The sequence below is a fragment of the Haemaphysalis longicornis genome, unplaced genomic scaffold (genome assembly GCF_048455015.1).
Source record: "Haemaphysalis longicornis isolate Haplotype H1 unplaced genomic scaffold, Haemaphysalis longicornis Haplotype H1 scaffold_1, whole genome shotgun sequence".
Taxonomy (NCBI): domain Eukaryota; kingdom Metazoa; phylum Arthropoda; class Arachnida; order Ixodida; family Ixodidae; genus Haemaphysalis; species Haemaphysalis longicornis.
Window position 1 is genome coordinate 372,773,982 of NW_027526203.1, and position 288,358 is coordinate 373,062,339.

General features: G+C 46.8%; 3 protein-coding genes, 1 non-coding gene and 2 pseudogenes across 8 annotated transcripts; 3 read left to right on the plus strand and 3 right to left on the minus strand.

The window, feature by feature from the left end:
* Positions 1-7,798: 7,798 nt before the first annotated feature.
* Positions 7,799-26,352, minus strand: LOC144160523 (uncharacterized; annotated as a pseudogene).
* A 35,850-nt stretch (positions 26,353-62,202) lies between these two features.
* On the plus strand, positions 62,203-62,275 carry Trnat-cgu (transfer RNA threonine (anticodon CGU)). Its single transcript has one exon. It is a non-coding gene; the product is annotated as a tRNA-Thr (tRNA).
* An 8,292-nt stretch (positions 62,276-70,567) lies between these two features.
* On the minus strand, positions 70,568-182,543 carry C11.1 (maestro heat like repeat family protein c11.1). Of its 2 annotated transcripts, XM_077686346.1 has the most exons (37): positions 182,351-182,543; positions 180,851-180,942; positions 175,412-175,557; positions 175,084-175,215; positions 170,700-170,771; positions 168,659-168,815; positions 166,567-166,665; positions 165,650-165,801; positions 163,366-163,506; positions 161,830-161,922; positions 160,853-160,931; positions 159,912-160,040; positions 150,150-150,223; positions 146,789-146,908; positions 145,241-145,345; positions 144,951-145,092; positions 144,060-144,242; positions 142,393-142,562; positions 135,675-135,794; positions 125,511-125,630; positions 124,227-124,379; positions 123,548-123,750; positions 117,450-117,687; positions 117,103-117,207; positions 116,539-116,674; positions 113,400-113,509; positions 110,996-111,148; positions 106,334-106,488; positions 104,607-104,772; positions 101,447-101,643; positions 99,437-99,574; positions 96,083-96,347; positions 89,827-90,015; positions 83,667-83,822; positions 83,389-83,523; positions 80,774-80,876; positions 70,568-79,713 (listed from the first exon to the last, which is right to left on the minus strand). In XM_077686346.1, exons 2-37 carry the CDS (start codon positions 180,891-180,893, stop codon positions 79,565-79,567), a joined length of 5,028 nt encoding a protein of 1,675 aa, XP_077542472.1. In that variant the 5' UTR covers positions 180,894-180,942; positions 182,351-182,543; the 3' UTR covers positions 70,568-79,564. The 2 variants fall into 2 exon arrangements, with proteins under 2 accessions (XP_077542472.1, XP_077542473.1); XM_077686347.1 differs by lacking the exon at positions 170,700-170,771.
* Positions 182,544-182,571: 28 nt separating this feature from the next.
* On the plus strand, positions 182,572-209,974 carry Herp (Homocysteine-induced endoplasmic reticulum protein). Of its 3 annotated transcripts, none has more exons than XM_077686348.1 (10): positions 182,572-182,730; positions 183,726-183,898; positions 189,249-189,326; positions 191,709-191,792; positions 193,016-193,140; positions 195,729-195,866; positions 198,510-198,681; positions 199,574-199,716; positions 200,435-200,576; positions 206,522-209,974. In XM_077686348.1, exons 2-10 carry the CDS (start codon positions 183,758-183,760, stop codon positions 206,696-206,698), a joined length of 1,200 nt encoding a protein of 399 aa, XP_077542474.1. In that variant the 5' UTR covers positions 182,572-182,730; positions 183,726-183,757; the 3' UTR covers positions 206,699-209,974. The 3 variants fall into 3 exon arrangements, with proteins under 3 accessions (XP_077542474.1, XP_077542476.1, XP_077542475.1); XM_077686350.1 differs by having other exon boundaries at positions 199,577-199,716; XM_077686349.1 differs by having other exon boundaries at positions 182,581-182,812.
* Positions 209,975-215,749: 5,775 nt separating this feature from the next.
* Positions 215,750-267,630, plus strand: LOC144155100 (uncharacterized). Of its 2 annotated transcripts, none has more exons than XM_077686352.1 (2): positions 215,750-215,957; positions 266,839-267,630. In XM_077686352.1, exons 1-2 carry the CDS (start codon positions 215,847-215,849, stop codon positions 267,409-267,411), a joined length of 684 nt encoding a protein of 227 aa, XP_077542478.1. In that variant the 5' UTR covers positions 215,750-215,846; the 3' UTR covers positions 267,412-267,630. The 2 variants fall into 2 exon arrangements, with proteins under 2 accessions (XP_077542478.1, XP_077542477.1); XM_077686351.1 differs by lacking the exon at positions 215,750-215,957 and adding an exon at positions 232,007-232,522 and having other exon boundaries at positions 266,839-267,627.
* Positions 267,631-275,545: 7,915 nt separating this feature from the next.
* Positions 275,546-279,673, minus strand: LOC144160532 (uncharacterized; annotated as a pseudogene).
* Positions 279,674-288,358: the final 8,685 nt, after the last annotated feature.

Below are 288,358 nucleotides of genomic sequence, written 5' to 3' on the forward strand. Positions count from 1 at the left end.
TTGCGCCCTGATATGATTTTACAATGCGTTGATATCTTGTTTTAATTTCAGTGACTATATCACTGATTTAATACTGAGTTTATGTTGCGTTTTTAGCGAGGTAGCGGGTCTTGTGATTTTGACGTATTACCCTCTTCGCCCCACCTGCTATCGGTTCGATATTTGCTTCACCTCTTCCCTATTACCATTCTTTAGATGTGCGCCGCATGTAAATCAACCACGGTACTTATTGCTGGAGTATCCCCGTAACGTCAGTTTCGGTTCTTATAGCATGAGCACTGACGCTGTCATATCGCATCATGTTGCCGTGACCTCCCGCAAATTTTGAACTAACAAAACACTGCTATCCCGGGTTATACGACCGTGCTCTGCCTCAAATGCACCCAAGGGTTTTACACGAAATCGGTACTAAATTACTCAGCAGACTAACCTACGGCACCCCCTTCGTTGCCCTCAAGCCACGAAAACACACAGTGATGCACTCCTTCGAAAAGCATACAAAGCGGCCCTTGGCGGCGTATACCCCCCCCCCCCCCCCCCCCTCCCCCGGAAACCTTCTTCAACTAGGACTGAACATCCCTCTTTCTGAACTTCTGCAAGCACAACGCACCTCCTCCTTCTAACGCCTCGCCCTCCACCCAGCAGGCAAGAAGGTCCCATGAGACATCGGCCGACCGCCTCCTATATACCCGCGCAATGCTCCTCATCTCATCTCACCCAACATCCAACGTTGCATTAGCGTGACCCCAATCCCAAAACACACGCACCTCACCTAAAACCAGGATAGCAGAGATCCTCAGGGTCCTTCACCTCACCAAACGCAGCGCAAATGACCAGCACGTCTGCCATACGGTCATTGCTCAGCTCTCAAACTCACCACGTACCACTGCAATTGCGTTCAACTCGCCAGGAGGCGTGGACACAGTAGCTTTCTACCTTCACCTCTCACATGGCACGGATGAGGCACTTTCCATCTCCCATGTTGCGACCACACGAAGACCACGCAACCCTACCTAACATTATCACGGACTCCAGCAAGCATGCCGCCTCTATCAAGCAGGCCCGGCCCTGGCTCAAGCCTTCCAGCCCCTTCAAACACTCACTAATTTGATTCACAAATGCCCATCATATGGTCCCCCGACTAGGACTAGAGCCCCGTTTACATTGCCCCGACGAAATAAACAGGTTTTCTGAAATCAACCCCCCCCCCCCCTCCCTCCCCATGTATAAGCGGACGTGTTGGGTCAGAGAGCCGTCGCGGCGAGTCCAGTCGACTCGGAGGCAGGGGGTGGGTCGGCTCGGTCGTCGGGCTGAGTCGGCGGGTCGCGGGGAGCAGAATACCGTATTTGCGCGGTTCTAACGCGCACCCCATCGTAACGCATGGGTAAGTTCGAGCAGAAAAATTCGAAAAAAAAATAATTTGACACTGACGGTACTGCGCAGATGGAAAAGACATGATACCACGTACCTGGAAGACAGAGACTTTATTTGGCATATGTAGCTGTGGAAGCCAAAAATGATTGGGCTTCATAATATTGCTTATCCAGCTAATGCTGGAAATAAAGTTATAGCGGGAAACACTGAAGCTGTTTGCGATTTCAAGTGCATTGATCTTCATAATTCTAGGCGTTACGGGCTAATTGCAGCAGCACAAAAAAAGTGCAAAAGCTGACCAAGGTATGCGGCATGCCATTGAGGAATTAGTGCGCAGAAATTCACTCACGTGGGGTTGACAGATTGCTTTTGTTGGATTGAGTTGGATTTTGCGGGGACTTGGTGTCCGTTCCGCATGGCAATCCTGCTGGCCGCTTTAAAGCCTATTTCGGTTTTGAGCCCGATTGCAACGCGCACACAAATATTCAGGCTACCTTTTAGCAAAAGAGGGTGCGCGTTAGAATCGTGAAAATACGGTAGCTCCTTTTCCGGGAACCACACCGCTCCCCTCACCGCGATTCTTTGGACGGGGTTCATATAAATGCCGGAGGGGTCGAGGTAGCTGAACCCGCCAGTCGACTCGACCCTTTCTCGTCGAGTCCATGTATCCGGGGCTTAGGCTGGCCTTGCAGGGAACAAAGACGCACCCGCTTGCAGCCCTCGATTATCTCTTGCGGGCACTCCCATAACAGCAGCCGGAATCACTACCCCACCCTGGGTTCCTCCCCTTCTCCACGGTTGAACGCAGGCACAGCACCGCTGTCGCCCATTACCTGCAACCAGGAGGTGATACGGGTGATACCCTCCCCTCACCCTTCCCTCTCTATCTCGAGGCCTGCGATGGCGCTAACTTAGAACCGGCCCCTGTTACAATCGCCCCATCCTGGTCCACATATATCCCTTCCTCTATGACCCCAAAGGCAGCACTGCAGCTTCCCCCGATACACCTACCACTTAGCCTACTCCTAACTTCAGAGCTCATCCACACCCCTTAAACCCCGCAGTGGGAGACCGATAGGTCCAGATCATCTCCTGAGAACGGCCACTCGATGAAATCGAGTGGCCGTGGCTCAAGCACGACACGAACAACAGAAAGCCCTGCCGACTAGAGCCCTTGAAGCCTTCTGGACCAAGGGGGATGACCATACTCTCTTGCCTCCCCCCCCCCCCAAGGCTCCATAAATGTTCAGCAAGTTCGAGAAAGTTTGCTACTACTATCACTTACTAAACTAGAATCTCGTGATGTCGGGACGCTTGTCAGCCGTGACCGCCACCCCTTCCCGGAACTGTCGTCAACATTACGTCATCTAAAAAAGGGGGGTGGTGCAGAGAATAAACTCTAGGCTCTCATAATCAATAGACGCGTAGATGATGAAGAGCAACGAACTAAACTGTGTCCCAATTATAAATCAAACCATGTAAATAACGTCTAATCACACGTACTTGCGAATTACTGCGCTAATTTCCCGTGGAGCAGTCGCTGCCACAAGCTTCCACCCAAACAGGGTGCTGCTAAGCGCCTCAGCGAAAAACAAACACGCTCGGCCCAATGCTACATTCACAGAAAAACACTTTGAAGCACTAAAATTCACATTCTCAGTCAATCTAAGCGACATTCCGGAGGCGCTATCTTTCGCGCTCACATCTTGATCCATACAAAAAAAATGGAGCCAAGCAACCTGTTCGGCAAGACATGACTCGCACATGGCGGGTTTAAGCCCCACCGGTATTTGCCGAGAATCGAGGATTGGATTGGATTGGAGTAAACTTTATTAGTGCCTGTAGATCGGCGTTTTTGTGTGCCGTGACGCGGGCCCGGCGTCGTCCTAGGGGTTAGCCGTTACTCGGTCCGAGCCATCCGCTCGCCGTTGACGGCGCGCGAGTCTCGTGCCTTTCGACCTCCCTCAGGACCTGCTGGACGGCCCAGAGTTGATGTTCGCGGTCGTAGCTCTTCGCGGCTTCTTCCAGCCGCGGAGGGATGGTTCTCGATGCCGCTTCCTCCGGTTGTTTTGAGCAGTCCCACAGGATACGGTACTGGTCGGCCATCTCCCTACGGCACACCTTGCACCTGTCGGTCGGGTACGCTTCTGGGTACATTCGATGCATCAAAGCCGGGGTGGGTAGCGACCCGGTCTGTAGCTGTCTTAGAAGTACGGCCTCCGCCCGGCTCATATCCGGGTGCGGGGGTGGGAGGGCTCTGCGAGCTAAGCGAATGAACACGGTCTTTGAGCGAAAAAAATTGGCCGCGTATCTGCTCCTTTCGTTGCAAATGCCGTCAAAAGACGATAGTCTTTATCGGCTTTTGCGAAGTAAATACCTCCCTTCGCTTTCCAGCTCACCTCTCATGTTGTTCCTCTTGCGTCGCGCTCCTCCCAAGGTAAAGACGCCAAAGGTTTGCTTAAATCATTTTAAATTTCCCGCGTTCCACTGCTCCAAACCGGGTGACTCGATGCGAACGCTGCCATACGGCGAAGACACGCGTTAATCGAGGCGCCTTACTTCAGCGTTTATAGAACCGCGTTTCCCTACTCCACGTGCGTGGCAAGCAGAACGTGGAACCTACCTAGTGGAACCTTGCGTAACTGTTGCCGGTTGATTTCTTAAAATGGCCCCAGAAGCTATAGTGGCGCGGGCGACAGCAGGCGACGGCGGAGTGAATTCTTTTTCTGCAGTTGATGAAGAATTTAATTTCGCAAATTCAAGCATGTTTGATTTTTTTATAAAGGAACACTGCAAATATCACCTCTGTATTGATTTGTTGTCTCATATTTGCGTAATGTCTTGTTCTTCTTCAACAATGTTGACATTTATGAACATTCCACCGGACATAGACGGGTAGATTTAGCTGTGACTATATAAGACTATTGCGCAGGCATTGTTTTGCTTTGGCCGGGTGGCTGAATCGGGTCACAGACAGACAGACGGACAGACAGACATACAGACATACAGACAGACCAAAATTTCTGGGTTTAAGTAGCCCAAGAAAGACTATGGTCTTTAAAAGACACCACACACAGGATGGACGGGACGAGCGCAAAACGGGATTGCGCTCGTCCCGTCCGTCCTGTGTGTGGTGTCTTTTTCGCGCAAAGCCCGTGTTCATTCACCAAGATGCACCAACTCGCCCAACAACAAGTTCTTCTAAGCGAGCTAGGCGGTAGGCCTTCGTGATCTCGCCGTAGTCCGTTATGTGGTCTTTGGCTCCGAACCACGCGGGACGGTCGGTCGCGGGGGCGCGGTTGGTTAGAGCTCGTGCCGCCACGTGTGCCGTCTCGTTGTGGTTCGCGTTTCTCGCCGACGCGCACTCGCCCGCACTTGTTCCTCAATCTTTTTTCTCGCAATTTGACTCCGCGCAGCACGCGCGCGGCCTCTTCACAGATGCGTCGCTTGGCGTAGTTGCGCACCGCCGTTCTCCAATCGCTCAGCACCGTGCGGCAGTCGGTGTCGGCGATGGCCAGGGCGAAGGCGACCTCCTCCGCGCATTCCGCCTTGGTGCATCTGACGCTCGCCGCCGTCCTCACGGCACCCGTGGACGCTTCGATGACAGCCGTGACGAAAGCCTCTCGTTGATATTCGGCCGCGTCCACGTACCGCGCGTGTCCGTCATTGGCGTGTAGGTCGATGAGGGCCTTGGCTCTCGCATTCCTTCTTCCCTTGTTGTAATCCGGGTTCATGTTTCTCGGTAAGGGGTCTACCCTGATCTTGCTCCGGATCTCGTCGGGGATGGAGAGTTTGGCATTCTCCTCGTCCTGACGTCCGAGACCCAGGTCTTCGAGTATCTTCCTCCCGACCTTGGTTGTTGACAGGCGCTCGAGCTGAGCCGTTCGTTGCGCCTCCGCGTTCTCTTCAAGCGTATTGTGTACTCCTAGCTTCAAGAATCGGGGCGTGCTCGTGGACTCGAACAAGCCGAGCGCCGACTTGTATGCTTTCAGATGATGGCGTTGATCTTGTTCCGTTCGTGTTGCAGCCAGTTGTGGTAGGCCGCTACGTACGCGATGTGGCTGACGACGAAGGACTGGACGAGCCTGATCAGGCTGTCCTCCTTCATGCCGGCTTTGTGGGACGTGATTCTCCTGACGAGACGCATCGCGTCGGCCGCCTTGGCGGTGAGACGGGCGACGGTCTCGCCGTTTCTTCTGTGCTTCTCGATGACCATGCCCAGGACTCTGATCTTGCTGACCTCGGGGATCGTCTGCCCGGACCGCGTTACAATCTTGATCTTCTCGTGCTCTCACCGCTGACTGTTTTTTGGTGTTGCCTCTTCGTGGTGGCATTATCAGGAGCTCCGACTTGCTTGGCGAGCAGACGAGGCCGGAGCCGTCGATATGGTCTTCGATGGCGTTGACGGCCTCCTGCAACTTGGCCTCGATCTGGGAGTCACTTCCGCCGGTCGTCCCTATCGTTATGTCGTCGGCGTAGATGGTGTGCCGGACCCCCACTTTCGCGAGCCTGTCGGCCACTCCTATCATTACCAAGTTGAACAGTAGCGGCGAAATCATGGACCCTTGCGGTGTGCCGGTGCTCCCGAGCTTCTTGTCTTGCAGTTGTATGTCGCCAGCTCTCAGCTCGGCGGTCCTGTCCGTCAGGAAGTCCTTGATGTAACTGTAACTCCTTTCGCCCATGTTGAGCTTGGAGACTTGGGACAGAATCGCCGAGTGTTTCACTTTATCAAAAGCGCTCTGCAGGTCGAGCCCCAGGATGGTCTTGTTGTCTCGCGAGATGCCGGTGTCGTCCACGATTTCATTCTTGAGCTGCAGCATCATGTCTTGTGTGCTCAGGCGCTGTCTGAAGCCAATCATTGTGGCGGGGTACAGTCCTTCCCTCTCCAGGTAGTCCTGCCACCGGTTCATCAAAACGTGCTCCAGCACCTTGCCCACGCAAGACGTGAGCGAAATGGGCCGGAGGTTGTCCGTGCCGAATGGCTTGCCCGGCTTGGGGATCAGGATGGTCTTGGCCTTCTTCCAATGCTGCGGCAGCGTCCCCGTTTTCCAGCATTTGTTGTAGTAACCCGTGAGGCTTTAGACGGATTAGTCGTCGAGGGTCCTGAGTGCCTTGTTGTTGATGCGGTCCGGTCCGGCCGCCGACCTGCTGTTGAGGTCCTGCAGCGCCGTGCGAACCTCTTTTACGTCGATATCTCTGTCGAGGCGCTCCTTGTGTAGCCCCCCGTACGGCCCGTGGTGCGTAGCCGGCAGGTATCTGTCGCTGATGCGGTTCATCACCTTGTCGGCTCCGTGTTTCGTGACTTCCCGAAGGATGAGTTTCGCCAGTCGGTCCCTCTGGTGCGACTTAGTCTTAGTTTCGTCGAGCAGATGCTTAAGCAAGTTCCATGTTTTCCCATTGTGCATCTGGCCATCGGCGGCGTTGCATATCTTGTTCCACTGCTGCGCGCATAGCGTGCGACAGTGTTCCTCGATTGCTTTGTTGAGTTCTGCGACTTTTTTCCGTAGCGTACGATTGAGGCGTTGCTTTTTCCATCTGTTGAGAATGGGCTGCTTGGCCTCGATGAGGTGGGCCAGCCGGCTGTCCATTCTGTTCGTTTCAAGGTCTGTTTCGATGCTCTTGGTTGAGTTCCGAACGTCTTGTAGAACCTTGTTGGTCCCCATTTCGATGTCGTCGATTTCTGTGTTTTCTTCCTCCTGATTTCTGGTGTCTTTGAAAGCGGTCCAATCGATCCACGTACGTTTCCTGACGTTATTAATGTTCTGCTCCGGTACGACGATTTCCACGATCATGTGGTCGCTGCCGAGGTCCACCCCCGTGTTCCTACACGTGATCGTGATCGGTTCATTGTTCTTGACGAACGTTAGGTCGGGGGTGGTATCTCGGGACACGGAGTTACCAAGTCTCGATGGGTGAGCCGGGTCGGTTATTAGGGCATAGCCGAGTTCCGCCGCGTCTTGGGACAGGTTTCTGCCTTTCGCATTGCTTTTGACGTAGCCCCACGCCGTATCCATCGCGTTAAAGTCACCGCACGCAATCAGCGTGCTCTGGCCGGCCGTCGTGCTTGCCTTGTGAAGAATGGATTTGAACTTCTGCCGTCTCTGCGATGGATTACTGTAGATGTTCAAAATGAAGATGCTGTTTCTTCTTTGCTTGGTCGGTGAGGCGCGCGGTTCGGTGAGCGTGTGTTCGATCTTCACGTTGCTTAGCCAGTGTTCAACGAAGGTGAGTCCCTTCCTGACCAGGGTGCACAGGCTCCTGCCATCGGGCGGGCCCGCGTGCACCCTGTATCCTGGAAGGGACGGCTTGTCCGTTAGCGCTTCTTGAAGTAGAAGCACGTCGGGCTTGCGCGCGGCGTGCACAATGTGTTGCTGCACCAATGCCCTCTTCTTGACGAGGCCGCGGAAGTTCCACTGCTACACTGTTATGCCTGTGGGGTTGGTGGCCATGATAGTCCTAGTCGGAATTCTCCGAATTGCGGCACTTGGTTGACTGGCTGCTGTATGGGCGCGAACGTTGCGTGGCTTAGTATTAGTTGCACGCTTCTTTCCAAATTGTTGAGTCTGGTGACGTTCTTCGTTTGAAAGCCGTCTATGGCGTCCTTTATCGACTTGATCATACCCTCCAGGCTGTTGAGTTTGGCCTCGACGTTGTTGTTGCTGCTGCCAGGGCTGCAGTCGCTCACGTTGCTCTTGGTCTTGCGCAATTTAGCGGCCCTCTTCTTCGGTGCCGGTTCCTTGTCTTCAGCGGCCGTTGTTTCTTCGCCCTTGTTGTTGCCGCTCGGACTCAATCTTTGCTGTTCGACGTTGCGGAGAGCGTAGCGGATCTTCGCGATTTCCTTGGTGAGGTTGTTGATGGTGGCTCTCAGGGCCGCGTTCTCCTGTCTTAGGGCCTCGTTGATCTCTCGTTCCTTGGTTGAAGCTTTGTCATCTTTCTTGGTGTTGTCGCTCAGATTGGTCTTCATGACACCTCGCGCCGTGTCGGCCCAACTGACTGTCTCGCGCGACGGTGATCTTTGGGTTCCCATTTTTCGCGCGTCTCTGCTCTGGCTCCTAAAACTGCGATCTCTCGACTATGCGCGGTTTCTCGATGGCGTCCTTGACTGCGCTCAGCTGGCTGGTCTAGTGGCGCGAAGTCGCTCTCCGACGGAAGCTGGCTGCTGACCTTTCGGCGCTCCCACTGCCGCTTGCGGATGACGTAGGGTACCTTGAATATGGCTTTACAATCTCTCGCGGCGGTCGGGTGAGCGCCACCGCATAGTTTGCATTTGGGGGTGCAGTTGTGGTCTTCTTTGGGGTTTGCTTCGCCGCAGCCCCTGCAGATCCTGCTGGTTGGCGTCGGGCACACGTCCTTGCGGTGTCCGACCCTGCCGCACTGGTGGCAGACGTCAGTTTGCTTTCTGTACAGGTGGCACGGTATGAGTGTGACGCCGTATCGGACAAAGTTCGGTACCTTGGGTCCTCTGAAGGCTACGATGATCGTGGTCGTGTTGCCGATTCGGTTAGCGCCTACGGCGAGTGGGTTTCTGTGGTTGACGATGTTTCTGTCCAGTTCTTCGGTGCTCGCATCGACAGAGATTCCTCGGATTACGCCCTTCACACTGTCGTACGGCGCCGTGCGGTACGCGCTGACTTCAAAGGTCTTGTCTTGAATGTTGTTCGTTTGCAGACTTGCGTAGCGGACGGCGTTTTCTTCCTTGGGCGTGCTGACTACCGTTATGTTTTGTTGCGCGTTCGGGCAGATGGTATCCGATGCGCTCTCTTCACTCGTAATCTTCGCCGCGGCAAGAATGGCCGTGGCGACGGTCGTGGTGCCAATCTTGGTGATGTCAAGTGCCCCTCGTGGTCTGATCACACGATCTTGCTTTCCTCCAGTGGCATGGCTGGCATTCTCGCTGCCTTGATGACCGAGGCTCGAATGTTCTTGTTGTCTTTCGCTTTCTTGTTGACATGGTTGTTGGAGACGGCGAGCTTCGCGACAAGGTTTTGTTGACGGAGTCTCGACATGCGTTCCCCCGCGAGCGTACAACCGGCGTCGCTGTGGAATTCCTCGGGTGAAATGTCTTCGATTTGAAGGGGGAAGTATCCACCATCTCGGGACTGAACGGCGGCCGCCGAGGCGGCGAGCCGCGGCAGGTGCGACGGCGACGAGGCCTAGCGCTCGTAGAACACGCCGAGGCTTAGCGGCCCCTCGAACGGCGGTGGTAGCAAATGTCCGATAATTCGGCGAAGAAGGCGTACCTTTGGGAACTTTTAGTGTCCGTCGGTGCCCCTCGACTTTTCGAACATATTCAGACAGAGAAAACTTCGATTAGAAAAAAATAGCACTGCGAAATTAATCATAAATGATGGAGCCGATGTGAACGCGTCCGCTCGCTTCGGCTATCGCAGCGCAGGGATGTGTTTAGAACTAGGGTAACAAAAAAAGACGGAAAAGCCAATGCACTCGCCATTTGTACAAGTGCGGCACGCAGACACACAGCTGGCTGGCGCCGCATCTTTTCAAAGTGCTACGAGGTGTGCCGCGCCTCCGCCAGATGGCGCCACGGGTCCCGCGACCGAGAGAAGACGAAGTGAAACATCCCCCTCGCGAGGGGCACGATCAAATGCAGAGCATTTCCGGGGGCGCACGACGTTAAGTAGTTTGCGTTATGTTAATGTTGTTGCACTTGTGGCAACTGCTGACGAGAGAGCGCTCGTAAGCAGTAATTTGAATGAGTCAACGATATAAGGCGCGTTCGTAGCGTCCCATTCTGTGTCGGCTTTGTGGCGCAGTGGGTAGAGCACCATGCACATTGCGTTCCGCCCGCAGGGTCGAGGGATCGAAACCGGGCGCCGGATAGTATTTTTTTTTATATAGTAGGGAGGGTGTGGACTACGGACGTCAACGCGGGTGACATCGTGAGTTACTGAAATGCTCTGCATTTAAAAATCAAATTGGGGGGTTTGCGCCGAAGCTACACTTTGGCTATAAAGCACGCCGTACTGGAGAGCTCCGTAATAATTTCAACCACCTAAGGGTCTTTACCTTGTGCTTAAACCTCTAGGCCCGGGCGTTTTTGTGATGATCATGTTCAGAAAGTCAAGAACGAACTTGCTCAAACTGCAGGGATAAGTAGCCGTTAGCGTTAATTGGTACCAACCAATGTAAAGCTTCTGTTGGATATCACGTACCTGTTCACATTAAAGAGCATTCTCTCTCTCTCTCTCTCTCTCTCTCTCTCTCTCTCTCTCTCTCTCTCTCTCTCTCTCTCTGTTGGATAGCTCCTGATACAAGTAACACTTAAATTACTCCCACTTGGTATGATGTACGCCCAATGCTTTAAGCTAACAAAATATTTACCTTTTCCAGGGGAAGGCGTTATGTGCGATATATAACAAAAAAGTGACGCATTGGGAAGTAACGATGAGGCATTGGTTCACTCGAAATACCATAGCACTCTGTAGCCAACCTCTTTTAGATGCGAAGCATCTCATGCTCGGGGCTGTGTCCCTCCCGCCCTTGTTGTTGCCCGCCGTCCGCACTCTACTGCGCATGCGCGTCTCTTCAGCCCCGTCAGGGTTGTGGCTGACGTCAGCGCAGGCCACTATAAAAAGAAACAGTTAGGCGGCGTCCGGTTTCGATCCCACGACTCTCTGGCCGCAACGGGAGGTACGTGGCGCTCTTCCCACTGCGCTACAAACCGAGACGGGAGCATGTGCTACGAACGCGCCTTATGTCCTTCATTCATTCAAACTACGTCCAGAAGCTATTGATACAACGAAGGCACGCGAAGCTGAACGTAAACAGAAACGACGAACCGAAAACTTCAGAGGAGGATGTTGAATTTCCTGCGGGAAAGCTGTGGCGGGAAGCGCCACGCGCCTTGCAGCTCAACCAGAGAAGAGGACGAAGAAGGCAGGCAGCGGGGTAGGAGCGTGAGCACGCAATAAAGAAAAACGAGAACCAGGAGGTGTTCGATCAGGTAACGCGGGTGTCGGTCTCTTCGCTGTCTCTACATTTCTACACTACATTCCCATTCGTGCTCCGATAAATGAAACAAAACATAACGGCAACACAATGGAACCTACACGGAACCCCCATGATGCTTCGCATCCTCCTCATGGTTCCCCACGGGAAGATGGTGTAATTTTTTTTTCTAACACTGAACACGGTACAGGGCAGAAATTCAGGGAAGCTTGCACTCACGCGCATGACTTAAATGGCGAAGCTGTTGTAAGTGAGCATTTCAGGACACATAGTTAAGTTTCAGTATCATTGTTTATTTGCGTAGTTGCGGTGCTAGTGATCGTCGTCACATGCTGCTGCTGCTGATGATGATGACGTTACTTGGTGAATGGCACATCCCCAAACACGGGATTGGCCAAACATCAGGGGTATGAAAAAAGATCTTATTTATAGGCTGTATTTATGTACAGGCTGTAAGTAGGAAATTTAAAGAGGTTGAAAATACTTTTTGAAAGTAAAACCAAAGATAAAAAAGAACTGGGAAAACCTCAAACCAATTAAGTAAATTGCCAGCGTAAGGGAATCCAGTCAGAGCGGGACCCGCCGCGGTGGCTCAGTGGCTAAGGCGTTGCGCTGCTGAGCACGAGGTCGCGGGTTCGTTTCCCGGCCGCGGCGGCCGCTTTTCTGATGGAGGCGAAAAGCAAAAACACCCGTGTGTACGAGATTTCGGTGCACGATAAAGATCCCCAGGTGGTCAAAATTAATCCGGAGCCCTCCACTACGGCGCGCCTCATCGCCTGCGTTGCGTCGGCGCGTTAAACCCCACGATCAATCAATCAATCAGTCAGAGCGGGAATCGATTAGAGTATTCTGTGAAGCTCAGAAGGGCTATCGAAAAGGTCGTCGTCTTCTTCGCGGCGACTGCTGGATATAAAGTCATCCTCAGCTTTGTACACTTCCACCTGCTCAACTGGCGAAGCTTGCACTAAGTGGCGCGTGGCTTTAACCATAGCGAAGCTGCGGGATTTCTTTATACGTGAGCACTGAAAACACATCACTACGCAATTGTAAATTTTTGAATTATTTATTTACTTGTTGCGTCGTTACTTTGCTCTGTGCTAGTAAACATCGTCATATGCATTGATATCATCGTCTTCCTCATGCCAAGCATTACGTGCGCAGTAGCGCTTGAGAACAGCGCTGGCAGGTTTTTTTCTGGTTTTTTTTTTTGTTTTGTTTTTGTGAAGCCGCTGCGCGAACCTGGGGTTCGGCGGTGGCTACGAGGCACGCGCTCATGAGCGCTCGGCCTTTTCTCACTCCTCGTGGTTTTTTCTTTCTTTTTTCTTTTGCTAAAGCCACTGCACGTGCCGGGAAAGCTCGGCGGTCGCCGCGAGGCACGCGCTCACGAGCGCTCCGCATTTTCTTGGTATTTTTTCCCGCGACAACAGCTCCGCTGTTAAAGTTCTCCGCCCTTATACCTCGTGGAGACGGTCCACCAGCGAAGCTGAAAAGGGGCGGCCACGGTGTTTATCTTAAGGTTTATCACGCGGGCATATCACAGTAATTTTGAAATATGATACGCATTTATGTGTCACTTTACACGTCCCTTTATGTTGAGCAGTGAAGACACGCGCACGTTTGGCTTGAATTTATCACAACGTTTATTAAATGCCGCTCATGTGGCTTCGCAAAATTTTCTTTTCCTTTTTTTTTTTTGTTTCTTTTGCAAAAAAAGGCATTTTCTCTCTGGTCTGCATGGATATATTTTTTAGGTTGAACACAGTTGCTACTCTTTTTTATGTTTATGCTTGTGTTGCACAGCCATTATTTTTATATGCGCACTTTAGCCATTGTACCCACGCCGCCCACCACGCTGCTTACGCAGATTTATGCCCAAGTCCTACCCACCCAGTGGGCAAACAAACGAAATGCAAATGAAATTCAACGGAAAGTAATTCAACGGGAACACACTCCTGCAGTTTTATTCAGGGGTGGAAAAGGAAGCTGAAAACAGCAGTTTTTTTTTTTTTTTGTCGCTAAAGAAGCAGCCCAGCGACACCTGTTCTTAGGCTATACATAAGGCAGACATTCTAACGAAAGGAAGTATATAATGGCTTTAAAGGGACATTCACGGGTAGGGTTTTTAGTATGACCCTTCTGGTGGTAAGAGCCGTAGCACATACGTCTCTGAAGTGACACTGCGGCATCGATAGCTCATGATCTGCTCGGGCCAGTGATACCGATACCGTTCTCCAGAAAAGATGCTTCTGCCCTAGCGTCCAAGGCTGCCTGGAGATTTCAGCGATCTATGTGGGCTGTTGCGCCGCAACATTACGCGCCGCTTCACTCCATAGACCCGCACGGCACCTTTAGGATGCCTGACGGACTTTCCAAGCATGACGAAGTGGTTCTTCACCGCGTGCGGCTAAATGTCGCTTACACGAATTATTTTCGATCCAAGATGAAACAGGCCGCTTCCCCCTTCTGCACTCTTTGTGACGTGCGCGAGGACTTGAACCACGTATTATGTGAGTGTACGCGGTATAGAGCAGCTAGAACGTCCCTTCTAGTGTCCTTGGGTCGACCGCTTTCTAGAGGACTAACTCTAAGTGACGTGCTAGGCCCTTGGTCGAACGCTAAACGAGCATCTCGGGCGACAAAAGCTCTATTGTCTTTCCTGCGGAGCACAGGACTTGATCAGACTCTTTAAACAGGACTCTCTTAATGAGCGCGTCATCTTCATCACAGTCATTATCATCATCTGTTCATTGATTTCATTTTTTCATACATCTGCTGTAGCAAGCTAGGCGCCTTGGCCAGGCTAACCTCACCAGTATCATTAAAGACTATTCTCTCTCTCTCTCTCTCTAAATAAAGGTTTTACTCAAATGAACAATGTTGTAGGGCTAATAATAAGATCTTCGAATGCACTGTGCACCCCGTTGATAAATTGATTGGTGAGAAACCCTTTCTTGTTTGGTTAAAATTTGTGTGGGTTTGTCTGGTGAATGTAAAAATTGGGCACCTACACAGGTAGCAAACGGCATACTCAAAAGATTCTGCAGCATTTGAAACAATAGCTACAGATCGGCAACCTCTTCGAAATATTTTCCAACTGTCTTCAATATGTACGTTACGCTCTGTATCAATGAAAGCGCATTTTGGCACCTTACTACCGTAAAGCGCCATGCTCGGGGATTTTCAGTGCCGCAGGAGAGCCTTATTATTGTACTGTTTAATACCGGTTAGTCTGCCTTTCCACCACGTACCTGTATGACTAATAACTACAATCGTGGAAGCAAAGGAGGTGAATGGCGAGGCCAAGTGCATCATTTAACTAAAAATATGATAGTCTGCACTGTGGCATTACGCAATTCAAGCTCGACATTTTGCACTGCATGATGTCACAGCACCAACGAAATTTTTAATCCGATTGCCCTTGTTATTTGGGCCTTCACTTTCGTCAAATTTGCACCCTTAGGCACAGCAGTTATTCTTTCAGGATCATTTTGGCACTGCAGAGACGCGTAATTTTTTTAAACTGAGGATGCTTCCACTTTTTAAGTGAATAGAGAGGCCACACAAAAGCAGCTGACTTGCAGTGTTACCTTCACTAACTCGTTGCATCAGCACTAGCGTGCATCATAGTAGATGAATAGCCTGTGCATGCTACCACAAGGGCACTTTACTTTGGAGAAAATGGGGCACGCGCCAAATTAAGACCACTGCGGCGAAGTTTTTGCCTCTTGCAGCTCACGCAGTTTAGGGTAACCCAACTTTGAAGGCCAAGCCACAGTCATTATGCGCCTTAAGATTGCCCACCCACCACCCTGGTACATTTAAGCCTGTCCATTCAAGACCCACGTTAAGCCCAGGTACATAGAAACCCACCACTCAAGCCCATCGTCATTCAAACCCATTCGGTGTCGCTCATTGCAGTGTTCTTGGGAGATGGATAGAGAGGGAGAAAAAGAAAAAAAGAAAGAAAGAAAGAAAGAAAGAAAGAAAGAAAGAAAGAAAGAAAGAAAGAAAGAAAGAAAGAAAAGGGGAGGGGAACAAAAAGAGCGGCCCTGCCCCCCCCCCCCCCCCTCCTCCTCCCAAGAAGAGCAACTGCTCCTCAAGAGCGACAGCGGCATGGAACTGTCTTCACTGTCCATACTGATCCGCCCCCGTATTTCGCGAGGAGTCGTATTGCTCTCCCTCGTTCCACTTCCCCAAGTGGGAAGCAGGGCAACCCGCTACTCTCTCTAATGAGGAGCGTCCGCCTGCACACCGTTCCCCTCTTCACCTTAATGAGGAACGGGTCGTGACGACGGCAGGATGTGACGGCGTACGCTCGTACACGGGGACAAGTTCTTGCTCGAAGCCAGGCGTGAATCATATTCGGCGACAAAGAGGACAAAATACTTCCACTTATAAATTTACGGCAGCTCCCAGAAGGGGTGCTAAGAAATGGCTCTGAAGCAAAATTAACAGGAGATTGAGAAGACAAAGAGTCACATGACGTCCCTGTGCAAAAATGAGCAGAAGATTGACGTTATATTTTGGCAGGAACAGAAAGCGGAAGGGAAATAACTGAAGACAAAGTCGAGCAGGACTAACCGCACTGGATCGTTTATTGTTGGCTTGCATGTGGCACTACACAGGTCATTGCCGGGTTTTTTTTTTTTCATTCTGGCTTCTTTCTATCCGAAATAAACGTATAAGAGAGCCACTCAAAGGTACACACTGCTTTAGTACCCCAACATGGCGTTTACGCTGGCGTCCTGCCATACTAGTATCTTGTCACGTCTTACTGTTTATGCTGAAATATTCGCAATATTTTTGAGCGAATAAAAGAGCCAAAGGCGAAATGCAAACTCTAAACTGCCACAACTGGGGCAGAAGACCGTACGAACGCTTGTCGTGCCTCTGCCTGTTGCGGTCACCCACAGTTTATGTTTCGCCTTTGGATCGTTTGACCATAACCAACCAACATTCCCAGGAACAGGCTCTTCTAATCTAAGATGTCAGGCGCTATTCAGCACGCCACCAAGATGTTGGGAGTTTACCCCACGAGCCCCCCCATCCGATTTGCTTAGGTACCTCCACTAGCCAATTGCGAACGGTTGTGTTAAACGAAAAAGGTGCTGCGTATCTTCTTTTTTGGGTTGTACAGTTAAACCTGGATGTACCGAACCTCTATGTAACGAATTAATGGATTTAACAGTTTTTCAATTCCCCATTTCCACCCCGAGAGAGAGAGAGAGAGAGAGAGAGAGAGAGAGAGAGAGAGAGAGAGAGAGAGAGAGAACGATCCTTAATGAAACTGGCGATGTCAGCCGAGATAAGCTGCCTTGCTTGCTACGCCAGATGAGTGCGATGACGATGATGATTATAATGATGAAGAGGAACGCATGATTCCAACTATTTACAAAGTCTGATCAAGACTTGTGTAATTTAGGTACGCCAATAAGGCTTTTGCAGCACAAGAGGCACGTCTGGAAGAATTCCAGGGACCTATTACGTCCCTCGGTTCTATTCCTACGGAGAGCGGCCGGCCCAGAGACACAAAGAGAGACACTCTTTGTGTACTAAATGGGGCAAATAAAAAATGAGGTGTTGCAGATCTTCACGTTCATCACACTGTGGGCGCAGAGGCGAAGTGGATTGGCGGATCTTGTAACAGAAGTATCGCGTGTAAGAGACATGCAACCGCATACGGTGGAGTGCTGCTTCATCATGCTTGGATATTCCAGGTGGCACCTTAAAATTAGAATGTGGGTCGATAGAGTAGAGGGACGCGTAATGGCAGGATGCGTCAGACCGAATAGATCGCTGGATGCTCCATGCCACACTGGATGCAAGTGCTGGAGCATCTTTCCTAGAAAATGTTACCGGTATTTTTTTTTTATCCACGTTGGATGCCGCAGCGTCTTCCTTAACATTTTCATTTATCCCGCAACGGGCAGGGAGTCACTGGAGTGCTATTTGATGGTGCGCTTGCAGAGCTTGAAGATGCAGAGCTTGTACATCAAGCACAAGCTGATCTTTGGGGAAAGACGCCATACATTGCAGTGCAGCCCGCGAGTCCGTGAAGATGGCCCACACGCGTGCCGGCTGCTCGATGGTGTGAGCCAAGGCCAGCCGCAGAGCTGCAAGTTCGGTAGCCGTAGACGATGTTTTGTGGATGAGCATGGCACTGAGGGTGGTGCGTGATGAAGGCATCCACACCGCGACAGTGGATGATGTGGGTGACACCGATCCGTCAGTGTACAGATGTGTGTGACGTGTGTATATGTTGTAGATACATTCAAGGGCAAAAACCCGTAGAGCGGCAGGCGGAATGTGTTCCTTGCGTGTAATTCCGGGTACTGTGGTCACTGTTTTATTGGGCGGGAACATCCAGGGTGGATGGAGAGGAAGTGCTGGCGGCTGGTAATGCTGCGGCAGGAAGTCACACACTTCCGTGACCGAACTTGGCGCTAAAGGGTGGTCACATTGCCTTACCACAATCCGCAGTCGCACGCGAAGAAGCTCCTGCGTGCCGAGAGCCAAAGGTGACAGGAGTCGGCATTCCATCGGTGTTCCCACAGTAGAGGTCCTTTCGGAACATCAATACAGGTCCTCAAGATCTGTGCTTGCATGGACTCTAGAGCATTTATCGTGCCTTTAGAAAGAGGCACCAAAACAGCGGTGTTGTAGCGTATGAGGCCAACTCAGAGAGCTTCGTAGAGCCGAAGGAGAAAGTTAACAGAGTAACCGCCGGAGTTACTGGAAAGCATACTGAATATGCGGGCGATTGATGTAAGCTTCTCTTCGAGATGGTGGACATGAGGTGACCAGGTAAGTTACCTGTGGAATGTCACCCCCAGAAACCTATAGCCGGGAACGTATGGGATGACATTGCCTCCAACAGTAAGCCCGTAGTGCGTGAGGCCCCGCTTCGTAAAAGCCAACACAGCACAATTGCTGGCCGATATTTCCAATCCTTGGGCTGCCAAAAACGATACAATGGAGTTGATTGCTCGCTGCAGTCTCGACCGTAGCACACGCCTGTTACGGCAAGAACTCCATATGCAGGTGTCGTCCACGTACAGGGAGATTTTGACCATCTGCGGCAAGCATTTTTCCAGGCCTCTAATGGAGATGTTGAACAGCGTGGGGCTTATCATCCCGCCCTGAGGAACACCTCGGGTCACTCTGTATAGTGCTGAGTCACCGCGGTTTGTTGACATGTATACATACCTATCGGAAATATAGTCTGATAGCCATGCATACATGCGGCCTCCGATGCCTGAAGATTTTATAGCCGAGGGAATAGCATCATGCGCTACAAAGTCATAGGCTGATTTGATGTCCAGGAAAACACGGTAATGGTGATGTTCCGCCTATGCTTAGCTTGTTTGATGCCTGTTGCAAGGGCATCAAATCGATGCCCTTATTATCTGGCATTATCGATGCTGCAACGACCCTTGCGGAAACCAGACATCGGTGCAGGGTATACATTTCTGACTGTCAGATCCCAGTAAGCGATAAAGCCCCATCTTCTGCATCAGTTTGCCGACACAGCTCAGGAGGGCTATGGGGGCAGTAAGACTCTATGGCAGTTGGAATTTTCCCTGGCTTCAAACTGGCGAAATGCGGGCGCGTTTCCATTTTGGAAACACGCCCCCATTTTGGCGAAAGTATCCGTGTCGCATCGCGGATATTTTGCTTTGTTTGTATATAGATGTATATAGTTTTTTTTTACTATATTCCGCTGCTGTAAGAAATCATGTGTATATATATGTGTGCTTGTGTACTATACAGAGCAAGTAGTTACTGAGCGTGCATGCGATCTTTCAGCCGCTGCTGTCTCAATGTACTTAATCTAACCTTGTGGTTCTTTAGGGCAAGTATTGTACCTTTTGTATACTCCAATGCCTGGAGTAGCCAGCTCCTGTTTGGGTTGGAGCTAAACTCTCCAATAAATAATTATTTCTCTCTCTCCATTTTGGCTCTAGATGGCCGGTCTCTTATGAGCCGTTAAAAATGTTTAGGAGGCACCTTTTCCCCTTTTCGCCTAAATGCGAAAGGGTTGTATAATTGACGTCGTCCGGACCTGGACACGTGGATTTCTTGATTGAGGCCAGTGCAGCCAGCAGTTCTGCCATTGAGAATGGCACGTCCATGGGAGACGACATCGCTGGGAAATCGCCGCTCTGGGGCGAAAGCTATGGTAGTACAGGTGTCGGCGCCATGGTAATTTTCCTACAGACGGCGTTAGCAACGTGTAGGTCAGTCGGGTTTGTGCTGGGTGCGATGGAGCTAAAGGGGTGCAGTTGACTCGATGGGGCCCGCAGGCTTCGAACCAGCTAAGTGCCATATTCTGGAAAGCGGCTTCCTCGGGTCCAGCTTCGAGCAGAAGGACTCCCATTCGCGCTTGGCAAGCTTGGTCCGCCTCTGGACCGCCCTCTGAGCACGCCTGGAAGCTCGGATGTCCTCAGGCGCTTGCGTCCGACGGGCTTGTCTTTCTGCTTGTCGACGCACTGCTTGAAGCCTCTCGAACTCTGCGTCAGCAGCGCTGTATTTATGTGGCAACCTCTGCACGTTAGTGCCAGACTTCCGAGCTCTGGACATTCAAGCCCATGTGTTTGCGACCTCTATGTAACGAAACGTTGCGGCGGTTAACCTCGATGTAACGAACTGGGCAAGCTGATCAGTCGTTGTTTCTTTCCCTTTTACTCAAAAATAGGCCTTAGAAATGAACTAAGTTAGCGAATACAAGCAGCAGCCAGCAGGAATGAAAACGTCTGGAATTGCCTAAAAACAAAATTCGTCATGAGGGTGATGATGATGAACGGAGCGGCTAGAGCCATCCCGTAGCTAACGTAGCGCCCACTTCTGGTTTTGCCTGTGGAGCAAGAGTAACTACACAACTTTTTTTACGCCCGCACCGCAAACTACCGTGCGTTTCCACGTGTGAGTGCTGTTTCGGTTCGAGATTTAAGTTTTGAGGAGCTACGCCGTCCTATCCACGTGTAGTCGTGCGTCTCCACTGCTATCGGTGATATCAGTTCGTTGGTGATAAATTCTGCTGTCACAAAACAAAAGGTTGCGCCTTCTTAAAACAAGGCCACAATTTTAAATGCCGTCTGCGCTGGCGACAACGAACAATGTCGCCGCCTGGTACAGTATGCCAGCTAGCACCCTCTCAACAATACTGAGGGCGGTAAAGAGCACCAAGATCGCCCTTTCACCATACGTTTGGTTCTTGAAACACGTTAAGGCGTCGAAAAGTGTCAAAAGGCGAAAGTGATACTTAAGTTACGTTTTTTAATGTGGGTGCAAGTAACCTCGCATCTCTAGAGCCCCGTATAGTGCCGAAGCTCATGCGAAACCAGCAGGCGCAACAAACGCAGTTTTTCGCTGTGAAATAAATCTATGAGGGGTGAGTTCATATTCACTATTGTCTAGCACTTTGACTTCGTTTCTGCTTCATTCCAGCGAGCCTTAACTAAAAACCTGCATGTAACGAACACTTGCCAACTTGCCAACTTTTGTCAACTTCGTTAGATCCAGGTTTAACTGTACATCCTTAAACCATTTGAATAGGTCCACAACACTGCAGGGACCCTAAATGACCAATCAGTGCGTTCACGAACATTTCACGAATTGCGAAGGCCGAACATATGCTCAGATTATAAAATGAGATCTGCGCTGAGACACCATGCAATGCCAAATTTCATTCTTGCCCAGGCCACCCTATTAAGAGTGGCTTTAGCTTGTCGATTGTGTGCGTGCATGCATGTGTGTGCATGCGTGAGTATGTATATGTGTGCGTGTGCGTGTGCGTCTGGGCACCTGTGCGTGCGCGTGTGCCTGCGTGCGTGTCTGTGTGTGTGTGCGTGCGTCTGTGTGTGTGTGTTTGTGTGTGTGTTGTTTGTGTGCGTGTGCGTGTGCGTCTGTGCGCGTGAATTTATGTGTGTGTACGTGTGCGTGTGTGTGCGCGTGTACGTGTGTGCGTGCGCGTGTGCGTCTGTGCGCGTGAATTCGTGTGTGTGTACGTGTGCGTGTGTGTGCGCGTGTGTGCGTGTGGGTGTGCGTGTGTGTGCGTGTATGTGTGCACGCGCGTGTGTGGGCGCATGTGCGTGTGCGTGTGTGTGTGCGTGTGCATGTGCGTATCCGTGCGCGTGCGGGTGCGTGTGTGTGTGCGTGTCTGCGCGGAGCGCGTGCGCTTGTGTGTGTGTGTGTGTATGCGTGTGCGTGTGGGTGCGTGCGTGTATGTGCGCGCGTGCGTGTTAGCGTGCCTGCGTGCGCTTGTGTGTGTGTGTGTGTGTATGCGTGTCCGTGTGGGTGCGTGCGTGTATGTGCGCGCGCGTGCGTGTTAGCGTGCCTGTGTGCGCGTGCGTGCATGTGTGTTTGTGTGTGTGCGCGCGCGTGCGTATGTGCACGTGTGCGTGCGTGCGTGTCTGTGTGCGTGTGTGCGTGTGAGTGTGTGTGTGTGCGTGCGCGCGTGTGCGTGTGTCCGTGCATGCGTGCGTGTGTGTTTGTGTGTGTGTGTGCGTGTGCGTGTGCGTGCGCGTGTGCGTGCGTGTGTGCGTGTGTGCGCGCGTGCGCGCGTATTTGTGTGCGTGTGTGTGTGTGCGCGCACGTGCGTACGTGTGTTTGTGTGAGGGCGCGTGCGTGTGTGAGTGCGCGTGCGTGCGTGTATGTGTGTTTGTGTCTGTGCGTGCGGGTGTGTATGTGCGTGTGCGCGTGCGCGTGCGCGTGTGCATGCATGCGTGTCTGTGTGTGTGCGTGCAAGCGCGTGCGTGTGTGTACGCGTGTGTGTGTGGGTGCGTGCGTGCGTGCGAGCGTATGTGCGTGCGTGCGTGTGTTTGTGTGTGCGCGTGCTTGTGTGTGTGCGTGCGTGCGTCTTTGTGTGTGTGTTTGTGTGGGTGTTTGTGTGTGTGTGCGTGTGCGTGTGCGTGCGCGTGTGCGTGCGTGTGTGCGTGTGTGCGCGCGTGCGCGCGTATTTGTGTGCGTGTGTGTGTGCGCGCACGTGCGTGCGTGTGTTTGTGTGAGGGCGCGTGCGTGTGTGAGTGCGCGTGCGTGCGTGTATGTGTGTTTGTGTCTGTGCGTGCGGGTGTGTATGTGCGCGTGCGCGTGTGCATGCATGCGTGTCTGTGTGTGTGCGTGCAAGCGCGTGCGTGTGTGTACGCGTGTGTGTGTGGGTGCGTGCGTGCGTGCGAGCGTATGTGCGTGCGTGCGTGTGTTTGTGTGTGCGCGTGCTTGTGTGTGTGCGTGCGTGCGTCTGTGTGTGTGTTTGTGTGGGTGTTTGTGTGTGTGCGTGCGCGCGCGTGAGTGCATGTCTGTGTGTTTGTGTGCGTGTGCGTATTTGCGCGTGCGTGCGTGCGTGTGTGCGTATGCGTGTGTGCGCATGCTCGCGTGCGCGTGTGTGTACGTGTGTGTTTGTGTGCGCGCATGTGTGTGTGCGTGGGTGTGTGCCTGTGAGTGTCCGTGTGCGTGTGTATGCGCGTGTGCGTGTGTGTGCGTGTGTGGGTGTGCGTGTGCGCGTGTGTGCGTGTCTGTGCGCGCGCACGCGCGTGTGTGCGCGTGCGTGTGTGCGTGTGCGTGTGTGTGTGCGTGTGTGTGTGTACGCATGTGTGTATATGCATGCGTGTGTGTGTGTGCGTTTCGTGTGTGCGCGCGTCTGTGTGCGCGTGTGTGCGTGTCTGTGCGTGCGCACGCGCGTGTGTGCGTGTGTGTGGGTGCGTGTGTGTGCGGGTGCGTCGGTGTGCGGGTGCGCGTGCGTGTGTGCGCGCGCGTGTGTGTGGGCGCGTGTGCGTGTGTGCGGGCGTGTGCGGGCGTGTGTGTGCGTTTGTGTGTGTGCGTTTGTGTGTGTGTGTGTGCGTGCGCGCGTGTGCGTGCGCGCGCGCGCATGTGTGTGTGTGTGTGTGTCTGTGTGTGTCAAGTCAAGTCAAGTCAAGTCACCTTTATTTTGGTATCAACAACAACAACAACAACACAGATACCAGGGGCACAGACAAAAAGCCAGAGAAAGAAGGCTTGACGGGGTCTGCGCCCCTTTCGTAGTAATGTACAAAAAAAACTAATCGTGCGTGTGAAACGGTAACAAACTAATACACACAGTTGAAATTTTATACAGCAAACATTCTTGATCAGCACATGCGCGAAGACACATTTCAGACACAAAAATTAGAAATACTCTATAATAACAGTTTCACACAAAGGAATATCTACGTACAAAGCGAGTTAAGTAATGACGGCAATGTAAAGGAGAGCAACTGGCGACCATAATTTGTGCGTGTAAGGGGAATCACCCATGTGTCAGCATGGCGAGTATGACGAACAGGACAGTTTCGTTTCATAGTTGATAATTGATCGATGATAATGTTGTTTCGCTTCATTCCTGCGTAGTAACGCTTGACGAGCGTGTCATTATAAAATTGTGGAACAGCGCGGATACAAAGTTATTTAAAAATGGGTGCAGTGTGAGCATCATGCGGCAAGTTTGAAATAGCTCTCACAGCTTTCTTTTGTAAGATATGAAGTTTTGTTAAGTTTGACATTGTTGTGTTTCCCCAGACCAGCTGGCAGTAATTTAATTTGGATACAAAAAGGGAATTATAAATTATTAGCTTAACACTTGTTGGGAGATAGAAACGCAGCCTTGCAAGAACACCTGTAATACGCGTCTGTCACCTGTCTGTCTGTCTGTCTGTGTGTGTGTGTGTGTGTGTGTGTGTGTGTGTGTGTGTGTGTGTGTGTGTGTGTGTGTGTGTGTGTGTGTGTGTGTGTGTGTGTGTGTGTGTGTGTGTGTGTGTGTGTGTGTGTGTGTGTGTGTGTGTGTGTGTGTGTGTGTGTGTGTGTGTGTGTGTGTGTGTGTGTGTGTGTGTGTGTGTGTGTGTGTGTGTGCGTGCATGCGCGCGCGCTTCTCCCAGAAAGTCTGACCATTCGCCATTTCATTACCCCCGAAGAAAGCTCGGAGTTCAAGCATCGTCATCGTTAGACGGAAGGGTGCATAATTTTTCTGCGTAATTTTGCATGTCCATGCTCCCCTCTCTAAATCTAAACTGCTTCGTTGGTGTCGAGAGATGGCACAATCGGGTAGGCGCTGGCTTCACAACGCGAGGAAGCGAGGTTAGATTCGGACCACGGGAAGCGTTTTTTTTTTTCTTCCACGTCGCTTACGACCATCATCATCGTCAGAGAAAGTTGTCTTTCCTGCAGTGTGTTCTCGAAGCGACATGCGCGATCAGTGAGATGTAGACAGCTTCGCTTTAAAATATTCTTTTTAATTTGAAAAACTAGGCTTTCGGGATTCAGCGGTCATTAAATATCCCCAGGTGGTAAAAATTAATCCGCAGCGGCGCGCCTCATAGCCCAGGTGCAGCTTCGGTGCGTTAAACCACATAATCTTCAACAAGGCTGAGCTGAAGTACATAATAAAGAATACGCCGACCACCAGAGAAAATAAAACAACTAAAACAATGACGTTTCGGCACCCCGAACGGGAGCCTTGTTCACACTGTGTGTGAACAAGGCTCCCGAAGGCTGAGCTATTTACAATGCCCTCAAGAAAGACTAAAATAATGCAAACATTCGGGGGGTGAAATACAGCATGCCCAATGCATACTGACTTTTTTTACTGGATTTGTTGTTGTCTTGCTATTTTTCCCTAATACCATGTTCCTATCTCACGCGTACACGATTCAAAGCAGCGCTTGAGTACTTTTATGATCCCGCAAAGTAATGTACAAGGCCGTCCACTGTTGGTACGAACACGGCGCAGCGTGGCCGCGCTCCGAGGAGTGCCACCGCACAAGCCGCGGCCGCGCATCGAAGCTAAGCGGCGCAGGCGGGGCTTCGTGTCGTCTGGTAGTGCGGAAGCGCGCAGTGCTTGCTTTGCTGTGAAGCACGCCTAACTCCTTCATGCTTGTAGGCGTCTTAGCGCGCCGGACCGCCTTGCGGGAAAGCTCAATTTCCTCACGGCGGCAGGTTGTGGAGTTTCTGCGTACGATAACTGAGCGCTTTTTCTTTTCAGTTCCGCGGTCCCAGTTGCATGTATTGTTGCAAACATTTCACGACTGGCTTGGTTTGGTTTAATGAGAGATGCTGTATAGGAGCGCTCCGTGTAATTTCAGCCACCGGGATTTATTTTTATTTTATTCAGGATTTATTTATTCAGCCACCGGGATTTAACTGGCATTGCGCAGCACATGGGTGTCTGTGCACAGGGTCGGCCTTACCTCATTCGGCGCCCTGTGCGAACTGCTGCCAAGCCCCCCCCCCCCCCCCCCCCCCGTCTCCCTTCCCACCCATCAAACTCATTTTTACAGTGAATCTGTCTGTGTCTAGGATCCAGTAGGCCGTCTCCGATTACAGAACGACATGTAGACAAGAATACTAAGCGAGCGTAGCGCCGTTTTACGGGGCCTACTGAAATCCTGGAATTGTAAAACTGTGCGCCACACCTGCAGCGTACGGAAACGATCATAGAAATAATAAAAACGCCCGAGGGCCTTCATATTTTGATATAACACTGCTTATGTTGCCCCTGAAGAGATGCCTTCTCAGCAACAAATTTGGACGACTTTAATTGGCCTTTAATTGTAACCTGGCTATTCCACATTGTGCGTTGTACAGCGAAGCACGTCCGTCTACGGAGAGAGCATGATTACAGAAATGGCTATAACTCCTGTTTCATTGAAACTATCCCAAACTCAATTATAGGACAAGTAGCCGCTAAGACGGCCATACCATTACGCAAAATTTCATTTGCGTTTCAAAATTACATACTTCACAGTAAAGTTGTCAATATTAAGGAATTCCCGTCGGCTGTTAATACATGGGCTTTTACGGGTGGGAAGCGGACAGTTCATGCTTGCCCGCAGAAAGAAATTTCTGGTCTCTCCAAGTTTCATTTAGGTAATTAACTAGGAAGTGTACTCAATCGCAAATTTAGAACAAACGTGTATCCTTTTGTGCACGCCTTGGAGTACGCCATGATAAAAGCATATTGTCGCTCACGTTGCGGCTCAGCACCGCAGCTTCGCTGGGCATCCTTCTTCACAGAGCAGAAGGACACTGAACTTTTTTAAAAGCGAAAACTTCGCTGTATAGTGGGACCGATGGCGTCCTGTCAAAAATCTAATGCATTCTCCCATAGACTGGTTGGCCAACCGATAAGTTCGCATAAAAAACATTAAGAAAAAACAGTCAACTGGACCTGGAAAAATGTCTTCCCAGCAATGCATTTGTGTCTAGAGGTGAAGCCGACTTTCAAGGTATTGGTATAAGTTTGGTTTCTGTAAGCTGGCCTGTTCTGCATTGCGTATTCTGGAGTGAAGCATGGCCATCTACGAAGGAAGCATGATCACAGAAAACGGCTGTAACTCTTGTGTTGTCAAAAGTATACCGAAACAAGTTTCACGACAATTACCCGCTTAGGAGACTCTACATGCATGAAACGTGGCTTCTGTTGTGTTAAAACGGTAAGTTGAAAATCGTGAGAAAAGGAACGGTTCTGGATAAGACAGCACATGTAGCGATCATGAAGGAGTACAATAGTATAAATCTCATGAATCACGTATCGGTATGCATTTAGATTGTTCGTAAATGCGTTTACTTAGTGCGCAAAAAAGCGTCGCTTTAGCGCTTCTCTCAACTTTCTTTGGGAAGGGATGGTAGATTTTCTTATAATTACCTTTTTGCGATTGCTTCTTTTTCTTTTTCTGACTCATTTTGTTTTTTTTAGGAGGATGTCTAATCGTAGAACAAAAGTGTATTTGACAGTTCATTCCCGCGAGCTGTGTGTTTCGGTGGCTGAAGCCTGCAACGGGGGCTGCGAATCAATGCCCCAGCCAGAATTAGGTAGTCATGCATGACGCCGCCTAAAGGTCAGACCAGGTCACAGACCATGTACATTTCAAGCAGACCGTGCTGCTGAAAATGCACAAACAAAAGGAGGCTTGCCAGTAAAAAAAAACAAAGGTTAGTTGTATTAACCAATCTGCCAGACAACTGCAGTTACTCATCAAGAAGCTTGAGCGCACTAGCGAGGTCCCGATATTGACTGAGGGATTGTCTGAGTTTGTCCGTCTGATTTTGAACCTTCTGTTGACTGTCTGATCTTAACTTAAGCAACCCACCCGTGTTGGAGGAACGGATACGGCGGTCATTAAATCGAAGCGAGTTGTGCCATAGCTACTATCAAATAGCAGGAGCAGGAATAAGATCTCAAGTGCCCGACAAACATATGTCGGCAAACTCACTCATGAGTGCACTCACACCCCCCCCCCCCCCCCCCCACTCACCACTCACGAGTGAGTGGTGAGTGAGCCTTACCGTCGTTTTGACCTGGTGAGTGCGAGTGCGAGTGCGAGTGAGTGCTAGCGCCACTCACGGTGAGCCCCGTTCACCACTCGCGAGTGCGAGTTTCACTCGCGGCGAGCCACACTCAGCACTCGCGAGTGCGAGGGCCACTCGCGGCCGAGTGGAACTCACCATTCGTGAGTGCGAGTTCCTCTCGCGGTGGGCCCCGCTCAGCACTCGCGAGTGCGAAATCCACTCGCGGTGAGCCCCACTCACCATTCGCGAGTGCGAGTTCCACTCGCGGTGAGCCCTACTCACCACTCGCGAGTGCGAGTTGCACTCGCGGTGAGCTCCACTCGCCACTCGTGAGTGCGAGTTCCACTCGCGGTGAACCCCACTCACCACTCGCGAGTGCGAGTTCCACTCGCGGCGAGCCCCGCTCACCACTCATGAGTGGCGAGTGAACGCGCGCTTCTTGCGCGATGTGCGGGGCTAACCGCGGTGAGCATCACTCGCTGTTGGCATTCGTCGCAGGAGCCGCTTGCTGTGGTAATTGCTGCTGGCGATATCCACTCGAACGCACAGCCACTAGTTAATGGAACGACTGCCTTTAGCTTCGGGAATATGTGGCTACTCCCCTTTATAATTAAGGCACCGTGGAATCAACTCTCCAGTGACCTGTTGATTTAGGAATACGATTTGGATGGACGCCTGACGCCATAATGCACTGATACTCTTACTGTCATGGCTCATTGGGGCTGTTGCGCGCACTCTCGACGAATGATGTTTCTGGCTCGCAGCGTTTTGTGTTGGAATTAACGTCGTCGCAACAAAGTGATTGCACTTCACTACCGCTAAGCGCTGCGATGGAGGCATTAGGAAGCACCGTGGTCTAGTGCCGTAGTACTTGGTGTCTATAATTGGCCGGCTTGCTGCAGCTGTCAATAGGCCGGCTGTTCTAAAGCGCAAATTGTGAGTGTCCGTATTCGTTTGAAAAGGTATCGCAGATTTTCACGGATTCGCGTATCAGGATGGCGAAATGGTTCGGATGGGCGAGTTGCGTGTTGTCGAAGCAGTAGCTCATTTTGGAGGCCTTGGCGTATTAAACGTATCACTGTTTGCCATTACTTCTTACGGCGGCGCTTTGTTATGATGCTCGCGTCCACGCGGACTTGGCGTCACACATCCTTCTACGACAGTTACGGTGCGTGCCTTGAGGCATGTGATTTGCTGCTGTCCGGGTGTTTGACACACCTGAAAACTTCACCGCTGCTGTTTTATTGCAAACTTCACCAAAAAGTTTACGTTTCGTAATGTTGCGTGAATGTTGCATTGACTCATATACGCCGATGTGCGTACCTGTCGCAAGCAAACGAAGTAAGCTCGCTTTGCATCACCTCACATAGTATTTGTCATGATGACTCGCCGACTGCATCCCTTCGTTGAGTTCCCTGTCTCCCTCTGAAGTTTGTGCATCCGTTCGTGCAGATTCACAAGAATCGTACGTTATGTCTGACTCCTCATTCGCCTTACCGAATCGCGGAGTTCGAATCGTTACTGTTGCGTGCATTTTGTGAAATATATATTTCATATCTTCAGATCGCGAAAGGTAAGATACTCGCTGTTCGCGCTGCTCTGTTGTTATCGACCGTCATTTACCGATAGGCTTGTTAATTTGCCCGCCCAAGTTGAAATTGGGACCTGGGCTCCCGCATTTTGCTTTTATCGTTCTGTCCAATCACGGTCGCCAGCCAGCTAGCTGTGAAGGCGAAATCGCTTCTGCTGCTTTATTTTCGTATTAAGCGTTGTGGTCAGCCCAAACACTGCAGTCCCCGTCATGCTTGCTGCGCTGATTCGCTGAAAAGGGCTTCGCAGTCTAATGTTCCTCATACTTTGTGCCCCGTATGTAGATCGTCGTCCGCGTGCCGATGGCGTGCAGACTAGCGGAGGGGTACTGTGACCACTGTGGGGTGTGGCGAATAGTACGCGTTCTCGGCAGTCGGATAGCGTAATTTGTGAGTGCGTGAGTGAGTGAATGAGTGCGTGCGTGAGTGCGTCTGCGTGCGTGCGTGCGCGCGAGTGCGTATGTGTGTGCGTGCGTGCGCGTGTTCAAGTGCGTTGATGTGTGTGTGCGTGCATGTGCGTTTGTGCGCGTGTATGCGTTTGTGTGTTGCGTGGGTGTTCGTGCTTGTGTGCGTGCGTGTGTGTGTCCGATGACTTATTCTCTCCGTTATTTCGTATAAATTTTCGACGTGAACTTGTTTCGGTGCCCGGTGCGGGCGCATGACGGTGTAGTTTAGGATCAAGCTGCGGTTTTGCTCTGTGGCAGGTTGGCGCCGTTTAGAAAGGGGGACGGGGAGGGAGGCGGGCGCCAGGCAACTCGTCTCCATGAGTACACCCGCGCTAAAGTCAGGCGGCGCCCATTTGGCGCGACCACGCGGCGCCGCCTCCCTCCCTCGCCTTGTCTTCGCCAAGCGCTCAAGGCCAAGCGCTCCAGTAGCGTTCCTCCGCCTTGCTTGCCGTTTTCAATCTTTTGGCGGCGGTGTTTTGCTGGACACTCTCGCACTGCGCCCTTTTCACCTGGGATTACTCTTGAAATAAACTGTTTGGAGGGTTGTCCAGAGCAAATTGACTGCGCAATTTTAGTGGCTCGGATAGCGCACTTCGAGATAGGAATATTTGCGCGCGCTAGCCAGTACTTTGACAGGTGGCAACAGCTTTTCTAAGATTTTCTTCCGAACTGGACTATTTCTTTTATGCTTGCCACCACTGCCAAAATTTTCAGTGCTTCTTTTCTTTTGTAGAATCTGAGCGAAATAGCATAGACAATAATAAAAAGTTATCATGAAATTCTTCTGGCAAATTTGCGAGAATTTATTCATTTCGTAAAAGAGTCCAGCGACGATTACCGCTTTGAAAGTGACATATCAAGACGTGCTTATAATAACCGAATACATAGGAAAAATTGAGACCCCATTCCTGAGAAAGGTAAATTTTAGCTCAAATCAGTAAGTATTTCATGCCCGAAAATATTTGTACTGCCGACAGCGAAAACGACGAATGCCGCTCATAACAAAATCGACGCATTAGTACTTGTAAAAATCACAACCTACTTTAACGTCGACACAATCAAAGTACCGAGAAATAAAATCACGGCCTATTGATGACCACGCGAGATAAGACGTGACAGATAGGACGTGACGCATCTTTTGTTTACCAAATATCTACACAACCCATATGAGCTGCTAAACAGGCTAGATAAATGAAGGCTGTCTTACCCTCTTTGAATGTATTTCATATCTTTATTTCTGACGGCTACACAGTTTCATTGAACGGAGGGCATTTCAGAGAAAAGAGGTAAAAACGTATACAAAACATGAGCACAGACACATAGATATACACACGAAAAGTAATCCGGAACGCAGCAAAGTTATTGCCCTCAAAACTCACCACGTTTATTTACTTATTTATTTATTTACAGTGTCCCTAAATGCCCTCGCGAAAGCGTATGTTTTACACTCTTAGTCAATTCCTGGTTATCCGACCCGCATGCAGGCGGGCTGCTGCGTCAATATAAAGCCGCTTATAAAGCGGCGGGCCGCTGGCCGTAAGCTTCGCGCTTTAATTCTCGTAATACAGGCTTTTTTTTTCAGTTGGATCAAGTTGGTAGGAGTTAATGATTCGTTTGGGGCATGCTTCATAGCCAATGTGAAGCTTATCTCTTAAAAAATCCCTTTTTTTTTTTGTGGCTTCACGTAACATAGTGTGTCGGTGTCAATAGGGCCGCATTGAAAGCCTCCAAAAAATGGAACGATTCATGTGGGTTACAGTAAAGGCGAAGTTTAAACTCCCGTGCTGTACAAAAACAGTCAGTTGGAATGTGAATTAGCGGTGGTTGTGAGTGAGCGTGAGTGGGTGATGGGAGTGGGGAGTGCGTGTGAGTGGAGGAAGGGAGTGGTGATTGCGAGTGAGTGTGAGTGGCCATTGCAAGTGGTGAGTGCGAGTGCGAGGGAGTGTAAGCGGCGAATGCGAGTGGTGAGCGTGAGCGCGAGTGAGTGCGAGTGGTGACGATAAGTGGTGAGCGTGAGCTCGAGTGAGTGTGAGTGGTGGGGATGAGTGGTGAGCGTGAGCGTGAGTGAGTGCGGGTTGTGACGACGAGTGGTGAACGTGAGCGCGAGTGAGTGCAGGTGGTGAGGACGAGTGGCGAGCGTGAGCGGGAGTGAGTGCTAGTTGTGAGAGCGGAGTGGTGAGCGTGAGCGGAAGTGAGTGCGAGTAGTGAGGGTGGTGGGGTGAGCGTGAGCGCGAGTGAGTGCGAGTTGTGAGAATGGAGTGGTGAGCGTGAACGTGAGTGAGTGCGAGTGGTGGGGACGAGTGGAGAGCGTGAGCACGAGTGAGTGCGAGTAGTGGGGATGAGTGGCGAGCGTGAGCGCGAGTGAGTGGGAGTAGTAAGGGCGGAGTGGCGAGCGTGAGTGCGAGTGAGTGCGCGTGGTGAGGGCGGAGTGGCGAGTGCGAGTGAGAGGGAGTGCGTTAAGATAAATATATTTTTTGAGTGAGTGTGAGTGAGTGGCATCCAGTTTTGCCGAGCTATGCCGACAATGCGTCCTTTTTTCTTAGAATGCGCCCTTAAAATTATGGATTTTCTGCAGTAGCACGAACATGTGTCTCCTCATTGGATAGCGTGCGGCGCAGAGGACCAGACAGACAAGGAAACATCGTCGAAATGTGGAAGTGGTGGTCTTAGTACTAAGTAACTAAAACAATAGGTGTGCTAGCTCGAGGTAGGCACCTCGGTAACATATTGACAGGACAAAGTTTAAGCGTGAAACTTATTGACAGTGGAGTGGCTTTAGCCTTTTTTTTTTTTTTTTTTTGCTTTTTTTGGCTTTTGCATTGAAAATTCACATATATCATTTTTATAATGATGAATATATTCGTTGCTGTATAAAAGTGTCTCGGTTGCGCTGTGGGGTTTCCGCACCACTATTCTTCACACACGAGGGCAAACGTCTAGCGGGGCCAAATGATTGCTGTCAATATGAGCACAACCTCCTCAAGTAATGTTGTCGACTGCGCGAGGTTTGTAAGGATAGATCAGTTTAGTTAGCCCAATACGAGAATTAGGCTTTTTCTTGTACTTTAAAGGAACTTGTACTTGTACTTCACTTTTTTTTGTTTCTCTTTAAAAATTTCAACACACGCCAATAATTTAAGAATTTATGTCTTTCTTTTCTTTAACAAACAGCCCTGCTTAGAAATGTGCATAAGGTAAGACAGCTGTAGCCAGGAGCTGCCGCATCAAGTTTTTCATCAGTTTGTTTGCAACACGGGAGGGAGGAGATTTCAATCGAAGTTTAGAAATTCCAGGGATGCCTTCCTCGAGGCGAAGCCCGTAATATCAGCCTCTGCTCGATAAATAAATACTTATTCTCTTTTTCTCTCGTAAAATAAAACCAACCCGGGCTTTAATACAATGTCAGACCCCGGAAATGCAACCTGTCTTTCCGAAGTAGCCAGTTGTTCTAATTTTTTTCCATATCCATGCACACATAGCAATAGTAGCAAAAAATCTATAGTTACTAAAAAATAAGATCAATTTAATTTTAAGCGTCACTTTTTCCTGGCTCTTACGTTTCGGGCCGATAACTTCGCGATTAGGCGCCCTTTCAGCGTAAGTTTTGTTCTTGTTTCAGCATTTTCTTCCAGCATAAGTGTCGGAGGCAAACAGTTACACTTGATTCAGTTTTGTTAATGCTGTCTCCCAAAGTCTCCTCAGGCGGTTATTCGGAAGGCCAATTACACCTTCGCACCCTTGTTTGGGGTGTGAACATGTGGGTTCATGTTTCTCGTTATAGGCTTGAAAATTTGGGATTATTTGGACATAGGCGTTTTCTCCCTTACTTCAAGGTGCACCGCCGAAGTCTGTTCTTTTGATGGACGGAAGACAGAGCCGGATGGAAAGAACAGGGGGGAGAGGGGGGCGTTCAGTGCAGGTCACCGCCCCCTTTTCGCCAGAGCCTTGGGCGACCGCCCTGGTCGCCCACCCCCAAGAAGGTGCTGCCTTCAACAACACATGCATTTAAGTGGTGCCGTGGAACGGAAAAGAGGAAGCGCTCAGTTGTCGTGCGCAGAAACTACACAACGCGACGCTGTGAGGAAAGTGCGCCTTCCCGCAACGCGGTCGCGGCGCGCTAAGACGCTACAAGCATGCCGAGAGTTAGGCGTGCTTCACAGCAAAGCAACGCTACCGCACTATGCGTTGCTTAGCTTCGATGCGCGGCCGCGGCTTGTGCGCTGGCACTCCCCGGAGCGCGGCCACGCTGCGCCGTGTTCGCACCAAGAGTGGAAGGCCCTGTACATCCGCAGGTCTTTAAGTGAAATAGAAGGCGACGGCTGGTGCCGACTCGTACAGTATAAGAGTGTTCCCAGGTCACCTGCCTGACTGCGCGACATAGACGGCACTGAATGAGAGGAGGATTTAATCCACCACGTTGTCTTGGCTGGCCACAAAGCGAGTTGGGTGTTCCTTTCCCCACGCCGCCCATGGCGGTTTCGCAGCACTGCCGCTTTTGATATCGTTCACCAAGCCGTTTTTCTCCCCTACCCGTCACCGTCACGTCACCGTCTTCCGTAATGGACGACCCCACCGGCGCTCCGTTTTCGAGGAGAAACCGCCCGAAAAACCGTCACCCATGACGGTGCCGTGACGGCGATGGTGACGACTGCGTAAATGAGGCCTTACGCAAGCCTCGTTTTTATTCGGTGCAGAAAACACTGTTCATGCGCCCGACCTCCGTCCACTGTTCTGTTTGCAAGACGCCTTGTGAACGTAGGCAACCAGCCTACGTTGATGCAGGCACTCTTCTTTGCCTCTTGCACCGTCGATGCGGCCTTCGATTTCGCGGATTCTAAAGCACTCTTTGCGGTAGGAAGAATTAAGCAACACGCGGGTATCCTGCGTTGAGGAGCCGATCAGCTCGTTCCCGGAGACCCGGAGACATCGTGTGGTGAGACACGATCCGAGGACGGAATTTTTCTAGGTTGCTTGGGATATGCCTCGCTTGACGAGTTCGTGTGGGCGGACAAAAATGGCAGGAGACCTTTTTAGCTCCTGGGCGCACACGTCCAGCATAAATGGCAACCGGAAAAGGTCAAGTTCATATCCAGGAAGCGCACTGTTTTACGCTTATAGTCAGTTCTAAGGCATTTAGCACAGTCATGGGCCGCGTGTACATGGCTGCGACACAAGCGCAGCAAACCCAGTTTTTGTCGCGTCGACGTCGTGTAAACGGCACACTGCGTTCGGAACTCGCAGTGATGTCACAGAGTCCGCAAGCTTGGACCCGTTATTTCGCCGCGATGCGCTTCTGTCACGACACTGTAAACGAGGCCACTGACGCAGCTTCTCCGTTCGTTTTAAGCGGCTAATCCTCGTGAACAGGATTTTATTCTTTCCTTTTACTTTCTTCTTTTCTTTTTTCCCAATGATGTTGCGTTTATCGAGTTATGACGACATATGTCATTTCTTCACATATTACAGGTGGCAGTAAAATGTGCAGGTTGATAGTCGGCGCTTGCACCACCCGTGCTTTCTTTCGTCCCCCTCCCTTCGCTGTTCACCGACATGCCACTGCTGGAAGTATTTTGAATGAATAAAGCATTCTCGAATGTAAAGTACCCACGAATGCGTGGAAAGTTTTTTTGAATAAGTTTCCATGTTGTGTGTTTTGCGCAGAGCCATGGTACGTAGCTGAAATGTATCGTCCCCACATAATTTTTCGTCACCACTGGACTTATATACTCACCATGGCCCAGATAAACAAACACGACAACGACCTTTAATGACACTGCCGAGGTTAGCTCATCAAGGGCACCCAGCTTGCCACTCTAAATGGATGCGAAAATTACATTTGAAAACGACGGCGACTACGACGACGACGACGGTGATTATGATGATGCGGATGCCGATCACTTCCTTTGAATCCCTCGTTTACTGCTCCACCAAATTAGGTGGCAAAACCGACTCGTATTGCTATTTCAGAAGTTGCTTAACGATGCGTGGCCATTGGTGGATCTCGATGGTTTCATTCCTTTGGGTTCGTAGCGCGGGCGTTGGCTTTGGACTTGACCGCGGGATCTAGCGCGTGCTAACGTGGTCCACTTTGGGAGAGATGTGAAAGCCTGCGAACGAAGCGATCCGGGCCTGCCACTCATGGAGAACTTTCAGTGGCAAGTTCGGAAATAAATGTGAGGTGCAGCAGCCGGATATTCGACGAATGAGAGAGAGGCCGCCAGCTCTGCTTTCTCCCGCCTTGCACCACTAGTGCAAGCTGCGCCATTTTTTTTTGTCCTAGCTCCCTGGGTAAAAACCGCGCGAGGAAGAACGCGTCGCGGCAAAGCCACCTTTATCTCAAATGCTTGGCAGGAAACGGCTGCAACTCTTGCTTATCAACGCCCACCTCCCTCCTCCTCCACCCCCCCCCTCAAAAAAAAAAAAAAGAAGAACGTGACAATGGGCCACTAAAGCGACTATAGCATGTTGCGACGTTGTCATCCCACCGCTGACAACCCGTTGCTGAATACGGGAAGGCCGACCCGAGCCGAGCTCCGTCGCCTCCGACATACGTGTGGTAGCGTGGTTTGAAGCGAGCGGCCAGCCAATGTTGCAGCCGTGAAGAAGTTCAGAAGCCGTAGGCAAAACGTAACTTGTTTACTTCATAGCGAGAGATGAGCCGAAGTCAAAGAACAATGCCCCGACGGGCGAGGTTACAGCACAGGACTCGAGCAGAGTGACAGCATTGATTCACTGCTCAAACAGGAATGAACTACAGCGCTTGGGTGGTCTTATTTATACCCAAAGTGCTAATGGTCAAACAAGCGTTCCCTCTAGATTGCGCACACGACACGAACGGCACAGACACACACAGCACTCTTTCCAGAGTTCGTGAGCGGTCGGTAGTAACAGCGCACGCTGAGTCCGATAGAGGGGAGAGAGGAGGTCTCCGCAACAGCTTCCGCGTCCTTCGGACAAGTCGCTGCGTGTTGCGTCAGCTCCCACCGAAGTTTGAATCACGCCGATAGCGAGGCGCCAACGACCCAGACATGTAGCGACGCGTTTGGATCCGTCGGCTGCAAGCGTGAGTCACCGACAGGGGGGGGGCCTACTTGAAAGGCGCACGTGTTGGAGGCTTCGCCACACAGCCGAGGATTGTTGCACAAAGCACTGCGGTGGGCTGATTCGTACCAAGCGTTACTCCAACTTTTAATAAAGTGAAGCTTCTTTGCCTCACTTCTGGCGACCTTACGAGAAAACTCCCTGCAGGAGAGCCAACTTTGTCCAATGAGAGGGCACATGATGATGATGGGTTTCCACAAAGGCACATCAAGCGCCTCAAAAGAAAAAAAAAACGCTTCCCGCGATCGGAATCAAACCTGGGTCCTTCGCATTATGAAGCCGACGTCTACCCGACTGCGTCATTCCCACATATTCGAAGCAGTTTGGATTTTGGACTCTGACTTTGACTCACGTTGCAAGGCACTTCCAAATAAATGAACAAGTGAATAAATAAAGTTGAACTTCAAGTGACTAAATAAAGTCGAAATAAAATCAATAGCAAACCCCCGCTTATTTACTTTCGCGCAGAGAAGGCGTCGAGTTATAACCATCTTTCTCGTAAGAGGAATGGGGCTTTAAATTTTTTTATTGTCGTGATTAGTTAGTTCACAGTGGAGTTAGAAGCGTCAACACATGGCCATCTACGGATTGAGTATTGTTTCCAGAAGACGGCTCTAACTCTTGTTTTATCGAGATTTCCCCCAGAACAATTATATACCAATTGGCCGCTATAAGACGACTCTACCAATGCGCCGAGTTTCATTTACTTGTCACAATTACAGTTCATAGTTAAATTGCAAACGCTGCAGAATTCCCGTCTGCTGCCAACGCATGGCCATCTACGGAGGGAGTACGGGAAACGGCTGTAAGTCTTGTTTTTCTCAAAACTACTAGGAAATAAATAGTCTTAGAATTAGCCCCTACGATGACTCTAACATTACGGATAACATTACATGCTCAGTATGTAACTCAGTAGATAATACTCAATAGTAGATACTCAGGTAACTCAGTAGAGTTATCCACCAATACAGCCTCGCTGGTTTCCCGTCTTCACAGCAGTGAAAGGACTCTAAATCAATATTGCTTTCTGCGGTGCTATCTTGTGCCAGTGAAAGCGGGTATATTGCGTTTCAAAATGCAGATGGTGTGACGATGGATGACTTTGCTTCCCGACAAAACGAAGCATGCAACAATTTTGAATCGGTGAAAATATAGCGCCCCTTAGCCACTGAATTTTCGTTGGGCTATCAGCAGCACAGCGAGGAATTCCAAACGTTAAGGTGGAATATAGGGTTCGCTAGAACTATGAACATTTCTTTTTCTATTGAGCAGCCATACAAAGTACACAAAGCAAAGTTTCGCCGCTGTAGTTATATCGAATGAGCGGCGCACCCGCTTGTGAAGGCAAAAAGAAACAAAAAGAAACCGAGCATCAGATTTCCATATTACACGCGAATTCCACTTGAGGTAATCGCTTTAAAAAAAAAAGAAAACGCAGCCTAGTCGACATTATTGGCGAGTTAGGTTAAGGTATCGGGTATCGTAAGATACAAGATGTGATTAAAATTTCTCATTCTTGTTCTTAATACGCGAAAAAATGACTGCGAGAGATGTATCATGTTCATGCAGTGCGGGCGAAATGATTGGACGGCCGGGTTACTACTAGGGGTCGGGACCAAACGTCTGCGAGATACATACTAAATTACGGTTTTCAAATTGCAAATTAGCATACTTCTGAGTTGATTTAACGCTCGAAACTTGGTATGGTTACAGTTAGGCCCTATAGAAAAATAATCTAGGAAAATTCTCGCTAAAAAATTAATATATTCCTCATTTTAGAGCCAGCGGCCGCCAGAATCGTCGCGCCAGCGGCGGATTCATGTATGTATCTGTTGGCAGCGAGAGCCGTACGAGGCCCACTTTCGGTGACGGAAAATGTTAGTTGTGCGCAGTGGCGTAGCCAGGGAGATTATTCGAGGGGTCTTATACGCCTCCGGTTACAAATTAAATGAATAAGAACCTGCGCACAAAATCATTTTAAAGGGGCCACGCAGATAAAATACAAGTTTGTTTTATTCGAAAGATTTGGTACTTTATGGTGCCACCGGCGCTTGTCCGGCAGCAAACGATGCTTTAGTAACTGAGAAATTAATATATTTAAATCAAAATTTTCATTCCCCAGCCAAATCGTGTGTTTCGTGATGTCTGCGATGACGTAACAAGGACAGGTCTCCAAGCGAACGTTAGTGTGCTGTTTACTCTGTGGTGTACTGCGAAACGCCTTTTTTACCGTCAGTCCTCCTAGATGGCCCCCCATACTGCGCGGGGTCGCTGCTTGCCTTTGCTTTGTTTTAGACCGTATTTGCACCGGGCTTGCTTTTGTTACGGCAGAAAATAATCGTTTCGTGAAGCATGGGGTATGCTCGACAAACAGGGTCACGTAAGACAATGTCGCTTACGCCAATCGGCCAGTGTCGTGTGAGACAACCCCAAAGCGCCGGACTGTTGGACAGCAATAACAAGCACAGTGCGCGCAGTACCCACAACAGTACGCACTGGTTCTTTTATGTTTACTTTCGCAACTTTCATTGCTTACCCCACCATTCTTACGGCTATAAAATGAATAGGCACTGCATTCAAGCGAAAATAGCTCGTTCTGCACGATTACAATCCCTGCCTAACTTGCGTTTGCTTTTGCCGGCCTCAGTCAATCGCACAGCTGGGTATATTACGTCATAGGTTCTAGTGCGCGAAATGAGCTAGTGAGTCGCACGGCCATTCCCTTTTTTCCTTATATATCCTTTTTTTTTACTTATATATCGCTCAAATAAGCGATATACGCTTATTTGAGCGAAGTTTACATTAAAAGTGGTGTCAGTATGATTCTGACGAGGCAGTCTTTCGAATGAATCAAACTTCCATTTTGTCTGCATGGCTACATTAAGGCGAAAGCCTTAAGTGCCCCATTCTGCGAAAAACCATCGTCGTCGTCGTCGTCGTCGTCGTTGTTGTTGAAGTTGTTGTACGGTCAACAGAATGGCCACCGCTGTAAAGAGTAAACAAAAACACGTGCGATTCAATGGGATTTGAACTCTTGTCTCCACAGCAGCAGCCCAATGCGCTACCACCGCGCTTTCTCTTCTTCATAGACTGGATACACTGCGCTATCTCCGCACGTTGTCAGCGGTAGAGCAAATGTTGTCGTTGCTGTTGTTCCTTTCTTCGCTGGTCGTGATTGGCCAGGCATCGGGCGCTTTTGAGGGTGCTAATGTGCCAGCTCCACAGAATTCCCAAGAGTATAAACTGGAAACGGAAAAGTTGCAGAATACTGCGTGCCGCGCGACGCCTAAACGTGATGGCATGTGACTAGAATATGTGCATGCCAGCCGCGCAGAACCCTGATTCTACGGAAGCTGTGGCGTGTGCCAGTCCATTTGATGACGTAAGACTAAGAAACGAAAGCGAAGAACGAGACGCAAACACTGTAGCAGAAAAGAAATCCGTCCAAGAATTGCCGCCAAAGACGACGAAAAGAAATCGAAGAAACCGAAGCAAATGCTATCTTGCAGCAAAAAGTAGTTAATAAGTATTGTCAGGCTTTATCAAAGCACGTAAACAGACAAGTCACCCACGGAAATTTTTACAGCGAAGCTGTTAGTCTTTCGTTGGTTGGAAAATTTCGTGTCGTAAACAAAAAACCCAGGCAGGACCCAGCAGTTCTCGCCCAAGACGCCGAGCGCATGCGTCAGGCTAATCAGGCATGCAGCATAGAGCTAAATATTTATGTAAAGAAAAACCACAAAACAAGCATCGAAGCCGCACGATGGGCGATAAGGCGCCGATGAACAATGGACCCCCATCCCTCCTCTTCCCATGTGTTCTGGTAAAAATCAGGTAGCGTCAGGCTAGGCAGGACCCAGCTGTTCTCGCCAACCGCATGCGTCAGGACCCAGCATTTGCCGCCAGAGAAGCCGAGAGCAAGCTACAAGCCGGCCGAGACAACGAGGAACATTTCATACCCTCCCCCGCCAGCAAATGTGTAGTGGTTTACAACAGCTGCGCTGGACATCAACTTTCGCAGGGCGGGATGGCGTTCATTTTTTTTTATCTTTTAATAAAGTCGAATGGTTAGTGGTTTCGCGCACTGAAAATTTCAGAAAAATGTGGTGGTGTCCTTACACCAAAACACCCCTCCTGCAGCTGCGGTCCTGGTTGTTCATAACCAAGGAATCATGCGTGCAACTCAGATCCATCACTCATTAGACACAAATTATGTCCGGTATGGTGCACCTTGGCATCAAATCAACAAGATGGATGCAGCTGTTTGTTTGAGCCCCGCGTACGTGCACAAGCACACTAGACGATAGAAGAAATGCAGGTGGCAAACGTGCATGGCCTGGAGTTTGCCCCTTGACGTGATGCGGAGGGGATTTCCGAAGCTGACGATACTCCGACATTCGGAGCATTATAGTGCCTGTGCACCTACGGTGACTCTTGGGTAGTTAGTTACGTGGTGGTGAACGCAGTAACAAAATAGTGTTAGCACAAAACAGGCGCACTGCACCCAGCACCCAACGCGAACGCTTTTGCCTTTAGGCTGGCTGCTGGCCCCTTTGTAAACTTCTCACTCCGTTCAAACAGACCGGAGACGCTTATGGAACACAGCGCTGATCATGCTTTCCACCCCGTAAACTCGGGACTGCCTCCCTCCCCCTTCGTTTTTACGGAAGTTCTCTGTACGCAGCTGCCTGTTCGCGATGCAACTGCTCAGTTCACCACGTATAATAAACAGTTTTGCCTGTGTCGTCGCAAGCGGCTGAAGTGCCAGTCTGTGCTGCTTGAAAGGGACCGGAAAGCCCCTTCAAAATACCCGCAACTTCAAAGTTCGAAAACGGCTTGCCTAACGCTTCAAAAAGGCACAGCTCTCACTACTACCGCTGCCCACTATAATTCGTGACTTGTTGAGGCCGTGGGTTTCTGCCTGTGGTTTTGGGGCCATGGCAGGTGTCCGCGGTGCTGCCACCTCTCGTTCCCGGGGCTGGTGAGCGGCGTGCGCTGGGTGTGGCGGGAAATTTAATTTTGTATTCTCAAAATAAAATTTTATTGTAATTTGGCTCGTACGCTATCTGTCCAAGATTTAGTGATCACGAAATTTGAATCACGAAATGTGAAGCCTAGACAGGAAATTAGCAGATGAGGAAGAGGAGGACTCGCCACTGATTGGCCGATAGGCGAGAGAGGAGATAAACACGCGGAGATGACGAAAAGTGGCAAAGAAAAAGTTATGTCGGTGATCGGAACAGCTAGAATCCTAACGAAAATGTCTCGCGTGCTGAACACGATTTCCAAACTATTTGTACTACATTTATAACATTTTAAATCTTAATTTCATCCCAAATACGTAGGTATGCGCTTACGGCGGGAATAAAGCTACCGAGGCACGGCCGCCACCAATTAGACTCAGTATGTAGTAATGTCTAGCTGTCGGTCTCCAGTTAATTCCCCAGGGAATGAATTTCGTCAAAGAGCCCGCCATGTGTAGGGAGTAAGAAGGCTTCATGTACATATATTACAGCAGGATGGAAAGTTGGGCGAGTTGGTAGGTCGACATGATGTAAAAACAGCGCGGTAGGACAAAATACACGTGGAAAGGAACCAGACAGGACGAGCGCTGACCAGACAGGCAGCGCTCGTCCTGTCTGGTTCCTTTCCTCGTGTATTTTGTCCTACCGCGCTGTTTTTACATCATGTGTACATATATTACTCGTGTTTTATACGCGCTTCGCGAGCGAACACGTAGCCCCGCGGGTACACTTTTGCACCCTTTTTTCGGTGGGGATGGAGGGGCTCTGTTCTCAACTTCGAGAGTTTTTCGTGGATTCGCCATCTTGCAAGTAGCTTTTCACGCCCCAACAGTGCTCAAATTGCGGCGCTTAACAGCCGAAAGCAGGAGGTAAATCTGGGTGGTGATTTCACGCAGTATTCCGAACGTCGAGAGTAGCAATAGCTTGAGTTCGTGCCACCGCATCATCTAGAGAGTCGACGCGACATCAGTCCCAGAAGAAAAGTATGGAACAACTTATTAGAGCGAAGCACGCCTAACCGCTCACGTGCCATTACATTTGTGCCGCCGTGCCTGAGACCATGCGGCGCTGTTGCCAGCACGACTCCGAGGCACCTTTCGGTTCGAAGTTCCACGCTGCACTGCGGCCTTAAGAAAAAGCTCTGTACGAATGGAAGAGAATGTTGTTTTTAAAGCGAAGCCTTAGTGTCCTCACCGATGCCGTTGTATGCCAATGCGCTCTGCAGGAAAGCCAACTTTCTCTGACGATGATGATGACTGATCGTGGGTGAAGTGGAAGAAAAAAAAACGCTTCCCGTGACCGGTATCGAAAGTGGGTCCCTCGCGTTGTGAAGCCGGCGTCTATCCGACTGCTCCATTTCGACGTGGTCCAACGGTTTGGAAAACTCAGACAACCAAAGAACGTCTCAGTGCCCAAGATATTCTTCTTCAGCTCAAATAGGAAATCATGATGCAGGCCATTAATCACACGCCTAAAGCAATTCTCGCCCTTGATTTAAAAGGGGCGTTTGGCGATGTAAACCATCAAAAGATCCTGAACAATCTGACTAACGTCCACTGCGGAGCCAGGACATAGTTACATCAGGGATTTTCTTACAAAGCGACAAGCAGTGCTGAAAGTCGGACTCGCAATCACCTCCAATTCAAGTTGGCGGCCGAGGCACGCCACAGGGCGCAGTGCTTTCCCCACCGTTATTTAACATCGTCCTCATCAGCCTTCCCAAACTATTAGATGCCATCCCTGACCCTCGGCATGGCCTGTATGCCGATGATATAACGTTATGGACGGGCGCAGGGTCGGTAGGGGAAATGCAAGGTCGTCTTCAGCAGGCTGCTGAAGTCGTTAAAGCTTACGCAACCAAGTGTGGTTTATGGTGCTCTCCACAGAAATCTTAGCTTCTCCTTCTACGGAAACGCCAAAGTAGAAAACAACAGGACCCAGGCATCCAAATTACACTTGACGGAGCTACGATCACGCCTTCTCCACACATAAAGATACTGGGGATGACCTTTCAAGAAGACTGCTCCAACTCTATACTTCTTCGGCACCTCACTCAAACAACAGGACAAATTGTTTACACGCTCCGCCGAATCACCACGAAGACTAGAGGGGTGAAGGAAGCAGACACTGCGGCTTGTCCAAGCAGCATCTCTCGCCAGGGCCGGATTAAGGGGGGGGCTGCGGGGGCTGCAGCCCCGGGCCCCACCATTGTGAGGGGCCTCACTCGACCACATGAAAAAAAAAGTTCTTGAGTGTGCTTGGTGTCCGCATCGAAAGTTGAAGACAGGAGCTTCAACCTCACTTTCACACCGAAGCTGACTAACTCGTGACAGCTGGGCAGGTGTGGGGGCCCCTGACGCTATGGTTGACAACCTTCGAGTTCACTTCAATTCGATTTAGTTAATCCAACTCCTCGTTTTCTCGAGGTTTCTCAGAAAACGTCTTGGACCAAAAGTCGCGGGTACACAGCTTGACGGTGCCTAAGAAGCCGCATAAAAAGGCCCCGAGATCGGCTCCTGTCTTTTTCGGCACAGGTCGTTTCAGTAGTCTTTTCGGTAAACGGACCTCTAAGTACGCGAACGTTTTAATGCGCGGACGTTTCGGTATAAGGAAGGATCAGGCATGCGAATAATAAAACAATGCCTGAAGAACATTGTAAATTGTTTAAACCGAGGAACTTTAAAAGTGATTGTTGACAACTTAAGAATTGCCCTAGAAGGTCAGATATCTTCGTACACAGTTTGTAAAAATTTTCAGTTTATAGCGCGTCACAGTTATTTGCGTGACTACCCGTTTCATAAACCTAGTGATGACCCGTGCTATAAAGTTTTGAAATTTAAATAGCATAAGGGCGATTGATATGGACTCGATATTTCTCGCTCAAGCGATTCAGTTTGTTAGCGCTACCTGAACTGTTGCACTTTCTAAGACACAATCGCGAGTGATCTTCTCAAAATGATAAAGCAGAAGATATTGTTCCCATTGCTATTATGTTTATACCTAACTCTTTCTGTACCGAACTAGCCGACTGAACACTGAGTGAGTGAGTGAGTGAGTGAGTGAGTGAGTGAGTGAGTGAGTGAGTGAGTGAGTGAGTGAGTGAGTGAGTGAGTGAGTGAGTGAGTGAGTGAGTGAGTGAGTGAGTGAGTGAGTGAGTGAGTGAGTGAGTGAGTGAGTGAGTGAGTGAGTGAGTGAGTGAGTGAGTGAGTGAGTGAGTGAGTGAGTGAGTGAGTGAGTGAGTGAGTGAGTGAGTGAGTGAGTGAGTGAGTGAGTGAGTGAGTGAGTGAGTGAGTGAGTGAGTGAGTGAGTGAGTGAGTGAGTGAGTGAGTGAGTGAGTGAGTGAGTGAGTGAGTGAGTGAGTGAGTGAGTGAGTGAGTGAGTGAGTGAGTGAGTGAGTGAGTGAGTGAGTGAGTGAGTGAGTGAGTGAGTGAGTGAGTGAGTGAGTGAGTGAGTGAGTGAGTGAGTGAGTGAGTGAGTGAGTGAGTGAGTGAGTGAGTGAGTGAGTGAGTGAGTGAGTGAGTGAGTGAGTGAGTGAGTGAGTGAGTGAGTGAGTGAGTTAGCAAGCGGGCAGACCTAACCTTGTGAGATGGGCCGGCAGGAGTACAATAGTATGCCTTTATCCCATAAACCACGCGTATGTATACATTCAGATCGTTCCTAGAAACGTTCACGTAGTGCGCGAAAATTCGTCGCATGGCTTCGTACTTCATTCGCGATTTGGGTCTTTGGGGGTTCAATGATCGATTGGACGCAAAGAAAAAAACCTGAAGCATAACAGAAAAAAGGAGAAGCCTCATTCATTTTACACTCGTGCTCGTTAATCTGCGATTCAGGAGCCATACTTCTGTTTTGGACAATGCCTCAAAAGAGACGCTGACACAGCCGTCACCTTATTCGCCAATGCAAAATGCCTCGAGGATTTCCCATTGTCATTTGCTGCTTGATCTGCGCACAACCTGTGTATTTTTGTATGCTGGAATGCACTTGCACCTGCGCCAATGGTGAGCGAATGGATTTTTAAATGTTCAAAGGTTGAGTAGGCCACTCGCATGGTCGTTCCGCTTGAACCCGCGCTTCTGTGGTGTAACCGGTGCAGGCTGTCCGAAGGACAAGCGTTGCGGAAGCTACGTGTCCGCGCGGCTCCATTTGTAGCGTATTTCTCGAGGCGCCACTCCGTGTAGACGCCGAGGCCGTCGGGCCAGCTCCACCCCAGCAGCTTTCTTAGAGCCGGGGAATCAGAAGGCCTAGGCGGTGTGAAGAGCTCAGGCGTGGTCGCCAGACAAATGGCAACAACGTCTGTTTCCTTTCGGGACCATGAAAGCCGCGTCCACTTAAAAACCCATCCTGCTTGCGACCCCTTCGATGCCGTCTTGGAAACGGACCTGCACCACGACTCGGAGACGGTAAGCTGTTTGTCCCCTTGGGGGCTTTTCGCTTTGGCATAAGCCGGCGGAGGGCTCGGAACTAAGGGCGGCCCGCAGATCTGGTCCCGCTTGGGCACGGCGGCAGGAGGAGAGGAACTCCCGAAGGAGCGCGGGAAAAACAGTGAACGAGGCAGACGTGCTGAGGACTCGAAAGCGAGAGGTCGACCCCGACTTGCCTCCGTCATAGATCCCGGATCTAGACAGAAACTTCATCGTGTTTTCACTGTCAGTGACGACCGAACGATGACCCGACCAACCGACAACGAACGACTGGCTGCTGTAACTGTTTTGCGGCACCAACGGGAGCAGCAGCGCGGGGGTGAGCAGAGACATTCTACCCCTACTAAACTGTTGTCTGATGCCATCTCTCGCACTCACCTGACACTCTTCAACCCAAAGGGGACCCGTTAATGTGCAGCGGCTTGCCAAATATCTAGACCATCACAGCAACGCAACATAAGTTCATTGCCACTGAACGCTCGACGGCCATCCGCAAACCCATGCACGAAACGGACCGCTATCCAGCCCAAAAAGCTACATTTTTCTGCTTACCGTATCTGTGGTAATCGTGCTGCGATAGGAAGGTTGAGTTGCGCTACACCTCTGCGCCACCCCCCAACGTTACTATAGTTCATCTCACAAGCTAGCTGCAGCACTGTCGAGGCTACATTGTTATCAATAGTGCGCCCACTGAGGGCGCCTAATCCGCCGTGAAGGGGGTCCTGAAAGGACACTCCCTTCTCCCCTCTCGGCAAGTGGCACCGCACGGCCCCGGCGCCTTTTGTCGCTTCCTTCGCGGTGAGTTAGGCGCCCTGAGGGGGACAACAATGTAGCCTCCACAGTGCTGCAGCTAGCTTCTGAGATGAACTATAGAATAAACTCAGTTTGAAAGCTCCGCCGGAGAGGCGGGTCGCGTGGCGGTCGCGAGAACTAGCGGCGCTGCAGTCAAGTCTTGCGCTACTCCCGGCGCGTCGTCTGCTTCGGCGGCAGGAGGCCGCTGCAGCCGACCGCGGCGGGCCGCCGCGCAGACGTACCGCGGCAGCTTTCTAATACTGCTGTTACTAAACTTAAATATCTATCATCTTTCCAGTCGACTAGCTTAAATGCCTTCGTCCTTCTAGTCGATGTTACCACATCACATTTGTGCACTGTTGAAGTAAAAATGCATTAGGTCGCCTGTATGCACTTACCTGCACGCCCAGCTCATTGGGACGGTCGGCCTACATTTTAACTGTCTACATTGCGTTTAACTTCATGTACGGTAGCTTCTAAGCCAATTACCCTTCTCAGCGTAGTTTTTATAACTACTGCGCCGTCTTACCTCGACCAAAAACGACCCAACGAGTTTGTGAAAGCAGTGCCTTTATAAGTGCTTTTATCTCCGCGCGGCAGTAGGACAGTTTTTCTGAATCTCGTCGGTCCAAGGTCCCGTTAACCAGCTTCCGATGTAGAGTTCCTATGCTGAACTTTTATATTCTGCCGGGCTGGTCGCACCTCATCTCGCGTTTGTGCACTCTGTAGTGCATACGAGCATTAGATCACCAAAGATGAAAGTTCGGTTTACAGTTCTTACGCTCAGTTCATCTGTGACAAACGAACTCGAATTTTGTGAGTTCACATTAAAGCTTGAATCCGCAAGTTAAAGGTGCTCATGGTACGCCTGAATTCACAAGGATCTTTGACCGCCATTTTGATGTCTTGAACTCAAGAAATCCGTTCAGCTGGTCATACAAGACACCTCTTCGAAAGGCGAATCAGTCTTCAATGAGGACTTTTTTTTTTTAAAAAAAGGCTGAATTGTACATAACATGACACAAGGATGCTCAAGAAAAACCAGAGTTTGAGGGCCTCAAGAACACTGTATTTGCAGGACTCCTTATATGTATGCACGGTGTCAGCACCTTTTGATGGGTTTGTGGCGACGGGAAGCTGCCGAATTCGCTCACGCTCAAGATGTCTCCATACCACATCGAAACATTTTTTTGGTTGCGTAAAAAGGAAAGGGCGGCTAAAACAACAGCTCTACTGCCTGTCAATTTACAGCTGCCTACAAGCGTCTTTTTATTAGAAGAGAAGTTTCATCATCAGATACTGGAAACTCCTCTCGCGATATTGTGACTGATCTCTGCCCCTCAGATGATGAAAACCTTGTTGAAACGCCAACAGCTTTCACCTCGTTAAGAAGTTAATCGCTGTTGCAGGTACTTAATGACGATAACAATAACACCCAGGTCGACTTCCACACAAGCCTTTCGCTTGTTCTCTGTAGTGCTATATACAGCAGTATTTGGGGCACGGAAAGTATATGCAGGCACATCCCCCAATGAATAATGCACTACACTGATGTCCACTGAGCTTCCAGAAATCGTTTCTGCGAAAACAAACGGTGTTCTCGTGGCACCATCGAAATACTTCTTGAAATTGCGCCACGTTGTGGAAAAAGGGTTTAGTGTTTACAGGTTTAATGCAAGGGTTAATGTTATACACGTTTAATGCAGCCGTTATATGCAAATAGTGAGCGCCAATAGTGGAGGTGTTGACAGTATTGTTTGAACAAATATTACTTGCTGAGTTGGAGCCTCATCTGCTGAACTGCGATGCATTCGACAATCACATTTAAGTTTTGTCGAAGAAGATTGCCAGCGTGTATTCAAGAATCAGGTTCAGCCTATTCCGACTGAAATCAACCGGAAAAACTTGCACGCACAACGATGTATGAACACAGCAGACAGTCTATTATTTCGTAAAATCTGCAAACGACAGATAAAAACCAGAATTGAAGGAAGCTGGCTAGCTAGTATGCCTTCGTATTTTTTGCGGTTTTTAAGTGCGTGCGCTTTGTATAAGTCGCCTCATAGCCTACGTTGTGATAAATCAGGCAGTTTTTTTATTTGTTTCCTCTTTTATCGTGTATGACTTTTTTCTTTTGAAATTGTGTAAACCCTGGGGTGAATAAAATTTGTGTACCGTTTGTTGCTTCCTCCGTGTGCCTCTCTTCTGGAACGTTCCGAGCAAATATGCCTTACACCGTGAACGACTGAATGCGTATTCGCTCATATGTAATCGCGTACGGCACATATGTAATTCTGTAAACAGCTGCTTTGGGAGGCAGTAATATGTTGTTTTAGCCACCCTTTTCTCTTTACGCAACCAAAAAATTTTCGATGTGGCATTGAGTTGTCTTGAGCGTGAGCGAATTCCGCAGCTTCCCGTCGCCACAAACCCATCAAAAGGTGCTGACACCGTGCATACATATAAGGAGTCCTGCAAATACAGTGTTCTTGAGGCCCTCAAACACTGTTTTTTCTTGTGAATCCTTGTGTCATGTTATGTACAATTCAGCCTTTTTTTTAAAAAAAGTCCTCATTGAAGACTGATTCGCCTTTCGAAGAGGTGTCTTGTATGACCAGCTTAACGAATTTCTCGAGTTCAAGACATCAAAATGGCGGTCAAAGATCCTTGTGAATTCAGGCGTACCATGAGCACCTTTAAATTCTGGATTCAAGCTTTAATGTGAACTCACAAAATTCGAGTGCGTTTGTCACAGATGAACTAAATGAGCGTCAGAACTGTAAAGAGAACTTTCATCTTTGGTGATCTAATCTTCGTATGCACCAAAGAGTGCACAAAGGCGAGATGAGGTGGGACCAGCCCAGCGGACATAAAAGTTGAACATAGGAACTCTACATCGGAAGCTGGTTAACGGGACCTTGGACCGACGAGATTCAGAAAAACTGTCCTATTGCCGCGTGGAGATAAAAGCACTTATAAAGGCACTGCTTTCACAAACTCGTTGGGTCATTTTTGGTCGAGGTAAGACGGTGCAGTAGTTATAGAAACTACGCTGAAAAGGGTAATTGAATTAGAAACTCCCGTACATGAAGCTAAACGCAGGCCGCGGCGGCCGCTTTTCTGATGGACGCGAGAAGCAAAAACGCCCGTGTGTACGAGATTTTGGCGCACGTTAAAGATCCCCAGGTGGTCAAAATTAATCCGGAGCCCTCCACTACGGCGCGCCTCATCGCCTGCGTTGCCTCGGCGCGTTAAACCCCACAAATAATCAAGTTAAACGCAATGCAGACAGTTAAAATATAGGCCGACCGTCGATTCTTAGCTAGCCAATGAGCTGCGCTTGCAGGTCAGTGCATACAGGCGACCCAACGCATTTCCACTTAAACAGTGCACAATTGTGATGCGGTAACGTCGACTAGAAGGACGAAGGCGTTTAAGCTAGTCGACTGGAAAGATGATAGATGTTTAAGTTTAGCAACAGCAGTACTAGAAAGCTGCCGCGGTACGTCTGCGCGGCGGCCCGCCGCGGTCGGCTGCAGCGGCCGCCCGCCGCCGAAGCAGACGACGCGCCGGGAGTAGCGCAAGGACTTGACTGCAGCGCCGCTAGTTCTCGCGACCGCCGTTTGGCCCACCCTCCTCCGCTGGCGGGGATGCGGAGCTCCGAAACTGAGCTTATTCTAGTAACGTTGCCACCCCCAACCTCCTTCACAGGCGCCGCGTGTTCTAACCGCCGCGTGCTTTCTCGTCTGCGCGGGTAAGCTACAGGATATTTGCCAGTAAGCCATGGCGGCCAACTGTTTGGCAGATAGCTGTGAGTGACAGCTGCCTGCGCGGACTTTGAGCCCTCTCAGATATGCAGGTGGATAACTAGAGGAACATTGTAGAAATGCTGAGGTTTTACCATGAAGAAGGTTCTTGGCTGCTCATTCAAGCTAGACAGTGTCTCGTGAGACCTGGGGTCCCGACCGTTGATGCTAGGCAGATTGAGGGTGGCATCGGAAGGTAAAGCAGCTATGAAGAAAAATACCAATTTGTGTTATTTGCAAGATTTTGTGTTTTATAATGCCACCAGCGCTTGTCCCAACGCAAACAATGCTTCATTCACTGAGAAATTAATTAAGATAAAATTTCGATTTTCTCCGTAATAGTGAGCTTTCGTGGTCTGCAATGACATCACCGGAACCTACCACTCTGCAGCCGATTGGGAAAACTTGTTGACCATTAGTGAACATAGATGACGCCCCCATACCGTGGCAAGCCGCTTTCGGCTTTAGATTGTTTTTACCGTATTTAAATCTGGCTTGTTCGTGTTCAGAGAGAAAATAATCGTTTCGTGAAACATTGTGCTCACTAGACAAATATGGTCACGTAAGACACCGTTGCTTGCGTCAATCGGCCAGTATCATCTCAGACAACCCCAAACTCCCGTAGTCCAGTGTAGCTAAGCACAGTGCGCGCAGTACGAACACTGGTACGTATCGGTACTTAAAGATTCAAAGATTCAGAGATTTTATTTCCTCAGAAGTACGAGGAGGCATGCTGGGACTAAAGGCTACAAAGCCTGACAGAGGCCCCAGCGCCCTTTGGTACAATACAATGATGAGGCTTTTATGTTTACATGTGATTTCGTAACTTCCACTGTTTGCCCCACCATTATTACGGCTTTAAAATAATGTGCCTCAAATTTAGGCGCAAATAGCTCGTTCGGAAAGCTTATAAGCTCTGCCTACTTTGCGTTTTCTTTTGCCGCCCTCCGCCGAACGCAGAGCCGGCCGGTATGGCATCATAGGTTTTGTTGCGGAAAATGAGCTAGTGCGTCGCATGGCCATTCCCTTACTTAGTCGTTATGTAGCTTATTTGAGCGACGTTTACTTTAAAAGTGGCGTCAGTACAATTCTAACGAGCCAATCCTTTGAAATAAGTAAACTTGTGTTTTCTCTTTATGGCTTCATTTATGGATACAGCTGTGTTATGGTTGATTTGACGGATCTTGCTGCAGGAATCGAGTCCCGGTCGTTGTCGCTTGAACGGTTTATGTGACGGTGTAAGAATAGTTATTTCTGACACCACGGTTTGTGTACTCTAGGATCATGCGAGAGAGAAGAGTTTGAGTTTGGGGCGCTCAAGGGGTGTTCACTCATTTGCAGCTGGAGTCTAACTGGAGTTTTGAAGTTCCTATTTTATTACTCATGTACTCCGCTTTGTTAATATATATAGTTATTTATATATTATTCACTTCCGTTCATCATATCAACAACATCTCGAATTCGTCACACTGGTCACAATCTCCGAAACTTTCAACACCATCTCCATGCTGGGCCCCCTGCCAAATCAGCCACGGACCGGTGATTTGGTTCCAAACCGGCGCCGCACATCCGAAAAATACTTTACTCATTACAACTCGCGACAATACATTTGTCCTGTTGATTTTTATACGTATAAAACTACAACCTTAAATCTTTAATAAAATATGCCTCTTATAAGAGAATACTCTTCTGCTCAATGACATTTGCAGGCCGACGAGGCATATTGATTAATCGGGAATTTGTAATGGACCATTTATCGAACAATACTTAATTTTCCGCCTGATAAAACTTGTTATATAATACTAGACATCAAGCCAAGAAATTTGTTTCCAGAAACTGTAAAATTGTGTATAATTTGTCACTGATCGCACACCATAACAAGGGCCCCGAAAAAATCATCATCATCATCATCAGCGTCATCGTCGTTGTCATCATCATCATTGGGGCCCCAAGGACACAGTAGCCCCGGGCCCCCAAGTTTCCTAATCCGGCACTGTCTCTCGCATCAATTACACCATCCCGTATGCGATCCTCTCGAAAAGCGACGTAAACAAACTTGATAAACTCATTCAGAAAGCCTATAAACAAGCACTTGGTCTCCCCATCAGCACGGCCACCGACAGACTCCTCAAACTTGGAGTACGCAACACGGTTCAGGAGCTCATAGAGGATCATCTGGTAAACCAGCACCACCGTCTAGCGACCACAAGAACAGGACGCCAACTGCTTGGTCGCCTAGGATACAATACCCCAGGAGAACAAGACAATTGTTCCATGGACATACCCACAACTATAAGGCAAAACATCTATGTGGCTCCCATTCCACGGAATATGCGCCCTCAGTTTCACCAAGGACGACGTGCGGCGAGATCACAGGCATTAGATATAGTCCATGGATCCAACCCCCCAACTGTGTACACGGTCGCTGCGGACTTCGCTCGCAACGATATGATGAAAGCTATCGTCACCACATGCACAGATCACGTCGCCAGTGTCACACTTACTGGAATCAACAGTATACCCAAGCAGAAGAAGCAGCCATCGCTCTTGCCATTGCCCACACCTCAGCCGATACAATCATTACTGACTCTCAAGCAGCATGCCAGAGCTACCTAAGCGGAAGTACATCAAGACCAGCTGCAAGAATCCTTCTCTGGCGACTCCTTAAACGCAAGATCAGTTTGGTTTGGGCCCCCGCCCACTCGTCCCTTCGCGGCAATGCCATGGCCCAAACGACAGCCCGAGAATTAGCCTAACAGACACCCCGAGACGACTGGCTTCAAGCGGATCATCCCCTAGTGACCTACCAAGGCATCACACATCCCTACATGCTGAGTAGGCAACAGCATACTCCTGCCCACCCGTCACTCACCAAGGAACAGGAGCATAAACTCGGGCGCTTCTTTTCGAGTGACAGAGGTAGCTTACTTTTCATTATTTGGAAGTGCTTGCCGAGTTCTCCCCAACCCATGCCTATTCTGCGCCGGATTTCTCTCTTGTGGTTGGGGTAAGCACTACCATCTGTCCGAGGTAGTTATATTCCTTTACTTCTTCTAGCGTGTCGTTTCCTAAGATGAAGAGGACGTTTTTGGCATGCTTATTCCTCATTACTTTAGTTTTATTCATATTTATTTTTCGCCCCACGGCCATGCTTTCTGATTATAGTTCCACAAACATTGTTTGCAGGTGTTCTGCAGTCTCACTCAGCAATACTGCGTCGTCCGCAAACCTAAAATGGCTCAAGTATTCCCCGTTTATCCTTAATCCTATGTTTTCCCAGTCAAGTTTTCTAAAAAACCCCTCCACACATGCTGTGAATAGCCTTGGCGAGATGCTATCTCCCTGTATTACTCCCTTTCGGATAGGGAATTTATTGCTTTGCTTGTGGAGGGTTATCCTGCCCGTGAATTCCTTATATATGTCTTCTAGAAGTCTCGTGTAGGTCTCTTCTATTCCCTGGTCTTTTAGGGCGTCTAGCACGGCTGCGGTGAGTACGGAATCAAACGCTTTCTCATAGTCTATAAATGCTATGTAAAGGGGTTTAGTGTATTCTGCGGATTTTTCTATCCCTTGATTGACAACATGTACGTGATTAATGGTTGAGTATCCTTTCCTAAACCCCGCCTGCTCTCTGGGTTGTTGGAAATCCAGGCTGTCACCCAGTAGTAGTAGTTTGCCGCCACCTGCCATGACTAACCAACTCAAGAAATGAAATCACAAAGGACAAAAACTAACATTCACCACCGCACGAGCCTGCAAAGGCGGTCAAGAATAGATACCCATGGCTAATGACCCAGCGGATTTCCAAAATGGGGGAAATAGAGCGGGCTTTCTGGCGTGGGCCCATTGACACGGGCTTTTGAGATCGTGGGCTTTCGTGCAGCACCCAAAGAAGCTTCCGAGGGTCCCTTAGCCTTGCCGCGTTACCATTCTAGTCTGTTCGGGAAAAAGGGAAAGTACAACCCCCCCCCCCTCCCCGCCTTTCGTCGGTGCACCACTGGGCTTGACTGTAAAGACAATGTCTACAGCGAGGAGGGGAGGTGCACGCGTCTATCTTAGCGTCGGTGTCTCCGCCAAGGGAACCAGTCGTGGTGATTGCCAACGTTGTGATGCAGCGGTATGTTGCAGCAGGCGGCTGAGCGGGAGTCGTCGAATGCAGGCGGCTCCAGGCCCGCCAGGCGGTCACCGCTTCAATTTTTCAACGTGCCTTTGCTGGGTCAACTTTGGTGGTAGCGGGGAAATATGGCCATCGGACGAATCTGGAGGAGAAGATTCGTCAATAGTTGCGATATCTCGGCAGCGAGTACAAAATTGACGAAGATGTGCGCGGACATTAGGAGCCAAGGCTGCCGTAACCTTTCCAGGGGAGAGTCTGGGAAGAGAAATTGTCCTTGTGTCTACCACTCGAATCATCCGGAAAGAAACGAAAATAAAATATAGCAGAGAAATTCCGCGATCCAGAGACATCAGTGGTAATCGAACCCGGGTCCTTACGGCATTATGGGAGCGCTACAGTGCTCCGCCACGCAAGGTGCTTCATAATTAAGTTGAGCAAAGGAAAAAACAGAAACAAGAAGTACGGCTTACACGTTCTACAACATTTAGACATGCTTAACAGCGACGCAAGTGGAGACGCAGCTTTTTTTCTCCGTTTCGGCGGGCACGCCCTGACTGCTTGTTCTTTCATCCGGGCGTTAATCAACAACAACAACAACAAAAAAGGATACATGCACCCCGTGATAATTACGCCGAAAGCGAAAACGTCTTTAGCGCAATTTTCATCTCACCTTTACGGAAGATTTTGTCTCATGGCGTGAAAAATGGCTTCGATGCGCGATTTTTTTTTTTTTCTTGAAAGATGTGATTTAAGAAGAAAAAAAAAAGGCTGGAGCACGACCCGGGCAGCCGTACCTAGAAAATATCGCGGTGTCTCACATCTCATTAGCCCACGTTTTTCCTTTCGGCGGAAGGCTTTGAAATGCTACGACGGACGAATAAGTCTTGTTTTAATTTTCGTATTCTTTAAAGTAAATTGATTGTAACTGGGAAAAAGTCCCGCGGAGGTCGTTTTTCAGCCGCTGCTCGGAAGCTAAACGAACGCGACACGGCGGCACTAATGACTTTTAAAGGTCAACGGCGTGTAAGCGATGAATGTTTACGAATACGAATAATGGCGGAAAATGTGGCAAGGTAAAATCCATATCTGTGCATGATAACACATTACTCGGTGCAACTTTAATGTATTCTTATATATATATATATATATATATATATATATATATATATATATATATATGTAGCGAATCAGAATAGGAAATGAGGGGCTCGTTGAAAATAAGACAGAAATAAGGGTTGGCAGTCAAGAAAACCTCGGAAAGCAAAGGGGAGGATATAGTAAGTCATAGAAACAGATAAAGAATTTGGAAAGAGAGAAAGTGGTGAAAAAATGCCCGCCAGGTGGGATCCTCCCCTTTGCTTTCCGAGGTTTTCTTGACTGCCAACCCTTATTTCTGTCTTATTTTCAACGAGCCCCTCATTTCCTATTCTGATTCGCTACATGCATAGCGAGGGCCTCTGTTCTGGCAGTCTTGGTGCCATAGGGAGCTTAACAGGATTCAATGCTGGTCGACCACTCTTGACATGTCGTAGACACTCGAGTCACGGCCCGGGTGCTAAAAAGAAGGTCCCCTTCACCCCGAGTAGCCCGAGTGGCGCTCGCTACCACCCTCAAGAACAGGAAAAAAAAATTACATTGACATAAATACCCCAGAAAGTGGAGGGGAAGATAGCCCCGCCGGTAGCGTAGTGGTTATCGCACCAGACCGGTATTCTGGAGGTCGTGGGTTCGGATCCCACCTAGCGGGCATTTTTTCTCCGCTTTCTTTCTTTCCAAATTCTTTATCTGTTTCTATGACCTACTATATCCTCCCCCTTGCTTTCCGAGGTTTTCTTGACTGCCAACCCTTATTTCTGTCTTATTTTCAACGAGCCCCTCATTTCCTATTCTGATTCGCTACATGCATAGCGAGGGCCTCTGTTCTGGCAGTCTTGGTGCCATAGGGAGCTTAACAGGGTTCAATGCTGGTCGACCACTCTTGACATGTCGTAGACACTCGAGTCACGGCCCGGGTGCTAAAAAGAAGGTCCCCTTCACCCCGAGTAGCCCGAGTGGCGCTCGCTACCACCCTCAAGAACAGGAAAAAAAAATTACATTGACATAAATACCCCAGAAAGTGGAGGGGAAGATAGCCCCGCCGGTAGCGTAGTGGTTATCGCACCAGACCGGTATTCTGGAGGTCGTGGGTTCGGATCCCACCTAGCGGGCATTTTTTCTCCGCTTTCTTTCTTTCCAAATTCTTTATCTGTTTCTATGACCTACTATATCCTCCCCCTTGCTTTCCGAGGTTTTCTTGACTGCCAACCCTTATTTCTGTCTTATTTTCAACGAGCCCCTCATTTCCTATTCTGATTCGCTACATGCATAGCGAGGGCCTCTGTTCTGGCAGTCTTGGTGCCTTAGGGAGCTTAAGAGGGTTCAACGCTGGTCTACCACTCTCGACATGTCGTAGACACTCAAGTCACGGCCCGGGGGTTAAAAAGAAGGTCCCCTTCACCCCGAGAAGTTGGAGTGGCGCTGGCTACCACCCCCAAGAACAGGAAAAAAGATTACATTGACATAAATACCCCAGAAAGTTGAGGGGAAGATAGCCCCGCCGGTAGCGTAGTGGTTATCGCACCAGACCGGTATTCTGGAGGTCGTGGGTTCGGATCCCACCTAGCGGGCATTTTTTCTCCGCTTTCTTTCTTTCCAAATTCTTTATCTGTTTCTATGACCTACTATATCCTCCCCCTTGCTTTCCGAGGTTTTCTTGACTGCCAACCCTTATTTCTGTCTTATTTTCAACGAGCCCCTCATTTCCTATTCTGATTCGCTACATGCATAGCGAGGGCCTCTGTTCTGGCAGTCTTGGTGCCTTAGGGAGCTTAAGAGGGTTCAACGCTGGTCTACCACTCTCGACATGTCGTAGACACTCAAGTCACGGCCCGGGGGTTAAAAAGAAGGTCCCCTTCACCCCGAGAAGTTGGAGTGGCGCTGGCTACCACCCCCAAGAACAGGAAAAAAGATTACATTGACATAAATACCCCAGAAAGTTGAGGGGAAGATAGCCCCGCCGGTAGCGTAGTGGTTATCGCACCAGACCGGTATTCTCTGAGGTCGTGGGTTCGGATCCCACCTGGCGGGCATTTTTTCTCCACTTTCTTTATTTCCAGATTATTTATCTGTTTCTATGACCTACTATATCCCCCCCCCCTTTGCTTTCCGAGGTTTTCTTGACGGCCAACCCTTATTTCTGTCTTATATATATATATATATATATATATATATATATATATATATATATATATATATATATATATATATATATATATATATATATATATGTGTGTGTGTGTGTGTGTAGCGAATCAGAATGGGAAATGAGGGGCTCGTTGAAAATAACACAGAAATAAGAGTTGGCAGTCAAGAAAACCTCGGAAAGCAAAGGGGAGGATGTGGTAGATCATTGAAACAAATAAAGAATTTGGAAAGAACGAAAGAAAGTGGAGAAAAAATGCCCGTCAGGTGGGATCCGAACCCATGACCTCCAGAATACCGGTCTCGTGCGATAACCACTACGCTACCGGCGGGGCGATTTTCCCCTCCACGTTCTAAGGTATTTATGTTAAGGTATTTTTGTTTCCTGTGCTTGGGGTGGTAGCCAGCGCCACTCGGACTACTCGGGGTGAAGGGGACCTTCTTTTTAACCCCCGGGCCGTGACTCGAGTGTCTACGACATGTCAAGAGTGGTGGACCAACGTTGAACCCTCTTAAGCTTCCTATGGCACCAAGACTGCCAGAACAGAGGCCCTCGCTATGCATGTAGCGAATCAGAATGGGAAATGAGGGGCTCGTTGAAAATAACACAGAAATAAGAGTTGGTGTCAACAAAACCTCGGAAAGCAAAGGGAGGATGTGGTAGGTCATCGAAACCGATAAAGAATTTGGAAAGAATTGGAGGTCGTGGAGGTCGTGGGTTCAGATCCCACCTGGCGGGCATTTTTTCTTCTTTCCAAATTCTTTATCTGTGTCAATGACCTACCACATCCTCCCCTTTGCTTTCCGAGGTTTTCTTGACTTCCAACTCTTATCTCTGTGTTATATATATATATATATATATATATATATATATATATATATATATATATATATATATATATATATATATAATTATATATATATATGTATATATATATATATATGTATATATATACAAGAAAAGAAAACTTTGAACAAGGTAAAAGCACGATTGTTGCCAACGTTTCAGCAAAGAGACTTGCTTTCGTCAGGGCAATCTCTCGCCTGGCTGGCACGCTTTTATAGGGGTAGGTCCACAGGTGAGAGGGGAGAAGGAAAGAAGGAAGTGAAATTGAGCAAGCGGATTTGTTTGGGAGTATGTCGGGGGAGATATTGAGGGGCAAAGAAGGTTGTATAGTTTGAGCCGCGAAGTAGGTCACAGGGAAGTCAGCCGGGGGTTGATATTCGGGGAATTTTTGGAGAGAAAGGATGAGAGGGTGTTTGTTGACCCGCGTCGGGGCATACGGAAAGGTTCTCAGAACCGCCGGAAGCAGACCAGGCGGTGAGAGTGGGGTAGCCTAATACTCGCCCGCATCCCTCCAACCTTTGCTTTTGGAATTCCATTTTATTTATTTTATTTCTCTATTTTTTTTACTCCGCGTGGCCTTGTGCCCCGTACGCCACTCTAACTTTATCTTTTCGTTTTTGAGTTTCAGGACAGGCCTGTTCCAGGAATGTTGCCGTGGGTGACACGTGCCATTTCAGTTGCCGGGTCATTGCTTTTTCTTTTGTGTGTGGGTTTGTGTGGTTTCCCTCCCTGATTTTTTTTCTCTTTTTTCCTTGACCTAGTTATTTCCCCCCTTCCCTGGCTTTTCTTTTCACCTGAGGCTTGCAGATAGTTTTTGATAAGGACCCCACTCTCACCGCCTGATCTGCTTCCGGCGGTTCTGAGAACCTTTCCGTATGCCCCGAGGCGGGTCAACAAACACCCTCTCATCCTTTCTCTCCAAAAATTCCCCGAATATCAACCCCCGGCTGACTTCCTTGTGACCTACTTCGCGGCTCAAACTATACAACCTTCTTTGCCCCTCAATATCTCCCCCGACATACTCCCAAACCAATCCGCTTGCTCAATTTCACTTCCTTCTTTCCTTCTCCCCTCTCACCTGGGGACCTACCCCTATATAAAGCGTGCCAGCCAGGCGAGAGATTGCTCTGACGAAAGCAAGTCTCCTTGCTGAAACGTTGGCAACAATCGTGCTTTTACCTTGTTCAAATTTTTCTTTTCTTGTGTTCAACTGCTCCCTGGATTTTATATATATATATATATATATATATAGTTAGTAAAAGAGGGAGATGGAGGAGAAAAGCGAAAGGAAAGGCCGAAAGGTTATCTAGGCTTAGAACCCGGATTGCTACTCGGCACAGAGGAAGGGGTGTTCAGGGGATAAAAGAGAGGGCAGGCGAAAAAGAGGGGTAGGAGCGGGGTCGCGAACACACTTTAGTTCTTCGTGGGCACTACAGCCTCTCAGCTAAACCTGTGTCCTGCATAAAACGCAGAATGGCTTTTGTTGCCTTCTGCGAAGTCGATTGTAGGGGTCGTTGTCCTAGAATAGTCTTTAGTTTGAACTGTTGATTGTCCAATCTGCTGAGCTCGGCTGCCAAAACGCGTCTTTCCGATGAATACTTGGGGCAACAACAAAGCACATGTTCGATTGTCTCTTCAACCTCGCAGGCGTCGCAGTGGGCACTACTGGCCATCCCGATGAGGAAGGGGTACGCTTTCGTGAAGGCCACTCCCAACCACAGCCTACAAAGTAAAGTAGACTGTGATCGAGACAGCCCACACGGAAGACGACGCTGGAGTAGAGGGTCCTGGTTGAGGGGGCGCTGATGCACAAAGTCCGGTGTATTCCACTGGGTAATGGAGGTCCTGCGGCGAACTGACGAAGCGCATGCGCGAGATTGGACAGCTGGTGGGGAGAGGGGAGGGGAGGAGCAGCGCGCGTTGAGCACAGGTGGTGTGGAGAGGAGGAGCAGCGCGCGCTAGCGCACAGGTGGTGTGGAGGGGAGGAGGGGAGAGAGAGCGGCGTTATCACACCTGTTGTGGAGAGGAGAGGTGCGGACTCCGGACGACGGAGGGTCGACTAAGAGATGCTTTGCATCTAAAACACACGCCCAGAGTGGGAACCGAACCCACGCCTTTCGATTTGATCTCGATTGCCTTACCAATTTGGCTATCTGGGCGACTGTGTTCTCTTTCACTTTCTGGGGTATTTATATTTACTAGAACTGTATCTGACGCTTGAGGGTGGCAGTCAGCGCCACTCTGACTACACGGGATGTTAACTTCACCAACCGTGGTAAAAAAAGAGCCTAACAACACCCCTATGCCTCCTTTGGCGTTGTAGACTGCCGATCTCTCTTTCTGTATATGTATATATATTGCCACGAACTATGCATTGGGTTTGTTTATGTTTTGTTGTTACTGCCCGGCCGCGCCCTGCTGTGTTATCTGTGTCCCAAGCGAAGCGCGTGTTCCATTCTTTATTTTATGCCGCACGGATTATCTCATTCTAATAAGGAGAGCGTTTCGCCCTAATGTCACTAGCCTAGAACAATCTTCTTTGATCGACAATGTTCTGTATGTAAATGAACGGTTCTTCGAGCAACACTCGCGCCGAAAGATAAAGCCCACAGAGCAGACGCCGCGGTATTCGATTTGCCGACACTCGCCTTGGCATGTCATTTTGTTGACTGCTGCTTCGCCGCCTCGCACTGTGAGTTGTCATTAGGGGGCACAAGTTCACTCCAATAAACTTGTTTTTCCTTCAAGACAACTGCTTCATCTCTGGCTTCGTGACAATATATATATATATATATATATATATATATATATATATATATATATATATATATATATATATATATATATATATATATATATATATATATATATATATTCTCTTGACTGTCAACCCTTATTTCTGTCTGAATTCAACGAGACCCTCTTTCCCATTCTGATTTGCTACATGCATAGCGAGGGCCTCTGTTCTGGCAGTCTTGGTGCCATAGGGAACTTAAGAGGGTTCAACGCTGGTCGACCACTCTCGACATGTCGTAGACACTCGAGTTACGGCCCGGGGGTATAAAAGAAGGTCCCCTTCACCCCGTGTAGTCCGAGTGGCACTGGCTACCATCCCGAAGTGCAGGAAACAAAAACTACCTCAAGATAAATAACCGAGAAAGTGGTGGGGAAACAGCCCCGCCGGTAGCGTAGTCGTCATCGCACCAGACGCGTATTCTGGAGGTCGTGGGTTCGGATCCCACCCGGCGGGCATTTTTTTCTCCAATTTCTTTCTATCTTTCCAAATTCTTTATCTGTTTCTATGACCTACCACATCCTCCCCTTTGCTTTCCGAGGTTTTCTTGACTGCCAACCCTTATTTCTGTCTTAATTCAACGAGCCCCTCATTTCCCATTAAAGCCTGCTTCACAGCACTACTCTAACCATGCGATTGTGCACTCTTTACAGGTACGTTAAGAACTTCGCCTTCACTCATGGGCGCACAGATAAGTACTACAGGGGTGGCACTTAGTACTTAGTATAGTAACGGCATCCGCCATTAAAGCCTGCTTCACAGCACAACTAGTAACCATGCGATTGTGCAGCCTTTTCAGGTACGTTACGAACTTAGCCTTCGTTCATGGTGGAAAAGATAAGTAGTTACAGGGCGGCATTTAGTGTAATCGCATCCGGCATTAAAGCTTGCTTCACAGCATGCGATTGTGAACCTTTTACAGGTAAGCTACGAACTTAAACTGCAACCTTCCCTCATGGTCGCACAGATAAAAACAGTTACTACAGGGGTGGCATCCCAGGTGAAAATATATGTTTTTTTCTAGCTGGATTACTGAACCATAAATTTCCTATGGCTAGAAATATTCTAGCATGAAATAACAAAATTTCTAGCCAGAAATTCAGTTTCTAGTTTATTTCTAGCTGGATTGAGATTTACTTCCTGCAAGCAAAAAAAAAAAAAAACCCCGCAAGCTGGAAGTAATCGTCTCTAGCTAGAATTTTTCTCGTTAGAAGCTGTCAATTCCAGCTGGAATCTAATAATCTAGTCAGAAATGAAGCCGGAAATTACGATTTCTTGCTAGAAATGCTCTTTCCATTTTTACGGGGGATGCCTATTTTTAACGCGAAAGCATATAGTTAACTCTGGGTAGAAAATCCGGCGAGGTGACCAAGAGATGGCCCAGAAAATGGTCGACGTACGGCAAGCAAAATGGCCAACGGCTCATATAAAAAGACCCGCTCGGAGTCGCACAAAAAAAATGCCGAGAAGCTCCGAAGGCAAAGTACAGTAATTTAGTTTTAAAAATTAGGTAAATTTGGGTCTGGTAGCCAATCCACGGTCCTCGGAGAAGCGCGACGAGCACGAATCCTCAATGAATCAAATTAATTCTACCTGACTCAAGGTGGACGATGTTGTGGCCTTCCACTTAGATAGGGACGTGTACTCAGCCCTACACAAGTAATTTGAGCATGCTAATTAAAGTAGCAATTAATGGAGTACAAAAGTACGTTCCCGCCAAATGTGCCCTTTGCATGAAAAGATGCAAAAGAAAAAAAAATCATCGGCCATTTCACTCTGTGAAGGTGGTTGTCGACCAGCGAAACTGTATTGGCGACATGATGTTACGATTACATTTACCTACATCACGTTATTCTTTTTTTTTTTTTTTCCTGGGCGCAGCGTCGTCACCGTCTCGGCGCCATCTCTTGCGCTCGGCGTCGCGCGCTCTTTTTTTTCCCGCTCCGCCGGATCGGCGCGACGTTGACGCTTGCGCTCGTCGTCGCGGCCACATTCTCCTTTCCGGGCCGCCGGATCGAACCAACGGCGACGGTTACATTCGGCGGCACGGCCGTGCTCTCGTTCTCTTCGCACCACTTCTCGCGGCGTCGCTCCTCGTACCAACGCGCGATCCGCCGCTACAGGGCCCTTTGTGGATCGCGAACTACGCCACAAACACGAGGACATGGCGCGTTTCGCCGCGAGAAACCCCCACGTTCCCTTTGGCTTGGCTGGCGCCCCTCGCACTCCAGTTTCTTACGCGCATGTGTGCTCCATGCTTCGGAGGGTTTTCTGCTCGCAGACGTACACGCAGACGGTCTACCCTAGCCATAGACAGCTTCAACATTAAGTAAAAAAAAAAAAAAATGCGCAAATTGAAACCACTGCAAAAAGGAACGTGGTCGTCTCAATTTGCGCAGTTTTTCACCAACTCACCCGCCAACAAGTCCTTTTAATAGACAGCTTCGTTGTGAAAGGATACTAATGAGGACAGATTATAAGCAAATGGACACTAAGGCATGTCACCATGCATCGTATCATAAGGAGTGCTTAGGTGTCCCCTTAATGCTTTTATTGAATTTTTATGAGGTAGAAAAATGCGCCTAAACAAGCAGTTTGATTGTCTCTAAGAAAAAAATTGCCGCAGCTTGCACTAGACTACGGGGATGGAGAAATAGCAGAACCTGGCGGCCCCTCTCCCTTCGTCGCAGACCCGGCTGTTGCACCTCACATGGATTTCCGAACTTGCCGCTGAAAGTTCTCCATGACTGGGAGGCCCGGATCGTATTGTCCGCAGGCTTTTACACCTCTCCAAAAGTGGACCGTGTTAGCACGCACTAGAACATGCCAGTGGCGTAGCCAGGGGGGGGGGCTGACCGGGCTTCAGCACCCCCCCCCTTACCCCCCGAAATTTTGCCAGCCCGCGCCGTGCTGCCAGTTATGCCTAGTATGTACGTCGCCTGTGAACAAAGGCGCATAACCTTCGGGCGTGCATTCACGACTCAATGCCTGTCCTAACGCATTGGTGCGGAGTGCCCGGGTCAGGATAATTCCGGTGGGGTGCAGCCCCAAAAGCGATGGTGCAGCCCCAAAAGCGATGGTGCCCTCGGGTAAGCTCAGCCCACGGGACGCCAAAAGCGTTGCGTTCTGTCCCTTTGTGTGTGCCATGTCGTCACGCGGCTGAGTCGTTCTCAGCAGAGGAGATTGACTCGTCACGGTATGGCCAGGGAAGCAAGGAGTGGTCCGCTGCCCGCACTAACTGGCGACGTAAAAAAAGAGAGACCGCCGGCCATTGATGGGTGAAGACTGGTACGATGAAGGCCGGAAAGGGAAAAGACGATATTTGTATGTGTAAGCAGAACCACGTGCAAGCGGCGGTGCCAGAGTCAATACTCATGTAAGTTAACTGAAGAAATCGATGGGTCTGCGTATTGGGCGAAATGTGTGCTTTAGCTGAATGCGGTAAAGTATGCCCTTCTTCCGTGCGTCCCCCCTTCATTCTTTCCTTTTCACGTTTCTGTAGAGCCCGGCAGGGTGGTCACGTGGGATAATTGCTTGGTCTCAGCTTGCGCGCACTGCGTGCACATGTCCCCTTCTGAAAGCGGTGTTACAGACAGTCATTTTCTTCTCCGCGATTAGGCAGATTCGTTCGGCGGTATTTTTCGCTAACCTAGGCAACTGGGGATAAAAGAGTGAGTCGACAAAAAGGACACGTTGCGGCTCGCCGCGCGAGTTCTAGACTAAGGCAAGAGGGTCACCAGTCTTGGAGACGGCGGTCGCGACAGTAAACTTCGACCTCGGTCACAACTAAAGCCCGTCCATTGCGTCCACGGTCGCTTTTTCCCTGCGCGGCGGCTGCCCAGAGCAGTGTATATTCAGGGACTGGAGTCACAACAGCGATATGACAGAACGGCACAAGGACAGCAGCGCCCTGGCTCTGGGAAATGCCAACGCACAAAAGAGACCTCAATTGTAAGTCATTTTCTTCCCCTGACCACTGATTTATCCTTGCGTTATCACTGCAGTCTTTTAATGTTTAAATAATCGCTTCCTAATATTTACACGATGTCACAGTACGTTTATGTCTTAGAGCCAAAAAAAAATTGTATCTCGTTTTATTTCGAATGCAATATTTCCGTTTGAATTGGTTGTTGAAAGTAGCGCCCACGATGAAATGGATATGTAACTTTGAACGAGGGAGAACGTAAATTCAACTCATATAAACGCCTGAATATCCTATGATGCACAAAGTTGGCGAGGGTTACTCAGAGAGTATCGGGACAGCGTTAAGTACATGAAGAGTTACCGCTGTCCATGAAGCACATGAAGAGTTAAAGTACATGAAGAGTTAAAAATATATTTGTTCTCGCTGTAGTTTTAGTAGTTTGCTTCATTTACAGGCACGCAACTCCATGTGCGGTAGCCGCTGTTGCATGGTGTGCCCGTTATCGCGACTTTTGTTACCCTGTTACATACCGACGCGTGCATCCACTGCTCCACCCAATTTTAAAATCACCACAGCAGTGTGCGCAAGTGAAGGACCTTCATACTGGTGGCGAAGAAACGAACGTGCCTTTCTAGAGGAATTTTCCTTTCCCTCTTTCTGGTCTTTTTTTTGAAGTTGTGTGGGCTCAGGAGTATCGTTCTTTCAATGCTGAATCGATTTGGCATGATGAACGAATGCAGTAATTAAAAAAAAAAGTAGGCTACAGACCACAGGCCCTTTCAAGAACACCAGCACACTTCCGCCCCCCTCCCCCCGCCCCCACATGCGCGTGTGCGCTGATGTGATTCTGCCTGGATCCATTGCTGTTATACGCCCTAAAACGTTGCATGAAGGAAATTTTGAGCATCAGTCAGCATTATTTAAGTAACCAAAATGACCGAGGAATCATCACCGTAAACAGGAATTATCACCGTAAACTTTGCAATTTTTTGCCAATATAGCCTGAAACCATGCATCACGGTCGCTGTCAACCAAGTGGGTGCCTAAACTGTGCTAATACTGTCCGTTTCGTGCTGGAACACGGTAGTCTGTAGCATTCATGTACGCGAGGCCATGCCCTTACGCGTGTTTTCTTGGTGCACTGCGGGCAATAAAATGCTAACTTGTTTCGAGCACCGACGCACGCCCGAAGGGCATGGCTCTGTACAACTGCCCAATACTCCGTTTTCTGGTGGACCAAGGAGCTTCCCAACATAATTTCCATTTCCCATGTTGCTAACGAAAACTACAAAACTCCTATGCGTCCTATACATTCCCACCTATGCTGTTTTATTGTTTATCTTTAAAATCGGCAGTGTGTACTCGGCTGAACAAAGCAGCGCACGCATCCGCTAAATTAATGTTCTTTCATTATTGTTTCAAACCAGAATAGTAGGACCTCATTGTAATTCTTTCGATCGGATCTCACGTCGAAATTTCAAGCGCAGCAAGATTTTGCTCAACTTGCATAGAACATGATCAACCGCAAGAGTATGGTCAGACAACGCCGTCTTTGCATTATTATTTGTTCTTGCTAAATTTAAAGTTCTATATAGCATTGAATAGTGACATGTGCAGTGACTTGCTCTACCTTATCCAGGCGTGGTACCTACAACTATAGTGCCTAGAATATACTACTACAACTAAAGGGGATGGCCGCCCCAGAAAAGTTACTGGATAGCAACCTCCTTCAGGCAGACAATAGTGCATTTATGCACGAAGCGTTAAAAACTTGACAGATAATAATGCAAGCATTTTAAAACACCAAGGGGGAGCTCATTACAGCAGAGTCGACATTTGGGCTGTGCCAAAATGTTAACCAGATTGACGTTGTTACAAAGCACCACCTTCTCATGTCCGCCCGGCATCCTTACAAGCTACGAGGTGGACTGTGTCACAGAATCAAAACAGAAGCGAAAATTTCAACTTACATGGCTTGACAATACCGATGGCTGAATTATTCCGCTTTGCATGAGGGCTAATTAATCCTACCATGTTCGTATAATCTTCGCCCTGAACAGCGCAGTTCTTGTGCGCAATGTCTGTGTTTAGGTTTGGTATTTGCTGAAATTATTGGTAGTGATATAACGCTGCTTGTATGCATAATTCATAGCCTGTCGTTTTTTTTTTAAGATCAGACCTGCGCTACACATAACGTAAATGCATAGATTCAATGTAGGCTGCAGAAAATGAGCTCCATTGGCCTTACGCTGGAAGCTGCTGTACGGGCGTAGAATGCTCATAAGCAAAGAATTTTCTTCTGCATTTTGGACAACAACAACTAAATAAAAAAACGCATTCTGACGGCCTACGTCATTTTATTGCAGATTTAACACACACTACTGCACAAGTTGAAATAAAGCAAGTAATCACACGAAACTATGGTCATTTAATGCAATGTCTGTACAAGCTATTTGCACCACGTGGTCTGCGGATTCTTTCCCAGTTTACAACTTCACCTGGCACTAAAATACCACCATCATCAACACCAATATCATGAGCAAGACCTTAAACAGCCCATTTGAAGACAGAACACGACCTTGTTGAATTCGAAAGAACTAGCCTTTTGGTAACTCACTGAGCTCCATTCTAGTCACAGAAGACGTTTTTCAACCGAAGCAATGCAACAAATATAAAAAATTTGCAAATTTCGCGCTGAGGTGACATAGTATCGGCAGGAGTAATGTAATTTAGGCCAGCACTAGGATGTAGTTACGAGTGTGTTAGCAGCACGTTAAAATTCACATGATAGGATCAATGGAACTAGAGGCCCTTCAACAATCGCGCGATCATGATCGTTGGCGGTGGCATAGGTCGTTGGGCACCAATCGTACCAACAGGATCCTGTGACGTCATAGAGGAATTGCCGGAAAGTGGCTGGTGATTCACCACTGCTTCATGTTTTATTTAATATCTAGATTATTAAGTTTGTGATAATATTGGTACCATTGCTATAAGGACAATGGAGTCTATTTAATGAACCAAATGCGTATTTTGTATTTTGTCTCCATAGCCTTTAGGGACGCTTGCAAACAACCGCGATTTTTGTTCCGTCGGGAAGCCGAGGGGGGGGGGGTTTGAAACAACTTAAGCCCCCCCACCCGCTTTTACTGAAAAAAAATCCTGGCTACGCGCCTGGAACATGCGGCAACCGGCTTCGCGGACTAGGAGTCTGTAGCGTGAACTCGGCATCTGTGCTTCCCACTTCAGGCGCTAACGCACGTGAACTGGCGAGAACAGCACGCGAGAGATCACGCCGCGAACGCTGGGCAGACTGTTCTAGACGGTCGAGCTGGCCGACGCCGCGCGCGCTAGGTATTTTCTTGGTATTTTTTTTGCGAGCTCCTCATGCACGAGGCGCAAGCCTGGCCTACGCTCCTCACGAGGCGCACGCTCACGTGTGCTAGGTCTGTTTTCTTGGCATTTTTTTCTGGTAACACTATGCTGCGGAACTAAAAGCTAACAGCGCTGCTGTTAAAAATACAAATACATTACTTAGTGTGAATAGACCCATACCTGAGAGCCAGTTGAAAAGGCAACTAATGGATTGTCTGCAAGCACAAATTTAGGGGGCTTAAAAATGAACCACAATTTTTCTTGCCTTAAATTTTGTCATCGATGTACACAAACCTTCTACAGGACATATTTCAATTTTTGGTCTATCATAATTAAAATAAAATTGCACTTGACTTCTTTGACACCTCAGCAACGATTAACAGTTTTCTACTGAAGTTTCAAGGGACCTTAAATTGCAATTATTTCAAAATGCTGCAACCCAGATTAGGGCTATAGCAGGAGTGGGCACAAAATGACATGTACAATGCAGATATGGGATACTAACACAAAATCAATGTAATGTATCTACACCAGGTTGAAAACAAATACGAAAAATGGCAAATAAAAACAAAAATACAAATCAGTCAATTCCTGCATTAAAAACAAACTGCATGTCTAGCTCTGTAGGGTTTTCTATGTCGATACTGAAGGTGATGATGATGGGCACCCTTTTTTGACAGAACACTTCAATGCCGTAAAAGAGGAAAGGCATGGGTATGCGAAGGAAAGTGTCGTTTGTAGTAATCACTTCAGGCCAGCTGGATACATGGTAGAGCTCGCTGTGGGCAAATTGCGGCTGAGAAGGGGCCAGGCCTTGCCTTACACAACTCTTACCAGACCACTCTTAATAGCATAGCAGCTAAATTGATGTAGAAATTTAGATCCTGCTAAGGATGTGGGGAGTGCGGGCAGTGCTTGCTATGGCTTAAACTTCCGCAGAACATGGCAAAGGGGGAATCCCAAAGGGGTACCTCAGCAGTGTTGAGATCTGTGGATGCCGAGCATGACCAAGCTGAGGTCAGGAGGCAGGCAATGGAGAAAGAAGCAGGGACAACCAGCGGAGGCATGGCAAAGGGCTCTCCCATACTCTGTTGTGTGCAGACTCAGTGCCATGCTCCGATCCATGACTGGGACAAGAGCAGTCCACAACTGCGTGCTGTTTTGGGATGAAATGCCAACCATACACTGAATTTGAACTACAGGGGGGCCTGAGAATGATTTGTTTCATAGGGATATAACATCATATAACTTTCATATAACATCACAGGAGTTGGTAAGTAGTCATATACATGGCCACAGGGGGAGCTTGAGCAGAGTATCGATGTATTCCAGCATTAATCTACTCCCAGTTTTGACAGCCAAGAAAGCCATTCCAATATAATGCACTTTGTGGCAAATGATCCTTGCATTTTTTAAAAATATGCTACCACAGAGAATCAAGACAGCTATTCATGAAAACATCTTTATTGAAACCATAATAAACACAACACATTACAGGACATCATAACTTGTCGGCTACAGCAAAACCCAGAGAATGCAAGTCCACAAAGTGTGCAGAACAGTACACACTCACTCTTACTGTACTAACAATATCAACACTGTCCCTTAATGTACTCAACAACAAAAATGCCCCAGGAGTGCCAAAGCAAGCACTTTAACCACATGTACGAAAATATTTTGAAGGGCTCAACTCCCTCAGGCCACACAAAACGCAAGAAGGTTAAAGTATGCAGAGCTTTTCACCGACAGTACCACAAACCACATCAAACTCTCAATATGCAGTTCTCTTTGGCACACGAAAGCCATGAGCGGCTGCGCATAGTGTTATTCGATGGACTGTGAAAACATTCGGTGCAAAATGCTAACGCATTTCTGAAGCCCCATTTGAAACTGTGGCCACAACTATAGCATACGTAGGCACTGCAAGAGCAGCCACTGTAGTTATAACTTACTTGAAAGCAAGTTTAAGCCAATGTTGAAGCTCATTGACTTATCTTAAAGAAAACAACAAAACCCACAAGACTTCCAGCAGCTCAATGTAACACCTTTAACAAAAAAAAAAATGTCAGCCCTCATAAAATACGAGAGGGAACAAAGCGGTTAGTAATCCCGAAAACAACACAGGGCCATCTTGCAGCCGTAAATGGTGATGTACCAATAGCCTCGAAAGCTCGATCATATCAGATTAGGTAAAACTGATGTAAACACACGTCCAAGGCTCTATTCATGCTTATCCATACCACGCGACTACCATCAGGCTATCCTATCACTTATTTAACCATACTCTTGCTCAACTACAAAGCCACCATGTCAAGCTGTTAACTTGTAGGGCACGCTCTTTGCTAGACAGTACATTTCCCTTGCCAACGGCTGCACTACCACTAGTCCCACAATTTGATTCCCACACACTACAAATCAATATCTATGCCTAGACCCTCGGCCATTTCTTGATATTTTAAAGCATCCATTTTATTTACATTTCATTAGGCAAAATGAGCATTGCTTGTCTTGCTAATTTTCAACTCAAACTTAGGTTTGGATTCCCTGAACATGTGCCTGTTATATGAGGCTGACCCTAATGGGAGAATCGGGATTAGTTTGCATTGCCCGGGGTTCCTTAAGGCTCCTCATATGCTGGTGCGCCCTGGGGTATTCGTACTTCACACCTATCAGACATACACAGCCGTAGCCTCGGACTGAACCAAAGAGCTTTACGATTTTTCACTCTCTCATCCTGCCTTAGAGGAGAATAAGGTAAGAACAAAAACAGATTCAAGATATCGTATTAAAAAAAAATCCCACAGGATTACTTTTTGTTCATCTCTCAGTGCCTTGAGCAATATTAGCTTTCACAATTACGTATCAGCAGCAATATAGAAAGAGTAGCCAACAACTGCCATGCTAACATCACTACAGCACTAACCTTTCTGAAGAGTGTCATATATTGGCAATAACTAGATATGGTACTATGCAAACACTAGAAGAGAAAAGAATGCTCACATACATGGCATTTGCAGACGTCCTTACTTGTAAACTCTTACTCTCATGCATTTTGATTTCAAACGCTCTTGTAGCTACAGAAGAAAGCAAGAGTGCGCGATGAAGGAAGGCAGAGAAATGTACACTTTTCCGCAGGCGAGGGAAAAGGTTTGTTGCCTTTGATAAACTTGTAGCCCCTAGAGTCTTACAACATGCTGCATTCAATACGAGAATGCTAGAATGGGCATGATTTAGTGTCAAAAAATTGTCCACTCCAAAGATCTGGACAATTTTCTAACCTTCTATTAATTAACTTCATAAGAAAACACCCATTAAATTTTCAGGAAATGCCACCATGCATAGGCCTCAAGCTTCTGCATACTCCATATGGCAAACTAACACACACGTGCACATAAAAAAAGCTTCCAAAAACAGCATAAAGTCCACAGCAGTAGCAAGAAATGTGTACACGATGTGTACATTATTGGAGTAGGTCTGTGTGTCAAGCTTGAAGATTCCTCCTCAGAAATGCTTTTATGGAGAGAGGAATTATACATCTTGCCACTTTACCAAAAACTGCAACAAATACTCCAAGCCCATCAATACATCGGTCATCGCAGGCATAATCATCACAAGGTGTGACGAGCTCAGAGGCATGCTTGTACCTGCCTGCCACTACTGTTGCTGTTTCGCAAATGTCAGGAATATTGTGGCAGCGTGTAGATATGGCACTAGCGTGACTGGTGCTAGACAAACATACCACCAGCAATTAAACCGAATTACTTATGGGCTGCAATGACAGAGGTGAGAGGGATCAAAGTGTGCTGTCAGGAGATTTAATGGGGAATTGATGTCGTAACCGCTGAATTTCACTATTAAAAGCTGAATCGAGCCTTCAATCTCGATGCATTACAAGTAGGAAGACATTCTACAGTAGAAGTGCCCATTTGGGATTTTAGTTGAACAAAACCAGCACACAAATAAAATTTGTCGGCTAAGCTCAGCGATTTCTCACAACTTGCTAACCGTCTCCACTCCAGAAATTTACACGCTTCCATCACTTCCGCTACTCACTTTGCTTCCATGCCAATTTTTACCTCTTTCCTGCAGGAGCTGTTCCATGTGTCCACTAAATGCTGGGGAAGTCCCGGCTCAAGGATATTAATGTTTTAGTTCTGTCAAGCAAGACAAATAAAATGATATATCACAACGGCAGTGCCCCTTTGGCAGAACACTGGTGGTGGCACAGAAACTTTCATGCATGTGCACCGATCAGCTGCCCTTAGCAGATTAGGATAGCTCTTGCACAGCTTATTAAGCTTGATTTATCATTATTATCCACGCCTCAGAAGATCCTAGCCTTCACCTCAAGAAGTGTTCATTCTAAATTCAGGGTTGAAACTCCAGGCTCAGCTGACATGCATTTCAGTTCAATCATCATACTACCTCACAACACTAGTATTGCCCTTTTAATTTCATCGCAAAATGAACTGCCCACCCATTACCTGCATAGACCAGAGTTTGACACGAGTGAATGCAGGAGCAGCTAGGTGACAAAGACAAAAAATACTAGTTTCGGTTGCAATGTTAGCGACACCTTACAACCTCTACCTGCGAAAAAGTGCTCGTAGAAAGATTTGATACAGAGTAGGCTACCGTTAAGACGCTCTGTAGAAAAGAATGCACGGTAAAAAAGGAACGAAAAACAGACTAGACTTTCCTCTGTGCCATTCATATCAGAACTACCTGTTTTTGCAGCCCTGCTCAATTTTGTCAGCATCTGCATGTGTTAGCATAGCACCAGGATAACTTTTTACAAGCACGTATTTATATTGCTGTGTATGCCTTCCGGATTGTTTCGAGTTAACCGCTACAGGACACGCGTTCCTGTGGTTTGAACACTGCGGCTGATCCGATCTGCTGCATTTCATGCGGCATGACAGGGGATGACAACGGGGTGAGACACTATTTGGACACTATTAATGTGACCTGGAAGAAAACAGAAAGGAACGGAACGAAACTTCACATCCATTTGTGAGCTGAGCAGCATGGAAACGCACTCAGGGACAGCCTTGATGGAGAGACGGCTTGCCATTGCCCAAACAAGGACACCACAGGGTCAGAAACTATGCCAGCCACGCTAAATGCAAGCATTGCAAGGTTGGACTACATGTAGTCAAATCAGCTTATTACTGCACAGAGCTAAACACGCCCAACTGACCAAGTCCGAGACAAATTAAATGGTCAATTTAATAAAAAGAAAAAAATTGCTTACTTGGCTGTGAAGTATTTTATGGTAGGAAACCTGTAGCAACTGCTGCCAATGTATCCATCAGGAACATAGTGGTAAACGTACTCATGCCGAGCCTTCACGTTACTACTTCGCTGCCATTATACACCAGATGAATCGAAATAATTCACACCCCTTTTTTACTACCAGTTGTTCAGCTAAACCAAACATTCCAATATTACTAGCCTTTCCAGAAATGCTGGCTTGAACTACAAGGCTGAAATGAGAAGAGTACAATAGAAGTTAATCTGACTGAATGAGCTTAACAGCAACACTGACTACGAGTTTTACATTTAGATAGCTTTTTTTTTAATCTGGTTCCAAACTCACTGCAAATTCCACATTACAGATTTGTCTTTCTTGAACTGCACCCAAATATTTAAACTGGAATTCTAAGTTTGAGAGTCCAGAAGCAACCCTGAAGATCAAAGTAGTCGAAACACTTTTTTTCAAGCCCCGTAATTACAGTTAACAACCTTTCCTTTTTCCCTAGTTTAATAAGTTTTGTAATATGTGCTTTCAGCTTTCCCTGCGAGGTTTTAGTGACCAGCTGTGGCCTCCAGAAATATTACAGTCAAGAGAAAACCACACCTCATTATCCAGTCTGCATTGATCCCAGCGCAGCCGCCCACTAACTTAGCCCTAGCTAGTTACCAAGGAGCACAGCTTAGTTTATGAATTGTGAGCTGACCACAGTCATCTTTGTCAGGCGATTGACACGCGGTACCATAAATTGTTCCACTGTTTACAGCTCAGTCTGCCCCATTGTGCAACCCAAGTTGTGCCAACGGAGTGTAGCTATTCTTGCAATTCCTATGACGAGATGCAAGCTGAAAGGACAGCCACTATTTCCCATGTACATCTAAATACTGAGAGTGACCAGCTGATCAGCATGTAAGGCTACACAGCTGCCTGAAATAAAGCGTGAAAGTGGGTTCAGAGTATTGAATTTCTTTCGGAGAGAGGTATGGGAAAAGAAGGAGCTGCAGCAGTAAGAACCACCCTTACAGTGCATCCCTCGTGGGCAAATTGCTTCGAAGGCTCTTGCCTACAAAACGTCAATTTCCTTTTATTCCCGCATGAGTTTGCAGCCCAGTATGTGATCAAGTGCAACAGATTACGTCAACCGATGCCACTGAATAAATACATTTCCGTAAACAAGCATCTCATGCTCAATGCTTGCAGCATGCCCAAGCCATCAAATGAAGCTTCATGCAAGCTAGAGAGCAGCGGGAGATTTAGTACTCCATTTTACCCTTTTGGCCGACGACATTACGCCCAAAGCAAGGGCTTGCTTTATTTTCGCTTCTCGGGCTGCCCAACTTCCACAGAAGCATTGCCCCGATTATGACACTGGACGTGTGCAGAAGCACAATAGTTCACTGCACAGTATGTGGTCATGTCGTAAGTGCTGCTCTTGTCAACCCTGAAGCGCATGCTCTGATACGCAGTTCATGCTTTGAGCCAGCAAACATGACAGGGACACCAGCTGCAAGAGACCGCATCACACGAGCGTATGCATTTAGGCCTGAACAAGCAGCACAATGATCTGGGGACACAGGCTCTTCAGACTCAACTAAGCCACTTTCATGATAGAAGAAAATAACTTCCAATAATATTTCTTCTGCCTACAGACATTCAACCACAGTAGCTACTTTACTACGTAATTAGTATATGCTGAACTATGAATAAAAATAGTGCTCCCATTTTGTACAGTCAGCTATTGTGGACGACACACAGCGAGAGCGAATGTCCACACTATGAGCATTAGTGCTCTTTTGATACGTGCATTGCAAAGCCTGAAGGCAAGTTTACGTTTAGTATGGATTTTGCATACACATCCACTTTCTTTCTAATTATATGTACTATACTTCTCTCTTCCACTGGCTACAAACAAAATGTAACTGCTTCACTTACCTGTTGCGTTCCTCTCTATGAACACAATAAAAAAACTCAACATGCATAACCAAACCATCACGTTTTTCTAAAAACTTTATCTTCATGTGCGTGTAAAATGTATTCCCTCACACCTAGTCTAAGTGCAGATAAACTAAATTCACATGTGTAACTAATACAGATAGCATGAGATGAGGCCTACCAAAAAACCCGAAACTTGAGTGGAGCAATGTTTGCATTGTTGCTACCCAAGAATAGGCCACATGTCGTTGAGCAAATAAAAAATAACTAAACACTGGTGCGCACAGTCTTTGCATTAAAACAGCCAAGCAGTAATATTTTGAACATATACCAGGTAACAAATTAAGAACAGCAACGGAAGCTCTACCTCTACCTTACTACCGCTACCAGATGTTGTACTGCGACGCCTGAAATTGTCCGGCACCTGAGCCCAGTTTTCTTAAAACACTGAAACAAAAGGCTCAGAAACAATAAGTGAATTTACTTAACTCTTTCGCTACCGCGCCTATCAAAATCGATCAATTTGATCGATACTTTTGGGTGCGCCTTTTCATAGCATTCCAGGCGTTTCTCGAACAAGTAAAGCTGTTCGGAGTTCGATCAGAAAATGGCCTTTCAAAATCAGTTTTGTTTTCATTTATGCAACACGCTTTTGAATCACCTGGGTGTGGAAAAGGGGTGTGGTCATCGCGCGTCCCGGCTACCAACGAAGAATGCGTGCAACTCGTAATTACTCTGCACCAGCGCTTGTTTTTTGCTATCAGGGCGTGAATGGGGAACTAGCAAACGATTTTCAATCGTCAGGTTCGCGCTTTGACAGTAATAATCCCAGAAATCGGATGAAAATGTCAAGCAGTGCCTGGTTGCAAAGCTACTTTATGATTTTAGAGTTTTATTGCCTTTGCGCACGTTGTTCTAAGTACTGTGGTAGTTCTACCCCAGGACCATTTGCAAACAGTTTACAACAGTTTCGGTTTCGTTTCTGCATCGCGAAATTCATATTTAGCGCTACTATGCAGTTACCCAACTTCAAGGCTACCTGCCATGGCGCCTGAAGCGTCCGCGACTGATCCTCGAACAAAGCACGGCAATCCTGATTTCCCCCCACCCTAACCAGATTTCTGCGATAAGAACTTCAGATGCAGCTAGTCAAAAGGTCACACGCAGTCGCCAGATATCTGTTCCGCCGAGAATAGCACTTCAAACCGGCTTTACACTGCTAGCTGTTCGCCTTCCAGTTCCGTTTCCATGCGAAATGTTGCTGCTTAGTTGAACTGTCTATTCGGATGGAGTCTCCGATAAGTTTTTGTACTGTTTCATTTGAAAAATGTTAGGTGGCGCTGCAATAGAGGAGGCTCGTTGTGCTGATCTTTTTCAGCGTGCAACTGCTACTCGGCCTAAGATCGCAGGGCACGATTCTAGCTCATCGTACCTCATTTTTGCGAGCAAGGCTACGATTGCGAGTAAGAAGATGATAATAAAGCTCAGCTTTATGTTTTGAGAGATAACTGACCGTGAACGACAACAAGCATCAGCCACGGCGTTCCGTTTTCAACTTAATGCATGTTTTTTTCCACATTGTGTGCTTGTTCCAAATATTGTGCTCGCTGTAAATGCAAATTCAGCCATTGACAAGATGTTTTTACGTTATGTGGGGGCAAATTGGTGCCTCTGATAATGACAAACCGCCAGATTTATTCCAGGAAACCACCCGAAATTGCACATTTTGAATTGGAAGTTGGGCTTCACCGCATGGCACGAGCACCGTGCATGCTAACATTTTTTTTTTTTTATATCTGACAAACTGTTCCGCGCAAGTCGACATTTTTTTCTAGGGCGTGTTTTTGAAATGTTTTCCTACAAAATGTATATTCTAATTTTTTTCTACTACCGGTGGTTTGATATACACAACTCCTTTTTTATCATTTTTTTCGACAACTTGACAAAAATTTTGGTTTTGATATTCTTTTTACAACTATAAAAAACCTTTAAAAAACTGGTATTATTGGGAATGCCGTTAAATAATCTGCATTTTGTGCTCCTGCAATTAGTGCCTAACCAATTTTTTAGCAGGAAAAAAACTGTTTTCTTGGACCCCTAAAATTAGTCAATTTTCCGGCGGTAGCGAAAGAGTTAATGCTTATTTTAATGCATTGCAGGCCCATCAATTACTTGAATAAAAATTTAAAATAAATCCTATGGAGATGGTCACATTGTCGAAATTGCGGTAAAAATCAAATACAAAAAAATACTCGTATCGAATTTTTACTCAATTTCTACCGAATCGTGCATTTTACTTTCTTGCTTCACAGCATGAAAAAAAAAAATTACTTTAAACAGTTATCTTCATTCCACTTGGCAGGCAGCTGCTTTTATGCGGATGCTTCCCATTTCTATGGTTTCCATACTGTGCATCACGATTCCTGGTCAGTTTCCAACAGGAACGCCACACAAACAACGTAAGCTGATCAAGCCGAACCAACCTGTTCAATGTGTAGGGTGCTAATTATACAGCGACCAGCAATCATTATGGATTCCGGTGAACAGTAAATACACTATTACAGAGTAAATTCTTTAATTTCATGCGTCTACTGTGTCAATACACGAGTGCAACGACGAAAACCAGGCTCAGTAAAGCAGATGATCCCACGGGTCAAGTTTGCGAGCTTGTTTCAAAAGCCACGTGCATGGACAATTTTTGCTTTGACACGCTCCATGTTCAGCGACTAATAAGCGGAGTTATACAAACTAATGTGCGGTCGCACAGCTGTTGCCGTTCTTAACTTGTCACCCAGTACAGACACAAGCTGGCTCAAGGAGTGCACTAGAAGCGTACAGGGGTTTTCAAATTACACAGAAACGAAGTGCGCGAGGATCAAAGTACAACCTTACATATGATGAAATTAGAGTACATACGCATTATACCTATATCACTGTGCATATGTTGCACTCTGCATAATGGGCAAGGCATAAGATATGCAAAAATAGCCCGGTACATTTATAATCAACGGTGTGCAGAAAATACAGAACAAAATAAACCTATCACTGATGGTCAAAAGCAATTCACGACCAACGAGGAATGGCGACAACTTTGCCCTGCGGGCGTTTCCCCACCCTCTGGGCAACCCTGCAGGCCCGCAGCTATGCGGCCGCTACTGTCGCTGGTCTGCACAGGGGAAGACACAAAGGCTTGAGAGCAGAACAGCAGAAAAGCAGCCCCTCCATTTTGTGGCACACCAGCATTGAGCCCGGGTGTTCTTCAGCAGCCGTAGAGAAGACTCAGGGCTTCAGCAGCTCTGCAGCGCTGCTCGGGCATCTCCCCCTTGAGCAGCAGGATAAGCGCTGAACACGCCCGCTCGCATGGCAGCTCTTTGCGAAGCTCCGGCTGCGCGTTGCCCAACAGGCAGCCTAGAAAGCACGGCAAAATTGATGCACTCAGTCAGAGTGAACACCTCCATTGCATTCAGCACCAAAATGCTTCTAGGTGCACCACTGGGAGCGATGTAAACAGTAGCAATCAACTGCACCAGGCCGCACTTGGTCTCAAGGAAGCTGAAGCAGTTGCAAACATTTTAGACAGTACATATTACGTATCAGCAGATTCAGTATAGATCTCTCATCACTAGCCTTGCCAGCCTAGCCTCGCGGTGTCAATGGCTTCTTGTCAATAAAGCTTCATCTTGGTGTCAAAAAGTACAGAGCTAACAAGTTTGTCTATCTTCCTTATCTTCTATCTAGAAAAAAGAAAAGGAACACCACACATTTAAAAAGAAATATCAACTTTGCACATCACTTCATCAGAAAACTGGTAACTATGGCAGAATGCAGCTAGGGTTAATACTGACCGGAGCAGCTAGAATGCAACTAAATTACCAGGATGCAGGAAGAGATGCATGAGTGTGGCGTTGAACCAATGCCAAGGAGATAAAAGGCACTCCAAAAACACCTTACTCTGGCCACACAACTGGCGTATTGCAGGTAAGCCTGTCACCCCTACCAAAGGGAGCCAGTGCATGCTTGTGGCAATCGATTGTGCGCCCTCAAAGTGCAATACCTGCAGCACCTAACTAGTTGCAAAGTGTATACTTTGCATGTGTTTTTAGCGTGGAATTTCTCGCTTTCACCAAGGCATAATTTCAAGTATCTGAGTTCACTGACATGAATATAAATTTGCATCTCCAAACTGTGAAATAATTTGAAAATATTCAAAGTTGGGTTTTGAATACCACTATTTGATTCGAAGCTGAACCAGATATTGTGTTAATCGCCTTGATATTTGAAACTTTTGAATATGCGCGCACCTCTGGTTTTGCATAGTGCACATGAAACATGCAAAACATATCAAACTGCTACTGGGACACCTACAAACCCTCATGGTAACGACCACAGGAGCAGCTTATGGATACTTTGTGCAAGCAAAGGTGTACCTTCACCCCTTCCAAATACTGGAGAAAGTACACACACTCACCCAAGAGCAGTACAGCATTGCACTGTATTGTTGGGTGAAGGCTTTTTATGTGTCCAAGGCATAGGGTCACAAATGTGGTCATGTGCCGTTCGAGATCGATCACCTGCAACACAAAAGAAATTCGTGTAGCTCAAGCCTTTATTTACCCGCCAGCCTGGCAAGCATCAATGTTTCCCACTAGCCTTATAAAGTATATATAAAGTTTATAACGACAGGCACAGAGAGATGCTTCACTTGCTCCTAGGCTGATTAAAACGCAACCGCGTGATTTCTTGGTATACAAAAAAATTTGCAGGATGACTCAACCCCGCAGTAAAATGGCAACACAACGCAGAAAAACTAGCAACCAACCGTTTTCTCGCATCACAAAGTCACTTTTATGGCTTATACAGTTTTCGGGCCTGCAATGAAGTGCGGCTCATGCGAATTGCAGTGTGTACATGCCTGGACAAGGAAATGGGCATAAAGTTATGGGTTACTTTGATTAAATTATGAGCTAAGCTGTTTATAGGCTTATTTTTTATACTCACATTTTAAGTTGAGTCAACTTTGATAGAAAAGGGTGCAGGTGTACAATGATGTGCAAAAAGCAATTGATTATACAAACTTAGAGATAAGCAATGCCCCTTTGTTTTTTGCCAGCTTCAAAAATTGCTAATGCAAGAAAATACCTAATATGTCACATAATGTTTGTTTCGAAACAAATGTAAGCAGCTTTGCAGTCGTACATTTATCGGTTTTCTAAACTTCAATTTAAAAATAAAGGCAGATTAACTTTTCCTAACTGCCTAGCATAGAACAATCATTAATAAACTACAACTTAAGACAATAAGTGTCAACATGCAGCTATTTCCTGCCCAGCACAACATTTCTCCAGCAGTGCAGGATGAGTGAACAGTGCAAGAAAATGATTTATGGGCCCAGCCATAAAATAATGCCCTAGAATCGGATTCGGCATACCTGGACCACAGACAGATATAGTTGCTTTTTTGAACCAATCATTTACTATTTAAATGTTTTGACAATTTACCTGTATCAGTGATTCAAAATATGCTAAGTAAACTATTTTAATGCTGTGGGAGGGAACCGTGGAAAACCGTGGCCCACGATCCCAAACCGGCGCGCACTTCGGGGGAGACGCGTTGCGCTGAAACCGGTGTCCGGCGCTCCAGTGCTTCACCCTTCACCCCCCCCCCCTCCCTTCTTGAGAGATGGCACCACCGCGGGCATAGGCGCGCGGGCGGCGAGAACGTGTGCACACGGAAGACAGAGAGTATCACAGGAGGCCTGGTCGGGGCAGCATCGGCGGAACAGCGCGGTGGTGACAAATACCCTGTATCTCAGGTGGCAACTGTTGTTTGTCGCACGCCGTGAGTGCCTGCCTCCTGTTCGCAATCACGACCCGGACGGCGTGAGTCGTGAACGCCGTCGAGCCTTGTGCTCGCATGCTTTGGGAGTCACCAAATAAACGGCTGTGCTTCGGCACTACTGCCTACTGTGTTCTCGTATCGGCGAACCTCGTTTGGCTGCCATAGGCTCGGGAGCCCGCGTGGTTAACCCGCCTGGAGCTAGCGTGGTGGCCTGCCCCAGAGTACTGGCAAGGTAGTCCCTAAGAACCCCACGATATTCCACAATGCATCATCCTGCATCAAAAAGTATTTTTATATCTTTATCTTGTATCTGTATTCCAGTAACTTCTTTTGTGTATTTACAGAAATATCTTTCAACATCTCATTATGTCAAAATTAAGTGTATCTTCGTACTTGTATTTTAGGCACCCAACACATGCATCACAATAGTATTTGTATTCCGGAATAATTTTTTAAAGATGTATTTCTGCCCAGCCCTGTATCCCCAACAGTTTTAAAACAGTTAACTAGTCACTCCTCTTTTTAAAGGAGCCATGAAGACAAAATACAAGTTGGGTTTATTAGAAAGACTGCTTAGTCCCGATAAAAATGATACCAATATCATCGCAATGTTCGAACAAATAACGGAGATATTAAAGAAAACGTGTGAAGCAGTCGTGACCCCCTAGCCAATTTCCCGCAACTTTTCTATGACGTCACGGAACCTTGTTTGTGCGATTGGCGGCCACCTAACTGACCTGTCGCGATGACAGATGACTGGACGTCTGTAATGGGGCCTCTAGTTCCATTTGACAGCATCACTTGAATGCTAACGTGCAGTTAACGCAATGAAAATTATGTTTTATTTTTGGCCCATATGACGTCATTCTTGCTCATAACACGTCACTGTGGCGCAAAATTTGAAAGTTTTTAAATACTTCTTGCTTTTTTTTCGTTAAAAAAACATCTTTTGTGGCTGTAATGGAGCTGAGTGAGATACTGAATCCTAGTTCTTTCAAATTAAACGAAGTTGTATTTTCTCTTCATGGCTCCTTTAAAGGTTCGCAAAACCTGCACTGGCACTCATAGATTGTGGCTCGCATGCCATGCTTGTGGTTCAATGCATGTCTAAAAGTGCCCATGTACGCACACGCCTACAAAACAGACAAGGCTGCCGTTGTTCCAGCTTCTCTGGAAAACATGAAAGCTACCCTCAAATGTGCTACTGTGTCATCAAGAAGGCCAAAGGAAGGGATCAGTACGCACCATGACCTTCGTGAGGTCACTAATGAACTCCGGGTAGTGGAGATGGGAGCCGTCAAGCAGATGCCGCTGAAACATGCTGTTCACTTCTTCCGAACCAAGCAGCGGTCCCAGCTTTTTCAGGGTGACCTTGCATGCCTGCGCAAGCATTTCATCGCATCATATCATCAGTTTCTGACGCTCAGTTGCTTTATGCACGCCGAAAGTTATTTCACAGCCGCTATTTGACAGGAACAGTTCCTCCACTCTTCCCTCACAAAGCGGCAACAACTGGCACCGACCTTGACGACAAGCTTGTCCTCTTCATTTAGGTGCACGAGCAGAGTGATCACGTTGCTGATGCCCTGCTCCACGAACGCCTCCCGGTATTCTCCCTCGGCAAAGCGGGCCAGGTCACCGAACAGCTTGAACGCTGCTGCGCGCACCTCACTTTTCTCCTGGAATGACAAACAGCGAGTACCCACTCGGCACTAGCATCAAGGGGCTCGCCGGCACTAGGCACAGAGTAGCCGCAACACTGATGAAACAGCCTAGCAAGGCACACCAGCTGCAAAAAAACACGGAAAGAAGCTGCACATCAAGCCACCTGTTGTAGAGCACATTTGAACCTCCCGCCGAAATGTCACGTGGTTCGGATCAGCCATGCAATTACCGTAAGAGGACGACATAAAACTGATATACGTGCAGCACACAGCGTGTGCTTGGCTTCTGTGCTTTGTGAACTTGGCGCTCACTTTCATGGATGTCTGGTTTTCTCACACCACCATTTTATTCCAATAATTAGTAGCACGAGGTTTTCAGTAAGCAGCATCTCTAGATCTGCCAGAACACTACTGCAGGGCTTTCTTGGAGTAAACAGCAGTAGCTGGCTACTGAAAACAGGTTACCAAGCTGAGAATTTAAAGGGGCCCTGAGATGGATTTCAAAGTGTTTTTGTTTGTGTCAGAAAACTACTCTATAGTTCTTGTAGAAACAAGTCCAAAAATAGTAAGCCTATTCGCTCATGCTAACAAAAGTTATTACCCCGACGAGACAGAACTATTTGTTGGCTCGGCGGCTTGCGATGACGACATAGTCTGACCTCGTCCGAGGCGAAGCACTCATTTCATGGTTGGCCACCGGAATGTCCGCGATTTTTGACGGTGGTAGCGGCGGCGGTCGTTGGTTTACAGCATCGTCGTTACCATGGTTACTTAAGCGAGTAAGTCGCACATGAGACGACGACGCCCTTTTTTTTTTAAGCTACCTTTTCAGTCCTTACGGACTTTGAGCAGGATGTACTGGTGATTGCGGAAGTCGACCTTGCATGCGCGAGAGTTTCCGTGAGCGGTAACTTATTTTTATCGTCGCTACATAACGATACAGCGGCTAGAATTTCTAGCGACTGTAATAGCGAGCTCCTTGCGCCGGCGAAATGTACGCTCGCGTCTCGATTAGATTACCGTAAAGTTCCCAGAGAACGCCCTCCCCCGAAACATCGCCCACCTCTTTTTACGGGTGAAATACTCAATTTACTGAAAGACACGCCCACCCCGTAGAATCGATGGCTTTAGCGGCGATGAGTGAACAAAACAAACCCGAATCATCTCTTCATGTGTAAATGCGGTCACTTATTCGTCCTTTCCGCGCTTGACCCGGAAGTTCGCAGGTCTTGAATTTTTTCTTGACATCTCCGCAGTTTTGGTTGGCGGTGCGGCCACCTTTTCGTAGTTTTTCGCACCTCACCCGAAAGTTCGTCCATCTCGTATTTTTCACTTAATTTTATATCACTGTACTTAAATTTGGGTGGGCGTTCTACCGGAACTTTACGGCACAGCAAATGCGCTACGCTCGGCGCTTCATGCAAGCAATCTTAGTTGATGTTTTTACTACATCCTTGCTAAATGATGATCAGGAGCACGATAAATGACAATTTTTTTCAGAATGAGCGAGCAAAATTTCCGCCCCTACTCCAGCCTCCCAAGCTTCCAATGGTTCAGATGCCTTTATAAACTAGCATAGCTCTTTTATGCTTTTAAAATCGTATTGGGCAAGGTAATATAGGTAACTGCGGAATCATTAAAATATATCTTCTCATTTTATATCGAAATATTTCGCGAAGGCATGAATTCTGGTTAATGCAATACTTGGTTCTAATTGTTCCCACTAGATGGCGGCGTCAACGTCGTGTTTTCTATTTTTTTAAGCTCTACAGCAGAAGTATACGGCTCCTTTAAAAGAAAATTATTGTATTGTGAGAGTTCAATCTAAAACGTTCAAGATTAAGCTATTTCAAGGGTAAGCGAACAGTTCTGGGCAACAAACTTTTGTGTCATTTGCTTTGAGACAAATTCGCCAGATGTCGCTACTTGGCAGAGCCGGCCGGAATGCAGAAACCGCAGAGTGCAATCCTTTCGTTTTCAGCGGCAAACGGCTACTCTTGCTTCATTTAACACAGTAAACGGTAAAGCGCGCTAAGGACACTAGGCAACAGGTTCATTCAGACGGCCGGTGCAGCAAACCACACTTTCCTGCGATCATGACTTGATGGGAAGCAATGAAATGAAACTCTTTGGCAGTAGTTGTCGTTACGGGATGCGCATGCTCTTGCCCTAGTCGCGACCGGCGCAGAGAAGCAGCTGCAACTGCGTTTGGGCTTGAACTGATTCATTCAGCCCGCGTGAGCGCACTTGAGCGTGCGCCTTGTGATCACGAGCAGTGCCCGGCGTCGTCTAAGCGCTGCGTGCGGAGCTCCGCCTTCGTCGTCGGTGCGGCGCTCCCTTGGCGCGCCGTTCGTTACCACCTCATAACTGAAACAACGTCGAGGCTACGCTCGAAACACAGATGGTGCAAAGAATCCTTTCGGGTACAGCGTCCAAGAAAGCAAATGCAAAGAAAACTGATGATACTCTTACACCAGACACGGAGCGCTGAGCGATCACGCTGCAAGCATCGTTGCTCCTGTGCTCACTGTATCCTTCCGCCGAGAACGGAGGAGCGTCAAGCCCGATTTGGGCCGGTGTGTAAGTGCTTTACACTCCGGTATAAAACAAATATGTGCGACTGTGTAAACGCACACACATACAAAAGATGTTTTTTGTAGCTTTCTGATGTTTTTACGCTCGTTTTAGAATTGATTAAATCAAGAGCGCACTATTACGTCACGATTAGTTCAAGAAATAGCCGTTGTGCTCCAATACCATCAACCCCCCCCCCAAAAAACCCCATCTCAGGGGCCCTTTAAGCCACTCTTTTATGAATAATGAATGTCTATCCCCACATTATGTATTCCTGCCCCTTCTTTATGGCGTCAAAGTGGAGCTTTACATATAGGCCCATATTCACGTTGCCCGACTAACGCCCGACTAGCAGCCGACTAACCTATGTCCCTGCAAAATATGACACATAGCCACACTTAGTAGCCTCGAATAGCACTGCTCGTATTCAGAAGCTGTGATTAGGGTTTAGCAGCAGTGACTAGAAAAATTTCAGTCGCGCTCGGGGCTCGTTTTGGCAGTAAGTAAGTATGGCTGCTGTTTGTGAGTAGAACAGGGCTAGCTAGCAAGCTTGGCCAATTTTTAGGCAAACATCTGCTCTGCCACACATGCTTCATGAATGTCTCAACCCAAAGAAATCTTGAAATGGCAATACATTCGAATGCCTCTGCGTGTGAAAAAAATGGAGTGAGGAAAAGGTATGCCTCGAGGCTTCAGAAGCTTGTTCGAGCAATGCAGCAAAGCACTGTCTGCATCAGAACTCCTTTTTCATGTGTGTGACGTGCACACGACAATTGAAACCCCTACATCAAGAATCATGCACAATGTCAAGTCCCATTGCACTGGCCGAAACCATTAGCTCGACCCCATTGCACTGGGTCGACCTATAAGGAGCGTGCAACAGAACGCATCTTCACAGCCTTGGGTGGAGAAATTTTCCCAACTCGAGCCGCGGCCATTCAAATCAATGTAAGAAATAAGGAAATCAGCACACGGGGATGACACAGAGATAGCATCAAACGGACAGCATTATCCGTGCCGCTGTCCGCTCCTGTCCAAACGTTCGGCAGTTGCATTCATCGTGCGAAGTCAGACCATCTTCAAACATAGCCCTAGCCTTCGCTTCGCGAAGAAGAAGAAAAAAATGCAGTCTAGACGAACGTTTTTGCCAACACCACGCCGCAAACCACATTTCACGTCGGGAAACACGCTGCCTCCCGGCAGAGTGAAACTGCACATATGGCACAGAGAGCACCACCGCGAAGATAGCGCCGCCGCGCAGATAGCGGCACCGCACTGTCGAAAGCCCACTGCATACAACCTATATTCCGGCTCGACCTATATCCACATACCGTATTTATTCGAATTTAAGCCGATAGTTTTTTTGAAATACAGATATATCAAACTCCAGGGTCGGCTTGGATTTGAGGATTTTGAAACGCGCGCCAAATTCCAAGTGAAATTGAGGGAAGTGGCGTGCAGCTAGCGCCACCAAGAAAAGAAAGTACTGTAGCCATTACTAGACGAGCCAGTAGCCACTTAAGGGGCCATAGCTGGGGGCGATGCCGCCATTTTGAACTGTGTGTATAGTGGCCTGCACAGTGTGGCGTTTGGTTTTGACAGCGCAATGGCACCAAACAAGCGGTGCCATTATAGTGCCGCTTTTAAAAAAAAGTTGTTTTAGCCGCGGAGTTGTAGTCGAACGTTCAAGCCGGGCGGGACTTCGGCATGGATGAAAAAAATGTCCGTCGTAGGAGGACACAACGGGAGAGGATATTTGCGTGCGCCACAACGAGGATGGCATTCAGAGGCTAGCAGCGATGATGACTCAGAATGAGCACCGCATCTTCATGTTCAATAAATGTGTTTTCTTTTTGTGAACGCTGACTTTGCCTTTTTGTTCGGCCTACATTCAAGGTAAGTTTTTTTTTTTTTTTTTTGTGTGGCTTCGGACTTTCGGGGGTCGGCTTAGAATCGGGGCCGGCCTAGATTCGAATAAATACGGTATATGGTAACTTGTTAAATGTTTTAAAAACTGCCGCTTTAAAAACTGTACACTTCAAATCTGGCAAATAGAGTTAATTTATCTACTCTGCTCAGGTATTCGCTGTTAGTGTACAAAACATTCTCTGAAAGATGACACGTGTGCTGTGCCTTTAATACCACAGGCTCAAGCGATGGATAGCATTGTGGGCTTGACATGGGAAGGAAAAAGAGATGGCCCATATAAGGAAAAGTTACCATATTTTCCGGTCTATAAGTCGCACCTTTGTATAAGTCGCACCCTCCTCAAAATGACTGTTTTTCCGAAAAAAAAACATAAGTCGCACCGGTGTATAAGACGCACCGGTATACAAGATGCACTTGATAATTAGGTAAACTCATAGTGAATCATATCGTTTGAAAGTGAGGCAAAAGTACATGGTTTCGGTGGCCGCCGCCTATGAAACTCAAGACAGAGCTTCTCAAAAACGTTTTATTGATACACACAGATGTCATGTACTTACAGACGACGTTTAGGCAAAACCATCGAAGTCTTTCTTCGAATCGCTAACAAATAAACAATTCAGCAACTTCAAGTGGGTGTTCCGCCGGCGCATCGCTGTTGTCCTCCGACTCACTGATGTCTTCTTCGCCAACATCGTGTCACCACTCGCGGACCGGATTACTCCGGCCTTTAACAACCCGGCTACAACTGTTTTTGTAGAAATGGAGTCCCAAGAGTCGGAGACCCATTCGACCACCTCTCCTAACATCGCGCATCTCTTGCGTGCTGTCGTAATGCTGTCGTAAATCATCGCAACAAAGGTGTCATGGCAGACGGAAGTGACGCGAACGGAAGCGGCCCGAAAATCGAAACTCATCAGCAAGCTGTCATTTTAAAAATTAGCAGCATGTTTACCTCCTTCAGAGTAACTCTCTGTAATAATTTATAAGCTGCATTTTGTTTTGCAACCCAGTTTGATGTTACTCTGAATTTATTCTGAACTGTAGTTACTGCGCGTCGCCGAAAGTGGCGCGCGGTTGTCGCAGGTTGTATCATTGTTTTTGACTAGAAAAAGCTGCAAATTCTTTGGTTTAACGTCCCGAAGCGACTTATGGGCTACGAGAAACGCTGTAGCGGTGGGCTTCGGATTCATTTAGACCATAGAGTTGTGTCTCCACGTGCGCTGGCCACGCGCGGCTGCCGCGAACCGGATTTATTCCATACATAAGTCGCACCGGTGAATAAGACGTGCCAACGAAAATTTCAGAAAAAAACCGCGACTTATACACCGGAAAATACGGTAACTATTATCGGGGGTGAAGCGCCCGGCATGTAACTTTGGTTTCCTGATAGGAGACAAGTTGTCCCAGGTTGTTGCAGTGCATCAGTAACTGACTTCGGATTAGCGAGAGTATATCTCGCCCAATTACCTCCGTGCAAAGATACATGTAGTGCAAAGGAAGGGAAAGAGCAGTGTACCTTCTCAAACATGGGGCGCAGACGGAGTGCCACATTGATGATGAAACTGCCCACTTCGTGCTCGTCTGCATGCGACAGGAGTGTAGCAAGTCCGTTGATTGCCTCCAGCACAACCTTCTGCTCGGTGTCATCTTTGTCGTCCAGGCCACTGATCATGGCTGATAGCACTGTGCCCGAGTAACGATGAACCTGCACATTTATACCACAACAGCCCCCCCACACAGCACACGTTGAGCAGGTGTTGAGAAGGTGTCTTCAGTGTTCACTGCCGTGCCCTCGTTGGAAATAGCCCTGTGCAATGAATGTGTTGATGTGAAGGGGAAAAAAAACACTGTACTCCTCTTGAGAGGAACAACTGTGAGGCAGCCAACGTACACAGTGAGTGGGATGCTGCCATGCTCAAGAAGCAACAGGCACGTTGCACTTGCCAGCCCTGAAGCGTCAGTTGTTTGCGTGATGTGCGAGTAAGAGCAGTGAAGCTTCTGGCTTGTAGTAGCGGCTATGACCCCCTGACTTCCCAAAGGCAGCTCTGGATAAGTCTGGGAATTCATTAGCTAAGCAGACCCCTAACGTAATTGGAGTAATTTTCAGCCACCTGTCACAGAAAATGTGCTTATGCATTTTTTTACTGCCTTATCAACTGAGAAAAGAAGTTAACTGAAACATCAGGGGCGTCTTTCTAAATGTTCAGTCAAATGGCTGGTGCAACGCATTTGTGGCAATGTCAGGAGATATGTTGTGTCAACACAGGGTGCAGCATGACAAGCAGTGCCAATTCGACACAGAAAAATGTGAACTAGATAAGTTAAATGTTTACAGAGATCCCTTCCACTACAAGCAAAGGCAAGGTAAAAGCTTCCTTCTGCAAAGTACTTTTCACAGTTACAGTATGTATAAACACCATGTAAAAAGTAAGACAAAAATTAAGTACTAAAGCAAAATGCTCAAAATTGGTGTCTCAAGTTCCTTACTCTACCGTAATTACCCGATTCTAACGCGCACCTTTTTGCTGGAAAAATAGGCCGATAAATCGCATGCGCGTTAGAATCGGATACGAAATCGAAACTGCCGAAACAGCGGAAATTTCGTCCCACCCATCGCCACCGCCATCTCAAGGTGGCGCCAAAGCCATTAGCAACAATTTTTCGAACGCAAGAAGCATAAGCGCCTAGGCTTTTCTATCGGCGTTCACACAAATCGTCAAATCGTTCCACTTGCGCACTTGATAACAGCAATGGCAGCAGCGGCTCTCACGCGTTCAAAACAAGCGGTCGGCTGAAGCGTGCGCCTCTGGAGAAGCTCGCGGGATGGGCGTGCGAGGCGTGGGCCACGATCCCATCGACCATGGTTGAACGTTCGTTTAGAAGTGTGGCATCGTGAACACTCTTGACGGCACCGAGGACGAGATGTTGTGGCCAGCGGAAAGTGACGAGGAGCGAGATGAGTGAGATTACTTCGGGAAATAAATCGTCCATTTCTCCCGCATTCGTTTGTCTGGGTCAAAAAGTTCCGTGCGTGTTACAATCGGAGGTGCAAGTTGTTTCGTTTTTTTTGCCAGGAAAATTGGGTGCGCGTTAGAATCGGGTAAGTACGGTATCCAGTTCAAAGTTGCACCAAGACCCTATGCTCACGTAACATACTAGTCATGCTGCTATCGTTTTAATATCAACAACAGAAATAAAGCGTACAGTGATGTGACAGACTTCAGATTTTGGGTTTGAGACACTGGAGCCATTCCTAGGCTACGAGGCACGCGTGACAGAGAGCTATTGATGAATTAAGACCACCTAGGAGTCTTTGATGATGTGCTGAAAACTGCACTTGTGTAAACTTTCATATTTTGCCTGTGCCCTATATCAAGCCTCTTTAACAAAGTGAAATGGCATTCATTCCAACGGTAGCTGCAAAAAAGAACGAAAGTAAAAATATCAACCTTACAACCTTTTCAGAAAATAAAGCCCTCAAAATAAGCCTGAAATGTGTAGTTAGCGTGTGCATATTTGAACAGCAAAGACATCAGCCAAGGCATTGCAAGCATCTACTAAAATCTTAAAAGTGCTGCAAATTGTTATCGTCTGCCAATTTATGAGCAGCCAGCACTAGAAGAAAATACAAAATACCAATTGCAGTTTGCAGTAGAGCACAAAAACCGAAGACTCAGAGAGAACGCTGAGCAAGTGGCGAGAAGCTGCAGGATGGGAGCAAACCAATCCCTTCCCAATTTTGCCCATTCTGCCTGGAGTGTAAGGCTTTCCTTTGGGGACAAAAAAAGAGAGAGAATGGAAACAAAAAGTGGGTGAATAAGTGATGGGCACTGGCTTGAAGCTGCTGGCAGAAAAGAAGTAAAGATGCGGCTGCAATGCGCAGGGTGACAAGCGTGCTACAGATGGAAACATGGCCACTGAGTCGCAGGCGGCGCGAAACCACTTACCCCCGCTGTCCGCAGTTCCCCTAATCCATGCTTCCAGGTTAAAATGCCAAAAGCAGAGGAAATAGATGAGCACAAAAATCAATTCAGTTATATAAAAGAAACGTAATGGAGGACATACAGGAAAGCCCCAAAAAATGCCCATTGTGCGCGTGTGTACCTTCATCTGTTAACGTCGCCCAACTGTCGCCACCAAGGTAAACTGAGAAGTGACAATTCACAGACAACCTCGGAGCAGACTCTTAACCATAACTCAGCTGAATATGATATAGAGAACACGTGTGGTAGGCGCCTTTGTGTCTTATACAATTTGGTAACGCAATTCCCCACCGTAGACTGTTTTCGACAAGAAGCTCATTCATACATGTAGCTACATACATGTACATATTAAATATACATGGCTTTAGGAAAAGCTTTTCGCTGTCATAAAAGGCTAAAATATCTGTCCACAAACAAATAATAATAAAAAAGAACTGCACAAAAAAGTCCATTAATACACCTGTAGTCATTAGGTCATCATCTTGCTGCACAATTACCTGAGCCAACAGAAGTGTAGGGCGCAATGATAAATGCTACCACAAGACGGTACTACAATGCACAACATACAAGTGTCATTATGGTACGGACAAGCAACCAAGAGGGAGGATTGAAAAATTGTAACCTTATTCGACACTTAGCAGCAAGGTGTACATAGCACGCGTAATGGTGGCTGCTAGAAATGGCTGCCTCATGGATCCCAGGTGCAGAGCCCAACAACAGCAATGATGGGACAGGTGTGCACCTACTTCACAGTGCAACGCCCCAGAGATGAGGCGCTGTTGACAAAATACATCTAGTCCCCATTTGTAAGGCTCTAGGGGGGGCTAACACGGTGTTTTTATGAGAGACGGGACAGGCGTGCCTGGTCACAATCTTGAACGTTGACGAAAGCTTCCTACATAGCTCTTTGTGCACAGGGGAAAGATTTTCTGAAGTTAGTTTTCGGAAAAAAAAATTTTCCCTTTCTAAAAAAAAATTCCAAAGCTGGCTCAGGTCACAGGTGCGTGCATTGGCACGAAATTCGAAACTTTTACTGTGGTAAAACACAAACTATTGCAGCTACCTCCACATTTTTTTCTGCGGAGACTTTGCATACTTTCAAATGAGTTGACATGCTTATTTCTGATTTTCAGATGAGATATTTTCCAGTAAAAAATTACAAACTTGACACATTCTCAAAAATTCACAATATGTCAGGCCCTTTCTTTGGTTCTGAGCAAGCTAGGGAGTTCAATTTGTTTTTACTATTATTCCTCCATCCTTTTTCATTCTTCATGCCAATTTTAGTTATGAACAAAAAATGGTTCACTATGAAAAATGCGCTGCATTGCAGGTCAGTCATGCATTTTGCTCTAATTTGAAAAACAATATTAAAGGGACCCTGCAACACTCTTTGAGCAGTGCAAGTAAACCTGCGCGATGCTTAGCTTACACTACCAGAAATACCTGAGCCAAATATTACACGTGCACGTGAAGCGGTAAGCGCGCAAATCGCTGTGAAACACGCGGATGAACCAACCGCACTCTCTTCAGTTCTCCTCATTATGCACCCCTGGCATGGCCTAAACGACGTCATTGAGGCCATGGCTGTCTGATCGGCTGTCATTGGGCAACTTCGCGGCTTATTGCTCGCATTTCATGTGACGATACGCTGTCGTCGGCAGTGTGTACGGACCTCTTCTATGCCTGAACCTGTAGGCACAGTTTTGCCGTTTCTTTTGTGTTTTGAGTGCGCACGGAGTTTGAGTGAGCTCACTACTTCCCTTTCAACCAGACCACTCGACAACAAACGTCTATTGCTTCAAAAACTCCCTAACAGCCCGAGTGCGCGCTTGCGAGCAGGCACCCAAGCCTGCTTTTTTTGTGGCACCAGACCAGAAATAGACCCCTCCACGCTGCGGAGAAAAGGAGAAAACTCCCCTGCCTGTGATATAATGGACGCGGAGGAGAATGCCGCGAGCCGCCCCCCTCTCCGGCAGAGAGCACGCAGCTTTCGTCGCTTTGTCCCTTGTTTGTCCGCGGTCGAGTTGAGAGGGAATGATTATGTGCGATTTCTCATCGCGCATAGTTTCAGTGATAGTGCACAGATTTTCATAATTCTTGCGGGAGGAGATTGCTGAGACAATAGACTTAACCCCAAAATACATTCCTAGTAGTCGATAGTAAGTGCTGCAGGGCCCCTTTAAAAAAAAAAGGTCACTTTCAATTATTTTTTCAAACTTTAACAAAGCGAAGCCAATGCTGTAACCTATCACATGCTTTAAAAAAATGTTGCACTATTTTTGTAGTTTTGCAGCTACAAAGCACAAAATAAGACCTTGTAGCTGTATAGCGGTGACACTTTAGAGTGGTTTGTAGCAAACTTCTAACGGCAACCCAAGATGAGAAATGGCCGGTACAAATAAAAAATAATCAGAGTGACATTAAGGTGACCACTCTTTCTTAAAATTATTCGTGAATAAAGTATACAGCCTTTTAACACATAGTAGAATGCTTTCCAAGTGGATTGTTCAAGCTAGCGCACTCACATCTTCTGGATGCATCTCTCAATGCACGGCTCACTGTTTTCATGCGCGTCCTGTGTAGGCCCACTCGCATTAACAGAAATGTAAAGATGGGCTTCAGACCTCTGAGAAGCAACCACTTTGTTTAGGATGTGCACCAGTGACGTCCAGCTTTAGAAGGATCCACAGTTGGGCCAGTTGCTAGTGGTTGTTGAACATTTTGAAGTAACGCAGACTCGACACAGACGCAGGAAGAAGAAAATAGATAACCACAGTGCTTGAATGTTAGTTGGCCAATTTTGGTCGACTAACACTCAAGCATTTTGACCATTATTATTTTGTGGTTTTGTATATTTGAGAAGTTGGCTTACAATAGTGGTTGGCCTCAATTCGACTAGAAGGTTAACATCACCCCGACTAGAAGGTTAACATCCCCATCATAACAACTAAAAGGTTAACATCACCCCGAGGACAATCGGGGCCTCCCTGGAAACCCAAACACTTTTGAAATGCCTGCTGCCTCGTACGGACTGAATACAACGCAACTAGCGAGTCAACTGCATGCCACGAGTGCCGATCACATGATTTACTGATTGTAGTGTTTAACACGCTGACGCAACGCAGGCAATGAGGCGTGCCGTAGTGGAGGGCTCCGGAATAATTTTGACCACCTGGGGATCTTTTACGTGCGCCGAAATCTCGAACACACGGGCGATTTTTGCTTTTCGCCTCCATCAGAAAAGCGGCCGCGGCGGCCGGGAATCAAACCCACGACCTCGTGCTCTCACACATGAACCCTCTGTAGTGCAGAGCACCGAAGTTCAAATGTCCGCCAGGAACCAGTGAAGAAAACAAGATACCTGGTGGAGATAAGCACTACAAGGGCACAAAGAAAAGAAACAGTATGGCACTTCCACTTGGACCACAAGCGAGTGAAGACATCAGTGCAAAATGTAGTCTCGAATACACCTAAATAAAAGTTTTACGTTAATCGGAAGTCAAACTGCAATGTTCTTCCTGACTGTTATAATGAAAAAGCAAGGTTATTATGGAGAAGTCACGGGTGGTTTACAGCATAATTCAAATCAGGCGAGAGCGCATTGCCAATTTCACACACTTAAAACTGACAGAAGTGCAACAATTCTTGGCTTTCATGCCATTTTGGCACTCTGACGCAGAAAAATGGGACTCTGTCAGAATAATGCGATTGGCGCAGCTGCCTCGCCCCTGCAAGAACGGAGCAATGAGTACGCAGGATCACCCCCCCCCCCCCGTTCACACCCACCAGGTGTCCCTCGGCACGCCCGAGGTGGGCGAGGCTGCGCAGGCAGAGTCGGCGCACGGCCAGGCTCGGGTCGGCCAGGGCGCCCAGCAGGTGTCCCATGAGCGGCTCGGCCAGCGGGGGGCTGCCCTCAAAGGGCTGGCTCAGCAGCTCAGCAAACAGCGCCAGCACCGCCAGCCGCTGGGGCTCCGAGGGGCTGCTGCCCAGACGGCTCTGCAGGCCCGACACCACGCCGGCCACCTGCCATGGGCACTGCTGGCACAGTAGGCTGCACATCCAGGAAAGGGGGCCCCACCCCACCTCTGAAGTCGCTCACTCGCTCCTCTGACAAACACGCACTCGCAAGTGTGCTCTAAAGGGACGTCAAAGACAACTTGGCCTCTACAGGTGGAGTACGGTGCTGTGAATGCAAATACCGTGGCAACAACAGTTGCTTATCAATGCAGAAAAGGCCAAAAGCGAAAAAACAGGTATCGCTGCCCCACACGCTTTACCCAACTACAATTTGTGCGAGGTGATAAATTGGGAATGGTGAAAGGAGATTGGCGGAGCTTGTCTAAGTAGTTTCTGAAACACATTAAAGTGGGGACGTGTATATATAAAACAAACATGCAAGGAAACTCCTGCTGAGCACACATTTCAAAGAGGCACGAACTTTAGCTCTTAAAGGGGCACGAACACAAACATTTTGCATCTTTTTTTTTTTTTGCGATAAGTAGCTAATGACCTATTTACCATGTGTGGAAACCTCATTTACTTCAGTGCGCGACGGTTGTTTAATTAGAGACATGTCACAGTTTCAGTTTCAGCGGGTGCCGTGAAAGGATGGATTTTGTATAAACAAAGCTGTCCACATGACTGTCGGACGGATATCACAGAGCAGAGCTGCCATAGCATTGGCGATTCCGCATTGGTGGGAGTTTCTGCTAATGCCCCTACATACTGATCTCGTCAGCCGCTTAATTAAAAAGCAACTGTGGACATGATGCAGGCTCTGCGAGTGCAAACTGATGTTGCTGCTAGAGAACAACGCGCGACGCTCGAGGCAGTGGGTGGGGGGACGCGCGCTGTGAGCAGCCGGACGCTTACAGGTCCGCCTACAGATGTTAGGCTTACTACTGTGATGGATTTTTGGTTGCCGCTCTCATAAGCGGTGCAGATGACGATTTTTAATGCAATTTGCCATCACATCATTGCCTCCTTCCTTGTATCTCCAGCTTTGCTTGCGCCACAGTTCCATTTTGTGCAGCGGTAATAAACCATCACTCGAGCTACCTGCGTCACCACCCGCACAGCGACCGTGCTGGTGGTATACGTGGCTCCCTCAGTGCGCTTGTTGTGTGCCTGGCGCGTTTTCGCGTCCAGTGTAATAAAAAGCCATAAAAATAGAGTGCCTGGAATAGCTGTACAACTTAAGTCGTGGCCAGCTGCCCGATGAGCCAACAAAATCCCGCCACCAACGATCGCATCGTTTGTAGCTCGAGAGCAAAAGCTCCGACCTCCGATCAGAGCCGTGAGCTGGCGAGAAACGTCGGCAGTGCGGAAGTGGCCAACACAAACTCGTGACGTGTTTGGATGTTGTTTATTTACTCCCAATCCAAGTAGATGCCGATCTCGTAAGGACCCCAGCTGTCTGCTCGGTTGTGTTACGTACACTTTAAAAATTGATTTTAAATATGTGCTAGGCTGCATTTGCCGCTGATATTTTGCAGATGATGTACGTGTGTTCACACCAATCTATCTCCGAAGTTATCTTGCCTTCAAACTTTTGTGTCAGTACTCCTTTGAAGGGGCATGAAGACAAAATGCAAGATTGGTTCATTCAAAAGAGTGCTTTGTCCCAATAAAAATACCGTATAAACCGGTATATAGGTCGAATTTTTTTCAAAAAAAAAATCCGCACAAGTCACCCCTCGTCTTATATAGAGGTCATTGGCAGAATGTAAATTGTTGTCTGGCAACGATGTGCAAGCGTAGTCCGTCGCCATCACCCTTTGTGTCGGACTGCTCTCTCGCACTATCAGGCCTTTATTTGCTTTTCACTTTTTTCTAGCTTTTCGTCTTTTACTCGTCTTGTGTGTGTGTGTGTGCGTGCATTTCTGTACGTGTCTGCTTCGAGATGAGTGGCGGAAGTCGACGCCAGTTCACCGCTGCGTTTAAGCTGAAGGCGATTGAGTCGCCGAGCAGAATGGGAATATGGCAGCGCAACGCCAGTCTGGCGTTTCAGAGAAAAGTGTGCGGTACTGGCGGAGCCAGAAAGCGAAGCTGTGCGCGTGCAACCCCCAGAACAGATCGTTCCGGGGACATCAAGCGGTGCACCCCGAGTTGGAGAACTAAGTGGCGGATTTCGTTCAGGAACTTCGCTCACGATCGCTGCTGGTTACAGCGGAGGCCATCCGCGGACGGCCTCCGCCAACTGTACAAAGTGTGGATGGCCGGCAACAACGAAAATACATCTACGGGCCGGGTGCGAAGAGCATCCCTCGCGACCGTGTCAAGCTGGGTGTCTTCCTCTTGGCAGTCGCTGCCCGACGACATGGTTGCACGGGCGTTTAGTAAGCGCTCCATCAGCAACGTGCTCGACGGCACTGAAGATGACAGTGAGAAGCAGTGATCCTCGGACGACTCTGACAACTTGGACGAGTGACTTCGGCAGGCATAGTGGGTGGCAGTGACGGACGGGCGTTGAAAATAAATATAGACATTGTGTGTGCGCTTCTCTATTGAATTATTTTTTCTGTCAACTTTTCCCACCTGAAGGTAGGGGGTCGCTATATACCGGATCCACCTATATTCCGGTTTATACGGTAATATGTACTAATTTTATCGCAAACTTCAAACAAGCAATTGAGATATTAAAGAAAACATATAAGGCAGTGGCGACTCCTCGGCTACTTTCCGGTGATTTTCCTTACAAGACTGCAGGACGCAATTGGCGTCTTAGATTTTCTAGTAAGGAATTTTTTTAAGAGGGGGAGGCGCAAGCCCATTTATAGCCCTGCCATGGTAGGAAGCAAGTTTTGTATGTATGCATGGGTTTTGTGGCGCAAGGGCAACAAAGGCCAAAGAGTGCCAACACAATGATTTAGTCATTTTGTGTGGTGTTTTCAGCAAAATATTATGACGGGTTAGGGGAAGCAGGCTTGAACATGTGTAATCCATAAAACTTTGCTCTTCCATTGGGTACCTGGAGAGGCTGCCAATTTATGCCCTTCACACACGCTATATAAACACAAGGTGCCACACTTAGGACATGCCATTGGCAACAGCACGACAGGCAATGCCTATTGCATGCTGTCAGCACTCAAGGAAATGGCTTTAGTGAAAATTATGTGGAAAATTGTGCAGCTGACCTACCTGGCCAACACAGTAACTGAATCGGGAAAAACTTCCTCTTGCTCCATGCTGTCCCAGTGGCCGTCCTTAGCCATGCTGGCCACGATTTCCTCCTGACCTGCCCGGCTCAGGAAGGCCTCAAAAGCCTGAAGTGCACAACTGGAAAAGCAGGACAGGGAAGAAGGCACATGATGTGTGGTCCATTTGCTGTTCAGCGTGGAAAACCAGCATGGAAACATCAAAAGAAAATTTAACGAGTTATTTACTTTTGAAAAATGTGAAAAGTCGGTGGAGTCACCACACATGTATGCATTTGTCTCCTGGAAAGCGTGGCCCTTATTTTTATTTAGCAGAAACCAGCAAACCAAACAGTACATATTATTATTCCCTGCTGCGAAAGGCAAAAGATGGCTGCTCACTTGTCTGCCAAATGATAATACATTGTACACAGGTCCCAATGGCAACAAGAACTCGCAAGCCATTTTGAGAAAACAAAAATAGAAAAAAAAAACCTTCAGACTATTAAACTATTCCTTTAAAAAAATGAAGAAACACAATCTAACAGTTTTTATGGCTGAATAGCACATGTGAGCCAAAGTACCGCATAACACGCACACACATGCACACACACGCAAAGAGAGTTCTTCAAGGTAGGGGGGATTAACCCTTTCTGACGCTATGTACACAACTGTGTACATTTCAATCCTGCGTTTTTTTGTAAAAAGAAATACCGAAACTGAACGTTTCCGCTAGTTTAGCATAATTTTGTATCCTTCGTCTAACAATGAAGATTTCAGGGCCTTCTGGCGGCTAGTAAAATTACTACGACCGTAAGCACACGTAAGGGCGACGCATGCGACGGCTTCAGCAGCTGAGCTTTTTAAACTCTCTCTCCTCGTTTTCTCAAGACTTGCGGCCCTAAACAATATCAAGACAATGCATATCACACAAATATATACGTACCGTATTTATTAGAATCTAAGCCGATAGTTTTTTTGAAATACTGATATATCAAACTCCAGGGTTGGCTTGGATTCGAGGGTTTTGAAACACGCGCCAACTTCCAAGTGAAATTGAGGGAAGTGGCGCGCAGCTAGCGCCACCCAGAAAAGAAAGTATTGTAGCCATTACTAAACGCGCCAGTAGCCACTTAAGGGGCCATAGCTGGGGGCGATGCCACCATTTTGAACTGTGCGGATAGTGGCCTGCGTGCGGTGTGGCGTTTGGTTTTGACAGCGCAATGGCACCAAACAAGCGGTGCCATTATAGTGCCGCTTTTAAAAGAAAAGTTGTTTTAGCCGCGGAGTTGTCGTCAAACGTTCAAGCCAGGCGAGACTTCGGCGTGGATGAAAAAAATGTCCGTCGTTAGAGGATGCAACGGGAGAGGATATTTGCGTGCGCCGCAACAAGGATGGCATTCAGAGGCTAGCAGCGATGATGACTCAGAATGAGCACCGCATCTTCATGTTCAATAAGCCTGTTTTCTTTTTGTGAACGCTGACCTCGCCTTTTTGTTCGGCCTACATTCGAGGTAAGTTTTTTTTTTTTTCGTGGCTTTGGACTTTCGGGGGTCGGCTTAGAATCGGGGCCGGCCTAGATTCGAATAAATACGGTATGTGGAAATATTCAGTGCTACTTGACGCTCCTGACCTCTGTGATACTATGTACATAATTCTGTACATGGCTGTAAAAAAAAAACTAAGATTGTGTTGGGGTAAGTAACCTGCCAATTCATCTTATTTGGTGAGATACTCAGCATAGAAACAACAAAAAATTTGTAGAGGGAAATAGTGAGCAGCACCTGAAAGGGTTAAATTTAGCTCTAGTCTGGAACAACTGGAGTTAAACAACTGGAACAACTGCCAGCTTTCTGTCATGCCTATACATGCTATTGCATTTACAGCTGCAGCTTCCCTGAGATTGCCAAAAAAGTAGGCCACTGCTTCAAACAAAGGGGGAGCAGGAAAGACCAGGCCCACCAGAACACTATAAGCAGTGCCTCGGGAGAGAGGAGAGAAAGAGATTACACACCGCAGTGGAAGCAGTTTGGTGCTGGCTCCGGGGCCCTGCTTGCTGTTGGCGCTGCTTGTCGCACCGACGCTCACCACGGTGACACCGATGTAGTTGGCTGCAGCCAGCAGGAGGGCAGCGAAAACCTTGCCGAATGCCTCTTTGGCACAGGATTCCATTTCGGCCACCTTGAACATCTCCTGCAGGGCACATATCGCCTGCAAGGAACAGGGTGCGACACATTAGCCACCATGACAGTGCACAAATATTTGCATACCACACTGCTAACCTTCCAGGTATGTTACAAACCAGACGGTAACACCTTAAACATGAACCTAACGAATTTCTTACATACAACTAAATAGGGGTCCCGCATTAGTGTCAACACCACTTGCACGAGGCTGTCTGTGCATTCTAAGGAATTAACACCTTTCTGCTGATGCCTATTCAAATCGATACTACGTATACTATTGATGCTTTCAAGTTCAAATTTTGATTTTTTCCCTTTCGAATTTGGTGCATGTTGAGTGCGCTCTAAGAATTGGCGCCAACTACCGGGTAGTAAAGACACTGACATCCTCTTTGGGTCGTTTTTTTTTTTTCTGTGCGTCGTGATTTTTTGAAGCCATGCCGGTGTCATGTGACGGGTGCAAAGCAGTTCCTTGATGCCTATGTTTCGAGGAACTGCTTTGCACAGTGGCACGAAACTCACTAGTGCTAACATTTTTTTTTGTAAGTTAAGAAATTTTTACAGTAGGCATTTGATATTTCCAGGCATTTTGCACTGATAGTATACGTACAAAATGCATATCTTAAATTTTTAGTGTTCTTTCTGTGTGGAGCAACACCGACAATTTTTCTTATTTTCTAGTTTGTCAAAAAACTTTTCTGTACAGCCTTTTTTCTTTTTTTTTTTTCAAATAAAAATTTGTTTTTGCAAATTTGGAAAACTGCAAAACTGCAAAGAAAATTTACTCTTCTACAATTTGATACTATACACTTATATGTTGCATATTTTTTGCATCTGGGAAAAAATTGTTTGCTAGACTACCCAAAATCACTGCTTTTCCTGTGGGCAGGAAAAGGGGTAACCACATGCAGCGATTTTGGTGAGCAATGTGAGAAACGTAACCCAATGGGCACAGTAAACAGGTAGTGTTGGTGACAGCAACAAGCGAAAAAATTGATACACTGCTGCTGGGGGGCCTCCGTCACTGGGCCTCCTCGATTTACCAGTCCTGGATGGTCCGCGGGCAGTCCGAGGACTTCCCCCGGACCGGAAGCCCCATAGGAATACATGGGAAAAACGAGCGCCGGATCGCGTCTTGGGCAGTCCGCGGACGATCCGGGACTGATAATCGAGGAGGCCCACTGTCACTCGTTTGTGGGCTGCTTCTGGCTAACCAGACGCGAGCGGCGGCAAGGGCTCATTACTATCGCTGTCATTTACCCCCGGGTGACAGTGCACTAATTTTTTTGCTCGTCGCTGTCACCCACACTGCTTGTTTACTGTGCTTATTGAGTTACGTTTTTTGCCCCGCTCACCAAAATCTCTGCATGTGGTTGCAAAATCGCTGCATGGAAAGACCACAGATTTGCGTTAGATTTGTAATTGACTTGGTTTGTAATGTTTTAAAGCATACGAAACATTTGTAACATTTCATATGCGTACGATGAAAGGTGATATTGTAAAAGTCAATTTTTCCAATGCCTTTTCTCTGTCCTTTAGTGCTGTTGTTGCAGCTGCAGAGCAGACTGGAGAGATAACACTTTCAACAATGTTAAAAGAGCTATTGCATTGTCTCAGTGAGTAACAGGTTGCACTACTGAGCTCAAGGTGGCAGGCTCGGTTTCCGGCGAAAAACGAAACTCTCAGTGTGTAGAGATTTTGGCGCATGTTGAATATCCCAGTGTTCTAAATTGACCCTTTACCTATCACGATTAGGCCAGGTGTAGCTTCCCTGCACAACACCGAAATATTGGAAGAAAAAAAAAAAAATATGAGAAGTGATGGCAAGAAAACTATACAGTATATAGCGACTACAGAAAGCATCCAGCTTCTTATTTTTGTATCAGCATAGCAATATGCAAAGACTTCTCTACATTTTGTTTCCGTTTAGCTTCGGACTTTACATGCAAGACAAAGAAAGAATGATGGAAGAAACAATGCATTTATGAAGTCATGTGGCTTGCTTTCTTTTTGCAACAGGTAAATTTTGCTACAATCTTCACTATGCTGCCTCTTTTTGACTACGTGAAGAGAGGAGTGGTAAAGGTGAATACGGTACTACAGTTATAACTGGTTACAAACCACGATCACTCAAGAGGAAGCAGGACCCTAAAAGAAAGAAATCAGACGGTTGACGAAAAGAGAGAGAGAGAGAGAGAGAGAGAGAGAGAGAGAGAGAGAGAGAGAGAGAGAGAGAGAGAGAGAGAGAGAGAGAGAGAGAGAGAGAGAGAGAGAGAGAGAGAGAGAGAGAGAGAGAGAGAGAGAGAGAGAGAGAGAGAGAAGAAAACTACCCTACAAAGAAGCATGAATTTTCTCTTAGCTGTGAAGCCAGTCTCTATGTTACCTTGAAAAGAGGAAGAATTATGTGACAGTTTTTACAAAATGACAGCTAGCATCCCAAGATTTAGCTTACCCCGATCCTTAAAAAATAACAATAAAAAAACAAAATACTCATGTTTTGTGGCATGATTTAATATGTTTAGAACAAACGGTGAAGCCTAGTCAACATCTAATAATTCCGCGCCACTAAATTAGGCAGGAGTGGTCAAGGCTACAAAAATAAAGGAAAACAATGAAAATTGTTTGCTCCAATATCTAAAAAGCCTTTTTTTTTTTTTTTTTTCAGAGTGCACTTGCTATAGAAGCAGTCTTGGTCATTGAAACAATCTAAAAACAGCAGCATGCACATCCCAACCAGCATGGCAATGTATCCCAAAAACTTGGAAACATCATGTCCTTATTTTTGTTTTCCTAAATAAACAGACCATTTCTCACAGGGATGTGTATGTCACCCAGCTATGATTTTAATTATCTCCCCCTGCCCCTATTATTTTGCAAACCCAGCTTACTGATTACACATGATGATCCTCGAGAGTGTGAACGTAAACAGAAGGAGCGCCCCTGTGGAAGACAGGTGGCCTCAGTGGAACTGCCAGCTTGCAGGGCACTCACCGCCAGCACCTCCCTGACAGCCACTCGGATGGTGCCTCTCTGGCTTTTAGGGTCTGGCTGGAGCTCGGTGGCCCCCTGGTTGTCCAGCATCTCTAGCAGGTGGTTCACTATGCTCGCACCCATGCTGGCATCCTTGGCCAGTGCTGACCAGCACTCACACACCTGCCTGGAAACGAGGCAGTTTGCATTGCAGAAAAGTAACACACACACACAAAAAAACTAGAGTAGCTACTGCATGCAAAAGGGGAAAGAGAAGGAAATTAGCTGTAATGAATAATGCCCTGCAGCCAGCCTACAACAAAAAAGAGGCTACTTTTTAGAAGGTCATGTCATGACAATGGGACACAGCTAAAAAATAGTACCATATACAAATGGAGCATGCTAGCGGTAGTGAAAGCCTAATGCGGCAGTATCCATCAGCGATGAATGAAGCCAAAACAGGTAGTATGTTGCTGCGTGTGTGCATGTGGCAGGCCTATGGAGCGAGGCCTCATCAGGTAAGAGAAATTCTCCACACATTTCACACCCCTAGTTGCAGCTCTCTTGGTTGTGTGCTATTGAGGGGTCACTAAAAGTGTTACGTTCTTCCTTGGCTTTGCTTGCAACACGACTGCTCAAAGCTCCTAATTTTTTTTTCTTGTCAATTTTTCCAGTGTTTCCTTCCTCCATGCCTGTGGCTCTTCAGTCTTCTACTTAACCGCGCAAAATGAGTAAGGTCTCGGAGGAAAGGGCAAACACAATGGTGGGGCACTGCAAAGGTATGAAAGCACTAGCGGCAACTTGCCATACCAGCGCGGCGTCACCCAATAGCGACATCGCGCCGCGGGCGAAGGCCATACCAGCATACCACCAGCTTGCCGTGGCGGCGGTCACGTGGTTACCCCATCCTGCGCACGCGCTCTCGAGCGAGATCTACCCCACCCCCTCTCTTTCGAGCAGGTGTTAAAAGAACCACACCGACATTCATTATTGCTGAGGCCGAGCATGATTGCGGCAGCAGTGATGAAAAAGTGGGGACAGGTTGGTGCGAACCATCACCAGTGCATCATCATAAGCGCCACCGCTTATTGGCCTTTGTGCTCTGCTGCACGGCAGAAATGGGGTTTGGATGCATTGGCTCTGCGGCAAGCAAAACACACCGCCCCTGGTAAAGGGCACGCAGCGCAGCACAACTAGTGTGTATTTTAAGAGCTCTACAATCACCGTGGAATGACATGGAAAAAAGTGAGACAGCAGCCTAAGTAACGGATGACAAAAGCAACAACTGAGGCAGCAATGTTTTCTTGCTTGTGTCTAAAAATTACTTTAAAAAAATGTAAAAAAGTATAGTTATATAAAACTATACTTTTGTATTAATTAAAAATCTTAAATACTCCTTTAACTAGGATATTATGGCTTCCACACAGCCACAGGCGACTTCTGAGCTTACCTGCAAGCCATGCAACCAAGTAAGAACGAGATGAGGCGCTTCCAACCATTATTATGATGCCCCGCTTGTTTCAGTGCGGATCACCTAGACACTAGCGCCAGGTTTCCCTCTAGCAAATTTTCGTACTAAACTCCATGGTGTGGCCCACGAGCAAGGCGCGTCGTGTGCAGACAGACACAAGATCATCTGCAATGCGGTGATGCTACGCCAAGATGGCAACCGCACGGGCCATGCCAAGCAAACAGCCCTACAATGTGCTCGATACGAGGTGTAGGCTTGATGTCCAAGAGTGACGTACTTGTCGTAAGGCAGTTCGTATGCCAGAAGAGAGTTCACCACGAGGCTCGAGTGGTGCCGTGCCAGCGTTCGCACCACTTCCAGACCCTCGCACTTCGTTTCGGGACAGTGCACCTGGGAGAGCTGCTGGTGCAAGCTCTTCGTCAAGCAGCCCACCTGCAGGGCCCCAAGAGTACGCGTGAATAAAAAAATGCTTCTGTGGTCTTTAGAAAAGAACACAAAACCCGCCAATGGAAGATTTAGGGTGATGCTTCACGACGTGCACATCCTTGCCTGGTACCACGATCTGAGTAACTGAGGATACTGTCGTCCCCCACCAGCTTGCCTTGGTGTCAGCTAATAGTAATACAAACTGCAGCAAAACCTCACTCAGCTGTAGCCCTGTGTGGCACAAAATTTTACTTTTTTACTGGTGTAAAAAATGTATGTGAGTGCTCAAACCAAACATACACTCTTGAGCATAGCACGAGTGCTTGCATGAAAAATTCCACTAAACTGTAAAAGGTTACCCTTTAAAGAACAAATTCTAATGTGAGCTTACACACTCTTATGCACAACAAACCACTTGAAGTCTATGCAAAAACAGCAGTGCTCCACTACTGCACCGCCACATGTGTAATGTGACAGCAGCAGCAAAAACCCTGGTGACAAGGCAAAAGGAGAACTGCTGCTTCCTAGCTCCTTGGTTAATGATTTGGCCAAATGTAATGTCTCCTGAAACATATATTACAGTTACCTAATGCCTTATGTAATGCCTCTGGGCATCTGAAGTTTCAATAAATGAAATGAAAATAACTAGTATGTTGTGATCGCTCGACATGATTGAGCCATGATATGCTACGACATGCTGCTTATTTCATCAGATAAAGTTAATTTAATTGGCTTAGCAAGTACATCGGCCAGGCAAGGCAAACATAACTGTGGCTCTCGCCCTGTGTAACTGAAAATATAGGCCGAAATACTTTTCCAGAAAAAATGTGTATACCGTATTTACACGATTGTAAGTTGACTCGAATGTAGGTCGACCTCCCAAAAATGCATCTCTTTCAAAAAAAAAAAGCGAGCACAGAAAGCAGCTTGTTTGAACGCTGCTGTGAACAAGTGCTGAGAGAGTTCTTCGGGCCCGGGGCACTCATGACAGACGGGACGATTCAGCACAACACAGAAGTGACACAAGCACGCAGCAACATAGCCGCCTAGAAAATCATATCACAAAGAGAAGCTCTTCCGTCAACTACCAATACTCCCCGTACGGTAGCTCTTCCATCAATGATTGGTGCTCCCACAAGAACCGTACGCTCGTGGTGCGCGCAGTAGATGTTAAAAAAAGAAAAGCTTTTGTATAAGCACGCAAAATAACCATGCATTGTGGGTTGAGCGGGAAACTTTATTCCCAATAATGAGAGCACATTCACTGCGAGATGACAACCATCGAAGCTACCGGCAGAGGTCACTGCCGTGCGATATCAAAACAAACAACATGGCGGCTGACAGAAGCGGCCGCTCGGGATTTCCTTTCATGCGTAAGTACGTTACTCGCATTCAAGAAGCGTTTTGTTCGTCTCTAATAAACAAAATGATTACCAAATCCCTTGAATCAATGCCTGCCGCTGCATAGGCACAATCATATCAAGTTCAGTACACTTCCGAATGCGCTAGTGGAAGGTTATCCGCTCTAGCTACGGTGGATAAAGGGCACAGATCAGGGACGCCAACTTTCTAAGTCGGCATCACCTTTATTGATGCCAGAATGTATGCAATGGTGAACGCTACACTTCGACAGTACCGTACTTACCCGATTCTAACGCACACCTTTTTTCCGGAAAAATAGGCCGAAAAATCGCATGCGTGTTAGAATCGGATACGAAAGCAAAACTGGCGAAACAGCTGAAATTTTGTTCCACCCATCGCCATCACCATCTCAAGATGGCGCCAAAGCTTTCAGCAACAATTTTTCGAATCTAGGCGCCTAGGCTTTTCTATCGGCGTTCACACAAATCCATAAATTATTCCACTAGCGCGCTTGATAACAGCAATAGCAGCAGCGGCAACGAAGGTGCGCCGCTTCCACGGCTTACAAGCGGCTCCCACGCGTTCACAACGAGCGGTTGGCGTAAGCGTACGCCTCTGGAGAAGCTCGTGGGATGGGCGTGCGAGGCGTGGGCCACGACCCCATCGAACATGGTTGAACGTTCGTTCAGAAGTGTGGCATCGCGAACGCGCTTGACGGCACCGATGACGAGATGTTGCGGTCAGCGGAAGGCGACAAGGAGCTCTCGGAGAGCGACGAGTAGTGAGATGAGTGAGATTACTTTGGGGAATAAATCGCCCGTTTCTCTCGCATTCGTTTTTCTTGCTCACAAAGTTCCTTGCGCGTTACAATCGGAGGTGCAAGTTTTTTCGGTTTCTTGCCTGAAAAATCGGGTGCACATTAGAATCGGGTAATTACCATAGAAAATAGGGTGTTACACTTTCCTCAGCTCGTAGCACCCCTGATTTCTCATATCTCTTGCTGTTACAAGCGGCACAAAGTTCGATTTCGATTCTAATTCGACTCCCCAACATTGGATTGTCAAACGTGAAAAAAAGGGTCGACCTACAATCGTGTAAATACGGTAAATGTAAATCCTCACCTTATACACCAGCCATCAGCAAAATGTACGTTGCGGCCTGGCAACAAGGAGAGTGCGAGCACATACTACTTCTATGTGAGCATCTTACACTATACTGCTATCAAGCTCATCAGAATGAAAATTGCTATAGAGAGTCCGATATAACGAATGAAATTGAACATTTGGTTGGTTGTGCTGGCAACCATGGCAGTTGTGCTGTTTACAGCGAAACCAGAAGCACCAAATCCAGAGCAGTATCGGTTATAACGAATGAATATTGCCTCTCCAAAAGCAGTTTTCAAGTGCAATAACACTACAAAACAGTGCAACACCCTTGGAAGCACACTGCAAGAGTTTACTTGCGAGCCAATAGGCCAATGATGATGATAATTGTGAGATCTGCCAATGATGCCTGTCTTGCTTAAATAACAGCTTGTGACTGCACTCTACCAGACAAAAAAAAAAAAAAATCATGCGTAAATGCCGTTTAGTACTGCAGTTTGCCGTGGAATGTAGGAAATTTGCATATAACCCCCCTTCCCAAATAATTGATAACTGTCAAGAGCAAAACTACCTAGGGTGCAGGGTAATAGGGGAACTTCATCCCAAGCACAGCTCTCCAGCAATGTGAACTATGCTGTAATGCATGCATCGTCACAGTTGCCATTGAATTCTCTTCCCCACTTATGCAAGCCCACTTTTAATGTAAAGAGCAATCTAAGTACAGTTTCGCTCTTCAGTCAGGGACACTGAATTATCGTGTTTTTTTTTTTTAATGCGGGCGAGCTCACTAATCAAGGTGAGATGCCACCATGTGGAAGTGAGAGCATTGCAGGGGATCAGATAACAGGCGCTGCCCCTGGCATAACTGAGAGGAAGCTTCTTACAATATAGCAGTTACCTATAAGCAGTCAGCATGACAGAGGCATATCGCTGTACAGCAATATATGGTTGTATTTTCTTTACAACTAAAAGATGGGGCTAATGCACTCTTTCCATGAGAGTGCATGAGAGTTCCACAAGAGTTCCACGAGCTGTGGTACACATGTGCATTATGACTAAATGCGACATAATTGTGCGGTACTCCTTTTTCTTTTTATGAAGGCAGGAAGGGTGCATTATGGGGTCAATTTTGCAGAGGATATGCAAAGATATTTTTTTTTCTTAATTGTTGGCACAATATGGAGGGGGGTGTTATATGCAGGGGAGTGTTTTACATGCAAAAATACAGCATACATACATTTTATTGTAGTGCAGGCCTTGAAATGCTATGGCACTGTGCATGTTAAGTGCCTGGTAAGTGTAAGGGCCACCCTATTGTTTTATTTCCAGCAATTTAGGAGCACACTCTATACTAAACATAGGATATAATGAATTCGCATTCTCAATGTGATTTTGTTTATAACAACATTCTACTGTAACTTCACGGATGTCACGCGGTGCTCCAAAGTTACGAAATGAAGCTGCAGACTGTTGGTGGAGGTTTGCATACAAGCACTGCAGATATCTGCAGGAAGGCTATTGACCCTGCACAAGAGGAGGGACTGTCTAATAAAACAAAAACGTGTTAGTGGTGCATTTTTCTGCCAAATAGTTTTTGCCAATCTTTTGCTCACCTCAAAGTAAAAAGCTAACCTATATACTGGTTTATAAGACACTCGAAACGTCCAGTGTAAGCTTTAAGAACACACAGAATATTCTGCTCCATTAAGTAACAGTCACAGAATAGGGAGTTTCTTCGAACGACCCCGCAAACCATTAAACACAACATGGGAATTCAATACATAAAGTGCTATATAACTGGATAACTGGATAAGGCAAACAGATGTAGAACTATGTACTTCAAGTAGGCTAGTGATACCATGATGATACAGAATGCTTGGTGGCAAAATTTAATTCTGAAGACTGCAACATAAGAAGCCTCTGGGAAAAACATGCTTAGGTCTGCTTGAAGCAGCAGCCATAAACGAGCTAGTGCAAATAGCCCAATGCAACTCCACCAACTGCTACTGATCCGCCTCAGCCCAGCCCCCTCCGTGGACAGTACCTACTTCTGCCCGCAGCTCGGCACCCCGCAGCTGCAGCATGCCAGACAGCACCCGGGCAGCCCCACAGGCACTGCTCGTCACAGGGTCCTTGAGGCCCAGGAGAAGCGTGTCGGCCAGCGACAGCAGCAGGATGGGCGGCATCTTCTGGGCCAGAGTCTGCAGCCAGAGAAAAAGGGGAAAGGGGGGTCATCGCTCATAGCCAGCTGTGTGAACAGGGGTCACTGGCGAGACCATAACTGGCTTCATCTAAAAGTGATATGATCATGTGACAGACGCACATTACATTCTTTGTTTCCTTCGGCACCGACAGACAAATGCACAACACACAGTGCGACCATGGCAGTGGCACACGCTGTGCCAGGAGCGTGCAGCCAGCGAGTAGGCGCTCTGCTCCCCCCTTCCCTTCAACGGGCTTGCTGCCACTGTGATGAGTCTACATGAGAGCGAAGACAGCACAGTTAGCTAGGAAAAGAACAAGGGGGGTGGGGGCAACCTTTTATAGAATGCTCAGATAGCAATTGCATTCAGTTTATAATCAGCTTATTTGCTGATGTGCTCGAAAGGTATGAGCCATTGGATTTTTCTGTTTACAGACAACACCGATAAGTTCGCGTAAAATTGTCTCAACTACATACAGTCGAACACGGATATATCGAACACGGGTATATCGAATTATTGTCTATATCGAACTCATAAATTATCCCCTTGAAAATTCTGTGTAAAAGTATAGGAATTCGTACGTTTATATCGAACCGTATTTTTCCCGACATTGGGTATATCGAACGCCGCGCGAGCTGGAATGTCCTCTTCGGCGGTCGCTGCTCCCCCGATTGAGGTTGAGGAGGATGTGGAGGAATGCGCGGGCATGGCGAAGACTGGCTCACGGAACTAATCCCCCCTACCGGAACGAATTTGCGCTTTCCCAGTCGGGCCCCGCTACCGGCCGCCGTAACGTTAGCGGACGGAGCCCGGTATGCTAAATCTCTCTAGGCACACAAGCCCGAACGCTCGGAAAATGTGACAGCGCGAAGTAGGGATACCCCGACTGCGCACGTCCTTTTTTTTGCGGCTGCGTACGTTCCCTGGCTTGCCGAAAAATAGCTTTTTTTTCTCTCTCTCTGGGTCTGTCTTCCCCCGATGTCGTCTCGGGAAAGGGAAGAGGGAACGAAGGCGCTGGCGGCCTCCTCCTTCTTTTGCATTATGCTGCTGTTGCTGCTGTTTGGCGAGTTGTCCCGCACCTTTCGGAGATCACTGTTTCTCTCGGAGATGACCATCGCGAGCGCTTTGTTGGAGTCCGTTCAGAGAGCCTTGGAATTGTTACCTTCAAAGTTCTTGCGGTACGTGCGCGCTGTTCTTCTTGTGCGTGCGTGTTGTGCATGGTGTGCGAAGGCGCGGCGTACTGCTGGAATTTTCTACTTGTGCAGCCTTGAGAAGATCGAGACCAGCGTCTTTAATTTCATTTCCAGGACGAAGAAGCAGGCCAAGATCAGCTATTTTTTTTCACGGAAATAAAGCGTCCTGTTGCGTCGTGAGTGCGGAATTAGTTGTCAATCTTGAATGCGACGATCGGTAAGGGATCGTCCGCCATAGGTGAGGTCTCAGAGCCAATATTTTTTATATCGAATTTTTCATATATCGAACTATTTCGCGATCCCTTGGAGTTCGATATATCCGTGTTCGACTGTACTACTATTATTTTTTTTAAATCAAAGCCATTATAAAATCATTATTCACATGCCTGCCGCAAACACTCTTAAGTCTTTCCAATGCACATACTGGTGCAAAACCCTGGGGGCATCTGTCAAGGACTGCTGTGGTTCCTTAAAAAAAAACAGACTTATTGTGCACTATATAACACTATCAGCGAACAGCAATACGCCTGCTCTGAACACGTTAACACATAGTCCCGATAGGTTGTCTCGCTTCTCTGCAATTGTGAGATTCATCATCCCAGTGAAAAGTTAAATTCCATTGTACTACCAGCAGAAGCAACTTCCATGCACTCCTTGGAAGATTTGTTTTTAAGAATTTGGATATGACATAACACCAACAGTAGATCAAAGGGGAGCTAGGTCTCATCCAAGTCACATGCACAGGAGCCACCAGTTTGTTCCGCTGATGAGTACGATTTTCATAATCTGTTATTCTTCTGTCAGTTTGGTCAAGTTAGTCTCAAAAAAGAGAGGAGTTAAAAGAAAGTAAACCAAGATATATGAAGTGCTGAAAACAGTTGTGGCTAGTAAATAGAGAACACAGCAATGTTAACCATACCGAGGCACTCCATCATCTACACAGAAACTTCCATCTTGAAAGAAACTACTATACCAGCATTGCTTCCGAGAAATTTTGTAACTGACTAAGCTATGGAAAATCCTTTAGACCTCTACGATTGCTACAGTAAAGGTACCTTGGCCAGCCCTTGTGAGATGAGGCGAAGAGACTCCGCATCTGATTTTTGAATTATTGACTGGAGATCCTCAATGCTGTGCAAATCTGTATCCTCCCTTGACGACAAGCCTGCAAAATACACACAAAGTTGAGAAACGCACATTAGTTAATCGCAACTAATGCAAAAGATGATTCAGGCTACTAACTATCCCAGCATTAGTGAAGACTCAAAGTGTCAGTGTACTAGGTATTGATTGCCACAAAAAATTTGAAAGCGTCAAAAATGTAAAAAAAAAAAAAAAAAAAACTATTAATCACCTTTTAAACAATTCAGCACCTCAAAGTGAGTACTTCAAGCTTATCTTGGCTTCACCCATGAAAACAAAAGTGCAAACGCATTCTGTTGCCTAATTGAACTTAAAAAAAAATGCGTGCCAATCCACCCTGTGAAGGGGGTTGGAAAGCGAAGCTGTAAACGCCACCTACAATGATTACCCATGCGACGTCACTTGAATTCACACACGTGGCTCTACAAAGGGTGAAGCCAGAGACAAGTGAACAAGTGAAATGCGTTAAATCAATGCATTATTCATGAATGGTGGTTGGTTGAGTTGTATTTGTGGAGCACATGAGTGGAACCTCTTTTTTTAATAAAATTAAAGGAAGCTCAAACCCGGTGTTATCTTGATAAAATTCTGCTTGTTTATTACGACTTATGATGGTTCTGTCAGGAGGGGCAGAGCGCAGACGGACGATGCTGCCGCATTATCTCTCAGGAGTATCTCCTGTTTTTCTCAACAATGCTTAGAGCAAATAAAGTTCTGCCTTTGCCAGACTGCTCTGCTTGAAATCTCGTTCTCAGAACCATTCCCAGAACTGGTCTAGAACAATTCCTTTGATTCATTCCATTCCAGGTTCAGTCCCAACATGGTGTAAAAAATACAGGTTCAGCACTGGTTTTCAGTTCAGTTTCAGTTCTGGTTTGACACCCCGTGTGGTGGTGGTTTGCTCCATATCTCTATTCGCATCGTCAATGAATTCAGCCATTTTTTTTTTTCCTTCTTGCCTTGATGGCTTTCACAAATAAACAAAAATAAACTAATATATTCACTTACTGAATTTACTCGCGTAATGAACCGACTTTTTTTTCAGAAAATTTGGCATAAATTTGGGGGGAGGGTTTATTATGCGGGAAAAAGCTGCAACAGATTATAAAAGTTGAAATTCCAGACAATAACGATGATAAGAAAGTACTGTCAAAACCATATCTTTCCAGTAAAACACGTAGGTAATTATGAAACCAAATTTCTCTTTGATCCACAACATGCTACTGGCCCCCTACTCGCCATCGTACCCCTATTGCCATCGGAGCTGTCCTCCTCACTGAAGTTGCTTGCGACTTCGTTGTCAGCTCACAGCGCATCGTCTTCTGTGCCGTTAAGGCACTCCAAAACTTCTTTTGCCACACTGGGAAGCTTCCCTTCTTTTGGCCCACAAAACACGCGCCGATCTTTGTTCATCGCCCAAGCCTTGTTTTCTCTAGTAGCGCACATGCACTGGGTCAACACTGAAGTGCTGCCCAGCCGCACGGTTTCCGTATGCTTAAACGTATGCTCCACCACCTTCGGTTGGCTGTGCACCTCATGTACTGGCCCATGGAGTGTAATGGCTAAGTCACAGAACACATGGAGGAAAGAAAAGCTTGGGAGGCCCTGACGTCACTTCTGCTGAAGCCGGAACATCATTTTTTAAGGCCGCCATTTTTTTACTTGTATTTTGCGCACACACATCACCTCCTCCGCTTTCACTTGCTCCACTGTCATCTGCTTCATCTCCACCTGCCGACCATTGGCAACCGGCTGGGTCGCACAGTGACGTAGGGCCTCGGTGGGCCGGCTTTCGGCGCCGTTGCTAGGACGCGGTTTCTAGCGGCCTCAATGGGCATGAAAAAATAGCGTCACTTCCTCCACATTTCTACCGATGCACCAGTGGCTAACAGGGCCTCTCCTAAGCTCTCTTGCCTCCATCACGAAACAGCACAGAGCATCAAAGGAGTGCAGAGTACATTTAGTGCTTTGTTCGCACGCCAAAGCGCTTTCATGGCGCTGTACGCTAGAAGGTTGGTTTTGTGTTCAGTTGAAGTTCCGCAAGCGCACCATTTTAAATTTATGAGCCACAGCATTTGCACCTGCGTCTGCGGCTACTTTTGAGATTTCTCTTTTGTTTTTGTTAGAATGCTTTTTTAGAGTTTCTGCTCGTACTGTGGCATGATATAAAGTTACTGCGATGGTTCACGACATAAGCAATCATGCCAAGATAAAAACACGTCGAACAACACCTTTTATATTCCTGCTGCATTTTTTTATGCAAGGTCAACAAGGAAGTAAATTCTCAATAAGTGTGTGTGTGTGCGTGTGCGTGTGAATGTGCGCGCGCGCGCGTGTGGGGGGGGGGGTGTGGGGGGGGTTCATTACGCGAATGGGTTCATTACGCGGGATAAATACGGTAGTTCATTTGAAAAATATAATCAGTTAATCAAAAGTGACGACATTTTAAAAATCTTAAAAGATGAGACATCTTTTAACCTTCAACGTACTAACTTTTTTCAAAGTGGTCACCATGACTCATTTATTCTTCCTGAATTTCTCCTACCAGACTGGATGCCATAGATTTCATTTCTGGTGTGGTATTTATATTAAACAAAATGACAGCTGAGCAGCCAAATATATTCCTGAAAAGCCCAATATCTTTCTGTTGGCAGTATGAGATGCAAAAGCATACTCATTATTTGAAGTGAACAGGGTTAATGAAATTACATCAGTCAAATATCTCTTGTGGGAATCGGGTTAACTCGTAACCGCATACTCCATGTTTGCTATCGGGAGGTGATATGAGGCCAGCAGACGACACGGGCTCAGCACGTGATGCCTGGTGGCACTCCGGTGCTTCGACAGCTGGGCCCGGCAGATGGCACCACCATAATAGATGGCCCAGCTGAACTCCGTTGTTGAAGTGCCAGAGCGCCACCAGGCATCATGTGCCGGATCCACGTCTTCTGCTAGCTGCATATCTCCTCCTGATAACAAACACAGAGTATGTGGTCGCGAGTTACCCTGATTGCCGCACTGTTTAGAATACGTGTAAAATGAGCACCATACTTTGGCTCTTGTTGTTGATCTCCAGAGAGAGATGAATGCAGGTTAGCGCCGTATTGCGAATGGAGATGCTGGAGTCGGTGCAACGAGGTACAAGGATGCCCAGGACGAAGCCAAAGCAGCTGAATATCTGAAATACCTGGACGAAAAAGGAAGAAGAGAGGTGCGATTTGTACACAGAGTCACAATACATCTTCATGCGGCATTACTATGTATGGCACTGCCACTCCTTCCAATTATAGCATTTTGCTTTTCTTTTGCTATATGTCCCATATCATGGTCAACTATACAGGGCGTCTATATAATTTGATCGGAACGAAAAGTGAGCTAGGACTCACATTACATCAGCCTTGGCCTATTAGGCATTATCTTTAAGGTAAGCAAGGTAAGGTGGTTTGTCTGGATTGGCTGAATAGTCAGTAAGGTGATCTGTTTTCCAACTCTTGTGACAACTTTTCATGTCCCCTCGCCCAACCTGCTTAATCATGTTTGCCAGTGGCGGAATCAACCCCACAGAATCAAGCCCATGAACACCAATATTCAACCATCTGTCCAATGTTAACTCACCCCTGTCTCGATATGGCTGCTATAAAGCATGATGAGTTCCCAGATAGAGTTGAGGCAGCGCTCTCTTTCATACTCTTGCTTTGAAGTAAGCCAAGGCACCAGCACCTGCAAAAATAGAAACATTGCAGCGCAGTCCACAAATCTCCATGCTATGTTACATAGGCACTATGAAAGGCTGCAAAGTGCTGCAACAGCAGAACACATGAGCCCCAGAATGATTGCTGCCAAAGTACAGGGAAGAACCTGGGTGAAGAACTATTCTTAAACATGGTTTCATGAAACGTTCACAGAGTGCTACTACATACTGAGTGTACGAAATTCAGCAGTTCAGCCTTGTGGTGCCTCACCTTGAGGATGAGCTGGAGATTATCAGGGCTTCGATCCTTCGACAGCAGCTCTGCCAGAAACTGGTCAAGCGCGCTGAGACTGCCAGCCACCAGCTCCGAGTGATTATGCTGCTGATCGCCGGCCGCACTATCATCCGACACAATGGGGGGGCTTCGCACGGGCAGTGGGTAGACCCGGGAAACAGCCACTGTCACCACCGATGTCATCTCACTGGGTGGGAGGGGCGGGTCAAGTTTGCTGGCATAGAGGCCAGTTAAGGAACAACACCCAAGCTTCATCATCTGCAGTGAGTCACACAACAAGAACATACTGCTACCTACTTCCAAGTAGCCCCAAAAAGGATGCAAAAGGCTGCAAACTGTTTAAATTTAGGACAATATTACAACAAGGCTCCTCAAAGATAGCCCCATAAAAAAATCATGCACCCCTTCATCTAACATGACGATGGTTGAACGCGAAGCTTTCTCATGAGGGATTCCTTGGTTGTCGCTGGAGCCATTGAGCTTTGACTTTGACTCGCATGCAGTTTGGACTCTTGATCACAGCAGCTTTGACTCTGAATCTTCGCCATTTGATTTCCCACGAAGGAAGCTTCGCATTCAACCAGTGCCGTCATTAGACAAAGGGGTGTATTTTTCTAATTTTGCACGTCCATGCACTCCTCTCCAAATCCAACCTGCTTTGGCGTTATCAGAATGGCGCAATCGGATAGATGTTGGCTTTATAACGCGAGGGACCCGGGTTCGAGTTGGACAACGGGAAGTGTTTTTTCTTTCACTTCACCCAGGATCATCATCATCAGAGAAAGTTGGCTTTCCTGCAGGGCGTTTTTGATGAGACATATTCTATCAGTAAAAAAAAAAAAAAAAAAAGCTTCGCTTTAAAAAATCAATTGGTTTTGACCACGGTGTAGGAAGGAGAGGTGACTGATCGCCTCGGAGGCGCAGCAGAGCAGCTCCATGGAGAACTTGTTCGGGTTCGCCTTCTTTCTACCAGAGGGCGCTGGGAGTATCGGGGCCATGCGAGCCACGGACGGTGCGTGCTAGGGCGGCTCCGGTCTTTTCGGTACGGGCTGTGGGTACGGGGCGTTTCGGTACGGACTTTTCGGGACACGGTCGTTTCGGGACACGGGCGTTTCGGGACACGGACCTTTCGGGATACGGGTGTTTCGGCACAAAGACGAATTTCGGCAAGCGCTTAGGCTGCTTAGGCGGAGCGCGTTGTTTACGGGGTGGTTGCAAGCACGCAATTCCTACCTATTTATTACAGATGTTCTTGTTCGCGATTCTGCGTTATTTTAGGCAAGGCGATGGTTTTGTAGCCTTGCTAGAAAAAAAAACATTGTTTATGTATTAAATATTGGCTGAGATATTTGTAGCACTTAAACAACATAATTGTTCATTATTTTGTTTTTTAGTGACTTATTATCACCAATATCTTATGTAACAAATCAGTGACAGTATCATTGTGTTTTTCACTCGTTTTTGACGACTTCTTATCCCCTGTTTTTTCTTCCAAAATCAGTGAGATCAGAAATTTTTTTTATCACTTTGCGGAGTCCCTGCGATAACGGCTGCGCAAATGAGTGCCACCGCACGCGGTGAAAGGAACCGGTGATTTTATAAAGTAATGACGAAGACGTTGCAATTTCTAGGTATTCTGTGTTTGTGTGCGTTGCTTTCTTCTGATAACGCAAGTACTTATGCATTATTAGCAATGCATTATGGAAGGCACGTATTGTATCTTGCTGCACGCTTCCGTCCCGATTTATTCGTATAGTTAGCAAAGACTGCGGCGGGTTTATTGTGTTTATGAATCAAAAGTTGGAAAATTTGGAACCGCCCTAAACGGAGTTTGGTGTTTGATGGGCACAAGCGTCCTAAATAGAGTTTGCTGTTCGATGGTGTGTGATTTCCTCAACATTTCTTGTTGGGGACATTTTTGTGTAAAACAGTGCAATAGACATGTATATGTTCGAAAAAGCTTATTAAGCTTGTAAAAACACGTTGCAAAAAGTAACAACGCAAAACTAAAATAGATATTTGATTCATGTGTGCCCGAGTTCAGCGAAATTCAAATTGCCTTCGTATGCCGTAGTCACCGTGACCGTAGTGGATAGCACTGGTGCACCGCAACATTTTTTTGCCCATAGTGCTGTTTAAATTACTCGCAGAGGTGGCTGCGTCTTCGCAAAGAAGTGTTGAAGCTACGGTCCCTGTCACGCCCCAAATAGCGTGCATGCGCTTCGGCCTTAAAATTCACATACTAACCGGAGACGTCCCTAAGAACCTCTGTTCTTTCGAAAGGGTATTTTCGTTTGAAGCGACCATAAATTCATGCCACTGAAATCCAAGCGCGCGTTCTATACGGCGCAGTACGAGGCGCGTTTCCATGCCCGTGGCTACCGAAAACCCGCAGTGCATGGCCCTCGTTCGAGTAGCGCCACCTACGAGCGCATCCGTCCGCGCCGCACCAAGTTTCGCCGCGCTCGCCCGCCGCGTTGAGTCACCTCTCCTTCCTACACCGTGGTTTTGACTTTGCAGTGACTTCAATCTTCCTGACACTGAATGGAATAACTTGTGCGCACCATCCCATAAATCTTTCTTAGTTTTCTTAGGTTTCGTACTTGCGTTTCCCTTCACTCAAGCAGTCAGTATCTGACACGTGGTACTAGCTCTCTTGATTTGGTTCTTACTTCGTAACCTGATCTAATTCAATCACTGTTGTGCATCCATGGGCTCAGTGACCACAAAGCTGTTGTGTGACATGCGCATTCCCAATCTTTGCCAATTATCCTTCATAAAACATATTTGGAATTACAACAAAGCAAACTGTATTGGTATTAACAGCGATCCCGAAAACTTCTAGATTTTTTCAGGCTTCATTGAACAAAACTGGCTACTATACAAACAAAATTTAAGAGCTAATCAAAAAATATGTTCTCCTGATTCGTGTTCATGGCGATCCCAATCAACCATAGCATTCTAATGCCTTAAAAAACTTTTGCAAAGGAAAAACCCACCCTTTCGAGAGGCAAAACACCGTCCTAATGCAGCCAAGTGGAATAAATACTTTGTGCGCCTTCATGAATACATGCGTCTTCTACGACACTCTAAACAGAAGTTTTATCACCATGACATGTTTAACATTTTACGCGTTAACCCCCACAAATTTTTGAACTTTCTAACGCCAAAAAACAACGAGATGCACACAATTTCCTTGAGGAATCTTGACAGTTCGGAGGTACCGCAGGACCAACGCTCTGATGTCATGAATACTTATCTTCTGTCCTTGTTCACGAGTGAAAATGACTGATAGCCCTCTTTCAACCACTCAAAAAGTTTCCAAAATGCTTCCAATCTACATCACTGCCTTCAGGTATCGCTAAACTTAATGAAAAACAAAAATATCTTGTGCTCCGGGACCAGATAAAATCACAGCAAAAATACTTAAAGGCATGCAACTCTTTCCAGCAAAATATTGGAGATAATATTTACGCAAACAATAACAGACAGTACACTTCCGCATGACTGGAAGCTAAGCAGCATATCTCCAAAATTTAAAGCAGGTAATCGGTCTGATTCTTCCAATTACCGCCCAATTTCTTTAACTTCTATTCCTTGTAAGCTCCTTGAGCACATAATTTATTCGAGTGTGGCAACCCACCTTAAAAAGAAACTCCTTTAAAAACCAGCATGGCTTTCGCCCAGGTCGCTCCTGTGAATCCCAACTGTTCGAGTTCAAATACCTTGACTCTGTGTTCCAAACTGATGTAATCTTCCTCGATTTTTCGAAGGCGTTTGATCGCATTCCTCACGAACGACTTTTGTTTAAACTCTATCCTCTTAATCTTGACCCGCTCATACTATCATGGATACACTGCTTTCTGACAAATTGATCCCAATACACAATTGTCGGAGATCACCATTCTTCGACTACAAGCGTCATTTCTGGCGTACTTGGAGGTTCTGTTCTTACCCCTTTCCTATTTTTAATTTTCATTAATGACCTCCCCTCAGTTGCTACACCTTCCATACGCCTTTTCGCAGACGACTGTGTCATTTACCGCCATATACGTGCCAGCTCTGATCAACAGGTTCCTCCAAAATGATTTAAACTTAATCGAAAATTGCTGTTCTACATGGATGATGCAACTTAATATTTCTAAATGTAAATGTATGTAAGTATCCCATAAGCATCTCAACATGAATATACTTATTCCCTGCAGTCTAACAATCTCACATTAGCAGAATCCTACTGTCACCTGGGTGTCCTCACCAATAGCAAGTCAAACATGAACTGGTCACACCACATAGCATACCGCCGATGCCTCCAAAACATTAGGTTTTATCAGAAGGTACCTTTCCAGCCCCCCGCCCTGAGTTTGTAAACTTGTCCACTAAAGTAACATTCGTAGTAAACTCGATTACACCACTTCAATTTGGAACCTGCACCTATCTTACTTAATCGACGCCCTTGAAGCCATTCAGAATCGCACTTCATAACTTCCCAGTACGATTTCTGCACAAGTATTATTAATATAAAGTTATCAATGTGCCTTAACTCCTTAGATTTTAGACAAAAAATAGCATGCCTCTGCCTGTTTCACAAACAGTATTTCAATTTTGCTGATTTACATGGCTCCCTGCTTCATCCACCAATTCGAACTTCGCGCCATGTTTTCAATTCCAGGAGTGTTCAAAATCTAACAAACGCTTTTAACGAATCATTACTTCCACTAACGATTGATGACTGGAATCGGCTTCCAAATCCAATAGTCAATGAACGCAATCCTCTAAAGTTTCGGGCATTACTCGAAACACATTTCAAAACTGTGCTGTTGTAATGTACCGTATAAGGCGGAACACAGGTCGAGTTTTTTTACCGAACAAATTGCCAGAAAGTCACCCCTCGACCTATATAGCGGTCACAGGCATAATGCTAGTTGTCATCTGGCAACCAGGCAGCCCATCGCGCCCATCCAAACCGCAAAGGCCCCGTCGCCCCCAACATCAATAGGACACGCCGCCATATTTGTTTTGTTGCTTATATCGCTGCCAGTGAATGTGTGCGTGCTATTGTCTTCTTGCTAAAATGAGTTTAGACGCTTGGTGCCAATTGACAGCAGCATTTAAAGAAAAGCTGGGGGTTTTCCGAAGCCAACGAAATGTCCGCCTTGCGCCAGTTTGGTGTCACCACAAGAAGTGCATGCTACTGGCGTAAGCTGACAGGGCAGCCCTCAGCATGCAACGCTTGAAAGACCTCGTTTCGTGGGCACTGCTCTGTGCACCTGCAATCAGTAGTACGGTCTGCACACGAGTGTCTCATGCTTTGTGCTCGCTTCACAATGACATGGTCTTTTAGAGCGTTTAAGAAGTGCTGCATAAGCCATTCTGTGGACTGCACTGAGGATGACTTGCAGTGTGGGCAACATGCAGCAAAAAGCAGTTGTCCGACGACATTTCAGATAACCCTAACAAGTAATCTGAGACGAAACAAGTAACGGCCTCAATAAACGATGTTGTGTACGTTTTTTTTTTCTCGCATTTTTTCGGCTGCAAGGTAAGGGGGTCGACCTATATTCCAGCTCGACCTATATTCCGCATTATACGGTATGTGTATTAGTTGTTGTGTGTGTGTGTGTTTTTTTTTATTGCACTGTAAAATTACTTTGAAATTATTCAGCTATTAGTTGCTGTGCAACCAGCTTTATTATTGTTGTTGCACTGTAACCCCACTTTTTGAATTCTATATTTTGCTTTGTGTTCCTGGTCGGCGAATGCCTTTGTGTAGGCTTTGTTCAACCCCCCCCCTATGTAATACCCCGTCAAGGGCCCTTAAGGGTAAATAAATTATGAGTGATGATGATAAAGATGCCGCCGCCCTTAGAGTGCTTCTCATTTACTAACATTGGAATGTGTAGCTGCTTGTATACATTGTCCTCATCAAAGCAAAGCTGCTCAAGTCAGGAATCAATGAACCTTGCAACACTGTGAGCTGCTTCATCCACTCCAACATACACACAGCAACTCCGGTGCTTCAACTGCCCCGTACAAGCACTTTGTGGGCACCACCCACAGGGGCCATCCAAGGATACACAAGGCTCGCCAGGGCCATGAGGACAAGGGCCCGGGTTGTGGACGTGACAAGGATGGGGTTCTCGTTCCTCAGCATCAGCTGCATCTGGCTGACCAGCTCACCCCGTGAGTAGAACACATACTGCTCCTGTAGTCTGTCTGGGTGGACTGCATCGGCTATCATCCGTACCGTATGAAGCATAGCATGGCGCACTGAAGGGTCCTGTGAAGCAACGGTAGCGCTTTAGGCTCTCCGCCTTTACAGGATGAAAGGAAATACTCACTCAAACATATCAAAACCATAAAAGCTAAACAAGCTTAGTCACTTCCAAGTGGCTAGTTTTCAACAAGCATGGAAGAACCACAGTAAGCGAAATAATCGTGCATATCACCAGAAACACGAAAACAAAAAAAATCATGGACCAAAGTCAATGCGCTAAGAAAAATTCCTCATTCTAAGGTGCGCATTATAGTACTTTGACCATTGCTGCACCCCTTCCAGCTGTGCGTTCTAACTTTACAGTCACTTCTAGAGTGACAACCACAAGACAAAGCTTTGACAGCAGGGGCCGACCCAAAGTTACAAGTGGGAGGGTTTTTTTTATTTCAAAACATTTTAGAGAAATGTGCTAAGCTGCCTAGCCTTTTCTCTGAAGAATAAATGCCTTTAAGCAGCACAGACACCAAGTCCTGCCATACCTTCGATGCTTGGTAGAACTTTGCGGCACTTCTCAAGATGGGCGTTTCAATTCTTGTGGTCAGGATTGACGCCGGGGCTCGCAGAGAAACATGGCCATAACTCAAGACAACAGTCGCCAGAAGCTTCTCGTGGTAATTGTCCCCAGTGAAGTCCTAAGTAGAGGCAAGAGGCACAACACTGTTTACCTGTCTCAAGACAACACACTTCAACATAAAAAAAAAAGGCTAGAAGTAAATTTACCCCAGAATATTTACATAAAATGTTCCTTGTATCAGTGCCGATTCAACACAAAGAGGAACTTCAGAGTTGCAATAATGTAACAACACTCAATGTAAATATGACTGTCTGCCACCAAACTTGGGGAAAAAAAAAAAAAAAAGGAGAAAGAAATCGCAAACTTTTTGCACTTCCCGCGCACGGAAGTAGCCAACGAGAGTTGAATACCTTTTGCACACTGTGCAGAAAATGCCTGGAGTGCCATCGGCCAGTTCACTTACATGGCCACTTGTGCTAATAGTTTCCCATTTTTCCACTGCTGTCTGCCACTATATTAGCTGGTTTGCTAACCTTGCAGGCTTGTTAACACGCACTTGGCTAATTCTGGTCTAAACTTCTCTCACACATTTATATTAGGCATAAAGTGCCCTTTGTGAAACCCAAATGTGAGATTCTTGGTCGTGCGTGCGGGGACGTTCGTGGCACAAGTTGTTTAAAAATAAAATTCATGTGTTGTTGGTACTGGGAAAGGGACCCACAAGCAACTACAAGCACAGATTATACTACTTGTGGTTGAGGTCACCACGTGAAACGAAAGTTGCCCCCATATAAAATATCATCAATAAAGCTAAAGGATAGCTTCGCTATGCTTGTTTTATGCCACAGAAAGGTTTTACAAACACTTTTAAATGAGCCTTTCATTTTTCTACAGGCTAGTTACTGAAGTACGCTTGACAAATGGAAAATTTCAGCTTTCTTCATGGAAATCACAAACTATTCCCTTCAATTTGAAAATATTCACTTCGATTCGTAACTATTTGAACAAAATCGTTATTTGCTTCAAGTTTGCTTCGAAAGAAAAAAATCACTATTTGCACAGCCCTATCTAGCACATGACAAGTGTATGCTACAACAATAAAGGACTGATCGTTATAATGAACAAATCATGGTGCTCCTTGGACTTCATTACAATGAAGTTTACTGTATTCAGTTAATATTTTGAGTATCTGAGTGTTTGCAAACTCCCGTACTGTTATCATAAGCTAAAGACAAAGCTTTACTTTTACCTTCAGGAAGCTAAGTAACCCAGAGTTCCTCCGAAGGTCATCTTTCGCAACCTGCTCCAGTTTTACCACCACTGCATCCAGGTGGGATGCTGCACACATGCCCACTGCGAGTGCACAACCCTGAAAGTGAAAAGAGCAAATGCGCACAATGGACTTCAAAGGTCAAGGCACAAAAACACAGCTGCAATGAACAAAGGTACAACTTCTGCACTTCACAAACATGCCACTCGGTTTTTCTAACCGGACAAGATAATTGAGCAGCCAAACATGAAAAACTCTAACCGGACAAGATAATTGAGCAGCCAAACATGAAAAACATACCAACAGAAGCCATATTCAACATTTAGCACCAATTTCAAAAAGTTTGTGAGCCTGCTTGAAATGTACGACACGTGCTAGCTAGTTCGAGAAAGAAATAATGAACAATACACTATACCGCTACACAGTGCACTAACCGACCACAGACAAAAGAGACACACACAAGCACTTGTGTGGGTCTCTTTTCTTTGTCTGTGGTTGGTTAGTGCACTGTGTAGAGGTACGGATTACTAACTAACTAGCCGGAACCCTTACTTTTTTGAGAAATACTCACCACATTGTGACCTCTCGGGGACTTGCACAACAGTGCAAGTAAAAAGCTCCCACAGTTTTTAAGAAGCAAACAGGTTTTCTACCTACCTAAACACAACAGGCTACAGCCACAAGCGTACAACTCTTGCTCATGGTGCTGGCAAAAATCTCTGCTAGATCTCCAAGTAATGCGTGGGCTCTGAATTTGTCTCGTAATCTAGGCTGTAGGGTTATACCGTATTTACTCGAATAATTTGCGCCCTCACATAATTTGTGCGCCCTTCACTTTTATCGAGGATTAAAGAAAAAAAAAAAATTCACGTGCGTATTTTGCGCTTCCTGTCTAGCCCGAGGAGACAACCCATCGACGCATGCGCACAAACAAGCACGATTTGAACGGCAGCGAGGCACCTTGGCGGATGGGAGCGCAGTGATACACGAGACTGCGCGTGCGTAACCTCTTTGTTCTTTCCTCGTTTCTTTCCTCCTCCGTGCCTGGATGTTCCTCTTCGTCCCCCCTCCCTGACGGAGCAGAGGCGAGGAGGAACATCCAGGCACCCTACCCGGCCACATTGTCCCTTCTCCGCCCTTTCCAACACACCCCTTATTTCATCCTTTCCACGGGGAGTTGGAACTGCTCACGCGTGTGCCTCCGTCCTCTTTTCCTTTCTTTTCCGCAGTGAGAACTTGCGCACAACACACACAAAGGCCGATGCAGAGTCAGAAGCACTAACTTCATCATCGGAGGTGTGCGATGGCATATCAGCCCTGCTGCTGTGTCGCCCCAGCCTTGCCTCTCCTCTCCTACATGCGCGCTATGACGGAAACCTCCTTTTGTGCTCACTCATCGCCGTCATTCAGTTACCTTCTGCGTCAGTAGTGATGGGCTACAATAACTATAAGGCGAAATTCAAACTCAGTGTCACTGAGTTTGCCGAGGAAAAAGGGAACCGTGCCGCCGCAAAGCACTTGAACGTGAACGAGAGCCATGTGCAGTATTGGAGAAAGCCGAAGAGTTCACTCCAAAATACAAAACCTGGAAGGAGGGCAATTCAGGGGTCAAAGCAAGGAAAGCTTCCTGGAGTGGAAGAAGAGCTGCTGAAGTATGTTCAACAGATGAGGTTGTCCTGTCTCACTGTGTTGTGCGAGATGCTGCGGTTTGAGGCAAGGAAGATCGCTAGGGGTGTGCGAATATCAATTTTTTAATTTCGAAGCGAATTCGAATAATAAAAAAAATGTTCGAATCGAATCGAATATTTTTCGAATATTTTTTGAATACGAATACTTATGGTTTTTTGTAAAATTAATGTTTTCACCATCTAGAGACACAAAAACTGCAACTTTATTGCACAACAATTCGCACAAAGTAAAATTAGGAATTACACAATACCATTGCACTCAACAGATTAAGGTCTGCACTCACTTAAATGTTAACATGGAGAAAGGTTAACTGCTCGACATGTTCGGGGAGCAGTGACAACCTCCTGCTCGTCGCGACTCCACCAGATACGGAAAACAGCCGCTCACTTGAGACACTAGTAGCTGGCATGCCCGAGCCCGTGCACATTGCCGCGCGCTGATACAGTAAAATCTTGATTATACTAATCTCGCGGGGCTGCGAAAAATATTCGTATCATCCGAAATTCGTATGAACCAACACAGACCAAAAAATTTAGCGCTGAAAAAAGCTTTCGTTTATTTCTTTTCCTACTTTTACGTGAAGAAATTCGTGATTTTTCTGCTTTTTTTTAACCCCCGTGTCGCAAAGCAGTCCTTTCTGGAGCACGTAAAGCTTCGCGCTCGTCTCCTCACTCGGTGTGCCCAAGCTCGCTACACGCCGCAACAGCCAAGCGGTTTTGCACGCGATTCGCTCGCCTCAGCTCTGCGAGCGCTGTATTTTCACGCCCACATAGACGATTTCGCGCCCGCGGTAGCGCCTACCTCGGTCAGAAAATGACGCAGTACGCGCGCGGCAGAATGGAGGAGCCTGACTACTTGCGATGAGATCGAGACAGCCGGCTTGGCTCCGCCAGAGACGGTTAGGCTTAGCACCCCGGCAAACATTTTATGGGCGCTTTCACTAGCGGCGCGGATAATGGGGCTCTTCGATTTACACTCTCGGACTCACCGCGGATAGTCCGCGGGTAGTCTGAGGATTCCCCGAAGCCTTAGGGATACATGGGAAAATCGAATGCCGGACTGCTTCTCGGGAAGTCCGCGGTGAGTCCGAGACTGTAAATTGAAGAGCCCCGATGTTTTATAGTACCGTTATCGCATGAATTATCAGCTCCTTTACCGCACAAGCAACTTCGTGTCTCCCTTGAGCCGCATTTTAAAGAGCGGTTGGAAGCGGTCGCTCGAGCGCCCGCGCCACTTCGCGGCTGGAGCCGACGCCATGTTGACGTCGCCGGCCGCGCCGCGCGCAGCGTAGGGGTGGTTTCGCGGCGGTGTCAGCGTGTTGCGCGTGCGCAGAGCGTTTTCGCGAGCAGAAAACAACAGCCCGGCCGTTTCTGGAGAAAAAGTGACAAACAGGGGAGCGAGAGCCGTCACTTGCTCGTTCAGCAGTCGGGTGCCTCGCCGGCTCGTTCGTACCTTCCGCCGGGCCGCGCAGGTCCGTTCGTAACAGCCGAAATTTTTCCCATTGCAAACGATGCAATTCCGCCGGGACTTTTCGGAAATTCGTATCATCCCGAAATTCGCACCCCCAGAATCGTATCAACGAGAGTCCACTGTAAATAAACACCGATACAGACACGCTCTGAATTTTTTTTTTTTTTTTTAGTTTTGGGTGGTTCGAGTATTTCGAACAATAAAAGTGTCGTTCGAATCGAATCGAATACCAAAAAATTCGAATCGAATATTCGAAGTTTCGGATATTCGCACACCCCTAAAGATCGCACCCAAGAAAGGGGTCCCTTCTGCGACATTCAAGGTCAGCAGATGCAGGGTTTCACGCATTACCGTATTTACTCGCATAATCCTCGCACTTTTTTTTCGAAAAAGTCAATGCAAAGTTAGGGGTGCGAGAATTGTGCGGGAAAAAAAAAAAAATCCGGTGCACAGTGTTGCCAATTTGCCTTATGCCAATCCCGCTAAATGTAGCGGTTGTTTTTTGTACATGTAAGCTCAATGTTGCCAACAGCAGCTATTTCTTTTTATTTTATTATTTACAACGTAAACAGTCTCCTGTCGATCAGCGATGATGAAATTGCCACCTTTGCTTTCTGGCCCGCGCCCTATCTAGTCGTATGTGTGTGCCCTACTCCAGTAACGCACGTTGAAGTCGGTGACGCCGAAGTGCCTGCCTGCAGCATGGTTGCCGTGTTCGATCGCGTACTCTTTCGCTTTAAATTTGAAAGCGGCAGTGTAGCTGGCGTTCCTCCCCATGGCGAAGCGGCACCAAGCACAAAACAATTAGATCAAAAAGTTCTGAAAACGGCAGCGAGCTATCCACCACTGACGCGAGTGACTCACTGACTGCTGCCGCTTAACGGCGGGACCACGACGGCGACACGACGACACGACAGCGGGCTGCGCGAACACCGTCTAGTTGCGCGCACGCGAAACATGCGCGAAACAGGCTCAAGGACTGTGTGAGTAGCGTGTTAGGGCGCCCGTTAGGAAGTAGCCATGCAGGTTGTTAGGGCGCTTGGATGGCCTTGGATTCACAGCGCTCTCCGCCGAACGGAGAGGCGGCGGGGGAGGGCGCGCGAAAGAGAGCGCGTGCACCATGCGGGTTTCGCGAGCAGGCAACTTTCGCCGCTGCAAAGTTGGGGGTGCGAGGATTATGCGAGGAACCTAAAAATCCAAGTTTTGGTGGCTCACATTAGGGGTGCGAGGATTACGCGAGTAAATACGGTATTAGACGCCACCAGCTGTCTCTCAGACGGAGAATGACCCACTGCAAGCGGTTACCTACCACAGGACTACGAGGAGAAGATTGTATTGTTTCACTGCTTCGTGATTGGATTATGCCGAACGGAGAACTTGATCATGTCCCAGATTGGCAACGCCCACAAAACGCCGGTGATGTTCGACATGCCGCCCAATACCACGGTGAGTGAGAAAGGTGTCGTGCCCATGCCCATCAAGACCACCGGCTGCGAAAAAACAACGCTGCACAGTCATGCTTGCCGTGACAACGGATGGCTCCAAAATCATCCCCCCCCCCCCCACCCCCCCCCGTCATCTTCAGGAGGAAGACAGAGCCCAAATTGAAGCTGGAAGGCCGCATTCACATCCGTGCAAAAGAAAACGGGTGCCGATGCAGGACTGGACCAAAACTGTCTGTGGCAAGAGACCAGGGGCTTTGCTGCGATTGCCATTGCTGCTGGTGGTCGACAGCTACAAAAGGCATCTTTTTTGTGGAGAGCGTGAAGAAGGAGAAGTTGCGTGACATGCAGACCAACCTGGCCATTTTCCCAGGTGGCCTAACATCTGTCTTGCAGCCCTTGAATGCGTCAGTCAAGAAACCATTCAAGGAATACGTGCGCAAGATGTACATCAAGTGGATGGCCAGCAGAGAGCACCGGCTCACTCCCACTGGGAGGATAAAAGAGACCACCACTGGAGGCAGTCTGCGAGTGGATCGTGGCAGCGTGGGACGTGGTCTCACCCAGCATCATGGAGCACAGCTTCAAGAAGACAGGGCTGTTGAACACGCTCAACGGAACCGAGGAGAATGCACTTTGAGAAGGCAGTGATGGCAGCCACGATAACGACTCTGAGTCGTACTTCTCGACCAGCGATTTGTATTAGACCACAACCAGACTGGACTGGTCAAAAGTATATACTGTGTAAATAAATATTGTTCGCTTGTGCCATCACACTCGATTTTCTCTTAAATGTTTATTTCATGTGAGGACTGTTCATACATTATTTCGAACTTTTTCGCAAAATCCCCCCGTAATTTGCGCACCCCCTTCTTAAAGACCTAAATTCGCGAAAAAAAAAAAGGTGCAGATTACGCGAGTAAATACAGCAGTATCTCCTAGTGACTTCGGTGGGCACAGTCTTCAGAACCACATTGTGCTTCTCGACTTGGGAGAAGGGGAGGTTATCCATCATGAGAGGAGAATGCTGCCAGCAGACCAATCAGAGTCCACCCTCCAATATCATCACTAGCACATAACGTGGCCAACGAAGAACAGTGCACGACACACAGCCAGCAAAGAAACCGAAACACGACTCCACCATGGCCAATATGGCAAGACCCTTCAGCCAAGCTAGGAGGTTTAGCCCTAACACATGAGCAAACAGGGAATAGGAGCCACAATGATACCTAAAAGCTACTGAGGCTTCAAAGGAACCATGAGGACAAAGCACAAGTTTTGTTCATTCACAAGACTGATTTGCCCCTATAACAATGATGTCAATTTTAAAACAAACTTCAAATGATAATAATCTAGATCTTTCTTTCTTTCAATGTAGCAGTGGCGACTAACCAGCCACTCTATGACATCACAGGAACTCATTTGTGTGATTTACAATCAAGAATGCTCATATCACGCAACAAACGGTGGACATTGCACTTGCTTACAATTGTTTATAACTGGTTTTGTGTTGATAAATTTCCTGTCCACTGCCTTTGCAAATATTGTGCCATAGCCACTAACAATGCACTGTTCATTCGATAAACAAAGTTTACTGGAGCCAACTTGCGCTCTGCAATCAACTGGAAGGAAAACACAAATGGCGACAAAGCAGTCAACAAAGTGACAAGCACAGAAAAGCATTGGCGAATCGAAAGCCACAGCGTTTTCTGTCCACGCATATATCTCGAGTGCTCACATTTCTAAAGCATCGAATTCGATAGAGAACATTGCGTATCAGACAACAACAGTCTAGGATAGTGACCATAAAGCTGCACCTTTTCCCTATTCAAAAAAATTGCCAATGCGGCATGCGAAAGAAGGAAATGCATGCTTCATATGAAAGCAGGATAAGAATGCTCAGCTGCGCACTGGTAAACCAGACAGCATAGTTTGGAGCAACATTATTAAAGCCCTGATTTTTTAATAGCACTTGGTCAACAGGATAGCTGCCACTCATCCTTTTGCATACTGGTATTTGTACTGTGAAAAATGTGATGTTACGAAAAATGCGATGCCACACAACAGCAGTGGCGCCATCATGCCAGTGCATGAAACCCAAAGCCTGCCCGACTTTGCATGTACCGTACTTAGCCGATTCTAGCGCGCACTTTTTTTTCCGGAAAAATAGTCCGAAAAATTGCATGCGCGTTAGAATCGGATTCGAAACCGAAACTGCCGAAACTGCCGAAATTTTGTCCCAAACATCGCCATCGCCATTCCAAGATGGCGCCGAAGCTTTTAGCAACAATTTTTCGGACCTAGGCACCTAGGCTTTCCTATCGGCGTTCACACAAATCATCAAATTGCTGCACTTGCACGCTTGATAACCGCAATGGCAGCAGCGGCAACGAAGGTGCGCCGCTTCCGCGACTTACGAGCGGCTCCCACGCGTTCACAACGAGCAGTTGGCTGAAGCGTGCGCCTCTGGAGAAGCTCGCGGGATGGGCGTGCGAGGCGTGGGCCACGATTCCATCGACCGTGGTTGAACGTTCGTTCCGAAGTGTGGCATCGCGAATGCACTTGACGGCACCGATGACGAGATGTTGCGGTCAGCGAAAGGCGACAAGGAGCTCTCGGAGAGCGACGAGGAGTGAGATGAGTGAAATTACTTCGGGAAACAAATCGCCCGTTTCTCTCGCATTCGTTTTTCTTGCTCACAAAGTTTTGTGCGCGTTACAATCGCAGGTGCAAGTTTTTTCGGCTTTTTGCCTGGAAAATCGCGTGCACGTTAGAATCGGGGGCGCGTTAGAATCGGGTAAGTACGGTAATGTGACAGCCTATTTTTAGCCTTGTTTTAATTTGATTCTGATTGTGCATTTTGAAGTGAAAGCCTTCAGTACCCCATTTTTGCGAAAAACCACCATTGTCGTTGTTGTCCGGTACAGAACATGGCTGCCACTGGTAAGAGAAAATAAGAACACACATTTGGCTTTGCGCGGAATTGGAAACCAGGCCTCCAGAGCAGGAGCCAAGTGGTTACCATGGCACTAGCTTGGCATCCTGCCAAAGGCAGAATAAGAGTTAGCCTGGTGCGTACCGAATGCATTCGAACCGAATGTTGTTAGACCCAAATGCAAACGTTATGATTAGGGGTGTGCGAATATCAATTTTTTTAATTTCGAAGCGAATTCGAATAATAAAAACAAAGTTCGAATCGAATCGAATATTTTTCGAATACGAATACTTATTGTTTTTTGTAAAATTAAAGTTTTCACCATCTAGAGACGCAAAAACTGCAACTTTATTGCACAACAAATCATACAAAGTAAAATTAGAAATTACACAATACCACTGCACTCAACAGGTTAAGGTCTGCAGTCACTTAAATGTTAACATGGAGAAAGGTTAACTGCTCGACATGTTCGGGGAGCAGTGACAACCTCCTCGTCACGACTCACCAGATACCGAAAGTAGCCGCTCACTTGAGACACTAGTGGCTGGCATGCCTGAGCCCGTGCACATTGCCGCGCGCGGATGCAGTAAAATCTCGATGGTAATCTTGCGGGACCGCGAAAAATATTCGTATCATCCGAAATTCGTACGAACCAACACAGACCAAAAAATTGAACGCTGAAAAAAATTTTCGTTTACTTGTTCTCTTACTTTCGCGTGAAGAAATTCGTGATTTTTTCTGCTTTTTTTAACCCCCATGTCGCAAAGCAGTCCTTTCTGGAGAACGTATAGCTTCGCTCTCGTCTCCTCACTCGCTGTGCCCAAGCTCGCTACACGCCGCAACAGTGAAGCGTGAACCGCATGGTGCGTTTTTGCACGCGATTCGCTCGCCTCGGCTCTGCGAGCGCTGTATTTTCACGCCCACATCGACGATTTCGCGCCCGCGGTAGCGCCTACCTCGGTCAGAAAATGACGCACGACGCGCGCGGCAGAATGGAGGAGCCTGACTACTTGCGATGAGATCGAGACAGCCGGCTTGGCTCCGCCGGAGATGGTTAGGCTTAGCACCCCGGCAAATATTTTACGGGCGCTTTCTAGCGGCGCGGATGATGTTTTATAGTACCGTTTTCGATTGCATTATGAGCTCCTTTACCGCACAAGCAACTTCGTGTCTCCCTTGAGCCGCATTTTAAAGAGCGGTTAGAAACGGTCGCTCGAGCGCCCGCGCCACTTCGCGGCTGGAGCCGACGCCATGTTGACGCCGCCGGCCGCGCCGCGCGCAGCGTGGGGGTGGTTTCCCGGCGGTGTCAGCGCGCGTTGGGCGTGCGCAGAGCGTTTTCGCGAGCAGAAAACAACAACCCCGATACAGTCTGCGTACCGTTCGCCGTGTATATGCTTCGCCACTTTGCTGTTGAAATACGCTCTAAATTTTTTTTTTTTTAAGTTTTGGGTGGTTCGAATATTTCGAACCATAAAAGTGTCATTCGAATCGAATCGAATACCAAAAAATTCGAATCGAATATTCGAAGTTTCGAATATTCGCACACCCCTAGTTATGATGTTCCACTAGGTTTTTCAATGCCATTTGGTTAAATGTGCTTTGAGCCGAATGATTGTTGCGGAGGACATTTAAGGCTCCCAAATGCCTTTGAGACGCAAATGCTTGTATCCTTATCCTAATGCCTTTACACAACTTTTGGAAAATTAATACCGAGAACAGAATACTGAGTTAATATGAGTAATTTTTTCACAAGTATGTCGTGTAATTGATTTTTTCTATGGTTGAAAAACTTTTGCAAGCTTTGTTGAAAGTGTATACTACCCATCCCAGCCATGCAGAAATCAAATGCTTTGGAAGTGATTTGAAATTAGTAAAATAAAAAAAAAAAAAAACCAGCCAAATTGCATTTGTAACTAATTTTAAATACGGGCAGACATGATTTTAGCACTATGAGAGATTACTTACAATTTTATATGCTAACAAATGGTATGAAAATGGGACTTCACCGCCACAGCAACATAACTAGTGAATGATAATTTCAACTGCCATCAAAATTGTAGTGCAGCATGGTAGACACCAAATGGCATTTCAAGTCTGTCGTTCGAGTTGAATGATGTTCGTTTCATTTAATTTCACTTATTTCCACCTCGAATTAAAAGCCTGTAGTCATTATTATATAAAGAGGGTATGAAATGCATTTGGACACCAGTGGAGCACAGGTGCTATTTTTTCAGCGTAACAGGTAATAGGATGCATGCACATAATGACGAAACATTGATGTGAGAGCTGATTAGACAACAATAAGCGCGCCCATAATTTGACCAAAGATTTTTGCCCCTTTATGTGTTAAATAGGATTTCACCAGTTTTAGTTCTATGCAAAGAATTTAGCTTTCTATGTTGTAACCTGCACCTCTTTTTGCAGTTTTCTGCATGACGGGCTATGCTTCAATGTTCTAAGTGAAAACCAGCACTTGTGATATACCAACAGTGCTGACACGGAATGTTGAGCAACACGCAAGACTTAGCATAACAATGTTGCACGTGGCAACAGTTCACACACTTGGTGGCACGAATTTTCGTCTTTGAAATGCAGCACTGCACTCACCTCTCTTTCTCGTGGACGCACGTGGTTGACATGTTCAAATATCTTGTCAAGGGCTCCATTCACAAACTGCTTGCTGCTCACTTTTTTCATCACAGCTCCAAGCAGCTGGAGCAGCATGCACTGCACAAATGAAAAGATATTTTGCAGCAGTGCAGTGCACAAGGAAACAATGCAGAACATACGCAGAAAAATAAGTAAAAGGAAGTGAAATTTTGCCAGCAGAAAACAAATGTTAAAAAATGCAGGGAAGCTTGCACTCACGTGCAAGACTTGAATGGCGAAGCTGTTGTAGGTGACCGCTGACAGACACAAAGTTGAGTTTTAGCATTGTTGCAATCTCATGGTTGACGTCGGCGGCATGGCATTTCAATGACCTTATGTTGAGCAAGGCCAGAGTGAGCTCGTCGTTTCGGTCGACGTTTTCGTACGCCATTCAGCAAATGCGACTCATCGTCTCTATAGGGGATGCTTTGCACGCCGAGCCTCTCAAACGCGGCCTCTTCCTCGGCCGTGCGAACTATCCGCAGCCGGGTCATGTGGAGTCAACGATCACCTACAGCAGCTTCGACATTCAAGTCGTGGCTCTTCTATGGTACAGAGCACATGCACACGACGACTTGGGGACAAACAAACAAGGGGCGTTCGCTATGACATGCCTTTCTCGTTCTGAGCAGGTCTTGCCATGATACGACGAACGCTGGAGATGTTTGTGGCCAATGTTGGCCGATCACCCTAAGTGGGTATACTTGGCTTTGGAGTTCTTTCCCTCCAATACTGGCCAATCTCCTTAATTAAGTGGGTATGCCTAGCTTGACGAGAGTGCGCTCGAGGCACGCGTGCACGAGTGCTCGGCCTTTTCTTGGCATTTTTAACTGTGAACACCAAACACAAACGATTTGCTATGCCCCTTCGTCGAACGACAACGATGGTTGAAACGCTCAGCTTTTTCGTGAGGGATTCATTTGCTGTCGTTGGGGTTGAAGAGGTTCACAGAGTTTTGGTGATGGGATGGTCGCCATCAGCGAGACCAGGAAACTTTAAATGCAAACTGCTTCAACTGCGCCGGAGTGGCGCAGTTGGATAGACGTGGCTTCATAACACGAGGGACCTAAGGTTGATCGGACTACAGCATGCATTTTTTTCTTGAAGCGCTTGATGTGCCTTCACTTTCACCATCATCGTTTTGTGAAGCCCACTGGCTTTCCTGCAGTGAATTTTGGTGACAGGACGGTTGCCATCAGTGAGGCATAGAAAGCTTCGCTTTAATTCAGCATACACATAGTTATACTACATGATCGCCTCCTTCACACCGTGTTTTGTAACTGTATCAAATTTAGGGGAAAAAAATTCAATCCTGGTTTGAAAGCTGTAAAGTGGGAAAAAATTGCCCTGTATTTCCTTGTTTCAGTAATTCAGGTTTTATTTTCCTCTGTGACAAGGGGTGCGTGGAAACTCACATATACGAATACGAATCAAATATTTCGTCTTGAAATAATTCAATACTCAAATCAAATACCTAACCTACTATTTGTTCTATGAATTTGAGCATATTCTGAAAACCAAAGTATAAAATGTGCTGTTCTGACTGTTATACATTAAAATATAACACAAGTTATAAGAATAAGATGGTTCGGTCCTGTGCAATGGCATGCCATAACCCCACAGAACCAAACTTTGAATCCTACAGAAATTCCCCAGCGTTGCCATTTACAGTCTATGCCCATTACAACGGACCCGCGTACAACAGACTTTTGGATATAACTGACCCTATTCCACTCGAAGTTTGGTCCGTCTATTTTATCAATGCAACAAAGTTCGTTTTTAACAGAAAGCGCAACAACAGACTATCGGCTACAGTTGACGAAATTAGCAGCAATTTTTGGCAAAATTGGGTGTATAAAGCAACTTTTGCCAGGCCGACGCGGGCTGACGACAGATTGGACCACAAGTTTAAAAAATTGTGGTCGGCAACATGGGTGGCCTCCGGCCAAGCCCAGCCACTAGCCAAGCAAGTCTGGGTGTATGTGCCCAAGCCTCCTGACGCTATTTTGTCGTGTTCCAGCATTCCCAAGCTATTCAGGTGTGCCAGACTGCAAACGAGCAATACCAGACTAAAAAATAATTTCACTGAGTGAAAAGACTTAAGATTGCAAACACAGTTGCAAGCAGTGAAAAGCATGCGGACATCGCAAAGACGATGCGACTTCGATGTGAGTTCAATTGTGAACAAAGGTATCACCAGCAAGCGTCAGGAGAAATTAACCTTCAGAGCTTCAGGCTCCGCGAAGCAACACACCCAGACTTTGAGCTCGCGACATTCCAGTGAATGGACTACTGTTGAGGAAGCGAGTGGAACAGCTAGCTGTGGTCCTCGGACACGACGATGTCACTTTCAGCGATGGATGGTTAACCGGACAGTTCAAGGCGAGGCATGGCATGACATCCATGCAAGTCTGCAGTGAACGCAAAAGTGTAAGTGCGTACACCAACACCGAATGGAAAGCGAATGAACTGCCAACGTTTCTTGACAGAGACAGGTAGGAAGACAAGAACATATTTAATGCAGATGAAAGTGGTTTGTTTTACAAGGTGAAGCCTAAAGAACGTGCACAGTTTTCGGCAGCAGCTGTCACGGTGGTAAGTGCTCCAAGAAGCATTTGACCGTGTTGTTTTGTGCTACATGGACAGGATGGAAAAAATCAAACTGCTGCTAGTTAAAAAATCAAAACAGCTCCGTGCTTTGCGGCGCGTAAAGAATATGCCAGTTGACTGGACTGCCAACACGAAGGCACGGGTGATGAAAGACCTATTTAACGCCTGGCTGCTGCAGTTTGGCAGGAAAAAGTCAAAGCAGAAGAGGAAAGTGCTGCTTTTTTTATACAACTGTTCAAGCCACATGAAGATGTCCCAGCTCAAAGAAATTGAGCTGGCTTGCTTTTTCCCAGATGCAACATTGGTGCTCTAGCCAATAGATCAAGGCATTGAGCACTCTGCGAAGGCTGAATACTGCACGGGCCTTGTCAAACACCTGCTCTTCGAAATGCAGAACAATCAGTAATTGGAAATACCTAGACATCAGATTTCCAGTCAATTCCAGTCAAAGTGTTGGTGAGAATTTGGCAACAGTTGAAAGGTGATGTAATCAACAACTGCATTAGGAAGGCTGGTTTTCTGAGGAATAATGAGACTGCCTCCAAGGAGTCATCCGGCATAGATGATGAACCATCGGTCCCATCAGTGTGGCCTCACGTCAGGGAGGCATTCAGAGCAGACAGCTTCTGCGACTTCATCACATTCTACGACAGTGTTGTCGATGAGCAACTGACGGATGAGGAGGTGAGAGCCACGATGGAAGGCCATTCTGAGCTGTCATCAGACAATGACAGTGAGCAGGAAAGTGGACCTCGAAAAGTCACACTGACTTCACAGCAAGTGATTGACCGCATGAAAGAAGTCAAAGACTACTTTCAGCAGCAGCGACTGCTACATTCAAGTGTTGCAGCTGACTGAAATGTGGTGCAAATTCATTGTATACACCCTCACCGGGGGCCAACAATCTCTGATAATGCAGTTCTTTTTTGAGCTAAATGTAAATAAAAACTTTTGTTCCTTCATCTCTTACTTTGGATGTTCGTAGCTCACTCTTTGCAATAACATCGTTAGGCATTACAACCAAAGGTTCGGCTGAGGTGCTCCGGTGTTCCAAGCCCATATCCTGGTGAGTTTCTCTGACAAATTGGAATAATTTATTGCTGTGAGAGGAGCATTTGTATGAATATTTTAGTTCAGTTTAGCAGTAGTCTTGCCTTAGTTGAGGCAAAATGCGTCCCCACCCGCTCAACTAATGAATTTATTCCAAGCCCATTAGCAAAACTAAGTAAAACAAACGTCTGATAGAAAACTTTTTTTTTTTAACATTACTGTAACAGCTGTGCCATTTACGCAAAAGTTATCAGGATAAGCCTGGCTGATGCCTCTATTGTTTCTGTGGCCACCCAGGCCTCCCTGCACCTAATGTAACGGCACTTGCTCAGTAAAGCAGCACATGCGCAGAAACTTTGTAAATTATTGCTATTGGTGATTGACATCGTTCTTAAAAGGGCAGATGGGTCTTTGGGGCCGAAAAACAGTAAAAAATATCGTTTTCTGAAAAATGGCATTTTCGGCATCCACAGCCATTTTTCTGCCTGCCTGTAAACTTTCCCATCAAAAGGCACCATATTTTAATGTAAATAGCATTTTATTTTGAAGTGCACTCTACAGCTTAGTTTGCACGAAATTTGATGGTAAAATAGCACTTTTCTTGCAACACGAACCTAATGTTTCGCCGATGGATATCCCGGCGCCCTGAACAGGTGTGGCTGTAATTTCTTTTGCTTCTGATACCTAAATACAATGTTGGAAACAAATTCTCAAGTGGAGGCTTTGGAAAATTATTACTGTGTTTAATTGACACCACCTGTGAGCCATTTTTGACAGAGCGCGGGAGGAGTGATGTTCAGTGTGTTGCTCAATGACCAAAAATAGCTAAATCAAAAAAGGTCTACCAACATTGTGTTCATTAGTCATTTGTCTGCCTAGCGACGTGGCAACTGCCATTCTGTATGGAGTGGGAATTTTGTAATTGCGACCCAAAATAATTGCAATTAATCACTAATTATCACAAAAATAATCTTGCAAAAAATCTGATTGGAGATTTGAAATCAGCACAAAAAACTCCATAATGCTGTGCAGTTTCATTAGGGTTGGTTTCGTAAATAAGAGAAGAGCTCTAAGACCAGTCTGCCCCCTTAACAATGCTGTGGAATTCATAATCTGCAAATACTTACATAACTAGCCTGACCCCCCCCCCTCCCTGCTGAGGTAAGAAATGATCATTACATGGCGACGACATCTACCCAACCCACCACCCCCACCTCCGTGAAGTGTGGATATTACAGACTTCGGATAAAATGGAGACATTTTGTCGGACTATCAGGGCCCATTTAACGAGAGTCAACTGTAGCACCTGTCCTTCAGCCTGGCATCCACCTGCCCAAGTGTATTTACTTCAACGCCAGCCTAATAGGGTAATTTGAGCCAGCAGAAGGAACTTCCCTCTAGGCTCCAACTGGCCTCTGCAAGAGCTGAACCTTCCCTCGTATGCATTTTATATTTATCACAGGACAGGGAATGTAGACAAATTTCCCCAGAAATCACAACTGCCCCGTGCACTATCAACAGGAAGTGCACAATCCCTTTCTCCACAGCTGCAATCTGCCATCTGCCATCTGCCATGTGCGCATCAGGCACACCACCCCACTGCCTGCCGATTATCCATTGCACGAAACCTCTCTGCAATAAACTTCAATAAACTGCAACAAACTGAAAGGAAAGGAAAATTTTTGCGAATGCAAAAGAAAAGTGCTGACAAGTGGTTTTAAAGGCACACGTTGTTTTAACCCTTCCCAGTCCAAACCTTTTACCCACTTTCCGGCTGTACTAGTCCGAAGTTATATTGCCAGTACTGCAAAGGAAGAGGAAAATTTTTGTGAATGCAAAAGAAAAGTGCTGACAAGTGGTTTTAAAGGCACCCGTTGTTTTAACCCTTCCCGGCCCAAAACTTTTACCCACTTTCCGGCTGTAGCAGTCTAAAGTTATATTGCCAGTTTCCGGCACCACTCAGAAAAACACGAAATGTGCAAGAAAAACTCGCGGGATATTTATTTTGTCTCATGCATTCTCCTTGAAACTCCTTTACCAATATTTGAGCAGATCTCATGCATTCTGCTTGAAACTCCTTTACCAATATTTGAGCAGCGTGTGAAACCGCTCGAAGCATTCTCCTTGGTGTAGGCCAGGGTTGCTATTGCAGGTTTTGCAGAAAAACAGTTTCCCTCCTGACTCCTTTCGTTTTTCTACCGCTACAAGCAACACAGTCCTTGCTGCTTCATCCTGGGAGCTTGTAGATGAAATGGCTCATCCCATCTAGCCTTCCCTCACACTCCATAAGTGCAGACGGGCCCAGCTTTTTGGCTCGAGCCCTCAGGTCAGCCACCAGCTGCTGGGCGAGGTTGTGGCGGTACTGCAGGTATCGCTGCTCTTTCTCGCCACAATTCTACAGCCGTGTGTGCCTCAAAATAAAAGTACTGGTAATGGAAACCTCTAGAAGCCAGAAAAAAAAGAAAAAGCTTTCGCCACCATTTCATTGTCTTTCAACAAATGCGTAGCTCGCACAGTATAGGTCTGCACAGTGCTGTCTCCGCCGCCGTCGTGGTCCTAGTCACTCGCTTCTGTTGAATAACTGTCATCACTATCTGACGGAGGCACATGATTCTCTTCCTCACTGAAGCCATCATCGCTTTCGCTAAGTGCACCACCGTGGAATGCATGCAACGGGAAAGCGGCGATGCTTCTCAGCAAACAGTGCGCACGTGAAAACGCTCTGGTATCCAGAAGGCCAGTGCTGAACATTGTGCTGCACCCTAGTGCAAAAAGAAGTGAACTTCAACAAAGTTCACTTATCCCTCATGAGATGGCACATCATGTATACAAAGAATGTGTGCGTATCGCAGTGAGAAAAACCGCGGATTTCAACCTTGAACACCCAAGTCGGGCAGAACCCGACTACGGACCGCTACGGCCACGTCGCGCTTTCCCTGCCCGATAACGGACCACAAAGGATTGGAGGCACTGGACAGCAACCCACGGTTCTCGTCTGCCAGCGATGAGCACTGACCTTGTCTTCCGGATAGGCACTGTACAGGGGCAACTGGGCTTGCATGGCCTTGCCCAGTGACAGGGTCCACTCCTCTTTGTCCACCTCCACAAAGCACCTTTGGGTGAGATCCACTATCTGCTCCCGCCATGACTCCCTGTCCAGGCCAGTCTCCGGCTGATCAATGGCACCTGGCAATACCAACCACTCGCTCAGGAGCCCGCCCAAACAAGACAGTTACACAGCCATTTTCCTCCTCCCATATTGAGTCGGTGAAACACTGAAGAGAAACAGTAAGGGAATTAAGAAGACAGTGCTCAGGACGTTGCAGGTGAAAGTGTTTGGTGAAAAATTGACATAAATAATAGGTACTTATCCTCCTCTAACTCCATTCCCTTTGATTGGCTGCACTTGTATCAACCTCTAATTTTATGAGGGAGAGGCCGTTTATCACTGTTTATCTCTGTTTATCACTGTTTTATCATGTTCCTTGTTATTTCTGCTGAAAGAGCATTTGCATGCAGTGAAGCCCACATCTTGCAATCTTGTATCATTATTACTAATTACATCAATAAAATATACTCCTTTCCTTTACAAATGTATCTGTACATTTCCAGACAAAAACCCATAATTTTGGCAAGTTTTTTCCTCCGATTTTTCCTCCCCTGTTGTTACAGGGTTAATTGGTATGCAGTGTATAAAATTAGTTTTTAACTATTGCACACTGAATAATGTCTGAATGAGAAGACAAGAGTCTTCACCAGAGTTAAAGCTTAAAGTAAAAGCTTAAAGTAAAGAAGACAAATTTTCCTCAAGCATTTTTTTCGGTACAACTATATAATTAGGAAGCCCCCATTGACCCCCATTAATTACCTCTTGACCCCCATTATTTATTGACCACTATTATTGCCTCTTTCCTGCAAAGGAACCAAAACTTTAAAATGGCAAGCACAGAACACAGAAACCACAGACAGTTTCAGACAGACAAGACGCAACCACATTGGAGTTATTAGAAAATATGAACAAGCTAATTAATGGGATTGTACAAGGAACACCAGCACGAAGGAAACCCATACAAAGGAAAAGATGTACAAAAAAATTAGTGTATATGGCAAGAAAAAACACAAGGAAAAAGCAACCCAAAGCAAATAAGGCTTGGAAAAACAAGGAAGCCTGCACTGCATCGTCTGTCTTGCATCCTGGTTCCTCGTCCACAGCTTTCCTTGTAGCACATATTTATTCAGTCAACTCAGTAGCTACGAAGACATCCTTCCTTCTGGAAGCACTTCACGACTTTACCACTCTGGAAAAGTAGTGTAGCCTGTTTGCAACTGCAGCATAAAAGCAATGACATTCACAACTGAGACACATAGCTTTAACGATATCAAGAGCTGCTAAGGAAGGGAAAACTCGCATGACATTTAAGCCCAAGAAAGATAGCTTTGTTCTTTTTCTACTCATTTACCATGCACACTGACCACTGAATTCGATTTCCTCAAACTACCTCCAGGGGAAAAAAAGAGTGAACGGCGTACAATTTTTTTTTTTTTTTTTTGCTAAAAACAGTGCAAAGTAAATGGGGCCAACAACCAGCAAGGACCCCACAGCCACGAGGAGTTTCCCTTCCTTGCCCCCCTTTACATTTCCACCCCAAGATGTCCAGCAGCCAACGCCCCCGATGGACCCACCCTGCAGCTGCGAAGCCATCTGTGGCAGCACGGTGTCCCAGAGGGCGACCAGGTTGCGGTGCACCAGCGTGGGCAGGCAGCGCAGCAGGCGCAGCACGTGCACCCCCCGCTGGTGGTGCACCAGTGGTGAGCCCAGCACCACCAGCAGCCGGCACAGCAGCTCGGGGGGCTGGGGCACGCCCGCTACAGCAGGGATGGACGACACAGTGTCAGCAAAACAGAGACAGCATGGAGGCAGGCGACAACTGTGGAGGGAAAGAGTGAAAGCTACAATTCACTGGCCTTGAGATTACCCTTCTTTATTTTTCGGCCTCCCGCCATATCCACTGGCAGAAGCACAGCACCTAACTATTTGCAAGCTAAAACCAAACAGGCAACCAAGAACAGGGCTCAAAAAACAATGTTACATTTTTTGTGATTTCCCAATGCCTCCCGACGAGAAGTAAAGGCAAAAAAGCTTTTTGATTACACTTAATTAACACCTACTCACAGAAAAAAATTAAAACCGTGTACACTGCATTAAGGCTGGATTGAGTGAATTGCAGAACCATGTCCCTCATCCGTCAGCATGCATAACGTTACTAAATGTAGCCATGGTGGGAACCAGGGACACAGGTTGGTAAAAAGGACGGAACTAGTGCTTGTTGTTCTATTATCCTTCTTGTGCATGAATTCTTGTGTATCTTTCTTGTGTATAATTCTGTATAAATATGATCCATTCTGCAACGTGCACCTAGTTTAACGTAAGGCCTAGGGCCTTCCATTTACAGGTTAGATGAAACAAATGTACAAAATCAGAAGCCCTTGACACTAGGAAAATTAGCCTAAATGTTACACAAGTGGCCACAATTTACCCTCTGAGGTTCAATGCAAAAACACCAGGTCACTCACGATGTGTCTCATAGTTGATCTCAATGAGGTAACCTGCCTCCCGCTTCTTTGAGGCAAAATTTGCAAGGCACTTGCAGATGATTCCCACAGCTGGGGTCAGCTCTTCGGACAAGAGGTACTCAAATAAAGAAGGCCACATAATCTGCACAAACACACACAACAAAAGGGCCAATAAAACACCCCAGTGAGAAGCTGAAGCCGAAACATCACAAACTGATGTTTGTAGGTTAATGGTGCAAGGCCAGCTAGGGCAAAGACTTCCAAGAAAGTAACATCACAAACTGACCTACCTTGTCAATGTCATCAACAGTGGTTGTCAGCAGCTGCAAAACATTTTCACACATGGTGCGCAGGGCTTCGTTGCTCACAAAGTCAAGGTCTGTCGGACGTCTGGCCTGAAACAGGAGCCGACAGGGATATTGGGAGCAAGCTTGATTGATTGATTATGAGGTTAACGCGCCGACACTGCACAGGCAATGAGGCGCGCCGTAGTGGAGGGCTCCGGATTAATTTTGACCACCTGGGGACCTTCAACGTGCACCGAAATCTCGAACACACGGGCACTTTCGCTTTTCGGCTCCCTCAGAAAAGCAGTCGCCGCGGCCAGGAATCGAACCCGCGACCTTGGGCTCAGCAGCACAACGCCTTAGCCACTGAGCCACCACGGCGGTTATTGATTATTAAGGGCAATCAGCAAGTAATCTGAAGCAGAGTAGCCATATACACACAACCTAAGTTAAATTTTGTGAGTTTAACAAGTCAAATTTTGTGGGTTTAACGTGCCGCCACTACACATGGGGCTACAAGGCGCGCTGCAGTGGATGGCTCCGGATTAATTTTGACCACCTGGGGATCTTCAACGTGCGCCAAAATCTCGATACACAGATGTTTTCTTTTTTCGCCTCCATCTGAAAAGCAGCCCCCAGTGCCCTTGGGCTCAATAGCCCAACCCTTAGCCACTAGCTTCCACAGCGGTTAAACCAGAGTAAGTAAAACTCGGACAATTGCAACGTGTATTATACATGCTAAAAAAGCACTAACAGGGGCTCCCATAAGTCTCCAGAAGCCCTTACTAACTTCCCAAATGGACAGGTGCAGTAATGGGAACAACCAAAGGCCTGTTCAACTAGGCCAGTTGATAGATATCCATTATTTTTCTATAGTGCAGCACTGAGCAAAGACATTAGATGGACATAACAAGGACTTGCATTTTTGTGTGATCTTTGAAGTGTTCTTGTCTAGCTATTGAGCACCAAAAAACGGGGGCAACCAAAAGAGTTAAACTATTTTGAGGGTACACTCCCCCATTGCACTGTCACTTTTTTCCCACTTCCACTCTTCCAACATCCACACTCAAAATGAATACTAAGCATCAACGTTTGCTAACCAGCAAGGAGTAAAACACCATTCAGCTGCCTCTCAGGAATACTGAAGGTATCTCTAATGTCGGTTGGTAACCTGTTTTTCTGCCAACTCAGGGACGTTCTTCCTTGTTTTGGCATCCGTACTCTAGCAACGATACAACCACACCGCAAGAATACAAAGAGGCAATACATGGGCAAATGCTAACCAGAAGTTTTGTTAATAAACAGTATTTTCCAGAACAAAACAAGATAGAGTTCACACACAACATGAATAACTCCTGCACTTTGAATTGCCTGAACAAGCACCATGTGTTGTATTCACCAGTTGTACTTATAGAATCAAGGTGAACAGAATCTTTTCATAGCCATTTTATTAAACTTTATTTTGCTATGCATGAATCACAACTTCACCTGCAATGGCCATTATGCAGCGTCTATATTATTGCAGCAAAGCAAAGGGGAGGCAGGGCTTACGGCATCATCGGGAAGAGCACACTGGCGAACAAGGAACTCAATCATAGCATGTCCAGCATCTGCAGCCAGGTAGCCATGGTGTGCCAGAGCAACAATCACTTGGGCCAACACTTTTTTCACCTGCAAACAGTAAGCACAGGGAGGAAAGGATGTGCTGAATAAGCTTCTGGATTAATAATAGTTATCAACAACACTGGAAACATTAGTTGTCAATGAAAATACAAGGTGTTACAGCACTACTGTAGCCACTTCAAACATTTTTTGCTCAAAGGTTTCATTTCATCTCAAAGGTTTCATTTCATGGTCTACTTTGCTTTTCAAAACCAAACCTGGTGACTGGACCTACCTGTCCTTCTGAAATGAAATAAAAGCATTTATTTACTTACAGGGGCCACGTACACAGCGACAATTTCTTTCTTCACACAATGTGGAGTGGCCACATCGCTTATTAGCACAAAAAATAAATGCTCCAAGTGCTTTGTTTTGGCCACAACAAGCGCCCCAGTTCCATTAAAAAAAAACGCCGTGTGCAGCCCCACACAAAAAATGTTGCTTTTATTCCAATCCGAAATAAAGATTAATTGCCAATTTATGTTTTAAACAAACCTTGCCGTAAAAGGCAACCTTCAAGCAAAAGCTGAACCCGAATGAGGGTTACCTAAACAATTGATTGATTGATTGATTGATTGTAGGGTTTAACGCGCCGACGCAACGCAGGCGATGAGGCGCGCCGTAGTGGAGGGCTCCGGATTAATTTTGACCACCTGGGGATCTTTATCGTGCGCCGAAATCTCGTACACACGGGCGTTTTTGCTTTTCGCCTCCATCAGAAAAGCGGCCGCCGCGGCCGGGAATCGAACCCGCGACCTCGTGCTCAGCAGCGCAACGCCTTAGCCACTGAGCCACCGCGGCGGGTCGTTACCTAAACAACACTCTTTGCAATGCCTAAAATAAAATAATATTGGTATACCTGCATTATAACATGGAAAGCGGCAAAGCTAGGAACTAAACAGGTATAATTAGGCTACACAAAATAATAGACACTAGTCTTGAATTTCTAATACTGCAACAGCGGCACTTGAAGGTGCAGAGTCGCCAAATTTCTCAGCTTAAATTTACAGCTTGCATACTCAATTTGGTAATTCATATACTCATGCAATACATGGGCTACAAGAAGTGCCCTAAAACAGCACTCTAGAAAAGCATGGAATTATTGCTCGCCTACCATCAGTTGTGAAATGGTATGACACGGAACACTAATGCATTTGAGGGCCTACTTTGGAGAATCTACCCACAAGCCAGATGCGGTATTTTTATTATGTTTATTAATTTTTGTCTCTAGTTTTCTTATTTCAACACACTCCCAATCCTTTTTCAATTGGTAGCAATTAATCATCTAAAAATTGTATACATACATCATTGTGCCCCAAACATACCGGCAAAAAACTTTGCAATACTGCTGAAGGTTTCGTTGAGAACTTTTCAGCGGGTAAAACCCTGTATTCTCAAGCTACAGATGCCACTACCAATGGGAAAGCAACTGACTGAACCAAACACCGGTTGGTTGGTTCAGTCATGCATTGAGATACAATTCTTTACTCAGAACAAAGTATGAAGCAATCCATGGTGCCTCAACCCTGAAACCATCCTTTGAATCACGGCATGCTGCTTTCTTTACTTGCTTTACCTGTGTTACAAGGCCATTTCAAAAGCTTTCTGAAGGCCTTCAAACCAACTGTCTATCAAGTGGCACGTAGGGTAGCCACCTTTCCCCGGAAAAACAAACAAACAAACAAAAAACGGCCCATCGAGGGGGGGAAGGCATGGTATATAGAATGTTTAATTTGTGTTGAAAAAAAATGCCATGTTTTTGACATGCAGTGCCACTTATTGTAGTGTTTTCTTAGAGAGGAATCAACATAATCCTTGTACTGAAAGTGATTGAGAGCTTGGTTATTGCTCTGTATGTGCTTCACTGAAAAGTAACCAGAATTGCTGACAGCGGCGGCAGCATTTCGTTGTTTTGTTCCTCCCTTAGGTTTATTTCCCCGAAACAATACACCAGGTGAAAAATGTTGAAAAATGGTGGCCGAAAAAAAAAAAAAAAAAACTGCAATATAGCAGCTTCACCGAGCTCCGGCCACCGTCAACTAGCAGCAAAGAAGTGTAAACACCACAAATACAAGACAAACACACATACTGTTGCATAATTCATTTCCTACTCTGTAACATGTAACATAAAAACGGGATAGCTAAGACATCATGGTAAAACGCAAATAGAAACAGTATTTGTTCACCTTAGGAATATCTAAATGAAGGCGCGCACCGTAAAACCAGTGAAAAGCAACGTGAATATACAGCAATGTTGCACTTGTCAAATGTAAAAAACAAGTACATAATACATAAAATGTAAGCAGGCAACAAGGCAGAATTTCAGGACATGGTATATAAGAGTTCCAAATGATACATACAATTTGTACACGAGAGTGAGAATGAATGAAGGTGGTACGAATATTATTTCCTGCGTTCAGGGACACGTTTTCGCGAGTAAAATTCACACAAAAAATAAAGCCATCACAACAATAGTTCCAACATGCTCTTTTCCCTCATGGATAAAGGATCGATGCATTGCTTATAAAGCTCTTTTAATATGTTGGGCAAACTGTGGCATAATCTCTGGCGCCCATATTCTGTGTGCGAGAATGGTACCTGCCAAGGAATTTGACGACAGGGGTATGGCAAAACCTTTCTTGTAGCTTATAAAATTCAATAAATGCTCCTAATTTACCCTGTACTGCATTTTTATAACTTCGAGTTAGTTTTTGATTATATAGTTGAAAGGCTCGGACTATCCGTCACCTCATGCAGCGCGCTCGCCCGCGTATTTTCTCTGCTCGTGTGTCTTTGCGCAGCTTGTCGACACATATATATCATCTTCGTTATTGAATTGACGCTTATAAAACACCAAAACGGACATAACCACGGCACGAGGGCCAAAAAATTGGCCAATGACCGTTGGTTTTAAGTATGGACCGGTAACCGGCCTGCTGTTTAAAAAACCTGTCGGGCCGGTCCAGAAACAAGCAGGTGGCAACCCTAGTGGCACATTAAGTGGCACATTAGGCACACTTGTAAGTACATGTTCAATCGTCAACTGAAAGCTGCAATGCAGCACACGCATTAGACAGACTATTTCTAAAGTGCCCTGTTCAAGACTCCACAACACACAGGTAGGCTTTGTCAGGATGGTCGAAGCAAGTGCTTTGACCATCTTGTCTTATTTAGCATTACAGTGGTTGTAACAACCTCTAAATGAAGTGGGTTTCCAATCTTCCAAAAGAACATTACGAAACTGCCTTACCTTATTGCTTGTGTCACTGAATGAAGACTGAAGACCCACAGTTATGCTGCGCATTCTTTCATCCAAGTTGGGATCTGCATTGAGGTATCGTAAAACAAAGTCAGACAAAACCTGCACAATAAAAGCTTGATATTATAAGGGCAGCATGTTGTTGGGCTAGTTGGTGTTGCATTTTAAAGAGAAAAACTGCACATAAAGGACATGACAGTAAAAAAGGATGTAAGGAATGCCACATCTCCGCTTGTCCTATCTTTTTACACTGTCCCGTCCTTAAGGCACAGCTTTTCCTTTACGATTGGTACAACAAAATTTATATGTACGGGGTGAATAAATGTTATTAAAGAATGCACTTTGCAACGCTAAGCAAAATCCTCCAATGCAGCAGCTTTGGAGCCGTGTTTTCTTACTACAATTCCTTACTCACTGCTGCAATTGCCTCAGCTAACCATTACTGATATGAGGGCCTCACTGAGTGAATAAACAAATAGCAACAAATAGTCAAGAAACTCAAAGATGGCATAGGGAAAGTGGTCTGGCTTTCACTGTTGTCAAATTAAGTTCAGAAATGTTAGCAAAGCATCAAAACAGAGAAAAATAGGCTTGCATCTGGAGCGATGTGAACCAACATAGCTGTGAAAATTTGGAAAATCAGTGGAATTTTGGTTGGCACGAAAGGCCTTTTTTCACTGCAATTTTGTTGGAGTTTCAAATGTGGTTTCATATGGCAAAATCCTGAGTTTAACCTGAGTTTAACTTAATGCCAATTTATAAGCAAAAGTGTGCAAATATATGCAAGAATATTTCATTGCACATAAAATAGAGCAAATTTTATAAGGCAGTTATAAAATGTCATACAAGGACATACTAATTAACATTACTCAAGGCAAAAGAAGCTCTGAAAACCATGCACAGAATGCTAGACAGCAGTTGAGTAAAGGAACAGATGAAGGGAAAAGGTAAATTGCAGGACATAAATCAGCCTTTTCGAATTTCATGCATATACCCCAGCTTTGCTTTTCTCAGCTTTTGCCCAGCCCTCTTCTAAACTGAGCTCGCACAAAGTGACACAGTCAAAAAGCCCTTCCCAGGTAACACCCTTCCCAGAAAATAGTTTACATACTTCAACTCTGAACACCATAAAGTTCTTAATCTTTGCGATCACCCAAATTTTAGAAATTTTGCGAGACACATGCAGTAGGTGAAAAGCTTGTTCAAAAAATGTTCTAACAATGCAAACATCAATTGATACTATTAATTCACGTCAACAACATTCTGAATAAGTAGCAACAAACATTCAGACCAGCGTTGCCAATTGGTGAAATACAGCACCAGACTGTGAAAATCTGGTGAAATTTTGGATTTTCTGGTGTTGAGGTGCTGCTACGGCTACACCAGGCAATATCAGTTAAAAAATTAGGTATAAAAATGGCACATAGTGGTACAAGGCTGGAGAAAAAGCAGAGCTGGCAGCCTCTCTCCCTTGGTCGGAGACTCAGCTGTTGCACCTCACATGGACTTCCAAACAGGCCACTGAAGGACTCCATGACTGGCAGGCCCATATCATTTCGTCCGCAGCCTTTCACATCTCTCCCAAAATGGACCGCGTTAGCCCGCGCTAGAACCCCCTCTCGTCCCTAAGGGCCAGCTCGCCCCTGCGTTACGGCTTAGGGCCAAGCCAAAGTTTATCAATTCCTGCTGAGGTGTAGGTGCCAGAGACCGGTGCGCGATAAAACACTATCTCACAGCGGCTGCTCCGCCCTGGCTCATGGTTAGACCCTAACCTCATGGGCCCATTTTGAATTGGACCCAAACCCTCTCTCACCGGGACACACAATGCTCGCCCTGCACGAGAGATGGATTGGGGAGACGCACTCCATGCTGCCTAAGGGACATCGAGATTTCTTCACCTTCCGGTCGCACCTCTGTTGCTCCAGGAAAGCCCACAAGCCCTTCCGGCTGCCGGCCCGAGCCTCAGGTTGCTCCTTCTTCCCTATGCTTACATATAGACCGTACCCAACACTTGACGATCACACCGTGTTGTGTGCACCTCGAAGCGGAGGGACTGTCTCTTTCTTTTTGCGAGCCCATCGGCCAGCGTGGCGGTGGCCGTACTCGTATGCGCGTCGCACCCCAGGTTTTGCCCTTGATTGATTGATGATGAGGTTCAAAACGCACCGACGCTACACAGGCGATGAGGCACACCGTAGTGAAGGGCTCCGGATTAATTTTGACCACCTGGGGATCTTTAATCTGTGCCGAAAGCTCGAACACATGGGCGTTCTCACTTTTCGCCTCCATCAGAGAAACGGCCACAGAGGCCTGGAATCAAACCCGCGGCCTTGGGCTCAGCAGCACAATGCCTTAGCCACTGAGCCACGGCGGCAAGTCGGATTTTGTCCTGACTGCTGAGCCCTCTGGTCAGCGCAGCTGCACATTGCACCAGATTGCCCTTCGCCCCTTTTCACTAAGGGGAAATATGTACTGTGACCGGTGGGGGTTGGCGTGAAATAAACATGTTCTCTCCATACCTTGGGCATATTCTTTGGTTGCCCATACTCCATCTGCCCGATAGAGGCGGTGGTGAGTTGGCGCAGCGGCGTTTCATTCTCGTGAGCATGCTCAACTAGCTCGAACCCGGGGTGGTTCCTCGCAGTGTGTATGAGTGTATGCCTTGTGTAATGCATGGGTTATGCATATTGTGAGGTCGAGACCACAATATAAACAGACGAAAAGCACAGCGAGCGCCTCACCTTTCTGTGCTAGCATGGAGTAAGTGCTCTATAAAAAGGTATTGCGACAGATATGAAGAAGAAATTTCATGTCAATTCTCTAAGCTATTTTGCTAATTTAATGACAGACGTAATGAGGTCACCACCTCAGTTTTTAATTATAGAGGTAATCAAGTCACCCCTTCCGTGGTAAGATGGTTTGCTATAAGCAACAAAAGCACCCCCTTCAAGGCCATGTTTTGGAGAACTGCATGAGCAGAAATGATACAGGAGCAGAAAAGACATTATAAGGGGCGTATTTCAGTGCTGATGAAATCCAGTGAAATTTATAAGGGGCTGGTGTTGAAGCCGCCTTCCAATCTGCCAACGCTGAATCAGACCCTTTTCTATTCCCATTATTACACAGTTTGCATTGTAATAAAATTCAAAATAAATTTATAAACTAGAAAATACATTTTCCCATCTCATCACTCTCCTTTCCCCAACATCGCACTTCTCTTTTTACAGTTTCCGCGATACGGCCGGCTCAGCAAGCCATAGCATGGGTGCAGGCTCACTAAACAGCTAAACATCACTCTACATGAGTGTTCTGGGGCCAATGGCTACATTGAAAAGACCAACTGGAGTTTTCCCGGTGGTAACAACCTTAAAGACAACACTCCCACACCCACATCATTTTGCATGTGGGCACCTGGTTTGTTTCACAGAATAAAAAATTAATCAGAACCAAAATATTCACCACCATTTCTGAATTCCTGAAACATTAGGCACAAAAAAATTATGTGGTTTCCAGTACACCATCACCACCTCAACAGCTATTCTTTCCTTTATTCCTCAGTTGCTAGGTTCTGTATTTTTCCGCATAACCCCATGTGACATATAGCGGGCGTCTGTAGACCGCGCTACAACATCCATGCTTTAAAGGAGCCATGAAGAGAAAATGCAAGTTGGTTTTATTCGAAAGATTTCGTGTTTTATAGTGCCCCCAGCGCTTGTCCGGATACAAACGGTGCTTTATTCACTGAGAAATTAAACAATTTAGGTTAAAATTTTGATTTTCCCGCTCAATCGTGCGTTTTCGTGGTCCCAAGTGACATCACGGGAACCGACCGCTCTGCAGCCTAGAGTACCTTCATTCACGCATCCGCCGTACAGGGTAGAGACACGTAACGCTGGCGCCGCCATGTTCGGTTGCTCGCTCGCCGCCGAAGCAAGTCATTGTCTCAAAACCGCGCTAAAATTATCGCCGCAACGCGGTTTACTGAAGAAGTTTGAATCATATTGTCTGTTTCGCGTTGCTAGGTCTTGTGGGAAACGAAAAGAATAACGCGTTGAGCCCGTTGGCCCAATTGCGGCGGCACGGGACCGTTCAAAGGTTGTCTCCACCCTGTAGCGGTGTTGGCTTGTTCCCGCGTTTCTTTACGTTCCGTAACCTAGATGGCGCCACCATACCGTGGCAAGCGTTTGGTTTGTTTTTGCCCGCATTTAAACCTGGCTTGTTTTTGTTCTGGGAGAAAATATTCGTTCCCTGAAACAGTGCTCGCTCGACAAATGGGGTCACGTAAGACACTTGCTTGCGTCAATCGGCCAGTGTCGTCTGAGACCATGGAGTCTGAGACCATAGAGATTCTGAGACAACCCCAAGCCCCATAGTGCTGTGCAGCTAAACCAAAGCATGCTGTGCGCAGTACGAACAGCAAAACGCATCAGTACTTCTATGTTTACATGTGCTTTCGTAACTTCCACTGTTTGTCCCATCATTCCTATTGCTTTGTAAAGAATGTGCCCTAAATTTAAGCGCAAATTGCTCGTTCATCTAGTTTGTAAGCTCTACCTAATTTGCATCTGCTTCTGCCAGCCTCCGCCAATCGCAGAGCTTAGCCCATGTGACATCACAGGTTCTGTTGCGGGAAATGAGCTGGTGGGTCGCATGACCATTCCCGTTTTTCCTAATTATGTAGCTTATTTGAGCGAAGTTTACGTTAAAAGTGGTGTCAGTATGATTCTAACGAGACAATCTTTTGAATGAACCAAACTTGTGTTTTCTCTTCATGGCTCCTTTAATGCATGTCTCGATGGTGTGCCTATCCAATTGCTAAACTACTTCTGAATGCTTCACTGAATAACTTAGAAACACAAGTTCTACTGTAGTTGGTTTACATGACCACTTCTAACTAAAACTCATTATTCCGACAAGACACCTTTTCCACATGCTCTACCCATTTTCTGCGGAACCTTTTGAATGCCACTATGTGTTTCTGAAGGAGAATCAACAGACGCTACAAGATGTTACGACTACCAGCACTCCGAACTCTCATTCCCACCTAATGGAAGAATGCAGCAGGCACAACATGTATACTTACACCTGGTTTCGGTTAACACAATAAGGAGTCCTGAAAGATGAATGTTAGCTAGCAGCTGCACAACAGGTAACCTCAACAGGTGCACATCTCAGAATAGTGGCAGAATGGCTAATAGTACAGTCCAGCCCATCTATATCATACTCAGCCATTCTGAATTGTTGCTTGCAAACAGCAGTGGGAACATCATCTTGAAATCTCTTCTGCATACACAAGATTTTTATATTTAAAAATATAGATTATGTTGACTTGCAGGCAGCTGCTTTTGAATTACATATATCCAGCTTTGACTGTACATGAAAGAAAATCCAACATAAGGTACACACATTTGCACGCAATGGAGGAATGCAGTGCACCCTTTCAGGGTCAATGATGTACAGGTACGTCCCCTGCAAACACCTTGAAAATGGTCGATGACGTACATGCACGTCATCCCTTGTATGTTCAAAAAGCGCGCCTTTTTTGATCGTATCTCTCACTTGGCATGCGCTGCCACACTGCGGGAATACGTGAAATTATTTTCTTACGCCGATGGTTCTTATTTTTTTTCTTTTCTTTTTTTTATGCTTTACTACAGCGATGCACCAGCTATCACTTGTGCATCCGGTTGTGTGCGGACGCCCAGAGGCTAGTTTCGGTTTCGTCCTTTAGCACTTTCAGCTTCTTGCACCCACGGAACTGATGATTTTTTAAAATTCGTATAAGGTATTTTTAGAATTTTTCTTGTGTTAGTCATGAATAAACCATGTATGTAACAACACAAATAATTTTTTTTTGTCCCTTTATGATAACCCTAAAAAAATTACAATGTTTTCCCAAAATAGATCCGTCAGAAAAATTTAAATTATGAGAAATCGACCCTGGAGGGTCGCATTTGGCAAAAAAAATTTGACCCTCAAAGGGTTAAGTGTAGTCTTCCTCACTTTATTAGGAGGCCTGAAAGGCCAATATCAGCTAGTAGCTGTCAACTGAAAGGATGAGTTCGAAAAATTGGTAATCACATGTTAGCCACACACCCCACAAGGTGCACTAAATACTATAGCATCACAGTATGCAATTTTCAAGAATGAAAGCAAATTCAACTTTAAATACAACTGTGGAAAAAAAATACTGATTTGCTGTTCAGCCCAAAACAATGTATAAAAAAGAAATCCTCGAAAGGGGAAAGCAGAAGGTCGGTCCCCAGCTTTGGTGCAATCCCTTTTATAAAAATTAATGATGCAGTTAAATGTACACCTAGCGTGGCAAGGAACTTACACCCTAGATAATGACTGAAAAATTAAAAATTAGCACACAGTCGACTATTCAAAATGCAGCAGTGCAGCCAGCCACACTAACTGTAGCGCATGTTTACATAAAATGCAGCAAGTGTTCTTCAGTGCATTCTAAATTTTGCCCCATACAAGAAATCTGAAAATTGGGCAAGTTTATTATCTTAAGTTTAAGACTTTGCCCATAAAAATTTGGAATCACATATAGCAGTAACAAATTTTAACACCCCAACTGCATAAAGACAAGAGGATGAAGGTGGAACAAATTTTTCGCAATCACTATCTCAATTACTTCTAGAATTGGGATGGTGTACACATCAGAAAAAAGGCCATCGAAAAAGAAAAGGCACTTCAGAACAAGCAGTTAAAAAAAAAAGGCCACAGACTTCACTAAAGTTGCACTAAGAAGTCTGCAAGATGAATAAAAATTAACCTCCACGATGAATACACCCATTATTTGAAAAATTTGGTAACCAACTGTCAGCTCTGATAAGCTGTGATCACACCCAAAATTAGGTGCTTTTCCAAAACCTGGACATTGCCTGCCACTAAGAAAAGGCGAGAAAGAGGATAACAAGATTTTGCCGTGGTTAAACCAAACCAACATACAACAAAAAAGAAATTGACCCATTTGTAAATACACCACATGGCTACAAGGGAAAGCTTTCTTAAAGGGACCCTGCAACACTTGCCATCGACTACTAGTAATGTATTTTGGGATAAAGTCTATTGTCCCAGAAATCTCCTCCCGCAAGAATTATGAAAATCCGTTCACAATTAACGAAACTATGCGCGATGAGAAATCGCGCATAATCGTTCCCTCTCAACTCGACCGCGGAAAACGCGACGAAAGCTGCGCGCTCTCTCCCGGAGAGGGGGGCGGCTCGCGGCGTTCTCTTCAGCGGCCTTCGATATATCACATGCCGGGTAGTTTTCTCCTTTTCTCCGCAACGCGGATGGCCTATTTCCGGTCTGGTGCCACAAAAAAGCAGGCATTGGTGCCTGCTCGCTATTGCGCGCTCGGGCTGGTAGGGCGTTTTTGAAGCAATAAACGTTTTTAGTCGAGTGGTCCCGTTGAAAGGGAAGTATTGAGCTCATCACTCAAGCTCCGCGCGCACTCAAAACACAATAGAAACGGCAAAACTGTGCCTACAGGTTCAGGCATAGAAGAGGTTCGTACACAGCGATGACGACGACGGAAATGGGAGAATCTAGCCGCGAAGTTGACCAGTGACAGCCGATCGGGCAGCCATGGCCTATGTGACGTCCCTTAGGCCATGCCAGGGGTTGCATAATGAGGACAACTGAAGAGAGAGCGGTTGGTTTTTCCGCGTCTTTCACATCGATTTGCGCGCTCACCGCTTCACGTGCACGTCTAATATTTGGCTCAGGTATTCCTGGCAGTGTAATCTAAACGTCGCGCAGGTTTACTTGCACTGCTCAAAGAGTGTTGCAGGGTCCCTTTAAGCACATGTAGTCGAAAAGCTCTAGGGAAGCTGGAGCAATGAGGTCAGACGGACAAACAGTTTTATCAAATCACCAGCTAAAGAAAAAGTCATCCTGGTAAGAGGTCTGCACCAGGATTACTTTTCCCTCGACTGCGACCTTTTGAAAAAGCTGCTCAATCTTTCTCCATAGCTGTGGGCTGCATTGACGCAGACCTTTTCTACCAGAACCTTACTCCAAGGTTCAAGCAGCAAGCATACAAGCACTAATGTAACGTTATAGAGGCCTACGAGACAACTGCGGCAGTGCTAAGCAGTGAGTAGTTGGCCCTGGCTCCTTATGAAAATCTGCCACAGCCCCAGAAACCAAGCAAAATGCACGTAGGTCTAAGGAAGCAAATAAAGTTGCGAGAAGATAGAAAACAGAGTATCCCTGCTCTAAGCACATAAAACAAAACTCTACAGTACAAATTAAGGACAGAAAGTTGGGCTAGTTGGTTAATGGATGCTGGGTACATTGTACTATAGCGCTAAAAGATGGAACACTGAGGGAAACACACGGATGAACACTAGACCTCAACTGGCATTTTTACTAGACACACATACAGGCTACCTCGTCAGTGTCGATGAGGTAGCGTCTATGTGTGTCTAGAAAAAAATGTCAGTTGAAGTCTTTTAGCGCTACTGCAATGTGCCCAGCGTACAGTACAAACCCAGGCGTTTTAAGCATTATTTTGTGTATACTACTAGGAATGTGATGCACAAAGTCATTCATATACGATAATAATGCTTTTTTCCCTTTCAAAGAACAAAACTTAGGCCAACTTGAACGTGCTGACAGTGAAGCATAATGTGCTTATCAATACTGGGTAATTCCACGTCAAACAGTGCACTCCCAGGCAGTGCGCTCAACCATCTCAGATTACGTAATAAAAAGTCATGGTTGATTCCTTCCCTACAATATTCGCCCTCATAACTCATTTTTGGAGGGAAAAAAGTTTCGCCTCTCTCACAGTAATTTGAATATTCGTGGGTGTGACCAAAACCTAGGTTGTGAGAAAAAAAAAAAGCTGCAAAAATAACATAATATATAGAGTGCAGTGAAATGAATTCAGTTGGTAGAAAAAGAACCGTGCTTCCTTGCTACAGCCTACTGACTGCTGCTAATGTGTATCAAAATGTTTAGGTTTAAGGGGTGACACTGCTCTTAAATATTTTCTTTTAAGTTCCAAATAAACTCAGTGAAACTTGCCAGTCTTGCTGCTTTTCCCCCACTGATTTCAAATATGTCATTATTTTTTCAGTTGGTCAATTAGTTCCCAAGATAATTACAGATAATTAGCCATTTTTGGAGGAACAATAGGTAGAACAGTGTTGGTCATAAAACTGTAATATTTATATTTTCCAATACTATGAACTTTGGTGAATGCAATAAGAGAATTGGTTTTTTTTATGCATTGCTTGGAACTAATTTCACAGCTCATTAAACTTTGGTATTTGAAATGACCATTAATAAAGGTTCCTTGCCATTGGTGCCACCAAGGTTTAATAAGCTGTAAAATTAGTTCCAAGCGGTGCATCAAAAAACCAATTCTCTTATTGCATTCACCAGGGTTCACAGTATTGGAAAATATAAAGATTACAGTTTTATGACCAACACTGTTTTGTCTATGGTCCCTCCAAAAGTGAAAAATTATCTAATTATCTTGGGAACTACATAATTGAACAACTGAAAAAATATTGGCATATTTGAAATCAGTGGGGAAAAAAGCAGCAAGACTGGCAAGTTTCACAGAGTTTACTTAAAAATTAAAAGGAGCTGCTTTAAGAGCAGTGTCCCCCCAAAAACATCCCTAAATTTTGCGAAAACTTCTGGCTGACTGTTTTGGATTTAGTGTCACATTCTTATTAAACAAACACTGTGCCCAATAAGACAACACAAAAAACGGCAGGTTACCTTGTTCCGTTGTTCCTGCAGAGTTGATGATGTGCTTCAGCACCGTTAGGGCCCCAATTCTTGTCTTTTCATTGCTGTTCTCTACTTTCAGCAAGAGGAAGGCTGTCAGCCTATCTGGGAACATTGTAGCTAGATTACAAAAGGAGTGAGAAAAAGAGAACAAATGAAATTGTCATCAAGACCTGATAAGGAAAAAAAGAAAAAGGAGAATGAATGAGAAAAATTGAAAGTTGCATTTTATGTGGATGAAACGGAACTGTCATGTGCAATCAAGCAAGTAAAAAAGCCAGCGCAGCCAGCTGGCAAGCTCGCAAGCATGAGAGCAGCACAAGTTTTACTTCTGTGGTATGCTTCTCCAGCTTGATACAAGCAAGCACTAGCATGCTTGCATGCTCACTAGCATGCATGAACGGGAAAAAAAGATGGTGCTCATGTGTAACTGCGGCAGTTATGGCCATTTTCAGAAGTGCAAAGGGTACGTGTGAGGCCCGTTGGCCACAGTGAGGTATACTCCCATCACTCTGCAACACCTGCACTAAAGCGAAATCTAATTAGGATGCAGCAGAATTACTAGGTCACAACCATATCTTGGTTATAACTTTCGTGTACATCTGCCATCATACTGCAAAGCGAAACTACATTCACTTCTTTATATCTACTATGGCGCTTTTTGTTTTGACGAAACTTAACTGCATTGTGGAAAAAGACTTCCCATCCATGCATTTGTGCACGGACTGTCTTATTCTCCCAATATCCATGCAGCCTTGCCATAGTGCAGGCATCTCTAACTACAGGCTATACTCTCCGTAGCTCAACAGTTTGCAGGATCTAAAAGAACACAGCTCACTTTGAAAAACTACTGTTAAGCTGTGCTGTTCAGCAGCAAGAAAATTAGGCGTGTGTAAACGACAGAGAAACAACAACAAATAAGAGAGTCTCACCTAAAACAGTAAAACACCGAAGGCTTTCATTGTGGTTTCGAACACTTGAAGGCTCTGTGTAGTCTGGTGGGCTGCAAACCTGTGTCACATACAGAGGACTGGTTGGTCTGTTTGCATCTACCTCGCACTGTTTCAATTAGTTACACATGCATTTCCTGACTCCTTTTCCCATTTCACTGCTACAACTATACAATGCAGCAAGCTTATAGGAAACAACAAGAGACCATAATAAACACTGCACCACTTCAAAATGGTAAATAAACAAATCAGCTGCAGTGGCATAGTGTCCAAGCTGCTGCGCTGCCACGCACTGAATCATAGTTTAAATTCTGAGCTACCGCGATGGTACTTTTAAGAGGCAAAATTCCTCTATTTTATGCTTTCTCAAGCATCATTGAATGGCAGGAGTTATCTGATCTGGCTCATTTGCAGGCAACAGGAACAAACATTCTGTCCCCCCACCAGAAGCCTGCCACCTGTTTTCAGCTATTCCCATCTTAGAAGTTATGGAGCTGCAGCTTTACAAGCACCTACACTGCCAGATGGCTATCATTGCACTGCAGCTAGTTATGCACAGGGTGGTCAACTTTCAAGGAGAACACAGGAGCACATGCAGCGCTCTCTACGCGGTGCCCGTTAAAGTCCTTTAAAAGTTACTGCTCAGCTACAACAAGTGCTTCTGTCGGTGTAACAGACAACAATGTCAGGCGACGGCCCTGATTTTGCAATAATGAACTGAAGTACACTAGAGCACGAATACCTAGTCCTGATTATCACTGTTATTCAGGGCTGACTCGTGCAGCAATAAGTTTTTGCTTCAGGGCACGAAATTTGTAATTTTGCTTTAGTTTTACTATGTTTTGGCTTGTGCCTCGATTTCATGCAAATCTAAAGTTACAAATGATACTAACTGGCATGACACTGGCTGTATGTGCAGAGAGGAAGAGGCTCCTATGGCAAAAGAGAAAAGCCATCACCTGTACAAATAAGGCGTTGCACAAAACGTCCAGATGCTGCTCCAGTGCTAGGCATTTGTATTCCGTGGCTGCTTCCAAAACCAGGCACAGCCCCTAAAAAGAAAAAAACAAACAGTGAGAAGAAAAGCTTACCATTAAACTAGTTTGCTGCTGCTGCTGCTGCTGCATCCCACACACACTGCTTAATTTTTGACAAGATGCGTCCCCAAACCTCATAACTGATAGTCCAGCAAAGCTGACCACCATCTGATCACACAGTTTGGACAATTCAATGGGCGAATCGTAACATGCAGTGATGGACACCCTGCTCCTCACTAATGTTCTTCCACCTCTTCCGGGAAGAGAGGAGAGGAGAGGAGAGGAGAGGAGAGGAGAGGAGAGGAGAGGAGAGGACTGTCCTCAAAACAGACAATGCAGAGTCACTCGCTTCTCCCCAATGTGAGGAGTGCACTGAGGGAGAAGGTGTTTTTTTTTTTTTTTTTCGGTCTCACTGCAGATTGGTGAGGGGTTTTCTTTGCCTGCGGGACAGCGGACATGAAAGGTCGCCATTCAAGTGCCACTAACAGCATAAGTGGGAAACATATTAAGATTTTTGGTTTTGCAGGCCAAAGCTATACGGGGGGTACGCAGTGTGTTGCCGTTCAGGGAAACCGATTTCAGCACAAAGGTATTTGATGCACGCCAAAATGTCACAACTGATACCCATCTCTGGTTTTTGCCTTCTCCACCCAAAAAAAAAAAAAAAGCTGTTGCAGCCAAAGACAGGACTGTGTGTGCAACATCGTACGCTATGCGTGGTTCTACGGAGAAGCAAAGCAGGGCAATCAAATGCATTTTTTGTTACATTTCACAGACATTCGGTTCGTACATTAAATTAAAAAACAACACCACAGACAGCCTTACTAAAGGGGCTGCAAAATGCTTTCAACAAATCTCGTGCTTCACCATTGTTTAAAACGGGAATCCTGTTATACACACAGTTGTTTCAGCATGTAACTCTGTCCATAAGCTTGACTTGTCATAATGTCACAAAAAAAAGACCCAATAATAGCTTCCACCTGACTACAGGGAATACCTTTGTCCGGCAGGCTTGCAAAGTGTTAGACCCTGGTTCAACCCCAGCCTCATGGCAGCATCAAGCACACAACTTGACACACAGCATCTGACCCACGGTATAGTCAAAAAACCACATTCAGACTAACTAATGTTAATGTACAGACATGTCCCACCATACAACCCCTTTGTGAAATGGCTCAGATACTTTCACTAAGTCAAACGAGCCCAGAATGATGAAGCTCAAATGAAGCTCTCATCGGGCTATGCAAAGGTGAGCTCATCCATCGGTGCCAAAGATGCATCTACTTAGAAAAGGGTGCCCAGACAAAGATTTAACTCCTGCCAGAGTCCCACTGCAAGATCACTATTTCTTAATGGAAATGATACAAACGTAACATGTCCTTTGTAGCCCTCTTTAGTACAAAGCAACCGATAAAGTATTCTCCAAATGTCTTAACCAGTCGCAAAAGTATTTCTCACCTTGCCAACGGGGAAACAGTCATGCTGTTTTCGATACAGAGAAACTAAAGATGGGAGGAGCTTGGGCAACTGCTCTTCCAACTTCGACTTGCTCAGCAGCTGTGCCATGTAGCCAACAGTAACTGCCGATTCAGCACGAACCTGGAAACCAGCATACGGCCAAAATATAGTACTATTACATGTGCCCAAATAGTGAACACCTGGCCATCAACTCAAACCAAGAAATAAACACACTACTTCCCCCTGATGAGTCCCACACAGGCCCATTCGACACAAATAAGAATGCAGCATGCTCCAAACTCCCATAAGAATAATTCTTCCAGCAGCTGAGCAAGTGAAGGCAGACTAGTTGGTTCATAAGCTTGGCAAAAAACAACACAGCACCTGTGTTCATCAACTTCCACGTCTTTCCGTCCCGTTTGTTCGCGCTGCGTTTCACCAAGCAAAGCCGGAATTGTTTGGCACGCTTCTCACAGTTGCATTTGCTTAGACTCGAGCACTTCTTCACTGTAAACTATCATACGGTGCCCACAAACCAGCACAAGGCCAAAGACCCACAAAAGGCAAAATGGTGGCCCAGTGGCGGTGTTGACAGGTGGATGGATCGCAGAAGCATCAAGTTACTGAAGGTGAAATTGTGAACCCCCCCTGCATGTGGAAATCATATACAGGGTGTTTTACGTAACCTGGACCAAAAAATAAAATTATAAATGTTGAATTTTCCGGCAGTAGAGTAAACAATACTCCTTCAGAAAGAGCATAGATCACCTCAATTTATTTTTCCGTCAAGGTTAATTGACGAATTCACACGTATAATTGACTTTTTTTTAACCTCTTGATTGAGCAAAACATCCTCAGTCACATAGGTACAAAATTGTAAAGAAAGCAAAAATATTTAAGATACCACTGAAGTTGCCATGAAAATTCCTTCAACGGGAGGGAAAACGTAGCTGCAATGCAAAACAGCAGCCGCATGTACCTGTTGATAACAATGTTGGCTGCAAGCACATGGCACAGCATGGCAATTGTAGACAGGCAGAGCATGCTGAGCTGTGGAATGTTTGCACGATCCACTCCACAAACCAGTTGCTTGAACCCAGCACGTTTTCCTTAGTGTGAAGGAATTTCCTTGGCCAATCACATTTTCACAGAAAGTGCTGCATCCAGTGCTTTTTCTTGGCTTTTTAAAACTGTGGGACTGAAAATTTCAAGCTTGGTTCACCTGCTAAAGTTATTTATCTTATCTCAAGAACTTTTCAATTAACCAAAACGTAAAAACAGGGCGAGATGGTTCATGCCACTCTGAATGATCCATTTTGATGCTGGAAAATTCCTTTCTACATTAATCCTTTGTCCACAGTGGCTGGCCAGAAAACAACATTGAAGCTGCTCTCTGGGTATCAGCTTTAGAGACGCGTCATATAGCAGGTGCTGCTCTCAGTGCATTTTCATACAGATTACAAAAACATGAAGACCTTGATGGGCTTGCAACACTGACATGACGCCTTTTTAGCCACGTACAGCTTTGTTCAAAGATTAAATTGGGGTTTTACACTTCGATGGGCCTTGAATTTGTACCACCTTGGATTGGATCATTAACGTGCAGCCAAATCTTTATCCATTCATTCTGTAACACGAAGCCCGAAAAATGGCCGCTGCGACTGGGAACAAAACAGCACCCTCGTGTGCTCAACACCACAAAACATACGTACAGCTTTGTATGCCATGCAGCATGCGCAACTTTGTTCAGTAAAATGCCTCCCTTGCCACTTTCCCAAATAAAAACAGGGTTTAAAGCAACGCTGATTGATTGATTGATTGATTGATTGTAGGGTTTAACGCGCCGACGTAACGCAGGCGATGAGGCGCGCCGTAGTGGAGGGCTCCGGATTAATTTTTACCACCTGGGGATCTTTAACGTGCGTCGAAATCTCGAACACACGGGCGTTTTTGCTTTTTGCCTCCATCAGAAAAGCGGCCGCCGCGGCCAGGAATCGACCCCGCGACCTCGTGCTCAGCAGCACAACGCCTTAGCCACTGAGCCACCGCGGCGGGTTTAAAAGCAACGCCTTTAATGCAACAATGCATTCCCACAAAATTCAACTGCTGAGAAGAGCCGTACCATAAATTTGAATGCAGCAATGCTAACTTTCAAAATCCACTTCATGCAGTACTCGGCATTGTAACAGGCACCCCTGTCTACCCACAGCCCAAATGTTCAAAGACAAGTTTAAAGCATGCTAAAAGTGCCAAATCTCCACACAAGAAAAACGGAGCAACAAACCTTAGCCTCCCTCGCTTGCAGCCAGTTGGCCAGTAGAAAGTCAAATGCGCTGACTATTTCCGTAGAAAAGCTGGCCTTCTGCACAGACGGATCTGGCGCTTTTTCAATGTTGCTCAGATACTCGACAATTGCTTCAGAAAACCTTCCCAGTGCTGAAACAAACAAATAAAAAAAAACAACAAAGAAGTAAAAGCCACAAGCAAGTCCTCAAGCTTCAAACAATTGAAAGATTCAAGTGAGCTACAGTGACTCTCCACATAACATACTGCTGTCATCCTGGGTTTAATCAGGCACCAGAAAACAAAATATGCAGAAAACAAGCCCATGGCAAGCTGAAGCTGTACAAATTAAAATCACCACATAAGGAAGTGGCTCTACACACTGCTTAACCACATACGATGAAGTTAGTACCAGCATGACTGCCAAGAGCAAGTACAGTCATTATTTGGTGCCGCAGCATGGGTGGGAAGAGAACACGGACTCCTGCGAGTCCGCCTTCCCTGCCCAGGAACAACTCAAAACTGCTCTGGACAGGCAAATATGAGACCACTTATTTGCTCAGTGCACAGTCCTGACATGCAGTGGCAACGCATTCTGTTTTGTGTATGTACGTACATGTAGGCACATCTGTGGGCATGCATCTTTATTTTCCCTTCATGAAGTTCCCCTGTGTGTTCACTTGAGGCATCACATTGCAAAAACTGTGTAACATTTTTCTGAGTCCATAGTAATAGCGAGAACAAGACACAGCACACTAATTAAAGGTAACAAAAAAAAGCCACTCTAAAAAAAAAAGCCACAGCTCTAAAGCCACTTTTAATGACAACTGGGGAAAACGAGCATTTGGCAGAACTGCATTTGGCAAGTTAAATGAGCCAGCTTAGCTCTTCATGGGGCAGAACTCAGGAAATGCTCACCAAATGCCATGGCCCACTTCAGCTGCTCAGTGCGGGCTCCTCCCAGCATAGGCAACATAGTGCCCAGTAGGACCTTCAAGAAGGGCATGATGCCATATGCTGGAGAAAGAAACAGATGTACTTTAAAACACTGCGGCCCACCACAAATTGCACAAATACATGCTTACAGAAAGACATATTTACTTCACAGACTAGCCAATGATAGGTAATCCTGGGAAAAATGGAGCATGTTTTGTCTGGCTAGCATACCCCGTGTACACGAAATTTTAAAACGTTGGCTTATGTCTATGTGCCAAGCACATTGGTTCTATGTTAGTACAGTCGGCTCCCTTAATACTAAGCCTACGGGGACCGCAAAAAGCTTCAGATTAACCAAACTTCCAAGTAAAAGAAAGGGCACAATAACAGCATTGTTACTAGTCAGCAACACGTTACCACTCTTGATTGCATTCAGAATCTCAACTTCCATCTCCAAGTCGAGTGTACGATCCGAATTGCCATGATAGTTGAGACTTATCCCCAAAATTGAAGCCTGAAGCGTCCCCACACAAGCTGTTCGCACGGCACTGTGCGCAACAACAAAAAAAGGGAAAACTTTAAAAGAGTGAGATGCGTACACTGACGCGAGTCTAAACTGGCCTGCTGCTTTATCAACTGTATGCTGCCTCAGTTGCAATAGCACCGACATCAGTACAGAACACGGCGGTTTTTTTTGCTTGAAAATTTTAAATTTTATCAAGAAAGGACAGTCACCTCGATGCTTTTTATTCGAAATAACTTCCAATTAACTGATGTAATGGGTTTTACCTTCAAATTATCGAACAATTTCTCCCATTGGATTGCATGTAAAATTGCCGGGACCAGCACATCACTTCCAATTGAACGAAAATTCCAGTTAAGCGACTTCGAATTATTGAGAGTCGACTGTACAAACTTTCTCTTATGGAAGCAAGCACAGCCCACTCGGAAATCTCGAGTTGTAAGCTCTCAAGGTACCTTGAATTATGACATGCATCATCATTCTGGAGTTTGAGAAGGGATACAAAGCCTTATTAACTGCCCTTGCAACAATTACTTTCTTTCACAAGCAGGCAGATAAAATGAGTGGGCTGTTACAGTAATACCATTGTAGAACAAATATTTTTGTGTTTGAAAATGTATCAAAATGAACAGAAAACTTAGATCTTGTGGCTCACTAGGCATGCTTGGTATCTGACCTTTTTCCCAACCTTGTATTAAATATGAATAGTCATATTTTTTATTGTAACTCCTCTTACTTCTGCCTGGGCCATTTTCTGGCCTACAGCACTTCATAAATAAATAAAGATTAGCTGTGTCTGCAGCCTTCAAGCAAGAAAGTTCATTACTGGGTAAATGCAGAGAAGTGCTTTAGGCTGTTATGTATTCACTAACACCTTTTGCAGACTCCCAACTTAATAAACAAAAAGAAAAAGAAAGCAATGTCTTGCTCATAACAAACCTCTTTGGAAAGTTTTGTTCCAGCTCACTCGTGCAGTCCCAAAGCCAGATACATCAGCTCTCAACCAAGTACTCAAATGTGGCTTCAAAGGGAGTATGGGATATGCACTAGCCCCATGTAAGCCACAATGTGAGAAGGATCACTTAGGCGACGACATTACGTTCCAAGAGCGTCTAGATAATGTGCATTGCACAGCACGCGATAGTTCCCTCAAATAATGAGGGGCGGCACCACTGCCCATTAAGTGCAGCAACCTCTCAAATATCTCTCTGGAGTTAGGTTTCTTGAAGGGATGGACACTGAGAATACTTGCAGCCCGGCATTTACCATGCTCTGATCAGACACCGAATAGCATGCCGAGCTGCAAGTGTCAAGATGCCGAGTCAGGTGAAATTAGCCTTCCAAAGAAACTATTTGTGCCCTGAGAAATCGTTCCACCTTCTTCAACTGTTCTCGCATCTTTTTCAGACATGTGCCGAATACCCACGTCACAAAAAAGAAAAAAATACAGTGCGGCCCACCGGCAACCTTAAGGGGGGTTACAAGAAGACCTGTGCCCAAAACGCAACGAGCAGGGGCCGGTAAGAGCTGCCCCGTGTGGCGAGCACTCACGGTTGGCCAGGGCCAATCCAGCGAGGGTCTCCAGCACCAGCGGGTGCGGCATGGAGCCCGGCTGAAACTTGGCCAGGACCAGCTCCATCGTCTCGTGGGGGTGCTGTCTGCCCAGGGCTATCACGATCCCACACAGACCATTGTCAGTGGCCACCTCCTGCACAAGGGGCACAGGGTGAGGCGCTCAAAAGAATTCACGGCACGCCCCTCGTGTCCAAACATGCCGGACTGCCCCGTCCTCTCCAATCCACGCAGGCAAGACCCATACAGACGGCTTGCAATGCAACTGCAGACCCATTCTTTATTCTTTATTTCCGCCAAAGAGCAAAGGGGAAACAAGAAAGGCCCCAGCACCACCGTAGAACCATCCCATGCCATGCCACACAACAGTGCCACGACAGATTACGATCGTGCCCATGTCAAAGTTCAGACTAGCATGGTAATGTCGCCGCAAGAGACACAAACATTGCAGCATCCAATTTGCCTCCAATTCCTGACTGAAGTGACCAAAGTGGAAGGATGCAGACGTTACACAATACGCACGCGAGGTATTCAGGTGCCACTGCTAATGCATGCGCATGCAAAGCTACACCTAAGCTGTGAGGCGAACCACAGTGGAGGGCTACAAATCTATTAAGATCACCTAAAGATATTGAACGTGTGCCGAAACCTCGACAAACAGACGTCCTTGTTTATAGACTGATTGATCAGATTAAGATCATTTTCTTGCTGTATATGAAAGCTTATGATGGATCATCCAGTGCAATAAAATCAAAAATATAATGTTTTAGCTTACATTACATTTATTTCACCGAAGCACCATTTTTTGACCTCATTTAATGGTTGTAGCTTTTACATTAACAAAGCCTGAATTACTGTAGTGATATGTTACACTCTGGTTCTTCTAGAGCACAAAGGCATATAATTTACAGATAAACCTCAACACAGTGAACTTCACCGGCACGAAAACCTCAATACAATGAAGTAACAAAAGTTGCACAAGTTTTAGGCCCACTGAACCTTGTGTATATTTTGCATCGACGTAACGAAAGAGCATTTTTTTAATTTCAGTATTACAATTCCTGTGGCAGTAAAATTCAAAAAAATTTACACAGCAGTGCTATTACCTCTTCACAATACAGTGTTTGAAGCAAAATTATTAATAGCATGAAAAGCAGCAAGAAACAAGAACGGATCGGGGAACAGCTAAAGAAGTACCATACAAAAACTGTGCGTTTTTGGGGGCGAAGAACAACTGCCTGTAGTGCCTCCCCCCATCTTCGAGTGAGGAGTTTGAACAATACTTGAGAAGTGTGGACCAAAGTACGGCAGGCTGTGCCACTGCTTAGCTGGCACATGTCAGTGGTTTGCATCGGAAGTCCAATGTGCAACAAAACCCAATTCGAGCCCAGTTCCCACGAATGCAGTATGACATTGATTGAGCTGCGAATCAGGTGCTAAAAAGGTCACAAATTACTTTCAGAGCTGTTGCAAATAAGAGCTTACATACAACTGGTTCATGCATTCCAGGAACGAACTTTCAATATAACGAAGGTAAGTGGCAATTTTAACGCAGTTATATCGAGGTTTAACTGCATTCTAGTACATATTTAGTCGGTGCGCCATGAAACGTTTGGGGTGCAAGGAACAGCTAGCCAAGTTTCACCACTTGAGACACGTGTGACATAGGCACAAATTGCATATTTCTGCTCAGTATGTTAAAATACACTAAATGTGGAAATATCAAATGCGCTGGTTAAAAACAAAAGGACCTCAAGACCAGACAAGAAAATGCTAATTACTGATCCCTAGTCATCCCTCACACCAACAGTTTAGACAGAGCACATGAAGTGCCATCCCTGACAGTTGTGTCGTTTGTGAATGGGGTACCTACCTTGCTGCAGAATTTAAAACACACAAACAAAAACCCTACACACTTCGCCTATCACGACAGAAAAACGTGGCTCCCATCATGCAAAATGTTATACTTATGGTGGTCACATGGCATTCACCCTAATTTCACTTTTTAAACTTTCATTACCCCAGCGAGGCGTGTTTCCCAGAGGGAGGCTGATGTACAAAATACGTGACTGGGTTTGCCATGTGCATCACACTGCAAAGCAAAACAGAGAAACAGGACAAACATCTAGGCACCTTGAACAGCCTCAGGGCCAATATTTCATTTTAATGGCAAAGAGTAGTGACATGAAAAACAACGTCGATTAAAGTTGGTACGTACTAACACCCATTTCTTTAATGAATATAAATATGTGCGTGCATCTGTGTCAGCACACAACGAGAGAGGAATCATGGTTTACAGTCCTGTCTGTTCTGGCTAAACCAAGGCCCTACTGCCACTGTTGCTGCTACAGCTCTACTTATTTTGGGCAGTTTCTACAAGCGTACCAGTTAAACAGAAATTCAGCGAAACCAAGAGATGCAGTACCTGGGCTACTGTTGCAAACAATGTCAAAGAACTAGCAGTGATTTCTCAGCAAGGTTGTCAGCCTTCACATGCACTAGATTTTCTTAAAAGAGAATTTCCTCCTGCACCCACAAAGTTGTTTGGCTCTGTACACGGAGCCGTTTAGAGAACAAACTTCCCAGTAAAAACAGTTCTTGAGAAATAAAGCAGGCTTTACTGGTCCCTTCTGCCACCGCTTAGCGAGAGCTATGCAAGCATATCGCGTTACTGCCTGTTTGGCTTACTTTCAGCCTGTTTACTCAAGCATGTAACGTGTGCTTACACAAATTCTCAAACCAAAAATGCGCAGTACAGCAGAGTATGCTCCACAAATTTTGCAAAGTTGCAACCTGGACAAAAAGCTTGCAACATGCACCCCTTGAAAGTACAGTCAAGACAATGTGTGGCTTACTGCATGTGATATACTAAAGCTACGACTGGATAAAACTAACTGTGCAGCCACTAGACACACATGCATAGTGCTCAATGATGCAGTGTTTAGACATTGCACATTTTCCCCTACACTGACCATAGACCACACCAGAACTAGTTGGTAAAATATTTGAATCAGTATAAGCTACATAAAGTCTAGTCTTTCTTAAAATATAATGATGCACAAAGCTGGGGCTAGGTTTAGTTAATATTGCATGTAGTCATTTATGTGCACTTAACCAACAAGAACAATCAAATTTCAATATCCAAATGCCCTAGTTTTTTCAGGCCTTCCTTGAACTACTTCACCTAAAAATTCTCTGATTGAACGACATGAGACCTTTTGAAATGTAGAGTGGTAGCTCACACATGCATAGATCACGCTACCCCAACGTTTGACATTTTTACCGAATAAGAGTCTTGTTTACAATTCAACCATTTATAACTTGTACTTGAAGATATCTTTTAAATAATCCATCTACATGCAAAGGCCCTTTTTTTTAAATTATGGAACTAGATAAGAATGCATCCATATATCGTGAATTCACTCAATAATAAAACGCTACCAAAAACAAGCTTTTGATAATCCCCATTGTTTTGACTGCTTTTCTAGTGCGCAGAACGTTGCAAAACAAATGAAGGTGTGCTATAAATTATGGCTATGACAGGACTAACATTAGCCTCCAGTGGCCCTCCACGCATCCACACGCCGCAATATAAAGGAGCTGATCAAGGCCCAACTTCTTACAAAACAACAGAACCTTAGGAAAAGTATGGCATGCAAGAGAACTCTTGCTATGCATGAGCACTCTTGTTATGCTATACAAGAGAACTTTTCTGCCGCAAGACCTCATAGCATACGATGAGAGTATTGATTGATCATGGGGTTTTACGCATCGAAGCTACACACTGGTTATGAGGCGCACCGCAGTGGAGGGCTCCGGATTAATTTTGACCACTTGGGAATCTTTAACAGGTGCCGAAATCTGGACACACAGGTGTTTTTGCTTCTTGCCTCCATCAGAAAAGCGGCCGCCGCAGCCGGGAATCAAACCTGCATCCTTGGGCTCAGCAGCACAATGCCTTAGTCACTAAGCCACCGCAGTGGGTATAAGATGGGAGTAGCCCCAAAAACTTTTGTTCAGCAGATTCATGAGAAGCAAGTTAACGTTTTAAGGAGTAGATTATCCATTTATAGCGAAATGGAAGTGCCTGATAATTAAAACTGGACATGGACAACAGCATTTCCCTAGCGTGCTGCAGCCACTTAATAAATAAACAGAGGCATCACAAAAAATGACCCAACCAAAATCAATCCCAGCCACTGCAGAAAAAATTTCAGTCTATATTCAATGCGGGTGAATAGGAAATTATTTGTTTGTCGTTAGCTTAAGTTAGTGAAAAGGCAATGCTTAGGACAAGACAATGCTTAAGTGGTCAAGACATGATGCATGCTAGCTAGGGTCACTCACATGCACATGGAGCGGGGAATTTCCTACAATGGTCTCACAATTTTAAGATGCTTTTGCATTCACGCAAGTTCCAACATTTCTGTGATGGTGGTAAAAACTACGAGGCAGGAGCGCAGCAGCCGCTTGATAGAGCACGCAATGCCTCTTATGGCTGCGGAATGAACTATGCGGGGCCTACGGACCATGACCAGTGACAATGTGGCAACTGCACGACACCAGGTTGCGTTAGTAGTGGCGACTATGTACACACAGTTCATGTCTGTGTTGCAGGCCAGTGAGCAGGCTAGGCTTGTTTCGTGGCTTTGGAAATTGCAAGGGTGGTTGCTGGGGCGAGTTGGTACAACTTGATTTTACTTGAAAGCAAACTTACGACGGGGACAGCAACTAGAGGGTGATGACACAGGAAGCTTTGTGTTGTTGCCCTCTATCTCTTGCCCTCATCATAAGTTTGTGCTCTGAAGTAGAATCTAGCATTTGGCTGATGTGGCAAGCGCATTTGCAGTCAAAATGCCCGAATAGCATCACCCATGCCAGTGTGCGGACATATGGCATATAAACGTCACATGATGCAGGTCCAAAGTAACGCATGTTTATGACTTGCAGAGTATTGTGCAGGGGTCCAAAATTTATTTTACCCACACATATTTCTAATCAGAAAAATGAAGCATGAAACCATAGTTTATGGAATTTTTGATACCGACTGCTTGCACATGGCTGCCATTATATTTTTGTGCTCCTCTATATTCATATTTCGTGCCATCAACATTTATTTAAGAACCAAAGGAAATGGTCTTGAGTAAACAGCTGCAGTGTGTGCAGCTTTCAATCTACTTTTTTATACCTCTACTGCCTGTCCTTGTCAGTCAATTGAACATGAATTGTAACACTCAATGCTGAGGTAAGCAGGGCTAATAGGAGCATTATCTCGGAAGTCACCCGGGATGCTGAATGATTTGGGAAAAGGGTCGTCTCCCCTCTCATTTCAATCACGCCTCCCCTCTCATTTCAATCAATGTCACCACTAATCCGCATACTCCGGTGCGCGCGAAGGTATCTGCTACAAATAACTGATGTACAACTGGCCAATATTCCACAGTACCCCTAAAGAGCCGGGCAAACTGCATGCGAGCACTTCATCAAAGCGCGAAGCCGGCAAAATCAGAGATAGCTAGCTGCCTTGGGCGCGCGAAGCTGACGGCACCACGTGCGCACTATTTCCGTGCCCGCGCAGCGATAAGGCACGACTGCAAAGACAGTCTCAAAAGTATGCCAAAACAAAACATTCAGTGACTTCCAATACGTGGAGCAGCCACGTGACACAAGCCTCAAAGGCAGACACCTGGAGCACACTTAGGGTTAAAGACGGCAATGCAAATGTTAGCAGAGGTACTCTAATGCCATCAAGTAATGCCATCAAGGCATTAGAGTTCGACTTTTCAGTGTCGATTATTTGTCCTTGCATGAATACAATACGAACCTGAAGGAGACCGTGCCAGTTTTAGTGCACAAATCAACAGTGTTTTCAGTGCCCTGCAGTGTCGCCCAAACACGCGCACTGAAGCGGAACTCGAGAGCAAAAATTAATAAATGAAACTTTTCTCCATTGCGTCAAACTCCATTACAGTCGGCACACACACAAAACAATATACTAGCAAAGCGTCATCTTATGGCCGTCAGTTACGGCGGCCTAGAGCCACTACAAATAGCTTATCTAGTGGCACTGAATGCCACAACATGCTATCTTTGCTATCTCTCCGGCTGACCACGTTGCCGCTAGATGTCTTCGGCTGCTTCCCCCACTTCCTCATTGCCTGCAGACCCCGTTGAATGTTGTGGTGGCGGCGCAAAATGTCACTCTCTAAAGCCACGACAGTAAATTTCGAGCACTTTGGCGCAATTTCGTAGAGTTTTATCAGAATGATGCAAGAATTCTTGTTTGGCGCAGTTTGGCACAGGAGTGGGATCACTATATTACAGATGCTGATGCCGGCTTTTTCACTCAATAGGCTATTTAATGCTTTCGCATCAAAAACAATGTCGAAGGTACTACAACTCACCTTGGAGCGCGTCATCTCCTCAATTGCAGCCTTACACACATTGCTCAAGAGTGCCTTGTCCAGCTTGTCAACAGACTCTTTGCACACTTCGTGCATCACCGAGTACAGCAGGTTCCTGTGAGAAGGTGACAACTGGAAAGAGAATTTCAACTGGTCATGTTGCTGGTTTCCTTGATAGCCGACAATGGAAAAACAACGTCCACAGGTGCAGACTTCAGACACATTATGTCCAATATGTTCAGGCTACACAGAAGATCTCTTCAGGGAACAGGTAATAAAAACGTTTCTTGTTCCACAGCACAATGATAAAAAAAAAAACCATGTTCACCTTGGATTCCTTGGCCAAGAGGTCATGACAACAGCTGAGAACAAGATTAGGCCAATGAATGCCAATGACTTGTAAGGAATGGGCGACTGCCCGGCACACACTGTCTTGCTTGTCTCCCAGGCTTTCCACAAGGGCAGCCACAATACCTGCACAGAAAACTGCTTTTTCAGACAGATGCCCCCCTTGTTTCACAATTCACCCAGCCCTGTCATAGCTTCCGAAACATGCAAATTTTTGAAGCACTTTCACTGCAGTGATCGGAAATGCCAAAATTCTATTATATAGCAGCAGAACGAACTTGTGATGCAAGGGTGTTATATATATTGCAGGGTTCGTACAGGATTGAAAAGCAAAAATTCAAGGGTTTTCAAGGACTTTCAAGGACCAGTAAACACATTTTCAAGGTCCCCATCTAATGTTTTATCTGGGATTATTTATAACTTTTCCAACACAATGCAAAAGTTTTTTATTGCACAATACCTAAGCACATTAGTGCACATTTAGATAGGTACTAACGGGTTCATAAATGCTCCCCCAGATTTATTTTTTATTTCATGGCTGGTATTTAGAGGTTTTTCTTTTTCCTTTGTGTTTGGTGACACTGTTCGATTTCAAATCTTGGTTAATGTTGCCTGCATCTCCTGCTTTTTCAGCAAGAGTATCAGCTGAAATTAAATCCATAAGTGTTGCTGCAAGGCAGGATGAACAATGCACACGTCCACCATTTGCACGTAAAAGCAAGCGCCGATGGAGCGTATGAGGCACAGCAAACATGCAAGGAGCGAGCGTTCACAGCCTAGATGGAAGATGCAAGATAGAGAACAGAAGCTGGCTTTCACTGGATGGTATCACGACATGGATTGGATTGACAAGTGCCTGCTCCCAATGTTGCCGTGTAATAATAAAAATACACCAAACTTGTAATTTCACGCAATACACTGAAACTTGATTGTTAAAATATTTCTTTACATTTGTTAGCGCCTAAAATCCACGACAAACACTTTAAATTCTTGTGGAAAGACAGGGCCATTGATTCTCTCCGGAAAAATCAAGGGTTTTCAAGGACCCTTTAAAAATTCCAGGACTTTCCAGGCCTTGAAATTGACACTTCTAAATTCAAGGGTTTTCAAGGTTTTCAAGGACCTGTGCGAACCCTGATATTGAGAGGCCAAGGTTGACTAGAGAGGCCGATGTTCGGAGCAACATTTTATTGGAACGCTCGAGCAAAGAACCAGTGGACACAGATGACTATGATGATGATGATGATGAATATTTATGGAGATGAGGAACAAGTGCTGACGCATCAGCTAATGATGATGGTATTTTAGTGATGAAGAGAAGCACCACAAGCAGTCCAGGTTTATCCCACACGGGCAGTTACATCAACCAGGGCCAGTGAATGATCAATGGCACTCACAACACAACACAACATTAAAGGGACCCCGAAAAGCTTTGTGAAGGTGGCAATCAAATGCATTCAGGTGGTAGAACACATAACGGGGGATTTTTGAGCCAAGTGTGAGCCCCATACGTTGTACAGATAATTTGTAAACAATTTTTGAAGATCGCCTTTCTCAGCCGACGAGCGCGACGCCGCAGCGAGCCGACCGCGGCTGACGCAACGGCGACCGCGGGTGACGCAACGGCGATCGCTGCTGACGCGACGGCGAAGGCGCCCCCTGATTCGCCCAATCGCCGGCAAGGTCGGCCGCCGGCGGCGTCACTGCCATTGGCTTCCGGCTGCTCTTCCTCCTTCCTGCGCGATCCCGAGGCAAAGGCGGGTCCGCAGTGATTGACGCGAGCCTAGGCGCAGGAATGTAGCTAGCTGCTTTGAAGGAGGCAGAGAGGGAGGAGGAGTCGATCGGCAAGTGGGGAGAGGTGCCTTTAATTGCTTCTGGCGCAGCTAATACTGAATGTAGATCAATAATTCCAACGGCATTGCATCGCTATATTGGTGCTACGTGACAATACAGGCCTTTTGTAACTTTTACAGAAGGCTTTTCTGGGTCCCTTTAAGGAAGGACAGCAGTCAAGAACGCCAAGGAAGGCAAAGGGGAAGAATTGCATCCGGTTCTTTTTTTATATTTAGGTGCATTTTTTTAAACAAAAGAAAATGGAGAAAAACATGCTCCCTGGGTGGGATCTGAACCAGTCCCCCTCCACCCCCAAGCGTAGGAAACGATTACCTTAACATAAATACCAAGAAGTGAAGGGGAGCACAGCCTCCCCAGTAGCGCAGTTGTTATCATGTCAGACTGGTATTCTGAGGGTTATGGGTTTAAATCCCACCCAGGGAGCATGTTCTTCTGCACTTTCTTTCATATATATAAAAAACAAACGCACCTAACTTAAAAAAAAAAAGCGGATGAATTTCTTCCTTTTGGCCTACTTTGGCGTTCTTGACTGCTGGCCTTTCTTTCTGCATTTCTTCAACAAGTCCCTCATCTCCAGTTCTAATTCACTACACACGCAGCAAGGGGCCTCGGTTCTGGTAGTCCTGGTGCCATAGGTTGCTTACAGGGGCCATGAAGACAAAACACAAGTTTGGTTCATTCGAAAGATCACCTCATTAGAATCTTACTGACACAATTTTTAATGAAAACTTCGCTCAAATAAGCTACATAATTAGGAAAGTTCGCTTGTCCATTTCCCACACCAGAACACATAACGTCATATGCACAGCCATACGATTGGCTGAGGCCGGCAAAAGCAACTTTCGTTAGGCAGGGCTTATAAGCTTGCAGAACAAGCTATTTTCACTTAAGTGTAATGCATATCCATTTTATAGCAGTAAGAATGGTGAAGTGAAACAATGCAAGTTACAAAAGTACACATAAACATAGAAGTACCAGTGCGTACTGCCATTGGTACTGCACGTACTATGGTTGTTATAGCTGCACAGTAGTGCGGCGCTTTCAGGTTGTCTCAGCCGACAATGGGCGATTGGCGGAAGCGATATTGTTTTACGCGACCCTATTTGTCGAACATACCTCATGTTTCAAGAAACAATTATGTACTACCTACTGTAACAAAAACAAGCCAGGTGCAAATAGGGTCAAAAACAAACAAAACCCACGATTTGGTGAGAGAATCAAAATTTCAACTTAAATTGATTCTCAGTGATAATGCAACACTATCTGTGGAAAAGCGCTGGGGGCACTATAAAATACCAAACCTTTATAAAACTTGTATTTTGTCTGCACGGCCTCTTTAAGAGGGCGAACAGCTGGTTGACTGCTTCACTCAAGTCACGGTCCCCCCCCCTGAGTTGGAACGGCGCTGGCAACCACCCCCCCCCAAGAATATACCCCCCCCCCCCCCCAAGAATATACCCGAGAAAGTGGAGAGCAGCACAGCCTCCCTGGTAGCACAGTTAATATCGCATCAAACTGGTATTCTGAAAGTCGTGGGTTCGGATCCCACTTGGAGAGCATGTTTTCCTCCACTTTCATTCTTTCATTTAAAAAAAACATACCTAATAAAAAAACCAGATGAATTTCTTCCCTTTTGCCTTCCTTGGCGTTCTCGATTGCTTTCTTTATGCATAGCTTCAACAAGTCCCTCATTTCCAATTCCAGCACGCACGCATGCGCACGCGCACACACACACACATGCATACATACATACATATGTATACATACATGACATTTTGTACCCCACGTGCCAAGGTAATTAAAGGTGGGTGTCATGTTGTTGCACAAATGAATTAAAACCCATAGAATTACTTTTACTCACAAAGCAAAAGTGCAATCATGAGAGGGGTACATTTTCATACAACACACTTTGAGCGGGCCAAAAGTGCAAAAAGTGCAAATCAGGAGTACAAGTACAATAAATAATGCTGATATGTACAAAAGAATTATATCAAGTGGAGCCTGCAGATATCAGTAGAATGTATTTTATCTGGAGTTCTACTTAATGAGAGTTGTAATTGTAGGCAAATCCTATGCAGAAGGCCACACACAACACTGAGGTGGTTGCCTTGTTTCAGTGTGATCCCATTATTCCATTTTTCACCCACTTCCAGTTCTGTGTAAAATGATAAGACACATCTCTTACAAATGGGATGGACTATCTTGATACATTAAAATACGAATGGAGTGCGTGGCTTTCAATACCTGCCGCACATCCTGGCGACGGGCCCCGTATGCGCAGAAGGAACAAATTAAGAGAGTACGTGACCAACCTCGGTATGGAAAGAACATAGTCTTTCCATCCTGTATTGGGCGCTCGGCACGAAACAAAAAAATTAAGAAATGTAGCTGCGTGCATCATTTTCACTCAATGCAAAGGGTCCACAAAGATAACGCTAGTGTGAGCGGGCGCCAAACGCGGCAAAAAGGCAAGCCAAAATGCTCACTCGCACAACAACGGTCTTTCCATGCCAAGGTTGGACACGAACTCTCGTAACCTGCCCGTACTGCACAAACGCAGCTCGTCGCCAGGTTGGCTGGCATGTACTGAAAGCCACGCACTCTTTTGTTTGTATTTCAATGTGTCACGATAGTACAACTCGCATTCTGAGTGGAAAACTGCCAAATTTTCGCATATTTCTAACCCCATGAAAAAAAAAGTATCAGGCCAAGTAAACATTTAACCTTTTGTGCCATTTCTTTTTAAAGGCAACAGCCGACAGTACCTGCTGCCTTAAAAAAAAAATGAAACGTATTTTTTTTAAATACAAGGGCAAAAATGGAAAAAAACAGGTTGGTACGTGAAAGCCTGACGATTAGGCTGGCGAGTAGCTCAGCACTTAACATTTTCTAACAATTTGTACTTTTCAGACCTTATTTTGGAATCAGTCGTGTTGCCTTGACTCTGCAGCCCAACAAAGCTGTCACTTGGCTGCGACTTTTTGAACAGGTACACTGCGCCCTATGTACTTTTTATCCCCACTTCGTACTGCCTTTTATAACCTTAGGCGTGACACCGCAGTGGCCAACACCCCTTTCCAACTGTTTCGTGCAGTAAAAAAAAAGAGGGGGGGTGCTAGGTTCGTGAAATGAGAATCCAGCAATTCTAACCCTCCTAAAGTTTGCTCAAATGTTATTTTGAATAAAGCTGCGAGGAAGTCACTCTGTTTCTGACCCCAGTTCCTGTTTTCAAGCATCGACACTTCCCACGCACATCAAACAAACGTTAATGCTTTACAGTAGGTTGTTGCACTGGTTGGAACAGCTAGTTTTCGTATGTTCAATCTGATAGAAATCCTTTTCTTCGAAAGGTGGGAACTGGTGCCCACCTCACAGCGGAAGGTGGGAAAAAATTTATTTTGCGAAAATGTTGCAGTGTGCAACAGAGTTGCACTTTAAGTGCACCATGATGATTTAGCAACCACGTCACTGTACATGACGTCCCTACTGAGACAACGCCTGCTACGAGATGCAGGCAACCTTTTCAACACGCTCGCCCACGTTTCTAGCATGGGTAAAGCCATACCATCAACCTGGCCGCCAGTTTTGAATGTAGTGTCTGCCACCATGTTGAACAGCCTCTTCTCTATGCTTTCCAGATGGAGGTCAGTGGAACGGCTAAAAGGAAAACAAAAAAAAAACTTGATTTTAAGAGCTGAAGCCACACCTGGGATGAGATGAGCATCAGTAGGGGACTGTTATGCATGTAATCCTGAAGGGCAAAAATGGAAAAAAACAGGTTGGTACGTGAAAGCCTGACGATTAGGCTGGCGAGTAGCTCAGCACTTAACATTTTCTAACAATTTGTACTTTTCAGACCTTATTTTGGAATCAGTCGTGTTCACTTTGTGCTCCTTTTCACCGATAGGAAAATGCCACCAGCTATCCACAATGGATCGAGCAACCCACGAGCCCTGCGCATTCGTCCCTTTTGAAATAATCGTTCTTGAATTAATGTTCTTGAAATGAACTTCCATGCTTAAGGTGCTGTCAACTTGCCTAACGTATTTTTACTTGGGAGTTTTTACAGGTTGCCATGGAATTTAAGAAAAGTAAGAACGCATGGCGGGAGAACCTAAACCCCAATTAAATTGTGCACCTACAAATAAAGTGAAGGTGTAACAACCTTAAGTCTTGCCCACAAAGTCATGCTTAACTTCTTTCAGGTTCAGTGGCATTTTTGGGTGGCTAGTGCAGCAAACTCGGTAGCCGAATTTTCGGCACGTTTCGTCAAAAATGAAAAAGTTTTGCAACGACGGCGACACCGAATACTGGCAGTGATAGATCAGGAATCATGATTGTTTAATTCGGTGCAAACGCCCATCACGCATAGCTGCAAGGATACAGTGAATTATTATTAAGAAAGATTCTTGTAGGCAGTAACTTGGTTATTTAATTCCCTTTTATCTCTTGGCAAAGCGCTATGCTTGCACGTAGTACCGACAAAACTTATATAACAAGCCTGCCTACATGTTTAGGGCGCGCCATTCGCAACGGAAACGTGGAATGCTGTGACGGCAAGGCTGATAAGCGTAACTTTTACAAATATGCCTAATAAATGGCGTCAGCACTATTTCTCACTACGTACATGTACGCGCTATGGAGTTGCACTCCATTGCCCGAGAGTCATGCAGTGCAGCACCATGCTGTGTTGAGTCAACGAGTGATAATTTATCTTACACTACAACGCATGGGGCAGCTTAAGCAGACACTTTTAACTTCTAGGTCATGTAGATAATCTAAGTATAACGAATTGAGGGCGGCAAGGCAATCCGCGGCGAGCTGAACGGCTATCAACAAGCTGTCGCCACGCCTCCTCCAACTGGTAGCTGCCCGCAACATGGCAGCAAGAAAGACTGCTTTATCCACGCTAAACGCCCGCTCTCAAATGCGTCATGCTTTTTTAGACCGACAGAACAGATCTCGCCTGTCAAGAAAAAAAAAATATATATATATACGCCTTGCGATACCATCGTAAATATTTCCAACGCGCGCCGGTGTCAGTACTTTGTTTTTATGTACTCACGCGGCCTTGGCTGCTCCGTACGCTGCACAAACATGTGTTTGAAATGATCGGCATTATAAGCGATTGTTTAATTTTCGTTTCGAATTTTACATCTATCAAATATAAGGCAGATGTATCCCGCAAATGGTCACTCCTAACACCTCGGCAGCTGTACAACCATCCATACGTAATCACGGGGTCACGGGAACCATTGCTAGCGAGAGTATGTTCCCGCTTTACTCTCGTTGCGAGGGGTCCGCCAATGAGTGAACGACAAATCTTCGGCTCTTGCGGAACATTAGAGGGGGGTTGGGACAATTTAATTCCAGCGGGTTTTGCCGCTTTATGCGCAGTAAATTTCTCGTGAACTGTATTCTTCGCTCATATTCAAGTATCGAAAGGTGCGTGCACCGTCCATGATCATTTTCTTTCTCCGCGCGTGATCCCGGCGAGCGCTGTTCGGAATTCACGGTCACCAGGGAGGTTTGTGCTGAAATTGATTCTCGCTTCTTCCTGTGATTCTAACGGTGCTTGCAACGCGTTGAAATGCTTGTGAAGCGTCAATGTCAGCTCGTTAGATTGATCGGATGGTCTAAGCTGGGTATAAACCGCGCAAGCGCTTCACCGTCGATGATTGCCGTGCTGTCAGGGTCACCTGTGCCGTGTTTTTCGTAGAATGGCAGAGCTGTCCAGAGGAAATTTCGCGCAGTACTGCCATTTCTTTTCTTGTGTCTTTTGTTTTCCTTCTGACTTTTCTCTTTATGCACCACGCTAAAGTCGTTAAGCGCAGTTGCAGCTGGTTTGTTGCCGAATCGATGTTCGGGATAGTTCTGCTAGACGCGCAGTTTTCGTATCTCTGTCTTGGTCGAGTGGTACAACACCACTGCGATGGCGACCCTGGAGGAGCAGTTTGATGCAAGGTTTGCTGTAACTTGGGTCTTCGTACAGCGCTAGCAGCTGTGCACAATCTCCCTGCTTAAATTTCCGTGGGCTGTGCTTGGTGATAAAGACGTAGCCCGCGCTGCCAGTGCAAACTGTGCGAGCTCTCATTTCTATCTGCAGACGGAAGGCGCCGCAGCTGCACGCTCTCTTGCTCTTGTCTTCAAACTTGTAGAGGTTCGAGAATTTCAATGGCACGCGCCGATCGTATTTTCTATGCGCTGATGGTAGCACAGCTGCCTCAAGGTGTCCTGTGCGTGCATTAGGTTGAACGCTAGGGCACGAATGCGAGCGTTAGTTTCGTGTTTTGACCATGTTGCTGTTTCTGCGCTGTCTTTTCAGTGTTTGTGTTTAAGAAACATGGTCAAACGAGCATTCGTAGGGCAATCGCTACCGCCTGTAAAAGTTGGAAGCGCGCCAAAAGACTCATCCTTTCGTGTGTGTGTGTGCTCTACAGGAGACGAGCAAGCATTGCGGGGAAGTGCATTTATGGCAGCTCACGACATGAGCACTTGCCTTGTGATTCGGGCCCCCCACCAAAAATTTGGCGACCAACAGGTCTACTGTTCCCTCGACTGGTCCGTGCAGCAGCTCAAGCAACACCTGTCAAAAGTCTACCCAAGCAAACCTGTAAGTAACGCGCCCAAGCAAGACAACACATCTGCACGACCGACGCGTGCATCCCCGACACCTGCCGCAATGTTGCGCAATATTTTGATGGCTGAATACTTGTGCATTGTCGGCTGCGTCGATGCCAACAGGATTTGAAATGTAATATTGGCCTCTAAGATTGTCTTGCCTTTTAACTTGTCGTGAGTTGTTGCGTGCATTGTTTTGCACAGCTTGTCTTCCAATCTCGCGTGACTATTGTAATAATAATGTATACAAAATTAAGGCGAGGTTTTTGTGTCTTGTCATAAACTACTTTATACACTGTTTTGTTTATGGAACCACACTGATGTGATATATAAGGTATTACTTGAAACGCTTGTTTACTGCATGCCCTGCTGTCTGCGCAACTTCACGCTATAAGATGGCAATGGCAATGAAAACTTTAAAAAAATCAGGGAAGGAGAAGCGAATTTATCTTTCGGCCTTCTCCTACGCACCAGGTTGTGCAATTGGGACATTTCAAATTTCTATGTTCAGTCTAGTGCGATTTTCAGTCTCACATGTTTTTTTCACACTTTAGTAAATGCTGAAATCCAGATTCTTCTAAAAAGTTCAGTAGGAGATATTTTTTAAAGGTGCGTCGTTTTGCGTACAAAAGTCAAGGCTTCAAGGGGGGTCAGTTGGTTCTTTGTTATATTTAGCATTGTGTGCTCAACAATGTCGTGGGACAGCACACAAATGGTCTTGTGGCATATGTATTCGTTTTCTGTGCCGTTTGTTTCTGATGGTTCAGTGAAATGTGAAATGGAAGAAAGGTGTGAACTGAAAAGTATAAACACCTAGAAAAAATGCTTTGAAGAAGTCTGCTGAGTGAGCTAACGACTGGTTCTTCATATTTTGAGGCAACTCGCTTCATATTTTTAGCGCTGTTTGTCATCTTACAGCCAAAATTAAGCCTTAGCAATCTGTATGCTGTGTTGCATCATTTCTGTAAAAACTCCATAAACTTGTTTGAGGCATTAGCTCAAACATTATGTAGGGGGCGCTTTGTGAAGCTCTCTTTCTGTGTGAATAGCCACACTTGTTTGGTTCGTCTGAATAGGTCGTTGCCTGCGATAACAGCGCTCTAGGTATGCCAGATGGCGATTTCTTTAACTGTTGGAAACCAATTGTCACTGAAACAAAAACATTTATTATGAAGGGATCAAGCAATTACTGTTGTGGCTTTCGGTATTAAAAACAAAAACTGCACTACTTATGTGAATTCCGTAGCCAGTGGCTTAGGTTTCTTTTTTTAATGCAACAGTCGTGAGGAGGAAACTGGTTTTGCATATCACTTGCAAGGCTGAACGAACATGTTTTGTATGCAGCAGTGTCGCTGCTATTTAGCACTGCCGATCTTTAAAGGGGCCCCACAATGGGGATATTCAAGAGGTGACAGTGTCATCGACTTTCTATTAAACTACTAATGAGTTGTCTGCTTGCCATGCTTGGTTTATGGAATTTTTACATACGTATACGTAACGCCTCCAGGAAACTATGCTGCAAAACCTAGAATAAATTTGTGCTTAATAAATCAACTACAGAACAATAACGTCAGGTCAGGTGGCCGTAGCTATGAGCTCACCTGTAGCCCCCAAGGCAGGTTCACTGCCAGAATATGACGGCAACAAGGACGAAACATGTCAGCCAGTGCTCTCCCAAAGCCTGCAACAAGGGAGGAGTCGCAGCAATTACTAAGTGTTGCCTATTTTTAGAGAAAAAAAGTTCCTAAACTGTGAAAGTTCTCTGGCATCAAAAATCTTAACTGCTGCCACTTTGCTCAAGTCGAGATTCTGGCAGGTCTTTTAAATTCATTTGAAGTTGTGAGCATAGTCATGCAGGTTAGCTAATGCAGTAAATTTTTTAAACCAGCCAAGGTTTCTTAATCGAACAAGTCGAGTGCAATGCACCAGTACATCGCTGTTAACTGGCAGCCAGCAAAATGTAAACACATTTTCGGTGCTTCACTTGCCCTAAATAAGGCTGTCATAGATTAGCTGCACAAGTATTAATAAATAATTGTTCAGTTCAGCCGCGAAAGACTCTAAACTGGACATGCATGCCGAGAAATCGAAAGTAATGTGAATACTAGACATGCAGAAAGTCTCCTTGTCAGCCTATACAATAAAATATCTACCAGTAGAGGTGGATAAATATAAATATCTTGGACAAGTTTCCAGCTCTGATAGCGCAATGGAGGGACGAGATAAACAAAAAATTTGGCAAATGTTGGATTCAGATAGCTCACATTTAAGTTTGTCTCCCACGAAAACAGGTGCTCTAAAGTCAGCATTTTGCGCTACACTGTAATTGTATAGGAAAGCCAGACACACAGCAAGCGTGCTAGAAATGGTGTCCGGGTGACTTTAGCTGCAAGTGCAAATTGTTTGATATTATGGCATGGCTCAAAATACTTCACTGTGGGGTCCCCCGTAACTTTTTAAGCCCAGAAGGTATCCCCAGCACACAAGGGCTATCCAGCACACTGAATATTGGGAACCACTGCTGCAGGGTAGTCCAGAGAAAGTAAACTACAAGTCTGTAGGGGTGACCGAACAAAGATGGGTCGCTAATGAAAGGAATATAGCATAGGACAGCTACCATTTGTGGCAGACAAAACTTAATTTGAGCCTGCCGCTAATAGCAGTGCTAAAATTAGTAGTACAACATGAATTCATTAGCTTCTTCGGTGAGTTGACACTCATCATGCACAAAAAGGGGATGCTGTTAACAATCAACCTTTATTTGTAGCTCTCAATCTAACCTAGATATATTGCAAAAAAATCGTAGTGCAATTGGCTGTTATGACGTCTCTATCATTGTGCTGAGTTTCTTTTGCTTGTCATAATTAGTTTGTTCCCTGTGTAGTTGTAAACAATTCTAAATTCCCCTTTGCTAACAATACGGGGTGTTCTAGGAGAGAGGTATGATTAAAAAAAACAGCTGTAGCTACTGCTTTATTATTAGAACTATTCTGAAACAAATGATATGACATTGGACTGCCCAAACTACTTATATGTGGGTAGTTTTATCGAAGCAAATATAACGGATAACCATCACTTGAAGTGTTAATAAAAATAACGTGAAGCCACCGCTCCTAACCATTCCAGCAACATCGCAAAGCCCCAGTAAAACACAGTGCCATGCTTGTCTGGCTGGAAAAAAACAGTGCACCTTCCAAGTTTTATGAAGCTAATTAGACCTGGAAATGGGCTGTCACAAATTTAAAAAATTTGTTTCGTGCACCCCTCTGAACTGTGCCCCAATCAGTTATTTTGTGCTCATTCAGTTTTGCTGTTTAATCGTTCGGCTTTGCTGTTTAACCAAGTGCACAGAATTGATTAGGGGCAATTTTTTTAATATCACTTCGCAAATTATGGGCTTATCAATTAAAACAATTTGTATTAACCTCCGTGACACCGTAGTAACACATAACTAGGCATGTGCTATTTTTTTTAATTCTACCAAGTAATGTCTAATTCGGCTGTAAAAGAAATTTTGTATTTTAAAATTTCAAAGTACTCGGCACCAACAAACAGTTGAAGCTAGACATGTTCCTCCCTGAAGAAAAGGTCATACAGTCTAGTCCACTTATAACAATATCCAAGTGCTAAGGAAATTCCATCGTTATAACCGATAATTGTTATAAGCGGGTTGCGAATAAAAAGATGGAACAGAGCTCAAAACATTTTATTCACATGCCAGCAAGGGGATACTACTACTAATTTGCGGAAAAGAAGCCACGGTCGGTCACCTTTGCTTGCCGCGTGTGAAGCTAGCGCAAATCTTTTCGAAGAGCATCTACAGGTGCTTCACCTAGCTGAGGTAAATGTCCTTGGGGGAAACAAAGTCCCCGAGGGACTGTGTCACGCATTGGGCCTCCTACGAAGACACTACCTGAGTAGGCTGCCCAACCGCGTCATTAGAGTCGTCACTGTTGCACTTTTGGTGCACAACATCACCGGTTTCAATCGTTATATCTGATATCGTGCACTGGAGCATTGTAATAAGCGGTTTATTTCAAGATAGAAAGAATACAAAAGTTGACGGTGCCATAGGTGTTCATCGTTATATCCGATATATTGTTATAAACAGTATCGTTATAAGTGGACTCGACTGTATATAGCTCTCTTTGTCTTTTTCTTCGGGATATCCACGTTGCATCCCTTTCACACTCTGGGACACGTTCGCTTGCATAACCTAACCAAAGTCGAGCACGCACGCCACGATCACCTCTCCCATACGGTTGAACACCCGTGCAAAATCGTACGGACGTCGTCGGAAACACGATACCTTCTATTTCAGGCATTACCTTCTTTTTTTATTATGGCTGGAATTTCACTTGTGCCACCTGTTCTTCTCTCCTTCACTAGCACGCCTCAAGGTCAGACTCCACTGCCCCAAAGAGGGGAATGTTGAAGGCGATAACACTTGTGAAAGGCGTGGAGACTGGCAGATGAAGCGCTTTTTGCAACCCAATAGCTACCCATGGGCAATCTGCGCAGCAACATAGTACTCCACAAGAGGGTTTTTTTTTTTTTTTTTTTCGCCCTTTTTCAGTAAGGGAGACTATTTTGTTTTGGTGGGAGGGAATTAAAAATTGTGGTGACCGGTATGAGAGGGGCATTTATTATACAAACATTGACTATAAAAACTGACACTGAGGTTTGTTAGTTTTGCATCCGTAAGCGGAGAGTGAACCACAAAGACCGGTACCGGGCACAGTTGATAAAGTTTTAGTTTCAATGTGCATGTGCAATACGTGGAACTGTTTTTCTTTATTTTTATTGCTTCCTGGCTTCCACATAAACGTACTATAAAAGTAAACTGCATTGTGGTTGGCTCACTGAACGCCCCCCGGAAAGTTAACTGGCAGAGGGTTTTTTTTTCTTTTCCTTTTTCCTTTCTTTTTCTCTTTGTGCTTGGTGTGCCTGTGTAGGGTCACGTTATTCAGTGGTGGTGGCTCTTGATAACGACAGTAAGGGTGGTGTGCATCTCATCCCAGCTTGGAGCTACTGCTGAAACATCCTGGGACTGTGGCTCGGCATTAAATGCAAATAAATATTTTCGACACCAATTATCATCTTGAAAACTGTTTTGCATGTGTCGAAGTTTATCGACTTGCATGAAAAGAAATGTTCAGTCAAGTTTTTTTGTTGTGTCTGTGGTAGGTGGTTTTCTTTTCTCTTCTTTTTTTTTTCAAGTGTTCGAAATATTCAAAGAAAAAAACAATTCGTTTCGAAGGCAAAATTAACTGTTCACCCGCGCCTGCACATTTCATGGATAAGCTCGATGACTGGCCTTGTGCTTTTCTTTCAATGCCCAGAAACCAGAAGACCAGAAGCTGATTTATTCTGGGCAACTGCTTGATGATGAAGTGCCCCTGAAAGATGTGTTTCGACTGGTGAGTAGAGGCATACCTCTCAAGCATAACTGGTTTGTTTTCATATCCAAGAAGATGGCACTGCACGATAGTTTCATATTGTCTGTAAACTTCGTCAAAAATGAATGTAACTGTATGGCATCAACAAATGTGTTAGAGTAGTGGGTCCAAAGTAGAACCCTGGGGATCCACAGCTGGCACAGGGAAGTTGTGAGAGTTGGTGCCAGCATTTTAGTTTGTCCTACCTCCTAGGTAGGGGGTGAATAACTTGCAAAAGAACAGAAGGCAGGCTGCACGCAGACAGCTTATGAAAGAGCACAACCTACAGCAGCAGTCTGCTGCTGATGCAGACAAAACCTGCTAATGTCATCTGAAACGTGGGTTCATAGCTGTTCAGTGTGACATTTTATTTTTAAATGCTTTGGAATTTGACCTTTTGTTTCCAGCTTGTTTTATCTGTATCTTGCAGATTTCTTGCCTCGGTTCCTTGCTATGTCCTAGTCATTCCAAAAAGCACCCCCCCCCCCCCCCCCAAAAAAAAAAAAAGAGAGACAAGGTGATGACTACACTGGTCTCATCATCTTGTCTCTGTCCATGTCTTTTTTTTTTTTTTTTTTGCTGCATTTTGGATTAAGGAGCATCACGCCAAGTTTTCCACATTAATCAAATGCATTCCTTGTTGCACTGCTCCAAGTATGTATGTATTGTGTACAGGTGCCTTAAAAATTAAGTTGCGCACAAGCTCAAGAATTTGGGTATATCAACACTGTGGGGCCTTGCCCCCCACCATGTAGATTTAGAGGGCTTCCCAATACAAGAGCCATCTCCAGGATTGTGATAGATGTCTGAAAGCTGTAATGGGAAAAAAAATTATAGTCTCAAACTCTTTTTTTATGTAATCTACATAATTCCTTTTGAAGGTGCCTGTATTGTGCAACTGCTACGATTTGATTTCCTCAGTGTTTTTGTACATTTTATTTTTTTCCCCGAGCTTTGAACCACTCATTTCAAAAGAATATTTTCACTTGAGTAACACTAACATTCTACCGTGCCACATTCATTAATGCATTCATATGCTTGCTTCGTCCTTCATACATGGTTATGACACCATGCTACCTATGTGTATGCGAGCATGTCGGCGCCAGGGATATCCCATTAGTTGCGTTTTCATGTACGGTGCCGTGTCTGCTATTATGTTGTCGTGCCATGTGCACAGCCACCATGTTAAGTAGGAAATGGGGTTAAAAAAATCATGCACCCATCTGTCTAACGACGAGGATGGTTGAACGCAAAGCTTTTTTTCTTGTGAAGGGATTTCTTGCTTGTCATTTGAGTTTGGGCTTTGACTCGCACAGGATTTGGGTTTTGAGTCGTTGATCTTGGACTTTTGATCGCAGAGGCTGTGACTTCAACCCTTAGCCATTTGATTTCGCACGAAGAAAGGGGCGCGTTCAACCATCATCATCGTTAGACGGAGGGGTGCATGATTTTTCGGTCTAATTTTGCACGGCCATGCACCCCTGTTCAAATCCACACTGCTTTTACCGTGTCGGAACGGCGCAATCGGATAGACGTCAGCTTCATAACTGAGGGACCCAGGTTACTAGATTCTTACTGTGGGACGCATTTTATTTTCCTTGCGTCATCATCATCACATGCCATCCCGCTATGTAAAGTTGGCTTTCCTGCTGTGCGTTTTTGATGCGACATGCACCATCAGTGAGCCATAGCAAGCTTCGCATTAAAACTGCCCTGTTTGTGCCTTCCCTTGTTAGCCCATCAACTTACCCTAAATTCCAGCAGTTGCGCAACCTGCTCGCTGGCAGCGGTGTAGTGTAGCGGTGTAGTAGCACCATCATTCTTTTTTTCCTTCTGTTGCCTGCAGTTCTGCAGTTTTTTATGCAGAGTTTTTGGAGTCATGCACTTGCATATGTTGCATAGCTGTACCACCACATATCTCCTTGAGATTGAAACAAAAACTGAGCAAGTTTCTGTGATTTGTATTCAGCAGTTCATGCAACTAGGTACCAGCACCTTTTTTAAAACATCTACTACATGCAATTTTTTTTCTTGTTTCTTTTTTTACACTTTATTTCACTCCTCATTCATTTGCTCAGTTGGACGTGTCTCGGCACTCGTGTCGAGATGTCGAACAACTCTTGTTCTCTATCGTCCCTTATTTCTCTTGACAGTTTGAAGTGCTGTGATTCCTGGGACATTTTGTGCTCTTTGTAATTATCTTTGCTTTTACTGTGAAGGAACTGTGCATACTTTTAACCTCTTCCATTTGTTTTACGTTTTAAGCTGGCTGCAAAATAGGTACTTCTCTAAGGCAGCCTATCATGATCCTTTTCTTTTTTTCTCTCTCTGACTTCGATTTTTTGTTTCTTTCTTTGAACAAAGGACGTAGGCCAGACGCACATCCTCCACCTGGTTTGCAAGCCTGCAAAGGATTCCTCCGAGGCCAAGCATTCACCAATCCCCCTTGTATGAATTCTGCTTTGCTATCCACCTGGCTTGTATTGTTTTATATTTCTATATTTCTGTAACTCTTATGGACCTTGATACATATTTAGTTTGTATACTCTGACTATGCGAAGCTTAGAAAAAGGGAGCCTCTAGTGAGGCTCCCTTTTCTTCACGGTTTGTGTGTTAGTATAGCCTTGTTTTGTTTCCTGAAAAATTTGTGTTTTCATCTTGTACTCAGCCAAATGCTGTGTAAAGGAGGTAATTTCAGTGTGCATCATTATACAGTACGTGAAGTAGGCCAGGGCATTCCATTTCTTTAAATGCCATAAATAAACCAAGTTGCTTGTCACGAGAGAATTTGTCTTCAGGGCAGCTGTAGTATTTAGAATACTTGTTGCAAAGCCTCGACCACCATGCAGTGAGCATATAAAGTAGTACTGTCACCAAAGTTTCGGTTTCCATTGCTTCGAGCCCAGAAGGCACGTATGGCAATACCACACCATGACATCATTTCTTGCAAACTTCAAAAGCGCTGCGGAAACCAATGGAGGCACTGTTTTGACCACCCTGCCAGCTGCGCCGCCTGAAGGCGTTTAGGCCTATCATCACGGCAGGTATATATGAGCACGTTCAATAAAAGCGCATATGAGGACTTATATTGCAATTCTAGGCTATATTATCAGTTTCTTTCCTTCGCGTGGAACTATATTTTTGGCAAGAGTGCCGTTCTGGCAAGCACTTTCACCTGTAGCTCTGCCTTTGTGCATCAGTTCGTTAACACTGCCAGAGCCTAATCACCACTCACCAGCCCGGGCGTGTGAAGGAACATCGCAAGTTTCTGCCAAACATCGGCTGCATCACCTTCTGTTTCTTACCCTGGGTGACATCACGCTGATGTCAATTTGTTGCACGCTGCTCCCCGTGCTGTTCGGTTGGCTCGATAAATGAGGTCAAATGAATGTATGTTCCACGCGTCACAGCCCATTCATTTTTCGGCAAAGGTATTCTGTTAGGTAATAAACAAAGCGAACTGTGCAATAAAATTATCCCCAAAAATTGGTGCCAGTACCCCTTCAAAGAAAGTGCACAAAAAAGACAGGCAACGGTAAGGGAGCAGAGAAGACATCCACGCTCTGTTATCAGATCCTCCCTGACCATGCCAGCACTTGATTGCGCTGCAGTGTCGCTGTCCACAGGTTTTGTCCCACGAATTCACCTGGCTTTGTGTTTGTGCACTGCAGATGGCTTCAAGCCAGCCTGACCTGGACATAACTGGCGGATCAGTGTCGCCTGTGCCTTCTGCTTCGCCTGTGGCCTCGCCATCTTCGCCTGCCAGTACTGATGGACTGCGGCACCGGGGCACCAGGTAGGTCCCTGGATTGCTTCGTGATAGACGATGACCTTTGAATCGTGTGTGCGAACAGTAAGGCTAGTAGCTGTTTAGAGAAAAGTCTTGCCCAGAGTACACTTTTTTCTTTCTTTCTTTTTTTTCACTTGGGTTTGCGCTGGTGTCTTTATGTGGGAGTACCGTATTTATTTGAATATGGGGCGAAGTTTTTTTTCTAAAATCCGTAGTCTCGAAGTCATACCCCGCCTTATATAAGGAGCTCAGTGTGTGTGTGTGTGGGGGGGGGGGGTCTTTACTCTCCAAACTGCACCCTTTCCTTATAATCATGACCACCTTACAATCAAATAAATACGGTAAGGTGAAACAGGGAAAACTGCATGAAGGCAGGGTTGGCATTACTTAGTGTAGATGCTAGAGAGCAAATTGTAGCCTATTTTAAACACACCTAGCTATTACAGTTGAACCTCGTTATAAGAGGCATGGATGTAAGAGACAATTGGGTATTAGAGATGTTCACCCACATGGATGGCCGCCCTATCTTTCCCATTCAATTGACCTCTTTTATAAAATGACATCGGATGTAGAAGATCGTTGGTTATAAAGGACAAGTTATCCTTGAATTTCAGTCAACAATCTTTCTTGTAACGGACATTTTAACTTCAGACTTTGTACAACTTGCGTACTTTGTTTTTTTTTTATAAACCATTCTCGCACATGTGCGTATTGTTAAAGGCCGGGAGAGCCAAGGACTGGCATCATCTAAAACCTGTAACTTGGGACATCCCAAAAAGGAGGGTGGAACATCCTCTTGTATGTTTCAGTATCTGGTCATTTTTAACACGAAAGTGTTTTATGCCGGTGTCCACCAAGATCTAACTGACGTTATATCCGTCGCGGAAATGACATCGGCAAAAAACTTCGATTGACATGGCGGCGCCGGGATTCGATCCAAGAACTCTTCCGTCGCGATGAGAGGTACGAATCGCGCTGCCGACTACGCTATCAGCACACGCGTGAATAGGGCGACAAACGCACCTTATCTAGGGAGGCGCCAAGGCACCGACAGTTGGCGCCTCGATGCCAGCGCCTACGTGTACGGGGGACGCGTAGTGGAAGCTGTGGGGAAGCCGACTTGCTGATGTCGCTCCGGTGTCGTGACGTGACACGGTCCGTTGCAGCGTGTGTTCACCAAACGATTCGCTGACAACTCGTTTGGTTTCGTTCGCACGGACGGTTTTCGATTCGGATTTAGGCAATGCTCCGACGCGTGCAATCCATTGTCTAACTTTGGTGCCATACCGACGAAATATAAATAGCGTCGTGCAAGATCATACCGATGCACAATAAACATTCAACTGCTCCCGTGAAGGCACATTTCACTTTCATGTTTTACCGGTTCCTATGGAAGAGGGAACAACCACAGTTTTAGCTGCTAGGGCTAATTTAATAGGGTAGGCAGCAATTGTGGCATGCTCAGCAAAAATAAAAAATGTCATGACATTAGTTATGCTGGGTGGCTTCAATATTTTTGGAAAATCATGTCATGCTTCTGCTCTGTTTTTCATGGTTGTAAGAATCTTACTATTTTTGCTTGCATTTGTGATGGCAGGAATGTGGCGGCAAATGGTAATTCTGTAGAGCATTTGCCTCATACTTGTGCATAAACGTGTAGTGCACCAAAATTGAAAGTTCTTCAAATTCTCACGAGATCAGCACTACTATGAATTCACAATGTGTAAGCACAGTAAAAGTTTAAAGGTTTGAAATAGTATAGTTGAAATAAAATCCCACAGCTTATCGTCCCCTCCTTAGTTTGCTCTGCCAAGCTTATGTTTACTCAGTCGCACCGCAGTGCCAGCTGTCAAAGTGGTTTACGTCACAGCGGAATAACTCAGCATTTTAAATCTGCCATCAGAAACTCCATGCGCTATCATCTTGTTCAGAATTCACATTTGTGGCAGAGTTTCGTAGAGGTGCATGCAAAGACCTCACCCCCTCGTGTACACAAACAAAATGAACTGCTCTGTTTTGTGGGCTACTATGCCTCATCATCCATGTGGATTCAAGGTGTGCAGTCCAGGTTTAGTTAATTGCAAGTTTCATTCCTTTGTGCATCAAACAGAGTGCTGTTCTTGGTTAGTTTCTATCAACATGTGTCAAAGCTGTTATCCACACCTTGCCACTGCTGGGGAAACATGCAAAAATTTACGTGCGTGGCATATGTGTGCAAGCATTGCAGTTACAAACTGTGCCGAGGGAGGGGGATGCAGAGGGGTTGTGTTACATTGGATATATTCCGCAACTATCGCATGGGTTCACCATCTGCATAACTCCATTCTGCCTTGCTTACTACACTTAAGGCAATTTGCTCAAAAAGTGATGCCAGCTAGTGCTTGAAGAAAATGAGAGCCAATAAAATTCTCAAAGGCGTCATGTCACTCTTGCTAATGGCCAGAATCAGTTTTTCAGACACTACTTGTATAAGAAGTCTAGAACTCTGTAAGGAGGATTGCTGGTGGAACCAGCACGGGGAACCTCTTTTAGCCTGCGCATGTGTTTGCTGCTTCACTTGTCCCTGCAAGTAACCTCTGTGTTGTACCTTGCAGCAACGTTGCCATCCCGAACGGTCAACTGCCCTTTGCCGTGGGTTTGCCACCCGGAGTATCAAGCCCCGAGCAGCTGATGCAGCAGGTGGCTCTCGCTCAGCAGTTGTACGCGCACTACTTCGCCCAGTACATGCAACTGTAAGTTGGTGTCCCCCTTGTGTGGTGTGCGCCTGGTGAGCAGCTGAATGTCACATTGTGTCGCAGTTACTGGTCAAAGGCAGTAACATTTATTAGCAATGGTCTCCTTCATGGAATCCCACCGGTAGGAATTTGCCAGATTAGCTTGGTCAGGAACAGGGTATGAGTGAAACTCTTTAAAACTACTTGGGGATTTCAGAGTGGGCAGCCTTTTCTTTCTTTTTTTTCCACATGGTCAGCTTCGATGGCAGTGAAGCCAGAAGAATGTTGGAATTCCTCTGCAGAGACCAGCACGTACTGGAATGTTATCCTTTGCTGTTCTCCACAAGTTGTTTTGGGCGTTATCAAATATCTTGCATTGTTAGTGAATGGACAAGCCCCATGTCCTCAGGTAGAACAGGCAGCGGTGCAAGTTTGCAAAGTTTCATGATGTTTTTCAAAAGTGTGACAAAGATGAGGAGACTGCTATCCCCTCATGTGCTGTCCTTTCCTGGAGATCTGTTCTTTCTCTTGCTTTTGAAAGAATTTGAACTTTATTCTAAGCTTAATAGCTTTATTATTTTTAACAGCACAGCTGTTTAAGCTTGAGCTTGGTCTGTTGGCATTTGCAAAAAAAAATACCATGAAGAAATGATTGTTGATTATAGGGTTTAATGCACTGAAACTACGCAGGTTATGAGGCGCACCATAGTGGAGGGCTCCGGATTCATTTTGACAACCTGGGGATCTTTAACGTGCGCCCAAATCTCTGAACACACGCACATTTTACTTTTCGCCTCCATCAGAAAAGCGGCCGCTGCGGTCGGGAATCTTACCCGTGTCCTTGGACTCGGCAGCACAACGGCTTGGCCACTGAGCCACCGCAGCGGGTACCACGAAAAAAAATGCTGAGCGCACGTGAGTGTGCCCCTCGTGAGGAGTGCCCGGTGTGATCTCTTGCGTCCTCCTCACCTCGCCAGTTCACGTGCGTTCACGCCTGGAGTGGGGAGCACAGATGCGGAGTTTGCGCTACAGACGCTGAGTTCGCGACACCGGTTACCACGGGTTCTAGCACATGCTAACACGGTACACTTGGGAGAGATGTGAGAGACTGTGGGCATCTATCCTGGCCTGCCAGTCATGGAGAACTTTCAGGGGCAAGTTCAGAAATCCATGTGAGGTGCAATAGCCGTGTCTCCAACGGGCCGCCAGCTGTGCTGTTTCTCCAGCCTTGCACCACTAGTGCGAGCTGTGCCTCCTCCTCCTCCTCCTCCTCCTCCTCCTCCTCCTCCTCCTCCTCCTCCTTCCTACTCTTCCTCTTCCCTTCTCTCCCTCTTCTTCTTCTTCCTCCTCTTCTTTTTTTTTTCCCCTTATGTTTTTGGTTGTTGATGCAACTTCAAAAATGGGTGGAGTTTTAACAGTAGCTGGGAGGACTGTTAGTTAGAAGCCCATGCATCGCGGAATCATGACAATGCAGGACGTGCCTAACAGAATGTCTGCCATTTCCACTTACCCATTGCGACATCCGAAGCTGTTTATACCGAACTTCAGTTGTTTGAATTGTTTGTGTACGTATGTATTTCATGTATTGCATTATTGGTTATATGTATTCAACTACTTTCTGCTTCTCTTTAGGGTCCTGTTAACATTGTTCGACTGTACAAGATTCGTGCAGTTTTGCTGCCAGGCACCTTTGGAGGCAGAAAGACAAATAAAAGCAGCTCCTGAGATAAGTGTGTCAAAGGCCAAACATGTGTTAAAGAATCTGAGGATCACAGTTGAGAGGGTTCACTAATAGACAAAGAGGTTTTGAGAAGCTGTAGGTTGCTTATTATTGCACCTTTCACTGTGCGGTTTGCCATAACCTTGCGGGCTTTATGTGGTAGAAGAGAAAACATTGAAAGTGAACCTATTTATGGGTGCAATTTTATGCAAATGAGATTCTGCGAAATGAACCAGCCCTTCCACCCCTCTGGAGATTTTGCAAAAAATAGGGGCAGTGAGTTTTACGGCCCACTTTCTTATCCCTCTTCCATTCGTATTTTCCCCCAGTATTTGTGACAGATGAAAAAATGCAAGGGCAGCCTTGTTTGTGGGGCTTTTTGGGGGGAATGCAGAAATGCCCAGGTTATCTAGAAGGGTGGAATGTTCTCCATGAAATGTGGCATATAGCCTGGCTGTTGCTTTTCAGGTATCGTGGCTGAATTGTCCGTTAGCATATTAGCTACAGTTGTGGATGAGCGATTGGGGTATTGCACAGCTGAGCATGGGAATGATCATCTCATGTTGCTGGTGCTGCCTGTCTGGAGGAGGCGACGAAGCCACATGCACTGGGTTTTGGCTCACGTAAAGGACCTAAAATTGATGTGTGGCAGGCCACTATGGTGCACCGCTTAGCCAGCATGTAGCCTCTGCACATGAAAGCACAAGTTTAACTTAATAGTCTTGTATTTGACTTTTGTGCATTGGTAAGCTTACTTTGCTGATTTGAATCTTAATGTTCTCGTCGTATTTAGCTGTTGTGCACTGGTCTTGCTTCGCTGATTTGTGTCTGTGTGCAACCTGGCTCACTTGCCTATTATTATCCAGGCTTGCCAACTTGTTGATTAGGGTGCAGTCCTGGAGTGTATGTGTAATGGGGTGCTTCCCTATGTGTGCCCTCAGCATGCACCAGGCAGTGCCCCCCGTGGCCCCATCTGCTCCGGCCCCAGCCAGCAGCAGCCCCCCAGTGGCACCCGCAGCTGCTGCAGCCGCAGCGCCCCCGGCCCCACGGGCTGCCCCAGCAGACAACCGCGGACCCCGCATGAATGCCCAGGGGGGCCCGCTGCTCGATGAGGTGGGGGCCACTTGATCCGTCCCTGTGTAGCCCTGCCGTGTTCCTATAATTTACCGTGCACCAGCAGCACGTTTGTTCTGAGATTTTCTGTGTGAAGCTCGGATGGAAGTGAAGGTGTACTTTGCACTGTCCATTTTCATTTCAACAAGTGTTCGGATGAAGATAAGTATTTTTTGCAGTCTCGACCAGCACAGCCGTCGTTAAAATAGCTAGGGATGCTACCAATTTGCAATTTAAAAGTTGGAAAGTGTATGCCATTGCTCAGTGGTCAGTTCAGCGGCGGAGCACACTACAGTGGGTCCTTGCTATAGCGGAGCTGTGGATTGTTTTGTGCGCAGAGCAAGAGATGTTGCTGTGACAGTGCATGCGGGGCCACATGTAGAATACCCCAGTGGCCGAGTACATGAAGTATAGCTCGCCCGTGGGAAGGCTTCTGTTAGCCAAAGGGAACACTGAAACAGTGGCCTGCAAATGGAAGCGGAAAGCAAAAATGCTGGTGTCCACAACACGAAGTTCGCATTGAAGAATCCTCTTTTGGCTGACCTAAATTACTCTAATGCCTAGCTCTGCAGTGTGCCTTACAGCCCAGTGTAGCTTGTACACTTGAATCCAAAATTTTGCTTTAATGGTTGCACATGTAAGTATGAGCGGTCTGTCCGCAAAAATAAACAAAAAATTACTACGCAGTACCAGGAGCATTGTGTGGTGTTTCAGTAGGGAAAAAGTGGCGCCCTTTGGTGAGTCAGACACTCATCTTCCCACGTGTGTGTCACAAAGCACGATGTTCAGCAATGAGTTTGGCATTCCCTGATTAGTGTTAGACCCGCAGTGCCCTGCATGGGTGGTGTGCCGTGTTGATGCCCGAGGGGCAGCTGGTGCGCTCTGTTCCCAGGAGGAAGAGGAGGCAGCCCAGCGTGACTGGCTGGACTGGGTGTACACAGTGAGCAGGGCCACAGTCCTGCTGGGGATCGTCTACTTCTACTCCTCCTTCGGAAGGTTCCTGGTTGTCACTGGCATCGCTCTGCTTATGTACCTGTGAGCACGGTTTCCACTTCACAGGGAGGAGGGTGTCAGAGGCTTCTGGGGCTCGAACAAGGTGGAAAATCGCCTTCCCAAGTAACGCGCATGCCTGTGCTGTGGCAGCTTGGTGGCTTGAACATTTTGCCACCAAGTGCAAAGCAAAGGATTTCACTCGGGGCTCCTGCCACTGCTGTATTTTATTGAGCTCTGTTTTTCGTGTGCGCGCTTGTGTGTAGGCACTGAGGTGTAAGATAAATGAGTAATCTTGGGTAACTTTTTGTCTTACTGTGCACAGCAAATAAATGGTGAGACTAGTTTCTACAGCTTTTTGCCAGTTTGTATTGTGTGCGTATTTTAAATCATTGCTGTTTAATTTGCCAATTTCAAGCCTTTGTGTGTCTGGAACTAGCGCAGCATAATGTTTGACACATGCGTGCAAATGGAAAGCATAAAGAAGAAATGCGTTTGTGTCTCAAGCAAAAATGGCAAGGGCGTATCGTACTCTATCGTGGTGGTGTATGCATTCGTCGTGCCAGGCATTAGTGCCTGGCAGCTTGCTCATGTAAAACTTCAGTGCAACTGTGGCAAAATATGTGCTAGGCGGCAAGAGTGCATTTTTAGTCGCCAGGGTAAATTTTGTCTTCATACTTTGCAATGGGAATGGAGAGATGCGGGAGGGGGGACAACGTTCAAAGCGTGTCCCGTGGGCAGTGACGAGATGTGGTGCCTGCAGGTACCAGGGTGGCTGGCTCCTTGGCCCCCGGCGGCAGCAGCAGCAAGAGCGCGGGCACGACCGGAACCGTGCGAGAGAGGCCAACAACGAGCAGCAGCCACAGGCAGCTCCGGTGGCCGGGCCTCGGGAAGGGCCGCAGCAGGTGAGGCCTCTTTCGAGCTTGAAGAACTTGGGGGGGAAGAAATGGGGGCGGGAGTGGTGTACTGTGTGGTTATTGTGGGACGACAGTTTTGCCTGGCATGCAGCATACATTTGGCAAAACCTGCTCTTCTACTTTCACTGTGTGGCACTGGTTATCTATGAAGTCTGCTGCTGCCTCTAATCTTGCTACAATCCACTCCCGCACCTGGCAGTGCTTTCAACTAGAAGAGGTGAAAGCAACCGAGACTGGTTCAGCACTGCTCTGTTATAGTAAATAGGAAAGAGCAAAGTAATCCTCTGAAAAAGGGCACAATACAGTTTCCCACCTAGTTGAACATGTACATATATGAAACCCAGATAAGTCGAACCCCGCTACAACAAACTCCGCTTCAAAGGGACAGACAACTGATTTATGTTGAGTATATTTTCTCTGCCCCAAATGAAAGGACATCACTTTAAGAAGCGGTTTTGCTGACAGCGCCCTAGAAATGTGGAAATCGGAATTTTATATCTACTAGCCATACGTGGCCCGTCAAAAGAATGCTGGCGGCAACCATGACAGTGAGCCGTGTGGCAATATGCTTTTTACTGCACATGAGATAAAAACCGGGGCTGTGGAACTCCATAATACAACTTTCAAGGGACCACACGGAAGCGTCTTATGATCGGGGTACGGGTAAATGCCGGCTTAGTAGACGGTCTCAGGCGACAGGTGGGCTAAGGACTTTTTTAAACTACTATATTTAGCGTGTTCCCGTGTAATTTGCAAACTTTTAGCTAAATACCTAAGTTTATATAAGCAAAGAAATGCCTATTTTGTGTTCCCCTCCTCTCCACAGCATCTGCACTAGCCTGCCAGCCATAAGCCGCGCACTACACGACCCCCCTGCTGTCCAGCGCTATTTATAGCCCGCCAGCCCTTTGCCGCCTGCCTCGCCTCGTGCACGCGCGAGATAAGGGTGACGTGGTCGAGCAAATAGAGAGGGGAAAAGGCGAGAGTGTGAAACTGCCAAGGCCAAGCGAAATGAACAATTGTACAAGGCGTTGATGGAAAAAAGGTGGGAAACAAAGGAGCGGAGCGACAACGCGGCTTTGAAAGACACTGGTGAGCAGGGAGCAGAGATAGAGGGAGAGGGAGCGTCGGGAAAGGAAGAAACTTGGATCGAGCGGGGGAAGAAGGCGGGTGTTCGGTCATCACTATGGGGTTGCATCGTGTGTTTTCGCATTCGTCAGCTTTGTGGGAGCGTCAAATTCGCAATCTGCCGGCCACCTGGACTTTGATTTCTCGCGGTTGGCGCTTTGCGTTCTGTTGCCTCGTGGGGCCATCAGAGGTTAACTCCAGCCCTCCAGTACCGCCTGCTTGCTAGTGTATGTTCAGCAAGTGGTCGGGCCCACCTGCAGATCTTTTCACATCAAGCAGTGTAAACAGGGGATAAGAATAAAGAAAGGTTGAGGTGAGGGGGCGAAGCGGTGTAAAAGATAGGAAAAATGACGGTTTACCCCGCCAGGGTCCGTCGTATGAAGCGGACTGCGGGCACCAGAGCGTTGTATAATCAGGGTTTTTAATGCATTGTTTCTATGGGGAGTTTGCCGGGACTCCGGTGATCCATCGTTAAGAAGCGGGTCGTCATAAGATCGGGGGACATATCAGTGGGGTTTCACTGTATTTAAAAACTTGTCCCTGGCTAAAACAACAATAATGTGCAACCTTTCCTATTCCTTTATGCGTTGAATCACGTTTTTGAATCGCGCATTGAAACCAACGGAGTTGTTTGAACACACATGGTAGTGTCGCGTTTAGACACTACATGCCGCCATCTTTCAAACTTCAGAAACTTCAGGGCAAAATTAAAATCTTTTCCACCTGTTTATTTAGAAATTCCTTGTGGTTACCCCAGTAAATAAAATGCTGGATTTCAAATGAGCTAGAGGACATGCACTCTTACAAAAATTGGTTGTCTGTCCCTTTAAAGGAGCCATGAAGAGAAAACGCAAGTTTGGGTCATTCAAAAGATTGCCTCGTTAGAATCATACTGACACCACTTTTAACGTAAACATCACTCAAATGAGCTACATAATTCGGAAAAAAGAAAATGGCCATGCGACTCACTAGCTCGTTTCCCGCAACAGAACCTGTTATGTCATATGTGCCAGCTCTGCGATTGGCAGAGGCCGGAAAAAGCAAACGCAAATTAGGCAGAACTTACAAGCTTGCCGAACGAGCTATTTGCGCCTAAATTTACGGCACATTCTTTTTATATCAGTAAGAATGGTGGGAAAAACAGTGGAAGTTACGAAAGCACACGTAAACATAGAAGTATCGATACATACTGCTGTTGGTACTGCACGCACTAAGCTTGGTTTAGCTGCACAGGACTGCGGGACTTTAGGGTTGTCTCAGACGACACTGGCCGATTGAAGCAAGCAATGGTGTCTTACGTGACCATATTTGTCGAGCGAGCACAATGTTTCACGAAACGATTATTTTCTCCCTGAACCAGGGGTGAGACAGCTGCGCATATTGCGCAGATTTGATACAAATATGTTTGCCTGCGCCAGGCTGCTCCAAAAGCTTGAAAATTGCAAAAATTGCGCCAAACTGCTCCAAAACAGTCTGAGAGCCAAGTATTTTAACGCTCCCGTCAGTTTCAATGGGGAAAAATGCTTACTGACGACATAATTCTGCAGCACCCCCAAGGTGATGCTGTTTGTAAAAGATTAATTGATTGATCATTCAATAAAAAACCTGCATAAAAGTGTCCCCGAGATAGTTTTTTCGAAAGTTACAATGTCGGGTTGCACATGTTATATTTTGTGTGTGTTCAAAGTTTTCCCATCGAAAACCATGGCAAAGTCCTTTAGAAAAAATATTTATGTGTACTGAGGCGTCAAACAACTTGTGCAAGTTGATGAAAAAAACGGCAATATTTGGAGTGCCGTATCTCCGGAACGACATCACTCAGCGCCGCCATCTTTGCGTGGTGAAGATGTGACAACGGGGCCGCCGGGCGAAGCAGAATATTGCTTGTGGTTCAGGCAGTGCGCTCTTCGCCGATTTCTACCTTGGCGGCCGCTTTTCTGATGGAGGCGAAAAGCAAAAAACGCCCGTGTGTACGAGATTTCGGCGCACGATAAAGATCCCCAGGTGGTCAAAATTAATCCGGAGCCCTCCACTACGGCGCGCCTCATCGCCTGCGTTGCGTCGGCGCGTTAAACCCCTCAATCAATCAATCAACCTTGGTTTTAGTTATTGGGGTGGCTCGGTTTACATTTACTCATTTCATCTGTTGCGGGAAGTTGCGGGACTCGAAAGACAGGAGTTCATCAAAAACAACGTGGTGCTCGCGAATTCGCCGTGTTTCGGCCTTGAGTGTGAGGCCGGTGCGTGCTTGAAGTGAAATTTCGGACTCATCGTGGTGTTATAAAACGCTTAGTTATTGCTGCTTTTCACAGCGAGCTTGGGAGCGGCGGGAATGGGCGATCGACGCTGCAGAAGTAGCGGCGCAGGCGCAGTGTCCGATAGCGGGACAGGCTGTTATTTCACGCTAGTAATTGTGGTTCATTTATCTGAAGTGAAATTTAATGCCAAGAGGGAGGCGGCTAAACATACCAACGTTACTCGAATTATGATCGTATTGAACGTGCGCCTTAGGGATTGAAATAGGAGGGCTGGTGGGGTGCGATGACTGTCACCTCACTTTGCGCAACTTTTGCCGTGGCTCTACACTTGTGCGTAAAGCCGAGTCTGGGATTACAAAAATAACAATTTCGGCATTCACATGATAATAAAAATGACTTAAGATTGCTTAGTTTTTCAATTCGATATTCTCAACGGCACTCCACGCTATCTATGCATAGAGCCTATAAATTTAAAAATGATATATAAAAAGGTAGTGCAATTCGTACCTTGTGATACTCTGGTAGAAAAAACTTTATTGAAACGCTGTTTCAGTGTTCTGTATATTCAAAACTGATTAAAAACTGCAGTTGTCTCCCGTGAGTTGCCGAAAATTTTATTTTTTAGGCTCCTAAGATGACATAATAAATGTCGTTCTTCTGCTCCAAATCAAGGTTCTTCTACTCCAAAATCGAGGTTTCGCTGCTCCAAAAACTGCTTCCAAATCTGACTCAGCTGTCTCACCCCTGCTGAACAAAAACAAGCCAGGTTTAAATACGGTCAAAAACAAACCAAAGGCAGAAAACGGCATGCCACGGTATGGTGGCGCCATCTTGGTGTGCTAACAGTAAACAAGGCTTCCCAATTGGCTGTAGAGTGGTCGGTTCCCGTGACGTCATTGCAGACCACGAAAACGCGTGATTTAGCGGGAAAATCAAAATTTTAACTAAATTAATTAATTTCTAAGTGAATAAAGCATCGTTTGCATTCAGACAAGCGCTGGGGGCACTAAAACATGAAATCTTTTGAATAACACAAACTTGTATTTTGTCTTCGTGGCTCCTTTAACGAAATTTCTGCTTCACTGAAATATTTCCAATTCCCTGTCGGCTAGCGAAGTCCTTGCCACAACGAACCATTTCTCAGGCTTGCTATCGCTTCAACGAAATTTTCGCTCAGTGGAGATGGGCTTGAAAATTTATTTTGCACTAAAATAATCATAACGCCAGCCATGTGTAAAATTTATACATCCACACCGCTTAGCTTCACAGAAAACGTCTGCCCACATTACCATCCATAAACAAACTCATAGAAGTAGGTCATTGTTTGATGGGGGTAACGGGGTGGCTGGCCGTCTTTCCAAGAGACACAGGCCCGGTTTGCCAACCCGAAGCTGCAACCAATCCGCATCCAGTTGGAACAACGCGAATGTGCACTGCTAGCGCTGCAACGTGATATATGCATTGTGTGTCATTGCCGTTTTCTTCGATTCTTTGAAGTCAAAAACAAAAAATGTTTTCCTGTTTAGTCTTGAACCCATGTCATCCTATCTTTACCCCGAGCGTGCACTTGCCATAAAGGCAAGCCTAAGGTCAGGTGCCCCTTTGCCCTATCAGAGGGGGAAATAATGGGTGTGCCTCCTGCCACAAGCGAGAGGAGGGCTTCCTACCACCTAGCAGCTGTCTGCAAGTAATCAGCGCGGTAGATGTACCTTGTTGTACGTGAACGCATTTCTTCCCCCGGTGACTGGCTCTTTACGTGTGGGTAAAAAACAGTTTGATATCCACTGGTACATTCGTTATCCGAATAAACACAATGTAATTGTGTCACTCCTTTTTCTTAAGATTGCATTATGTGGTCAGTGATGCGGATTATTTATGGGTGTACTTCGCTTGCCCTTTTGTGGTGTGTTGGGCAGATTTCACCATAACAAAATCTGCTCCAATGAAATTTTTCGTACCTCCTGTCAGTTTTATTGTAGTGGTATTTGACTGTATTTCAAATTATTGCCTATATTGAACACACAAATTATCCCCTTGAAAATACCTAGTACAAGTACAGAAAGTTGTGCGCCTGCCTATTTTCTGCAGCTGTAGGATATTGGAAGGTGCAGTTTGCCCAAAGATACGTACTTGCAGCCTGGGAGTCACTTGGCATGCACATCATCACCTGCCCGCTGTAAGGTTCAGCCACGTGCAAACGAGATGTGCAAATTGCTTTGAAAAGTAGAGAGTGGGAGGGAGGGAGGTGGTTGGGGGGGGGGGCATATCATCCACAGTAGCCATCCTTTTTTTGTCCTATCGGAGTTTTCTCTCATCCATTCAGAGCATCTACTCGGGAGCAAGATTCGGGCACGTGCAAATGGGATGAACCTCCTCCTGCAGGTTAGCGAGAAGCCGGTCGTGATGGCGACCACAAGTCAGGGCATACCGGTGTACTGGTAATGCTAGCCTCCTGTGTTCGTGAAACAAACACGCGCACGTGCCAGAATGCATTGCCTGCTAGACATGTGGGTGGTGAGAGGCCAAGCGCTGCATGTGTCGCTGCAGGAAGGGGCTGGTGCTGCACAGCTGGACGGAGCCGGGGACCAAGATGGGGATGCAGCGGTGGCACCACCGCCACCCCCAGAGCCCCGGGTGTCACCCGTGGCAATGGTGTGGACCTTTGTGGCCACCTTCTTCACCTCGCTCATCCCCGAGCAGCCGCCGCCGGTCAACGCCAACTGAAGTTCCTCACCTGCCAACTTCCTCTCGCTCCTTCTTTTTCTGTGGGCTTGGCGGAGCCACTTAAGTGTTTCAGAGAGAGAGGGAGGGGGGGCAGGGAAGAGAGGGTATGGCACAAAGAATCGCGTAGCTGAAGCATTTGGCCAAGACTGGCGCTCTGGTCATCTATTTTTCTTTTAACAAGTGGCTTTCCCGACAAAGGCAGTGTCAGCAACTTAAGAAGGAGAAAAGAAGAAAAAACAAGGCCAGTGTAGTGTGTACCACATATCAGAAATGCAGTCCGAGGCCATGTGGGTGTGTCTGTGTTCAGTCTCCATTCTCTTTCTTTAAGAATAGCTCCTGTACCTTCTTTGTTCGTGGTTGTCTGTCTTACCGAGTAAGTCTTACCCAAGGATGGCGCCTCTAGGAGGCCTGTACAGTGCTTTGTATTTTTTTTGTGTATGTGTGTGTGTGTGTGTGTGCAATAGCGTTTCTACATGATGCCACTTCCGAGGGGGGGAGGGGAAGGAAAAACATGCATTGTGGCAGCATCACTCAATTTTTTTAGGCCAACAACTATTTGTGCACCTGGCTAATCAGTAAGCAAATATTTTAACGCAGGGTGGTGCAATAACAAAAAAAAATGGCATAACACGAACAGTACAACAACAAAAGTACATATTTTCTTTTTATTTTCAGGCCTCTGGAAAATAGCCTGTGTCGCACATATGTGTGTGACACAGTGTAATGACATTTTATTATATTAGCAAGCATGTTTGCCTTTGAAGTGCTGCACACTATTTGCTGCTTATTTAGCAAGCGTTGCATCGTTCATCTCTAAGAGATGACCCCTCCCCTTGTCTACAAAGGCTTTACAATACTGCTGAGCTGCTGACAAATGTACAGCTGTAGGGCATTTTAATTATACACTTATGTAAAGAATTGTATATAAAATGTCAGGGCAAGGAAGGCAATTACGAAAATGCCATTCACACTCTGCACTCTTTACTAAAGGTACACTGTAAATTTTCTTTTCTCCTTGCACTCTTCCTACATCCTCTGTGCAAGTGGAAACTGTTAAACAGTAAAAATTCAAACAGGTGTGAATTCTTTTTTTTTTTTTTTTTTTCCTCCCTGTACACAGCCATACCTGTTTGGAAATGCAAACGCTGCTGCAACTTCGACAGAAAAGCAGCTTTTGCGGCAGCTGAGTGCTTTGGGCATCTCATTTTGTTAAAACAAAGATGTGCCATTGTTTGGTTTTTTATTGCAATGCTCCTGCGAAGAGCGCTTGACTAAAGGGACACTAAAGACGTGTTTGTTTCAGTCAAAATGTTGGCCCTTCTGCAGTCCTCTTGCCACTTGTTCAGCCGTACTAGGGGCATTAATTGCTTAACAGTTTCCCACATATCGGTTCATGCCGTTTGGCTGGATACCTGGAAATGAATGAGGCACCAGTGCAGTGTAGCAGCAACCAAGTACAAAACTGCCGTCGAGGTCGTTCGTCGGTCGAGCCAATCGTGCCCACCCAATGTGTCCACGCACTGTGTGCCTAGTTGCTGCTCCAGGGAATAAAGCTTTGCTAAGCAGTGAATCTTTTCCAAGGGGGCATTGCTAAAGATTTGACACCTTTTTCGCAGCAATGTGTATAAGGCCAAGAAGTCGCACATGCGATCGAGTTGCGGGCCTGGGCAGCCTGCCACGTGTATAACCTCCATTTCATCAGTTAGCGACAAAAAAGATGCCATGATCACTTGGTACACACACCCTTTTGGAAGTATGTCTGGAGTGGTGCTTCCAGCAATGCTTTTGCACGGCTAGAGGCAGAATTTGTAAACTGTTGAGGTGATAATTGTGGTCAGCCAGCAACATTACACATTCTGAATGTTGCAACAAAGGAACTTGTTAAAGAAAGGTACAAACAGCATGCAGGGCTAAAGGACACTTCAGTCTCCTTGTCACTGCATGTATGCTCGTTGTGCACATAGCACACTTTTGAGCTGCTCAGACTGATTCCGTCCGACGCATCTCTCTCTGTTCATAGTCTTCTTTCAGCTGATTCGCACACATACCGCACACGGCACTTGCTCGCACATTTCTAGTCACCTCCCAGTTTGGCGGGAGAACCTCGGCACTTTAGGGCGGACACCAGCCGGTTCCCATGCAGCGCTCTGTTGCAGGGGGGCATTAGCAGTTGAGCAAATGCAGTGCTCGCAAGAGCTTTCTGTGGAAGCAAGAGCAAAGGCAACCAGAGTAAAATGGTTGTGCAAAGATCTTATTCAATAAACATAACCGTGAGGCCCAGGGACAAAGCGGAACCACTGTAGTGAACTGGGGTGCTGCAGGGGGGTAGCTTGGGTGAGCTGGGTTTATATTTTTCCCTCCTTCTTTTTGTGCATTGTTTGCAAAAGTATAGCTTAAGGCTTTTTTTTTAGACACTCATTTATGATGCAGTCTTTGAACAAATTGCGATGTTTTTTACATAATCGGTGCAAAGGGCAGGAAATCTGCACAGGGAAAGCATCTTCAACTTTTCTTAAGCAATTTTGACTTAAGCAACTTTTTTTTTTTTTTTTGTTTTTTCCGTCAATAGTGTCCCTTTAGACTAAGCGCAGAATAAGTGCCGATTCATTACAAGGCAAGCGCTGTTGCAGAGTGTTTTGTTTGTTCAAGACAGGTCTTAGTGTAGATGGACAGTTTGCAAAGCTCGTGTGATAACTGTATAGCATTTGTTGTTTCTCCTTCTAGGAGGCCAAGACGGAAAGTTATGCGCGAGTCTGTTGAAAAAAAAAATTGTACTTTTGTCTTTCAAATGCTTCTTACTATTATGATTATTATTAAGATGGCCTTGTCGTGTACGCTTGCCCCCCACCTTGGTGTTGGAAAATTGTCTAGTCTGGAGAGGCATTAAGTGCGCATGGGAACTGGGAGGAAAATGGGGCAGGGGTGGGACAGAAGTGCGGTTTTCATGCTGCCCCTGTCCACTACCTGCTCATCCTTCCTGTCTATGCAGCGTCTATACTCCAAAGTACACTACTCTTATATTTTGGCCTTCCTTTATTTTTTTTTTATTATTTTTTTTATTATTATTTTTTTTTTTTTTTTTTTTTTTTTTTTTTTTTTTTTTTTTTTTTTTTACTGTTCTTGGCAGAGAGTACATTGGCTGGCACAAGTGCTTCTGCAGTGTAGGATTTGCCGCACGTTACCCAAAGAATGTGATTTTTTTTTTTTTTTTCCCTGTACATAATGCTAGTCCTTTGCTTGCTTTTCTACTGTGTAATAAAGATGTTTACACAGTAACTGTGTTTTGTTGCATTTGACGTGCAGCTTTACGCTGTCCATGGCTCTGAACATCGGGAGATGTTCTGGGACATGTATTCCCCCACCCGTCTCTGGGCTAATGTTGAAAACTTGTTAGTGCAAAAGGAGTGAAATATATCGAAGAGTGCAATCCCAGCTGCGGTGGCAGTTTTTCAGATGGAGGCGAAACGCAAAACGCTTGTGTGTGGATACTTCAATGCTCATTAAAGATCTCCAGGTGGTCAAAATTAATGTGGAGCCCTCTACTAAGTCAGTGGAACTGTTGTTACTGGCCGTAAGTTCGGTGTTGCCGAAAACTACCCGAGAGGAATGTTATCGCGCAGCCGTCGCAATACCCGCTAGACAAGGGAAGGACACGAACGCCGCATCATAGCGTGCGTTCCTTGGTTCGTTTGTAGAAAGAGCCACGTAATTGTTGCAACACCTGCTCAAACGATAAGCCATGTCATAGCATGTGCCTCTTGGTTCGTTCGTATAAGATCCAGTCCATGTCATCGTGCGCATGCACTCAGTATCGTAGAAGAGCCCTTCGCGTGGCAGTGTCTGTGCATTGACTTTGCACTCGCCACTCCTTCGATGCATACGACGACAACTAGCCCTATGGAATAAACTGAGGCTTAAATATCTGTAGCAAGGTGGCGAGTTGGGCTAGTTGGTGCACTTGGGTCGTTCCATGCGAAACGTTCCAGCCGTAAAATCGACCATCACAGACTTGCTCAGTAACAATTGTGTGTCATCCTCGCATGGCCCACCAGGGGGATGACTATCAGTCGCTTGATGCATGTGCTCCCACGTTTTTCGTCAGCAACTGCGGCCAGAACCCACGAGAGTGCCACCGTTGCAATCGTAAGGACGAGTGGACACTGGACATATCCAACTTCTCGCCGGTGACTGGCATTTTCGGCCGCTGTAGCTTCAATAAACCCCGACCACCCCAAGTGACCTCGCTAAACCTAACCTGGAAAAGAACAGCTGCCACGCGCGACGAGCACCACGTGCTACGAGCGCCAGCCTCCCCGGCTTCGTGCTCCACCTTCGCCTCGGGCATGGTCCCCCGGGCCCTGCCCTACCACTGAAGTTGAGTGTGCACCGTCCAAGATCCGCTCATGCCACTAGAAAACCCGACAGGCGAGGGAGGCGCAAGCTCAAGCGCCAACGCACTTCCCGAAACCCTCCATGCGACGCCTCTCGCAACGGAACCTTCACACGCCATGGAATTATAAGGCGAAGACAACCTCAAAAAGGACCTCGCGCCACCAGAGGAACATGCAGAAGCGGAAGAAGGCTCATGGATGGAGATACACAGCCGCAGTAGGCGACGAAAGCTAGCCAAGGAACGCCAACTAGCTAGCACTTCAGCAGCACCACCTCAGACCACAAGGCCTTCAACGAACCAGAGAAATCTGCCGAAGCTGCCGCTTCTTCCGAGAAATGACTTCAAGGTGATCATCCAACCTCGAGACTCTTTAGACCTCAATTATTGGACAACCGTACAAGAGGGAACAAGCCTTCGCAGCAGACTCAAAGCAGACACATCGAATTTGTTTGACAAAACCATCCTCCGACACAATAAACTGCGCATCGACGCAAAGCAAAACATCACAATTTACAGCACTCCGGATTTGAACCTGGCGAATAAGCTGACCAAACTCCAAACGTTGCGTATCGGAGCAACCGACTACGTATCACGGCATACACAGCAGCTCCGGACGAATCAGTGAAAGGGATAGTGCATGGAATTCCCCTGGGAACAACACCAGACGACATTTTGGACAACCTGGAAGCTCCAGGGCATGAAATTCTTTATGCCCAAATGTTGGGACAGACGTACACGGCAGTAATCACTTTCGCCAGAAAACGACTCTTTTTTTTCGTGTATTACATGAACGGCGAAATGCGATGCACTCCCTACCGCCCAACATGACATGTCTGCCGAATTTGCCTTCAAGAGGGACATCGAGCCGATGTGTGCTCTACCCCCGACACTGCAAAATGTCAGACATGCGGAACAGCCAACCCCGATCCTGACCACCCATGTGCTCCCAAATGTGTGCTGTGCCAGGGAGCACACCCAACAGCAGCGCGCGAGTGCCCACAGAGACTGGAGCGCCCGTACCTACCGCGGGCTACCACTGGACTACCTCCTGCATCTGGCCGAATGAGCCGCAGAGACTTCCCGCCCCTCCGGACAGAAGACCCCAGACACCGGTCCCAATCGCCAGGACACCAAGTCCGCTCCCAGTCTGGTCACCGAGCCAAGAGGGGGCAATCCAAGGAGAGCGCCAGGGCCAGCAGCCAGCCTCAGCCTCACCCGGGAGCACCAAAAATGAGCTGGGAAGCGTAGCTTTTGCAGAGTACCACTGCTTAATCCCTCCCCACCTCTCCCCCTGCCACACAAAATCTTGCAAGCAGTCATCCGCGCGCAGACCAATACATCGCCGAATTGCGGAAAGCTAACGAGGTAAATGCCAACTTATGGCGCAAATTCGGCAACTTCAAGAATCCGACAGACAGCGACAGGAAAAAATCCGTCAACTACGAGCAGCATTAGCAGCAGTGGCCCCAACATCGCTGCTTCGATCGCCCTCACAGCCTCTAGAACCAGTGCAAACTACACACCCACCACAAACGCCTGAACAAGCTCCATCAAGAAATAAATCGGTCGAAATGGAGAGCCAGTCAGAACCGGAACAGTCGAAGCTAGACATGATTATGAACGTCATTCAGGATACGCAGTGCACTATGCAGGACTTATGTAAGGCAACGCAGGATAACATGCTCACCATATCGAATTTACGTGAAGACATACAGCCTATCCTGGATAGAGAGGCTGCGCGGAAGAAATTAAAAAATCAGACAACGGAAGCGTCGCCTTCAGACGCGAACACCAATCTACAAACTCCGCTACATGGCTAGTTCTCGCAAGGGAAAAAAAAGCTCTCCTGCAGGTCTGGCAGTGGAAATGTCGGGGATACAAGAAGAAAAAGGCCGGTCTAAAACAATTATATCATATAAAGCCTAGAAGAACCACCGGACGTAATAGCTCTGTAGGAAATAGGAGTTGCACCCTCTCAAACCGGATATATCACATACACAACGGATCCAGAAAGCAAGACAGCCACGTTGGTCAGGCGTAATCACTCAGTCATACAGCACGCAATAGATGGAACTGACGTTGATCATGTTATAGGGGAAATATTGCCGCCAAAACGCTGTCATTTAAGCACATTTGTTTTGAATGTATACAGCCCTCCTAGCCGCAGAAAAGATTATTTCGATTACGTTTTCGCCAAAACACTTAAAATAACGGGGCGGAACCGCCTAATCATCATGGGCGACTTTAACGCTGCTCATCCTGCGGGGGGATACCATGTCTCCACAATCAAGGGCGCCCGCCTATGGGAGACAATACAAAAACACGGACTTACAACGCTCGCAGACCCACAGCACCCCACAAGGGTAGGAAATAGCGTGTCTAGAGACACGTATCCTGATTTAGCTATAATTAAGAACACAGAATACGCCGAATGGAAGAATACCGAAGAAACACTGGGAAGTGATCATTATATTGTCGCTACCCAGTTTCCCGTCTCACATACCAAGAAGAAAATAGGGGCTACCAAGATCACAGATTGGCACTCCTTCTGTACCGCCAGAAATGGCACATCTGAAATAGAATCCATTTAAGATTGGATTGCCCAGGTACACGCAGATGTAAAAACCTGCGCCTCAGAAGTTGCTCTAACTACAGATGCACCTGCGGCAGACTCGCACCTCCTACATCTCTGGGATGCAAGATGATGTCTGAGCAAAAGATGGAAGCGGCAAAGGCACAACAGAAAGCTTAAACTGAGGATATAGCCAAAATCGCCAAGGAGGCTGCAAATTATGCCGCAGAGTTAACGCGACTAAATTGGCAGCAGCTGTGCAATGGCCTGCAAGGCATTGAGCACAGCGAAAACATGGTCACTGCTCCGCCACCTGCTGGATCTGACCAGGAGCGATTCGGTGCGTCAGCAAAACATTCAGCGCATCGTGCATTAACACCCAGGTACTGATGATGAAATCCTAGATGCGCTTACTAAGAAATATATAGGTTCTAACATCCAAAATGTAACACACCCTGAATACACAGGGGAACCGAACGAGTTACTAGACCGCCCTATAACGGTGGCTGAAGTCAAACAAGCACTTGCCGCTCTCGCCCGCAACACAGCTCCGGGCATAGATCAGGAATTACGAACCAACTCCTAAGAAATCTGGACGACTCTTCCGTTCAGCCCTAACGAAATTTTACAACAAACACTGGGAATCCGGCACCCTTCCTGAAGATTGGAAACACGCCCACATAACTCATCCCGAAGCTGAATAAACCTCCTACCCTAGGCAACTTGAGACTGATATCACTCACGTCGTGCCTCGGGAAACTCCTCGAGCACATAATTCTGAACCGACTACAGCCATACTTGGAAGATCGCGAACTTTTTCCTGGAACGATGTTTGATTTCCGACCGAAACTATCAACCCAAGACATTCTGCTACAACTAAAGGAGGACGTCATCCGGCGGGCCTCTCCACACAGCGTCGGGGCAATTTTGGCATTAGATCTGAAAGGAGCCTTTGACAATGTAGCCCATCATACTATCCTCGAAAATCTAATGGAAACAAACTGTGGCGTACGAACGTACTTCATCCGATCCTTTCTGACGAACCGAGCGGCCACAATAGGAATCGGAGATCTCCACACAGACACCATAAGAACCCCGAACAAAGGCACGCCACAAGGCGCCGTACTCTCTCCAACCCTATTTAATATAGCCATGATGAAGCTCCCATCGAAACTCCACGAGATTGAAGGCATCCGTCATGCTATTTATGCCGATGATATAACGATTTGGACCAACATGGGATCGGATGGCAAGATAGAAAAAAAATTGCAAAGCGCTGCACACACATTGCAGCAATACACACAAGCGAGTGGGCTCCAATGCGTGCCGGAGAAATCAGAATTACTTCTAGTTAAACGCCGGCGACAAGGGTTCGCATATGAGCAACCCCGGATCAGACTGAATTTGGACGGGCAAGAGATTCCCATATACAGCAAAATGAGGAGAGTAGATACACAGTCCAACGAGTCACACGTCAGCAGCCCAAATAATGCGAATGATTGGCTGAATTACCAACAGACATCACGGGCTCAAGGAATCAGACGTGACGAGACTTATTCAAGCCCTAATTATCAGCCGGATCGATCTACACAGCTCCGTATCTCCACCTCAAGAATTACGAAAAGGAAAAGCTTGATACCGTCCTCCGCAACAAACAAGCCCTCGGTCTACCACCTACCACAACTACTGGCAAGCTCCATTCCTTAGGCGTCTACAACACGGTGGAGGAGCATATCGAAGCACACCTTATAAGCCAGCGGGAACACCTCAGCCCTCATTCACACAGCCGTTTTTCACCCTGTCACGTCACTGTCGCGTCACCGTCTTCCGTCATGGGCGACGGTTTCTCGGGTGATTTCTCACCGAAAACTGTGCGACGGTGACGGGAAGCCGAGCTCTACGTTTCCGTTCCGTCAACGTGACGGGACCACGCCCCGTAACCAGCCAATCAGAAAACAAATTCTTACGGCTAAATTTAGCGAAAAGTGAGCACTCGTAAAAATCTAAGCCATTTTCTTTACTTTTCTGATTAAGCACGCTCAATTCTAGGCTAAACTGATCACTAGGCAGACGACCCTGCACTTACGAAGAGCTAGCTCCAGTACGAACGCTACTCCGTTTACGTCTCCGTCGCGGTTTCTTGGCGTGACTGTGCCGTGACGGAGAAGGTGACGGCTGTGTGAATGAGGGCTCACGCTCACTCCTACTGGCAGACATGTACTCCGTCGTCTGGGATATTCAATTCAGCGCTGGAAGGCACACCGCGAAGACGGAGACTTTACGCCTCGAGCAAAGTGAGAAACACAACGTGGCACCAATAACCTCGGAACATGCACCCCGAGCATAATACAGAGAGAAGATCGGCGAGAGCCAAATATATTCAGTTCAGATTCGGCAGTCACCCAGATTCGAGGTTCACGGACGCAGTCAAATATCCGCATCGGCCAGCGATGGCAATTTCCGTCATCGACCCAGGCCTGCAGGAGATAGCTTCGGCCTCCATCAACACAAGCAGCCCAACAGAGGCAGAAGAGGCATGACCATAGTATCCAGCGCGTCAGACCAAAAATACGTACGCGTCATCACACTCCCAGGCCGCCTGCCGGAGCTATGCAAGGGGCATTCTCGCCAGCAAGGCGCCAGAACACCTCCCAAGTGTTACAATAGTATGGACTCCCGGACACGACTCTCTTCGTGGCAATCAGATTCAGCGAGCTAACACTGTCGCCCGAGCCCATGCCTCCCGGGCGCCACTGGAGGATTATTACCCGAAGCCCATAATGCTGCAATATACAACATAATTCTACAGCACCAGCGACTCACCCGACAAGCCTTTCCTCCCCCACACAAATCCTTAACGAGAGAAGAAGCGACATTCTGGCGTCAACTACAAACAAACACCTTCCCGCACCAAGGAAGGCTCCACGCCATGTATCCTACAATTCACCCTTCGAACAAATGCCCTTCTTGCACAACTCAGTATGCCTCCCTTTGCCACGTTACGTGGGCCTGCCCCGACATTCCAAGCATTCCCCGAATACCCAACCCAACTCTTGAGCAGTGGAAAGCTGCGTTGCTCAGCTCGGACCCGGAAGATCAGGGACAGCTGGTACGACGGGCCACGTGTGCAGCCAGAGCTACAGGGGCCCTGGAATAGGGGCACCTCCCATTTTCAAGCAAACTACACCCTTTCCTAACCAGCTTAAATAAAGTTATTTCTCCTCCTCCTCCCTCAAAGTGTTTTTGTCCAAGAAAATTTTGTTCTTTTTCTAGCTGCCCTTTTATCTACAGGGTTTAAAGCAAATGTTATAGCTGTCAAAAAATTCATCAAAAAATCTCTGTTTTCAATCGCCACCATTTTTTCGTGGACACGTTGAGGCTCTGGGCTGCTCTATGCCACATTTTTAAAATATTTTTGCTTTTTTTTTTTTTGCTGTCATTACGCCATTTAGAAAATACGTACACGATGTTGAGCATTTTCAAACGTTTTTAGCAAATACAAGTACATTCTCTCAGCCAATGAAGCAATTGTTTCTGTATTTCACCATTGTGGACAATTGGAAAAAATATAGACACTGAAAAAAAAAATGTGCGAGAAAACATTTGTCAAATTTGGAAAAATCTCCTTTCTGGCCCATATTCACCCCTAAATTGCGCATTGTTGTGCTTGCAGTAAAAATATCAAATACAAGGCATTCGCTAGTACGAATGATCGCGGTTTATTTCAGAAAGTTTAATCTGAACAGTTTTTGTTTTAGCAGAAAACAAAATTTTTGAATTTGTACACTGACAATGTGACGTTGTTCCACAGAGCGTCTTCTCTGCACGGCATACGCCTGCATGCATGAAAGGCGCGCGAGCCATCGGGTTCGCGCTGCAAGTATACCTTTTGTAATGTTATAATGTTTCGAGGACTCGAGACGAGGTACTCGGAGGTACAGATCAGAGACTGCAGCACGGTTCGTAACTATGCGAGGAAGAACATTTATGACGGACAATAAAGATGCCGGGAGGCGCAACACAAACGGATACAGAGTACAGTTAAAATGTTCAGGTGGCAGAAATGATGCGGACAACGGAACAGTCCAATTCGTAACTGATAAACAAGTTGGAATGGGTGCAGTCTTACGATTCAACAAGTCTCGCTGTGGTTGCAGAGGCGAAGTGTTGGCATCTGTGTTGTCAGGTGAAGCAGCGGATGCAGAGAGCTGCGGCACGATGCTTCCTCGGCCTCTTGTGGAGGGTGCGGACGTGGTGCCTGACTGTCCGGTCGACAGACGCAGGACACCGTGGTTCTGGCCGTCCGGTCGACAGGCCGCAGAACCTTACGACTTCATCACTAACAGCGAGTGCGCTGCGCTGCCCTCCGATTCTCAACGTCTTCTTTCTCCTCCTCCGCTTTCCTCTTCGTCATCACGATACCATTCAACCATCATTGTCTTTGTTGCGTCGCACACCTCAAGTGGATTGTCTATAGTCTTTTGATTTTTTACACCCTATCACATCACACCTTTCCCTTCTTAGTGTCAGTATTTCTTAGTGTCAGTACAGGAAAAATGGATAATTCGCGTGTTGGTGGGGAAAGTACAACGTAGAGCTAGCGCGGTGGTGCGCCCATTTCCGTGTAACTCAACGGTTGGGCATCAGATGTGCATTTAAAGCATGTATGTGATTCCCGCTAACGCATACAAATAAATCCGCGTAACTCGATGACTCCGCCGCTGTTTATTTCGTAATGTTCGGCATACATTAAGATACCACGTATAACATACCCTGATGATTTGAATGCACGATGTCCTGCCAGCTAGCCGTTGAGTCGACACGTGCTCATAGAATGGGCGCACCGTGCACACCGCTAGCTCCACGTTGTACTTTTCTTACGAAGACGCAAAATATCCCATTTTCCAGTTTTAACGCTACGAAATGCCATTGCAAGAAAATGTATTCTTGCAGCGCCAGCCCCTGGAACGGGGAAGCAAGGATCGTGGGACCTCACTAAGTCGCGGCGGAGAAAAAAAAAAAAAGGAGGGACCGCCAGCCATCGGTGTGTGAAGACTGGTACAAAAAAAGCCCGAAAGGGAACAGACGATCTTTGTATGTTAAGTAGAACAACGTGCAAGCGGCGGTGGCTGACCGCGGCCGCTCCATCTCCTAAAATGGGGAGATCAAGCGGCCGTGCACGGGCACACATTCAAGACTCCTGCAAGGTAACTGAAGAATGCGATGGGGCTATACGTAATGGGTAAAACGTGCAGTTTAGCTGGATGAATGTCGTGCGTGGGCAGAGGGCCTTTGTGAATGAGGCGCACAGCAAAGTAATGCATGTTGTTGGGCTAGTTGGTGTTGCATAGTTAGAGGGAAAAAAACTGCGCAAATGGACGGGACGGACGAAGGACAACAAGACAGGCGCAGGTCTTGTTGGTCTTGCTGTCCTTCTTCATCCGTCCCGTCCATTTGCGCAGTTTTTTTTCCTGTAACTATTCCCCTCTTCCTCGCGTCACCCCTTCATTCTTCCTTTTTCACGTTTCTGTCGAACCCGGTGGGGGGGGGGGGGTTAGATTGCGGGCACTGATCCCCTTCCGAAGGCGATGTTCCGACAGTCATTTTCACCTCCTCGATTAGGCAGATTTGTTCGGCGGTATTTTTCCCTAACCTATATAGGAAACTGCAGACATCGGGTCGACGAAAAGGGCGCGCGGCGGCTCGCCGCGCCAGTCCCACTTTATCCTAAACGGGAAGGTACGACGGTCACCAGCCCTGCCACAGGCAGACGGCGTCGCGACAGTAACAAAGACCCGATGGTCATCTTCGACCTCGATCACAACTAAAGCCCATCCATTGCGTCCACGGCCGCTTTTTCCCTGCAAGCGCACGGCGGCTGCCCAGAGCAGTGTATATTCAGGGGCGAAACACAACAACGGCAATATCCCCGCAAGAATAGAAGCGCCCCTGACTTTGAGAAGCTCATATTCCAAGTACCAACACCCAGCCTCGAATTGTAAGTGATTTTCTTCCACTGATTGATCCTTTCATGATCACTGATGTCTTATGGAGGTTGCATAATGCCAGAAGTTGTGCGGTGCATGTAGATCAATTACGAATTCTTTGATATTTAAATATAATCACTTCCTAATATTCACACGAAGAACGATATATAAACTAAACTTACGGATATTGCTTCAGAAAAAATTGGCCGCGTATCTGCTCCTTTCGTTGCAACTGTCGTCAAAAGACGATAGTCTTTGTAGACATTTGCCAAGGAAATACTCCCCCCCTCTGCTTTCCCGCTCACCTCTCATGCTGTTCCTGTTCCGTCACGCTCATCCCAAGGTAAACACACTAAAGGTTTGCTCAAGGCGATTTGAATTTACCGCGTTCCACTGCTATACAGGCCTGGTTCCTCGATGCCAGCGCTGCAGTACGGCGGAGACGCGCGTGAATCGAGGCGGCCGACTTGAATGTTTATAGAACCGCGTGGCCATGCTTCACGTGCGTTCCAAGCAGAACGTGGAACCTAGCTAGTAGAACCTTTCGTTGCTATTGCCGCGTAATTTTTCATCATATGCCGCCAGTAGATAACGCCGGCAACAGCAGGCGGCGGTTGGTTTTCTGCAGTAGATGTAGATGTAGAATATCATTTGCTATCGAAAAACCGAGCATACATGAATTTTTTAATAAAGGAACACTGTAAATATTCCTTGTGTATCAATTTGCGGTCTTATATTTGCGTAATGTCTTGTTCATGTTCAACAAAGTTGACAAGTATGAACATATAAACTGGGCTTAGACGCTCACATTTGGCTGTGAGTATATAAAACTATTGCACCGTAGGCGTTTCACTTTGGCCGGGTGGCTGAATCGAGTCACAGACAGGCAGACGGACAGACAGACAGACAGACCAAAATTTCTGGGTTTAAGTAGCCCAAGAAAGACTATCGTCTTTAAAAGATGCGCCTTCGTGAAGTGACTACACATTTCCTAATGCAGAGCTTAGTTATGCAAACCTTTCGAGCTCTCTTACCTATAGGAAAGGTATGAACCCTGTTTTTTTTTTTTTTCGGAACTGAGCGATTTGTACACTGCGGTACACCACATTCGGTTGTTTTTCAGTTTTGTTCTACATCCCCAAGTTTCCCAATGCCGCGGCAGCCTTCGCCCGAGACACCGTCATCTACAAACAGCTTCAGAAAAAAGGCGCGCGGTGGCAGTAGTCGAGTATCGACTACTGCCTCCTCTCGGAGGGACTTTATGAATGGTTGGGTGGAATGAGCATAGATGAGGAAGGGGGTAACAGTCTGGGCAGTGACCACAAGCGTATACAACTGAATTTTGGGAAACCGGGGCGCGCGAAACAGGACCGAGTGGGACAGTACACAAAGTTAAGCAGTAAACAAATTGCGGCTATTGCTAAAAGTATAGAACCGACATAGAAAGAAACCCTGGAGAAATATGGGAATATGACAGGCTCATCAAAACTATGCAGGAAAAAAAGTCAAGGCAGAAGGGGCAAATCAATGGAAAGGAAAGAAAACGCCAAGAAGCTAGCTGGTCGAACGCAGAAATCAAGGAGGCTATAGAGAGGTGCAAACAGGCTTCTAGAGAACACAGGCAGGCCAAGAGGCCAGGGAGGCATCAGGAAGAGGTGGTCACAAAATGGGAGCAATATAAGCAAAGAAAAGTGGAAGTGCAACTGTTGGTGCAGGCGAAGATGGAGGGCGACAGCGAGCGATGGGTGGCGCAAATAAGAGGGAGGGGTAGAGACGCGCCGAAAAAGTTTTGGAACCATGTGCCGGCGTTAGGGAAACGCACGGGACATACAGAAGGTACTACTACAGAAAATGGAGCGGGCCGGATACTCAAGGGAGAGCAGGCACTGGCATACCTTCATGAAATTATCATTGAGAAATTCTGTAAGGTTGACAGAGAGGCCCCGCAGCGCCACAGCGATGTCACGACGGGGAGGCCGAAAGGTCTGGAGATAGGAGGGGACAAGCTCAAGTGGGGAAAAGCAGAGGGAAAGGTCCCCAAAAATACCGCTGTGGGCACGGATGGGATACCAATGGAGTTGGTCGACCAATTAGGACCAAAGAGCAACGGAAGGCTAGCCATAAGCACGATGATAGAAAAGAAGGCAATACCGGACACGTGGCGTACTAGCAGGATGAGCTTAATCTATAAGGGCAAAGGAGACAAGACTAAGCCAAGCTCGGCCAGTCACCGTCACGTCCGTGCTATACAGGCTGGGAATTCAGGCAGTGAAATTTCAACTAGAACAATGGGTAGAAGAGAATAGAGTGCTAGGCGAACTTCAAAATGGGTTTCGAAAGGACAGAAGGCAAGATGACAACCTATTTGTAGTAAGCAAATGCATAGAGGTGGCGAAGATGCAAAACAGGCCTTTGTGGTTAGCCTTTCTTGGCATTAAAGCGGCTTATGATAATGGAAGGGAGCGGCTGTGGAGTATCCTGGAGGACGAGGGAGTGGAAGCAGAATTCATTTATACCGGGAGAACCAAGTGCAAATAGTGTGGGAGGGGATAACATACAACAGGCCTGTGCACACCTACAAGGGTTTGAAACAAGGATGTCCTCTTTCTCCACTGCTGTTCATGATCTACATGGCGGGTTTAGAAAGGAAGGGCAGTAGGCTGGGATTCAGTTTATCATACATTAAAAACGGACAGGTGGTGGAACAGCGAATTCCAGGATTAATGTATGCAGACGACATATTGTTGATGGCGGATGACCGGATAGGTAGCAGGGCCTGATGGATATATACGGGGAGGAAGCGACGCACCTTGGGCTATCTTTTAGCAGAGAAAAATCAGGGATCATAGTTTTCAATGACGACACGGAGCACAAATCGGTATCAGCTCAACAAGTAGAAATACCACGGGTAAAGGAGTATAAATATTTAGGAGTATGGCTTAATGACGGCGCAGATTACACGCATGTGCATGAGGCTCACCTCAAAACAAAAGGAAGACGGAACGCGGCTGTGGGAGCACTGTGGGGCTACAACAAATACGAGGTGGTAAAGGGAGTCTGGAAGGGGGTCATATGGTACCACGATTGACTTTCGGAAATTCGGTTCTGTGCATGAAACCAGAGACCCAAGTGGGCCTGGAGGTAAATGAGAGGGCGGTAGGTAGGCTGGCCCTAGGGGCCCTTAGCAAAACTACGAATGAAGCGGTACAGGGGGATATTAGCTGGTCGTCCTTTGAGGCAAGGGAGGCGCAGAGCAAGATAAAATTTGAGGAGAGACTGCGTGACATGGAGGAGGAAAAATGGGCCGCGAGAGTGTTTGGGTACCTGCATATGAGGAGCATGGACACGCGGTGGAGACGGAGGACCAGACAGCTGATCAAGCGGTACGGAAATTCGGTAGGGGAAGGTGGGGTATACACAACAGTTAAAAAGCAGATAAAAGCAGCAGAGACGACGAATTGGGTGCAGAAATGGAAGGGGAAAAACCCTCGTGACCTATAGAACAGAGAAACTAGAAATCAGGAAATAAGGTCTCTATGGCAATACGCGAGGCAGTGCATTGCTCGTTGAAGTAGGGACGGGGTGTCTGAGAACTGTGCATACACGGCTAACTACAGGCAACAGGGCGAAACTTGTGTATGCTGCGGCAGGGATCGGGAAACCGTAGGGCATATTGTCATAGACTGCACAGAGATACGACCGCGACGGGGCGATGGGGAAGCGACGTTGACGGAGGCTTTGGGATTTGGTGTGAGGGAGAGCCTCAACTTCAGGGCCATAGAGGTGACGAAGAGGCGGCTGGAGTGGTGGTGGAAGAAAAGTAGGGAAGAGAGTGGGATGCAGGATGAGTAATATACCGAAATAGAATCAGAAGGAGGGGGGGTAAACAGGAGTGCAAAGGCAGGAAAGGGGGGGGGGGGAGCGATGGGAGTATAAAACCAGGGGGGGGGGGAGGGGGATAAACCATTAAGTTAGGGAAGGGTAGGGCAAACAAGTAGAATAACACAGGCAAGTCGGTTGGTGACAACCGACGTCCCGATACAAAGGGAGGGCCTCTAATAATAATAATAATCAATCAATCAATCAATCAATCAATCAATCATTTATTTAACGTGCCCAGGAACAACCCAGAGGTCTTGATGCTGGCGCACGAAAAAAGAAAAAAAAACTAAGAATAACACAATAGAACAAGATGACTGTTCAGAAGAAAACTATCAGAGACACAATGCGTACAGAAATATTAGGACGACAGGACAAAAGTAGATTAATACATAATAATAATAATAATAATAATAATAATAATAATAATAATAATAATAATAATAATAATAATAATAATAATAATAATAATAATAATAATCAGTGCGAATACTTTACCCGTGCCATTACTGTCCGTTTCATGCTGAAACACGGTAGTCTGTAGCATTTATACATGTGAGGCCATGCCATTAGGCATGTTTTCTTAGTGAACTCCGGGAAACAAAATGCTGACTTGTTTCGAGCATCGCACCACGCCCGAAGGTCATGCTGACTCTGTACTACTGCCCAATCCCCCGTTTTCTGTAGACCGAGGAGCTTCCCAACATAATTTCTGTTTCCCACGTCTCTAACGAAAACTACAAAACTCCTGTGCGCCCTATACATTCCAGAGCCGCCCATGCTCATGCACTGCAGATACTTTTTATCACCCGCCGCTGTGGCTCAGTGCCATGGCTAAGGCGTTGCGCTGCTGAGCAATAGGTCGCGGGTTCGATTCCCGCCCGCGGCGGCCGCTTTTCTGATGGCGGCAAAAAGCAAAAACGCCTGTGTGTTCGAGATTTCGTCGCACGTTAAAGATGCCCAGGAGGTCAAAATTAATCCGGAGCCCTCCACTACGGCGCGCCTCATCGCCTGCTGCGTTGCGTCGGCGCGTAATCAATCACTTTTAAAACCGGAAGTGTGTACTTGGCTGAAAAATGGCAGCGCACTCGTCAGCTAAAAAAGTATGTCATTTCATTAAAGTTTGAAACCAAAATGGTAGGACCTCATTATAACTCCTTCCTCAGATCTCACGACAAAATTTAGAACACAGCAATATTTTGCTCAACTTGCACAGAACATGCCTAACCGCAAGAGTATGGTCAAACATCGCCGTCTTTGCGTTATTATTTTTTCTTGCTAAATTTAAAGTTTGATACAGCATTGAATGGTGAACTTTGCAGTGACTTGCTCTATCTAGGAGTGGTAACTACACCTAAAGGGGGTGGCCGCTCCAGAAAAGTTACTGGATAGTACACGCCTCCAGGCAGACATAGGGCATTTATGCACGAAGCATTGAAAACTTGACAGACCATATAATGCAACTATTTGAGAACACCAAAGGGGAGCTCATTACAGTAGACTCGACATTTGGGCTGGGCTGAAATGTCAACCAGATTCACTGTTACAAAGCACAAGCTTCTCACGTCCGCCCCGAATTCCTGATAGAAGCTACGAGATGGACTGCGTTGAGGCTCAAAACAGAAGTGCAAATTTAAACTGGCATGGCTTAACAAATACCGATGGCTGAATTATTGCGCTTTGCGTGTGAGCTAATCCTGCATGTTCGTGTAATTTTCGCCATTAACGGCGCTGTTCTTGTGCGTGATGTCTGTGTGTATAGGGTTGATATTTGCTGAAATTATTGCTAGTAATATAACGCTTCTTGTATGCATAATTTGTAGCCTCTCGTTTTTTTAAAGATAAGACCTGCGGTACACATAACGCAAGTGCATAGATTCGATGTATTCTGCACAGAATGAGCTCCATTGGCCTTACACTGGCAGCTACTGTACGGGCGTAGAATGCTTATATGCAAAACATTTTCTTTTGAATTTTGGACAGGAACAACTAAATAAAAAAAATCTAATTCTTACGGCCTACGTCATTTTATTGCGGATGTCACACTCATCATACTACACACGTTGAAATAAAGCAAGTAATCAGATGAAACTATAATCATTCAATGCAACACCTGCACAAGGTTCCCGTGCGTGCAAAGTACGTCCCGTATCACGGGCACAGATTTGTACCACGCGGTGTGCGGATTTTCGCCCAGTTTACAACTTCACCTGGCACAAATACCACCATAATCAACACCGATATCACGGGAGAGACCTTAAAGGCCCCATATGCAGACAAAATACAACCTTGTTCAATTTGACAGAACAAGCCTTTTTCCAGTAACAGACGTTTTCACAGACGTTTCCAGTCACAGAAGTTTTTTCAACCGAAGCAATGCAACAAATGTCAAAAATTTTAAAATTTAGCGCTACAGTGACGTAATATGGGCAGGAGTGATGTATATAGGCTAGCACTAAAACGTACTTATGAGTGTGTTAATGCACGTTAGAGTTCAAAGTAGAAGATGAATGGAGGCCCCTCTACAATCACGCAATCATGTTCCTTAGTGGTGACTTAGGTCGTTGGGCGCCAATCGTACAAACAAGATCCCGTGATGTGATCCGGAATCTTCGCCGGAAAGTGGGTGGGGATTCGACACTGCTTTAAATGTTTAATTTAATATATCGATTATTCCTTTGAAGTTCGCGATAAAACTGGTATCATTGTCATCGGGACAAGACAATCTTTTGAATGAACCAAACATGTATTTTATCTTCATAGCCTTTAAGGGCGCTTGCAAACTACTGCGCTTTTTTTTCTGGAACAAAAATCCTGGCAACGCGCCTCGTTGTCGTGGTGCTTTTTGTGCTCGTGCATTGCACAAATCAAGTTGAAATGTCTTGCCCAGTACATGTGGAGCTTTATTTTACATCCATTTTAGCGGAACTGTGAAAGTAACAGAAAGTTTCAAGTATTTCTATGGGGACGATAAATAGACTACGGAAGCATTGGTTAATGTGCTTCTATAATAACGATATTTATTCTACCCACCACAGCATCTGTCATAATGAGACTAGTAGTATGGATCAAAAATAGTTCGTTAGTTCAGCTTTGTACACGACACCAATTATTAGCGAAGCAAATAGCTTTGCCCTGGATGGCGGCCGTTCCGCTTAGTACCTGTGCTTAATCCTTTCCATCTTTCGCCATCGGCACAACAGCTCAAAAAGGGGGAGATCTTGTTCCCGAATGGCAAGTTTAGCTTCCTCGAACACTTGGCTTGATGAACTAGTGGTGGCGTCGTCACTTTGTCCGGGATGTCACCATAGGGCCGTATCGCCTCCCTCAGAACACCCCTCGAATTTTTCTGAGCGGTGCATTAATCCCCCCCCCCCCCCCCCCTTCTAGCCATTTTCTTTTTTTTTCGCCCATGCCATTTACATACTGCAGAAAAATGAAAATAGGATATGAAAACGGAAATAAGATATTGTTTGGCGCAAGATATCATTCCTGTCATGTATTTTTACCGGCGACGTATAGCACCGCCACCCCCCCCCCCCCCCCTCAAAAAAAAAAAAAAAAAGAAAATATTTTTGTGCTACGCCACGTAGGTATATGCCACGTTAAAAGCTTCGCTTTACATCGATTCCCATCGATGCGTGGGATCCGCTTTTTTTTTTTTTTTTATCAGCATGCAAGTTTGCGCGAAAGTTGGCGGTTGGGCCTGTAGGTACCGGAGATTTCGGATAAATTCAATAAGCTCTGGCGAACGCTGGGGGCAACAATGTTTTCTTTATGGGGTTTTACGCGCCGAAGCTATACACCTGTGCTATGAGGCGTGCCATATTATAGCGGAGGCCTCCGGATTAATGTTAACTACCTGTGGTAACGTGCGCCGCAATTTCGACACACGGGCGTTTTTCGCCTCCATCCCAAAAACAGACCCCGCGGCCGGGATCAAACCCGCATCCTTGGAACTCAACAGCAACAATGTTTAGCTTTAAAAAACGAAGATCGGCAATAATGGTGGCCCATTCTGCTTCTTGGCCGCGTAGAAAAAGCCGATGACAATCACGACCGGGGTAATTTGATCAGAGAGAGAGAGAGAGAGAGAGAGAGAGAGAGAGAGAGAGAGAGAGAGAGAGAGAGAGAGAGAGAGAGAGAAATTAAACGTCTTTAATCACAGGCGACGCGAAGGCCCAATGCTTCCTACTAACCGCTGACGCTATATACAACGCCGAAGCTACACCTAGGTTATGAGACGCGCCGTAGAGGAGAGCTCCGGATTATTTTGACCACCTGGGGATCTTCAACACGTGTCAAGATTTCTCCGCATGTTTAAAGGTCTCAGGTGGTCAAAATGAATTCGCAGCCATCAACTGTACGGCGCTCCTCATAGCCCAGGCGTAGCTTCGGCACTTTAAAGGGGTCCTGAAATACCTTCCGCCGATGCGTGGATGTACATGTAACCAAATAAAGCAATGTATTAGCAATCTCCTCCCGCAAGAATTTTGTTGAAGCGATGAGTATTAGCTGAGAAATCGTAAATCAAAAACCGCGTATTATCGTCGCGCCGCGTTTCCTCCTCCTTTCAACTTACTCTCCGCTGTTGACGGCGAGCGAGCCTTCCCTCCCATGATGCTGCGCTCCTCGGCGGTGACGTACTTCCGCTATTGCGCTGCTCACACAGCCGTCTGCTACGGGCAAGCTTTGTTGACACCATGAATCCCGCTCTCCGCTCAAGGCTGGAAAAGCGAACGAAAAATCTGGCCGCATGTGTGCGGCGGCCTGGCCTTGCCCTTTCGCGGTGTACGTTGCTGCAGAACTTTGCTATCGGCGGCACGCGACTCTTTATCGGCGGCGAACTCACAGCCGCACGGGGAGGATCCTGCGCTCGCTCCCTTGGATGCACAGCGCACTGTTTATCCAAAAAGCGCCGTATCAGATGTGGCCCCGCTGGTGCCGGGTCTTATTTTGTGGCGGTGGTAATTCCTGGCGGCGGCATGTGAAAAAGACATTTTAAACCGATACAGAACCTGTGCACAAAACGCCAGTTCAGCTTGGGGCGACGCGTGGTGGAGAGCGGCAACGTTGGCAAAACATGCTCCTCCGCGGCTCTGAGCTTTCTAGCGCTGGAGCGAGCACCATTTCTTTGACAATATCAAACATCGGTTGCCCTGGAAACAAGACACAAACCGCTCTAGAAGTCAGTTACGGTTGCGTGATCTCGGTTCAGCTTGGGGCCCCACCTCGCGGCATATGGGCACTGCAGGCATACTACTCACTCCCATTTGGAAGTGCGAGATGAGTTTGGCATTACAGGAGGCGATGGTGTGTGTGTTGTGGACGCCTTTGTTTCGCGATGAAATGCGACGTTGTGCTTCTGCGGGTGGATAGTGCTTCCCATGGTCTGGATTATCTTTCTCAAGCGGCGTACGACTCAACCTCGCATGGCGTATGTGCAGTGTGCGTGGCTAAAAGCCATCTCGGCTTGTGCACCAGAGTTAAGTGACTTGCTGTTCGTCCCCGCAAACCGCGCGCGAGGTGAGTGCCGAATTTACGAGGGGCAGGAGGAGGCAACCCATCGTCTGTCAATCGCGGTTCGGACTTGCAACGCATGTTGTGACGTTGTGTTCGTTCGAAACGCATCTCTGGATTGTTTGGAAGTTGAATAAAATGTACGCGTCAAACCCGGGCATTCGGCTCGGCGTTCTCTGCGATTGCAAGAAAGAAGTGCCACGGGGCTTCAACGCTTTCTTTATGGAACGTACTCAAGTAAGAGAATATTCATGCCGTGTTATGGCCCTGTCGCATTCAATACAAACGGTTAAGCGTTTGTTTACACTTGTTTCGTTTGTCGTAAAATGTCCAAGCACTCCGGCACTCCGCTGGCAGATCAGCCGGCGAGCCGACGCTGAGCATACGACTCATCTCTTTGCCGGAAGTGCGTAAAAAAGCCGCCCAATAGCAGGATGTCTAGCTCATGACGAACATCTGGGAATCGATGATGTAGACATGTGAAGATGGCGGCGTCCAAAAACACGAAGGAAAGGGTGAGAAAAAAGCGACAAACTTTGCAACAAAAGTGTGAGCTTTCCGCTGCTTGTAAAAGAGTAATACTTGGCACAGATGATGTTGAAGACCCAATCTAACGATTGCGCTAGTCAATTTAGTGTGCTCAAAACGCCTTTCAGGGCCCCTTTAAGCCCCATAATTGTTCTTCTCTCACCTCTACCCCCTCACTCCTGAAACTTGCATTTCCCCCTCCTTTGGTCCTAAAACATGACGATTTAGCTCCTCAGCCAGCATTTCGACCAGGACGACAGCGACAACACTGGTGATGGGGATTAACTGATAACAGGTGACGCGAAAGCCTAGACTATATATATACTTACTGGCAGTGGACGACGTCGAGCTCCGAATATGGGGATAATCCAGCATGTGCTCCGCGATTCGCCTATTTCATTTTGTTTCCACTCGGGTTGCTAAGTGGGCCAGATCACTTTGACCTTTTGAGACGTCGCGCGTCTTGAATTTGGTTGTTGCAACGGAAGGCTAACAGTACTCAGCCTGGTCAGCAAAAAACAGTGCCGGTCATTTCAGGTGCGCAAGTACTTTGAAGGAAATCGCGGAACGCGGGTTTTCAGGAAATGTCCGCTTGGGACCGGCCATTTTCTTGACATTTTCCAATGAGTTCCCGTGATTTTCTCGTTCTATTCGCGAACGAAAACATTTCCGAACGAGCGCTCCGGCAGAACGAGGCAGCGTCGATTCAGACCGCGGTTGTGTACTCGGGAGGTGAGGGCAGCGCGCGCTTGTTGCTGCTGGCCAAGTTTCCTGGTTTCAAGCAGCATCATTAGAGGGCACGTCGATTGTTAGTATGTGCCGGGCAGCTTTTCCCTGCGGAACATACTGTCCCCGACCCCTTTTTAAATTTCGCTTGCTGCTTGTGTACAGCGTTATCAAAAATAGTTTATGTCTGTAAAATAAACGCTTTATTAGCGCTTTATTATTATACAAGCCAGGTTTTCGAGCTTTCGCACGTCTTCAATATCGCGGCCAGTTGCTGTTGTTTTTTTCCGGAAACTATTTGGAAACAACCCCTCAGTCATTAAACTATGAATACCCGCCAAAACAGTAGTGTTTATTTAAGGCACCTTTCCCAGTCTGCGTACGTTCGCATTGAAGCAAATTTAAGCTAAGAGCCTCTAAACGTTCTCGGGATGGCGGCAATGACAGTTTGCAGTACTTCAGGTCGACCTGGTGCTCATTATGGTAGAGCATAATCCCTCGTTCGTCTTGTCGGGAAATAATGTGCAGAAGTTCAGTGAATTGTCTACTAATACGAAGCATTCTTACGCCGCTTGCTGTCATTGTGAGGGCTTTGTTTTAAAGGTTCCCTTTGTTTATGTCGCCAACAATGAACAAATGAAATGCGAACACGAAAATGTGAACCAGAACATACAAATAGCGCGGTTTCTTCCCGTGCAAGTGAAATGTTCGTGTGGCTTTATTACAGTAATGAAGATTGAAAATGTGTCTTTCCAAATATACCACTAACGAGCCATTATTTTATCTTCACTATCTGTGTACGTTGATCTTGCGTGTTCCGGTTCAGATTTTCGCGTTCTTATTTCATCTGTCCATGACTGTACATGTACACTATTATAGCGCTTAACTTCGGCCACTTCGTATTTTTGCAAGGCGTAGTGCACGGTTGGCCGGTTTTCACGATTTTCTATTCGTGTTTTCGTCGTTTCTCTCGGGCTTTTTTTATTACAGCGAAGCTCTATATGACTAGGATCGAGCAGATTGCGTCTCCGCTTACAAACGGCGGGTAGAGCAATTTTCAACGTGTGGGGAAAAATTCTAAAAAAATAGGAGAATGTCCTGGGCCTCCATATTTTGATAAGACGTCATATAGTGCCCCTGGAAGGATGTCTTCCTAGCAATGCTTTTGTGTTTAGAGGTGAAGCCGACTTTAAAAAGATCAGTGTAAGCTTGGTTTTTGTAAGCTTGGTTTCCCCACATTGTATGTTGCACAGTGAAGCATGGCCATCCACGGAGGCGGTATGGTTAGAACTCCCCACTTCACACTTCTCTCTCTACTGCCGCCGCCTCTTTAGTGCCAGGCCAAAGAAATACCTGGAGCTGAAAAATGCCCTCGTTTCTTGCCTCACGTCTCTAGACATGCACTTTGAATCACGCGTGCATGCAGTCAAGGACTATTCGGTCCCATGGCCCTGAGGTCAGCTGCTTGAACTTGGCCCACTCCATACTCAAATATTACACTGACGGGACCTTTGCAACGAAAAAAGAAAAACGAACTGGGACAATTTCCGAATACCACACAGGATGGATGGAGGGAGTCCTTTCGTGGCCTTCTCCTCTCCAGACATCAAGGTTTTAGATACGAAATGAGCTGATAGGTGTTCACAGCAACGTGCAAATGTGACATTCCAGAAAGCAGCATCCGTCGACATCATTTAAGCATTGAAATTATTATGGCTCGGCTCACGTTGCATGCGGCACATCTCCGGGCTGTGCACCGGCTGACAAATCAAAGCTCAGCTTTAGGACGCGCGCGACATCGTATTAGCGCTTTCGATATTGCGCCCCGGTCCCGTTTGCGGGCGTGCGTGGGCTAAACGGGGCGCGGTTATACACTCGGAGCGCACGAATACCGACACTGGGCTGTATGCACGCAGCGCGCGTGAGGCCGAAGATGTCCCGGTTGGCGGTGCCCCATTGTCCGGGCGCTCATTAGCTATGCGGGATCTTGTCAGCCGGTGCACTTCCCCCTTTCTCGCGCGCGTATCCGCAAACGCTGTTTGGCGTGATAAGTTCACTGATCCAAGGAGAACCGCCTGGGTGTTGGCCGCGTATAAATGCCACAAACCCGCCCCGCGAGCGGCGGCGGCCGACAGAACGCGCGCCGAGGCCCCGTCGCGAGGGAACCGCCTGGACGCCGCACCATGGCCGCCGCCGACGCCGGCCGCTTGCTCGTCGTGGTGAGTGCGGGCCGCTTCTCGCTACTCGCGCCGGCTTGGGAGGAGAGCTCTGGGGAAACCGAAGCGAAGGAATGTGACCACCCGACGTGTGGGGAACTCTTTGTTGCGTCGGATCTTGCACAAGGATCTATCAACCTTGTTCAAAATCCACAAAATTAATCCGGACGGTGATAGCCCGGGTGTTGCTGCGGCGCGTTAACCCCCATATCTGAGGAACCCTTGACGGCATTAGTTTATGACAACACGCATTCCGAGGCAGCTATGCTAGGCGACATTTTAGAACGTGGGTGTGTGTACTGTACTGCGTCCCGCAGGCGCAGCCAAAGCAGGGAAAGAAATATAAACTCAGACAATAGGGTCTCTACCTGTTTCTTTGTTGCTGTCTCTGGCCGTGCCTTCGACTCATCATGCGACTCCGACAACTGAAACTTCGCTTTTCGGTGCGTCTACGGTGTATGGTATACGTGTGCGTCAAAGAGTTCGTGGAGTTTGCAGCTGGCAGATATTAGAGAGATTGGTGCGCAACTCGTGTTCTAGTTTCGGTATCGGGCAGCATAAATCTCGTGCTCTACATAATGAGCGTAGGTGTGCCATTGCACGTAGACTCACCGAATGCGCGTCTTTGGGCATAGTTTAGCTCGTGCAGTGAATAACGTTTCGCAGGTTGATGACACTGGGTCCTTTTAACGTAAAAAATGGGGCGAATTCTTTAAGCAACTTTTTCAGGGGTGATAGTGGTATTGTATTTCAGCCTCACTGCACTGTTAATAGTCAGGCTTGGTTGATATCTTATTCCCTGATCTTTCGCAAACTGTTTCATTTTGGCCGCGCTGGCGACAAAAACAACAAAATAGAATTTTCCGCTAAACTCCAGGTTTATAAAAAATTACCTCCTGATTGATTATCTGGAAGCTGTTCACGGACCTCGTGGACAATGCTCCAGTGACATTACTAATAATCGAGGCCTCTTACAGTTCAAAAATGAGCATTCTGTCGCACGTCGAATGTTCGACACCCGTTACCTGCAACGTTTATTGAACGGGTCCAAATTCTCTGGTTTCGAACAAAATCACAATTTGCCGCACAAATTGTGCTTTTGTTCGTAACAGACGATATTTGATGAAATGCAAATTAAAACAGTAGAAATACGAGCAAATGTAGTATGATCATTGGTAAATAAATATTTCGGTAATAGTAATTTTTTTTAATCGATAGTTCTTCTTTTCACTCCGGTCTGAATCGGGATTAAATAATATTTATCAAACCTTGTCCACGCTCATCGACGACACAAACCTGATTCGGTCGTAAAATAATCATGGCGGCTGTCATTGCGAGGAACGATGAGGAGTTGGAAGGCATTCCACTGCTGCCTGTTCGGCGAATTTCACTTTAGGCCCAGCGCGCTGACGATCTACGTTAGTGCCGTTTGTGAGGATGGATTCGGGAAACATTGGCTTAACAAAATTTGAAGTAAAAAAGAGCTCCAATTGGGGTTTTTACGCGGCGAAGCTACACCTGCAGGCTATGAGGTACGCAGTAGTGGGGTGATACGGATTAATTTAGCCCACCTGGGCATCTTCAACGTGCCTTGAAATCTGGGCATGCAGGCGTTCTGGTTTTTTGCCTCCATCAGGCGAACAACCGCCGTGTGTCTTACGCATTTCCAATAAGATAACAACTCTAAGAATTGTTACTCTTATAAGGGTCATAAAGTTAACGATGAATATGAAGAGGTCGAAATTATGAAATGTTGTTAGACGAGCATGCCGAAACCCTCACTTTCATTTAGTGGCGCTACGTAACGAAAGGCTTGAAGATATTTACGAGTAAAAGTACCTCGGACAAGTTGTCTGTGCTGATCTTAAACACGAAAAATAAGTCTGGCGTAAAGTTGGTGTGGGCGGTGGGGCCTGTATTCGGCAGGTACTTTCCAATGACAAACAGAAGGCCACTTCTGTCAGTGATTTTGATTGATTGTAGGGTTTAACGAACCGGCGCGCCGTAGTGGAGGGCTCCGGATTAATTTTTGACCACCTGGGGATCTTTGACGTGCGCCGAAATCTCGCACACACGGTGTTTTTGCTTTTCGCCTCCATCAGAAAGGCGGCCGCCGCGGTCTCGGGCTCAGCAGCGCAACGCGTTATCCACTGAGCTACCGCGGCGGGTATCAATCAGTGAAGAGAATTGCATGACACAAATGCTGCGCACTACTGAGAATGACTTCTGTGGCAGAAACTTTGATTATGATGATGATTATGATGATGATGATGATGATGACGATGACGACGACGACGGCGACGACGACGATGATGGAAATAATGCTTATGGAGAGGAAACGAGCATTCTGCATCCGGGAACAAATTTAGGTTTGTCAAGTTTGTACGGCGCACAAAAGCCCCGTAGCTCAAATTAAGAGGAAGAAAGGGACTAGGGCTATGGGTGTAATGCGAATAATTTACACCCGGTAGACCAGCAGGGTAACAGACGGTGGCTAACGAAAGCCAGGACCAGAAGTAGGACAGGACCGTCAACTCGGTGGAGCAATGAAAAAGAAAAGGGGGAATTTGGAACAAAGGGTGCACGCAGCCATCATAGGAGAGAAGCGGTTGGAAGTATATGGAAGAAGTCCCGGTCGGACCGGTCCTGCAGTGGACATACAGATGATGGTGATGATGATGGCGATGATGGGCGTGTCTGCTAAGCGGGAGCCAGGGGCAAAGGCAGGAAGGACCTTCCCCATCCCTTCTAGATAGCTTGTGGACTCAAATTTTGTAGCAAGTTATCCTGTTCCCTGCTTTTTTAATAGTTTATGACTTTTGGAAACTGTCAAGTCTTTTACCCACTCTCCCCTGCACTTCTGTCAATTTCTGCGTGAAATATTAACAGAACGATCGCGAGCTACCTACGGAAAAAATTTTGAAAAATTTTACGTAACTGCGCAAGACGAAAAGTAAAGGACCCATAGGTGGCAATATGTAGCTACAATCATATTCTCCACCTTGCTGACTTTCGTTCAAGGCAGCCTGAACGCACAAAGACAGAATAGGGGTCTCTATGAACTGTGTGTCTTGCACAGCAGAGATTACAATACTTACAACAAATGTCACTTCTTCTCTCTTAGTGGCTAATGGTGTGGCGAAACCTGTTATGCCCACCTTGCATTGAAATGAATTGGCACGGGGGAACAGCTGGTCGTATTTTTGGCCGCCGCGTAGATTGGCTGCGCTTTAAAATCGTCACGTGTGTCCCAGGCGCACAGACCGGACGCCCAGGCGGATTGTAACTTTTCCTGGGTGGTCAAAAAAATGAGGAGGGTTTGGGGGGAACAACCATATGTTCAGCGTATTTTGAGCCTTACTCATCTCTTTCCGACAGATACTTTCAGCGCGGTAATGACAAATTAGTAATTGCACTTACAGATCATGGCGAAGTGCATGGTCGCAGAAGGTATACCAAAGCAGTGCTTAAATAACGTTGTTCAGCCTCTTGGAGCCATGTGATACCCGGACACATTCATGAGAGCACGTTGCTCTAAACGTATACGCTCCCGCAGCTGCGCTGTTGTATCCTAATAGGGCAGCGACACGGGAACTGGAATTTTTTTTTTTTTTTGTATGGACGTCACGTCGAGACATGTGTCATTGAAAGCGAGCGAAACACGAGTGCTTAACCGCGTAGCCGCCGATACGGGCCCGCGTGCACCCTTTCGTGTTTGCTCGAGATTAGGCGTGCCATGGGTGTGGTCGAGAGTGGACGCAGATTCTGGAGGAGTAATGGCCCATAATTTGCGGGTTTGACGACCCAGGAGGACACTGAAACAGCAAACGAAAGAAAATAAAGACGCGCATGGATGCAGTTAAGCGCAAGAGAGGAAAAAGCACGGATGCTTTGGATCAGGAAAGGAGGGGATGAAATAGCAGCCAGGGAATCAACTGATTGACTCCACCATATTTATTGACTGGGTTCTGACAAGGCCTAACTTGACTCCCGATGAGCTTGGGCCTTGAGTATAACTTTCTTGTCTCGTGCACAGCACGCGTATAGCTTTACTTTATGGCCGTGTGACTGTATTCCAGATGGACTACAACTTTTTTTTTGCACAAACTTGTTCCACCACCGAGGCTCACGTGTACTCGTCGGTTAATTAACAGTTGTTCGTCGTGTGGAATGGTCGCTTAACTTGATGTCGTGCCACAGGCGGCTTGACTCCTGGTTAGTTTAGTCGGGAGAGCGACTGCTCTTGTGTTCTCAGGTTAGAACCCAGGGCCAGGACGGATGTTTCTTCAAATGGTGAAGTTTTCTGAGAAAGTAGCATAATTTGACCGTATTTCAGGAGGAAGTTGACCTTTCATTGAACATGTCGGGGAACGCATGAAATGCAAAAATGAACATGTCTGACCGAGCAAGCAAGCAAGCAAGCAAGCAAGCAAGCAAGCAAGCAAGCAAGCAAGCAAGCAAGCAAGCAAGCAAGCAAGCAAGCAAAGCAAAGCAAAGCAAAGCAAAGCAAAGCAGCCGGCACGCCTAGCGTGATGCTTGATAATTCTAAGGTTTTATTCAATTTCGGTCGGTGCGAAACAGTTCTTTTTGTCTTCTTGACAATTCGTTTATTGACGACAGTATCCGCCCAACCTGATGGTGCGCATCCTAGCCAGGTCCATGAGGTGTCACGCGCACGGTACAGCCGCGTGAGCGAAAATTAGCTGCTCATGTCATCCTTGCTATAATGTCACTAAATAAGGTTTTAGTGACAGTAGTCCTTGCTACTCCGCGTACGCTAGCCAAGTAGTCAGAAGAGATCTACACACGCAAAATTTAACACTTTAGCCTACTTCCTGCAAAAAAGCACTTCGATGTAGGCGCTGTGAATACAACGAACCCAGCGACATGGTCTAAAAGGGTAGTCTGCGTAAAACTTCGCAGGAAACCATTTTTCTCATCGTGGTTAAACAGAAATCATGGTACCAACTGGAATAGAAAAAAGTGGGAATGGCGGAGGTCTCCCACTTTCACAGGAAGTAAAAAAGAATACTCGCTGCCACTGAGAGCGGCATACAAACGCAGCTTGAAATTTCTGATCCTCTGAAAAATACTAGTGTGTGCAAATGGAAAGTTGTAAAACATTCGAAATTTCCGAAACTTGTGCTACATTGCTTTGGGCTACTTCGAAAAAAAAAACTTAGAAAACAGTTTTCAACATACCTCACAGTTCGTTTCTTGACTGATTCTTGACACGACCTTCCGTACCTTCTAGCGGGGCCACCTACCGAGGTCTTGCTGATTAACCGTGGGACTTTACGCGATATCATCGAGATGGTTACGAACCATTACTTCGGTCTTCCTTCCCGAACCACGGTATTTACACTAAAGGTATTCCGCAGGGCTGCCTCTTGGTACCCTAATTTTTTAGTCGACTGCTGTCTTTCTTCCGACACCGTCAAAAAGTCACAAACTATCCTCTTAGCCACTGCCCTTTCTGGTGCTTTCCCTCAAGCCTCATCTCGTAAGGAGTGGATTATGCAACACGCATCGTGATCACGCGCGCTCTTCCGAAGCTGTGCCACTGGGGTCACAGACTTTCTTTTACACGACGCCGTCCGCTATCACGGCGTTCCACGCCAGCTATACTTGCGGACAGCGGCAGCTCCTTCTTGTCAAGGGCAGTGGATGACCAATTCGCTCCCGTTTCACCGAACATAAGCAGACTACCACCGACTCACTAGAACCAACTGCCTCATCGAACACCTCAACCGGACACTCGCTGACAAGCTCGGCGTGTGCGTTGATTTATTCATTTATTTATTATTTATTTACGCAATACTGCCGACCTTTGAAACAACGTCCTCCGCTGGAGTGAGCGGTACAACACGCAAAATACATCACGTAGATGGACATAGAAATAAGAGCAGTTCTGTGCGGCACTGATGGTGTACAGTGCAGCGCTGTCCGTACAAAAAAATTCCAGACAACGAGCTGCAAAAGAATACACGAGGACCTGGCAAAAGAAGAGGCAAAGACAAAAAAAAAAAAAACGCTACGCTGGCCTAGACAACGGGATAATAAACAGAGCGCAACATTAGCCGGTTTCGAAACAGCACTTTTTTGACAGGTGTAGAACGACCATTAGGCGAAGCGACGCGTTGCGCACAATGCGTGTAAGAGCAGGAATGGGGCTAGCAATGAAGTTGCTTACTCAGTAATTATTATTTAACGCCGACAGGAAAGTTTGAAGGGACCCAAATTCCGCAATATCGGCTAAATGAATTTTTAAATGTATCAGTTCTGCAAGAGAAGTCTTTTAGCTTTTTTGATTGTGAACGTGCGATTGTGGAACTACTTGTTCCACGTATGTATTTTTATTTATACCCAATTCGCATTGAAAAATTGAATTTTTCTTGGCCAATTTTTTTCACTGTCATAATACTGTCAAGACTATAAGGTATCTAAATGTGTGTGTTTCTAAATAACACTTGGTGATATGCGCCAATTATAACTGTTGAAGACAAATCGGATGACCTTCCCTGGTATATTTTATAATTTAGGGACCTTGGTTGACCTGCGAGTGATGATCCCATACCATTGAGGCGTATTTTATAATCGGTCGGACTTAGCTTTGCAGGCTAATAGTTCGATTTTTTTCGTAAATGGTTTGAATGTTTTTCTCAGATACCGAAAGGTTCGCATGGGCTTTGTTTTGCGTATACGTGACATGATTGCTCTATCGCAAATCTGAAGGAATTCATCATCATCATCGTCGTCGTCGTCGTCGTTGTCATCGTCATCATCAACATAAGCAGCAGCAGCAGCAGCATCGGTCACAAAAGCGGAGAGAGCATTTGGTCGCATGAAAAGACTATGTGGGAAGCGAGCAGGAATGCGCCGGGACACACTTTTGCTGTTGTACCGAGCCTACGTCCGGCCAGTCATGGAGTTTGGGTGCGTCTTGTTTTGCAGTTGTCCTATCTACAAACTGCGTCCGTTATACCTGTTGGAGAGGCGCATTCTTCGATTTTGTCTTGGCCTTCCCCGGTTCGTTTCGAACCGAGTTCTGTACTTAGAGGCACGCGTTCCTGAACTTAGGGTCCGTTTTCTCTTGCTGACGGTGCAAACGTACCTCCGCATGTACGAAGCCCGCTCTGGGGCTGCCAAGCCTGTATTTATTTGTGAGCCGAGTATATTTTTTACATTCCCGTGGCCTAAACGTATCTCCCCCCAAGTGCTATTCGTTCAATCATGCCTGGATTGTATTTCTGTTAAGTTATATGAGGTCATCCCGGTATCCACAATCGAGCGAGAAACTGAGTTTTGCTTTCAAAACCCCTTCCCTTCCGCTGCAAAACTTCTACCACGCTCGCTATTAGCCGCTATTTTAAATGAATATTTATCCCAGTATCCTGCTTCTTCTGTGATTTATACTGATGCATCTCAAAATGGCGAGAAAGCTGGAATTGGCATTTTTTCACAATCTTTAGACTGGAGTTATTCGCTGCGAATCCCGGATTACACACCCATTTTTATGGCCGAATTTTTAGCAATAGCTCTCGCTCTATGCAAAGTACCGCAGCATGTATCAAAAATCATCATATTATCTGATTCGATGGCAGTTATATCGGCGTTAACTTCCTCTTCGGACTCTCCATTGTACCCAGGCACGTTGTTCTGGCACGTGAAGGAGGTACGCTTGTCTTGGGTCCCTGGCCATACGGACATCAGGGGCAACGAGCAAGCGGACCATTTAGCTAATCTCGCCGTCACAGCTCCCATTCAATTCGGAATTCCTAATCTGGCTCTATTTGCATCTGCGAGACTAAGACGATATTGGCATTTAGACGCCACCCGTTCCGATTCACTCTTATCATTTGAAGAGTTCCAACATTTAAAGTACGGGTGGAATGTTCATTTTTGTGGCTCTCGGCAATGCGAGGTGACCTTCACCGAGCTGCGTTGCAGGGTTCCAAGGCTTAATTTCTATCTGTTCAGATCGGAACTTTCGCCTACAGAACTATGTGTGCGGTGCCAGGTCCCCGAAACAATCGACCATTTTTTCCTTGACTGTCGCCGTTTCTCAACAGCTAGACAACTGTTTTTGAAGGAGCCGATTGAGCGGTTGGGGTTGACTTTATCGATAACACTTATATTGTCTATTGGCGCATCAAAGCTGGGATTTGCAAGAAGGGATATATATAATTGCATTCAAAATTTTCTCTCTGCCTCAGGTCGTTTGAATTGCTAAGCGGTGCTGATTAATGGGTAATTCGGGTAAATTCACATCTAAGTTTCCTTTTACAGCCTCTTTCCGGAAATAAGCATTTTGAAGTCCCACGTTTTTAACCGGTTTAGCCCTGGCCAATCCCCCCTTGTGGGTACGTGCCAAAAAATTTGAGGACATCATCATCATCATCATCAGCCTGGTTGTGTCCACTGCGGGTCGAAAGCCTCTCCCAAAGATCTCCAATCACGCCTATCGAGTCCTACTTGAGTCCGTATTTCCCCCTGAATTTTTGCAGCTCATCTCTCCGTCGTGTCCTCGGCAGACCTTTACGGCGTTTGAGGTCTATTGGGAGCCACTCTGTTAAACGGATGGTCCACCTGTTCTCCCCCATGTGCATGACGTGACCCCCCATGTCAATTTCCTTCGTTTAATTTGAACTAGAATGTCATTTACCCTAGTCTGTTCCCTAATCCGCGCGGCTCATTTTCTGTTCCCTAGCGTGACCCTTAGCATTCTCCTTCCCATAGCCCGTTGGGCTGATTTAAGTTTCCTTTCAAGTTGTTTAGTGAGACCCCAAGTTTCTGCGCCGTACGTCATTACGGAAGAACGCACTGGTTGAATACGATCATTTTGAGGGACAGAGGAAGCTTACTAGTTAGAATATCTGAATCACCGAAAGCAGCCCTACCCCATGCTAATTCTGCGGGTAATTTCTTTTTGATGGTTTGGATCAGCAGATATGATTTGTCCGAGGTACAGGAACTCGCCTACTGTTTCCAACACTTCATTGCCTACCTTAAAGTCTCGTGTTTTTGCATGCTGATTGAACATTACTTTTGACCCGAGGTGCAGGAACTCGCCGACTGTTCCCAACACTTCATTGCCTACCTTAAAGTCTCGTGTTTTTGCATGCTGATTGAACATTACTTTTGATTGATTCATGTTGATTTTCAAGCCTGCTGCCATACTTTCCGAGCACAATTGGTGAAGCATGCTCTGCAAATCCCTGCTGCTTTGATCACTGAACAGGACAATGTCGTCTGCAAACCTTAGGTGGCTGAGATATCCCCATTAATTCTGACCCTTTTTTTCCCTCCTCTTAACACATTCTCCAGACAGGCTGTAAATAACTGGGGGGATACTGTGTCCCCTTGCCGGAGACCCTTTTGTATGGGAAATGGGAAACTTACAAGCTCTGTGATGGAGCTGGATAGTTCCCGTGCATCCGTTGTATAATATTAGAAGAGCGTAATGTATGGCTCGTCTACTTCGTGTTCACGCAACGCTGTTATTGCTGCTTTTGTGGGCACTGAATGGAATGATTTTTGTAATCTATGAATGTCATATACAGCGGAGCATTATACTCTGAACACTTTTCGATTAGCTGGTTGATAGCGTGAATATTGTCTAATGTTGAAAACCCCTTCCTGAAACCGGCCTGTTCTCATGGCTGTTGAAAGTCCAGAGTGGCACTTGAGCGATTGAGGATTACCTTTGCAAATAATTTGTACGTAACGTAGAGCAGGCTGATGGGCATGTAATTTTTAAGCTCTTTCGCATCACCGTGCTTATGTAGGAAAACTATATTCGCATTTTTTCATGCCTTTGGCACCATTAGAGACCTAAAGCACTGCGATAATAAGGCTGCAAGCTTTGATGGGACAACGTGCCCGCCGAGGCACAATGTATCAGCCGTAATGCCATCGTATCCTGCAGCTTTGCCTTTCTTCATTGCTTGGAGGGCCGCTGAGACATCATCTGTCGTAATCGGCGATACCTGACCGGCACCATTTACGGATAAACGTGGCTGTGAGTCAAGGGCAGAAGCGAACCATTTCGTGTAGAATGCCCCGGCTATTTTGAGTATATCATCAATATCATTGGTTATGTTGCCATTGGCACCCCGCAGTGCGTAAATTCTATTGTTGCCAATAGCGAGCTTTTTTCTAGTAGCTTTTAAACCACCTCCGTGTTGCAATATTGCTTCAACTTTTTCGACATTGAATGCGCAGATGTCGGCAGTCTTGCTTTTGTTGATCAATTTGGACAACTCTGCCATTTCTATTCGGTCCCTCGCACTGCAGGCTAACATTTTTCGGCGCTTGCCAATAAGGTCCTTGGTTTTCTGAGAGAGCTTGGATTCATATAACTTGGGCTGCTTTCCTCGTACGGTTGAATGACCGCATTTGAGAAATGAGAACTGGCAGTGTCCAGATCATTGCTTTCATTGAACACGGAGAATTTGTTCTCAAGTAACAATCTGAATTCTTCCATTTTTCTCCCCACGGCGGGCATGTCAGGCGCCTTCCGCTTTAGCATCCCAAGTCTTTCCTTTCCTAAATCCAGGCGGATACGACTTCTGACCATGCATCCTGTAATCACTCTTTTTAACACGGCCAGTTACTTGTACGTCGTACTTGAAGTGCCAGTTAAAATAAACTCGATTTCGTTTTTGGTTTCACCATATGGACCTTTCCAAGCCCGTTTCGCATTCTTTCTTTTGCGGAAGAAGGTATTCATTATTCGAAGGTGGTTCCTTTCGGCAAAGGCAACCAGCATTTCCTCGCCGCTGTTCCTTGAGCCTAAGCCAAATTTCCCTACCGCATGCTTCCCTAGCTGTTGTGTCCCTATTTTTGCATTGAAATCGTCCATAATTATAGAGTGCGGATTTCTTACTTTATTCATTGCCCATTGAATGTCTTCGTAAAATATGTCCACAGCCTCATCGCCATATGTGAATGTAGGCGCATAAGCCTGCACCACATGCAACTTGTGCTTTGTGTTGAGCCTAATAACGAAAGGAAGAAAGAAAGAAAGAAAGAAAGAAAGAAAGAAAGAAAGAAAGAAAGAAAGAAAGAAGGAAAGAAATAAAGGGAGCGCAGAGAAGGTATTATTACTCCTTAATATTATACCTTTTTGGAAATTTGCGGATAACTCATGACCGTCGATACAATACAAACATTTTAATGGTGCTCGCTTGCGAGTTATGCTTATAGCTTAACGCGTAAATCACGATGATGCGCTGATCCTCACGTTTGCGATGCCACAACTTCTTCCGTCACGTACGCATATATCGTTGTTACTCGATTCTAAGCACCCCCTTTTTCCCCGATGTCGATGCCCAAATGAGGGGGGTGCTTAGATTCGAAAAACTTAAATTGCCCCCCTCCCCACCACTTTTTTTTTCGTGGCCGTATCTCGACGAGGCGGGAGCAGGGATTAATGTTTTATTTTGCAAACATTCAAAAGAAAGATAGGTACAGGCAGTGAATCCACCGCTTAAATCTGATACCAGTCACCCTCACTACCATTCGATTCCGTTGTGCCGCTTGGGCCGCCGCTCTCAGTATCCTCCAGCAGGTCGTTTTCTGTTCAGTTGAAGTGGCTTGTAATTGTTAAGTTCATAAATGAATTGGCCACAACGTCAATTCGGGCCCGCTTCCACGCGTCTAAAAATGCAATGATTGCTCAGAAAAGGGGGCGGTTCGGTTCGCAGGCAAACTTTTTTTCCCATTTTCCCCCCGAAAGTAGGGGAGGGTGCTTAGAATCGGGGGGGGGGGGGGAGGCTTGGAATCGAGTAAATACAATTCCTCCCAACACTATACCTTGCCGGGAACTCTCCGTTCGTTCTCCTCTACGGCACCGAGTCCGTATTTGCCTTCAGCGCTTAGTTACGTGCGTCAGAAACCCACGCCGCCGAATATACTCGTGATGCCATCTCCCTGGTCGCTCTTGCCCACCAGGTTTCTCACGCTCGTCTCTGCACGCCACAGGTGCCCGAGAAGTCTCCATACTACGAGCGACACCGCGCAGCGCACTGTCCTCCGGGTTGTCCGGTTCTCATGTGTTTTCCCTCTCGACTTGTCGGACTCTCAGGAAAATATTGTCCCGCTAAGTGGGCCCTTATCTCGTCAAACATCACCTTACCCCTGGCACGCATGAAGTTACTCCAAGCGTATATCTTCGACGTCGGTTCCGCTTCCGCCAATAGACAATGTTCCTATTTCCGGCCTCAAGTCTGCCCTTTATCCACACCGACCACACCATCTTGTAACCCTGCGCCAAGGAGGGCAACTCTACCATGCGGTCACGTAACCGGCCGCTTGGAGCCTTATCGCCAGAAGACAAGCAGAAGGACAATTTCACGCGCAGTTACCGGCCTCACGAGCAAAGGACGTGGCTGCTCAAACGAACTGATCAAACTTAGCCTAAAATGCTCGCCTTGAGGTTAACGCGACGAATTTGCATTTCCTGGTTTCTTTGTTCCTTGTTCTTGTTCCTCGTTTCCTTGTGTGGGGCATGCGTGCCGCCATACAGTCAGTGTCGTCGCTATTGGCCGGCTACTTACCAGCTACAGCAATAAAAGAATTTCATAGTCCTTTTAAAAAATGCCGCGAAAGTAAAGTAGGGACATGTTTCGTTTATATGAATCCGTTACTGTGGACACCTCACCATGAAAGCATTAAGTGAACCGTCTGCGCCTCATGATTCTTCCCCATTCATAGAGAAACCCACCGTTTACACAGCGGTGGGAACAAGCTGGGCAAATACAAAAAAATTTGTCTCGTTATCACACGCACGCACGTACGCACGCATGCACGCACACACACACACACACGCACACGCACACGCGCGCGCAAACACACACACACACACACACACACACACACACACACACACACACACACACACACACACACACACACACACACACACACACACACACACGCACGCACACACACACACACACACACACACACACACACACGCACGCACACACGCACGCACACAGTGCGTATCCAGAAATCATATTCGGAAGCGTCAGTCCCAGCCACGGTGGTCCCAGCATAACAATTCTGTCTGACTCCCAAGCTTCTTGCCGTCGTTTTGCACTCGGACGAGTTTCGGCTCTTACACTGGCCATTCTTTCTCAATGCCCCACCCTCCGTCATGCCCGTATTGTGTGGACACCCAGCCACACTGCCCTCCCTGGGAACGAGGTGGCAACCGCCACCGCCCGAGCTCTCCTTCACCGGGCATTCCCAGATGAGGCCAACAACGCAACTGGTATTGAAAACTCTCTTACGCCCCTCTTCCAAGACTACACTGACATCCTCTACCACTATAGAGCAACCCGACGCACCATTCCCCCTCCCCAGCCTTCCCTTCCTACCGCAGACGCCCGCACTTGGCGCCGACTTCAAACCAACACGTATTACAGTCACCTCCATCTCCACCACATCTCTCCTGCTAACTACCTACTTAACTTCCCCAAATGCGATGAGCCTAACTCCACAGCTCATCTCGTCTGGACGTGCCCCACCAACCCTCCACCACCCAGATCCCCTACCCTTGAGAAGTGAGAGTGCGCGCTGCAGAGCTGCCAGGTCGAAGACCAGGAGGCCCTGATCTCTTGGGCTAGGAAGGGTAGCCGTGGCACGCGGCCTACCGGACTAGGATGGCCACTCACCACTCCTAACTCTTTTTCTTCCTATCAGGTCCCGGTCCCTGTTGTTTCAATAAACGCTCTCTCTCTCTCTCTCTCTCTCTCTCTCTCTCTCTCTCTCTCTCTCTCTCTCTCTCTCTCTCTCTCTCTCTCTCTCTCTCTCTCTCTCTCTCTCTCTCTCTCTCTCTCTCTCTCTCTCTCTCTCTCTCTCTCTCTCTCTCTCTCTCTCTCTCTCTCTCTCTCTCTCTCAGCTATCTGTCGCTGCGAAGGATTCGTTAGAAAGTCCTGCACTGTTAAATATATACCCCCGGACGTGCATTACCAATGTCTTCATAAAGGAGCTAGTGGGTAAAAATAATACGTCCCTTCGTCTAACCACAACGATGGTTAAAACGCTCAGATTTCTCGTGAAGGATTAATTCGCTGTCGTCGGGGTAGTAGGTGCCCGCAGAGTATGAGTGACGGGACGGGCAGCATCAGCGAGTCCAAAAAAGCTCCGCTTTAAATTCAAACTGCTTCGACTGTGTCGGAATGCCTCAATCGGATACACGTCGGCTTCATAGCGCGAATGGTCGTTTGATTCCGACCACGGGAAACGCTCTTTCTTGAAGCGCTTGATGTGCCTTCGCTTATCTCTATCATCGTTTTGTGAAACACACTGTGTAAAGTTGGCTTTCCTGCAGTGCTTTCTAGTGCGCCATTGAAAGCCATCAATGAGGCGTAGAAAGGTTCGCTCTAATAAGTTCTATCGCTCAACGAAAATCAAGCAACACTTTCAATCAACTGGTTATTCAACCAGTGACCTAATTTAATTAAACCAACCATTTCAAGCAATAACCAGTACATCAGACGCTGATACCGGAATCACTCCAGTAGGGTTGTCCCACAACTTTTCTAAATGCCACGCGGTGCACGCGCTCCCCTCCCCCTGTCACCACGCTCTTTATTTTCTCTAAATAACACTGCGCGATTCGACAACAAACTAGCTCACTGCCATCTGCATCCACCACCGCATGCTCAATCACCCAGGCCTTCTATGCTGTCAGGTATGTAGCGTTGACCCTAACATTCGCCACAGATATTGGCCCTGTCGTCAAACCGCTCAATAACCCTGCTACCTATCCCCACAATTTCTACCCTTAACGTGTCCTGTCCCTGGGAGAGCTGAGTCACACCGCTTAGCGAATCTCTGTGCGATGCTATGGCCCACTCACGGAACACGTACCTTTTCTTCTTTTCGACCGGCAGCTGCCTTACTCGCCACCCTCAAATCTCAAACTACACCGCATGTCTCTAGCCAGGGCTCCACTGCACTCACCCAATAACTCAAATTATATATATATATATATATATATATATATATATATATATATATATATATATATATATATATATATATATATATATATTCTGCCGGCATTTCTTTCTGTATTTCCTAACGAGCCCCTCATTTCCAATCCCTATTATCGTGCGAAAGCTTAGCGAGGGCTTCGGTTCTGGCAGCCTTGATGCCAAGGTACCATAAGAGGGTTTCCCGCCAGTTACCCACTTATGACAGGCTGTAGACGTTCGCGTCACGCCCCGGGGGTTGAAAAGAAGGTCCCCTTCTCCCCGTGTAGTCTGAGTGGCGCTGGCTACCACCCTCAAGCGTCAGATACAGTTGTAGTAAATATAAATACCCCAGAAAGTGAAGGAGAGCACAGTCGCCCAGATAGCCGAATTGGTAAGGCATTCGAGATCTAATCAAAAGGCGTGGGTTCGGTCCCCACTCTGGGCGCGTGTTTTTCTTTCTTTCTTTCTCATGTAATTATTAATAAAAAAAATAATGTAACGTCACTAACGGTAAAAAATAGTCTAACCATTCCCCTAGGCCTTCTTTGGCGTTGTAGACTGCCGGCATTTCTTTCTGTATTTCCTAACGAGCCCCTCATTTCCAATCCCTATATATATATATATATATATATATATATATATATATATATGAATAAAACTTGGATGATGGTAGAGAACACAAGAAAAGAAAACTTCGAACAAGGTAGCGACCACGACTGGTGGCGTTGGCACGAACGTCAAATGCAGCTGCTTTGTTGTCCTCATTGGAAAACGGGATTCAAACGTGTAGTTGAGGTCGTGAGATTCTCTGGTGGCCGCATCAGAGACGATCTTGCCCGTTATACCGGAATGACGTGGTAGCCACTGAAGGTGAATTTCATGTCCTTTGCGCACCGTACTTGTGTATACTTCATTCATATCCCAGACAAGTTGGTTGCGACAATCAGGCGGCTTATTTAGTAGTTGCAAGGCTGGCCGGGAATCGGGAAGAATTACCCACCGCCGAGCAAGACTTCCGCTTAGGTAGAGGAGTGCTTCTCTGACAGCTGCTCGCTCAGTGGCGGTGGAGGATGTTCTGTGGCTGAACTTTTCTTTAATGGTTCATCCCTCTGACGGAATCCATACGCCGATTGCCGAAGAGGCCGAAGTCACAGATCCATCCGTGTACACTTGGATGGGGTCTGGATAACGGGTTTGGATATGTCCCAGGACAAAATATGTCAACATGCGGGCATATACGACTTTTTGCCTATTTCAGGTACCGTGGTGCACACCACCCATGCCGCGTACAACCACGGTGAAGTAGCAGGCAGCTTGGGTCGGAGGTAATTAGACGGCAGGACGTGCACCACGCGAGACGTCGTCGTCGTCGTAGTGGTTCGTTGAAAAGGAAAAGAAATGGACTGGGGATAATTTTGAGCCCATCTGGGGGCTCACCGGCATACAACCCAGACCGGGGGGTAGGGAATATAGAAGGGGGTGAATAGGATAGGGTAGAGAAAAAGGAGATAGGTAAAGAGAGTAAAGAGAAAAAGTTAAGGCGCCGCGAAGAAAAGAAGCGTTGCCACAGTCACTGGGGGCCACCAAGCACAAAACACATCACAAACGCAGGTCCTGGCGTCATGCTGCGCCCGGGAGAAGTTCTCGACGGGAGCGGTGAAGCGTAGAGGCGAGGGCTGTGCTGCGATGAGTCGTGCATGGCGGTCCGAAGTGAGGGGAGCTTGCTGGGTGAAAATCCAGGCAGACGAGCGGTTACATAGGGATGGCAAACACGTCATTCATCTCCAGTGGGTATCGAGATACATCGCGTTTGGTGAATGCCGTGGCAGCACACTTCTCAGGAGACAGAAGCAGTCCGCAGCTGCTGAGGTATTTTTATATGGCGAACAGAGCCTTCTGCACTTTTGCTCGTATGTTTCTGCGGTTCCTGCCGGAAGCCCACATGCAGATGTCATCAGCATACACCGAGATGTGAACTCCCTGAGGTAATACCTTTTTGATGCGGATGAGGCATATACTGAACAATGCTGGGCTCAGCAAGAGCACCACCTTGTGGGACACCTTGCTTGATGGCATGTCGGGTCGTGTCACCGTCTTTGATTGACATGTAGACATACCTGTCCTTTAGGTAATCATTAAGCCAGGCTTGCATTCAGCCTCGCAGTCCTACGAACACCATCTCCCTTCGAATTGCTTCGTGGGAAGCACTGTCAAATGATGCCTTTATATCCACGAAGACTGCAATTGTGAACTTTTTCGCAGCCTTTTGTGCACGAACATCTGTTACCAGGGCGATAACATTGTCAATGCAGCTCCTTCCTTGCCTGAATCATTACATCTCTGGCGGGTAGACATTCCTGTTTTCGAGGTCCCAGACAAGCCGCTGTTACCGTTTTTTTCCATTACCTTACCAGTGCAACCTAATAGAGCAATCGGTCGGTAATAGTTTATATCTGTGGGGCACTTTCGGGGCTTGAGAACCAGTACCAGGCGAGAAGTTTTGCAGCTAGCCCCAACACAGCCTTTCTGCTACGATGTGTTATATATACTGAACAACTGCTGAAGAGCCTTGCTGCCGAGATGTCTCCGAGCCGAATAGCTAACTCCATCAGGCCTGGGCCTGATGGAGCTCATTGATGGTGAAGGACTCATCCATCATCGCAGCATTCGTGGTAAGAAGCCACTCGGTCAACTGCCCGCGAATTAGAGTAGGGTTCTGGGGAGCGCTGACTTTTGTACAAAATTCTTCCGCAACATCTCCTTCACTGACTCCACGCTTGAGGGCTACTGAAGAAAATGGGTGGATCTGACTGGATGGGGCTCTCAGGCTGCGGAGCGGCTGCCACATGCGTGTCAGTGGCTTGCGTGGATGTAATCTTGAACAAAACTGGGCCCAGCGGTTTCTGGCAAGCTTGGTTATGTTCTTCTGAACGTGCTTCTGCGCGCGGCTGGAAGGATGTCGTATGGCAGTAGGGTTTCTTTGCCTGCGTTGAGTAAGAAAAACCTGACGAAATCCGTGTTTGCCAGGATGCTGGCGATTATGTTTAACCAAATCAGTCATATCACAAGTGTAGCTAAGCTCACCTTCAAACACCGCAACTAAATTAACGCCCAGGTTTCGTAATTGACAACGCTCTGTTGTTATCGCAAATTTAAAATAACACTTGTTTCAAAATAGGCCGTCATAAAATCCGATGAAGTAACACAGTTCAGGGTACGAAGTTGAGCATACAATTGCACGAGCTTAGCCTCTTTTACGTTTATCACCAAAAAAATAGTGCAACATTGTTTTTCGCTGTATTATATTGTAAGAAGAATAGCCGAAAACTTGGGCTTTTGCGCGCCCTTGCCTTTCTTTGGTGGGGAGTCCTTGACATGGCGGCGGTTGAGCTCGTGCGTGGTGGCCGCCTGCTCGACGCCCTTTAAGGCCAGTTATTTTCGGTGAAACACCGCCATCTCGGGTCGGACATCTCTGCCGGGTCGATGTCTCCAATGCTCTGCATTTCTTGAGGGGGCGAATAGCCTCGAGCTGATGCGTCGACGAAGCCGGCGGGCGAGGCGTGGTAGCGGCTATGACTGGCGAGGCTTAGCTCAGCCGTCGGTGTGGCACAGTCTTCTTGTGGCAATAAATGACATTCCGATGGCCTAAAAGGTTATCTGGTAATGCCCAGTGAGTCCTTGCACCTTGCCAGTTCACGTAGTACCACTCATTACTGCTTGACAATCGAAGTTCATTCATTTAGAGCGTATAAACACCGAGCAGGTCAAAAACGCGTCTGCATCGCTCGGGTCCCTAACGGCTTTTTCCTCACCGAAGGAAAAACCCGACGTACACCAGCGGGTCTCCTTCCAAACACGTCTGAGCATGAACTCTCGGCACCCAGACGCGTGCCGTTGTTCGGCTGTACGCCGCTCACCGAAAGAATGACGTATAACCTGAGACCTTACGTTGGCTGGTCTCCTCCTGAACAGTGGTTGCCAAATATTCTGCGGCCGTTCGCTTGCCGTAATTCGGCCGAGGACCGCTAGCCGAATGTAAAACGTACGTTCCGAGGCTGTACGTCGGCCGGTCTCCTTTACAACACCGGTTGCCCGAAGAAAACGAATATTCTGCCGCCGGATGCGCGGTTTACCGTTGAAAGAGCGAATGCGCGGCAGCCGCATTCATTTCGAACACCACCTGCCACAAGAATACGAATATTCTGCGGCAGGTCGCTTGCCGTGCTTCGGCTGATCGCCGCTTCCCGAAGGAAAAACGGATGCCCCAAGGTCGTGCTTCGGCCGTTCTTTTTGTGAATATCGGCAGCCGAAAGTAAACTGAATATCTGGCAGTCGGGTACCTGCCGTTGTGTGTCTGAACACGGGCGGCCGGAGAAATACCGAAGCGCTGGTTGCCGAATGTTGGCTGTTCAATGTATGATCAGTGGCTGCCAGAACCTCGATGCTGGCCGGACATGCCAGAAAGTGGCCACAGACGGGCCGGTCTTGGGACACACTTTCTGTGCTGCCTGGGGGATGTCTGGCATCATTAGTCGTCGAATTTTCTCACTTCAATGCAGCAATAGGTCCGTGAGGTGCATTGTGGCAAAGCAGACCTTCGGGGGATTTTATGGTGAGCAAGTAGTCTCTCCTGGGGCTCCCCAAATCCTCCCCCCACTCCCCGCCAGTCCATTCTAGGAAACGTCGCTGGGCCCGCCTTACTATATAATGCGCCAGTATGACCAATTACTGGGAACAAAGTTTCAAAGAGTTAGGCCTGACATATAATTTGGCTAAAGTATGTGATCTGTACTGTGAAATCACTCCGCTTAAAACGCTCCTCCGGTCTCTCACGTAACAAAATCTGTGAGCAATAATCGCCTGAGTAAGTATCGTAATTAGATTCGTTTTCAGTATTTTTTTTATCCCTATATTTGTTTATATGTCTGCGTTTTAATTTTTTTGCTGTTAGTATATCTGTTTCATCGCCTATCGTTGTCCATGTTGCTCTGAAAATGGGAAAATTACCGGATTAAACAAGATGAGTTACTTTGATGTCTGGCTCGCTGAATGGGGCGAAACACGCATGACGTGCGCTTGTTTCTGTCTTTATTTTTGGCGCTAAAACTAATCTACTTAGTTGTGACATTACGGCTTAGCTAACTACAGCACGTCGTAGGAATCATTTTTATGGGAAGCATAGTGAGCTGTGCTTCAGCTACACTTCTGCACTTGTAATATTTAAATTTTCCTTGTTTCTCCCACGAACTACTAACGGCTCCCAGATATTATCAGTGCATATATATGCGTGCTTATTTAAAGGCCGCCTCACTCCTAGCACATGCATCGGCGACCATACACAGTGGCAAAGGTACCCGGTTGGTTTGGCGAAAACCTCGTGTGAGAGTACTCAACGTTCCCTCCTTCCTTAGCTCTCGTTCTCTCCCCTTGACGGAATGAAAGTATACGCTGACAGCACCCACATGGTCTATATGCATGCCTTTGGCGTAAACTGGAGCAACCCTCTTCGTTACGGGCTTTGAAGCTTAAGCCGTGGGCTTCTCACGGCTTCTTTAGTAATTGCACATTTTTCGTAAGAGTTGTTTTAGAGCTGTTGTTATTCTGTGGAGTTAAACAGGGAGTTTTGCCTTACTCCGTGAGTGAAGAGCCGGCCCGTACTTGTAGAAGTACGTTAATTTTTTGCCGGTGGGCGTATTATCAAATAAAAAGCAGTCGGGCAAAGAAGGGAAGGCGGCTAGTTAGTGATACATCATGGTCTACTGCACTGAGTGATCACTATAGCACGAAGACAAAAAAAAAAGAAACTAAAGGCGACTGTTGAAACTTGTTGCACATCGTTGCCTGTGGCGAGCCCTTTTTTCGTCCTCCGTTATAGTAATCACTCAGCGCAGTAGACCATTTAAATAACGAGCTTTATACTTGCGCCCCACGCTGTAGACCAGGGCAGCACGTATATGACGCGTGAAAGCAGACAGGACAAGCATTTTTTTCTTCTGACGTCGTATACAGTACAAGTATTTATACGCAGCCGGATAGGTTCGTACATCCGTCAAGAACAGCGGTTACACCCCTGCGACGTGCGGGGCGATGGCTGATGAGGAGCAGCTCAAAAAAGCAACAGAGGCCCAGGTTTTGACAGAGTTCGTTCGAGATGTCCATAAGGTGGGGTAGCCAATGCATCAAACGAGGCTCGCCGTAGGAGCGTCGAGGTAAGCATCGCCAGCAGCGCTTGCCTTTCAATTTTCTCTGAAGATCCTCGGTGAGGATTGGAAGTGAAATGGTCAAGTTGCCTGCTGCGCTTCCATTAGGGCGCAGCGCTTCAGCCATCATACTGACAGCGGTTTTCACGCCCACAATCGAGGCGTTGTGCGGTTGCTGTAACGACGTGAAAGGGCGCAGTTTGCGTGCTTAGAAAAGGGACAAATGTCAGAGCAAGGCCGCTAGGCCTAGGCGAAACACCGAGATAGTGGTGCGAGGCACCGACTTACATTGACATAGGTGGTTAAGTGCGTATACGTAGTTTCGTTTTAAGGTGGCCTCTTGACTATTCGCCTGTTCACTCAACGTCACTGCAGTTTTACGCTCCGGGGCTTTAGTACCATGGCTATCAGTGTGCACCGTAGAAGATCCAGGGCTTAGGATTCGCCTAGAATTATGGGTCTCTTTAGCGTCGGATGAACTTTCGTACACACGTCCGCTTCTGTTATCACCTTCATAAAAAAAGCAACCACCATGACTTGGAAACACAAGCGCGACCTTATGCTCAGCAACACAACGCCTTAGCCACTAGGAGGGCCATCCGCGGAGAGTGTTTCAGGAGTTGGACTTGAATTGTCAAATCTTTCCCGCCAACAACAAAAAAGGAACTAAGCTAGCAGTAAGCTCAGAGCATAGTATCGCATTGGAAATATAAATGATGGAGCTATATTTGTAATTTAGTGAGAATAAATTAGGCTTATTCTCCCGAACGAATAAGGAATTTTTCGCCTAACTAACGATAGCGAAATTATTAGTAACAACAGAGAAAAATTGCTCACTTAGCATTTACCAGCGAAGTTATCTCGACGTGAAGGGTGTAACCTTGGAAAAAAAAAAGTTAACATTGAAATTAATTTACCTGCATTGATGCGCACGATTTGTGCTCACAACGTTGGCGCGAGTGTATTTTTTGGTATTGATTTTATTTAATATTCCATTCTCTAGGTTAAATATTTGGTGCAAATGAAATTGTTTTAAAGTTACTAAACAAGGGAATGTAAAAACCATAAAGCACATCTATTTAGCATATCACATATAGCAATTATTCATTTAAGAATAGCGTTTTCTCGAGCTCGAAAGTAACGCAGCGCAAACGGCAGAGCAACCCGGAAATACGGCCTTCACGCGGTGAGAGCAGCTTACACTCGCGGCTTCATGCGTGAGAAATGCCAATTACGCGTAGAAATGCGCGTAGGGTTTAATTGGGATGCTCATGCTGCATGGCACTGGGACCTGGTACGCTCAGTATGTAGTGCAGAAGGAAGTATAAACATGTTTTTAAAGACGATAATTTTGGTCTGTCTGTCTGTCCGTCAGTTCGTCCGCCCATTCATCCATCCGGCCAAAAGTTAAAAAGAATTCTTGAACGAGAAGTTTATGTAGGTGAAACCTTTCCGAACCACTAAATCTGGTAGCATACTTCATACATGTCAACATTGTTGAGGAAAAAGAGAACATTACGCATATTTGAGACAAACAATCAATGCACAAGTGGTGCTCGCAGTGTTCTTTTATCTTGGTGTTCAAAGTGCTTGCAACACACTGACGAAGAAAGAAAGAGAGATGACACGGCGCTAACTCGCAACTATCGTCTTCCTTTCTTTCTTGGTCCCTGTGTTGTGAGCCCTTTGAACACCGGGATGAACAGCTACCATCTAGCCCAATTATCCGTTCTGCCGTCTTCTTTTAATTGAGAAGAAATATGTGCTTGATATTTGCAATAGCAAATAAAAAATACGCGCTGAAAACAATACTTTGACCGCAGAATATAAAGAGCTCGTGTTCCCCGTGGTGGTGTTTCGAGTTCAACAGTAAAGGCACGTTCACACTTGTGGCGAAAGCGAGCGAAAGCGACGGGAATTCTGTCGCGCGACGAAAATTGGTCCCGACCATTCTCCAAAAACGATCGTCGTGCGACAAAGCGACGGAATTGCCGTCGCTTTCGCTCGCTTTCGTCGCAAGTGTGAACGGGCCTTAACGAAAGGTCCCATTAGCCGTGGAGCCGTGGAAAGCAGCAAAATTGAATTGACTTTAGCAAACCTCCTTTGTGTTTACCGTGGAAGGAGCGAAGAGGGAGGGAAAGAGCCTGGGACGTGGGAGGGGAAGAAAAGAGAGGCATTTACGTGGCAGAGGCGGCATAAGACTATCGTCTGTCGACGACTTTTGCAGCGAAGTGAGCAGATACGCGGCCATCGTTTTTTTTTCATTAAAAAGTGACGTCTCTAGGAGACGTCAACCATGCAGTTAGGCGCGCCTCGTTGAGGTAGCTCACAATGGCTGCTGGTGGAAAGCGGGAGCAAAGAGCAATGCTGCTTTGATCTGAGTGAGGCAATGGGTAGGGATTTTTTACGTAGGAAGGCTTCAAAATGGGGCCGGTCACTTAGGCCGGTTAATGGATTGGCTGTAAATCCTCTGCGAGGTTCTACAATACCCGGGCCTGACACCCTAGCTGGTGAGGAGGTTGGAAATGAAGTTGTGCCGAGGCTAGCAATGCGGATAGTTGGGCTAGTTGGTGCTGGAACTTCGAAAACACGACAGCCTTCCTTGCGGACGAGGATGTTGGATGGAAGCGCACTGTGTGGGATCTCCTCCCATTTTTTATCCAAGCTAGAACACATGTTTTACCAGATAGAGCACTGGCATTGAGAAAGAGCCACTAGTGACCCAAGCCAGCTTATGGATGGGAGAGCATGCTTGACTCTTGGGTGCACAAAAAAAGGCATAAAAAATGTTTGTGCTGCCACACAGTGTTGTGACTCCATAATTAAGAACGCGCACTTGGCGTCCGCGAACACTTCATCCGCATCCTACCCACCGGATAGGCAACACAAGGTCTCCACTATCGTAACAGAACGGATAGCGATGAACCGGTATCCCGTTCATCATGTGTATCCCAACTGATAGCGGTAAATTAAAGAGGGAGGAAACAAACTACAGGTGATCCCTCTGCCGTCGCTTCGCAGAGGCCAAGACGTTCTGCCACTGCGTAAAAGTCTGTGGGTTCGCAGAGTTGTATTCCTAATGGAGGGGCGAAACAAAACCTCCCAGGTGTATGACATTTTGGTACACAATAAAGAATCCCGGGCTGTTCAAATCAATTGAATTTTTGAGAGTGAAAGTTCTGGGTAATAGCAAATACACGCGCATGACCGCTGGAGATGAATGGCTTGCTTTGAAATAATATTGAAATTTGTATTTACGGGAAACCCGCCGTGTTGTGCTGCTGAGACCAAGGACGCGGGTTCGACTGCCGGCCGCGGCGGCCGCTTTTCTGATGAGACGAAAAGCGGAAACGCGAGTGCGTTCGAGATTTTGGCGCATGTTAAATACCCCGGGGGGTCAAAATTGATCCGGAGCCCTCCACTACGGCGCGCCTCTTCGCCTGTGTAGCATCGGCGCGTTAAACCTCGCAATTAATCAATTTACGTGAAAGGAGCAGTTTGGCGAATGATGCAGCGAGTGCGAGCAAGGGTGCGCCAGATCGACAGGTATATGAGCTACGCAGAAGACACACCTTAGGCGATGACCATGCCGCAGATCGTGTACGAGCAGAATGGGAAACAGCGCACACTCTGCAACATAATCGACAGAAGCATTTTAAAGGTGATGTAATATGTTGTGATTCTATAGGCAGGATTATGGGACCTTCGTGGTGTCGCGAGATCTTCAAGTGAGACGGGCGAGAGATGAAACGCGCTAAACGGTTTATCTTCTCACCCCAAATTAAAGGGTAGGGCCAAAAAATTAATTCAGTGCGCCAATTCTAAAGTAAGTGTGAAGTTAGGTTTTGAGTAGAAATAGCCCGGCACACGCGAGAAGAAATATATAAAAAAAGCGACAGTGTCACAGTCTTCTGTGGAAGGGTGCGCACTCGGTTGGCGAGGGTGGTGGTGGCCGAGAGCAGGCAGGGCAACAGCTGAAGACTGCACAGATGCTTCGCTTGCGCAGGGGCTGCACTTGACGACTGGCGGTAGAGTCGGACTAGTATACCCTGGCAGTCCGGTCGACTGCCGCAGTGTACCTCGGTCCCTCTAACAGGGCGTCCGACGGGGAGCGTGATGTCGGGTTACAAATATTGCTCAAAAAGAGGCGATGAAATCGCTGCCTTTATTGATCTCTTTCGCCTCACCCTCTTGAATGATCCCGAGACACCCACCCGTCAAGGCACCAGTATACGACAAGAGTCACTACCCCGGACATTTCGCTACTTGTCGGCTCCCTGGACGTGGCATGGATAAACACTCATGTGAACCTCGGCTCCGATCATCAGATTTCTCAGCTTACGACACGCGGAGACACATTCAGGACACCCTCAGGGTCAACCCGGCTTACCAACTGGGACAGATTTCGAGAGGAGCAATCTACACAACCCTCGGCGAACCTCTCGGCATACGAGAAGTGGGCATCACACCATCAGTCCCTGGCCAAAAAACAAACACAGACGATAATTACGACGCACCAAACCCCGTGCGTGGACTCCCGCCTACTCCACCTGTGGTAGGCACGTAGGAGCCTTACAAAGCGGGGGAACTTACAAAAGAAAAGCGAACACTGACCATGTATAAAAATATATTTGACGTTTCGGAACCGCATACAGGTTCCTTATACGGGTTCCTTGTTGAACAACGAACCCGTATGCGGTTCCGAAACGTCAAATATATTTTTATACATGGTCAGTCTTCGCTTTTCTTTTGTACGTTCTCATGCCTGACCAGACGACATTTCGTCGAACCCTTGATAAAGCGGTGGAAGCAACAACACAATCGTCGCCTTCACAAACGAGTCAACGAAATTAATAATACAGCGACGGAGTACGCCAAAGCACTCCGTAGAGAAAACTGGCTTGAATTTTGCGACGGCCTTCAAGGCACACTGTCAACCAAGAAAACGTGGCAACTGCTCCATCACCTGATTGACCCACTAACAAGCAAGAGCGAAACCAACCGCAGCTTAGTTCGCACTCTCAACAACTACGAGAGCGATGTTCCAGCACTAATGAAACCACTCAAAGATAAGTACCTTCAGACCTTCAGACAGACCACCCAGGCACCCCTCCACTTCACTACACGGGGCACCCCAACGACACCCTAGACCGGCCATTCCTTCTTCACGAACTCAAGGCAGCGATAGCCGGGAGTAAAAAAACAACAACGCCGCCCCTGGACCCGACAGCGTCACGAACAAATTTTTAAACAATCTGGGTGACGACTCTCTTGCCTCACTCCTGGAACACCGCAACTGAGTCATGCCTCAGGCACCCTGCCCACTTCATGGAAAGCAGCAGAGGTACGATTCATTCCGAAACCTGGTCAATCCCCCCATGGGGATAACCTCAGACCCATATCCCTTACGTCCTGCGTGGGAAAGATGATGGAAAGGCTCGTACTCAATCGGCTACAGAAACAGCTCGACGACACCGAGCTGATGCCCACGTCCATGTTTGGCTTCAGTTAAAACCTCGGCACTCAGGAGTTGATTCTCAAAAGGCCACTCGAAATTCCCCCAGAGCAGTTTTGGCCCTCAACCTGAAGGGGGCCTTTGACAACGCTACTCATGACAGCATACTGGCTACCCTTATTGCCACCGATTGCGAGGAACGAACTTATTCATACATCAGAGACTTCCTATACGATCGTATGGCGACAGCCAAGATTGGCACAGTTATATCCGATCCATCCGGCTTGGTGTCCGCGGCGCCCGTCAGGAGTCCGTGCTCTCTCCGTTGCTGTTCAACCTGGCCCTACTGAACCTCCCTAAAAGAGTGGCGGATATACCAAATCTCAGCTACAACCTATACGCCGATGATATTACCCCTTGGACGGGGCTGGGGTCTTTCGTAGATTCAAGGCACGCTCCAACAGGCCACTGATGTAGTACGCAAATATGCTAAAGCCTGTGGCCTCGAGTGTTCACCTAAAAAATCAGAACTTCTTGTCGTCCTCACGCCAAGCGACAAATCAAGGAATACATTCAAATACTCCTTGATGGCCAGGCCATCACTCCAAGCCCCAGCATCAAGATTCTCGGCCTATATCTCCAGGCGACCCGCCGCGGTGGCTCAGTGGCTGAGGCGTTGTACTGCTGAGCGCTAGGTCGCGGGTTCGATTCCCGGCCGCGGCGGCCGCTTTTCTGATGGAGGCGAAAAGCAAAAACGCCCGTGTGTACGAGATTTCGGCGCACGTTAAAGATTCCCAGGTGGTCGAAATCAATCCGGAGCCCTACACTACGGCGCGCCTCATCACCTGCGTTGCATCGGCGCGTTAAACCGTAGAATCAATCAATCAATCAACATCTCCAGGCCAACACCAAAAGGGACGTATCCTTGCAGCGCCTCAAACACAGAATCAATCAAATAATGCACATGATCAGACGAGTTGCCACAAAGAAGCGAGGACTCAGTGAAGCCGATACCCATCGATTAATTCAAGCTTTTGTCCTCTCAAGAATCACTTACGTCACCCTATATTTTCTTCTTGACAAGGAGGGCGTAAAAATGCTTGATATAATAATTAGAAAGGTGGTTAAACAGGCCATTGGTCTTTCCATGAGTGCGTCCACGGAGAGGCTGCTTAGGATGGGGCTCCACAACACGGTGAAAGAGCTGGTAGAGGGCCACCTTTCAAACCAGAAACTCCGACTGAGCAGTATTGCAGTGGGTCACCACATACTTCACCGGATTGGCTGGGCAGCACAAGATGTCACCCGGCGTGATGTACTCCCGGACTCTTGACGAAAAGAACTAAAGATGCTCCCTTTACCTCGAAATATGAACCCCTCACACCACGAGGGTCGCCGACAAGCACGAGCTCAAGTGCTCAACACCACCCTCGGCGAGGGTCACGCGGTTATCTACACTGTACACAGACGCTTCCCAACATCGCGGCCAGCAGCACATCATCATCGTGGCGACCACTAGAACCAACCTCCTTGCGTTTGCCTCACACAAGACCCAAGACATGACGGCAGCAGAAGAGGCAGCCATTGCCTTGGCTCTCACTTAATCAGGGGTTCGGAAGGCAGTCACCAACTCCCAACAAGCCAACTGAAATTACCACTCGGGGTGGTATTCCCGAGCTGCACTGCGCGTGTTAAAAAACCGATACCCAGCCGATTCCGATTAGCTCATCTGGACGCTCACTGACTCTTCCATGGAGGGCAATGAATACGCCCACCAACAAGCCTGCGCTTTTACGCCCCATACTACGGAGCTGCACGAGGACAGTTACCCGCTTGTCACGTTCAGGGACATAGCCGAACATTATCGCCTTCTGAGACAGACCCTACCTCCGCCTCACCCTGACCTATCCAGGGAACAACAAACTACCCTACGGCTGATACAATTCGGCTCCTTACACCCGACGCGTCTTCACTCAATGCACCCGAATCGCTACGACGCTGAATGTAAATTTTGCTCAGAAGTAGGCACTCTCCGCCACATAATCAAGATGGGCAACTTTAGCCGTGGGTAGCCCCATCTCTCCCCTTCAACTACCCAACAAGAGCAAGGGGATATTTCTCCTATCCAGCCCCTCTCTGACTACCAAGCTTCAGCTGGTGGACAGAGCACGCGCAGCACGGACTGCATATGGGCTCCAGTGAAGAAGGAACCACTCCCCTGTGCCGCGCTGTCAGTGTTGTACACGTTCCTCTAAAACAGGAACGAAAGCTCGTTCCTCGTTCCTTCCCAATTTTGAAACGAGTTCCCGTTACAAGTTCCTTTATTGCGGAAGGAACGCGTTCCAGTTCCACTTCGAACATTGGAACGGGTCGTTACATTAACGTTACATTTCATTTTTTTATTTTAAAATATGGTGTCGGATTCCTGAGGTAAAATTAAGTGAGAAATTTAAAACTCACATCCAAATAAGTATATTATAGGAATATGAACACTGCCGGCAGCAGTTTATCTGGAGATAAAAAGAATCCAAAGAAACGCTCCTAGACGATTTTTTTTTCAGGGAGCACCGGACAAACTTAAGACATGTCTAACTGCGATTTTGGTGCTCGTCTATCATAGGTGCAAGACGTGTGACACTTCCCACTTCGGTCTTAACACGCAGTAAGGCTACTGCGCTTCACATTTGCTAATAGAATGTTACTCACATGCAGGAACGTGATAAATGCCTTGCATAAGAAACCTCGTCGAAAGGAACAATACATAGGCCTTTAATGAATGCTGATTTAATTTTACAGTTTATTTAAAATACCTTACAGGCCCCTTTGCAGGGAATTGAGTAAGGGGGTTACAAAAGTGAAGCTTTGCGGATAATACAGCACAAATTTCCGAGTAACAAAACACAGCGAAAAGCAAAAAACGCCTGTTTGTACGAGATTTCGGCGCACGTTAAAGATCCCCAGGTGGTCAAAAGTACCCCGGAGCCCTCCACTGCGGTGCGCCTCATCGCCTGCGTTGCGTCGGCGCGTTAAACCCTACACTCTCTCTCTAGTAACAAAACACAACAGAACAAGTATTTACTACAAGGTTCGCAATCCAAGCTTAGGTCGGAAGACGATAACAAAAAAAAAAAAAAAAAAAGCCACCAGCGTAGTCACACACGAATTCTATGCACAAGAATTAGAAAGTATGCCGAACACAATAAGGGTAGTAGATAAAGGAAACAACCAAAGATGACCAAATATGGGGACGCGACGCACAATTCAGTTGCGGTGGTTAGAAATACGCATAAGGGAAAAGGACAGGAAATAACAGGGAGCGTAATCACGTGTGGAAAAAAACATTTACACCATAAAAAAAAATAAACGGACACAAAGCGCGACACTATAAAGTAAAAGAAAGAACAACAAATAAATAAAAAGTAATGAGAAAACAAGGAAACACGTGCCGTGGTACAGAAACGACAGATTACTTGTCTCTTCAAGCAGAAAAAACGTGAAGTACATAATAAAGTTATAGGATATGGCAGAAGAGAAAAAATGTAGAATGAATGAAAAAATGTGAAAACGATTAGTGGGGGAAAATGCCCGACTGCATAGTCGCAACTAAGTAGAGTCCCTTGTTTGAACTCAGCAAGAGCTGCATTTCGATGTTGGAGTCACACAGGCGAACCCGTTTTTTCGTCACCACTTCTTTGGCAATGTTGAAGGCCGTTCGAAGCGCTTGAGGGTGCTGACGTGTTGCACTTGAAGGAAAGTTGGTTCAGTCCCTCGAAGTTTACATCTGCGACAGCGGGTAGTCAACCGGTACCAGCAGGTACCGCGACAGCTCATTTTGTGCCTCGGCTGGAAGGGTTTGCTGCCCGAACGAAAAGAAATCCTCGGGCGCGGACGAGGTGGAAAAATCTGCACTGGATGACTCGGTCACCCCACCCAGCTCTGCCTTTGTGTCGTTGGTCGCCTTGTCTCGCACCGAACTACCTGGGATCCATGATAGCTTAAACCTTGGGATTAAGCAACTGGCGACAATGAGCTCGCGCTTTCCTTTGAGGGTTCCAAACATGCAATCTCGAACAATTCCCGGTGACCCGGTGACCGTGCAATCCCGGTGACCCTTCGAATTACCTCACAGCGAGAGTAACTCCCTCAATAACAACGCACCCGCGCCGCACGCACTAATGCGGCAATTACCCCGGACAATATACGGTGGTTTCACAACGTACCAGCACTGCCGCTCAAACTTAGAAACCTTTCCCCGGCAGCTATGGGGAACAATTCCATCGGCCAGAAGCGCATCTTTGCCTCCCCTGACAAACGATTAAAAGTAAAAAGAATTCTCGGGGCTGCGCAATTCACCCGTCGAACGCCGCGTAAGCTCAACCGGCATGAAAGCAAGCACAAGCTGCGGAACGCCGCGTTGTTATTCTTCTGCCTTTGACCTCCGAGGATGCACGTTCCGATGAAGGGTGGGAAAATTGGCCAGCTTAATGGAAGAGAAACACTTTAGCGACTTGTGGATTTTCGTACTCGAGCCTTGGCATCAAAAACAGCCCATTCCTAGCGATGTAACGTTTGCAGCAGGAACGCCGTTCCTGCCGTTCCTTTAAAAAATCTAACGAGTTACCCTTATAGTTCCACCGACCCTAAATAGAACGGGGGCGTTCCTCCGTTCCTCCAAAAAAGAACTAGTTCCAGGAACGCCGTTCCTTGGAACTCCGTTCCGTACATCAGAACTATCAGTAAAAGTAGTTCCTCCTCCTCCTCCTCCTCCTCCTCCTCCTCCTCCTCCTCCTCCTCCTCCTCCTCCCCTTATGCTCGAGACATCCAATCATCATCCTCTTCGCCCCGTCAATGAGTTGGCACTTTCTTCTTTCTCGGCTTCATTGCTTTTGTCTATGCGCGATGTATGAGTTTTCGGTCTTCCTCTTCTTTCCCTGATCCCACCGGTTTTGTTCATCTGTCGCCGCTGCTGCCTCGTGACCTCAGTGTCATGGCCACCTGTCTTATGGCATTTGTATAGCAGTCACCCCGAACGGTTTCGTGTCGGTTCGTTCGTAAACTGACAGAAAATGTAGAAGAGTAAGATGGAGGAGGGGACACAAGCATGCCTCTTCTGGCCCCTAGATCTACACCTCTGCTGCGTGGACGAGGTCCACACCGCCTTTTTCCCACCTCCACACCGCACGCTGCTACTCCGCAACCATTGGAGTTATCCCGGCATCGAATGCTATATCATTTAAGCTTGCTTTTGGATTTCCAAAAAAAGTGAGACTGCTTTCTCGCAGAGACAAATTCAATACGGGAACAATCTCAAGCCAGTTAGCTAATAACATCTACTTTTCCTCTCCCTAGCCTGTTGGAAGGCGGCGCAGGCACGCTCCCTTCTGGCGTGTATACAAGACACACGCAGTCCCCGCTCCCTCCGCCACCTAAATAATATACGTGCAAGCACCGCAGGGACCAGGTTCTACGTGTCGTCAGGCACGGCTTTAATGACTTGGCTCCAGTGGGCGCCCATACGGGCGCTCAGGGCGAGCGCGTCTAATGAAAGCAGCGCGCGAACGCGATCGCCGCTCGCGCGGGCTATCGGTGGGCGCCCAGTCGCCCAGCGCGCCTGTAAACGTGGTCAAGGTCAAGCGTGCACATAGCTCTGCCTCTCTGCGGCCCGAATTCGACGGAGCCAAGGCAGGGTCTGCAACCTTTACAAGCCGGTAAGAAACCAAAAGTGGTTTGACGCAGCCGAGTCATGCATTCCTCGTAAAACACTTGGCGACACATTTCGCGCAGTCGTGTTGTCTCGAAAAGGCATACACTGTTTCGGGAAGACGCTTGAATGCGTTCGACGCCTTTTAACTGAAGCATCGGTAGTCCATGGGACTCGCAGAGAAGGAAGGGGTCGGTGTACGCGGGGCATGGGGGCGTGACCGGCGTGTGATTCCGTCAGGGGCTTCACAGAAAGTTCCCACCGGAGCTGTGAGATCCTTGACTTCGCGTTGCACTGGGTGGTGATATTCTCGGATGGCACGTGGAGTTTTCCTCGTTCCACTTTCTGCTTACTGCACTTACATGGTGCGGCAAACTGGGCACAGAAAAAGTGTAGCCTCTTCTCAAATTACTTGCTCTTACATTTTCTCCTCGTTTTTCCATGTGCTGTCTGTCGATCCTTTCTCTCTTTTTATCTTTTTTTTTTCGAGCGATACGAAACTTTCAACAGCTAGACATGGAGGGGAGCTATTCCTGCCTGTATCCGTTAAATTGCATTTGCTTGCGTATTCTACTGAAAAATAACCGAGGTACTACCACGGTTTAGACATATAAATGAGATGCTAACGTTTCGGGTCGAGAAAATCGCGCCACTATTTATTATTACTTTCGGAAATGTTTCATTAATATAGCGTAGGGAAGGTGTTACGGAGAATTGCTTCCTGTAAGCTGCTTTATGGCTGTGTGTGGACAAGAGAACGACATAAAAAGAAAGAGAGAGCTCTCTATTCAATTGAGGCTAATTTACGCACCGAAGATATACACCGTGCTACCACCTTACGAAGCAATGAGGTACACCGTAGGGGAGGGCTACGGATTAATTCAGACCACCTGCGGGTCTTTAAAATGCGCTTACAAACTCTGAAACTTTTTCAGCATGTGGACTGCTTTTATTGCCTAGTCAATAAGCCCGTCCAGTCCTTAGCTAAAGTGGCCACGAAGTAAACAAGTCAAATATTGCTGATCTGCTGCACATGGATACTTTCGAAACTCACTTCAAAAGATTTCTTTCTGCGTGGTGATCTTCATAGTCTGAGAATTATTTGCGTGTTCAAGCTGTGAGTGCATCACAAAAGCACTATCGCCGCTGTTGGCCTGCTTCCTTCTTCTTTTCAGCTCCAGCAATAAACGCATTCGATAATCATTTAAAGGATATCCGCAACAAAAAAATCAAAGCAGAGTCTAGATGAGGTACCTGCTGCTGCGAAAAAATGACACTGTGCCGCCCCGTGTTAGCCATAACTAAAGCTTTCGAAGGGCCTCCAGGCGTCCAGGCCAAACGATTGAAGGCATTTGTCGCCACCACTGCAAGGCCCTTTTCAATCTCGTACACCCCGGTGTTCCTGTTTCGAAGGATCTTTAATGAAAAGCGCAAAGTTTTACCGGAATATCGGAATGTCTATGTTCCACCCTGTTGAGAATCAAGTATGACATTTGTGTTAGCTGCTCCTAGTGCACGGGGACTTCCAAACTGCGCATGTAAACATGGACAAGGGACACGCACACGCAAAAATTCCAATCGGGTCGCACTCAATCAAGGACTGCCGTTTTTGGACGCCAAATAAAAGCATGGTTCGGGTATGTTTACAAAATGCGGTTATCATAATTCATTCCCCTGCAACTGTGCAATGTGATCATTTCACTTGCACGGAAAGAAATCGCTCAATTTGTGCATTCCCGTTCATATTTTCATGCTCGCGTTTCGTTTGTTCATGCCAATACATAAACAAGGACATATATATGATTTATATACACGATTTAGTGCTAAAAAGCGTTGTCCGCGGCACATATTAGCTCTCTGCAGGGCAGCATGCCGGGAAGTGTCCATAGTCAGTAATGTCAACATTGCACCAGTGAATGGCGGATGAACGCGACATGCAAGTGCCCTAATGACTCGTGTTTTCCTTGACGCAGTTTCTCGCAGCCGCGTGGATCGCGGTGCTCCGTTGCTCCGCGCTGCCGACGAGCTACGATGCTCCGGTACCTCAAGTGCCAGGCGGGACCACGAGTAACTCACAGAGGCGCTACTCATCCACGGGCCTTCTCCGTTCCGCCGAGAGCAGTCCAGCGGCGACCACGACGGCCGGCCGACGCCACACTGCGGCCGCCACGCAGTCCCGGGCGGTCAGGGGTGCCGACTTCGGCGCCAGCTACATCGGCAGCCCGCCAGACTCGCAGGATACCCCCTTCTGGGTGGAAATGGTGGCGGCCAAGCTGCGCATGTTGACTAAGCCCAGCCTGGGACCGGAGCCGCGGCCACACAGGCGCCGCCGACCTCAGTCCACGCCCGCTAGGAAGAGGCCCGTCCACGTGCCAAGATTCGCCACGTCCCACCCCGCGCAGGCCAAGCCAACGCGGCTCACGTACCTCCGGAACATCTCGTACAGCACCCTGCCGTACTACGGGTTCGGATACGGGCCGCACGGCTTTGGGTACGGCTGGAAGCGCTACGGCCCGTGGGGCATGTACGGTGCCATGAGCTTCTGAGGGGGCATCTGCGCCGGCCCGCGTGTGCGTGTGGACCTTCCGTCTACGGTCGTCCCGGGCATGGACACGTGACGATGAATTACAAAACGTGCTGTGATACAGGGAGCCTGCATTACGTATTGGCTTAGCACTCTAGGCGCAGACGACGCCTTTCGTACACGAATAAATTTTTGAAGGGGGACTGGGGCTCGTGATAGTTCCGATAATAGAAAGCTACCAGTAGGCAGGAAACTGCTAATTGGAGTGTTCTGGTGGTTTTTCAGGGTATGGTGGAATAATGTCGACCGTAATGTACCAGATGCGATCGTAATGTACCGCATGGTTTGAACTTTGTTTTGTGCTTGCCACAACCGCCGCAATACGCACCAGTAGGAATCATCGCATAAGTTGCCAGAAGCAGAATTCAAGCATGCACGCTCATATGACGACAAACTGTGTGACTAGGCGCCTTCTGTAGCAAAGACAGAGTCAATCTTCGTAAAAAAGGAAAGATAAAGGTAAGTCACTCTTATTTTCTTTGATTTTTTTGAATGTCTGTTTCGTTTCAAATTGAATTGTTGCAGACGACAAACCTTGCTGTTTGTGTCAGAAATTCTTGAACTATGCGTAATACATAATTTCATTGCGTGATTTTTGACTGCTAGCCGGCCCGGTGCCTGTGCCGTGTGGGCAAAGTCCAACACCAGGGAAAAATGGTAGTTCGGCACAAACGTGACGATGTCTTCTAGTAGCGCTTGAGGTCGCTTCTCATTTGCCAGCTTACAGATGCCATCAAGTCTCGCTTACACGGCGACGCTCGTGTTCAGAAAGGGCGGGGCCCGGTCGCTGATGTGTGTCCGAATGGAAATGCCTGCCAGCATGCTCCCTGCACGCGGAGACACCAGGTGCAAGGATGTGACCTTGTTTATGCATCCGCCACGGTGTAATGGCTTTCGGCGTTAGGCTGGCTGGCTGCCTGGCCCTATGTAGCGAGATAAACGGCTTCCGCGCAACCCGTTTCCCGCGAGACTGCAGTCTTCCGTGGAAACGGGTGGAACCCAGCATTATTGCGCGCAATAATGCTGGGTCAGCGCTGCAAATATGAACAATGCGCTCGCTCTTTCTCACAACGGAAGAAAATAAAAAGGAAACAAAACACAGTACAACGAACCGAGCGCAGTAGCCTGACACAATAAGCGCTGCTTTGTAAAGTCTCTCCTCCCATTTTGACGCCCTTGCTTTCACACAGACACGCCGCTGATGCGAATGCGTTGACGCCCGCATGGAAACCACACTTAGGCGCTAGAAGCAAGGCAGCTGCGGACCAAGGATACGTACTTGCCACTACTTTTCACGGTTGTAACGCAACGTAAGAGACAGCGGGTGAACGTGAGAGTTTTTATCTTCTGCAATACCTACGGTAATGCGAGTGTTTATCAGGTTTATTTATAATACGTGTAGCCGACCTAATTATGCGAGTAATTTTTTTAATAACTTCAAATGATTGCGTGGTACTTTTGCCAGTCTGAGCCCCTTTGTACTTAGCCCCCCTGGCTGTAAAAAAAATAGTCTGTATAAAGTGTCGAATAAGGATAGGCATCTCTAAAAGAAACAGCGCTAGGAAGACGGCTAACGAAAGAAAATGCAACTGTATACCTTGTTCAAATTTGCCGGAGGTGCACATTAACTGCCAATTGGAAAAGAAAACAAAAGGTGCATATTGATATCTGAAAAAGTGATCGTCCAGTGAAGCCGGGCATCATTTGATCGCCGGGTAGCCATTTTGTAGGAAAAGCGGGAAAGACAGTGTTATGTCATTCCGGTCCTGACTTTAGTGTTAGTGATGAGTGGGATAGCGTTCAAAGAGCTGCGAGCTTTTTTTGACTGCACCAACGATGTACACGAAATACTACCACCGAGTTAACACGAACACCTTCCCTATCGAAGACCTGGCTCTGATTTTCATAAAGCAGCTCTATGCAAAAGCGGCAGGATACGCTTAAACACATTACAACTTTGAACGAACGAGGTCAACCGAAGATTGCAAGTCGCCTTATGGTTCCCTCCTTGCGATTTAAAAGCTGAATAAAAAAAAAAGCAATCTAAAGAACTCTTGCACCTGCGCTTCCCCACAATGCACTCGTATAAAATAATTACCGTCACACACAGACCAACTTCGGCCAATAAAGGGGCGTACACTGTGGTTTGACTAAAAATCATGCACCCCCTCCGTGTAACGACCGCGATGGTTGAACGCGAAGCTTTCTCGGGATGGATTCTTTGGTTGGCCAATCCCACACTGCGAGTATATGGTACACACCACTTTTCTAGAATACCCACAGCAACTCTCGGGTCTGCACTCCGTAGGCCTAACGCTTGGGTTTGGATATATATATATATATATATATATATATATATATATATATATATATATATATATATATATATATATATATATATATATATATATATATATAGAGAGAGAGAGAGAGAGAGAGAGAGAGAGAATTTTATTTTTAACGTGTACTGCGCGAATCGGTACCTACTGCTTGGCGTTCAGGGATCAATTTTTTGAGTGGGTGCCGGTTTGAGGTGTTATGCACCAACATGTGACGTAAGGCCCAACGACTTGTGGCTAACAATCTTACGGCACGCAGAGCAACGCCATTCTTCTCGCGAAGGATTCTTTGGTTGTCGTCTGAGCTTTCCAAACCACTTCGACCATATCGAAATGGAGAAATCGGATAGACACCGGCTTCACAATGCTGGGAACGCGGGTCAAATTCCGGCCATGGGAAGCGTTGTTTTTTTTCACTTCACCCACGATCGTTCGTCATCATCGTCAGAGAAAGTTGGCTTTCCTGCAAGGCGTATTGGCGTACAATGACATCAGTGAGGACTCCAAAGCTTCGCTTCAAAAAATGGGAGAGGGCTTTAACGCCACTCCACACACACACAAAAAAAAATCACTCTTCCCTGCTAAAGTTCATTGCACAGATTACCCTTTTTAAAAGGGATCATGTGGTGGGTCTGATTATTTTTCCATTACTTGTTCTATTTATCATAGGGATTGATAATTCTGGCTACCCTGGGGCGGAACAGATCCACAGGAGTTTTCGAGACAGCCTAAACATATTTTAGGCCCTAAAATATAGTTAAAGAACGGAACTGGATAGTTTACACCAAATGCGAAAGAGCTACGGGTTCCTAAAATTTTTGCTACAATTTTAATACCGTTTTGTAGAAAGCACTCCAGTTTTACACGCAAGTAGCTAATCGCTTGAACGACCGGCTTTCGCATTTATGTTTCACCGTGCCCTCTGCCAGTTTTCGTAAAAACTGCTATGGAGAAACTAACAGTTGCTGCTCACTCTCAAATCCTCGTTATTCGCATCGGATATCTAAATCGGATACCTCTTAATCTATAGAACTCAGAACCAGAAATCAACCCTACTTAAACGCCTGGCTCGTTCAATGTTCACGAGTGGGGCCTGGCGAAAAATCAAAGTAATTCCTGCGCGTACAGACCGTCATGCCTGCCTCCACTTTTCGTTAAATGTTGAATTTGATCGGCGTGTCGTGTACGCGGATTGTTTGCTTCAACCGCTAGAATTCGGCGTGTCCTGCACTTCTCAATTGTATTATAAGCTCATTTAAACTCGTCGGTATCCTAAACTTCTGCTCGCCCTCGGAACTCAAAAGTTATTGGATAAATTTGTAACCAGACTGCGCGCTCGCGTACTGATTAGGTGTTCTTGGGGTCTGCGGTACCCCTTACCTCTACTCACCGGAAACAACTGCCCTTGACGGAACTGCTTTGCTTCAAAAACGAAAGCAAACCATTAAAAAAACTAATCCCATCTACCTTCACGAATTGTAAGGGGGAACTCATCGCGAATACCAAAACCAGCCTCCATACGTGCGTGCACAGCTGCAGTGGCTTGTGCGCACTTCGAATAAAGCGAGAGTTGGGCTGTTGTCACCGAACGTTGGACACTCGTGCAAATCATTGGAGACATCAAAGGCTGCCACTGTTTCGACAGGTATTCTTCTACCTGCTTTTTATTGCTATTTACATTGCCGTCAAGTAAAAGGGATTTTTTTTATTTACATGGCCCGAAGTTGTAAGCATAATGTTCTTTTAGTATTTAAATTTTGAGAAGATCGCATTCGTTTCCTTATTCATTGTTGCAGTAATTGGCTGTTTCTGTAGTCCTTAGCCTCTCAAAGGATTGTTGTTTGAAACTGGCCGCCATGATCTCGTGTGCCTACACGTCAATTAATTATTACGCTACCCCTAAAGCAAACTTGCTCGTGAGAATCCCGCACTTTGCGAATACCTAAAACAAATGGTTTCTGCAGCAGCCATCATTAGGTGCACGGAGAAAAAAAAAGTGACGAGTAGCAGGGAGAAAAGATTCGGTCAGGGGTGGAACTCCGAGTTGTGTCTGTTTCAAAAATCTCTATTTCGCGTCCATTTCAATCGTGAAATACTGGCACTTCCTCTGACCAATGGCATGGAAAGACCCCGACGCCGCGTCGGGGTCATCTGGATCATCTGCTTTCAGACAGTAAGGGCTCGCTCGAAATGGACACTTTGAAACGGACATGAAATGGAAAAAAAAAACTGAGAATACCACCCCATATTAACAGAGAAGCTTCCTCATGTACTCGTGGCTTTAAATCGAAGCCTGAATTAGGATGCAGTCAGCTGTCCCTAGCAGACCCTACAACTAGTACTAATATTCCTGCTCTTTAAATGTTATTTTATTATTATTCATGAAGCGCAGTTCAAGCATTATATGATGCTAACTAGCTTTTTAATGCCCACTCCACTCCTGTGTGGCTATGTGCCATACCTAAAACAGTTAGAAGAAGAAGATGAGGAAGTCCTGGCTCGCTCTCTGCATGTCTTCGCTTTCCTCACCTATAGTGGGGACCGCTACAAGATAGGCGTTCAAGTAGCAGAAAGAATGCGAATCGATCGGGGCAGATGAAACGCCAAATATTCCGAAAGTTCATCAAGTTTCATTGTTTCTCCTTTGGTGCGGTTCTACGGTTTCGTTGCATTAATCGAGGGACAGGCCTTAAGGCGAAATGCGTGCGTTTTGTGCGAAGGTCAAAGCGGTGGTGGCGATTCGATTGGAGAGGAAAATGTCGCGGCTCAGCTGGCGGAATAGAGGTCAGGCAGCGGTGAGCTTTCGCTTTCATCCGTCGCCGCCAGCGAAAACACGGCCGTTGACGAAAATACATGTGTGGGCACCCAATCACTTGCATTAGCGGAAAAGGCGGGCACGATGCCGATAAATAGCTGGAAGCTGCTTGCCACCGAGGAAAAGTGCGGGAAGGGGGAGGTTGAGGCTGCTGGGCTTCAAGGCAAGGTTGTTAGCGGCCGCCTCCTTCGGACACGGTGGGTGCGAAGAAAAAAAAGTAGCTAAGAATAAGAAAAGCGAGCGAAAGAGGTCAGCCAGCGGCTTCGCGGCCCTTCGGTGACGCTTTGCGAAAACTTCGCGTGAGGTAAAGCGCTTCGGCAGTAAAGGAATCGCGCCCTGACGAGCCGAAGCTCACCTGTTTGCACCACGCGTGCCACCCTTGTATGACCTGATCGACGGCGCCGGCGTATATATGGAAGCAATCGCTAGCTCAGGATACTCGAAGAGCCACAAGGCGTAGGACGTATTGCGTGAACAGGGAGCAGATATTCTCACACAAGAAGTCAGGAAATCAAGCAGCATGTGCAACACGTGACTTCAATGTGAAGGTCTGGAAGCCAGACAAGAAGTGGTTCATCCAGTTCATGTTGGAAGAGTTTGGGAGAGTGTAATGATTTTTTTGCTTTTCTTTTTCGCGTGGACAGCGACGCTCCAAAAAAGTTTTCATGCAGAATTCAAGTGATATAGGGTTTCACGTTCCGAAGCTGAACTTAAATGTACGACACACACCTGTAAAGCAAGGTTTGGGCCTCACTTGTTCTGTTACCAACATGCTCCAAGCGTCGTCCACACGGGCGTTTTATAATATAAAGTTGGTGCGATATTCCGGGTCTGTCTACCGTTCGATCGCCTCTGAAAGTGCTCACTACCGTCGTCACCTTGATCGGCGCAAGGCATTGCAGTCTTTAATGCTTAATGTAAACGCTCGTTAACCGTCGTCCTTTCCCGGAGCAGAGGCAGTCAGAAGCACTCCATGACTGCCAGATGGGCTAAACTAGATGGACTGGGATTGAGCGGTTTAAATAATATTTACACTCAGCCTTTCTCGTTCTCTGTGGATGCCTTAATGGATGAGCCAAGACGTAAACTTTCTTTTCAGGTGAACTGAATATATTCACAATTATTCTGCATATAGTCGAAAAAGGGAATCGTTTATTGAAGAGAAGGGGTTTCTACCTGCAACGCCTTTTTTGGGTGGACGTTATTGCTTATGCCGGTAGTTGTAGCGGTTCATGCCAGTGACCAGATACAACACGACAAAGATGGATACAGGCGACTGATTCTGCTCGCGTTTCGGGAGGTCAGTAGAACTGTCCTAGTGCGTCTTCAAAGTTTTTGAATTGCGTTGGACAAACCTCTGTTCATTTTATCAGGAGTGGATTGGGACAGGGCGGCGAAGAAAAGAAAATCATGTTCGCTGCAATGAAGCAGACAAATTGGCTTTGGTAGAGCAGGATCAAACACTTGAGGCTAGGCCACCTGGTGCAAATTAAACGAGGGTGTGGGCTCACGGACAGCAATTGGGGTAGTCATTCACGCCCGCGAGAAATGTTTTTAGGTGTGCGCGTGCGCGTATCTTTGTGCACGTGTAAACCCGCGCGTACGCTCGTTCACTCACCGTGCTTTTTACAATTGCTGCGGGAGTCCACTGCTGTCTCGGCCACGACTTGTGACGCCATAGTTTGACACACATGCAAGCACACATACTCATCAATAAGCTCCAGGGGCTGCTCGAAGGGTTGCAAATGTAACGTGTATTGATAGATGCAGACTGCCTGAGGGCCTTTAGTGCTAGTTTAGGTATTGTCAAAAACAACATTTCCTGTGAATTAATTTATCTCTATGCGGGCGCCATTTGTTCCTATCCTTTATCAACTAACACGAAGTATATACCTCCCTGCATACTGTTAGCTAGCGCTGCATCGACAACGTAAGGGCCGAGCAGTATTGCCGGGACTCCACACCGTTTTCCAGGTAGCCCCAATCCTATATTAAAGCCGATAAAAACAAGAACTAGCCCATCTGCGCGTGAAATTTTTCAGAATAGTGAATGGTCGTGGTATACAAACAGACAACGAAACCGCGTGGTACTTAGTGGGTGGCTTGCAACTAAAAAAAAAACTCAAGTCTATTTCGCGCGCCGATATTAAGGACAGCCAGGAAGCGCACGTTCCATTCGCTGTCATGCCGGGGATGTCACGGTTCGACTCTCGCTTCCGCCGTCGGTTATTTCCAAGGTTCTTTTTCGCCTGCAACCATGTGGGGTCACCAAAGCGACTTGCCATGCTAGCTGTGAATAGACGCTGTTCGAATACGCTTTCATTTTCCTGTTTGCCAACCTACACCTTCCACAGTGCCCTTTATGACGCTACATCCCTGGTGGTCACTGTATGGGTTCGTGGTGTCGGCTAAATTCTTTCCAGGTAGCAATATTACCTTCATACATAAAGAGAAACATGCAGCATATAATACATTACTTTTATTTCGACATGAATGATTGCCATTTCTACTATAGTACCCCATTCCATTCTGCTTGATCTCAATTTTGAGCTTCACAGAAGAGTTCCGCTATTTATTGAAGAATGGAGAGGTATGCTGCCATTCCAGTAGACGCCATCTGCTGGATGCTTTAAACGCGTTCTTAGGGGTGCAGTTGTTGCGTTTGTTAATACATTTGCCCTAATTGCCTCCGAATTTGTCGGAATAGAGCACGAGGACAAATAATCAAATGCAACTTTTATAACTTTCTACTGGTACTAACCAGTATATTGGCCACTTTAATGTGGCACCGCTTAAATACCTTAATTCATTCTCGGGGACAATAGACCTTGTAGCGAAGACTATTGGATCAAAGAAGCACAGAACCTCGCGAATAAAACTACAAAGAGGAGTAGGAGGAAAACTTTTATTGATATCAAGTAAGAGCGCTGTGAGTGGAGTCCTCAGCCCAGGACCCCAGTAAAGCTTGCTGCCGCCTTTGCCCTCTCGACGAGCCGAAGCTGACGATCAGGATCTAAGCTGGCCAGCTCTCGCTCCCACTGCTCTACAGTTGGATTTCGTATTGTGTCTATATTCTTATTATGTTGACAAGCCCACACCCTGTGATATAAGGTTGAGAGCTCTCCACAGTGAGGGCAAGTGGATGTATACATTGTAGGGAATATAGCGTGGAGCCTGGTAGGGTGCGGAAAAGTATTGGTCTGTAGCTGCCTAAGTGAGGTTTCTCGCTCTTTTGTGAGGGATTTATGGCCTGGCGGATATATCTGTCGGGAAAGCCTATAATGTTGAGTGATATCTCTGTGCGTGACTAACGGCTGGTTAACCCTCTGCTGACCTTCTTGTGGAGCCCGGCCGGCTAATTCTCGGGCACTCGTGTGAGCGACGAGGTTTCCACGAAGACTGGAGTGGGCAGGTGTCCAGACAATAGTCACATTAGGAGGGTTTTGCTGGAGGATTTGAAGGGCGGTTTTCGAAATTCGTCCATTGATATAATTCCTGCATGCTCCCTGTGAGTCTGCGATGACAGTCATGGCTTCAGTTTGAGTGATGGCAAGTGCAATGGCTGTTTCTTCCGCTTGCAGTGTATTGGTGCGTCTAAGTGTCAGGCTCGTGAGTGTTCGCGCCATGTCGGTGACCACTGACGTCATAGCATGCTCTCGGGCGTAGTCTGCCGCATCTGTGTACACCACCCTGCATTTTTGCCCATATTTCCTCTCTAAGTTTTCGGCTCTGGCTGTTCTTCGGCCCTCATGGTGCTGAGGGTGCATATTTCAAGGTAGAGGGGAAACTTTGGTGTTTTCTCTGATTTCTTCGGGAATATCTTCCATGGCCGGCCCCGAATTCACTACCGAATTTCCGAGATGGCGCAAAGGGTGACGACCAGTAGGAGGGGTGGCGAGTCGTTGCTGCTGAGCGGTCAGGTGGGCTTCTATGAGCTCGTCTATGGTGTTGTGGAGTCCAAGCACAAGCAGTTTCTCGGTCGATGTTCTTATTGGTAGTCCGAGGGCTTGTTTGTAGGCCTTCTTGATTAGTGCGTCCAACTTATTGCGTTCAGAAGTTTTGAGTATGGAATAGGGAGCGATGTAGACAATTCTTGATACAACGAAAGCTTGTACGAGGCGAATCGTGTCTTGTTCTTTCATTCCGTGATTATTATTAGTGATACGGCGAAGCATGCGGGTGATTTGACTGATCGAAGAGTCGAGTTTGCGGATCACCTCAGAGTTGGAACAGACTTCTTGAAGCATCATGCCCAGTATGTTGATGGAGGGTGAGGGTGTGATGAGGACCCCATCTAATTCTATTTCTATGGTTGTCTTAGTGTCGTTCTTGAGTCGAGGTCTCTTCTGCACCAGTAGGAGTTCTGACTTCCGAGGGGGGCATTTGAGGCCGCAGTTTGCTGCACAGGTTCGGACAACGTCTGCAGCCTGTTGTAATTTGTCTTGCATTTCGCCTTCTGAGCCTTCCCCTATCCAGATCGTGATGTCGTCAGCATATATTTCGTGGTGCAGACCTGGAATTTGATCCAGTTGCCTTGGAAGGTTGATGAGGGCAATATTGAAGAGAAGCGGGGAAAGCACCGCCCGCTGCGGAGTGCCCTTGCATCCAATCGTGATGGGTTGAGAGCTCACGTCCCCACCTTTGATGACTGCCACACGACCCGTTAGGAAGTATCGAATGTATGCGTACATTCGTTCCCCGCAGCCAAGGTTATTAAGGTTTTCGAGGATGACTTCGTGCTTGACGTTATCGAACGCCCCCTTTAGGTCTAGGGCCAAAATAGCCTTCGGTGTGAGCTTGTTTGCTTTGCTCAGAACATCTTCTTTAATTTACAGGAGAATGTCTTGAGTTGAATAATGTGGCCGGAAACCAAACATTGTGTGTGGCATGCGTTGGGATTCTTCAAGGTAGCCCTGTAGTCTGTTAAGCTTTCCAATACATGAAGTAAAAGATCGGTCTCAGATTTTCTATGCTTGGATCTTTGCCCGGATTTGGGATAAGCCTGACTTCGGCTTCTTTCCATGTTGAGGGTATGGCGCCTCTCTCCCAACAATGGTTCATGTACCCCGTGAGTGCACAGATTGAGTTGTCATCAAGATTTGACAGATCTCTGTTGGTGATTTGGTCCATTTCTGGTGATATGTTCTTCCGGATTTTTGCAAGGGCTGCCCTAACCTCTGCGGTGATTGGGCAATCGAGGTGAGCGTTAGGGAGCCATTGCACGGAGGCGGGTGGAAAGGGGGTAAACTGGGTATGTAGCGGGATTGGAGAACACGAAGCAAATCGTCTGTGGTTCCCGGAAGTTTATTTATTTATTTTTATTTATTAATACTGTAAGCCTATTCAAAGGCTCATACAGGAGTGGTACAGTGCAAAAATACGACACTTTAACACATCTATACAAAGGTGTTTAGCATACAAGGGCTAATAATGGCTACGCATATTTTTTATTTCACAGGCTAACACACTTTAATTGATAATCAGAGTTATACAGTATTTCAACTTTAGAAACAAACATGTCCACAGAACGCGCTTCAACAACTTCACTAGGTAATTTATTCCACGTTGCTATGGTTAGTGGAAAAAAGGAAAATTTAAAAGTATTACTATGAGGAACAAGAGGCCTGATATGATAGCTATGGCTGGTTCTGCGAGAATGATAAAAAGGAGGCCGGAGGTATGTATCTTTGTCTATGTTTATGGCACCGTGATAAAGAAGATAAAGGAACTTTAAGGATGATGAAGTTGATGAATGATTGTCTGCATGGTTTTACTAGTTTCTCCTTTGCTTTTTATCGGGTCGATGAGGTATTGGAGGAGACTCCAGGTTTTGAATGTGCTTAGAGTGCCTCGGAGCTCATCACATTTTCCAAGCCAGTTCGGCTGGCAGAGCTTCGTGGCGCGGGCCTCTGCCTCCGCCGTTAGTCTTGCAGTGCGGAGCTTAAGCTTCCGGTTGTGTTTTTGTCTTCTCCATCGCCTGTGAGGCTGTGCTGAGCTTCCAACAAATGAAAGAGATGGTTGTCTATATCTGGGGTGTGGGTGGTGGTTTGGAGGACTCTGGTGTCTCGCAGTTTCTGTGCCCGATTTTCGATGTCTATGATGGGGTCCATCGGAGTTTGTTGCCGGCTTTCCCTTAAACTATGCCAATCTGTGATTCGAGCTTCACTACCCGCCGTGGTGGCTCAGTGGCTAAGGCGTTGCGCTGTTGAGCACGAGGTCGCGGGTTCGATTCCCGGTCGCGGCGGCCGCTTTTCTGATGGAGGCGAAAAGCGAAAACGCCCGTGTGTGCGAGATTTCAGCGCACGTTGAAGATCCCCAGGTGGTCAAAATTAATCCGGAGCTCTCCACTACGGCGCGCCTCATCGCCTGCGTTGCGTCGGCGCGTTAAGCCCTACAATCAATGAATCAATCGATTCGAGCTTCACTGAGGTAGAGGAATCCCTGAAGCTCTGTCTCGATTATCATGCGGTCACTCCCAAGGTTTTCCTCCAGATTGTGCCAGGAGTTGTGGGGGGCGTTTTTAGCGGGAGTGAGGTCGGGTCAAGTATCCCGCGAGATGCTGTTCCCGACTCTTGTGGGTTCGGCGGGATTAGTGAGTAGCGTCAGGTTCTCTTCATCAATACAGTCTGCGACTTCATTTCCTCGCCTATTAAAGTAGGAGTACCCCCAGGCAGGATGAGCTGCATTGATGTCTCCTATTATAAGGAGGGGGCTTGTGCCCGCTCTCATAATCACCTGGTGAAAGAGAGATGCGAGACCGGCTCTTCTATTTTTCGGGCGACAGTAAACATTGAGACTGAAAGTGCTGCGCTCTTTGCCGGGTTTCTGGGTCATTAGTTCCGTAAACGTTTGAAGTGCTCGTTTGCAGTGAGAATGTGTTGGACGGCTATAATGTCCTTACTGACGAGGGTGCAAACATTGGTGTTAGTTTCCTGTAGGGCAATAATATCTGGGGGGTGATTAATGGAACCAATGTATTGATGCAGAAGTCCTTGCTTTTGCTTGTATCCTCTACAATTCCACTGCCAGATGCGGAGGGTGTGGGGGTTGCTTGTCTTGGGGCTAGCCATTGTTGACGGTGGACAGTTCTATCTACCCGCCACGGTGGCTCAGTGGCTAAGGCGTTGCGCTGCTGAGCACGAGTTCGCGGGTTCGATTCCCGGCCGCGGAGGCCGCTTTTCTGATGGAGGCGAAAAGCAATAACGCCCGTGTGTACGAGATTTCGGCGCACGTTAAAGATCCCCAGGTGGTCAAAATTAATCCGGAGCCCTCCACTACGGCGCGCCTCATCGCCTGTGTTGCGTCGGCGCGTTACACCCTACAACCAAATCCGATCAACAGGTGCCTTGGATTTCGAACGGCTCCTATTAGAGCCGCTGCGGAGACCCGGGAATGACTGGGACCTGGACTTGGCCTGGTAGCTTGCTTCGTTGCCCCTGGACTCGCTTCTGGATCTTCGGGTGATGTCTTCCTGTCGTGGGGTGTGTTCGCTCTCCCATTTCTTCTTCCTGAGTATATAGGGCTCCTTGAATCGTTGTTTGCACTCCTTGTCGGCAGTTACGTGACTGCCCTGGCAGAGAGCAGATGTGGGGTTGCACAAGTGTCCTTGCTCAGGATTGTGCACTCCGCATTTGTCGCAAGCCACCAGTTGGGCACACGTCCGCGCGGTGTCCGAGTTTGTGGCACGTGAAGCAGTACGGGACCGTCTTCCTGTAGATGTAGCAGAGGGTTTCGGCCCCTTTGTAGTAAACATAGAATGGCACTTTGGAGCCCAGTATTGTAACGACAACGGAGTTTGTCTCTCCGAGTCTGCTGCACGCCACGAATTCATATCCTGGTCTCCTAGGATGTCTTCCGGGGTGCAGTGATCTGGTACGTCGTGTATGACCCCCTTGCAGGAGTCATGCGGCTAGAGTCCGTAGAGGCTTACGCCGTATGTTTTGTCTTGAATTTTGAGCTGGGTAACTGTACTGAGTCGTGCTACTTGCTCGTGCGGTGGGCTGATGGTCATGATGTTCTGATCGTAGTCAATACGAACACGCAGGTGGGCCTGCTTCCACGTGAGTCTTGTTGCGGAGAGAAGGCTGTCGGAGAGCGTAGCTGCATGTTGTTTTCTCAAGTCAAGGCCGTCTTTGGGGTGGATGACCATCTTAAAGTCGTTCTTGGGGAGTGGCTGTAGTTTTTGGGGCGTGGTTTGCTTAGTAATCTTGCTTTTTTCTATCTCGGGAACGAGGCTTTCTGCTACTCCATCTCCGGTCAGTTTCTTGGCCTTCTTCGTATATTTACTGACGACGTCGATCTAATCTTCTTGGGTGTCCGCTGGGCTTGAGTTTTCAGCCTCATCTTCGATATCCATGCCATTGTCTAGCGTCAGGGCTGTCGCGTCAGCGTTTGAAGGCGACTCCTCTATCACCGCTGGCGGCGGCATCGCGGGGCCCCGCCGGTGTCAATATTGTTCCAGGTAGGCTTAGCATGCGACCGCCGCTTCGGAACTTCCAATGGCGATAAAAGCGTAAAATATTGACTTACGGTGGCAAATGTGGTATCCCCGTGGTCCTTGTACGTTCCGCGATCTGGTACTGAGCTTCTTTCGTCGAAGAAATTGTTATTTTACTTTCGGTGGAACGAAACCTGCGGAGCCCATGGAGAGATCGACTGCTTGCGTTGGCCCCCTCGTGGCCGGTCACTACAAAGAAAAATTTACGCCATCTTCCCGCGAGGGGAACCATGGGGTAGATGCGACGCATCGGGGGTTTCCGTTGCGTTTCCGTTATGTTAGCGTGCCCATTGTTGTTGTGTGTCCATATTTTACGCAGCATGTTCACCCCCGATGCGTCGCATCTACCCCATGGTTCCCTTCGCGGGAAGATGGTGTAAATTTTTATCGGGGTGGCCGGGGCTTGTTACGGTTGCGCCGACCATCGCGATAGCAGGCCTGTTAGTCTCCATTCAAATCATCGGTGGTCATCGGAGGATGTCATCGGCGGAGCGGCGGCGGAACGACTGAGCAGAGCGGCGCAGTTACCGCGTTTATATGCAGCGGAATGAGACAGAGCAGCGCATAGCAGCGCATGCGCATGTGTTAACCGAGCGCTAGCTGCGCGCAAGCTGCGCGCTAACCCGCACCCACGCACAGCTGGCACGGCGACGGAGCGAGCGCCGGCGAGCGCTAACACACAGATGGCGCTGCAAAGAGAGCGGCGCTAGCGCGCAGCTGGCGCGGCGAGGAGAATGGGGGAGGGATGCGGACTACGCCGGATGACGCCGGAGGGACAAGGCGAGTGAAAGAGATGCGTCGCATCTAAAAACGGGTCAGGTTTAACATTTGTAAACCTAGTTGTCACGAGCGAAAGGCCTTTTTGGCTTGGTTTTGCAAAGACAAGGCACACAGCGTTTCATGAAAGCCAGACTTTATTACAAATCTGATGGTGTGTCTCTCTGTGTTTCTTGAATGCTGACGAAGGCGGTCTTACGGTCCGTCTAACTATAGCTACTGGATGATGGGATTCCGCCTGCCGCTTGCGCTGAAGCGCGCGCAGAGACGGCTCAACAGGCGCGCCATCCATGGAGAGACAGTGACCAAGCGCCGGCGAAGTAGCCGATAAACCATCTCTTAGTCACGTGGTGCTGCAGCGGTGAGGCTCCTAGCATGCTCAGCTGCGACGCCTCTCCGCAGCGGATTACGCGGTTCTACGTCATGCCTGCCACACTTTCGTTCCTGTGGCTAAAGGTCATTGCGAAGCGATGAATCTTTGTGAGACATGGCGTAGTGGAACTTTCGCTGTAAAACCGCAGCTGTTTACATGCGACTGTGACAGCAGAGGTCCCTACTTTCCCCGTGAGTTGAGGAAAAAGTCTGCTCCACGCAAACTGCGTCCGGAACCCGTCTATGGTCTGCTGAACTCGAGATATAATGCATGAATGGCGCTGTTTTAGTTTTTTCTTGATAATGTTCGCCAAATATCTTATGATAGGTCGCTTTGTTTTTCCTACGTGCATAGCGTGCGCAAGGCCCGTTGTTTCAGTAAATAAATAAATAAATGCGCTCCCGCACGCGCGCGACTGCCACTATACGCAGCTACCATTTACCTAAATAAAAAATCCTCTGACCCCCTCTCGGCAACTCCCAATGACAACACGAGAGATAGCGAGGTCTTGCAAACGGTTGTAACGAAGGCTGTCCCTTCGAATCGTTTTGCTTGTGCGTTCGAATGGGGCACTCAAAGCGGATATAACGACATCGTCCGCCGATGTTATCCACTTACAAGCGTTCCAAGCGTTCTGCAAATGCGCGGCGTGCAAATGACAGCGGCGGCCAGTCGGTGGAGCTCTACGCCTGCTCCGCTTGGTGGAAATAATGCTTCCCCGGTGCCCGAGGACAAAGGCAAGGGAACAAAAAGGCGAGGAGAAAAAGGCCGTTAAGCGGCCTCACCCCGGTTATGCGCACTTATCCAAGGGAACGCACTGCGCATGACAATTAGCGGTAAGCCCATGAGCGAAGCGAAGCGGACGTGTGCGGCTGCTTTTCGATGGCGTGAACGGGGACGGCGTCGCCATGGGGGACACTTGGCACTGCGCAGTGCGTGCGCACCTCCGCGAGCGAAATCCACCCACCGACGAGCAGTTGGGCCATTCGGGCTTTTGTGCGCGATTCGTGCGCCCACAGCACCGGTATGAAAAAGCCGGCTCCGCCTTGAAGACCTGTCGACAACCAAAACGATTCTGGCCTGTTAGTATGCTTGCCGCTAAAAATGCACGTTCTTGGGCGTCTTTCATTGGCAGCAACGGAAGGGCCTTTTCGGACGAGGTTGCGTCACACTTTCCCTCTTACGTCAATAGCTCCCATATCCGAATTTTTCGCAGCATACGCAGAGCAACGGCGACCGTGAAGTTGCTTTCGTGCGCGTTTCTGGAGTGACAACACTTTGGAGAAGGTGGCGGACTCAGCCGGAATGCACCGGAAGTTTTGTTGCTTCTATACAGGAAAGTACAGAAACCCATGCGCCTGGGGTGCAGACAGAACTCACAACGTTCTGATTGCGCGTTCATCAATGTCTTACCAATTAGGCTACCAAGGTGGCTGTGTTCTCTTTCCCTTTCTGGGGTACTTATGTCAGCGCCACTCCGACAGTTCGAGTTTAACGGTCTTCCTTATTGACCCCGGGGCAACTGTGGCGACAAGGCTGCCTGAACAGAGACCCTTGCCATGCTTGCCGCTTAATACGAATAGGAATGAGGGGCTCGTTGAACGAACACAGAAAGGAAAGCCAGAAGCCTATGCTAAGGAGACCAAAGGGGAAAGTACGTACCTTGACAGTTTTTCCGATTATAATAGCCACTTATGAAATCTTAAAAAGAGAGTAGAGAAAAAGAAGCACGCCGTGTCAGGAGCGAGTATACCTGTTAGGTTACAGAGGTGGCTGTGTTGCTCTGTACTTTCTGGAAATAAACCGAACTCAAACCGAACCAAAGCGGGAGCGAGCCCTATAGTTGTGAGTTCAGTCGACGAGTGGGGAACCTTCTTATGCTACCTGTGTCAACTGTGGCACCTGCCACAAGTATACCCCCGCAAGTCGACTGGAATATTTTCGCCGCACCCTACCACCGAGATGCCCTTCTGTCTGCATGCAGTGCAGCCTCGGTTAACGTACCATGCTGAACTGAAAAGTTCTCTTCCCAGGAACGTTCGATTGCCCTCATGATACTGGTAAGCTAACATTTGAAGTTATTACACGTGTGACTTTGCGCAATTCCCACTGCATACACCCTGTCCGGCGGGATCGCAGCATAGTCTGCCTCATCTGCGTACATTCTAGTCTATGTCCGCGTGGTGATATCTTCATCTCAAGAAAAAATCCCTAGTATTGGCAGTAACAATTGAACAACGCAGATATCCACGAAGTCAAATACTCTGAAGGAGCCTGTGACCTGCGCACTTGGTCTCCTTGGGAAAACGAAACAGGAACTAGACAAATCTGTTGCTCCTCAGGCGAGTTTCTTTTAATTAGTCCTCGAGTGCGGCCGGCCACAGAAGGACATAGTAATGCACTCACGGCCGCCCGGCTGGGCTGCGCGCGGAGGGGACCGCTGAGCCGCTTATGGTTATATGCAGCGAGGCGACACTTTGCAAGGGGGGCTTCTGTTGTACGGTGTCGTCATCCACAATGTCGCTATGAGCGAAGCCTCGTGAAAGGCGTCTCCTGCAGCGCCCAGTTCCTGTCGCTTCGCCCTGCTGGGTTCAAAGAACAAAATTAGGTCGGGAGACGGACGACGCTTCAGGAAAAGCGAAAGCGAAGAGAATCGGGAAGAAAACAAGCGCACCAGTTTGGTCGGGCTTTGTGCCTTCCCCGTGGGAATCTGCTGCTGAAAAAAAAAAAAAAAAACAGAACAGAAACGAACGTCGGAAAAAAGCCAAAGAAACGCAAAGATAAAACAAAGAGACGAATGGGAGGCGCATGGTGCGGCAACAAAGATTGCGCATTCACAACTTGTAGACGAAAGGCCGCGCGAACGGCATGGTCGTCGCGCGATGTTACCGTTCCTTTCTGGTTCAAGAACTCCGTCTCAGTGTGTGACCGTTTCGTTCCAATGCGGCTTGACGACTGCGCACGGGAATGACGCACCTTAAGAAACGCCGGTGCGTGTTTGGCATTGGAGGGGTCATGACCTTCCCGCGAATCTCGTGCGTGACAAGGTGCTTTCCCACACGTACTCTGTTACGCAACATGCTACATACGAACGCCCCCCCCCCCCCCCCTTCCCCTTCCCCTTCTCCTTTCTTCACTTCATGGCTAGCTTTCCCTCCCGGATGCTATCGTGCAACTGTTCTGTTGACCAGTGGGGAAGTCCAGCGGGTGGTCGAAGGAAGGGCCGGAACTGTCCCCTTCAACGTCCACACGCATTCTGCGCGGATGATGCCCGTGACCGACCCTCGGTTCATCTATGGGGTATTTTGAATGCACGCAGGAAAAAAAGAAAAAGACGATGCCCGTGATACCGCGTAACCTCTTTCCTTTGTCTGTCTCCGTGAACAACAGGCCAGCCCTTGTCAGCGCTCCCTCGTTGCGTCAGCTGAGTGCGGATGACCACGACGTTGGAATAACTGGTACCACAGTATACATATGTGTGCATGATTCAAAGCTTGCAGCACAGTGTCTAAGAAAATTATTTTCCTGGGTTAATTGCTGCTAAGAGTTTCTTATTATTGTTTTACATTTCCATTTTATACGGCTATTTATATACTTTACCCACTAAGAGCATGGCCGAGGTGTAAATAGCCATACAGTGACTACAAAATGAGCATCAGCAACTATTAATTGCGCTCATAAACATATTTCTCTGTGGCAGTATTGTTAGTTGTAAATTACTCACCAAATAGAGCACTCTGCTCTATATGTCCCCTTTTAAGTGCCACCTTGGGGGCCTTCGACTACAAATAAGGAGAGAAGCCCAAGATTGATTACGCGTGTGAATGAGAAAGCATTACATTTTATACCAAGCTATGCCATCCTCAATGTCTAATGGTAGGTCCGTTGTAATTATGCATCGTCTGTTTCGACAATGTCTTCGCCTTCAGAGCCATATATGAATATGTCCGGCTTGTAATCTTCACGCCGTGATGGTTGGGGTCAAAAATATTTATCTTATTAGAGGCAGAATCCTTCAATTGAGAAGGACTCAGCTAGTGGTAGCGGTGGCGGTGGTAAAAACATTTATTGCCAAATATTTTACGCAGGAGTCATACCCTTTTTTAAAGTGTAAGCGAATATGCGCGACGTCGTATCGCGGCGCTCTGTCTTTTTCGAGGCCAAATTGTGCCTTTAAGAAATCATGAATATCGCGCCCTTATGACGACCTTTCGTATGCGACAAACAGCCACATGACGAATGACCATATGTGACCTGTTCCGAATCGGCCTGTGGCGAAATTCCATGCGACGAACGTGTTCCCACCCAAGATAGAGTTTATGAGAAGAAATATGAGAGCAAGTTACGACAACACGATTCTATGTTAGTCAGATGCTGTGTTATTGTGAAGATCATTCAACATCCGGGTGGCTCGAGGCAAAGCGGATGCTTTAAAGGAATTTGTTATCCCGTAGATACGTGTGAGGCTGAGTTGGTTGTGTAGTCTGGTTGGTGTGTACGAAGGTCGTCCAGGAGGTAGTCTGTGTGGTTTGTTTGGTGCTAACATATTTATGAAAGAGGCATAAAGGATAAAGGTTGCGGCATGCGACTAATAACTGAAGTGATCAATCACTTTATGCTGCAGTATGTTACACTGGAGCAGTAATTCTAGTTACGTGACACAAATCGAACTGCCCTGTTTTTAATTGCTTCAATAACGTTGGTTAAGTAGTTGGCGTGAGGGGACCAGATTGTGAAAGTAAACCACTGTTGCGGGGAAACAAATTTTGAAGACGATAGCCTTCTTGGGCTACCAAAATGCAGAAATTTTGGTCTGTCTGTCTGTCTGTCTGTCTGTCTATGTTTGTGGCTCGATTCAGCCACCCGGCCAAAGTGAAATAAAATCTGCGCAAAAGTCTTTTATACTCACAGCCAAATCCAAGCGTCTAAGTCCGATGTAAGTGTTCATACTTCTTAACATTGTTGAACAAGAACAAGACATTACGCAAATATAAGGCAGAAAATCAATTCATAAGTGATATTTGCAGTGCTCCTTTATTTAAAAAAATTCATGGATGCTTGGTTTTTGCGATAGCAAATGAAATACTACACCAATGGCAGAAAACCGTCGCATGCTGTTGCCAGCGCTACCTCCTGGCGGAATTTAAGAAATCAAACGGCAATGCCAACGAAAGGTTGCACTAGATTGGGTCCACGTTCCGCTTGGAACGCTCGTGCAGCAGGGCATCGTGGTTCTATAAATGTTGTAGTAGGGTACCTAATATTATCTTTGTGCAGGCAGCTTGGTGCAGGACTTGAACTGAGGGCTGTTTTGAGACCTTGGTCGGGTCTCAGTCAGGCTGCACGTGCAATCAAAGCTCCCTTGAAGTTTCTTCGGAGCACTGAACTGGACAGTTTTGTGATTGAAAACTTTGGGCGCATCAAATGACATCTTTTCATTTCTATAGCTTTTTTTTTCTTTCTTTTGTTTTCTGCTTTCTTCATCCTTTTCTTCTATCATCTAGCGTAGCAAGCCAGCGCAGCTGCTCGGCAAACCTAGCTGGTATTCATTAAAGTTTCTCTCTCTCTCTCTCTCAATTCAGGCGCGTTTCGCCGTACGGCAGGGCTAGCATCGAGACACCCGACTTGGACTAGTAGAACGCAATAAATTTAAATTAACTTGAGCAAACCTCTAACGTGTTATCTTGGTAGGAACGAGACGGGAAAGGAACAGCATGAGAGGTGAGCGGGAAAGACAAGGGAGGCGTTTACTTGGCAGGGGCGCAAGTCGACTATCGTCTTTTGGCGACAGCGACATGTGCAACGAAAGGAGCAGATACGCGGCCATTTTTTCGTGAGCTAATTGTAGACGTTAAGAGGAGATAGATATAGGTTACAGTATCCTAGTGATTTCTTCGAAGCATTGGCGCAGATCGTCGTTATGGGACAAGACCGAGAAAGGTTAGGCGTGGGATTCGTGCCGAGATATTTATAGGTTGAAACTTGGGAGATTACTTCGTTATATACTCGGTAATTCAGAACCATTTGCTACCTCTTGCACCATTTGTCTATGTCTTGCAACTATGTCTTGGTTGTCGTGCAGTGCACGGTAATAATTAGTCTTCTTAA

Coding starts and splice junctions, on each gene's coding strand:
- C11.1 (XM_077686346.1), bottom strand. CDS start 180,893: ATGGTGGCAGACACTACATTCAAAACTGGCGGCCAGGTTGATG. Junction 170,772..175,083: donor AGGAGATGACGCGCTCCAAG/GTGAGTTGTAGT, acceptor TTTGCTTTGCAG/TGTGATGCACATGGCAAACC. Junction 166,666..168,658: donor TGGATTGGCCCTGGCCAACC/GTGAGTGCTCGC, acceptor TTCTTTCTCCAG/CATATGGCATCATGCCCTTC.
- LOC144155100 (XM_077686351.1), top strand. CDS start 232,400: ATGCCACAAACCCGCCCCGCGAGCGGCGGCGGCCGACAGAACGCGCGC. Junction 232,523..266,838: donor CCGGCCGCTTGCTCGTCGTG/GTGAGTGCGGGC, acceptor TCCTTGACGCAG/TTTCTCGCAGCCGCGTGGAT.
- Herp (XM_077686348.1), top strand. CDS start 183,758: ATGGCAGCTCACGACATGAGCACTTGCCTTGTGATTCGGGCCCCCCAC. Junction 183,899..189,248: donor AAGTCTACCCAAGCAAACCT/GTAAGTAACGCG, acceptor TTCAATGCCCAG/AAACCAGAAGACCAGAAGCT. Junction 195,867..198,509: donor TTCGCCCAGTACATGCAACT/GTAAGTTGGTGT, acceptor GTGTGCCCTCAG/CATGCACCAGGCAGTGCCCC.